Genomic DNA, 272,500 nt, shown 5'->3' with positions numbered 1-272,500 from the left:
CCTAGCTTACAGGATGAGACTCCACAGCTTGGCTGTTAAGAGCAGTGGCTCAGACTGGAAAAAACCAGACGAGGTGAAATATTAAAGGTGTAATGAAGACCTGCAGTCTAAGTGGTGGCTTACTGGAGCAGTGGGGATCAGAAGCCGTAAAACTTGCATGCGATGACCAACTGGTGAGAGAAGGATGTATGTGTGCGTATTTCGAGAACTGAAAAGACTGGAGCATAATGTAAGGTACCTCACTGAGTCTTTTCACCTTTCCCTGCTCCCCCCACACTTTAGGAATATATTTTTAAAATCTATTTATTAATATTTTAAAATGTACAACTCAAAGGGGAAGCTAGCTGATCTATGCTGTTGTTTAAATTCAAAATGTATGTAAATATTTAGTACAATGGTCGTTTCCAAACCTTAGTCTTCATTAGATCATCTGAAGAGTTTTAAAAACATACAGATCCATAGGTCCCATCTCTTTTATTGGATCAGAATCTCTGCTGATGGAGCCTGGATACGTGTTTGTGTAGAAAGCTCTCCAGGTGATTATGAGTAGCAGACATCCCTGCTTCTGGGCCAGCACAGGTGAAGTAAGTCAAGTCTCCATGTTTTCACATTTTTCATCAAATAACACTGAGAAGCTAGAATCTAAAATGCAGTTGGAATGATGCCTTGCAGTAGTGGTCCTCAAAAATATTCGTTAGAAATCTTTGTTCAAAGAAATGTTAGCTTGGTTTGTAAAATGGAGAACAGCAAGAAGATAAACTGGAATTACTCCATTTGGTGGCGAGGGGAGGGGGTTAGGTCGAGGTACTGGAGATGAGCTACATCTGCCCCCTGGTGGAAAGAAGACCGGGAAGGAACCCCCAGGGCTGTGAGGGGGCGTTTACAAATCTAAGTTTCATTTATTTCTCTGCTTCTGCCTTTCCCACTGGGGATTCCCAGTTTCGGTCGACATCTCCATTCTTGCTCTCGGGAATCAGAACCAAGACGTCAGGAGGCTGCCTGTTAGGGGGTCCCTATTACCCCCACCTTTCTCCTTTCTTCTTTCTTGGGACATAAAGCCCTTGATGCCCTAGACATGGTCCTTATTCTCAGGCAATAGGCACCAGCCTGGATTTTTAACTCTTGATCTTTCCTGGTGAACCAAGCTGGACAAGATAGAAGGAAAGATGATGGTTCAAACTAAGCAGCTTTAGATGCCTCTCCCCAGGCTTCACTCTTTCCAGTGAGCTTCTAAATGCCTTCTCTTCACACAAATCTCTCAGAAGGCTCAGTCCTACCAGTTCTCCAATATTCATAACCTCTTTACTTCTAGTAGAGGCTCTACTCCCTAATATCTTGATGGCTTCATGTTAGAAATGGGGGGAGACTTAGATCAATACAACCTCCTGCAGCCTCTGCTCCCTGGGCTATTATCTCATCTAGTTTTAGTTTATCAGTAATTACTATCCACTCTGTTCTGTGGTCTTTCCAGCCTCCTCCATCACTCTGTCCTATGATGTCCTGGTAATCACGTCTTCACCCAGAGGAGGTTGGAGCCAGGAGGATAGGCTTGGGTTTTATGGCAGCTCCTCAGCTCTGGTGGTGACCAGCATCACATGTGTGACTTTGGAAAAGTCACTTGGCTGCTCTGGAGCTGACAGCTCACCTGCAAAATGGGTCTAGATTAGGTAATCCCCAAGCACTCTTTAGTTTAACAAAATGGTACTACTTCATCTATGATTCTTCCTTCTTCTTTTCCCTCCTATTGTATCAGTGGTAAGATCACCTCTTCCCCCATTTCAGTAAGTACATTAGCTGTCTAATCCAGTGTTCTCCATTTCCTTCCCTAGTCAAGAACTTCAAATTGCCAAATACATTTTTCTAAACACTTCTTTTTGTTTTGATATTACTCTAATCAGAAATCTACAATGGCTTGCCAGTTCCTGCCAAACAAGACATTAATCTTTTGTCTGGTATTTCAGAGTCTCCGCAGACTGATCTGAACTTAACATTTCCAAACTTATGTTCCATTCCTCTCCCATTAGGAGCTCTTCTCCTGGCCCAAACTGTTCTAGTCATTCTTTCCATAATTGTTTTACACCTCTTCATCTGAATCTCTTCCAAAATATCTTCTTTCTTACTCATGTTTAAATCTTACCTTCAGTAAAGACCAGCTACCATCCTGTGCTTGATGGGGAGTTCCCTCTGCCTCTGCCAGCCTGTAATGGTCTTTGGTCCCACTGAAGTAATTAAGGCTCCCTGCCCGCATGACTTTTGGTTTTGACTAAGACCTTCTAGGCAACTATATCTTTGAAGACCTGGATGATATTGGATTATTATTCATTCCTCCTCAATGTATAGTTCAGTATTTTGTACAAAATGTGTGCTCAATTCACAGAATCTATTGACTATCAGATGCTTATTTATTTGTTACCTAGAAATACAAGTCCATGCACACATGCTCATGCACACACACAGACTGCAAGCTTCTCTCTGGGGTCAGGTGAAAGACTGTCTAGAGATCAGTCTGATTTGTAGAATCTTAGAAAACGTTATCAGGGTTCTATTAGTCAGGAGTAGCTCTTAAGGAGTAGCTTAAACAAAAACAAGTATGTACTGGCCTCTGTGATGGGGAATTCAAAAGAGATTTCAGACGCAGCTGAATTTAGGGATTCCAGTGTGTCCCAGCTCTGATTTTAGTCCATGTTGATTTCCTCTTCAGACAAGTTCTTTCCACATTTTGATAAAATAACCCTTGGCAACTTCAGGGTGAAGCAGTCTTACAACGAGCAATCTCAGAGAACAGCTGCTTTCCAACAGCACGGTGACCTGCTCTTTGACAACTGCTTTCTTACCTCTGATGCCCCTGGACCTGCTTTACTACACTCATGTAGCAGGGGACACCTCATGACAGCACCCAAACCCTTGGCAATCCCCATTTCTCCTAATCCCACCTCAGAAATGGCAACCAATCCAGAAATGATGGCCACTTCCTAGACCAGCCTCAGAATCCTTTAGTGGGACCCTCACCTTACATAAGATGTTTTCTTCTTGCTGAGTGGCATGTCACGATTCCTGTGATGTCATTTTATTAGTCAACTTGACTGGGCTAAGGTATGCCCAGACAGCTGATAAATCATCATCTCTGAGTGTGTCTGTGAGGGTATTTCCAGGAGAGAGAAGCATTTGATTCAGTAGACTGAATAATAAAGAAGATCCACCTTCACCAATGCGGGCAGGCATCGTCCAATCCACTGGGGGCCCAAACAGAACAAAAAAGCAGAAGAAGGGCCAATTCTCTCTTTTCCTGAACTGGAACATCATCTTCTCCTGCCCTTGGACATCTGAGGTCCAGGTTCTTGGATCTTCAGACTCAGACTGAATTATACTACTGGCTTTCCTGGTTCTCATGTTAACAGGCAGCAGACTGTAGGATGTCTCAGCCTCCACAACTGTATAAGCCAATTCCTGTAATGAATCTTCTCTACATAGAAACCTACATAGAAATTCTATCCTGTTTTTCTGGAGAATCTTGACTAATACCATTCTTATGCAGTGCCCTCCCTCATTGCAAATCAATACATCTGATTTTGTCAGACTATAAATTTGTGCTTTGTGGTCTCTAGCTAATTAAATTTTAACAGAGACATGGGAGGAACGAGTCTATATGTATAACTTTTACCCAAATTAGTTCTTAGAGGATGTTTTCTGATTATATTTTCTTGTGAGATTTTGACTTCTTGTGTTATGCAGCACCTGTCCATTTTTTAAATTTTATTATTTTAATCACCATACATTACATCATTAGTTTTTGATGTAGTGTTCCATGATTCATTGTTTGCATCTAACACCCAGTGCTCCATTCAATATGTGCCCCCTTTAATACCCATCACCAGGCTAACCCATGCCCCCACCTCCCTCCCCTCTAGAACCCTCAGTTTGTTTCTCAGGGTCCATAGTCTCTGATGGTTCATCTCCACCTCCTATTTCCCCCCTTCATTTTTCCCTTCATGCTATCTTCTTTTTTTTTAACATATAACCTATTATTTATTTCAGAGGTACAGGTATATGATTCAACAGTCTTACACAGTTCACAGCGCTCACCATAGCACATACCCTCCCCAATGTCTATCACCCAGCCACCCCATCCCTCCCACCCCCCACCACTCCAGCAACCCTTAGTTTGTTTCCTGAGATTAAGAATTCCTTATATCAGATCATATGATGCATCTATCCATTTTTACTGGAAACTCTCCACATGGATCTGAATGCTTTTAACTTGTATCACCAAGGACATATCTAGCATCACACAAAAGCCAAGGTTATATTGTCCTACCAGTCCCAATTCCATATAACTAATTTTCAACACAAAAACCTAATGTATATAGGAATGTGGAAAGGTAGGTGAAGGTCAAATGAAAAGTGAATGTGGCAGACTAAGACAGAGTGACTGTTGGCAGCCCAATATAGATCTTATCCATCTGATTATCTTTCTTCTAGAAGTTTTTCCTTTACTACTAAGTTCAAGTTATCTATCCTGCTTATCAAACCAACTTAGCAGCTTAAAGTAACTATTTCATCATCTTTATGGATTCTATGGGTCAAGAATTAGGAAAGAATACAATGCAGATGGCTTATCTTTGTTCACAATATTTGGAGCCTCAGCTGAAATGACTCAAAAGCTAGGGGTAAGGATTCTGGGGAGCAAATATCAGGGGGAGGTCTTGTCATTCACATGCCTCGCAGTTGACACTGGCTGTTTGTTGAGGCTCTAGGCCAGAATGCCTCTTCAGGTAGACTATGCTTCTTTTTACCATGATGGCCTCAGATTTTCCCATGACAGATGAGAGCACTAAAGGTCAGTGTCTCAAGAAGACAAGTCATGAACTGTGTTGCCTTTGATGGCCTAGTCTAGCGTATAGCATAGTATCCTTTCCAGTGTACTCTATGGGTCTATCAGTCACGTGTCCTCCCACATTCAAGGGGAAGCTATAGCTTCCACCCCTTGGTGGTACAGATGTCAAAGAATTTGTGGGCATGTTTTAAAATTAACACAATTAATGACAAAGATAATTATCTCCCACCCCTTCACCCCACACCTCCACCCTCTGTCTTTATAAGTATCCTGGTGATTTCTGTCATGTTCAATACATGGTTAAATATGCTACATAAATTACAATGGTGTAGTGGTGTCCATCCAGGGATTCCTTCTGGAACCCATGACTCTTTTGGGACATACAGATCATAGTTTGGATATTTTTACATTTAGATTCAACTAAAACTGAATTTACTGAGAAAAGTATTCTTTCAAAGAGTTGGATTTAATTCACATTAACTTTAACTGGGGACTGAAAAACAGTTGTGTCCCATTGAGCAACTTGAGTAATGGGGGGTTGGCTTCCATTGTGAACTGCTGTAATGCCTTTTTAGTTGAGCATTAGGGTAGAGTTTAGGGAAAACAAGTCTATCTTTGTTGTTAGCAAAGTACTAATTAAAGAGAGAAGTGCTTACCTATCAGTAGCTCTGACAATGTGAATCTCTGGGCAGTGGGAGAAGATTATTGAAAGATGGAACCAGTTAATAAGTGGTTTTGGACTTGGATCACACAAGAAATAAAAGAACAGTAACTAGATTCCAGCAGAGACAAATGAGATTGATTCAGTAGTCTCAGTATATTTATAATGTCAGTAAAATTTTTAAAAAAGGAGAATTTGGTGAACTTTCTAGGGGAGTGTTTTACTAGGAGAATCCACTTTAGTGTTAAAGGAATTTTTATTGGTCTTCATCCAAAACTTTTAGAAGCAAGTAAGGCTTTTGAATTCTAAGCAGAAGGCTAAGCAGTTTGGTGGAGGAAGAAATGACAGACTTGTTTTTACAAAGATAATAAAATTATTTCCTTCTGGGAAAACAAAACATTATCAGATAAAATATTTCTGAAATTGTTTTCCTCTTTATATTACTTGTTAGTATTGCTCACAAGATAGGCATCACAATTCCCCAAAGTTCTTAGTGGATGACAGTTACACAACATTGCGTGTGAAGATTTTCTGTATATGTATTTCATGATCATGAACATGATCTTCTTCCTCCTCATCATAAATGGTTGAAACTAAAAACCAATCCAATGTTAATAAATTAGATATCTGATTTAGCATTTTTCTTTTGACAAGAAAAAATTTTTTAACTGTTTTGTAACGGATGGTAATTAAGCTTATTGTGGTAGTCATTTCATAATATATGCATAAATGATTATGTTGTACACCTAAGACTAATACAATGTTTTGTATCAAATCTCAATAAAAAGAATACAGTAAAATTTTTAAAAATTAAAAATAGTACTATTTCTATGATCCAGCAATCCCACTTCTGGGTATTCATCCAAAGGAAATGAAAACAGGATCTCAAAGAGGTATCTACACTCCCATGTTCACTGTAGCATTAATCACAATAGCCAAAATATGGAAATAACCTAAGTGTACATCAACAGTTGAATGGATAAAGAAGGTGCGGTGCATGTGTGTGTGTGTGTGTGTGTGTGTGTACATACATACATATATATTTTAATATTCAGCTATGAAAAAGAAGGACATCCTGTCATTTGCGACAAAATGAATGGACCTTGAAAGCATTGTACTGAGTGAAGTAAGTCAGTCAAAGACAAAGGCTGCATGATATCACCTATATGTGGAATCCAAAAAAGCCTAACACATAGAAACACAGAATAATGGTTACCAAAGTGTAGGGGTGAGGGAAATACTGGTCAAAGACTACAAACTTCCAGTTATAAGATGAATAAGTTCTGGAGATCTAAATTTCAGAATAATGATTATAGTTAATAATACTGTTTATATACTTGAAAGTTGCCAGGAGAATAAAAATTAGATGTTCTTACCACAAAGAAGAAATAGTATTTAGGTGATATGATACAGGTGTTTGCTAATGCTATGGTCATAATTGCTTTGCAATACCTAAGTGGATTAAATCAACACATTGCACACCTTAAACTTGCACATTATATCTCAATACAGATGGGGGAAAACATACAATTATCTACATGATATTTACTCATGTAATGCTTTCCTTCATGTATGAATATATATATCCCATATTTGCATGATAACTTGACAAAAAAGAGTAAATATAATACCATCAAGGTGAATCTTTGCTGTTTGCGTTGCCCAGCATTCATTCTCCTTCCTCTCAGGAAGAGTTCCCTAGTTGTTTGGGTCTCCTCTATGTCCACACAGCCCATGTGCTCAGAGGAGGCTCACCCTACTGTCAGCATCAGGGATTGTGTCTAGTAGGCTTAAATCAATCAGCACAACTTTTCTGTCTGGCCACAGTGATTAGTACAGGAATGCGCACAGGACCCAGATTGGGCCAGTGAGAAGCAAGGAGATGGGGCTGAGAAATTCTCTTTCACAGGCACTTTCCCCTTCTGAGAGCATCCCCAGAAACCCTCCTTTGTGATGTAAAGAGGCAAAAAAAAAAAAGAGGACAAAGCCTACATCACAGAGGTCAAAGCAGAGAAATCGAACTAAGGCGTAGATAACAGTATGAAATTTCTGGTTCAACCCATCCCCAAAACCTTGGACTCTAAATTTCCCTTAGCCAACACATTCCCATGGTAGCTTAAGCCAGTTTGGATGGAAATTTCTGTTTCAGCACAGAGTCCTAAATGTGTCATAGGCTAAAATATTCAGTAAAAAGAAGAGCAAGATACTTAGCTGAATTGATCATCTTATTTAAATATAAAGTTCCATCCTTGTTGTTGCAAATGGCAAGATTTTTTTTTTTTTGATGGTTGAGGAGTATTCCATCTTTTGCCCATTTTAAAAGATGAATTCTTTTTTTTGAGTTGAATTATTTATATGTCCTAGATATAAAACCTGTATTAGATGTATGATTTGTAAATATTTTCTCCAGGTATGTGGCTTGCTTTTTGTTCTCTTAATGCTGTGTTTTGAAGAGCAGAAGTTTTTCATTTTCATGAAGTACAATTTATCAATTTTTCCTTTTCTGGATTGTCCATTTGGTGTCATATCTCAGAAATCTTTGCCTAAACCAAGGTCATGAAAATTTTCTCTTACGTTTTCTTCCAGAAGTTTTCTATCATTAGGATTTACATTTAGGTGTCTGATCCATTTTAAGTTAAATTTTGTATACAGTGGAAGGTATAGATCAAAGTTACTTTTTCTTTGGCCTATGAATATTTAAGTTGTTCCAGCACCATTTGTAAAAATAATCTATTCTTTCTCTGCTGAATTGGCTTTGCACCTTGGTCAAAAGACAAAGGTGTATATACGTGAGTAGGTTTATTTATGTACCATCTGTTCTGTGTTATTGATATATCTGTCTATCTTTACAGTACTACACTGTCTTAATTATTGTATCTTTGTGAAAAATCCTGAAAGTAGTGTTAATTCTTCAACTCTGTTCTCCGCCCCTCCAGTTTTATTGAGAAATAATTGATGTTTAATATATAATGATGGTTTGATTTACATATATTGTAAAATGATTGCAATAGTTCTAGCATACATTCATCATCTTATATAGATATATTAAAAAGAAAAGAAAAACAAATTCTTCTTGTGATGAGAACTCTTAAGATCTACTCTTAACAACTTTCCTATATATCCTACAACAGTGAAAATGATAGTCCTCATGTTGTACATTATATCTCTGGTTATTTATCTTATAACTGAAAGTTTGTATCTTTTGACCACCTTCCTTAAATTCCCCTTCTCCAACCCTCTCCTCTGGCAACCATAGATTTGATCTCCTTTTTCTATGAGTTTTGTGGTTTCTTTCTTTCTTTTCTTTCTTTTCTTTCTTTCTCTCTCTCTCTCTCTCTTTTCTGATTCCACATATAAGTGAGATCATACAGTATTTGTCTTTCTCTATCTGACTTTTAGCATAATGCCTTCAAGGTCTATCCATGTTGTTCCGAATGGTAGGATTTCTTCATTTTTTATGGCTGAATAATATTCCATTATATTCCATAAACATGTGCACACATATACCACAGCTTCTTTTTCCATTTATCCCTTGATGGACACTTAGGTTGTTTCCGCATCTTGGCTATTCTAAATAATGCTGCCATGAACACAGGCCTACAGATACTATTTCCAGTCAGTATTTTCACTTTCTTTTGTTGTATTCCCAGAAGTGGAATTGCTGGGTCATATAGTAGTTCTATTTTAAATTTTGAGGAACTTCCATACTATTTTCCATAGTGGCTGTACCAGTTTATAATCCCACCAACAGTGCACAAGCGTTCCTTTTTCTCCACATTCATGCCAGCATTTGTTATCTCTTGTGCTTTTGATGATGGCCATTCTAACAGGCATGAGATGATATTTCGTTGTGTTTTAAATTTGCATTTCCCTAATGACTAGTGATGCTGAGCATCTTTTTATGTATTTGTTGGTCATTCATATATCTACTTTGGAAAAATGTCTGTTCAGTTTCTTTGCACATTTTTAAAGGATTTTTTTCTATTGAATGGTATGAGTTCTTTATATATTTTGGATATTAACCCCTTATCAGATTTATGGTTCACAAATAATTTTTACTATTCCATATGTTGTCTTTTCACTTTGTTGATGGTTTCTTTTGCTGTGCCAAAGCTTTGCAGTTCAATGTAGTCCCACTTGTGTAATTTTGATTTTGTTCCTTGTGTTTTTGACATGATTTCCAAAAAAATCACTATATATCAGGGTCTTTTGTGGTTCAGTATATTTTAGGAGTGTTTTTTCTATTTTTGTAAAAAATACCATCAGAATTGTGATAGAGTTTACATTGAATCTATAGATGGCTTTTGGTAGTGATTAACATTTTAACATATTAATTCTTTCTGTCTATAAATACAGAATACCCTTTCATTTATTTGATTTCTTTCATCAGTGTCTTACAGTTTTCACAGTAGAAACTTCCTTGGTGAAATTTATTCCTTGGTATTTTATTCTTTTGAAGCAATTGTAAATGAGACTGTTTTCTAAATTTTCTGATAGTATATTATTAGTGTATAGAAATGCAACAGATTTTTGTATATAGATTTTGTATCCTGCAATTTTATTGAATTTGTTGATTAGTTGTAATAGTTTTTTGGTTGAGTGTAGGATTTTTCTATCTATAAAATCATGATCTGCAAATGGAGACAACTTTACTTCTTTCTTTCCAATTCTGTTAACTGTTAACTTTTTTCTTTCCTAATTGCTCTACTAAGACTTCTAGTACAATGTTGAATAAGAGTGGTGAGATTGGACACACTTGTCTGGTTGCTAATATTAGATGTGTTCTTTTTGAAGTTGTTTGGCTATTCCAGGTCCTTGTACTTTGTATGGATTTTAGAATCACCTTCTAAACAAAAACACCTGCGGGGATTTTGCTTTAAATTGTATTAAATGTACACATCAATTTGGAGAGAACTGACATCTGAACAATATTGAGTATTATAACTCTTGAACAGAGTATTTGTTTCTACTTAATTAGGTCTTATTTATTTTCTGTCAGAAATATTTTTGTGGTTTTAATGTACAGATCTATACACCTTTTGTCATATTTCTGTCTAAATATTTCACATATTTTGATGCTATACAAATGGTAGTTTTAAATTTCAATTTCTGATTCTTTGTTATAGAAATATAATTGATTTAAAAATTGTTTTTATTGACATAAAACATATTAGTTTCAGGTGTACAACATAATGATTCAATATATGTATATGTCATGAAATAGTTACCACAAAGAGTCTGGTTAACTTCCATCACCAAACATAGTTATAATTTTTTTTTCTTGTGATGAGAACTTTTAAGATTTACTCTCTTAGCAAACTTTCAAGTATGTAACACAATAGTATTAACTATAGTCATCATGCTGTACATTATATCTCCAGGATTTATTTTATATACGTGGCAACCATCAAGCTATTCTCTGTATCTATGAGTTCATTAAAAAGATTTTTTTATTCCACGTACAGGTGAGATCATACAGTATTTGTCTTTCTCTGAGTTATTTCACTTAGCATAATGCCCTAGAAATCTATCCTTGTTGTCATAAATGGCAGGACTTCCTTCTTTTTATGGCTGAATAATATTTCATTGTATATACCCCGTCTTCTTTATCCATTCATTTAGCAATGGACATTTTTGTTTTTCTGTCTCGACTACTGTAAATAATACTGCAGTGAACAGGGGAGTGCAGCTATCTTTTTGAGTTGGTGTTTTTATTTCCTTTGGATAAATACCCAGAACAGGACTTGCTGGATCACATAGTAGTTCTATTTTTAATTTTTTAAGGAACATCCATACTATTTTCCATTGGGGCTGCACCTATTGACATTCCCTCCAACAGTATGCAAGAATTCTCTTTTCTCCACATCTTTGCCAACCCTTGTTATCTCTTATCTTTTAAATAAAGCCATTCTAATAGGTGTGAGGTATTACCTCATTATGGTTTGGATTTTTATTTCCCTGGTGATTAGTAATCTTGAGTATCTTTTCATGTGCCTGTTTGCCATCTATATGTCTTCTTTGGAAAAAAAAATGTCTATTCAGAGTCTGTGTCCATTTTTAAATTGAATTGTTGGCATTGAGTTGTGTGAGTTCTTTATAAATTTTGGATATTAACCCCTTATCAGATATATCATTTGCAAATATCTTCTCTTATTCAGTACATTGCCTTTTCATTTATTGATGATTTCCTTCACTGTGCAAAGCTTTTTAGTTTGATGTAGGCCCATTTGTTCATTTTTGCTTTTGTTGCCCTTTGCTGAGGAGATAGATCCAGAAAAAAATATAGCTAAGACCAATGTCAAAGACTGTACTGCCTATGTTTCTTTTAGGAATTTTATGGTTTCAGGTCTTACATTTAGGTCTTGAATCCGTTTGGGGTTTATTTTTGTGTGTGGTGTAAGAAAGTGGTCCAGGTTCATTCTTGTGCACATAAGTATCTAGTTTTCCCAGAGCCATTTATTAGAGACTGTTTTTTGTCCATTTTGTAGTCTTGCCTCCTTTGTCATAGGATAAATGACCATGTAAGTGTGGGTTTATTTCTGGACTATTATGTTCTATTGATCTGTGTGTGTGTTTTTGTGCCAGTACCATATTATTTTGATCACTATAGCTTTGTGTGCAATTTAAAATCATGGAGTATGGGGGTGTCTGGGTGGCACAGTTAGGCTCTTGATTTCAGCTCAGGTTGTGATCTCAGGGTTGTGAGATCAAGCCCTGCCTCGGGATCTGTGCTCAGTGCAGAGTTTGTTTAAGACTCTCTCTCCCTCTGCCCTTCCCCTCCCCGCTCTTGAATAAATAAATCTTAAAAAAATAAAATAGAGTCATGGAGCATGATATGTCCAGCTTTGTTCTTCTTTGTCATGGTTTCTTTTGCTATTTGGGGTCTGTTTTGGTTCCATACAAATTTTGGGATTATTATTCTATTTCTGTGAAAAAAGTCAATGGAATTTTGGTAGGGATTGCATTGAATCTGCAGAATGCTTGGAGTAGTGTGGCTATTTTAACATTAATTCTTCCAATGCATGAGCATGGTATATCTTTTAATTTATTTGTGTCAGCTTTAATTTCTTTCATCATTGCCTTATAGTGTTCCGGGAATAGTTTTTTGGATTTTTTTTTTTTTTATCCTTGATTAAAGTTGTTTCTAGGTATTTTATTCTTTTTGAGCAATTGTAAATAGAATTGTTTTGTTAACGTCTGTTTCTGATAGTTCATTTTGGTGTACAGAAATACAACCAATTTCTGTATGTTAATTTTGTGTCCTGCAACTTCATTCTAATAGTTTTTTGGTAGAGTCTAGGTTTCCTATATATGATATCATGTCATCTGCACATAGTGACAGTTTTGCTTCTTCCTTATCTGTTTGGATGGCTTTTACTTCTTTTTCTTATCTGATTCCTCTAGCTAGGATTTTCAATACTATGTTGAATAAAGGTGGGAAGAGTGGCATCCTTGTCTTGTTTCTGATTTTAGAAGAAAAGCTTTCAGCTTTTTATCATTGAATATAATATGAGTTGTGGGTTTGTTATCTATGGCCTTCATTATATTGAGGTTGTTTCCATTATATACACTTTGTGAGAGTTTTTATCATAAATGGATGTTGAATTTTGTCAGATGCTTTTTCTGTGTCTGTTGAGATGATCATATGACGTTTAGCATTCATTTGTTAACATGGAGTATCACGTTGATTGATTAGTGGTTATTGAAACATCCTTGCCTCCCTGGAATAAAACCCACTTCATCATGGTGTATGATTCTCTTAATGTATTGTTGAATTAGTTTTGCTAATATTTTGTTAAGGATCTTTCCATCTATGTTCTTCAGGGATATTAGCCTGTAATATTCTCTTTTTGTGGTACCTTTGTCTGGTTTTGGTTTCAGGGTAATGCTGCCCTCGTGGAATGAGTTTGAAAACATTTCTTCCCCTTCAATTTTTTTAAAAATAGTTTAAAAGGGATCAGCATCAATTCTTCTTTAAATGTTTGGTAGAATTCATCTGTGAAGCTCTACAATCCTGAACTTTTTTTGGTTGTGAGTAATCAGCTGATTATTGATTCAGTTTCATTACTTGTAATTGGTCTGTTCAGATTTTTTATTTCTTCCTGATTCAATTTTGGAAGATTGTATGTTTCTAGGAATTTATCCATGTCTCCTGGGTTGTCCAATTTGTTGGTATATAATTGTTCATAGTAGTCTCTTACAATCTTTATTTCTGTAGTGCTGGTTCTAACTTCTCTTTCAATTCTGATTTTATTTATGTGGGCCCGCTCTCTTTTTTTAATGATTCTGGCTAAAGGTTTATCAATTTTCTTTATCTTTTCAAAGAACCAACTCCTAGTTTCATTGATCTTTTCTATTGTTGACTTTTTTTTCTCTGTATCTGTTCTAATCTTTATTTTGTCCTTCCTTCTACTAATTTTGTTGTTTCTATTTCTATTACCTTTCATGTGAGGTTAGATTGTTTACTTCAGACTTATTTCTTGAGATAGGCCTGTATTGCTATAAACTTCTCTCTTAGAACTGATTTTGCTGCATCCTATAGACTTTGGAACATTATGTTTCCATTTTTATTTGTCTCAAGGTATTTTTTAATGTCCTCTTTGATTTCTACATTCAACTCCTTGGTTGTTTATTAGCATGTTGTTTGTCCTCCATGTATTTGTGTTTTTTTCCAGTTTTTTTCTTATAATTGGTTTCTAGTTTCATACTGTTGTGGTCAGAAAAAATGCTTGATATGATTTCTATCTTCTTAAATTCATTGGGACATATTTCGTGACCTAACATGATGTATCCTGGAAAATGTTTCATGTGCACTTGAAAAGAATGTATATTCTGCTGCTTTTGAATGGAATGTTCTCTATATATCTATTAAGTCCATCTGGTCTAATGTGTTACTTAAGGCCACTTTTTCATTATTGATTTTGTGTCTGGATGATCTATCCATTGATGTATGTGGAGTATTAAGTCTCCTACTGTTATGTTATTACTTTCAAGTTCTCCTCTAGTGTTAATATTTGTATTACATACCTTGGTGCTCTTATGTTGGGTACCTAGACATTTAAATTGTTATATGCTCCTATTGGATTGATCTCTTTATTATTATGCAAATCCTTCTTTGTCTCTTTTTACTGTCTTTGTTTTAAAGTCTGTTTTGTCTATATAAGTATTGCTACCCACTTTCTTTTCATTTCTGTTTGTGTGTAATATCTTTTCCATCCTCTTACTTTATTTTTGTTTTATTTAAATTCCAGTTAGTTAACATACAGTGTAATATTATTTCCATCCTTCTACTTTTAAGTCTGTGTGTCTTTCAGTCTGAGGTTAGTTTCTTGTAGGCAGGGTATAGATGGGTCTTTTTATTTTTATCCATTTAGCCACCCTATTTTTATTTTTTTTATTTTTATTTTTATTTTTTTAAAGATTTTATTTATTTATTTGAGAGGGAGAGAATGAGAGACAGAGAGCACAAGAGGGAAGAGGGCAGAAGGAGAAGCAGACCCCCTGCCGAGCAGGGAGCCCGATGTGGGACTCGATCCCGGGACTCCAGGATCATGACCTGAGCCGAAGGCAGTCGCTTAACCAGCTGAGCCACCCAGGTGCCCTAGCCACCCTATTTTTAAAAAATTCTTTATTTGAATTCAATTTAGTTAACAGATACTGTATTATTAGTTTCAGGGGTAGAATTTAGTGATTTATCAGTTGCATATAACACTCAGTGCTCATTGCATCAAGTGCCCTCCTTAATGCCCATCCCCCAATTACCCCTTATGTCTACCCACTACCCCTCCAGCAACCCTCAGTTTCTTTCCTCAGTTCTTTCCTTTCCTTCCCTTCCACTATGTTCATCTGTTTTGTTTCTTAAATTCCACATGTGAGTGAAATCATATGGTATTTGTCCTTGTCTGACTGACTTATTTCACTTAGCATAATACCCTCCAGTTCCATCCACATTGTTGCAAATGGCGAGATCTCATTCTTTTTGATGGTCGAGTAATATTCCATTGTGTGTGTGTGTGTGTGTATATATATATATATATATCACATATTCTTTATCCATTCATCTGTTCCTGGACATGGGGGCTCTTTCTATAGTTTGCCTATTGTGTACATTGCTGCTATAAACATTGGGGTGCATGTGCTCCTTTGAATCATTATATTTGTATATTTTGGATACTGAGTAATGCAATTGCTTGGTCATAGGGTAGCAATATTTTTAACTTTTTGAGGAACCTCCATACTGTTCTCCAGAGTGGCTGCAATAGTTTGCATTCCCACCAAAAGTATAAGAGGGTTCCCTTTTCTCTGCATCCTTGCCAACATCTGTTGTTTCCTGTGTTGTTGATTTTAGCCATTCTGACCACTGTGAGGTTAGGTATCTCATTGTGGTTTTGATTTGTATTTCCCTGATGCCAAGTCATGTTGAACATTTTCTCATGTGTCTGTTGGCTATTTGTAGGTCTTCTTTGGAGAAATGTCTGTTTATGTCTTCTGCCCATTTCTTGACTGGAGTTTTTGGTTTTGGGGTGTTTAGTTTGATAAGTTCTTTACTGATTTTGGATACTAGATGTGACATCTTTATCTGATAAGACATTTGCAAATATCTTCTCCGATTCCATGGGTTGTCTTTTAGTTTTGCTGACTGTTTCTTTTGCTGTGCAGAAGTTTTTTATCTTGATGAAGTCCCAATAGTTCATTTGTGCTTTTGTTTCTCAAGGAGGTTGCTGCCTATGTTCTCTAGGATTTTGATGGATTCCTGTCTCACATTTAGGTCTTTAATCCATTTTATTTTTATGTATGGTGTAAGAAAGTGGTCAAGTTTTGGGGCACCTGGATGGCTCAGTCATTAAGTGTCTGCCTTTGCCTCAGGTCATGATCCCAGGGTCCTGGGATCAAGCCCTGCATCAGGCTCCCTGCTCAGCGGGAAGCCTGCTTCTCCCTCTCCCACTCCCCCTGCTTGTGTTCCCTCTCTTGCTGTCTCTGTCAAATAAATAAAATCTTAAAAAAAAAAAGTGGTCATGTTTCATTCTTTTGCATGGTGCTGTTCAGTTTTCCTAGCACCATTTGTTGAAGATACTGTCTTTTTTCCATTGGATATTCTTTTCCACTTTGTTGAAGATAAGTTGACCATAGAGATGAGGGTCCATTTCTAGGTTCTCTGTTCTGTTCCATTGATCTGTGTGTCTGTTTTTGTGCCAGTACCATACTGTCTTGATGATTACAGCTTTGTAATACAGCTTGAAGTCCAGCATTGTGATGCCTCCAGCTTTGGTTTTCTTTTTCAGCATTACTTTGGCTATTCAGGGTCTTTTCTGGTTCCATACAAATTTTAGGATTGTTTGTTCCAACTCTGTGAAAAATGCTGATGGTATTTTGATAGGGATTGCATTGATGTATAGATTGCTTTGGGTAGCATAGACATTTTGACAATATTTGTTCTTCCAATCCATGAGCATGGAATGTTTTTTCCATTTCTTTGTGTCTTTCTCAATTTCTTTCATTTCTTTCAGTGTTCTATAGTTTTCAGAGTATAGGTCCTTTACCTCTTTGGTTAGGTTTATTCCTAGGTATCTTGTGGTTTTTGGTGCAGTTGTAAATGGGATCAATCCCTTGATTTCTCTTTCTTCTGCCTCATTGGCAGTGTGTAGAAATGCAACTGACTTCTGTACATTGATTTTTTTTATAACCTGTGACTTTGCTGAATTCCTGTATCAGTTGTAGCAATATTTTGGTGGAGGCTTTTGGGTTTTCGTCGTAGAGCATCATGTTGTCTGCAAAGAGTGAAAGTTTTGATTCTTCTTTGCTAATTTAGGTGCCTTTTATTTCTTTTTGTTGTCTTATTGCTGAGGCTAGGACTTGTTGAACAACAGTGGTGAGAGTGGACATCCTTATTGTGTTCCTTACCTTAGGGGAAAGGCTCTCGGTTTTTCCCTGTAGAGGATGATATTCACTGTGGGTCTTTCGTATATGGCTTTTATGATATTAAGGTATGTTCCTTCTATCCCCACATGGTGGGGAATTTTTAATCAAGAAAGGATGCTGTATTTTGTCAAATACTTTTTCTGCATCTCTTGAGAGGATCGTATGTTTCTTGACCTTTCTTTATTAATGTGGTGTATTACACTGATTGATTTGCAGATGTTGAACTACCCTTGCAGCCCAGGAATAAATCCCACTTGGTCCTGGTGAATAATCCTTTTAATGTACTGTTGGATCCTACTGGCTAGTGTTTTGGTGAGAATTTTTGCATCCATGTTCATCAGGGATCTTGGTCTGTAATTCTTTTTCATGGGGTCTTTGTCTGGTTTTGGGATCAAGGTAATGCTAGCCTCATAGAATGAGTTGGGATGTTTTCCTCCCATTTCTATTTTTTGAAACAGTTTCAGAAGAATAGGTATTAATTCTTCTTTAAATGTTTGGTAGAATTCCCCTGGGAGGCCGTCCAGCCCTGGACTCTTGTTTTTTGGGAGATTTTTGATTACTGCTTCAATTTCCTTGCTTGTTATGGGTCTGTTCAGGTTCTCTATTTCTTCCTATTTCAGTTTTGGTAGTTTATATGTTTCTAGGAATGCATCCATTTCTTCCAGATTGCCTAATTTGTTGGCATATAATTACTCATATTATTCTACTATAATTGTTTGTATTTCTTTAGTGTTGATTGTGATCGCCCCTCTTTCATTCATGATTTTATTTATTTGGGTCTTTTCTCTTTTTCATAAGTCTGGGTGGGGGTTTATTAATCTTATTAATTCTTTCAAAGAACCAGCTCCTAGTTTCATTCATCTGTTCTACTATTTTTTTTATTTTTCTATCATTGATTTCTGCTCTAATATTTATTATTTCTTTAATCCTGCTGGATTTCGGCTTTATTTGCTGTTCTTTATCCAGCTCCTTTAGGTGTAAGGTTAGGTTGTGTATTTAAGACTTTTCTTGTTTCTTGAGAAAGGCCTGTATTGCTATATATTTCCCTCTTAAGACTGCCTTTGCTGTGTTCCAAAGGCTCTGAACTGTCATGTTTTCATTTTCATCTGCTTCCATGTATTTTTTTAAATCTTTAATTTCCTGGTTAACCCATTCATTCTTTAGTAGGATGCTCTTTAACCTCCATGTATTTGTGGTTCTTTCAATTTTTTTCTTGTGGTTGACTCCAATTTTAAAGCATTGTGGTCTGAAAATATGCATGGTACAATCTCAATCTTTTTGTACCAGTTGAGACCTGATTTGTGACCCAGTATGTGACCTATTCTGGAGAATGATCCATGTGCACTAAGAAAGAATGTGTATTCTGCTGCATTAGGATGAAATACTCTGAATATATCTGTTAAGTCCATGTGGTCCAGTGTGTCATTCAAAGCACTTGTTTCCTTGTTGATCTTCTGCTTAAATAATCTGTCAATTGCTGTGAGTTGGGTGTTAAAGTCCCCTATTATTGTATTATTATCAATGAGTTTCTTTAATTTTGTTATTAATTGGTTTATATATTTCGTTGCTCCCAAGTTGGGGGCATAAATATTTATGTGTTTGATCTTCTTGTTGGATAGACCCTTTAATTATGGTATAATGTCCTTCTTCATCTCTTATTACAGTCTTTGGTTTGAAATCTAGTTTGTCTGGGGCTCCTGGGTGGCTCAGTCGGTTACACATCTGCCTTTGGTCAGGTCATGGTCCCAGGGTCCTGGGATTGAGCCCCACATTGGGCTCCCTACTTGGTGGGGAGTCTGCTTCTCCCTCTCCCCACTCCCACCCCGCTCATGCTCTTTCTCTCTCTCTCTCTCATAAATAAAATTTTTAAAGTCTTTTAAAAAATAAAGAAAATCTAGTTTGTCTGATGTAATGATGGCTACTCCAGCTTTCTTTTGATGTCCATTGCCATGATAAATGGTTTTCCACCCCCTCACTTTCAACCTGGAGGTCTCTTTGGGTCTAAAATGAGTCTCTTGCAGACAGCATATCGATGGGTCTTGTTTTTTTAATCCAATCAGATATCCTCTGTCTTTTGATTGGAGCATTTAGTCCATTTACATTCAGAGTAATTATTGAAAGATACAAATTTAGTGCCATTGTATTACCTATAAAGTTACTGTTCCTGTAGATTGTCTCTGTTCCTTTCTGGTCTTTGTTACTTTTGGGCTCGCTTTTTGTTCAAAAGATCCTCTTCAGTATTTCTTCCAGGGCTGGTTTAGTGATCAGAAATTCCTTTAGTTTTTGTTTGTCCTGGAAACTCTTTCTCTTTCCTATTTTGAATGACGGCCTTGCTGGATAAAATATTCTTGGCTGCATATTTTTCCCATTTAGCACATTGAAAATATCATGCCAGTTCTGGCCTGTCAGGTCTCTGTGGACAGGTATGTTGCCAGCCTTATGTTTCTACCCTTGTAGGTTAAGGACCTCTTGTCCCAAGCTGCTTTTAGGATTTTCTCTTTATCTTTGAAATTTGCAAGCTTCACTATTGTATGTTGAGGTGCTGACCTATTTTTACTGATTTTGAGGGGGGTTTTCTGTCTCCTGGACTTGAATACCTGTTTCCTTCCCCAGATTAGGGAAGTTCTCAGCTATAATTTGTTCAAATAAACCTTCTGCTCCTCTCTCCCACTCCTCATCTTCTGGGACCCCTATTATCTGGATATTATTTCACTTCATGGAATCGGTGAGTTCTCTAAGTTTCCCTTCATGATCCAGTAGTTTTCTTTCTCTCTTCTTTTCAGCTTCCTTATTTTCCATCATTTTATCTTCTATATCACTGACTCACTCTTCTGCCTCATTCATCCTTGTTTTTATAGCCTCCATTTGGGACTGCATCTTGGTAACAGTGTTTTTAATTTTGACCCGATTAGATTTTAATCTTTTGTTTCTATAGTAAGGGATTCTCTAGTGTCTTCTATGCTTTTTTCAAGCCCAGCTAATATCTTTATAATTGTTGTTTTAAATTCTAGTTCAGACATCTTATATCCATATTGATTAAATCCCTGGCAGTGAGTACTACCTCCTGTTCTCTCTTTTGGGGTGAATTTCTCCATCTCATCATTTTGTTCAGAATAGAAGAGAAGAAAGAAAGAGAAAGAAAACAATAATGACAATGACAACAGAAAAACAAAACAAAACAAACCAGAACACAAAAACAAAAACAAAACAAGAAATAAAACAAGACCAAAAAAAAACTAGATCCTGGGTGTGTTTCCAAAATAAGAAAGAAAGAAAAACTTATATACAAAAATAAAATGAAATAAAAGTACAATGAAAGGAAACAACATACATGTAAAATATATATAACGTACATATAAAAATAAAAATTAAAGAATAAAAAGAGTTGAAAAAATAAGAAAATAACTGAAAAAATAATACTAAAAGACTAAAGAATTAAAAAAAAAAGAATGCTATATATATTTTCTCCAACAGCTGAAGCTTTGTAGCCCTCTATGATCAGTAAACTTGGTGCTAGCCACTTGTTCCTGCTGGTCTTCTGCGGGAGGGGCTCTTGTGCTGATTCTCAGGTGCCTTTGAGTTGTGGACATGCACCTCCTTTGTCAGGGGGCTGGGCTCAGTGTAAGTGGCTCTGGATTCCACTATGTGGCACTGTTTTGCTCCCTGAAGGTTTTCAGCACCAATGGGCAGGATGAATATGGTGGTACCCTGATCTCTAGCCTGGGAGCTGAAAGTTCATGCCCCCCACTCTTCAGTGAGCCCTCACAGAAAAGCTGTCAATCACTCTTGTCTCCCTGGTTTCCATCACAACTCTGTTCACCTGGCTTTTGACCAAGCGTTTTTATCTCGGGCACATGACTGAGTTTCAAACCTCCAAATTTTACCCACTCCTGTGGTGTGGACCCATGCTCTTCCTCCCAGGGGGGAGAGGGGGACTCTCCCCACGTTTCTGCCTTTTGCTGGACTCCTGCCAAGAAAGTGGTCACACAACTGTGTAGCAATTCACAGTTTATGGCAACACTGAGCAGAAAGCCAGCACCCAGACTCACTGTTTTCAGCCAGCTTCCCCACTCTTATGCCTGGAAACTCTGCCCTACTCAGGCACCCTCATTCTTCTTGTGACCTCAGCGATCCTGAGACAACACTGTTCCACCTGGGATTCTGCCTGGCTTTGCCACATAAGCACCTTTAAGCCAGGGACGTACCCCACTGTAGCAGACTTCTAAAAGTCCGAATTTTACACTCTGATGCTTACAATACTTAGGGGTAGCCTCCTTAAGCAGGCTCCCTCCCCACCACCGTATCCCCAGATATATCACCCTAGATTCAAGTCTCCACACCTCCTACCTTCCAAAAAGTGGTCACTTTTGTACTTGTAGAATTGCAGCATTTCTTTTCTAAGATCTCCAATTGATTTTGCAGGTGTTCAGAATGATTTGATAACTATTTAGCTATATCGGAAGGACCAAACTTAGGGTCCCTGACTCCTCTACCATCTTAACTCCACCTGGCCACCCTGTGTTTTTTGATAGGAGCATTTGGTCCATTTACATTTAAAGTAATTATTGATAGGTATGTACTTATTGCCATTTGTTGTTTCCTGGTTGTTTTTATATTTTTTTCTCTATTTCGTTCTTCTTTTGCTCTCTTCCCTTGTGACTTGATGTCTTTAGTGTTATGTTTGGATTCATTTTTCTTTATTTTTGTGTGTCTGTTATTGGTTTTTGGTTTGTGACTACCGTGAGGTTCATATATAACACTATATGTATATAGCAGGTTATTTTAAGTTGATGGTTGCTTAAGTTCAAATGAAATCTAAAAGCAGTACATTTTTATGCCCCCTCTCCCATTTTGTTTTCAATGTCATATTTTACATCTTTTTATTTTGGGGATCCCATAAGTAATTATTATAAATATATTTGACTTTACTACTTTTGTCTTTAATTTTCATGTTAGCTTTATAAGGGCTTGATCCACTGCCTTTACTATCTGTTTGCTTTTACTAGTGAGATTTTTTTTCTTTCTAATTATGGCCTTTCTTTTCCACCTAAAGAAATATGTTTGATATTTGGTTGTGATTAACTCCTTTAATTTAATTTTTCTGGGAAACTCTTTATCTCTTCTTCAGTTCTGAATGATAATCTTGCTAAGTAAAATAGTCTTGGTTGTAGGTTTTTTTCCTTTCAGCACTTTGAATTTATCATGCCACTTTGTTCTGCCTGTGAAGTTTCTACTGAAACATCTGCTGATAATCTAATGGGGTTTCTTTCCCTTGTAGGTACTAGTTACTTTTCTCTTGTTGCCTTTAGTATTCTCTCTTTATGTTTAATTTTTGACAATTCTTAGAGGGAGGAGGGGCAGAGAGAGAGAGAAAATCTTAAGGAGGCTCCACACCCAGCATGAAGCCCAACACAGGGCTCGATCTCATGACCCTGAGATCATGACCTGAGCAGAATTCAAGAGTCAGACTTAACTGACTGAGCCATGCAGGTACCCCTAGTTTTTGACATGTTAATTATAATGTGTTTTCGTGTGAATCTCTTTGAGTTCATCTTGCTTAGGGTTGTGTTTCCTGGACCTGTAAGTCTATTTCTTTCCTCAGGTTATGGAAGTCTTTAGGTATTTTTTCCTCTTTCTTTCTTCTTTTGGTTCAGCTTGGTGATGTCCACTATCCTGTCTTACGGGTCGCTGATCTGTTCTTCTGCATCCTCTACTTTACTTTTGATTCCTTCTAGTGTATTTTTCACTTCAGTTACTGCATTCTTCAGCTCTGATTGGTTCTTTTTTATATTTTCTATCTCTTTATTGAAGTTCTCACTGTGTTGATATATTCTCCCAAGTTTGGTAAGCATCTTTACCGGGTAGATTGTTTATCTCCATTTCTCTTCAGTCTTTTTATGAGGTTTATCTTATTCTTTCATTTGGAACATATTCCTCAGTCTCGTCATTTGGTCTGATTCTTCTATAATTAAGTAGATAATCTATGTCTCCCAGTCTTGAAAGAATGGTCTTATGTACTATGCAGCCCAGATGTGTAATCCCTCTTGGTCACCAGAACCAGAATCAGGCACTCCAGTGGTGTTCTCTGTGTGGGCTGCATGTGTCCTCCTGTTGTGGCTGGGCTGTGACTGCTCCAGATGCTCTGGTGGGTGGGGCTGGCCCAGGCCCTGCTGACCATAATGCCAGGCCATGAGTGCCCTGGGCACACTGGTGTGCAGGGCTGGCCCCCAGTGTGGCCAGCTGAGACGTCTGGCTGAGACTCTTGTACGTGTGTTGGTAGGTGGTGGTAGCCCACCTCCATGGGCAGGACCCCCTTTGGGAAGGCACTGATCCCATCTGAGGTTGCCCACCAGGTGTAATGGGGTGGGAGCCAGAGAGCTGGCTTTCTTGTCTTTTCTCTGCTGTTAAAACAATAGCTTTCAGCTTTTTACCCTTGAGAGTTATGTTAGCTGTGGGCTTGTCATATATGGTTTTTCTTATGTTTAGGTACATTCCCTCTATACCCACTTTGTTCTTTGTTTTTTTGAAGTAATCTATACACCCAACATAGGACTTGAACTTATAACCCAAGATCAAGAGTCGTATGCTTCACTGACTGAGCCAGCCAGGTGCCCCTATACCCACTTTGTTAAGATTTTTGTATCATAAATGAATGTTGAAGTTTGTCAAAGGCTTTTCCTACATCTATTGAGATTGTCATATGATTTTTATTCTTCATTTTGATAGTGTATGTATCACAGTGATTGACTTGAGGATGTTGAACCATCCTTGCATCCCTGGAATAAATCCCACATGATCATGGTGTATAATCCTTTTATTTATGGGTTGAATTGGGTTTGCCAACAATTTTTTTTGAGGATATTTGCATCTATATTCATCAAGGATATTGACCTTTTTCTTTTTTTATATAGTGTCTTTTTCTGGTTTGGTATCAGAGCAATGCTGGCCTCATAAAATGAATTTGGAAGTATTTCTTCTATTTCTTTGGAAGAGTTTGAGAAGCAATAATTGAATTTTATGTGTTGACTTTATATCTGGCTAAACTCATTTATTAGTTCTCCTAGATTTTTTTTGGTATATTCCATCAGATTTTCTCCATAGATGAACACTTCTTCTTTTCCAATATGCGAGACTTCCATTTCCTTTTTCTTGCATTATTGCATTTCTAGAACCTTCTGCACAATGTTGAATGAAAGTGGTCAAAGTAGATATTCATGCTTTGTTTCCAGTCTTAGGTATTATCAGGAAGAATTAAGGTTTTCACCATTAAATATAATGCCTGCTATTGTTTTTTGTTTTGTTTTGTTTTGTTTTGTTTCTACAAATGCCCTTTATTTGAGAACTTTCTTGTTTCTTAATGGCTTGAGTTGCATTGGAAAATAATCACAGGTGGTGTCATGGAACAAGCAAAACTTCCCACCTCCATTTATTGCAATGAACTTCCTTCTTTGAACTGCTTTTGCTTCCCTCTTTGAACTGCTTTTGTAGCATCCCAGAAGTTTTGGCATGTATCATTTTCATTTTTATTTGTCTGAAGGTATTTTTGATTTCTCTTTTGGTTTCTTCTTTGACCCATTGGTTGTTCACTAGCATATTGTTTAATCTCTACATATTTGCAAGTTTTCAGTTTTCTTCATGTAATTGGTTTCTAGTTTCATACCATTGTGGTTGGAAAAGATGCTTGATAAGATTTCAGTCTTCTTAAATTTATTAAGACTTGCTTTATGGTCTAACATACAATCTATCCTAGAGAATGTTCCAGTTGTGTTTGAAAAGTATGTGTATTCTGTTGTTTTTGGATGAAATATTTTGTATATGTCTGTTAAGTCCATTTGGTCCAATGTGCCACTTAAGGCCAACGTTTCCTTATTGATTTCTTGTTTGGAAGATCTATCCATTGACAAAAATGGGTCATTAAGGTCCTCTACTATTATTGTATTGCTGCTTATTTCTCCCTTTAGGTCTGTTAATATTTGTTTATATATTTAGGTGATCCTATGATGGGTTCATAAATATTTACAAATATAATATCCTTTTATTGGATTGGCCTCCTGCCCCTTATGTCATACTGATGAAGATTATGTCACACTGTTATTCTCACAAGGAAGATAGGATAATATTAAACCAAGTGACCCTGCCTCTGCACTGAGGGTGAGACCAGCTTACTTTAAAGCATATGGTTGCATGGAGAAGGTGTGCATGTCTGAGTTGAAGTTCTACTGGGAAAGCTAAATGGGGAATGGATGTCAGGGAGGCAACCAACCATCTCCAATGTACTTGAATGATTGGAGGAAGCCCAATTAGATGAAGTTCTAGTTTTTTCCCCCCAATGGTTGTGGGAAGCAATTCTTTCTTTGCCTTTGAATATAAATGAAGAAGCATGTGGCCTTGGTTCCTACTGACCATAAAGGGAGTCATCCTGAGAGTGAAGCCAGCCATGGGGCCAAAGCACAGGAATTCATAGAGAAATGGATAATTAGAGCTGGAGCCCTGACTAATCTACATGTACGGCCTAGACTTAGACTTTTCAGGTACCCAAACCATTATTACTTAAGCTAATCTGAGTTGAGTTTTTGTGGCTGATTTGTTTTTATTTTTATTTAGTTGTAACTTTAGAATGTTTCTAAACAACAGAATTCTGAGATATGGAGGCTGATACAATAGCACAGGCCAATATTACAGTCCACAGTGCTAGAAAAAAATAAAACTTGCAAGAAAGAGCCAATAATGAGAAAGTTATGTCTAACCAGCAAGTGGGATCAAAGGGATTCAGTCAGATACTTTCTGCTAGCTGTTTCTAACTGGGGAGATAAGTCTTTTGAAAGAGTATTGTGGTAGAAAAAATGCAGTGGCTTTACCAACTATTTATTTTTTTCTTCTAGGCACATAGGAAGACTATATTTTCTAGCTTCCCTGCAGAGAGGTTGGGGTAATGTGACTGTGACTGAGTTTTAATCTGTACAATGTGAGCAGATAGTGATGTGTTTTCTTCTAGGCTTTACCATGAAACTCTTTGTATAATCTGCCGTTCTCTCGTTTTCCTTTCTATGCTGACTTTGGTTGCTATGTGTCAAAATAGAAGAGTAGCAAGAAGGATCCTAGGTCCCTGAATTACTATATAGAAAATCATTGTTTTGGTTGTCTATTACTGTGTAGTAAACCACCTCAAAACATACTGGCTTTAACAAGAGTGTATTATTATTTGTTATGATTCTGTCAGTTGGCTGGGCTCACCTGGTGGTCTCCACTTGAGATCTTTCATTGAATTGCAGGCAATTCTTGGCTGAGATTGCAGTCATCCAATGGATCAACTGAGATGGGTGACCAGGAAGGTCCACTCACATGGATGCCGGCTATCTGCTTGGTACGCAGCTGGGGCTATCGACTGGAGTGCCTACATGTGGCTCTTTATGTGGTTCAATATTCTCTCAGTTTGGTGCCTGGGTTCCAAGAGGAAGCATCTTGGAAGTATATGTTCTAAGTAGCTGACAAGTTAAGGACTTTAACTGGAGTGGCACAGCATCATTTCCACCATATATATTTTTTAAGATTTTATTATTTGAGAGAGAGAGAGCATGAGCACGGTGAAGGGAAGAGGGAGAAGCAGACTCCTTGCTGAACTTGCCGGGCTCAATTCCGGGACCCCAGGATCATGACCTGAACGGAAGGCAGAAGCTTAACTGACTGAACCACCCACACACCTCTCCACCATATTTTATTGATTAAAGATGCCACTAGGCCTGCCTTGATTCAGTGGAGAAGTAAACTCTACCTCTTGATGGGGGAGTGGCAAAGTTTCTTTGCCAAAGAGAGTATGGTATTTATTGGTGACATTGTCATGACCATCCTTGGAAATGTAATATGCCATACCCTCCCACCAAACACTTCACTGGACTATGACATGAAGTAAACATAAACTTATCTTAATTCACTGAGATTTTGAGGTTATTACAGCAATTAGTTTATCCTGACTATCACACATCATATTAAAAAATGTTTTTGAGTATGGTTGACACATAATGTTATGTTAGTTTCAAGTGTACAACATAGTGATTCATCATCTCTGTATGTTATGCTGTGACTACCACAAGTGTAGCTACCATTTCTCACCATACAACACTACTAGTGAATCATCGACTATATTCCCTATGCTGTAACTTTTATTGCCATAACTTATTCATTCCATAACTGGAAACCTGTACCATACATAATATTGCATTAACTGGGAACCATCCTTTTTTTTCTCTGGGGTTCACAATAATACCTCTTCCCAGCTTGGGTAAAGAACCTCCTACTACAAATGAAGATATTATCATTTCAAACAGAATATTTAGTCCTAGGTGCAAGGAGGTACCTGCTCCATCCACTTGCAAAGCCATTGGTTGTACCAAGTTCCAGGTGCCACGTTGAAGATCTGGTTTGAGTTGCACTAGAGAATAATCACAGGTGATGTCATGGAACAAACAGAACTTCCCACCTCCAGACATCTGGTTAGTTCAAGTCAGGCATCCATCTCAAATCCTAGGTTCTATTATGCAAATTCAAGATCTTATTTCAAATGCCAATGTGTTCTCCAAATGTGTTCCCCCCTTACCTAATTTCAAGGATAGCAAGTGCCCAAATAAATTTTATATATTACATTACTTGTAAATATCCCTCAAGAGATTCCTAGAGCCCTTGTGTAGACCTCTTTGTGTGGGTATACTTCAAATCCACTCCAAATCCTTTGCATGGTAACTAGATATTGGTCAAGGGTACAGTCTCCTATTTCTACCTTCTTAGAGTCTTGTTTCTGTTGTTGAGGAGCCCACAGAGCTGGCATCAAGAGAAGTTTATGGCTAATGTTTTTTTCTCTAGTTTGTATGATGCTCAGTAGAAACTCTCTTTGGATTCTCTGTACATACAGTCGAGAAGAGCCCACCCATTCTTGGCAACTAGTAAGGTAGAGGTAGTTTCCTTAGTCCAGAAGATAAGTTTGAACACAGACCATTTTTCTGAATATATCAGTCTGTATTAAGATCAGTCAAAGAGGTTCCCTGGTTGGTGCAAAAAAGGCCAGTTCTTTCTGTAGAGCCTTCAGTGGTTCAGTGTTGGAATTCATACATGCCTGTTGGCCTTTTGATGGCTACAAGGAGGGCCAACTTAATGGGCATGTGACCTGTGCAGTTGCACTGAATCTGCTCTTAGCAGAGCTCCATGCTTGGTTTAATGCTCTGCTGCTGCTGTCTTGAAATCCTTAATAGTTTTTTAGCTTTTTCATTTTGCACCAGGACTGGAACATTATATAATCTGTCCTGAGTGCAGGGACTATCCTTTCTTCTCTCTAATCAAACCCATCAGCAGCTGCCTAATCATGTCCTAGGGTACTGCTGATGTCTTTGCAGTAAAATTCATCCGAATGAAATCTAGAAATTGCCACAGAAGTTAATACCTTCTGATAATAGGTAATCTAAGGCCAGAAATTTTAGAATATTCACAGAATCCAGAACAGTGTATCTCTGGATACTATGGTTCTATTGTATTCCATTCCATTCATTCCACAAATTGTTACTGAACACTCTCTAGGAATGAGGACACGGTTCTCAACAGAGAAAGCGATCAGAGACTGGTGTAGTGAATGATGTGGAGATGAGTTTGGAGAGGGAAGCGTCAGATCTGGCATGGTGTATTAGGTCATGTATGTTTTTCACAGATTTTTTGTGCCTTCTTGGATTTCTCTCTGGAACATTAGCTGCTTGTTTCACCCAAAAACCTGAGTTTCCTTTCATTAAGTCTGATGAATTCCATACTCATTCATATATATGTTTTGCTTTCAATTTCTTTTAAGAAGTTTACTTTAAAAATGAGTAAATCACAGGGCACCTGGCTGGCTCAGTCGGTTAAGCATCTGTCTTCGGCTCAGGTCATGACCCCGGAGTTCCAGGATCGAGCCCCCCCGTCATGCTCCCTGCTCAGGCGGGAGTTTGCTTCTCCCTCTACCCCTCACCCTGCTCTCTCTCTCTCTCTCCCCCAAACAAATAAATACAATCTTTAAAAAATGAGTGAATCAGGTAAAGTGTTTTAAACAGTGTCAGGTACATAGTAAACATTTAATGGTATTAATTGTCTGAGCTTGGATTCCTTAAAAAAACAGTTTGAGGTGAAAGCTTAAGTCCTAACATTTTACTGGTACGTCTAGGGAAGCAAGGATGATGGAAGAGGGATGTGGGGCAGGAAAGGAGGTCACATAGATGGCAGTGCATTATGGCACTACTGAAGGTGAACATGCCAGCCGCAGAGACCTGACTAGGGCTTTTTCCTTAGGGATAATAGCCAGCCACCTGGTGCAAGGTTGGTTACCTTCTATTTTGGAGAGGGTTGTGATTCTGTTTTGGGGTTTGCCTTTTTTGCCCACAATTTCTCTGCTTGCACCACCAATTGAGGGTTCACAGAATGTCTCACCAATGATAAGATCGCCTTGATAAGGGGCATGTTTTATGGCAAAGATGGTGAGACAACTGGTGAGACACTGAAGTGCTTCGAGGTGCTACTACCTATATTGTATGAGAGGCAGCTGTCCTGAGAGAATGGCAAAATGGTCTATTGAATACTCATGAGCTTAGGCTCAACATACTGCAGGCTGAGGTGCTTATTTCCTGTAAAAGGTATATGAGGTTGAACCAACAGCTGATCTGTAGTGGTGTACCCATTAGCTGGAGTACATAGGCTCAGGTATGAAGGGGAGAAAGTAGGATTGGCTCCCTGACCATCATTCCCAAAGACATACTTATGGAATTTGTGCTTAGCGTTTCCTCAACTGTAGGCTCTTAGAGACCCTGGCTCCTAGGGTAGGAGGCTGTTGACTGAGGGGGGCAACCCTGTAAGGACCCCTCTCACTCTTGAGAGCTTTTTCTGTATCTTCACTTAATAAACTTCTATCGCTTTACTCTCTGTTGTCCGCGAGATTCATTCTTTGACTAGAACCGAGCTCGCCCACTTCATTTTGGTGCCGAAAGCCAGGATCACTTCCACCGAAGGGTGAATAAAAGCGGACTCTTTTCTTTTCTTTCCTGGGAGATGTCTCTCCCTGAGATGATCTCTTCTCATAAACAGCAAAACCGGGCACCGGTTAAAGGTGAATAGCATGGCCGCAGGTCTTAAGTCTCAGGTGACAGGATTCTAGACAAAGGTTTGGTCAATCCCCCTTCCTCAAAAGAGGAAGTTCTGCTTTCTGTTCATTGGCTTTTCTTACATGGCTTTCTTGCACCTCAGGGACTTTGCCTATAGTAGGGCCCTTCCGGTCTCCGATGGTCACTATGCCCGTTTAATTAGGAATTCATTTCAGGAAGATTGTTGCTTATGTAGATACAAGGTTTTTTCATTTAAAGATGTCTTTCATGAGAACTTAGGTCAGGAGGAGAATCTTTTCCTCATTTTTGCTGCCTGCAAAAACTTATGTTTTTCTGTTAGGTACAATTTAGGTTTAATCAGGGCCAGGGATCAAAACCCAAGTTATCAGCAAGCAGGATTAGAGTATCTCTTTATATGTAAAGTTGGGGGGGCGCTGATTATTTCCTGGGCATTTACTACCCTTGGAATATGTTGGGCATTAAGGAGGGAATTACAAACCTCCAGCCACTTCCTTGATTGGTTGCATTAGTGGCTGGGACTTCAATGGGTCATATAATCAAGGCTTTCTTGTTCCAACAACAGAAATATGAAATTATGATGATGCTAAATCTCGAGGTCTGTACCCTTCAACAGGGCCATGCTTGCAAATGGACAGAAATGCTTGTATAGGGACAGAAAAAGCACCCAGGGGTAAGGTGAGGGAACATAATTGAATCAAAGTTTAAGCTGGTAACCTCGCTAAGCCTTTATGATTGGGCCAGATTTTGGGGGGGCGGGAGAGGGGAATCCAGAGGAGAAAAGGAGGATCAGGTGACGGATGGATAAGAGTGGCTACTCCTGCCGGCCTGAGCCCTCCTCAACCCAATATGTTAGGCCACTCTTTCACCTTGGGTAGGAAACCATGGGCCACCTTGATTCACAGGGGAGAGCTGATATGTAGGGACACTTTCATAGTCACCTCTCTATAACAGGTACAGGGTAACTCCTACCAGGATGGAGAGATGGGAAACAAACCATTCTCTGCGGGGACTCCTCTGGATTGGGTACTGCAAAATTGGGTAATTTCCCCTTGTAAAACTTTCTAGTGTTTTCCTTGGGTTAAACACGGCAGGTTCTTCAAGGCAAGGTAAAATAAGGTGTGGCCTTCGCAACAAGGAATGGTCTCTTCCATTTCCAAGGACTCTCCCTTGGGGTGCCTTTTAACCCACTGGAAACAATTGCAAATTTAGGAAAGGATTGAGCTCCTGTAACATTCACTGCATGGCCACAGTGGGATCAGGTCTCTCCTGCAGAAAACAGGGCGGATAGACTGAGGTACCCTAGATCCATCCAGGCTTTCAGGGCTCTAAATCAGGACCCCGACATAAAGGCCTCTTGCAGAATGCATTTACCCAAACACGTTGACTAGTAAACTCCCTCCTGACATATTGGATAATTGTCTAAATAGGCGTCGTCCAAATAAACCCAGGTTGCTGGAGGAAATATAGGCCCTCCCTAGCAAAGGGGATGCTGACTCTCTCGCACTGTTCCTCCTAATAGATGTGGGGGCTTCTCCCTCACTCATCTCTCAGAATAATGGCTATAATTGGAGCCAACTGTGGTTAATTGCTTAATCTGCTTCAGGACGGGGACTTTAAGGAATATTCCCAAGCAGCTGCTGAAACTCCCTTTGTTTCGGGGAAGTTTCCTGTCTTCTCCGGCCTGACATGGACTGCCTAATCCCACTTTTTGGTGGAAAAACATGGTGTTTACTCATCTGTCCAAGTGGATGAGCTTTAGAACTGGGAACCCTTTTTCTCTGTCTTCTGGCAACAGTTTGCTTCTTCTGTCTGTCCCCACCCCCTCCTGTTTCTGTACCTTGGGTATGGCCTACATACACTGCTAAATTCAGATTTCCCCACCAGTGTCTAAGGTAAAAATTGACACTGGGGAACAAACTGATTGACTTTTTTAAAAGTGGACCCAGGTGGAACATAACTTGGTATTTAAACTAAGTTAAGTTTGTTGTCTATTCAAGATAGACAATAGATAGAAATGTGAAACTTTCATCTGCCAAGGTTTGCTGAAGGTCAAATAAGCTCGTGTTATCTCTGTTGCAATTTGTTAGCAAAAAGATAACTAAAATGATGGTTAACTGTCCCATCAAAGTTTTCATATGAAATTGTTAAAATAGCTTTCAAAGTCTTTAGGATTAAATTCATTGGACATTTAGGTTTTTTTTTTTTTTTTTTAAAGATTTTATTTATTTATTTGACAGAGAGAGACACAGCAAGAGAGGTAACACAAGCAGTGGGGGGTGGGAAAGGGAGACGCAGGCCTTCTCCCAAGCAGGGAGCCCGATGTGGGGCTCGATCCCAGGACCCCGGGACCACGACCTGAGCCGAAGATGCTTAACGCCTGAGCCACCCAGGTGCCCCTAGGTCTTTTCTAAATAAGATAAGTTGCTAAATCATTGATTACTGGACGTAGGTTTGTGCTTTTGACTACTTATTGCAAAGAAACTAAGGATATTTAAATCTGCTGGTAAACATGCTTTGTGCTTAACCAGTTCATAAATTTGCCATCTAAAGAGTTCTGGTGTGACAGTTCACAACTGGTTACTACTCAGTCTTCACTGGAGACTAAGATTTTTAAGAGTGCAAAATTCAGCAACTCTGTAGGAGAAAAGTAGGAGATGTGTGAGAAAGATATAAGGAATGGGAAAACATTTTTGTTGAAGGTAAAAGAAAGCAATTTTGTCCTAAACGAGACTGGTTGTTTGCAGGGAAATGGCTTGGGACAAAATCTGAATGTAAAAGAAAGTTGTAGAAGGTTTGTGAAGGGAAATCTTTGGAAAGGAATTTTAGGGGTAGTTAGGACAGACTAAGATTAAAATAAAGGCATTTTAAAAGTACATTGGTTATAAGATTGAAAGTCTTCTATCTCTGTGTTAAAAAGACAAAGTTTTCTTGAATTATTGGTGCTCTTGATAAAATGTAAATAGCTATTTTCTCTTTGCCTGCCCAGAAAAACCAGTTTCTATGTTTTGCCTTTATCAGGTCTTTGACGATCCCTAATTCTATTTAGGCATGCGCTTTAATAAAACTTTCTAAGGTTTTAACAATATCCCCCAAGATTTAAATCGTGAACAAAGTCTCCTTGACTAATTAGGCTTGCTTGTTTGGTATGTTAGTTCTGGTATAAGGTCATCATCACTTGATATTCTGGCTATTGATGTGTTATGTGACACAGAAATAACTGAGTTTCTTTGTCAATTACATCCTAATGAACTCTCCCATCAGATCATTAATAATGTCCATTTCTGAGTTTTTGTCATTTATAATTGTTATTCTCTTGCAAAATGAGTTTCATCTTCAAGGAGCTTCATAAAAAGGACTTTTAGGACAAATACAGGTATTCATTATCTTTAAGATCAAAACTAAAATGGGTAAAAACTTCCAAAACTAACTAAAGTTGCATTTTAAACAAGAATAGTAACATGGGACTAAGTGAATTGGGGAAAAAAAATGATTATAGTTTTTTGTAACTCTTTGTTGAAACACTGGTTCTCTAACGTTTGCTCTTCCAGATTAAGGAAACTTTCTCTTAAGATATCTATGACTTACAAAAGTTATGATAAAGTATTCATTTGTAAAAAAATTAAAGCATTTAACTTTTCTCTCTACCTGAACCCTCTAAAATTGAAAAGGTCTCAGTAAGTTTTTTTCCATGGCAATCATAGTCATTTGCATGAGTTCAGTAAGAATCTGTTCTCCTTGTAACAGGACACCATTGGAACCATTGGTTATTTTACCAAGGCTTTGACTGGAATGTCATATTTGAGAGAGACATGTATAGACTCAGATATGACCAAACAGCTTTCAGGAACTAAGGTTGACTTTATGAAACTTGGAGCCATAAAGCCCCTTGGAATTGTTGGCCTGATACCTTGCTTACAGAGTTCAAAGCAGCCTCACCAGGTGAGTAAAGAATGTCACCTCCTGGCAGGTGCAGGAACCTCAGGATACTTTGGGGACCTTGTGAAGAGAAATCTGCCCAAATCTACAAGTATTGCAGGCATGTCTGATGGCAAGTACTTGGCTTGGCTTCTGGCTCTGAGAGGCTACTAAAAGTTCGACCTAGAGATTCCTTATAAAAAGTTCCAGCAAAGCAGATTCTAAAAGATCTATATGATTAATCATTTTTACTGAGCTTATGTAAATAATTATGACATTTGCTAAAACTGGACTTGTTTTTTAAACAAATTAGTCTTATTTGGCTATCTATGGAAATGAGGGTTATCATAGAAAAAATGTTTCAATAACACACCTTTGTGGATGCTAAATTTTAGTTCTGATTGTCTTTGAACGTTGTTTGCCTAAGCTAGACCACTTGAGGTAAACTTTAGAGAAATTACCACAATAGCTCATGTATAGACAATCTCCTTGCTTGTCATTCTGTGGGGATAACGGGACCCCGGAGGCATATGATTACTTGAACAACTGGAAAATGGGGTAGATTCCCCAACAATTGTATAACTCAGCTATCACCTTGACCAATTCTATGTGGCTGGGATGACAAAATCGCTCTTCAAAAGCCAGAGGGTACCCCATGGAGATAATGGATGGCCCCGCATTCTTTATGATTAGATCAGATGATGCACTTGGGGATGCCCTTATCTCCTGAGACAAGTCTTCTCGCATTTGCCAGTAATTCCATGTAATTAGGATATTGTTAAGGCTGGACCTCAAACAAAAAGGGCTTCTTGATGGTTCTATTCCTCATAGTCTTTTATCCTAGAAGCCACCTCTACTAACAAACAATTGCAAACAAAGTCTTTAACCAAGCATACAACAGCCCTCCTGACAAAAAGAGCCTCAAAGCTCACTATGGGACTTCCAGGACTTAAGTTAGGACTGCAATATAAAATAAGCAAAACAGTGTGCTTGCTCAGCAGGACTCTAAATGATACTTCCCAGGCACTAAATGCACTCAGCCAAGAATTAAATAAATTCAGAGAAGGATGAGAACCACTATTGAATGTCTACTGTTGCTACACCATTTGGGGTGTGAAAACTTTCCTCACATGTGTTGTTTTAACATTACAGTTAACTCCTACAAAGTGTCCCAATTAATAGGGGACATTTGTGATCAATTAAATAAGATCAAGATATCTACTGATTTGTTTGACAAAATTGGTAATTGAGGATCTTATCTAAGGGATGTGATCATAATTTGGGGCCTAATCCTTTTTTGTTGTTGTCAAATGAAACTTTATTGAAATTTTCCTTTATAGTTCTTTGTTTTTTATTGTTAACATATAGTGTGTTTGTTTCAGGGGTACAGGTCTGTGATGCATCGGTCTTACACAATACACAGCGCTTACCACAACACATACCCTCCCCAGTGTCCATCACCGGGCCACCCCATCCTCCCAGCCCCCTCCCCTCCAGCAGCCCTCAGTTTGTTTCCTGAGATTAAGAGTCTCTTATGGTTTGTCTCCCTCTCTGGTTTCATCTTGTTTCATTTTTTTCCTCTTTTCCCCTATGATCCCCTGCCTTGTTTCTTAAATTCCACGTATCAGTGAGATCATATGATAATTGTCTTTCTCTGACTTATTTTGCTTAGCATAATACCCTCTAGTTCCATCCACGTCTAGATTTTGTTTTTTGATGGCTGCGTAATATTCCATTGTGTATATATACCACATCTTTATCTGTCAGTGGACATCTGGGCTCTTTCCATAGTTTGGCTATTGTGGACATTGCTGCTATAAACTTTGGGGTGCAGGTGCCCCTTTGGATCACTACATCTATATCTTTGGGATAAATACCCAGTAGTGCAACTGCTGGGTCATAGGGTAGCTCTATTTTCAACTTTTTGAGGAACCTCCATACTGTTTTCCAGAGTGGCTGTACCAGCTTTCATTCCCACCAACAGTGTAGGAGGGTTCCCCTTTCATGTTCATCCTTTTGCATCTGCTGATGCATGTATGTTTGTTGCCCATCATGACCCCATGGAGCCATACCACAAGTCCCTGGACTGACCCCTGGGTAGATTCTAACTGCCACACAGTCCGCCACCACATTTCAGCAGGAAGCAGCTGGAGCGGTCATTGTCCCATTCCCTAACGGCAGTTAGGGTTACTATTCCAGGGGGAGGAATGAGTAAGGGACAGGCGGGGCTAGGTAGGGAGAGATAGGGGGCTAAGCGATCAGGCTCACAGAAATCCCCAAAATGTGGAGGTGTGGGGAAACCAGAGATAGGGGACAAATCGGACCACCCTGCCCTAGGCCTGTGGGGTGGGTTGTATGGGGTTGTATGGGGTGAGTGTCTTTATGATAATCACCTGTGACCAACAAAGAAGAACCACCTCTATAAAGGAAGTAAGCCATTGAAGGTGTTATCAATAGAGATGTTAAAAGGATTTAAGTTTCCTAGTTAGCTGGTTAGCTTTCTATAAAAGACCAACCCTAAAGGCCCTCATTGGCAACTCTGTCGCAACCCTGTCGGGACCCCTCACTCCTGAGAGCTTTTCTGTATCTTCACTTAATAAACTTCTATCGCTTTACTCAAAAAAAAAAAAAAAAAAAAAAGAATAGTTACTCTACTGACAGGTATTTACCATGAGCATCTCAGGTCGCTGCTCCACAATGGAGGCAGGAATTTATCTGAAACACAGGATCTTTACTGGACCGTCTCTTGTTGCTCTTGTCCTTTTTACGACTGCAAATGTTAATTCCAGCAAACAGGGCTGTCAACCTATATGAACTGAAATGCCACCAAGAGTGTGGGAAACACAGGTGTGGAGGAGGAAGATGATGGGCCTCCATTATAGCTTGGACCAGCTGTACCATCAAGGACTCTGGCTTGGTTTGCTAACCATTTCAAAGTCTTTTGAGGAGGTTACAGTGTCTACTACCTTGACAGTTATCTTGTATCTCTCCTGTCAGGGAAGAAGGGAGGGATTTAGCCCCAGATATAAGAGGGTGCAAGCTGGCTCTGAGTGAAGCAAGGGCCGAACTAACAGGCTTTAGTTCATGCTGCATCCAGAGCTCATGCACATGCGTTGGGTTCTGGCCAGAGTGGCCCCTACGATAGCTTGTACTGTTGCTGCCGCTTTCCTTGTTCCTCCAGACTGCAGGCCTCATTGTCATGGCTGCACTTGTGGGTATATTCCAGAGTTATGCCCATGCTGCATGCCTGGTATTTCCTGCCCTGGGCACTGCATGTAGCTGCTGAGGTGTAACAAGTACAAGTAACCTGGAGGTGTGAGGGAGTCATCCTCCACATGGAGCAAATTTGACAGATGGAGACAGGAGCTAGCTGTTAAAGTCTTCCTCCTCACCCAGAGAGATGTCTGAGAAATATGTTCACTTCATAAGACATCAGTGCAGATAGCAAACCAATTGTTCCAAGCTGTGGTCAACTTGGTAGTGCACTTCATATATTTGCTGTCCTTTTCTGTCCCACTCCCTTCTTCCATTGGTCTTGCTTCCTAGGATTGAATTTACTGATAATGTCTTAGCACCTAAACTTTTTGCCTCAAGCTCTACTTTCTAAGAAACCCAGGCTAAGATCATTGATACCATTTATGAAGAGCTTACTGTATACTGGACACTGTTTCAAGCACTTTACATTATTTTTTCATTATGGTAAAATATATATAACATGAAATTTGTAATTTTAACCATTTGTAAGTGTACAGCTTTATTTTTAAAGTAACTTCAAAGTTAAGGTTAAACATACAAAGAGACAAGTAAAGGATTCATACGTGTATGGCTCAATGAATTTCTGTAAATTAAACGCCTGTTCAAGATACAGAATATTACCAACACCAGAGAAGCCCCTCCCTTGTACCTCTGCCAGTCATTATCCCTTTCCAAAGAAAATCGTTATTTTGACTTCTGTCATTTGTCTGCTTTCCATTCATGTAGTAGAAAGAACTCTTTTATGCCTACATTATGCTCAATGTTGTGTTTGTCAGATTCATTGATGTTAATGTGGCAACTGTTTACCCATTTCCATTGCATATAACATTTCATTGTATGATTATATCTTAATTTATTTCTCCGTTCTATAAATAGACACTTGGATTGTTTCCAGTCTTTGGCTGCTATGAATAATGCTGTTCTGAACATTCATGTACATGGCTGTTGGTGCTGGGCCACAAGGACTGTATAGATTTAGCTTTAACAGTACTGTTTAGGGGCGCCTGGGTAGCTCAGTCCTTTAAGCACCTGTCTTAGGCTCAGGTCATGATCCGAGGGTCCTGGGATCGAGCCCCACGTCAGGCTCCCTGCTCTGCGGAGAGCCTTCTTCTCCCTCTCCCTCTGCTCCTTCCCCTGTTTGTGCTCTCTGTCAAATAAATAAATAAAATCTTTAAAACAAAACAAAACAAATACTGTTTAATTCACCGACCACCCCACCACCAAAGTTTACATTCCCATTGTATGAGGGTTCTAGTTTTTATATTCTTGCTGACACTAGATATCATCAGTTATTTGTGTGTGTGTGTGTAATTCTAACCATTTTCTGTGTATTTAGAGATGGTACATAGAGATCTCTATGTATGTAGACAGTATTGTTTTAATTTGCATTATTTACTGGCAGTGAGGTTGAGCACTATTGCATATAGTTACTGACCATTTGAACACCCCCTTTTGTGAAGTACCTTTTCAAGTCTTTGGACCACTTGTCCCCCTTTGAGTTGTCTGAGTTTTTCTTAAGTGATTTGAAGAATTTCTTTACATGATCTGAATATCAAACTCTGTTAGATGTCTGTATTGTAGATATTTTCCCTCACTTGTGTAGCTTATCTTCTCAATTTTATAATTTTTATGAACTTAATTTTAATAAAGACCAAGTGGTCCATGTAATATAAAGTATCTTCATGTCCTGTAGAATTAGGCAAAAATTTCCTAAGACAGATACAAAAGCTCTAATCAATAGGCTTAAGAAATCTTTGCCTATCACAAGTCCATGAAGATATGTTATTTTCTAGAAACTTTGTATAATCGTTTAATTTATACTTGTGGTCCATCTGGAATTAATTTTTGTGTGTAGCATGAGGTACAGGTCAAGATTTGGCTATCCCACTGGTATTGTAGAGATCTGAACTATGATAGTGACTTTAGCATACTTGACTAAGTGCAGCTCTCTGTTCATAAGAGCAATTGGTCTACAGATTTTTTCTTTTTTTTTTTTTTTTAAGATTTATTTACTTGAGAGAGAGCATGAGAGAGCGCAAGGTAGCACACGGGCTTGGGGGGAAGAGAAAGAGAATCTGATGCAGGCTCTATCTCATGACCTTGAGATCATGACCTGAGCAGAAATCAAGGGTTGGTTGCTTAACCGACTGAGCCACCCAGTCGCCCCCAGATTTTCTTTTTAGTAAGGTCCCTATGATGTCTGTATTAAAGTAATTTTGTCCTCATAAAAAAACATTGCAAAATGTTCTTCTAGTTTCTGGAAAAGTTTGTATAAGATGGCTCTTCTTTCTTTCTTAAATGTTTGGAGATATTCATCAGGAAAGCAATCCAGGCTTGAAGTGTTCTTCATGGGTGAATTTTAATTAGTAACTTGATTTCTTTAATAGATATGAAATTATTCATATTTACATTTTTCCTTATATTATTTCTGTTAAATTGTCTCTCAAGGAATTTGTCAGTTTCATCTAAATTTTCAAATTTGTTGCATAAAGTTATTCCTAACATCCTCTTATTAACGGTCTAATGTCTCATGAACAGTAACAATGTCCCCTCTTTCATTTTGGATATTGATTATTTAGGTCATCATCTTTTGTTTTCTTTTTTTTTTTTTTTAAAGATTTCAGAGGGAGAAGCAGACTCCCTGCTGAGCAGGGAGCCCGATGCGGGACTTGATCCCGGGACTCCAGGATCATGACCTGAGCCGAAGGCAGTCGCCCAACCAACTGAGCCACCCAGGCGCCCCATCATCTTTTGTTTTCTTGATCAACTTGACTAAAGATTTGTTGATATTAGTTTTTGCAAAAAAGATGCAAATTTCACTTAATTTTCTCTATTTTCTCCCATTTCAGTGATGTCTGTTATTGATGTCCCTTTATTATTTCTATTTGTTTTCTGGGATTTAATTTGCTTTGTTTTTCAGCTACTCTAGATTCACACTTAGATAATTAATTTTCTGTCTTTTTAAAATTTCTAATATTTACATTTAATGCTATCTCTTCTGAGTCTAGAATCTCTTCTAGCATCTGCCCTTTTATCTTTCCCATGTATCTGTCATGCTTTTTTTCCTTGTATTTTTAATCTTTCCTTTTTTGTGCCTCAGTTTTGTTGTTTTAAGAAAAAAATCGCAGGGGTGCCTGGGTGGCTCAGTTGGTTGGGCGACTGCCTTCAGCTCAGGTCATGATCCTGGAGCCCATCCCACATCGGGCTCCCTGCTCGGCGGGGGGTCTGCTTCTCCCTCTGACCCTCCCCCCTCTCATGTGCTCTCTCTCAAATAAATAAAATCTTAAAAAAAAAAAATCGCAGAACACTCAAGATCAACATTAATAAAGAACAGTTACCTCATTTCTATTTGATGTTTGTAGAGACTTTTTTGCCAAGATTACTAAGAATAGTACTATGACTGCAACTGTTTGAAGGAGGCAACAACCATTCAGAGAGAACACACATTCTCTCTTTGGTTTAGGGATGAATTCAGATACATTAAACTGCAAATAATTCTATATTTAAGCCTGGGATGTATGGTAGAGTCGTCATTATTGAAATGGATTCAAATTTATGGGTAAACATCCCTCAGTTTTATAATTTTATGGGTAAGCTTTTTATATGTAGTAACAGAGAGATGAGGGCATTACTTTTAGTGAACTGGGGCAAGGGGTGCTATATTCTGCAAGGGAGGGGACAGTACAACTCTCCAAAGTCCCACTGGATATTCATGTAGGTGATACAACTGGTTTTTGTTTTGTTTTGTTTTTTAGAGAAGGGGAGAAAGGGGAAGAGGGGCAGAGAGACAGGTAAAGAGAGAATCTTAAGCAGGCTCCACGCCCAGCACAGAGCCCTACATGGGTCGGGATCTCAGGACCCTGCGATCATGACCTGAGCCCAAATCAAGAGTCCCACCCTTCACCGACTGAGCCACCCAGGGGCCCAGTGATAAAACTGTTAATAATGATTTTACCCTATATCCTGACTCTCTTTCACATATGAACCCTAAAATATTTTTTGCATGGTTTAGATAGAGTCTGAATTCTCTGTCAATAGTACACACAAGGAATATTGTTTTGTTTGTTTGGAACTTTATGGAGAGTTAGTCACAATTTTGGAAAATCACATTAACTACCCTACTCTGCCTGTGGTATTTTTGTTTCTTAGGCAACTCGCCTGTGTTACGTCAGCAATACAACACAGCCTGTATGTGTGTTTAAGAGGATTCCGCAGATAGGTGCCAGCACCCCATCACTTTGTTGATGTGCGGTTCACGGTGTCACAATACTGTCCTCCCTTACTTTCCCTTTCTTCTTTTAAGTAGGAGCATTGCCGTGCATACTGATTTAAAAATATGTCTAGATATATAGTATTATGTACCAGTTTTAGCCCAAGATAATGATTTCATTTCGGGACTTCTGTTATTAAAACAGAGGTCCGGAGCCTGATAGGTTGAGAACAACGTGGGTAGAATCACGGTGTTTGCTAAGATTGGTTTCAACACACAGAAAAGACCCAGCACAAAGAAACCTTTTTTATTACTGTAATTTACTGTTACCTTAAAAACTTCTCTTCGCTACGTAAAGCCGTTTTCGTCACTGCGAGGCGATCGCCTCGGGCCGGAACGCTCACGCCCCGGGGCAGAGGCGCTCCGAGGCTGTCCCGGCTGAGACTCCGCCCGGAACCTTGGCGCCGTGACGCAGGTTTCCGGCGGGCTTCTTAGAGCGCCGAACAGCTTCGGGCCGAAGGACCATGAGAGGGCCGGAGTCGGGTCCCGAGCCTACGATGGAGGGGGACGTGCTGGACACCCTGGAGGCGCTGGGGTGAGTATTCCCGGGGACGCCCTTCCCCTGAAAACGTAAGCTCTCGCTCCGTTTGGCTGCTGCGGTCTCCTCCCCGTGGGCCTCCGCTGGGTTCCGGCATCTCGGTGGAGGCCTCCTTCGCCACCGCGCTCCCGCCGGCGCCGACGGAGTTAAGAGGGAGGCGGGAGAGAAATCCGTTTGGGGGGTGGAGCAGGCCGGAGAGCTGGGGCGCGTGGCCCCCTCTTCCAAACTCCTGGCCTCGGAACTCCGTAGCCAGGAGCCGCTGCGTTGGCGCGGAGCAGCCGGGCTAGCACCAGCCCTCCCGAGGAGCACGTCCCTGCCCCGCGGGTGCTATTTGTGTTGACGTAGTTGTCGCGCCCGGGGCTGGGGGGTGCTGGAACCCCGACTGCGGCTGGGGACTGTTGTCTCCTGCCATGTACAACCTGTGGCTTAATTAGGGCTCGGGAGCGAATCTCCTGCTCTCTTGGCCCGAGAAAAGTGACCAAGTTAAGTGTGGGTCCATTCATTCAACCTTCCATCCGTTTGTTAACCACATATTGTCGTGGGGTTAATATGCATTAATTGATACGTATTTATGTGCTAGGCGGAGGAAGAAGACAGTTTTCAGATTACTAGTAGCTCACGTTGTTGTTGGGGGCTACAAAGAGTCTACCGGAATTTACAATTCAGAATGCTAAGTGCTGTGAGAACTCCTGGAATGATGTTAATACTTCGAAGCACGGGGATCAGTTCATGCAGAGTAGTCTCCCTCAGCCTAAGCCTGTTTTTACTCACAGCTGTTGACATCCCGAACTGTCTGGTTCTGTGTATTTATTTAGCCTCTCTGACACTCTCCCCTCTCCCCCACCCCCCAGCTCCAGGAAATCAGGTGCCTTACCTGTCTTGTTCCCAGCAACATGCTACACTGGGGTCTGGCAGAATAAATAGTGGTTGAATGAATGGGTAAATGAAGAGACGTTCAAAGAAGAGAGTGCATAGAGATAGACATAGGGACAGATAGTTTAGGATCAAAAAGATTGGAGCCATCTGCACAATTGTTTGCCTTGCCACAGGCTGGAGTTTCTTGAATGGGATAGGCTGTGCTTGAATGGGATAGCTTGAAACCCCCACCCCACTTTATTTTTTTCTAAAACTGCACTTGGCTCTTCTATCAGTTGCTTCTTTTGGACCCCAGTAATACCTACTTTGCGATGTAACAAAGCCTTGCACTTAGTAGATGGATCCAGGATAAATGTTTGTCAAATGAAAGAACTGAGCCAGTGATTATTTAAGGGGCATTTTTATTCTGTGAAATCTCTTGGAAATTTTCACCTAACTTGGTTAAGGAGGTAAGCAAAACAAGTTAAAATACTAGAAGTGTGTAGACCCCAAATAGTTTGAGATCCCAGGTCCTTCAGATAAAAATAGTATGATTCTGTAAATAGTCTGTGAAAAAGAGAAAGTCAGTGCTTTTTTCTCTTCCTTCATTCCTTGAATTTGTTTCTTTGTTTTTTTAAGATTTATTTATTTATTTTAGAGGGGCTGGGTGGAGAAGCAGAGGGAGAGGAAGAGAGAAACTTAAGCCTACAACACCCTGAGCACAGACCCTCATGAGGGGCTCAATCTCATGACCTTGAGATCAGGACCTGAGCCAAAACCAAGAGTCAGATGCTTAACCAACTGTGCCACCCAGGTGCCCCGAATTTGTTTCTTTTATAGGCATTTTGAAAAATGAACTTTGCTATAATCTTGATTTTTACCAAGGAAAATTAGTTTCAGATTATTCAGTATGGAAAGTAAAACAATTTATATACTTTAGAATTGATTTTTCCTAGAATAACTGAGGACAAAATTTTGAAGTTTGGTTTTTCTTACAATGATAATGAAATGTGGAAAGTAGTATTTACTTACAATATGTGTTGTAATTGAACACTGTTCTAAAATATCCATTTAGTTTGTGAATAATGCATTTTCTGTTGTGACTGAAACATTTAGGATATTAGTGAAAGTACTTTAGTTTGTAAGGTAAAATTGGAAATTAAAGGGAGGAATTAAAAGGGAAAATCTGTGTGAAAGAAGAGTTCAGTGATATACATGAAAACTGGGTGGGAGTGACTTTGTTTCCTTGTCTGAAAGAAGGAGGCTGGAGGACATGATTTCAGAAGTCGTTTTTTAGTTCTGACCATCTATGATTTTGTAGAGTGGATCTCAGCCCTGGTTGTGCATCAGAATCATGTATGGAGCTTGTGAAATAAAATGTTCCAGTCTGTTCTGTACCATATTGACTGGATCATGATCTTCAGGGGTGCAGTATGACATGCATATTTTTTAAAAAGCTTCACAGCCTAGTTGAGAATCAGCATTATGGAAGGAAGTTTATTTCAGTTATTTATTGAGCACAACTGTATGTTGAAAACTGTTCGGAGGTCATTTGTGAGCAAAATGGAATTGATCCCTGTCCCCGTGGAGCTTCTAGTCCGGTGGAGAAACAGACGTGATCACACAAACATGATAAACCGTGAAAAGCTCTTTAAAGGAAAAGAGCAGGGTGACATGACATGACAGGAGGACCCATGTAAGGACAGGACAGGACAGGTGGATAGGAGTAAACTAGGTGAGGTTCACAGGAAAGGAGGACAAGGGTGTCCTTAAAGTGAGAACAAAATATGAAAGCTCTTGAAGTGGAAAGGAACTTGCTGTATTAGAATAACTGGAAGGAGGCCCATGTGCCTGGAGAGCAGAGAGCAATGGCCAAGATAGTGGAAGATTTGATTGAAGGGGAGGCCCAAGGCATGCAGCACTTTTTAGGCTGCGTTGTGGATTTTGTTCTTTGTCATAACAGCGATGGGACATGATTGAAGGATTTTAAATAAAAAAGGGAGAGATCAGATGTCTAGTTTGAGAAGTTACTTCAGTAAGGTGGAGATGGTTTGGAGAATTTACTAGTCAGGGCAAGAAGTGATGACTGCTCAGTGGAAGTGGGTATGGAATAAAGTGCACACTGTAGAACTTAGTGATTGGATATTACAGCTGAAGGGGATGATGATATCAAGGATTCCTTTCTTCAGTAAGTATTAATTGAGCACCAAAATGAAATGATACACCTTGGAATCTAAATTGGAAAGGGAAGAAAATGAAGACCGCAAGGAGGTAGAAAATACAGAGAATATGGAGTGACCAATGGAATGAGGTAGAGATGAGATCCAAGGATAGTTGAAAGTGAGTGGTCAAAAGAGCAAGCTGAAAGGATAGGTAGTAGGTTGTGGTCAGGGAGTGACATGTTTGATTTAGTGATTTTGGAGGTAGAATAGTTCTGGTGATGGCAAGGTCTAAGGGGTGCCTCACTGACATGTCGTGGCAAAGGTCTGAGCAGGGGAATTTCAGGAATTGAGAGCTCAGGGTATTGCATAGGTATGCATACAGGAAAATAGCAGAAAGAGGAATGGAGAGGGAAACTGAGCACAGGGCATTTTGGGGAGTGTCCAAGCAATTAATAGGTGAAAACCACAAGAGGGAGAGTGGCAAATCTGACTGGCCTGAGCCTAAAGAGAGAGGGAGGTATTTATAAGATGGTGGGGGACCAGTGATATGGATGCTGTTTTGGGAAGCAAGGAGGGCAAAAACCCTACCATCTGTCCCTGAAGAACTTCAGAGAGTAAAATCACCAAAGCTAGCGGTGATAGGGATAATCTTTCTGATTATCAGTCTAGGACAGTTGTTGTTTATAGGTGAAACATAGTGGAAGTTTGGGTCAGGAAGTGGAGAGCTGGATCAGAGGCAAGCCAGTAGGGTATATAAATGACAGGGGGAAGGAAAGGGTCTCATATTTTATATGTTGCCTGATGGAAACGGAAAAGAGAAAGTAAATTAGGCACCAGCTGTGTCTTTGTGGGGGTTTGCCGGTGGCCGTAATGGATTGAAGATTTGCATCACCCAGAGCTTGAAGCAGTGTCAGACCCGCAACTGTGGTTCCCATATAGGTGGCCCTGGGGGAGTCGGCCTAGGGGAGGTGTCCCCAGTGTTTGGAATAAGAGTAGCACTTTCCTAATTAAATAAAAATACCTAGAATGAACTAAACATTATAATAATCCCTATCTTATAGGATATTGTGGCAGTTAAGTGAGGTAATACACAAAGCACAAAGCACTGGCCTAGTGTAAGAGCAGTTTTTGGTGTTAGTTGCCATTATAATTATGATTGTTATTGGAAGTTCAGTGCATTTTTTCTTTTTATTTTTACCTGATTTGGTGAGCTGAGGCATTAAGATTTGTGGGTGTTTTTTTCCCCCTTCTAAATTCAGTATTTTTGGTGATTTGAAAAATTTTATTGAATTTTATAATCGGCATCTCAGCTAAAAATAACTTATCACCCCTCTAACTCGGGTTTGACCTACAGCCATCCCAGATGGAGAAGATGGCTGTCCCAGCAGTGTCTGGGCTGTCCCGGCAGGTGCGATGCTTCAGTATGACTGTGGTCAGGCCGTTTTCCAAACTTGTGCGGCCACCTGTTCAGGTATATGGTATCGAAGGTCGCTGTGCCACTGCTCTTTATTCTGCTGCATCTAAACAGAATAAACTGGAACAGGTAGAGAAAGAATTGTTGAGAGTAGTACAAGTCTTGAAGGAACCCAAAATGGCCGCTTCCATTATGAATCCCTATATGAAGCGTTCCGTGAAAGTAAAAAGCCTAAATGACATGAGCGGAAAGAGATGTTCTCTCTTCTCACATCCAACCTGATCAATTTGCTTGCTGAGAATGGTCGCTTGGACAGTACCCCTGGAGTCATTTCTGCCTTTTCAACCATGATGAGCATCCACCGTGGAGAAGTACCGTGCACAGTGACCCCTGGATCTCCTTTAGATGAAGCCATTCTTACTGAATTAAAGACGGTCCTAAAGAGCTTCCTAAGTAAAGGCCAAGTCTTGAAATTGGAAGTTAAGCCTGATCTGTCAATCATGGGTGGAATGATTGTCCGTATTGGAGAGAGAGATGCTGGGATATGTCTGTGAAAACCAAGATTCAGAAGCTGAGCAGGGCCATGCGGGAGGTTTGCCGAAAGTGTTGATTTTCTGCCAGTGAAAATTCCTAAACTTGGAGCAACAATAAAATGCTTCCTGAACAGAAAAAAAAAAAAAATATCACCAATGATATGAATTAATTTTATTCAAGAGTTTGATTATTTCTTTATAGGAGCAGAGATAGTGGTATAATCCCAGCTCTCCCTTTGCCTGGCTGTGTCAACTGGCCAGGTTATTTGCTTAATTTTCCTTATTAGGATAGACAAGTTTGAGTTCATATGGATTGTGTGAGTTCAACTCTGGATTTAAATCCTAGTGTCATCACCTAGTTATTATTTTCTGATCCTACAGAATTAAGATCATGCCGACTTCAAAGCATTGCTGTGAAGACTAAATGAATTATAAATAAATACAATTACCGATATCTATCTGTATCTGCATGCCTGTTACTGTGCCTAGCCTACTACTTAAGGCAGGTATCTTAACCTCATTAAGCCTTAATTTCTTACTGCAAAATGGGGATTTGAAAATACTCACCCTTCATGAGCTATGACCAGAGAATTCAGAGAAAAAGAAATGCAAGTGGCCTTTAAACATATGAAAAGATGTACAGCCTTGCTCTTAAGCGAAATGTAAATTAAAACTATACTGAGATGCCAGATGGTCAAAAATCTAAATGTTTGACAACTTTAGTGAGTTATGAGGGAATGGGTACTCTTACACCTTGACGGTACAACCACTGTAGAGGAATATTTAATAGTATCTAGCAAAGTTACATACCCATTTACCCTTTGACTCAAGAGTCTCACGTCTAGAAATCTATCCCAGGTATAAACTGGCAGAAAGTTGCCAAGTTTTTTTATAAGAGCAAAACACTGCAAATAACCCAAATATCCTTCACTAGGGGCATAGTACTCCAGACAGTGGAGTACTGTAACCTGTAAAATAATTGAGTAGTGTCTCTGCTGCTCTCCAGTACAGTTGACCCTTAAACAACATGGGTTTGAACCATGTGGGTCCATTTGTACGTGGACTTTTTTCATTAAACATATGTACAGTATTGTAAAACTCTTTATGATTTTCTTTAGTTACTGTAAGAATACAGTATATAATACATATACAAAGTAGTGTTAATTGGCTGTTTATATAATCAGTAAAGCTTCCAGTCAGCAGTAAGCTATCAGTAGGTAAGGTTTTCAGGAGTCAAAAGTTCTATGCAGATTGGCAACTACATGGGGATTGACACCCCTAACCCCTGTGTTGTTCAAGGGTCTGCTTTATATGTAAATGTGTATGTGCATGTGTGTGTGTATTGTTTAAAGCAAGGAATAGAACAGTGTATAGTAGACTACCTTTACCTAAAAAAGAAGTATATATATGTTTATATTTAAAAACATGGAATGACAACCCCAAACTAATAAACATGGTTACCTCTGGGAGCGGGGGGAATGGAGTAGAGGGAACAAGATTAAGATTGCAAGCTAAATTTGTTTGAATGTACCTTGTTTTGTAAATTATACTTTGAAACAATGTAAATGTTTTACATAATTATAAAGCAAAATTAAATGAAGTCAAAACAAGGAGACAAATTGCTAAAAGTTGAAAGCAAAATGAAACAAATGTTTATCAGTATATTGAGTAGGTAGTTTCATCACATGGAAGGGAATTTTTTTTTTTTAAGACTTATTTATTTGTCAGAGAGAGAGAGAGAGCAGGCAGAGGGAGAAGCAGACTCCCCGCTGAGCAAGGAGCCTAATGTGATACTTGATCCCAGGACTCTGGGATCATGACCTGAGCCAAAGGCAGACGCTTAACTGACTGAGCCACCCAGGCATCCCGCAGCTTTAATTTTTTAATTTAAAATTTGCATCTATTCTTTTTTCGCTAAAATTCTTCTTCATTTTTGTTACTAGTATATCGTTATTAGACTCTGCTCTATTTGACTTTGTGATAGTTGTAATACTTATCTTAAAATTGGTTGATAATTTTACTAAGAAATGATAAAGGAAAAAAGCCAAATGTCAATTAAATAGGGCAGAAATTGGCAAACTATGTCTGTAACAGACCCAATAATAAAAATTATAGGCTTTGCTGACCATATTATCAACTCTGCAATTGCAGTGTGGAAGCAGCCAGACACAGTCTGTGAATGGATATATTTATTGGCTGTGTTCCACTAAAACTTTATTTACAAAAATAGGCAGCAGGCCTTGATATAGAGTACTATCTTTTTTTTTTTTTTTTTAAACCCTTTGTGTCTTCCTTTCTAGGTACAAGGGACCGCTGTTAGAAGAGCAAGCACTTACCAAGGCAGCAGAGGGTGGACTGTCTTCACCTGAATTTTCAGAGCTCTGTGTTTGGTTAGGCTCTCAGATAAAATCATTGTGCGACTTGGAAGAAAGTATCACTTCAGCTGGTATTTTATTTTATTGTGTTTTATTTTTCTTATGTTTTATTTACTTTTGTGTAATAGTAAAGTGAAATGATAGGTTATGATTTATAGTTTTGCCTACATTGTGTCTACAAAGCAAAATAATTAATGTTATGAAGAACTACAGTATGTGATATTAAATATCTTTAGATTAAATTTTATATTCAAAATTGATTCTTAAATTTATATGAGTCTAAACAATAACTGCATAGTCTTAACCTTAGTATTATTCTTTAGAAAAAGTAGAGTCTGAATTTGATTATTTAAATAGTTTAATTTTTGAATACTGCTTATTTTAAATTAATGTTTTGTTTTTGTTTTTTTGAAGTAATTTAAGTTGTATTAGCAAGCCTGTAACTTAGGACATGGATTCACATGGGAATACCATAAAAAAAAACAACTCCTGTGCTACCTCAGAAATATTTATTTAATTCATTCCTGTCTTGGTAACTGGAGTCCTTGTGGGCCTTCAATTGGTAGAATTTCAGAGAACTAAAATGAAAAATTTTTTTATGATTGAACATTTGATAGGATATAGAATTCCCTTGAAGCAAAGTAAAATTAGCTGAATTTAAAACATGTGGCACAAATTCCTACATAATTAGATCATGAAAGAAAAGCAATGAAGCTTAATTAGATGATTGCATTTATTATCTGAATCTGTAGAAATACAATAGAAATAGATCATTTGTTCTGAAGCCAATTAATAATTATAGCCATAGTAATGCTTTTAATATTTCAGTTACCAACATAAAATATTTCCAGTTTATCTGCTTTTGTGGAAAGTCCATTGGAAAATACTCATCAGGGATTGAAATATAAAAATACTTATCCCATGATTAGATACTTCTTAAATTTAAGTGTTACTTTATTTCTGTAGAAGTTGTTTGATTACCTTTACCTAAGCGTTGGGGTCACACATGTAAGGATTTAAGGCAAATTGAAAATTTATAATTGAATGTAAAATTGAAATCAACTGGAGGTAGATTTTATAGTTTTCAGATTATATGGTAAATATTCAGTACGTGTTTAATGATTTTTCTTCTTTAAAGGGAGAGATGATCTGGAAAGCTTCCAGCTTGAGATAAGTGGGTTTTTAAAAGAAATGGCATGTCCATATTCTGTACTCATATCAGGAGATATTAAAGACCGTTTAAAAAAGAAGGATGACTGTTTGAAGCTTCTATGTAAGTTATCTTTCTTTGAACATTTAAACTCATGTGTTTGGTGTGGTTTTTGTTATTTTCAAGATTTATGAAATTTCATTAGTGAAGTTTTAGAAATTTTGTATGTTAAAAAGGTTTTAACATTTGACTTAAAATCTGAAGCTGACTTAGAGATACTTACATAAATGTAGTATAAATTCTAAAGTGCTAAGATTTTGAATACTTAGATTTATTTGGCCAATATAGAATGCCCTGTGTTTGTCATTTATAAATTACTTATTTTTCTTTCATGTAATTCATTTCTCAGCATTCATGACTAAATGACTAAAGTTGGTCATTTAGAGTCCTATTTATTTTTAAAACTCTCTGAAACCAGGCAGCTAAGTAGATTATTACATCTTGTTTTTAGTGATAGGCATTGAATGACAGTTGGTTCAAAAATATTTACTGATCACCGATTATTGTACTAGAAACTGTTCTAGGCGCTAGGGTTATATCAGTTTTTTAAAAAAATTGTTTTCTCTAGACATTTGAATTCTAGTGAGTGTGGCCTGTTTTTGTCAGGGGTGAGTTTGGAGTATTGATTACCCTACATCCAAACAATTACCATAAATAATAAATCTATCTATTTGTATTGGGGTCCTTTGAATTTTTTTTAAACTCAGTTAAATTTCATGCTGTTTTGAAAGTTCTACAGACAATGGCCATTTGAAAGAATTTTTCTAGCATCCTTATTATTGAAGATTTCTATTATTCTAGGTCATACCATTTATAAAGAGATCCATGTGATATATTCCACATAGGCTCTAGTATTAGTAATGTTTGTTTCATTGGTGCAGAAATCATAAATGTTGAATGGTACTGATAGTAGTGTTGGCATTTGAATTGCCTTGTGTGTTTTGGGGGGGGATAAAAATTGTGTCCCCCTCCCCCATTTCTTACACTGTTTACCCATCTTCCATTTAGTATGAGTCACTGATTTAATGAACCATTCTTAATAATGGTAGGTCACAGTAACCCTTAGATATATTGGGACAGAAAGGAAGCTAAGAAGCAATGGCCTAGAGGAACTTGCATGGTCTATCAGTCAGTGAGAACTGTGTACTCCACTGTGTTTCCCTTTTTGCATTATCTGCTAAAAATCTGAGCAATAATAACAATATAGGTTTATGGTACAAGTAAAAGTAAAGAGGAGATATAAGAGAAATTGGTATAGGTTTTTCTGATTATGAAAATACATGCCTGGAAGGTGGGGCAAAACGGAGTTAGTGTTAAATGGGTACAGTATTTGTTGGGGAAGATAAAAATGTTCTAGAGTTGGATGGTGGTGATGGTTGCACAATAGTGCAAATGTATTTAATGCCACTGTACGCTTACAAATAGAATTGTAAATTTTATATGTTAAAAAATTACATACTCATCATAGAAATCTTACAAAGTTGAAAGAATTGTAAAGAAAAAAATCACTGATAATCTCACTCCCCAGAGAGAATCATTAATAACTTCTTGGTGTATTTTCTTTTCCATCTCTTTTTCCTTTATACACATACATTTAAATAAGATTAGAGTCTATCATAGATACAACAATTCCTTCTCTTCTTTTTATTTAATGTGTTGTGAGCATTTTCCCATCACTTGAAATTTTTTTGAAAAAATAATTTAAATTGGCTACATAACATTTTATGCTATGGACATAACATTTTTATATAATGGGTATTTAGATTCTTTTTTTTTAAGATTTTATTTATTTATTCATTTGAGAGAGCGAGAATGAGAGAGAGAGCACATGAGAGGGGGGAGGGTCAGAGGGAGAAGCAGACTCCCTGCTGAGCAGGAAGCCCGATGCGGAACTTGATCCCGGGACTCCAGGATCATGACCTGAGCCGAAGGCAGTCGCTCAACTGACTGAGCCACCCAGGCGCCCCGGGTATTTAGATTCTTTTCTATTTTTAATTTGTTCAAATTTTTGATTACTTTTACTTAGACAAAGATTATAAATATTTAAAAGTGAATATTCGGTGTATATTGCCATATTTTGCTTCAGATATATTATACCAGTTCACAGTCTTACCAACATCTCTTCCATCTTTGAGTTTGGCTGTCTTTAAAACATACTGATATAATAAGCCTCTTCATATTTTTCTTGGATGTTTGCAACATGTATAAGGGCCAAAGTCCTTACCATGTGAAAAGCTTTTATAAATCAAGAAGAAGAAAATAAAAACTCACTGGAAAAGTGTGTAAATTACAAAAGAAATGAACTGGCACTCGACAGAAAAATTTTTTAAAAAATGGCTTCTAAACATGAAAAGATGCACAGTATTCCTCAGATTTAAAGAGTTATAAAAAAAATAAAATGACAGGATACCATTTTTCATTTAACAGGCGAGTAAATACAAAAAAAAAAAAAAGAGGTCATTGTATTGGGGGGGAATAAGCAGTCTCATATACAGTAGGCATAAAAATATGGGAGAATAACTGTACAGCCTTTTAGAAGGGCGAATTCTTAGTATCACAGTTAAAATTCCCCTACCTTTTGACTTGGAAATTCCATGACTAGGAATACATACCTATTTCCCTAAGTATATAAAGATATATAAAAAGGATGTTTATTATGGCTTTATTCATAGTAGTTAAATAGAAATGGTATATCCTTGCAGTGATACCATTATACAGACATTAGAATGAAAATAGATCAGATGTGCTTATATGGAATGATTTCTGATGTATTGGTAAATTAAAAAATATACAGAACATCTGCAGTATGCTCTTGTTTGTATAAAAGAAAAGTGTGTAGATGGTGGATATGCATTCTCAGTATATATATGCATATGCCTAAAAAGATACCCAAGAAATTAATATTGATTGCCTCTGGTGAGGGGGAATCTTAAGATGTGTGGTGGGAAGACTTTTCACTGTATTGTTTGCCGTCTGCATGGATTAGCACTTTAAATATTAGACTGAACTCTTGTTTGTAGTATTACATAGAACACGTTTCCTAGAACAAAGGCAGACAGCTTAGGTTCTGTCCAAAATACAAATTTTTGAAGAGCTGGTGATCTGTTTGAATGAAATTTTGAAATCAGAAGGACCTTGGCATAGTCCTCTTAAGCACAGTTTGATACATATTGGTCTTAACTTTTTGTGAACTCTTTTGACTGTCACCTGTAGACTTTGTGGAAAAGTCTTTAAGTCAGTGCCTGCCCATGAGAATCACCTTGGGTCTAATACCGTGCAGATGCTTAACTCCTACTTCAGATCTGCTGGTGCAGAATCTTTGAGGGCGGGACCCTGGCACGTGTCACAGGCATACCTCAGAGATCCTGTGGGTTGATTTCCAGACCACTGCAATAGGGTGAATATCAAGTGAAGCAAGTCAAATGAATTTTTTAGTTTTCCAGTGCATATAAAAGTTATATTTACAATATACTGTAGTTTACTAAGTGTGCAATAATAGCATTATGTTTAAAAAAACAACGTACATAGCTTAATTTAAAAATGCCTTATTGCTAAAAAAAAATACTAGCTATCATTGAGCTTTTAGTAAGTTCTAATCTTTGGCTGGTAGAGGGTCCTGCCTCTGTGCTAATGGCCGCTGACTGATCAGGGTGGTGGTGGTTGCTGAGGGTTGGGTGGCTGTGGCAGTTGCTTAAAATAAGGCAGCAGTGAAGTTTGCCACATCAATCGACTCTTTTATAAATGATTTCTCTGTAGCATGTGACGCTATTTGATGGCATTTTACTCACAGTAGAACTTCTTTCAAAACTGGGGTTTAGGGGGCGCCTGGGTGGCTCAGTTGGTTAAGCGACTGCCTTCGGCTCAGGTCATGATCCTGGAGTCCCGGGATCGAGTCCCGCATTGGGCTCCCTGCTTGGCGGGGAGTCTGCTTCTCCCTCTGACCCTCCTCCCTCTCATGCTCTCTGTCTCTCATTCTCTCTCTCTCAAATAAATAAATAAAATCTTTAATAAAACAAAAAACTGGGGTTTATACTCTCAAACCCTACTGCTGCTTTATCAACCAAGTTTATGGAATATTATAAATCCTTTGTTGTAGTTTCAACAATCTTCACAATATTTCACCATGAGTAGGTTCCATCTCAAGAAATCATTTTCTTATCCATAAGAAGCAACTCTGCATATGTTAAGTTTTGTCATGAGATGGTAGCAATTCAGTCACATCTTCAGCTTTACTTCCAGTTCTCTTGCTCTTCCCACCACATCTGCAGTTATTTCCTCCACTGAAGTCTTGGACCCCTCAAAGGCATCCATGAGGGTCGGAGTCAGCTTCTTCCGAATTCCTGTTGGTATTTTGATCTCTACCCATGAATCATGGATGTTCTTAATGGCATCTAGAATGGTGAATTCGCTTCAGAAGGTTTTTCAATTGACTTTGCCCAGATCCACCAGGGGAGTCATTATCTATGGCAGCAATAGCCTTAGGGATTATATTTCTCAAATAATAAGACTTGAAAGTCGAAATTACTCTTTGATCCATGGGCTGCAGAATGGATATTGGGTTAGCAGGCACGAAAACAATATTAATCTCATTGTACATTTCCGTGAGAGCCCTTGGGTGCATTGTCAATGAGCAGTCCTATTTTGAAAGGAATCTTTTTTTCTGAGTAGTGGGTCTCAGTAGTGGGTTTAAAATAGTCAATAAACCATGCTGTAAACAGATGTACTGTCACCCAGGCTTTGTTGTTTCATTTATAGAGCACATGCAGAGGGGGTGTAGTGTAGCAAAGTTCTTGAGTGCTCCAGGATTTTTTACAAGGGTAAATGAGCATTGGCTTCAACTTAGAGTCCCCAACTGCATTAGCCCCTAAAAAAAAGGGCCGGCCTGCCCTTTGAAGCTTTGAAGCTAGGCATTGCTTTGTCTCTGACTGTGAGAGGTCCTAGATGGCATTTTCTTCCATTAGTAGGCTGTTTCATCTGCATTGAAAATCTGCAGTTCAGTATAGCCACCTTCATTACTTATCTTAGCTGGCTCTTCTGGGTAACTTGCTGCAACTGCTATATCACACTTGTTGCTTCACCTTGTACTTTTATGCTGTGGAGACAGCTTCTTTCCTTACTTAAACCTCATGAACCTCTGCTAGCTTCAAACTTTTCTTCTGCAGATTCCTCACCTTTGGGGCACCTGGGTGGCTCAGTCGGTTAAGCGTCTGCCTTTGGCTCAGGTCATGATCCCGGGGTCCTGGGATTGAGTCCCGCATCGGGCTCCCTGCTCAGTGGGGAGCCTGCTTCTTCCTCCCCTTCCCGCTCATGTTCTCTCTCTCTCTGTCACTATCTCTGTCTCTAAATAAATAAACAAAATCTTCTAAAAAAAAAAAGAAAAAAAAGATTCCTCACCTTTGTCACCCTTCATAGAATTGAAGAGCGTTAGTTAGGGCCTTGCTCTGGATTAGATTGGTTTAAGGAATGTTGTGGCTGGTTTGATCTTCTGCTCAGACCACTCAGACTTTCTCCATATGAGCAGTAAGGCTGTTTCAGTTTCTTATTTGTGTGTTCACTGGAATAGCATTTCTTTTTTTAAAAATATTATTTATTTATTTATTTTTTTAAAGATTTTATTTATTTATTTGAGACAGAGAGAACGAGAGACAGAGAGCATGAGGGGAGGAGGGTCAGAGGGAGAAGCAGACTCCCTGCCGAGCAGGGAGCCCGATGCGGGACTCGATCCCGGGACTCCAGGATCATGACCTGAGCCGAAGGCAGTCGCTTAACCAACTGAGCCACCCAGGCGCCCTGGAATAGCATTTTTAAGCCCCTTCAAGAATTACCAAAATGGGACACAGAGACAGGAAGTGAGCAAATGTTGGGAAAATGGCACTGATAGACTTGCTCGACACAGGCTTGCCACAGACCTTCCAATTTGTAAAAAATGTAATTGTCTGTGAAGTGTAGTAAAATGAAGTGCAATAAAACAAGGTATGTCTGTACTTTTAAAGTTTTCTCAGATAGTTCTCAGCTGAAGTTGAAACTACTATGTTGTGGAGTGTTTGTAGTGTGTGTGCATAAGTTTAAACAACAACAAAAAAATCCAGTATTTTAACTACTATAGTGAAAGTTAATTTAAAACAAAACTGTAACCATATAAGAGTTTTGGGTAATTTTCTTATATATGGCTGTTGAAAGGATTAAATGAAATGATGGTAGAGGGACTTGTGAACAGCCTGAGGTGGTCTATCCTGAAGGCCAATGGCTATTCATATTGCTCTATCAGCTTATAGATCAGTTAAAGCTGTACATTCTCCCCTGAGTTGAGCACTCTATGCATATGAGGGGGAATATTTTCAGTTTTACACATTCTACATTCTTAAATTATTGACTTACTGGTGGGTCTCTCCTACCGGACTTTAAATTCTGCAGTAGGCATGATCTCTTTAAAAAAGTTTCCTCCTGCCCTCTTTATTATTTGTTTTGTGATAAGAACACTTAACATAATGATCTACGCCTTAGCAAATATTTTTTAAAGATTTTATTTATTTTCAGAGAGAGAGAAAGCGAACGCAGGAAGAGGGACAGAGGGAGAGGAAGAGGGGGAGAAGCAGACTCCCCATTAAGTGGGGGAGCCTGACTCGGGCCTTGGCCTCAAGACCCTGAGATCACTGATCAAAATGTATCAAACTTTGCTTATGAGTACTATGCCAAGGTCCCTCTGATTTTAAAACCTTATTAAAACAGATCACCAGTTTTGTAAAAATTTATGTTTGATGACTTCCAGTTTTCCCCCTCCCCTATCCCCTGGCAACCACCATTCTCCTCTGCTTTATGAGCTGGACTGTGTTAGGTTCCTCATAAAAGTGATATCACATAGTATTTGTCCTTCTGTGTTTGGCTTACTTTACTTTGCATAGTGTCCTCCAGGTTCATCCATGTGGTCACAAGTGGCTGGATTTCCTTTTTTTTTTTAAGGCTGAATTATATTACATTGTGTGTATATACCACATTCTCTTTATTCATCTATTGAAGGGCACTTAGGTTTTTTCCCTCTCTTGGCTATTGTGAACAGTACTGCAGAGGACATGGCAGTGTAAATCTCTTTGAGATCCTGATTTCAATTCCTTTGGATATATACCTAGAAGTGGGATTTTTAAGTAGTTCTTGTATATTTTAACATTATGTTTTTCCCTTTTTTTATTATAGTATTTTTAAGTACAGAGCTTCAAGCTTTACAGATACTGCAGAACAAGAAACATAAAAATTCTCAATTAGATAAAAACAGTGAAATTTATCAGGAAGTTCAAGCTATCTGTGATACTCTTGGTGTACCCAAGTCAGCAACTTCTGACATTCCGTTTATGCTAAACCAAGTGGAATCAGAGGTATTGTATTTGTTTTATTTTTCATTTCCCAAAAATGGAATTAAATGCTAACATGTAAATGTATTAAAAATGAAAATATTTCTTTTAAGTACATTCCATTTCAGGAGAAGTATATCTTCTGTAAACCAAATTCTGGATTTTGAATTAATATGCATGTGACTTAATTTGCCTATAGCTAATATTCAGGAATCAGATCTTAATGAGTGAGGGCCCTTTTGAGAGTTTTCTGTGATAGAAATCACTTTGCAAGTTGAAGGATCCCTTTCCTAAATAAAGTTGTATCGTAGTATAATGAAAGAAGTAGAGTAATCCTCCAAAGTCGAAGGCAAACTACATTAAAAAAAATATTGTTAATAGAATTGTAATGTGGTTGTCTTTGGCAGTGAGCAAGCACAGTTTCTGGTGGATAGGTGTTCAGTAAGTGTTGTTGTATAGAAAATGAATGAATGAGTTCCCTGATATAGTTAAAAACAACCACAAACTCTATACCTTAAACTTTTTGAAATTTTTCTCTTCAGTTATTAAACACCCTTCTTCCCCGTTGAGCCACATATTAGAGAGAATGCTACTCTTGCACACCAAATTCCAACCTAGTTTCTAGGAGTCCTCTAGGGGAATAATACAGGATTTATTTTAAAGGAAAAGAACATTCACACTCTCAAGATAGGTACTAAAACTCCATTTTTAGATATACTGTGTTATACTAAATCCTTGAATAAAATACTTTTGCTTTGATAATTTATGAACTGAAAAATACATTTGTCTTCATTGAACATAAGAGAATTTTGGTATCATTAAGATGAAAACACAATTTTAAAAACATTTTCTTTTTTGTGAAACATTTAGACCGAAGAATAACGCTGTGAATTGCTCAAAAACATTGTTCTGGAATTAGCAAGTTAATCTTCAGTGCTTATTTTCTCTTTTTGTTTGGATTAAGAATGATCTGGAATTGGCTAAAATGTCTGGGATAATTTCAAATTGAGACAGATTTCTAGGCTCTTTCTAATCTTCCGGTGCTTCTACATGTTGATTCCAAAGAGGCTTTTCCCTTTTATGGGTCTCAGTATTAAAAATATCCCCAAACCTCTCGTTTCCCTACTTGAAGTAGGCCATAATGCCGTGTTCAAATGCTGGCAGGTTAATTATAAGATAGTTGTTACTTGGCCATTGTGGCCAAATATTTACTTAAAAAAGACTTTTTTCCCCATTCAGTACCTATCAAAAGCAAAAATTTCCTTATTGTACATGTGATGTGTCCAGAATACACTTTGTCACCATTGGGGAAGAAAATTATTTTCTAACTTGAAGCTGTTCAAATGTGAATCTAATGTAATTATAGTAATATTAATGACAAACATACAGCACTTACTGTTTTTTTTTTTTAAGATTTTATTTATTTGACAGAGAGAGAGACAGCGAGAGCAGGAACACAAGCAGGGGGAGTGGGAGAGGGAGAGTCAGGCTTCCCGCGGAGCAGGGAGCCCGACGTGGGGCTCGATCCCAGGACTCTGGGATCATGACCTGAGCCGAAGGCAGACGCGTAATGACTGAGCCACCCAGGCGCCCCCAGCATGTACGGTTCTAGATGTTTATATATAATATCTCATTTAGTTCTCACATTACATATAATGAGGTAGTTACTACTATTCTCTACAATAGCCATATGAGGAAAGATTTAATAAATGGGACAGGCACGTTTCTGAGTAGTAGTGGTAGACCTGAGGTTTGGACACAGGCAACCTCCAGAGTCTGTGCTCTTAACTCCCTCTCTATTTGTGCTTAATTCTCAAACTTAACTGTAGTCCAGTGTTGAAATCCTGGGAATGGAGCTGAATATGATTATGTGTAAGAAACTATAAGTATGCATTCAGAATCCTACTTGAGTGAGCAGTTACAAATAGTAATATATGAAATGATCAAAGTAGGAGGTATTTACAATAGTTGGGAAATCTACAGAAGTTGACTATCTTAAGAAAATAATTCTTTGCAATATGTAAGAATTGATCATTGTACAGGCATATTTGCTGTGAAGCTAATAAAGCTTAAGCTTTGGGGCCCCTCATTTGTACAAGTTCTTTCTAAGCTAATTTTTTAAAAATAACTTTCTGAAGATACAGTTTACATATCAAATTCACTCATTTAAAGTAGATAAATTTTAGTATTTTAAGCTATGTGTAGTGTATTTAGAGGTACAACCATCATCCAAATAGAATTTTAGAACATTTCCATCACCCTCAAAAAAAACCTTATGCCCATTTACAGTCACTCGCCATCACCACCACATTTCTGAGCTAATTTTGTGTTCACAATTTTTAATTCTTTTTCTTAAAGAGTGCCCCTAACATTAAATAAGCTTTGTATGCCTCAAAATCTCTTGATTATTTTCCCTAGCTATTTTACAACTAAGAAACTATAGATAGGCCATTTGGTTTTGAAATTGTTTCGTTGGATAATGAAAGTTACTTCAGATAGGAGGGTGAGCCCAACCTAAGCTATCATTTTTCAGTCATTTTCTTCTTCAGGATAAGTTACAGTTATTGGAATGGCTGAAATTGCTAAAGCAAAAACAAATGACTAATATTATGTTCACTAAAATAAAAGTGTTGCTCTGCAGAAGTAACGAAACGTGTATGTGGTGACTATAATTTAGAGGGCTTGCTCTCCTAGGTTGTCTTGCTGAACCATGAAACCAGAGTGCCTAATTAGAGTTGTACTGTGCACAAGAGTGTGCATAAGAGTGTGCCATTTCAAGGAGAAATTCCCGAAATTATTTCACATAAGACCATACAGATTCTCATAGTATAACCTTTTAGAAGCTACTCTTGTAGTCGTCTGTGTATATTATTTCTTATTCTGGAAAAGAAGGAAAAGAAGGTAGTTTGAATTAATATGACTAATGCTTCTTTGAAAAAGATACTCTGCTTTGTGGTGATAGTCTTTCTTGGTATGTAAAGGTGAATTTCAGTTATTTCACTTTAACATTTCATTTATTTTTTGGCATTCAAACATTTTAAGATGGAATAAGATTATTTTAAATTAGGGATATACATTTTCACAATCTTCTATATTTACTTTTAGGTGAAAGATATTCTCTCGAAAGTCCAGAAAAATCATGTGGGAAAACCACTGCTGAAAATTGACTTAAATCTGGAACAGGCGGTAAATTCCCTCCCTTTATTAGATTAGTGAATATGGCTTAATTTTATTAGTGGACACCTAATTTTACAATGGGTAGCGTGTGTTTATTATTTTGGAGAATTAAAATGGATTGATACCCTAGAGTAATAGATCCTAACATTTCTTCAGATTATTACTTAGTTTTAACAATACCTGGCCAAGAGTATGTATAGCACTCAATATGTTAGCATAGTTGTGATTTGAAAAGGAGAGTAGCTCAGTGTCAGCAAGGTAGAAATTTGGGGTATTTTCTTTCCTTACTGGTCCAGACCACTTAGCAAGTAGATGTTTTACTTAACATGCTTCATTGAAGATGTAAGAGTTTAATTCATATGTTTACTGTCTTCTGAATATCATAAATGTTCTATCAGATACTCTTTATTATTTAAAAAATTTTCCCATAAAGTCTTGTGGGATCAGAAAGTGGTCATCAAATACAGTATCTTTTTAATCAGTAGGAAGTATTGACTACAATTTTCAAATTTCTTTTCTGGGCTATGTCAGGAAGAGTAAAGTTTATGATTTTTGTTTCTGAATTCTTTAGGAACAACTGGAAAGAATCAATGATGCTCTTTCTTGTGAATATGAGTGCCGCCGGCGGATGCTAATGAAACGGTTAGATGTGACCGTGCAGTCCTTTGGTTGGTCTGATAGAGCAAAGGTAAGACTGTTTTCCCATTTGTGTCCTGTAGGTGGTACTCTGTGACAGCTCTTCAGGCTCTCTTGTTTGTTCTTGTATAACTGTGCCACATTGCACTTACATTCCGTCTGAAGCATGTGCCCAGGCCAACTACTGGTCTTATATAATGTTATCCTAGTCTTGTAAATTCCGTCTGCAGATATCTTAATTTCTCTCCAAATCTGTCACATTTATTTTAAACTCCTAAATGTTGTGATTTATGCAATGATATGCATAAAGAAAAGGACATCATATGAGGCAGTGAGATAGATATAATGAGCAACTGGTCAAGAAAGCAGAATATTGGAGTAAGTACAGGTAGTACTGAACCAGAACAAGTCTTCTTAAAAGTGTCCTAAGGCTGTGGACTGTGTTCTAGTAGAAGAGGACGCTGGAGGGCAGGAAGGCATTCCGAAACAATGAATCTCTTCACACAGTCCTAGAGAGTTGTCTCCCATCATTCCCATTTTAGGCTTTTAATCTGTACCAGGCTTTATCTGGGTACCCTGCTCCACTCTGCATCGTAGTCTAGACACTCTCCAGACAGTAAGCTGGGACAATTACAGGGCTCACCACATTTGCTTCTTCCGTTTCAGGGATTGCTGTTTTGTGCTCTTTGGTGTCCAGTGTCTGAAAATCATTGGTTCATATGGGTTGTCACTTTGCTAGTTGTTTCAGGTAGGAGGGTAAATCTGGTGCCTCTTACTCTCAGGTATCATCACAACAACATCATCATCATCATCATCATCATCATCATCATCACATTTTTTATATTGACTTGGCAGTTCTTCTGCCCCACGTTGTATCAGCTAGAGTCACTAATGCAGCTTCATTCAGCTGGTGCTTGGACTAGGCTGGAATATTCAAGATGGTTGTCTCATACATCTGGGTTCTGCTGATTGCTGGGGTGCTTTGGTTGTCTTCTTGGTTCTTATGTGGTCTCTGTCTCCATGTGGTGTCTTGTATTGGTTTCCTATGGCTGCTGTAGCAAATTAGTGTACACTTAGTGGCTTAAATAATAAACATTTATTCTCTTACAGTTCTGGAGATCAGAACTCTTAGCAAGGTTAAGTTAGCATTCCTCCCAGATGCTTCAGGGGAGAATCTGTTTCCTTGGTATTTCCTAGCTTCCAAATGCCACCTGTGTACCTTGACTCTTGACTTCATCCTCTTACCTTCAAAACCAGTAGTGTAAGATCTTCCGTTCTCTCTCTCTGCTTTTATTTTCACATCACCTTTGTCTCTGTAAGTATTCCTATGATTATGCTGGGCCCACCTGGATAATACAGGATAATTTTTCCTTCTGAAGATCCTTGAGTTAATCACATCTACATCTGCAAGGTAACATATTCACAGGTTCCAGGGATTGGGATATGGACATCTTCGGGTGTCCTCTTCCTAATACTGGATTTTGTTTTTTCTTGGATTGTATTTCTCTATTATGTGCTGCTGCTGCTTTTTTCTTTCTGAATATACTTTTTAAAATCAAGTATTCTAATGAGTTCTCCATTTTCTGTATACTTTCCCTCCCAAAAGATAGTATTCTGCTGTGCAATCATGAGCTTTCTGCATGGCTATCCTTGGCTATTCCACTATTTCCTGGATCCTGTGGCCACCTTTTTCATTGTTTATTCTCTCATTTTGCTATAGTAAATCCATAAATAACTTCCTAACAAGGGTGCATAGGAGGTGATTTTTCTGAATCCTTGCATTCTGAATATATGTTTATTCTGCCACATTTGATTGTGTGAGTAAATATAAAAATTTAGGTTGAAAATATTTTCCCCTAAGGAAAAAAAAAAAAAAGAATACTGAAGGTATTGTTTTCTAGCATTTGGTGCTGCTGGTGAGAAACCTGATATTCTGTGTCCTTTTAGATGACTTTTTATTTTTCTTTGGAAGCTTTTGGGCTCTTTTCTCTAGCCTTGGAGTTCTGAAATTTCATAGTAAGTGTTGGTATGGGTCTTTTTCCATTTATTGTGCTAAACACTAAGTGGACCTTTGAATCTGCAGACTCTTAGCCTTTATATTTTTCTTTAATTTCTTCCCTCTTGTTTTCTTTGTTTTCTCTTTCTGAAATTCTGTTAGTCAGATTTTGAACATCCTGGGTAGATCAGAACTGCTTAAGTTGCTTTATTTTTTCTCTTTTTCCATCTCTTTTCTTTTTTTGATATACTTTCTTAGAAATGTCCTCAATTTTATTTTGTTCTTGGTATTGAATTTTTGTTTCTGCCATCATTGTTTAATTTCCAGGGAGTCTTTTTGTTTTTTCAGTTTTCCCTTTTTCATATTTTTTTTCTTTTTTTATGGATGTAGTATCTTCTTAAGTAAAGATGAAAAATTGAAAAAAAATTTTTGTCTTTAATTATCTCTGTTTCCTCCAGGGTAATTTTTTGTTGGTTTTTCTTAGTTTTTTTCTTGCGGTGGTTTTCTTCAAATGCAGGATGGTTCTTGGTTGTTCATATTTAAGAGCAAGACACTGAAAAGCTCTGTGTTTGCTTTTTGGATTTTACATATAAGTGAAATCATACAGTATTTCTCTTTGTGTGGCTTAATTCACTTAGCATTATGCCCTCAAGATCCATCCAGGTTGTTACAAATGGCAAGACTTCATTCTTTTTTATAGCTGAATAATATTCCATTACTTATGTATATGTGTATGTATACACACAGACAACCTCCCCACATCTTTTTTATCCATTCTCTGTCAGTGTCCACTGAGATGTTAGATTACTTCCATATCTTGGCTATTGTAAATGATGCTACATTGAACATAGGGATGCATATATCTTTTCAAATTAGTGTTTTTCTTTTCTTTGGGTAAATACCCAGAAGTGGTATTGCTGGATCGTATGGTAGTCCTATTTTTAATTTTTTAAGGATCCTGCATACTGCTTTCCACAGTGCCTGCACCATTTATGTTATGTTTCGACCAACAGTGCATGAGGGTTCCCTTTTCTCCATATCCTTGCCAACGCTTGTTGTTTCTTGTATTTTTGATAATAGCCATTCTGACAGGTGTGAGGTGTTATCTCACTGTGGTTTTGATTTGTATTTTCCTGATGAGTGATGTTGAACATCTTTTCATGTGTCTGTTGGCTGTATGTCTTTGGAAAAATGTCTTTCAGGTCCTCTGACCATTTTTTAATCTAATTTTTTTGGATACTGAGTTGTATGAGTTCTTTATATCTTTTGTATCTTTATATCTAACATCTTTTAGATGTTAAACCTTTATCAGTAACATCATTTGCAAATAACTTCTCACATTCAGTAGGTTGCTGTTTAGTTTTGTTGGTTTTCCTAGCTGTGCAAAAGCTTTCTTGTTTGATGCTGTCTCATTTGTTTATTTATTTTTTTGCTTTTGCTGTCCTTGCCTGAGGAGACAGATCCAAAAAAAATACTGCTAACACTGATGCCAAATAGCTTACTAACTGTTTTCTTCTAGGAATTTTATCGTTTCAGTTCTTATTTTAAGTCTTTAATCCATTTTGAGTTTATTTTTGGGCATGATGTAAGAAGATAGTCCAGGTTCATTCTTGTGCATATAGCTGTCCAGTTTTCCCAGCACCATTTATTGAAAAGACCGTCCTTTCCCCATTGTATATTCTTCCTCCTCTGTTGTATGTTAATTGACCATACAAGCATGGGTTTATTTCTGGGCTCTCTATTGTGTTAAGGTGATCTATGTGTCTCGTTTTTGTGCTTGTCCCTTACTGTTTTGATTTCTATAGCTTGTGTATAGTTTATAATCAGGGAATGTGATACGTCCAGCTTTGTTCTTTCTCACAATTGCTTTTGCTGTTTGGTATCTTTTCTGGTTGCATATGAATTTTGGTATTATTTTAGTAGTAGTGTTCTGGTTCTGTGAAAAATGCCATTGGTGTTTTTATAGAGATTGCATATGTAAATTGCTTTGGGTAGTATGGACATTTTAACAATATTAATTCTAATCCTTGAGCATAGTATATCTTTCCATTTATTTGTGTTGTCTTCAGTTTCTTTCATCACTGTCTTGTAATTTTCATCGTACAGGTCTTTCCCCTCCTTGGTAAATTTATTCCTAAGTTTTGTTTTGTTTTGTTTTTATGCAGTTGTAAATGGAATTATTTTCTTAGTAGACTCTTTCAGATAGTTTGTTATTAGTATTTAAAAACAAAACGGATTTCTGTATATTAATTTTGTATCCTGCAACTTTACTGAATTCATTTATTGGTTTTTATAGGTTTTTTTGGTAGAGTCCTTAGGGTTTTCTGTATATAATATCATGTCATCTACATGTAATGGCAGTTTTGCTTCTTCTTTTCAGTTTGGATCCCTTCTTTTTTATTCCCTTTGCCTAATACCCGTGGCTAGGACTTCCAGTACTATGTTGAATAACAGTGGCAAGAATTAGGCATCCTTGTTTTGTTCCTGATCTTAGAGGAAAAACTTTCAGCTTTTCACTGTTGAGTGTGAGGTTTACAATGGGTTTGTCATATATGGTTTTTATTATGTTGAGGTACGTTACCCACTTTGTTGAGAGTTTTTATTGTTAATGGATGTTGAATTTTTTAGATGTTTTTCTGCATCTATTGAGATGATCAATTATACAATTTTATCTTTCATTTCGTTAACGTGGTATATCATGTTTGATTTGCAGATGTTAAACTGTCTTGCATCTGTAGAATAAATCCCACTTGATTATGTATTTTTAATGTATTGTTGAATTCCTTTTGCTAATCATTTGTTGAGGAGTTTTGCGTCTATGTTTATCAGGGATATTGGCCTGTAATTTTTTGTTAGTGTCCTTGTCTGGTTTCAAGGTAATGGTGGCCTTTAAAAATGAGTATGGAAGCATTCCATCCTCTTCAGTTTTATGGAATAATTTGAGAAGAATAGCTATTAATTCTTTAAGTGTTTGGTAGAACTTAACTATGAAACTGTCTGGTCCTGGACTTTTTTTGTTGGGAATTTCTTGATGACTGATTCAATTTCATTGCTAATACTCAGTGTATTCATATTTTCTATTTCTTCATGGTTCAGTCTTGGAAGATTGCATGTTTCTAGGAATTTATTAGTTTCTTCTAAGTTGTCCAATTTATTGGCATGTAATTGTTCAATAATAGTCTGTTATGGTACTTTATATTTCGGTACTATTGATTATAACTTCTCTTTCATTTCTAATTCTATGTGGGCTCTTTCTTTTTTTCCGGATGAGTCTGGCTAAAGGTTTATCAATTTTGTTTATCTTCAAAGAATCAGTTCATTGTTCCATTAGTCTTTTTATTTATTTTTTAGTCTCTAGTGCATTTATTTCTGTTCTGATCTTTATGATTTCCTTCCTTCTGTTAACTTTGGGCTTTGTTCTTCTTTTTTCTAGTTCCTTTAGGTGTAGAATATTTGAGGTTTCTCTTGTTTTTTGAGGTAAGCCTGTATTGCTATGGACTTCCTTCTTAGAACTGCTTTTTTGTATCCCACAGATTTTGGAATGTTGTGTTTCCATTTTCATCATCTCATAATTTTTTAATTTTCTCTTTCATTTCTTCATTGACTCACTGGTTGTTTAATACATGTTGCTTGGTTTCCACATGTTTGTTTTTTCCAGTTTTCTTCTTGTAATTGATTTCTAGTTTGGTGCTGTGTTGCTGGAAGAGATGCATGGTATTATTTCAGTCTTCTTAAATTTATTGGTACTTGTTTTGTGGCCTAACATCTGTTCTGTCCTGGGGAATGTTCCACATACCTTTGAAAAGAATGTGTATTCTGCTGCTTTTGTATGGAATATTCTATGTATATTTTTTTAAGCCCATTTGGTCTAATGTGTTGTTTAAGGCCAATGTTTCCTTGTTGATTTTTCTGTTTGGATGATTTATCCATAGTTGTAAGTGGTGTGTTAAAGTCCCCCACTATTACTGTATTTGCTCTCGACTTCTCCTTTTATGTCTGTTATATTTGCTTATATATATCTAGGTGCTCCTATGTTGGGTACATAAATATTAACAAATGTTATATCCTCTTGTTGGATTGCCCCCCTTTTTGTTATGTAATACCCCTGTTTATCTTTTGTTATGGTCTTTGTTTTTGTTTTGTTTTTAAGATTTTTTATTTATTTATTTTGAGAGGGAGAAGCAGGCTCCTTGCTGAGCAGGGAGCCTGATACGGGGCTTAATCCTAGGACCCCGGGATCGTGACCTGAGCTGAAGGCAGATGCTGTGGCTGAGCCACCCAGGCGCCCCTGGTCTTTGTTTTAAAGTCTGTTTTGTCTGATATAAGTATGGGTATCCGGCTTTCTTTCCATTTCCATTTGACTGTAATACCTTTTTTTTATTCCATTTACTTTTCAGTATGTGTGTATCTTTAGATCTGAAGTGAGTCTCTTGTAGGCAGCATATAAATGGGTCTTGTTCTTTTATCTGTTCAGCCATCCTGTGTGTTTTGAGTGGAGAATTTATTTCATTAACATTTAAAGTAAGGACTAGTAAGTGGACACCTTTACCCATGGTCTGGGTACTTTTCCAACCTGTATTTTATCACTGGGTTCTGTGAGCCCTTTAAGGACAAGTTTTCTGTTACCTGTAGCTCTATGATTTTCCTGGATGTAATCTCTGTTTTCAAAGTCTGACTTTTGGGGGGCTTCTCTCTTTTGTGCAGGATATAAGGCTTGGAGTGCCTGGTGTTGAGCTCTAACCCTTCACTCCTCAGGGAGAAATTCCATCTTTTTGAGATTCTTTCCCAACTGTGGATTGCTGTGCCTGGTGTGGTTTTTTGTTTTTTTTTTTCCTTTGGTGAGAGGAGGTCTCTGCCATTCCTACTCCTCTTGATGCTGCCTCTTAGTTCCTCCTTGTGGAGGCTCTGTTCATTCAGTTTTCAGGACTTTTTCTGAGGAAGTTATTCCACATGTAGCTGTGTATTTGTTTTGACCAGGGGAGGAGGTGAGTTTCAGGATCCTTTTATGCCACTATCTGAACCCTCCTCTGAGAAAACATTTTTTTAGCATGGTAATAGAATAGCTATAAGGCAGAGTTGTAGACTGTCATTCATGTATTTTCTTTCAATAAACATTTATTTAGCACCTCATATGTGTCAAGCATTATGATGTACCTGGTTCTGGATGAGCATTTCAGTACCCTATATGATCAGGTATAGAATATTTTTAGAAGATCTCTGTATCCACAATACCTAATCAGCTTCTCAGATGGGGTAAGCCTGTTTGTAGTCTCCATGTGCACCAGGATAAACTCCAGTGATGTGTATGTGTGTCCATGTCACTGGAGTGACTATTGTATGCAAGAAACGCAGATACTCTAAGAGCTGTGAGTTACCAAAGAAATAGATGACATGATTGGGGGCCTCAAGAAATGGAATAAAGTTAAGATGTATGGGAGATACCAATTTTATTGACCTCTGGAAACGTTAATAGAGCTGGCTTATGTATTGGGTCTCCAGTTTAATCTGATAGAATTTTTTCTTTTAAGATTTTATTTATTTGATAGAGACACAGCGAGAGAGGGAACACAAGCAGAGGGAGTGGGAGAGGGAGAAGCAGGCTCCCCGCTGGGCTCGATCGCAGGACCCTGGGATCATGACCTGAGCCGAACGCAGACGCTTAACCAACTGAGCCACCCAGGCGCCCATGATAGAATTTTTTTTTAAAGATTATTTATTTATTTGAGACAGAGAGCGTGCGCACGAGTGTGGGTGGGGTGGAAGAGCAGAGGGAGAGGGAGAAACAGACTCCCTGCTGAGCCGGGAGCCCAATACGGGCCTTGATCCCAGGACCCCGAGATCATGACCTGAGCCAAAGTCAGGTGCTTAACTGACTGAGCCACCCAGGTGCCCCTTAACCTGATAGAATTTTAATGGGCAAAAAGGAATTTGAGAATACAAGGAAAATTGTGAAATGTAGTGCATTAAAAGTGTCTTAACATACTAACTTAGGATGTTTCCATTATTGACCTTAAATTTACACAGAAATCCAAAATGAGTTTTGATGTGTTGTTTTCATTGAACAATCGGAGCGGCAGTTCATTCCAACACCATTTAAAACCCCATGGACATGTTGACTCTTTCCTAGCCTTAAACTTGGGGACTTTGAGAAAATATGCCTTTAGGAAATACCTTGATATTTTTCTTCCCATCTTGATCTTTTTGTCATCATGTTTTAGGTCAAGGAGGTTGTCTTTTTGTTCTTTATTCCTTAGTCTGGATGATTTTGTAAAAATTCTTTTTCTTAGGCTATTTTTAGGTAAGGTTTGTCCTTTCAGTTGATCCTTTTCAATTAATTATATGAATGTATGCAATTGTACCCTGAGTTTTCTTGTTAAATTTAAATATCATTATCATTTCCCCCCTATTTCATGTGTCTGAGATTGTTGAATGACTCATAAAATATTGTTCTACAGCATTTAAACTCTTTGTAGAATATTTTATCAAGTAAGTTTAATACTCTATTGATATTGAGGTTTTCTTTAATTTTGTCTGGCCCTTTAATGATATGCTCAGCAGCTAAATTTTTGTTCATGTCCATGATATATTCCTAAAGTGGAATTTCTTGATGAAACAATATAAATAGATTTTAATGTTTTGATGCATACTCTAGAGTTGCCCTTTGGAAAGATTATATATATTTATTAGTATGGTTAATCTGATTTCTTCATTATTTTGCTAGTATTAAGATAACACTGAGTATAATGTTATAGTTTGCTTTTTTTCACTGATTCTATTGTGATCATTGTCCCATACCTCTAAAAGTTTTATTTTAATATTCTTCTTAAAATTAATTTTTAATTAATTTTTTTGCAGTAAAATTCACCATCTTAAAATGTACAATTTGGTGTTTTTTAGTATATTCACTGTAATTTTGTATTACTACTGTCTAGTTCCAAAACATTTCCATCACCCTCAAAAGGAACCCATTGGCAGTCACCCCAAAACTCCATATCTCCCTTCCCTGACAGCTGCTACTATGATCTGCTTCGGTAAAAGCTTTTTGGATTTACTTATTCTGACAGTTCATATAAGTGGAATCATATAGTATGTGGCTTTTTATGTCTGGTGGCTTAGCATAATGCTTTCAAGGTTCATTCATTGTTGTTGAATGTAGCAGTACTTCCTTTCAGTATCCTTTTTATGGCCGCATTATATTTTATCATATATTTTATCATATATTTTAGACATTTTTTCCTGTATTAACTACTACTAGGAATATTAATGTATGTAATTTTTATTTGTAAATTGCAAGCTATATTCTTATGGTGGATTCCTAAGTGGAAATTTACTGTGTCAAAGGTTATGACTCTTGATGGTCTTGATTCCCATGGCCAAATTGTTTTCTGGAAAGTTTTTATGAATTTAAACTACCAGTAGGGTAAATAAAATTTTGTCCTCACTTTAGCTTCTTTAATATTCAGAATATTAACAGTTTTGTTGCTAACGTGATGGTTAAAAAAGACTAAATTGTTTTAAGTTGTATATTTTCATTATTGGTAAAGTTCAACTTTTTTTCATAAGATTATTAGTCCATTGAATTTCCTCTTGTTTTGAAATTTCTTTTTGTGTCTTGTCTTTTTTCCCCCTTAGGATCTTCCCGTTTTCCTTTTGGTCTTTTTATATATTAAGGAAGTTAGCTAGTTGCTTTATTTGTTGAAAATATTTTCACCAGTTTTTTTGTTTTATGTTTTTGATGTATAGAAATTTTAATCTTTGTAATATAGTTAAGTTTTTCAATTTAAATTAAAACCTTAAACAGTGAACTCTTTATTGTATTTGGAATTCTCTTTGTTATATGGTGTGCCTTATTGTTCCTTTTTTTTTTTATAAATAGCAGTTCATTCCAACATCATTTAAAAATTCATCCATCCCTTTTCTCACTGATTTTTTTTTTTTACTTCCCGCCCCCCATTTCTCACTGATCTTTGATACCTCCTTTGTCATTGCAGTCATATATATATGAAGCTCTGAATTTTAATTGCCTGTTTTGTTTCATCAGTCTATTTTTTCCCCCAAGTTCCATTTAATTAGACTGAGGTAGGATAGTATATTGTTATCTGTACCTTTGCCTGGGGGTCAGCTAGAACCTTTATTAGTAGGTAGGCAAAACTGGGACTCTGTGTATTTTGGGGAAACTGTTTAAGCTTTCCAGGTCTCATTTCTTTTTCTATCTGCAAAAGGGGATAATAAAAGCAACCACTCTAAAAGGATGTTTTAAGGATTAAAGAAATGACTATTAAGTGGACAGTATCCTGGCACGTTTAATAAGTACTCAAGGAATGTTAACTGTTAAGACAGTGATGATGATTTCATATTACATACTAATATCTGGTAGAACTCTTATTTCTCAAAATTCTTTTTGTTGTAATTACATATTTAGTTTCTGGATTAACTTTAGATTCCTTTTTTCCCCCCCCATCCTCTCAAAAACCATTCCATTAGTATTACAATAAATGTATAAGTTAATTTGGGGGGAAAATGACAATACTCAATGTCCCTATCCAGAAACTTGGCATTTTTCTCAATTCATTCAAGTTTTCTTTTTGTTTTTATAAGCTTTACTGATGTTTCCTTCTTAAAGGTCCTATATGTGTTTTTGGTTAAGGCTGTTTTTAGGTATTTTGTTGTTAGCTAATATTGATGGAATCTTTCTTTGTGTTATTTTTTAATGACTTGTTATTGGTAGTTATGTATTCTTTTGGCATCTGTTGGTCTCTTTTTTTCATTCTGCATACAAATGATGAGATATTTAAATGTTTTGCTCTTTTCTGTTTCTTTGCTTGTGCATTATCTCTTTTTTCTTTCTGAAGATGATGATTGCCATTGTTCTTTCATTGAAATGTTCTTTGGCTCTTTTTCCCCCTATCTTTTGTTATTTAGGTAAAAACAGATGACATAGCAAGAATTTACCAGCCTAAGCGTTATGCTTTATCACCCAAGACAACGATTACACTGGCACATCTACTTGCTGCTCGTGAAGATCTGTCCAAGATCATTAGAACAAGTAGTGGCTCCAGCCGTGAGAATACGGCATGTGCCATTAATAAGGTTGGTTTTTCTTTCAATACAGTGGAGAATGAATGTATAATATCCTCATTTGGTGTTTTTATAGATTTTTTTTTTTTTAAGATTTTATTTATTTATTTGAGAGAGAGAGAGAGAGCACGGGGGGGGAGGGTCAGAGGGAGAAGCAGACTCCCTGCTGAGCAGGGAGCCCGATGCGGGACTCGATCCCGGGACTCCAGGATCATGACCTGAGCCGAAGGCAGTCGCTTAACCAACTGAGCCACCCAGGCGCCCGTTTTTATAGATTTCAATCCATTTTTCTCTTTCACCCTGGTAAACTCCTAGAATAGAGTGGTGATAGTATTTCAGTTCATCCAGCCTTAGTTATGTTTTGTGTGTGCATGTTCATTTGAGTCTCTGTATTCATAAATCAAAAATAAATCTATTTGAATTAGAGGAATTAAGAATTGATTTTATCAATAGCTTTAGCAAGAATTATTTGCCTTCTTTCCAAGAATGTATTTATTTTTTGTCAGTAAAAATCTGTAGTAGTTGTTTCAGGTAGTAACAGGTTCCTTATATCCTTGATGTAAAGGAAGAGTACATGCTTTGGAGACTTATAGGTCTGGATTCCTATCTTAGTTCTATCATTTACATAGAGGAGTCACCTTGGGCAGGTTACTGAATCTTTTGGAGGTTCCATTTTCTGATTAAGAGTATAGATACATTTCTCTAATAACATTGCTTTTAAACAAGCTCAGAGAGATTGAATCTTTTACAACAGCAGCAATGACAGTAATCTAGATGATTGTCAGTTTGGCATGTGCTCTATATTTAGAGCACTTTATGGCAAACTTTATTAGGAAAGAGCAAAAAGTCAGAAGGGATTTGGGCAATTTTAAAACATTGTTACTCAGTGAAAAAAGTGTCCTTGATACAGTATATCTTGCTAGAGGGATGGGTATATATAAAGTCAACTTGTTAATTATTACTAAGTTACCAGTGTTTGTTCCTCCCTCTTCTGTTTTAGATCAACCTCCTCTGCCTCTTGAAACTATTCTGTCTTTAAATATGTTACTTAGTATCTTATATCAGGTCATGATCTAGTCTTAGGGGATTAAGAGTTCTACTTTAAGTGACATTGCCCATCTCTTTTCCAAGTTATAATTTATAGTCCACTTGAAGGCAATCTTGTCAGTTCTTGGAGCAGTGTCCCCACGTGGCCACCAACATAGCATGTTCGTTTGGTGGAGAGACCAATGAAAATTACAACCAAAAAAAGCTGTTTTTTGCATTTGGTAATTAGAACATTATTGGTGACTTTAAGAGAATGTTTGCATTCTTCGAACAATGCCCCCACAGTAAGGATGTTGTACTTTTTGTCTTTAATTTATGACATAAATTACTAAAACATGGTTTTGATGAGAGGATCAATGGAAGTAGAACCTAACTGATTTGTAGGTCATTTTGGTTGAGGCAGTTACTGTTTTACCTTCTTTCCTGAAAGAGATGAGCAGGAAGCTAGTCTCCTCACTTAACTTCCTCAGCAGTGTCTGTCTGTATTTATGGGCATATAAAGTAGCTCCTTTCTACAGAAGGCTGGGGATTAAACCAAACTCTTCCCTGGCTTATCCTTCAAGTATTGTGAAGAATCGTTATGAGGGCCTATCAAGACTTTATTTTCTCTATGATAATATAGTAACTAGTATCATCATTGAAAGTTAGTGAGCTTAAGTTTCCTAAGAAAGGAATAGTTCATTGAGAATTCTTGTATCTCTAGAGGGATACCTTGGATTATAGTCATACTCATCTCTGACATCTCATTAAATTCACATGTTACCATATATACTTAATACTTTTAAAATAATACATGTTTAGGAATATAATTTTTTGTTAGATAATCCATGACCAAATGAATGGCAGTGGGAAGTCCAGAGTTGTTGTATAAATAGATATGAAGTTAATGAATATAGGGTATATAATTTATGTATATTGAAAATATGTTGGTAAAAATATTTTAGTATGGTGGGTACTGCATTTATTCCAGAATTTGAAACAAATTTGAACAAAAGAAAATTAACAAGCCCTTAAGTTTCAGCAATATTCCCCAGATTGTTTAAAAGTAATCTACACTGTGAGGAATTTGTCACACATCACATTTATATTTTCAGTATTAATTCGCGTTACATGTCTGATGCTTTCATGTCCTTAAATATTTGGCTTCTGTTTCTTTATTAGAACAGTAAGTTCAATATCACTTGAATCCTTTATGTAAATTGTAATTTCTAAAATATTAGAACCTGAAGGACAATGTCTCTTCACACAGGTGCTGATGGGAAGGGTGCCTGACAGAGGAGGACGGCCAAATGAAATCGAACCACCGCCCCCTGAAATGCCCCCTTGGCAAAAGAGACAAGAAGGCGGCGGAAGGGGTGGTTGGGGTGGTGGAGGTGGGGGTGGTCGAGGAGGTGGTGGGGGTGGAAGAGGTGGCTGGGGAGGTGGGGGAGGTTGGGGAGGTGGTGGAGGAGGAGGAGGGTGGGGAGGAAGCGGGGGAGGGGGTAGTAGAGGAGGAGGTTTCCAAGGCAGAGGAGATTATGGAGGGAGGGGAGATTATGGTGGAAGAGGAGGGGGCTATGGTGGAAGAGGGGGCTATGGTGGAAGAGGTTATGGAGATCCTTATGGAGGAGGTGGGGGTGGATATAGAAGATACTAAAAACTACCAAAATTAGATAGCAGTGCTTTTCTTGGCAGAGACATTAGGTGTAGTGTTCTAAATAACATACTTGAATGTCATCTTTGAAGTAAACACCATGTTAGATTCCCTGATACCATTCTTGAATTGGGTTAATCTGTAAGAGCATTGTTTTATACTACCATCTGATCTCTTAGAGTGATGATTTTTCCATATTCTGTGTACCCTTGAGCATGTCTTTTTAAAAAACAAAAAATGAGCAAAAATTATTTTTAAAAATGTAAATATTTCCATCAGACTTAGAAAATGGAAAGTATTTTATTGTCATGATTGAATTTAGATTGTTACCTGTATTTTATTCAGGTTTGAAACACATAAATAACCCGACTTGTAATGGAAAGGAATATAGACTGTTGCCTCATCTGTATTCCTGTGCCGTGTTTTGTATTTGATAATTATACTTTATGAAATAGGGAAAGGGACTGGTCTGATAGTTGTGTTCAATAGGTAGTTGTCATGACTTGTTTGTTCTTTTATAGGCAGCAGTTCCTCTGACCAGGTTTCTGTTAAAGTTCCATTAATTGAAGCTCAAGCCTACTTTTTGCTATGTATATTTGATTTATTTTCCAGGTGGATTTGAAATCTGTGATTTTGTTTAACAAAGCAAAGTTAAAGACTGAGGTCAGAATTACCCTAAAGGGATAAGGACAAGCAATAATTTTACATGGTGATGTAAATAATACTCATATAAACTGGTCTCTTCATTTGTGCCATCACCTTAGGTGTTTGAATATTAAAAGGCAGGCTGAGCTGTATTGCTCAGGATCAGGGCAGTAATTGCCAGTTTCAGTCCATCAGAGGTAGGATCAGGGCATCCCTTGGAAATTCTGATTCATAGCTCGATTTGGGAAACAGGGTTAGGGAGTGGTTACATGTGGTTTGGTGGTTGGAGCAGGTAAAGGTTTGGAGATCAAGAGTTGTGAATTTGAATCATGGTAGCCCAGGGGTTCTATGGGCTGAAATGACCATAGCTCTCAAGGATTGATTTGTCCTCATTTGTCAAATGAGGAATGGGACACTTGCACTCTTCTCAGATTGTTTCATAAAGACGTAAGTACAAGTGCCATTTATTGAGGGCTTGTTGTGATGGTTTAATGCATTTTTCTCTTAGTATAGAGAGTTAGATAAGATAGTCACACACATTTTTTCATTCCCACTGTAAAATATGTATCCCAGTGTGGGCTCTTGGTTGACACCTGTGCATAACAACTTTCTTTGATCTAGCAAACTCAACAGATAGAAAGCTGATTACCAGTGGACACATGGTATTTGATATTTGGCAGTTTCATTGTTGTTGTTTTGTTTTGCTTTACAGTAAACCCTGTAGTGAAAACTAAAATGTTAAAACTTTAAATATTGTGTATACTGCAGTCTTTGCCATGTATTTTTCAAGCTAACTCTTCAAAGAAATTTGTTCAGGACAGGAAAACAAACTTTAGGTTATTTGTAAAATAGATTTTAAAAATGTGTTTATATTTAATGAAGATACTTAATTTCATTTGTGATAGTTGGGAAAAAAAGGCTTTCTGTAATTAAAACATTCTTTTCAATAGCTATGAATTCTGAAAAATAAATAATTTTTAAAAATATTTAATCAAAGACTACTGGAGTATAGTTGCTGATATAGAAGGGGTTTACAACTACTTTCAACTTTTATCACTCAAGGTTTGTGGTAAACAATGGCAGAAACATTAATTTATCCATTTCTGTAAGATTTCCTTGTACCTTCATAGGAGTGCTGTTGAGTTATCCACTATACTTGCTGTAAACCTTATCCAGTTTTATCGCTTGCTCCTGGGATCATATTGGAGCTGGAACCACTCCTATTTATACATTCTCATAAACTTCACTTGAATGATAAGCAGGGTGATCTAGACCCTAATCTTTTTCTTCCCTGGAAGGTAGGATTTTCATATATTTTTTTTTTTTAAAGATTTTATTTATTTATTAGAGAGAGAGAGCGCACAAGTAGGCAGAGAGGCAGGGAGAGGGAGAAACAGACTCCCCACTGAGCAAGGAGCCTGATGCAGGACTCGATCCCAGGACTCTGGGATCATGACCTGAGCCGAAGGCAGCCGCTTAACCGACTGAGCCACCCAGGCGCCCCCATGATATTCTTTTTTAAGTAAAAATTTGTTTTGTAGAAGTGTGTGCTGAGCAATAGCTAGACTAGCAATAGGCAATTTGGGGCTTTGATGTCAACAGCCATAATATGAAAATGTTTTATAAATTGAGTGCAGTACAAATGCAGAGTATGATGAATGGTACTTCACTGCTTCCTACAATCTAAACCTTTTTATGGACCTCCTCTTCATTCCTTTTTGCCCGGTTCTCAGTTTCATTTTCCCCTATTACCTCATTTATCTTCCTCCCCCCCCCCCCCACTTTTTTTCCCCCCTCCCTGCCTTAGTCTAGCCTTTGGTATCTTAATAGCACCTATAGACATGGCTTTTTTTTTTTTTTTAAGATTTTTTTTTTTGCGAGGGAGACAATGAGAGACAGAGAGCATGAGCGGGAGGAGGGTCAGAGGGAGAAGCAGACTCCCTGCTGAGCAGGGAGCCTGATGTGGGACTCGATCCCGGGACTCCAGGATCATGACCTGAGCCGAAGGCAGTCGCTTAACCAACTGAGCCACCCAGGCGCCCTAGACATGACTTTACTGAGAGATTCTGGGTTAAAGTAACTAATCTCTTATCTGGACCTTACAAAGAATGTGTGTCTCCATCCATTTTACACATAGCTCTCAGCAGAAGGGTGAGATGTTTTCTTTGAACCTATGGCCTTGTGTTCTGCAGATCAGGGAAACCTTGCTTCACTAAAGAGAAAAAATATTTTAAACCAAGAACACTTAATTACCTTTATTTATGTCAGAAGAAGGTATGATAACCCAGAAAAGATTTGTGACCAGGAAATGTTCTGAGCAATGAGATGATACTTTATAAGAAGCACAGGATAGATAAATTTGGGATGGAATCTGGGGATGAAAGAAAGGAGGCAGTTTAATCTCTCCTTCAGGGGCAGGTTGTCATTGTGACTTATTTTGTATGCCAAAAGGATACGAATTGCCAAAAGGATAAATACACCCACATCCAAATGTACCAGAATGCATTCCATAGTGGAATTTGAGTGATTGGAATTTACCCCCCCTCTTCATTGGTCTGGTTAAACAGAAGTTGGCTGGGGATTAAGAGGAAGTCATAGCTATCTCTTAATCACTCTGAGTAGTCATGAACACAAATGAATTGCTCTGGGTGGTCTACATTGGACTGAACTATATCAATTTCATGCACAACTTCAAAGTTGTTTACTTGCTGGTTTTCTTAGAACTGTTGAAGACAAAAGCTACAGAGAAAGGACAACCTTAAATTTGTCTCCTTCATAAGTTATTTATAGACTTAATATTTGGGGACCGCTGTAAGTCCTTATGCAGTAAGATAGGAAAAGGTTGAATATTTCTGTACTGTTACTTCATGTTATAAAAAGATTGAGAAAAACTTACACTGAATAATTGCTTTGCTTTTCCTTCCAGGAATACCCAGTTTGGTTAATAGAATAGGCAAGTATTGTCAGCTGTGGATTATAGATTTTTTAAGAGAAGCTTCTACATATTCATGAACTAGAAGAAACACAAGACAGCTATGTGGTAGGGATCCTAATGTCTTTTATCATATAAATATTACACAAAGAAAACTTACATTAGGTATCAAAAAAAAAAAAAACCCTTTACAATCTGTACACTTGTTTTTTCCTTGCAGTTCTTTTACATTATAGATCCTTAGACAGAAATTCACAAACGGTCAGTAAAAAGGCAAGTCAGTTACCAAAGAAAATAAGTGACATTGCTGTTGACAAAACAAGATCTGTCCTTGTTTTGACAGATAAATATGTGCTCAAACATATTTCAAGTCAGTATAAGACATAAAAGTTTGTGTCATAGGCTTGACAAACCAAAAATTTTTTCCAGATTATTTCTGTAGATTCTACTAATCCCATGTAGCTCAATGCAAATATTAATTTACATGCTATTCGTCTTTGGCCCTTGCTGGACTGTAAAAACTTGTGATAAAACTACTGCTTCTTGCCCATTTTAGTGATAAATTCTGGAATGCTTAAGACCCTCTAGCCATATTAATTTGATTAAGGGAGCTCTGACCTTTGGAATTTTAGGATTACAGAATATGTACACAGGAGTTAACTGGGGTCTGTATTTTTGGATGGAGGATAAGGAGAATGAAAAATTGTGTTACATGACTGTGTTTATAAAGAAACTGAGCTGTACCACCTTTGGTCTGTATCAGAGGGAAAGAATAATAGTGAAGAACATGAATTTTAAAGATTATCATAAATTCATGTTTGCTACTTATGTGGACAAAGTGCTTCTTAACTTATATACCAGGTGATGGACCTAAGCAGCCTGCTCTGGGGATTTCTGAGTTTGGAATTAGGAAAGGGTAAATTTGTGCATAAAGTAATTCTTTAAAACACTAACTGAAAGCCACTCACTAGTTTTGTCACTAAAGCTTAGTACAAGGAGGTATATGCAAATGGAAACTGGTCTTTCATCAGATAAACTTCTTAAATGATCTGAATCCTCCAAGGAAATTACACTGTATATACTTTGTATTCTGAATAAGATTTGGTGGTGTTGGTTTTAGGTTTCGAACTTTTAATTGTTGAGATTATGTTCTTGGCAGTTGGTCAACTTGCGTATGAATTTCAAGTATGCTTGGTACCAAGCTTTCCAAGCATGGAAGGTAAGTTCCCCTCAAAAAGAAAGTGATTATATGAACTTTTTAGAGAAATCATATAGATCGGGAGTTTGTAAACAGTTGCCCAATTTAATGAGCCCATTTATCATTAACCTTCATTAATAGAAAACTCATAGGACTCAATTGTGATTTTGCTGAACAGTACATCTTACATTGTGAGCAATTTCTTTATCTTGTAACAAACTAACTTTGTGGATTTGTGTAAATGACAAAGTTGTTTAATTCACCCCCACATTTTATGAAGGAGGAAACAAAATTCCAAGTCACATGCATGCTTGATATTGTATATACATAATATATACACATATACACGTTCTCAGGTCTTATTGAGGCCTCTGATCCAGTTAGCTTATTTCTAAATAATATTAATAGTGAAGACAGTATAGCACAAAATCAGTTCAAAATAGTTACTTCAAAAAAACAAAAAAAAGATAAAGATGGCACATGAAAAGTTAAACAGATTCTTTCAAAAGTCCATAAATTCCTAATTCTATCCCAATGTAGGTATATGAGGACAAATACCACATTGGCAGGTTTTTTTTAGCTACCTGGCCGGTCATGTATTAGGTGGTATTAGCTATGTTTCCAGGTGTTTAGTTTGCCTACTTACGACTGTGAGACTAAAACTGTGAGTTGACCTGTAATTGGATAATGTCTTAGTCCCCTCCCCCACCCCCAAATTTGTGGCTCCATCTCTAGAAGTTTACTTCTAGATAGATATCCTCATTGTTTTGAACTTTGAACTATATCAATTTCATGCACAACTTCAAAGTTCTTTACTTGCTAGTTTTCTTAGAACTGTTGGATTAAAGACAAAAGCTACAGGGAAAGGACAACCTTAAATTTAACCTTAAATGAGATATCCTCATTTGAGTATGAGCCTAGTGAGGAAGGAGTGGGAGAAGGCTAATTGATTAGATATCTGAGGTAGTGAAGTGGGAACCGGATTCGAAAAGAATTCTGGAATATAGAGGAAGTGAGTCTATTTTTGGAATGTGAGTCTCTTCCCACGGTAAGCAAGCTTTGGATGGAACAAAATAAATCTTTCAGTTCACAGAAAACCCACAGAAGGAAGCAAATTAATTTTCCAGGGATTTTAGTTCTGAGGAAGAAGTAGCTACACAGGCCACGTAGGAGAAGCAACCTTGTCAGAAATCTGTAGTCCTATTTTTATCAAGCTGTTGGTATTAGTTCCAGGGGAAAAAAAAGTTTATGGTGTGAATGGCAAAAATTCTGCATTCTTCAGCCTTCCTACCCTTTGACTCAGCTGACTGGAAGAGAAGACAGTTCCACTCATGAGGAGTCTTTCAAGTAAAAAAAAAAAAAAAAGCTTTTCTGTTTTAAAGTACCCTTTTAAAATAACTGGTCGATCTAAGGTTCCCCAGGTGTTTGTGTTACTCATTTTAGTTAAGAGATCTCTGATATACTCCTCTACATATTGTGCTTCTTCAGTTTCTGGGCTAAGAACAGTCACCGTGCTCCATTTGAGCTAAGACATGATTGCTTCTTGCAAGTTGGAGGGTTTCTATTTTCTTCTGTGCATATTTCAGTTGGATCTTTAGAGCGTCATTATCTGCTTTCAGGGTATTTATTTCCTAAAGGGAAAGGAGAATGAGGTATGTTAATAAAGCAGCAATGAATAGCAAATCAGTTACAATATTGGGAGTACTACACTTGATTGGCGTTTTCTATGCACTATGGCTGAGAATTAAAAACTTTTCAAGACGTTTATTTTGCTCTGAATAGAAAATAACAAGTTTAATGTCAAGTGAGCATGTGCAAACAGCAATTAGTTTTTGTTATCATATCAAGATGGCTAGCAGGCAGAATAAACCATTCCCAGACAAGAGGTGGATATAAAACCTTTGGATGCTGTATAGTGGGAGACCTAAACTTGGCAGAAATGGAGTCTCTCATCAGGTCTGAGGTATGAAAACAGTGACTCAGAATACTGTCATATGAAATATTATAGTTCATTTAGTCTAAGTTTTTTCCCACCAAATCACTGAAAAGTAATGGACTCCTTTGATAAGGAATTTTTTCCTACCCCCTAAACTGGGATTTAGTTATCTAATTTTCTGCGGCATTGACTTCCAGGCTACTGCCTTTTTTATTTTTTTATTTTTTTATTTTTTATTTTTTTTATTTTTATTTTTATTTTTTTTATTTTTTTATTTTTTACTGCCTTTTTTAAATTGAATTATATTTGACCTATGACATTGTATAAATTAAGATGTACAACATGTTATTTTGATATGTTGTAATACTGCCATTGTAAAGACAATCAGCACCTTTCATTGTTATAATATCCTTTTTAGTAATTGGAATAATTTAAGTTCTGGACTCAGCAGGTTTGAGGATTATAGTACAGTATTGTTTATTGTTCATTGTACCATGCATTGTATCTTTCAGGCTTATTTACCACTCGTTGTAAGTTGGTACCCTTAAACAACATCTGTACCTCCCATCCTTCCCCTGGTAACCGCCATTTTATTTTATTATTTTTATTTATTTGAGAGTGAGCAAGAGAGAGAGAACACAAGCTGGGGGGAAAGGCAGAGAGAGAGGGAGAAGCAGCCTCCCCGCTGAGCAGGGAGCCTGATACGGGACTTGATCCCAGGACCCTGGGATCATGACTTAAGCCGAAGGCAGACGCTTAACCAACTCAGCCACCCAGGCGCCCCATAACCACCATTTTAATCTGTTTTTGCAAGTTTGGCTTTTTAAAATTCCATATATAAGTGAAGTCATACAGTACCTGTCTTGCTCTGTCTTGTCTCACTTAGCATAATGTGTTTGAGGTCCATCCATGTTGTTGCAAATTCCCTTCTCATGGCTGAATGATACTCCATTGTGTGTGTGTGTGTATATACACATTGTCGTTGTCCATTCATTGATGAGGTATGGACACTTGGGTTGTTTCCATATCTTGCCTATTGTAAATAATGCTGCAGTGAACATGGGGGTGTATCTGTCTTTTTGAGTTAGTATTTTTGTGTTCTTCAGATAAATACCCAGAAGTGGAATTGCTGGATAATATGATAGTTTTGCTTTTAATATTTGAGGAACTTCCACGCTGTGTCCCATAGTGGCTGCACCAATTTACATTTTCACCAACAGGGCACAAGGGTTCCCTTTTCAGCACATCCTAGCAAGCACTTGCTATCTTGTTTTCTTGATGCTAACCATTCTAACAGGTGTGAGTTGATAGCTCATCGTGTTTTGATTTGCATTTCCTTGATGATTAGCGATATTGAGCATCTTTTTATGTACCTGTTGGCCATTTGTATGTATTCTTTAGAAAAATGTCTCTTTAGTTCTTCTGCCCATTTCTAAATCAGATTTTGTTGTTGTTGAGTTGTATGAATTCTTTATATAATTTGGATATCAACCCCTTTATCCAGTTTATGGTTTGCAAAAATTTTCTCCCATTCTGTATATTGCTTTTTCATTGTGTTCTTTCGCTGTGCAAAAGCTTTTAAGTTTGATGTAGTCTCTATTTGTTGAAGAGACTATCCTTTCCCCCTTGGGTGCTCTTGGTACCCTTATCAAATATTAGCTCACTGCATAAGCAAGTTGTAATTCTGGGCTCTCTTTATTCTTCCATTGGTCTATGTGTTAGTTTTTGTGCCAGTACCATACTGGTTTTATTACTGTAGCTTTGAGTGTAGTTTGAAATCAGGAAGTATGGTATCTCCAGCTTTGTTCTTTTGTGGTTCCGTACAGATTTTAGGATTTTTTTTTTTTTCTATTTCTGTAAAGAATGCTATTGGTATTTTAATAGAGATTGCATTAAATCTGTAGATGGCTTTGGGTAGTATGGACATTTTAACAGTTCTTCTGGTCATGAACATGGGGTATCTTTCCATTTGTTTCTGTCTTCGATTTCTTTCAGCCAAATCTTGTTTTCAAATTGTACAGATCTTTCACTTCCTTGGTTAAATATATTCCAAAGTATTTCATTGCTTTTGGTGCTATTATGAATAGGATAGTTTTATTTCTTTTTCAGATATTTCATCCTTAGTGTGTAGAAACGCAGCTGATTTCTGTATGTTGATTTTGTAGCCTGCAACTATACCTAAATTTTTGATTAGTTCCAACAGTATTTTGGTTCTTTTGGCGATTTTATAAATACAGACTCATGTCATTTGCAAATAGTGACAGTTTTACTTCTTTCCTGATTTGGATGTTATTTATTTCTTTGTCTTGCTTAATCACTCTAAGATTTTTAGTGATGTGTTGAATAAGAGTGATGAGAGTAAGCCTCCTTGTGTCTTGTTTCTGATCTTGAGAAAAAGCTTTAACTTTTTTTCCACTGAGTATCTTAGCTATGGGTTTGTCGTTTTGGGCCCTTATTATGTGGAGGTCTGTTCCTTCTATACCTGATCTGCTGCTGTTTTGTTTTGTTTTTAATTTGAAAGGGTGTTATATTTTGTCAAATGCCTTTTCTGCCTCTATTGAGATGATCATGCGGTTTTTCTTTCATTTTACTAATATGATGTATTACATTTATTGATTTGTATATGTTGACCTATGTTTGCATCCAAGGGATAAATCACATTTGGTCATGGTGTATAATCCTCTATTTTGAGTTTGATAATATTTTGTTGAGAATGTTTGCATTTGTACTCATCAGCAGTATTGGGCTATAGTTTTCTTATGGTGTCCTAATCTGGCTCTGGTATCAGGGTAATGCTCTTCTTATAGAATAAGTTTGGAAGTATTCCCTCAATTTTTTGGAAGAGTTTGAGAAGGATTGGTGTTAATTCTTCTTTGAATGTTTGGTAGGTTTCACCAGTGAAGCCCAGTGTTGAGTGCATATATATTACAACTGTTATATCTTGTTGATGTATCAAGCCTTTTACCATTATATAATGACCTTTTGTCTCTTGTTAACATTTTTGGCTTGAAGTCTGTTTTGTTTGACCTAAGTATGGCTATGCCCCATTTTCCTTGGGCTTCTATTTGCATGGAATATCCTCTTCCATCCCTTTACTTTGAGCTGGTATGTGTCTTTAGAGCTGAAATGAGTTTCCTGTAAGCAGCATAGAATTGGGTCTTATTTTTTATCCATCCAGCCACTCTGTGCCTTTTGATTGGTGAAACCAATCCATTTATTTTTTAGAGTGATTATTGTTATGTAAGGACTTACTACTGCCATCGTATTTGCCTTCTGGTTGTTTTCTATCTCCATTTTCTTTTCCCCCTCTATTTCTCTTTACTCTTGTAAAGTGTGATTTTTCCACGGTGATTTGAGCCTTTTTAAAAAATGTTTTACTTAGGGGCACCTGGGTGGCTCAGTCGTTACGCGTCTGCCTTCGGCTCAGGTCATGGTCCCGGAGTCCCGGGATCGAGCCCCGCATCGGGCTCCCTGCTCTGTGGGGAGCCTGCTTCTCCCTCTCCCTCTCCCTCTGCTTGTGTTCCCTCTCTCGCTGTGTCTCTGTCAAAAAAATAAATTAAAAAAAAAAGTTTTACTTAAATTTACTTAATTTTACTTAAATTCAATTTAATTAACATATTGTATTAGTTTCAGAGGTAGAATTTAGTGATTCATCAATTGCATACAACACCCAGTGCTCATTACATCAAGTGCCCTCCTTAAGGCCCATCACTCACTTACCCTATCCCTCCTCCCCTCCAGCAACTGTCAGTTTGTTCCCTATGGTTAAGAGTCTCTAATGGTTTGCCTCCCTGTTTTCCTCTTACTTTATTTTCCTTCCCTTTCCCTATGTTCATCTGTTTTGTTTCTTAAATTCCACATGAGTGAAATCATATGGTACTTGTCTCTGACGGACTTTGCTTAGCATGATACCCTCTAGTTCCATCCATGTTGTTGCAAATGGCGAGATTTCATTCATTTTGCTTTGTGATTACCATGTGGCTTACATGTAAAACATCTCATAATTAAAATAGTCCTTTTTAGCTTGAAACTTTATAGGTGACCAAAGATAAAGTGCTATCCACTTTTATTCCTTCCCTTTTATATTTTTGACATTACAATTTTTTTTATGCTGTGAATTCATTGAGAAATTATAGTAGCTATAGTTATCTTTAATGCTCCGTTCCTTAGGCCATTCTTCTACAATTAAGAGGTTGAACACACCATTCTAATTAGTTAGTTTTCTGATTCTGCTTATTTCTCATCATTGCTGGAGTATGGTGTACTTTGATTTGCTTTTATGTCACTAAATCCTTTCATTTCAGCTTGAAGAACTACTTTCAGCATTTCTTGCAAGGCTGGTCTAGCGGGGTTGAGTGCTTTCAGTTTTTGTCTGAGAAAGCCTTTATTTCACATTCATGTCTGAAAGGGGACTACTGGATGAAGTGTTCTTGCTAGCAGTTTTAATACTTTGTCATTTCACTTTCTCATGGCCTATAGAGTTTTTGCTGAGAAACCTGCTTATAGCTAATGGGGTTCCTTCATAGGTTTCTCTTTTTTCCCAGTTTTTTTCTCCCTCTCCCTCTGCCCCTCCCCACCATTCATGCTGTTTCTCGCTCTCTCAAATAAAATCTTTTAAAAAAATAATAATTGGGGGCGCCTGGGTGGCTCAGTTGGTTAAGCAACTGCTTTCAGCTCGGGTCATGATCCTGGAGTCCCTGGATCGAGTCCCGCGTCGGGCTCTCTGCTCGGCGGGGAGTCTGCTTCTCTCTCTGACCCTCCCCCCTCTCATGTGCTCTCTCATTCTCTGTCAAATAAATAAATAAAATCTTAAAAAAAAAATAAAAAAATAATTGGGTGGTCCATTACCTTCTTGGACTTGTATTCTCCATTTTCTTCTCTAGGTTTGGGAAGTTCTCAGCTAATATGCTTTCTGCTTCTTTTTCCTTCTATATTTTTCCCATCATAACTGATAGCTCTTATAGGGTTTCTTACTTTTTTAAAAATCTTAGTTCCTCTTCTCAATCATTTCTAAATTCCTGTCCTCTAAGTTGCTAGTTCTTTCCTTGATCTGCCTTATTTCCTAAGCTTTCTAGTGCATTCTTCATCTCATTGAATTCTTGAGCTCCAGAATTTGGTTCTTTAAAAATTTCAATCTTTTTGACAAAGAACTCCTGTTCATTAATTTTTTTCCATAGTTCATTGAATAACCTTTCTGAGTTTTTCTTGTTCTTTAAAACAGCTATTTTGAATTCTTTATCAGTTAGATCCCAGTATTCCATGCCTTTGAGTTTGGTTGCTGGAATTCTTTTCTCTTTGTGATGCCGTGAGATTCCATAGCGTCTCTGCCATCGTATTTGAAGTAGTAGCACACACCTTTCTTAGTTGTTTACTTTGTTACAGTTCAACAGACTGGCATTTAAAGTCCTTTGGTTTTTCATAAGGTGGCCACATACTATAGCTCAAGTTTTGGGTTTCTTTTTACCCAAGCCGGCTCTGGTGCTGCATTTGGGAGTGTGCCTTAAAAAAGTTGATCTAGAGAGTACTGGCGGTAGAGGTGCAGGGCTGCCCACAGCATTATGGGGGGATCCTCGAGTGGGGGTACTCCCACACGTCCATGGGCAAACCTGCTATGAAACCCTGAGGGAGATGGGGCGGGGTGGGGGGGTATGTGTTCCTTTAGTGCCCTTTGTTATTCTTATCTGCCTCTTTCCTCTCCCTCCCCCAAGCGCTGGAGGTCCTTCCTCAGAAACCTGGGGTGCTGTTGGAGAGAAATGGGTCCCTCCAGCTACAGCCTATGCAGCCAGGGGGCCAGTCACTCACCACTTTAGCTTTCCCTGCCCTCTGTGAGGGAGGAAGCCCAGTGCATTGCAGTGTTGTTCTGGGCAGGGAGGCTGACTCCTAAGATTCTCCTCAGCCCCCAAACTCTTCTCGGTCTGGCTCCGTTCCCAGTGGGACCTCCACAACTTCTGTATCTTCCTTGCATGTCTGACCTGGTTTGCACTCTCCAGTGTTGCTCTTGCCCGCTCATGGCAAGATGGGGTGGAGCAGGCTCGCCACCTCCCTTGGATCTGAGGCCTAGCCACCTACTTTCCGGAGCACAGGCAAGTACAAATCTCCTGGGTATTCCGTGAGGTCACTTTTTGTTTGGTTATGAATAACCGGTTTGTTGTAAATAAAAGGGGAGAGTAGAAAGGTACGGCTCCCATTGCCTTGATGATGTCTCCAGTCTTCTGTGAGTCCAGTGTTCTTACATTATACCATATTGGTTACTCCCTCCCTGCAACTGTAGGCAATTTCTGGGTAATCTGGATACAATGAGTTGTTTCTCAGTGGAAATTTATCTAGATTGCTATGTGCTAGGTAAATGTGTTCCATGATAGTAATTATTCACGATCTGAAGCAAACCATAGAGAGCATGGAATCCTGCCTTGTATTTTACAGAGGACTAAGTATGGCACAGTATATCTGGTATTAGAATCACAAATGTAAATTGCTTTTGACAGTTTCTACCCCTGAAGAGAAAGGGCTTTCTTTGTGTAACCCACATTTTGTCACCTTCTGATTGACTTGATTCTTAAAGCAGGTCTTAAAAAACACTCTGAGCCAGAGAACACCTTTCATCCAGAAAATCTGTTATTTTTTCCTATGTTCCTCCTAATATTATGTTCTTTGTTCCAGGCACCAAGCCAAGAGTTTCACATGTATTGTTTCCTCAGATGTTTCTGTATTCCAGCTTCTAGGAGTCTGACAGGGAAGGTACAACACTGAGAAGGCAGGGGATTCTGAGGCCCTTTTGGGCAATTTCACTATGTAATATGTTGAATTATTTAAGGAATTCTCGCTAGGTGGATGTTGGTTTTGTGTTTGTACTGCTAGGCCTCCAAAAACACATTGCCAACCTTGATGTTTTAGAAAAAAGAAAACCGTTAAGGATCTAAGCTTCCCTCTCTCTAAAATGACTTAAAGTTACCTAACAACTACTGGTAGGAGCCCCTCTGAGCCAGCCCTCACCATGAGCCCTGTACTTTAAACAAAAGGAAGTACATCAGTTATTGGCCCTACAGAACTGAGTATTAGGGCAACTGCCTGTTGTCCCCTTTCCTTTCTTACCCTCTTTCATTATGCTCTTTTCTCTAACCTTGGAACCATATTCCCAAACTCCTATTCTTCCTTTCTTGGTAAACTTTATCATGCCTTTATGGGGCACCTTATAATTAGGACATTGTAAGCTGAAGAAAAAGCAACTCCTGGTACAGTTGTTACCAGTTTATAGATTATATTCAACTGTGCATCTGCCAGATTCTGTCTAATGTATATAGAAGATCAGCACATTCTCTGATGTGAGTTTCATTTAGAAACAGGGCTGTGGTGTGAGCACAGTAAAGCTGATCAGTAGAAACTTTTTTTACTCAAAGCACCTTTGGGTCCTGGCACCAACACTTTGAAATGGCAATAGGGAGCCCAGTATATCTTGTTCTACTCATGTAATGTGAGACATAGCCTCCACTGGTTTGAAAGAAAGCCAGAATCCTTCCTTTTCTTCTTTGGCTTTATCCTGCTAGTAATCAACCTGGTCAGAATCTTCAGCTTATGGGGCGCCTGGGTGGCTCAGTCGTTAAGCGTCTGCCTTCAGCTCAGGTCATGATCCCCGGGTCCTGGGATCGAGCCCCACATCGGGCTCCGTGCTCGGCGGGAAGCCTGCTTCTCCCTCTCTCACTCCCCCTGCTTGTGTTCCCTCTCTCACTGTGTCTCTCTCTGTCAAATAAATAAACAAAATCTTAAAAAAAAAAAAAAATCTTCAGCTTATATGTTCTTCCCTCAGAGTCTGAAAGAAAAGAAAAGGAAGGTACCTGTTCCAGCTCTTGGTAAGTTGGGAGTCTGAGATGACGGAGATCCTCCTTTGATTTTATGAGGGATTCTTTATTCTCCCACTTGACAAAAGCCCGCTTTCTGACCAAGACGGGGCTAGGGCATGGAGATGTGGGACTGGGAAGCACATACAGAGTATCCTGGGCTGTCTTCCTTGGGGAGGACAGCATCAAGGTCCCCGAAGGACCCTCACTGCCAAGCCAAGACAGTGATTCCGTCTGGGTAGCCTTGTGGGCGACAGTCCTCTTCAGCCGAACAGAAATCTTCTGTGAGGACACTCCCATGAGCATGATGGTCCGATCTTTACTTTCCTCACTGTGTTCCACTGCCTCGCCATTAGGGAATGTGAAAGGCCCTTCCTCAGGTGCTGTAGAAAGATACAGGACATATTAGTATTCTATCTCAGAAAAGCAGACTCTGATGAGACCTTTCTTATTATAGGAGTTCCATGGGCCCAAAGTGGTCTCCTTTTCAGGCACCCTCTTCAGGGGGTGAAGGGACCTGAAGTGCAGGTGCTTTGCTGGTGAAGCCACAGCCACTGGTGCCAGGCTGCATCTGCCCTGAGGAAAGGACATTTTTCTATTTGCACAAAGGTTGCCTAGAGGATTTCAGTTGCTGCAGATTAGTTTGAAGCAAGGCCCTGTAGAGAGAAATGGTCCATACAGATTTTTCTGTGGACATTGGGTTGGGGTAGCTCTCAGCATTCAAGTTTTGGTCCTCTTGCAGGTGGCCTCCAGGAGCTGGTAGGAATTTTCTTTGGGACCTATTTGTACAGTGGGCATAGCTCAACTGTGAGAGGGAAGTATGTCTCAAAATGTGTTGCCCTCACATTCTGGTTTTGTCTCAACCAACACGCTCGCCCAGGACCCAGTGTGGATATTAACCATTAGGAGTAATTTCTTGGACAAGTAAAGAGTGGATATATTTGAGATGATTGGTAGGCTGTAAGACAGACTATTGTTTTGCAATGACTCAACAGTAATTCTGGGCTGTTTAACTACATCATTTATAAAGAAACAGATTTTAGATTCTGTTGAGTCTTTCATTTAATGAGGATAAAAAACACTTTATATAATCATTTCATTTCCCCCAAATCCTGGAAGGTAACTTTTTTAAGAAACATGCATTTCTAGTAAAATGTTACGTATTTTTAACTACTAAACCTTGTAGCCAAGACATTGGATTGGTATAGTCAAAGTGGCTTCTGGACAACAAAAATAGTTACCCAATTGGCATTTATAATTTGAACCAACAGTTCTAATACTTGAAACCTTATAAGGATCCTAATTAATTTTTCCCCAGCGGAACATAAATTGACATGAAGTATCAGAATATTTAAATTATGTTTGGAGTATTATGCATGATTTTTTTGTATCTCGCATTTTACAACCAGACTTTCATGCTGCTCTCTGCCACCTTTCTCCCATGAAAATTTGTATTTTATGTGACAGAACTGATATGTAATTCTTGAAATGTATCTTCCACAGTGGTGTCTGTCCTTCCCCCCCTTAATAAAAACCACTGCAAAGGCAATCTTTCCTCCCTGAAATCTTTATCCTTCCCACTTCATTTTCCAAGAGGAATGTTCTCTGTGCCTACTTACCATGGAGCAGGTCTTTGGCTCCCAATGAGCAAAGGCTGGATGTTGGCCCTCCAGCAGTGCTGTTCTCTGTGGGAGCTGCTGGGTTCTTGGCTCGCTTCTTGCACTCAAACACAACCAGATCTTTGCACTGTTTGTGGCAGTTCATCCCGCAGTCTGTGGATGAGACACCCTGATCAGGAAGTCTTTCGCTTTCTTCTCCAGAGTCTCAAAACCACATTGGTGCCGTGCTTTCTCGTCACACGTGCCTGTCCTAGTCTGGAGCTGGACACCTGCTATTCCTAATGAACCTAGTAGTCTCATTTGGTCAACTCTGGATCTCACAATCTTGTTGCAACCCTTATCAGAACCAGAAGCAGCGTCCACTGTCTTGGAGGGAAGTGGTCTCTTAGTCATTCTGCATATACTGCCATATACTACAGAGACCCCCCCCCCCCCCCGGAAGCTTGCAGCTCTTATGTCTTACTCTTTCTTCCTTGCCATAGAAGTCTCCTCTCTTTCACGCCTGAATTTCTCCAGTTAAAAGGAAGGATAGTTAGGTCTGGAGGAATCTACTGGTAAGAGGAAAGTTGGCAAGGGCCTTTGTATGTGAAGACTTCTGTTCCCAAAGTGCCTTTCTTTGGAGACCCGCCTTTCCACGACCATATGAAAGCATCATATCCTACCCGCCATCCCTAGTTCCGGGACAACCCACACAGAGAGAGGACCTAGCAAGGAGGAGCTTCATAACTGGTCGGTCAGGCATTCCTCTTCTCTGTGGTGGCAGTCACTGTCAGTGGGTGCTCTAGGGAAACCAGTTTAGGAATGAGGCTGGGAGCCATGCTGAGAAGTTGCGGATTCAACAGACAACTCCTCTGGGTAAAAAATGCTTTATTAGGAGATCCTCTGAGACCAGGCAAAACAACACAGTCGACAAAGCTGAGCCTTACCTTTACATCGATATCCTTGTTTGATCACTCCCCAGAGCTATGAGACAGACAAGAGATGGTTAGAGTGTACCAGCCATCATTCATCTGTCCGGTATGAGGCTAGACAGTGGCATCCATTCTTTATTTTCCTTCATTGTGCTTTCTTCCTCAGGTGGGAAGGAAACCTCCTTTATCTTCCCCATCATAACTCTCCTGACCTTAAATTGCAAACACGAAGAGTTTGTTCTGATCAAAGTCAGATGTTCAAGAAGCTCACTAGCATGGACTTAGGAGGCCTTCCTGAGGCCTGAAGTAGATGAATCAAAGAACAAACTAGTTTCTTGGGACTCCAAACTAAAGAACAAGCATACAGAATCCTGGGGTCAGTGGAGGGGGTTGGTCAGAGAGGGGCAGAGCCACATGACTTCTTAAAAGCCATTCCTTTTGGGCGCCTGGGTGGCTCAGTTGGTTAAGCGACTGCCTTCAGCTCAGGTTATGATCCTGGAGTCCCGGGATCGAGTCCCATATCGGGCTCCCTGCTCAGTGGGGGGTCTGCTTCTCCCTCTGACTCTCTTCCCTCTCGTGCTCTCTGTCTCTCATTCTCTCTCTCAAATAAATAAATAAAATCTTTAAAAAAAAAAAAAAAGCCATTCCTTTTGAAGGGGAAAGGGCAGGGTTGTCTCATAATTCTTTTCTCTCACAACGGCAACTATAATTACTATTTCTATAGTTACTATAATTACTATGACTATAATTACTTAAAAAATATATCCTCGGGGGCTCCTGGGTGGCTCAGTTGGTTAAGCGACTGCCTTCGGCTCAGGTCATGATCCTGGAGTCCCTGGATCGAGTCCCGCATCGGGCTCCCTGCTCGGCAGGGAGCCTGCTTCTCCCTCTGACCCTCCCCCCCTCTCATGTGCTCTCTCTCAAATAAATAAATAAAATCTTAAAAAATATATATATATATATATATAATATATATATACACACACACATATATATATCTCCTCAGTTCAACAGTTCTTACCATTTGTCCCAGGCCTCATAGACCAGAGGAAGAAATCAATCTGGGAGAAATGGTAAAGATGAGTTCAAGTAAAAACCATGCATTTGAGAACGAGCTTATTCTAGGTGTTTGTGTAGGCTCTAAGCTGGGGTGGTTGATAAGGATGGTGAGGTCTCTGCCTGGCTTAATCACTTAAATTGTCTCATACCCCTCCCCAAGTTCAACCTAAAGCATTCAAAGAACAACTTACAAATCCAGCACAGTTGTCACAGAATGTAGGTTTCAGATAGGTGGTCTCTTGAAAGTTGTGAGGAAAGCCCAGGCCCAGTTTGGAGTAGATTGAGCTGGCCCTCATGAAGTAGGCTGTGATCTCATCTCTGCTGATGAGGCCTTCCCTGCCAGCAAGGGACAGACAAGGTATGAGTGGGGTCTGGGGTAACAAGAGTGGCTTCTAGCCTTAGAAACTCACCTTTGTTTTTACCCTTATGTGGTAGGTACAGTATGTACTACTGGGGGCTATCTCCATGAGCCCTGCTCTTAGGTAGGGATGCATGGATAGCACGTCATTAGTAGGTGAGATGGCACTATTCATTTCTACAGAGGTGTTCTTTGGCTAAAGTAGGTTTTCCTAGCCAATTTAAAGACTCAAAAAAGAAATGGAAACTACAGGGAGAGAAGTGCCTTATGCTGTGGTTTCTGACTTTAGACAGTACATGACACATAACTGGAGCCCACCGACCATCCCTTTGATTTCATACAGAGAACCAACATAGAGCTTATGTAACCTTCTGAAAAGTAAATAGACAAAGTATTAAATAATTTTTTTCTCACAATCTGCAGAACCAAGCAAAGAAGGAACACTAAAGGTTTTCTTATTTATAGTTGATTATTCCTTAACGGGCAGATTTATGAAATCTTCAATTCTGAGGCATTTAAAACACATGTGTTTTTCATGGTCTGTTGTCCAAACGAAAACCAGACCGGCATTGATTTGATGATTGCTCCCTGAGCACCAAGAGCCTCCTAAGCCTGTACACAAATGCTCACCTGTCTTTGTCCATCACACAGAAGGAAAAGGGAAAACTGGCAGCAATCTTTTCAAACTCTTCCTGAGAAATGTATCCATCCTGGTCATGATCATAGTTCTTGAAGACGGACTGTGGAAAAAAAGGAGTTTCTTTGGTGATTACCAAAGCGAAACCAATCATTTCTCTCTTGAGCCAAATGACGAAGGGCTGGAACGTCTGATAAGAGAGAACGAGGAAATGTGCTCCTGAAGCTGCCACAGAGAAGCAGCAGGGCACGTGGCAGGGCTGCCCTGGGCCCGCATCTGCAGGGGGCCAGGGGCTGGCGGGTCCATTAGCACATCGATGGTGCCACCTCCCTGGCCACTGGGTGCTCCTCGCTCCTTGCACAGGGGCTGTTCTCCCTCTGCTCTGCCCCTCTTACAGTGCTTCTGCTACCAGCCCAGCGGGAAGCGCTCCTTCCCCCTTAGTCCTCCACTGCTCAAGGTTCTGTCACTGGCTGGCTCTCCCTTTTCTATTACTACACTGGATTAGAAACACAGAAGTAGGTATCCCTCCTCCACAGTAACAGTGAAGAGAATCAAGAGGGCCAAAAATTTCAGTATTAGATTCTCCTTATTATCCTTACTTAAACTTTTTTCTGATGCCTCTCTGCCTCCCAAATCAACTGCCACCCTTAAATATATGCTCTCCTACTAGGTCTTCAAGAGGGAGCACACCTCCCCCAACGTGAGGCCCAAGTGCGTTTGCAATGTACCAGGCACCGTATGAGAAGCGGTTCCCCGTGCTCACTAGGAACAGGTTTCAAGTTTCCCACCTTTGTGTTTCTGCCACTGTGGGCACCCCCTCCCCACCCCCTGCATATAAAGCTAAGCCAGGCTGTGCCTTGCTTTTGTCTGCTGAAATACAGCTGTACTTACATCCACCATCCTCTGGACATGTTTACTTATGGTCTTTGGGTCCGGTTTGGGAGATACTCCAGAGGCCCAGTCCACCACTACTGGTGGTTTTGAAGGTGTTAGTGGCTGAAATGAAATATTCAGAGAAATCCCCATGACTAGAATGCAGTACAACCCACAGCTCCTTCCTTTCCCACTACCTGATGGCCACACTGTGGACAACCGTCAGCTCTGTGCAGGGGCAAGGAGCTGAGAGCCCACGTGGAATTGAAATCTACAGTTGTCATCTTGGCCAATGCAAATGTGCTTCACAGCTGACAAAGCGCTCCTCACACATATTCTCTTCATCTACAGATAACTCAAAATTCTCCATTCCCTCTGCATTATTAAACCTTTCGTCAGAGCTATCAGCACAGTGGCTCATTTAAATTTCCTCTCTGTTCTCTAGTTCCTAAAGACGTAGATGAGGAGAAAAATAGCTGGAACATAGGCAGGACAACACAAGGAAAAAAGTCTGAGGCTTGGACAAGCGGAGATGGAATCCATTCCTAATTTGAGACTTGGCCCAAATGAAAATCTCTTCCAAAAATGGGAGAATGTACCCTTTCCATTGAAATGCCCTCTAACACCCTGAAAATGGAACCTGCCAAGTATTTTTAGTGAACAGCTTTCATTACAGTTGCAGCTAAAACTTGATTCTTCTGTGTAGACACAGTGAAATCCAGCCACCTGAACAGAGAAGTTGGATTACTTATGTGCGGGTACCTCCCCCCATTGAGTACTACGTGTTTGGGGGCTGGGAAGCTTCCCAGGAGACTGGGGGCAAGGGGGAGATACCGATCCTTCAGAAGGCAGGCTGAAATTTTCACCTGCCTGTAGGAGAGAGGCAGGCCAGACGACTTGTGAGAGTCCTATTGGGCAGTGCCAGGACTGCGCTGTTTTGAGGACTTCTCAGCACAAGAGGTCAAAACCCCAGCAGACTGCTTTTTTGACCCAGATGAATATAGGATGATCAGTCTTTTCTAACTGGGATGCATGTGCTTATCAACAAGTCAGAGAAGAGAAACAACTGATGTGGGGATACTTTATAACAAACAGGAAGGAGATGTCACTATGGCCCGCAACTCTCCCTTCTCTACTTGGTAAGTCACTGACTGCATCACTCACTGGGATGTGCTTAGGGCACATAGTCATTTACTGTTCCTATATTCGTCTCATCCCTTCAAGTAGACTACGGGCTCTTTATGGTCAGGAACTAATGATACATATGTTGAAGCTCTGTTCCTAGCATGAGGTTGGGCACATAGTGGAAATACTTATTAAACTGAATAAAAGTTTGTTCCTTAAGATGATGACCTCAATGAGCAGCCTGTAAAGTACCTGTTACATGCAGTAATCCTAGCATAGAAATATGAACAACTCACTGGGGCTTTGTGGTTCCTTGGTTCCCGAGCATAGGAAAGCTCGTAGATTTCATCTTCAGTGTAGTAGAGATCCAAGGACAACTGCAGGTCAAAGCAGAACACGGTTATTTGCTAGGATGCTGTTTGTCTTTCCCAGGGCTGATGTGTTTCTCTACTCTCCTAGGCCATTCTAATGGTTTGTTTTTACAATTCACAAAGTTTGGAGGGTGTAACACTTACTACTGTAATAGGGCAAGCATTAGTTCCTTCTTGTTAAAGTGTTTTTAAATTGTGAAGAGATGTCAAGATGTCCTCTTTTAAAATATGATTTAATATCTAAGCCTTTAGAGCTTAGGCAAAAGGCCCTATCTGGTCAGATGGTCCATGCCTCACTTGTTCTCTACAACAGAACCCAGTTTAAGTGATAACAGATATTATTAAATGATATTAAGAGTTAATCAGTTTCATATATCTTAAAACCATAAAATCTAGAAGGGAGAGATCTTAGAAATAATCTTGTTCTTAACCTAGAGTCTGTGGATAGCTTCAAGAGGTCCAGAACTCCTATATATTTTTTATATTTTTCACAGTTTTCATCACATGATTTGTGATTCAAAAAAGTTAAGATCAGTACGTCTTTTCACAGATGATGTCTACGGCCAAGACCTGCTTTGGTCACCTCCCCAACTGCCGAAGGGCCTGGGATGTGAACCATGGGGCCCTATCAGAATCATGTGAGGGAAGAAGAGGCTGTAATAATTATGCCATTCTGCAAAAGAGCAGATTAAGAACTGTTTCATTTTAGAACTGCAAGAAGTTGCAAGTTATCCCAGAGACTCATCTCTGATTTACAGAGAAGAAAACAGATACAGAGTTACATGCCCACAGTCACACAGCTGGTGAACTACAGAATTGTGGGTCTGGAAGGGAGTTCATCTGATCTCACTCTGGACCCAAAGTGCAAATCTTGGTCTCCTGTACCACAAGTGTTCACCTATTCTTGACTTGAATGCCTCCACTTTGTTGTTGGGTTTTGTTTTTAACTCATTGCCTTACTCTTTTTTAAATGAGAATACACTGTCTCCTTCTCTTAGGAAGCTTTAGATCCTGATTTGCTATCAGCTCCTCCTGGAGAGTTTAGAATTGCTTTTGTAGAGGGGTAGGAAGGAGTTCCAGAAGTCCTAAGGGCATACTGTTTAAAAGCACAGCCTCTGGAGTCCCACCACCTGGATCTGAATCCAGGTTCTACTGCTTAATCATGTGTGGTACCCTGACCAATTATACCTTTGTGCCTCAGTACCCCTATCCATAAAACGGTGATCATCATAGTATCTACTTCCGAGAGTTTTTATGAGGATTCACTGAGCTAGTATCTGCTAGGCTGCAGGGAGTGGTGGGTGGCACCAGCTCGTCCTTAGTAACTGTCTCCTGTGGGAGCCTCACCGTCAGCAGGTGCACCAAGTCCTTGTTGGCCTCCAAGGGCGGGGCCACCTCTTGCAGCTGGACCAGTTCATTGATATGATTGTAAAGGGCCAGCAGCTTGTGGACATTGACCTTCCCATCTTCCAGATAGTCGGGCATGGCTTCGTACAGGGAGATGAGGTCCTTGAGGTGCACCCCCAGAATGGGGATCTTGAATTGGGTGCACTCCCCATAGGCCCGCCGGTAGTTGTCATAGTTTCTACAGGAGGAGAGCAGCTCGGTCATCTCACCCAGAACCTACAAAATAGAAGAGACCCAGTTACAGGTACCCACCAGGCAGCGTGTATTATCTGCAATACTGTCAGTCCCTCCCATGATTTCACCCCATCCCGAATTGGGCAGGAGGGGATTCATCTACAATTTGCATACTGTGACTCCCAAATTAAAAAACTCCACTTTATTTCAAATGTCAGTGTGTATCTACAAACACAAGGTATGCTTTACTTGATTATACTACATAACAGAAAAATTTTAAGTGTGGTCTTATCATTTTTATACTAATTTTTTAAAAGTAAAAACCTGAGATAAAAATTAAAAAGGTACAAGAATATATAGTACGCAGTGAGTGTCCCTCTGACCTCTGTCCCCCAGCCATGCAGCTGCCCTCCCTGGTGTTACCTGAGCACTTCCAGAGACACACGTGAAGTGTGCTGTTGAAGCGCTGACTATTGCCAACACGGGGAGAAGCTGTGGGACTTCAGTGGTCTCTAGCATGTTCATACTCTATGTTGTGCTCTGTGGGCCTTATCTCAGCGATGCTGAAGCGTGTGATACTGCATTCACAGACTGAAAACCCGCACCAGAGACCGATTCCCAGCAGAGGGCATGCAGGAGGATCAGGCGGAAGGCCTACGAAGCTCTTCCTGAGAGCCCACGCCCTGCCCCAGCCCTGAAAGGGGCACGGCTGCTCACCAGCACAGAAAGGGAGCGGCCAGAGCTGCGGTTCTCTACAAATACGCCTGGTTCAAGTGGGCAAGCAGTTCGCAGAACCCCAGTCCCCATGCATGACGACCAGCTTCCTCAGACGCAAAGACTGTCCACCAATCACGTTACAGCACAAAGGAACTATTTTAAATGCTGCTGGAAATTCTTTTAATAAAACTGTGGCCTAATAAGTACCACTTGTCTCCAGCGAAGGACTTGAGGCTTGGAGTTAGCCTCCCTCAATCACTATGAGCGGGCAGGAGAGCCTCCTTCTCACTCAACTCTCAGCAGATGGTGCCCGTGAGTGTGAAGTATGGAAGGGGCTCACAAGACGAGAGACTAACAGCAAAAAGGAGCTAGTTTTGCTTCCCTTGGGAGGTGAAATAAACTACTAGAGGAGCAAGGGGTTCTTGCCTTACTTCTGGCCTCACTAATCAGCTGTGCAGACCGCCCTGAGGGTCAAGCAGCTCCAGACATGGAAGCACTGCTGTGGGCTCCAAGCTGAAGAGGAGCAAGCTCGATCTTGCCAGCGAGACAGCACGAGAGCACGTTCGTCTCCATGACTGTCTCCCTCTGTCACTTCTGAGACATGGACAATCTTCTCAACGGTTCCACTGAGTTTCGCCAGAACTAGTAGGGAACTGGAAGGTGGGGGTGGGGTAGCATCCCCAGAGCTCAGGGTGGTGAGAGCAGGGATGACGAATCCTAGACTTCCCAAAAGCAGGTTGCACAGCTGGGAACAACAGGACAATGGGGCACAGACATGTCTCCCTAAGAAGAGCCTCCATGCAGCTCAGGAGGACAGAGGTGGGGGAGCTGGGGGTTGAGGTTAGTAAGGGAGGGCTGGGTGGTCCTCACGTGAGGCGGAAACGCTAAGAGAGCAGTTGTTAGCTAATCCATACCAAACAGCTGCATTTCTATCTTCAGTATATCTTAGTGGTTTGTATTCCTAATAGCCCCATGTTATGAAGAACTAAAGTCTATTCTCTAAAATCTAAAGAATGTAGAAAAGTGCATAGGGCACTTAAGAAAAATATTCCTCAGTAAGACACTATTACAAAATGGCACCTGAAAAGCTCATTTTCAACTCTCCAGAATGTCATTCTCCAAGAGGTCTGAATAGGTAGGTTTCTAATGTGTCACTCACTATACATATTTGACATACAAACTGAACTACAGTCAACTGAACCACTCTTTTAGGAAAACACTTTGGAATAAGTTGCTGGAGCAAGGGAGTCGGTATTACAGACCGTGACTCTGGCAGGACAGGAGAGAGGCGCACGGTATTGCAACTGACCGCAGGGACGCGTGCAGGGGACACCGAGGCCAGACTGAATCCCAGGCACTCTCAGACCTGGGATAGTCCCATCCTATGGTTTTCTGGGGGGTTGCCTCGCTAGTATTTTGCCTAATTAAGTGAGAAAGGATGAAATGGTTTGGAAATGCTCTCTGGGTTGCCTCTCAGTAAATGTTGATGCTGGTCCTGGGAATGCTGCTAAGGGGCCCTGGAGGAAGGAGGCAGTGACACTGACCTTATTGATTTCATGTGGGACGTGCGAACTTGTCTCCTTGAGCCTGGAGATTGAGCTGTGACAGAGCCCACCTATCACAGCCATCAGTGTATTGAAGTTCTGCAGCTGGTGGAGTTTCTGCGACATAGAAAAGAGAGGAGAGTAGTCCATGTACATGTCAGTTACGCGCCTCCCCACTCTGCGCCTCGAGTCTTCCTAATACCAGTCAAAGCCTAGCAGTCAGGTGTTGTACTTTTCTGACCATTTTCCCCTGTAGCCTTAACTTCAGACCGTATCTAGCAAGGTGTCCTATCTCCCTTCTTTGTTGCACCAGTTCGGCAGGCCATCCTCTACATCAGTGGTTTCTAAGAGCCACCCAAAGTACTTGCTTAATGCAAAGACTGCTGGATCCAAGTGCAGCTATTCTGACTCCTGGGATCTGGGGCTGAGCTTTGGGATAAACCTTCAGTTAATATCAGAGCAGGTGGGCCATGTACCAAACTTTGAGAAACGCTGCTCTTGAACCTCTAGAACTAATAATATTTTGTATCCTTCATTTCAAATAACCACTTTTATTTTTAAGGCAAAGACTTTGTCTTACTCTCTTACACTGTGCCAGTGCCTGCCCTGGACCATCACCGGGAGAGAGGGGCTAGAGTCTCTGCGGAACGTCAATTACGTGTTCCTACTACCTGCTTTCCTCCCACCAAATGCCTGAACTCTGCCTTCAAACATTAAACCCAGCCGTTCAACACAGTAAGGGCTCACAGACCTAAGACAGCTGAGGTAGTCCAGCCCCAGTAAAACCTGGGAAACTGCCCTTTCCTTTGCCATGTGGGCCAGATTTGGGGAAACAACGTAGGTTGGAAAGCATCTGCTGCATCTGTTAAAAGATCTAAACAGATCTTGGGGCGCCTGGCTGGCTCAGTCAGAAGAGTGTGTGACTCTTGATCTTGGGGTCGTGAGTTCGAGCCCCATACTGGGTGCAGAGATTACTTTACAATAAATAAATACGTAAAAAAATTTTTTAAAGATCTAAACAGATCTAAAAGTGTATTCTGACCCCTGAGATAATCAGTATGGTCCTCACCATATTGCCCTTATGTAGGAAACAGAAAAGTCACCATATCTAAATCTGGGACAATTCACGTCACACACTCTCTCCTGTGGTTCAGGAGGGGGAAGCAGCTCTAACGGACAGACTGGCTGAGGGGAAGAGGGGATACTTTACCTCATAGCCCAGGTCAAATTCTTAAGCTAGTCACTGACCTGAGCCACCTGGATGAACTTGATGAAGACTTCTGCCCGGAGCTGTGGGGTGGGGCGGCTGAGAACCATCAGTTGTACCCACTGGGAGATGCCGTTACACAGGGCGATGGACCGCTCCATGGTGGGGTTCTCCTTCACACAGCTATTCACGAGGTAATTCTGATAATCGGAGAACTGGGGAAAAAGAAACCCATCAGGACTGGCCCTCTGGTCCTCTGGGACATCTGAGAGGCACATCACTTCTGCTCTGTTGATGGTTCAGTTGATGCTACGGGACAGAGGAGCTCTTGGCCCCCCTCCTGCATGTCTTCCACTTGGCTGATGGGAATGGTGGGAAGGAAATCTTTCTTATCCTACCCAAAGCATGGTTTCTCTACATCAAAAGTCATTAGGCCCAAGGGGATGTGTCCACACACTAGTTAATCCAAATACTGTATTCCGAGTGGATAATGATACTGTCCCTTCTGAAGAATACAATATAGAAGAGAAATCTCAGTATAGACAGTCCCTGACTAGAATGGTTTCACTTAGGATTTTTTAATTGTACAATGTTGCAAAAGCCATATGCATTCGTAAGAAACCATACTTTGAATTCTGAATCTGGAACTTTTCCCAGACTAGCCATATGCAGTGCGAAACTCGTGATGCTGGGTGAGTTGCGGCTCCCAGGCAAAAACATGATCACAAGGATAAATGACTGATACGCTTACAACCATCCTGTACTCCTGTAAAGTTTTCACTTTTGTTTGTTTTTCACTTTCAGTACAGTATTCAGTAAATTACGGGAGATATTCAGCTTTTTATTACAAATAGGCTTTGCCACAGATGATTTTGCCCAACTGTAGGCTAGTGTAAGTGTTCTGAGCACACTGAAGGTAGGCTAGGCTGAGCTATGTATGATGTTGGTAGGTTAGAGGTGTTAAATGCATTTTCAACTTGTGGTATTTACAACTTACAATGGGTTTATGGCCCAATAAACCCATCGTACGTTGAGTAAAATCTGTACTAGTTCTAGCTCCATCGCTGAAGTTAAGGGGAAAAACAGACAATCCTCTCAAAAATCTCCTCTCTCTTCCCCCCCACCCCCTGCACCCCCAACTGTTTTAACTTAAAAGTGGGATCATGAACTCTGCCCTATCTAGGGTCACAGAGTTGTTATGAACACAACAATGTCTGAAAGCACTTTAACTTTTCAGAGTGCTGCCCACGTGAGGTGGTACTGACAGGATAATCATTAACCTCATGCTACAACAAACCTGCTTGGATTTCCTCTGACTCACCAGCTTGAGCAGAGGCCACATGGTTAGCTATTCTGGAGTGACCACAGTTTTCCAACTGGCCAATGGCACTGACCATGGCTGACCGTGATCGGCTCCTGTGAAAGCGGAGCTGTCTCGGCAGATCACTGGCTAAGCAAGGATGCAGCCATCTTGTCCCTATCCTGGACGATCCTCTGTTCAAGTGGTAGAACCAAGAGGGAGGAGCCCTCTACTCTGCTCCAACGGGCCTGGGGAAGGTTTTGGTGTGGTATCCCAACTATTTCGAGCTCTCTGCTTCCGACCTCCCCCTTGAAATCAGATGTGACATGGTTGAGCCAGTGATTGCTGATGGGTGGAAAACTGAGCAAAAACGACTCAAGAGGGACACATAAGCAATCTTACTGGTTCTGAGAGAAAGTCCCGGTGACTCACTCCAGTGAATACAATTATATACCCCTCCCACTGTAAATAAAACATCAGATCCACTTATTTTTTAGAATTAGTACTATAATAGTAAGTACTATAAAAAGCAGAAAATATCAAATGCCACTCCATTCATAGCAGAGAGAAATTTCCCTCCAACTACAATGGAGGGACATATTTGGGAAAACTGCTTAGAACTGTGTAGGAAAAATGAAAATATGCCCCCCCCTCCCATACAAATCCTCTTCTATGAGGGGATGCCACCTAAAAGCAATGAAAGTTCACACTGATGTTTTCATTTGCAAATGGAGCACGGCCTCCAGCTGGGGGAGCACTAGCTCCAAGTCCTAGGGATTCTCACTCCTGCCTCCTGGAGGCTGCTGCAGCCGCCCAGGGCCCACTGGGGCCCCGCAGGGCTCACGTTGCCTGCGTGCTAAACGGCTCTTTTCAGTGTCCTTCCCTGGGACAGGGGAGGCACTGCCAAATGGAAACTCCCCAGGCGGAGCTTCCTAATCGGGGCCTGCAGTTTTGTGGGAGGGGTGCTGGTGGGGACCCTGGGGGGCTGGTGGGGATTAATGCTTGGAGGCTTGTTTCCACATGGGAGCTGGGGGGAGGGGGAGCCTGGCTGAATGGCTCAACCGCTGGGTGAAAACAGGATGACATCAACATCACGGGAGAAAAGATGAAATAAACTCTGAAACTTGGTTTGTCGTTCTTCCAGACACAAGCAGCCTCCATAAATTGGAACTGAGCGACCAGGAGGCATGTGACTCCAGCCCCGGCTCTGACTGTGATGAGCTGAGTGACCTTGTTCAGGCCACTTTCTGAGCAGCCCCCATCCCCTCATCTGGGGAACCCCGGTCATTCCAAGAAATGTATCCGGCAACTAGGTATGCTCTATTTTTAGAGCAAAGCCGAAGACTGTACCTCTGGGAGGGGTGGGGACTGAGTGGGCTAAGGGTGTCACTTCTCAGGCAAGCAAGCACACTGGCCGGCCGGGGCGGGGGGGGGGGTCTGATGGCATCTGACATGTTGACAAGTTCTCTTGTATAGAACCAGTGTTCTTTGGTATCACATACGGAGTTTTAAGGAGCAAGGTTTGGGACAGCCTGGTTTAGATCTAGAATCCTGGGCCTGGTCAGCACTACTTCAAGAACTTCGGGATATTCTGGGCTAGGCCATTAGACCCTAACTTTATTTTAGGATTTCCCCAAGCCACTCAAAGCCTATCTCAGAATAAAACTCTGAGAAGACATATCTCCGTTTTCTTTTTCCTTCTTTTTTTTAGGAAAGTTTTAAATTCTGGAAGCTTAGGTTATGAGGGGTAAGAGGCGTGTGCGTGAGTGTGTGTATGCTGTGCGTACACGCGTGTGTGTCTGTGTGCAGGGTGCCCCGGGGGCCCACGGTACTGTCACTTGAGTGAGTGGTGGGGTAGCACAGAGGATGGGAGAAGGGGCGCAGAGCAGAGCTACAAAGAAATTTCTAGCGTACCCATTTTCTAGACTACATGAAGTCTGACGGGAAAGTCCCCCGGCTCTGAGGGGGCCTCCAGGGTTAGGAGGTGGACGGGCCTTATTTTCTGAAATAACCCAGGGAAGTTTCTCTCCTGCCCGTCAAGTACATACTGATATCCTCCGGAAGGACTTGAACTCCAGGTAGGTGAGGTGCTCCGACAGCTCCTCGGGCTCCAGGTGATCAAAGAGCAGGGAAACCTTACGTTTCTTGCTGGTGTTTGATTTGATCCTTTGGGTCAGTTTCCTGGACCAGTCCCGGGCATTGCTTTTGTGGGTAAACATGAAAGGGAGAAGAAGAGGAAAAGTAAACCAAAATTACTTTTTAGTTCAAGTAAATCCATTCGCATTTCCCACAAGGATATACAAAGCACCATGAATTAGCTAACTTTCTTCCACCAAAACAAAGCGTTAAACGGTTTCCCACTTTTTTTTTTTTCCCCCTATGGCACCAAGTAGGAAAGCCTTGCTGGTTTTCAGTGAACCTTCGGAACATGTCATGGGACCTGGGTAAGACGTGTTTACTTTAAGGCCGTGGGAAGGAAAGTAAGTCTCAGGCATTGGTCGCAGTGTCCTGGCCTTTGATCCTTGCTCCTCTGTCTAGCCCCTGGCATCTCTGCTCTCTCCATGCCTTCTGCGTGTTCCTTCGTTCTTAGGACGGTGATGGGGATGCTACCTCAAGGTTTTAGTAAGGCAGCATTCCACAAACTGAGAAGCCACGCTGCGGGGAATCGTGCAGGAACATGTGGTCACTCGGGGCAGACTTGGGGCATTCTCCTCAAACATTCCCAGCCACGGAAATGACCAAGGAAGCCTAGCTAACCCTAGAGTGCCCTCCACCCCCACATTTTCTTAGAATTGATCCATTAGTTTTCCTAGAATTGATCCTTAGTTTCAATTTCCTTCACTAAGGAAGCAGCCATTTTGAGAGGCAGCGGGGTGCAGATCTGTTTCCCAAACTGGTATTGATGGGAGCCTTGTCCCTTGACAAAGGATTCTGCGGTCAAGTGAGTTTGGGAAAGCCTACAGATTCTGGAGCCCTGTTGGCCAGTGAACGGGTTATAAAGTGAGATGCCAAAGGGAAGCTTAACTCACTATTTCTTAAGTATATCTGCTCAGGCAATATCCCACTGGCTACTTCCTAAAGAATGTACTGTGGGAAATCTCAGGAGAGGTCAGTCAGCGAGGGACACGGTGGGACAAGGAGATCGGGGTCTGAGAACTGCCCTGTGCCCCAGGTTCTACATCTTTTAAATGAGAACACTGTTACTTTGAAATTTTCTCTTATCTTTCAAGTTGTAGATTCTAAGCAGAGAAGTACAGAGAATCCAAACCGGCATCTGCAGAACGATATCCAGGACGATGTAATGTGATCCTAAGGTCATTTCTGTGGGGCTGTGGCTCAGTGCACGGAGGGCAGTCCGAGCCCAGCTTCCCTCTGCTACTAATTGTGTGACCCCAGCCAACCTTGCCAAGCCTCGGGTTCCCAGGATGTTGCATGGAACGATCCCTAGAATATGCTTCGGTCCTAGAACGCTATATCCTAGGGATTTCTGTTATTCCAAAATAAAGTGGCCATGTTGCGAACAGTGTGAGAGAGAGAGTGTGTGTGTGTGTGTGTGTGTGTGCATGGTTCTCCCAAAACTAGGAAAGGCCCTCATTTTTCCAGAGTGGGCCAATGTCATAGACAATGTCATAGACATGTGTGTCAGAGATAATTACAAGGAATACGGTTACAGACAAACCAAAAGTGCAAAGATGGGGTAGTGCATCTGTAAATTACACTTTCTCATATGCAGTAATCTCAGCTATTCCTGAGAGCCTTCCCATCTCTGCAAGTCTAGGCGTCTCTTGTAGACATCCATATAAGTTAGAAACCCTCCGCTCAATCCATTTCTCAGCAGTCCCTTCCCTGAGACTGTGGCTGCTGAGGAAGCATCTAGTGGTCGTACTTCCAGTTTCTCATCATCTGGATTCATTGTAGTCACTATCTCGCTACCTGGTTTCTTCTTCACTGGGACTTTTTTTTTTTTTCCCCTTGCTCTTTGACATTAGTCACTCACAGCTTTATCACCAGTGGGGCTTCTCTGCTTTTCTGCTAAACGTCAGTCTTTTCACTCTGGGGCTACAATTTGAGCCTGCCTGAGGGGCTTCCGGGAGTGGGGAATCCAGCCCTCCCAGCAGGGGGTCAGAGGCCTGGCTGAGCAGCCCAGGAAGGAGGTGGTTTGGAAAGATTAGTCAAAACCTTGACACTCACATTTGAGTTGTGTCGATCAGGTGGCAGTGTAACTCCTCACCACTAGCCTTCACCAGCTCCTGAAACTCCTCCATAGTGTTTGTCAAGCTGGCATCCATTTTAAACATGATCCAGAATTCTGTTATCCAGTACCTACGAGGTGGGAGTTAAAAAACAAAACAAACAGCAATCCAAAACTGAAGCCAAGAACTCATGCTTTTTGGTGGGTTCTTCCCACGAAGAGGAATCAGAAAAAGACAGAAGCTGCTTTGTCCTTCTGCATGCCTGGGAATACAGAATATATATTCTATATATAGAATATAAGGGGGTGGGGTGATGGTGTGGGGGATGGAAAGAAAGCCACCTGCTGACAGTCCCCTACCCCTCCACACACCACATGCTTTGACAGGATAGGCACAGCACAACAGAAAAAGCGACAGCAAAGATTTAGGCACTATCAGGTGTATCCGAGATAATTACAAGGAATACGGTTACAGACAAACGAAAAGTGCAAAGATGGGGTAGTGCATCTGTAAATTACACTTTCTCATATCTTACAAATATAGTACCATGAAAAATAATGTCCACAAAAAAGTTTTTAATGATGAAAGAAGATTCCTAGGATATAAAATTAAGTGAGAAATAAAGGATACAAAAATGTATTTTGACCTCAATTATGTTAAAAAAGAACTGCTTAGAAAAATGACAAAGGAAATATTCCAAAATAGTGGGATATGAGTAATTATTACTATAGTTATACTCTTTACTGTACTTTCCAAAATGCTCTAATATGAGCTAGATTACTTTAATAATTCCCTTTCCAGGCTGTCCAGAGGTGTTCTATAGACAGGACAGGAAAGGTAGGGAGCATGAAGAAAGAACTAGAATCCCTTGCTTCAGCCTTTCATTTCACCCAACTCCACAAGTCCCAACTACACGTAGAAATGTTACCTTACAAAATAGCAGATCTTCAGACAAAGCCCTGGTGAGTTCTTTGCCAAGGCGTCCTTATAGGTAGGGCTGTGGTTAAGGGAAATAGAAGCCTCTGTCATAGAAACCAAACAACTTCTCATCTTTGGAAGTATTTGCTAAAACACCCCCCCGCCATATTTTCTTATTTTTTTGGCCATAGGACAAAAACCAACTTGATGTGTGCAGTTGTGTGCGTTATTAGCACCTGGAAGGGTGATGATGGGGACTTTCTGTGGAGCCCACACCTCCTTATGGAAGGAGGTCCCAACATCTCCTTTGCAGAAGGGGAAGTAGGAAGCCAACAGTGTGGGAAGGTCCTGGCATAAGCAGCCTATCTGAATGGCAAAAGGGGCACATGACCTCCTACCCATGCCCAAGAGATGTGGAGTCCCACTGAAACAACTTTGAGGAGCCCCTTCTCTTAAAGTGTTTCGAGGAATGGATAAACAATTTGTGCAGTAAATGAGGAGGGGGAGAATGAATGAATATTCAGATAGACTGTCATGATAATTAAGGGCAGTAATGTGAAAAATGACAATATATGCCTGCAGGAGGTAAGCAGATGGACCTTGGAAGTCGTGATGGCAAGTCAGACAAAGCCATGTGATTAATCCAAAATACAATCAGAGATGGCACTTGGAATATTCCATGAGAATGGTGCCATCCTAAGAATATGAGAGAATAGTAAGATCCCATTACGTTGACCTCTTTAGAGATCCGTGGAGAGAATATTTCATTTATTTTACAAGCCAAAGAAATGCAAAATCCAATCCACTGGTACCCTGGGTGGGTCTACCATCTCTGGTCACCAGACTGAGGAATCAGGTTACGTGCACCATGGGCCCTGCCAGGCTGTACCCTCTGTCCCTTCTAAACACTGTGCTGTCATAACTTCGGTACGGGGTTCAGTGACTTCCTGCAGCGCCCCTGCCGGGAGTCCAGTGAGTAAGCTGGCAGAAAGCTCAAGTAACTGGGTGGGAGTGGTCTTCCTTCAGTGTGCATGTGTATCTTAAATCCCAGAAAATGTAGAGGTAAACAGAGCAAAGTGAAAGTCTACATCCTAGGATCAGTGCTTTTGATTAGGAAGGAATCTGAGCATTCGGGGATTTTATATCCCTGTAATGTTTAAGAGTATATTGGCATGATAGTCTCGAAACTTCCCTTTATAATTAAGTGCTAAAGCACTTGTGGTTTTAAATTGAAATTTTATTAAGTTTAATCATGGCTTTGGAACTTCTAAAATGATGTTAACTGTTTATAACTTTAATAGTTATAAAAACTATTTAGAATTCAGGAAGGCATCTGAAGTATTTAAAAATCATTCAAAATGTAAAATTCATAACTGTAGTTTACAATCATCAGAAGCATTTAGTTAATGAGCATTATTCAAATTAACCAAACATTTTTCAAGGCCCCTTAAAAACGCTTGGTGAAACATGCTAGACTTACAGAAAGAATCATATTTGCAAACTAAACTTGAAGCCCTAAAGAAGAGCTATGGCTGTAAAATTGGTACTTTTAATAAAATCACTTAAAAAAGTAAATTTTGATAGACTTACTGCCTATAATATCTGTCCTCAAAAGCACCAAAACAAAAACAAAACACAAAAACACACATTAACAGCAACACAGAAAATAAAAATAAGTCCAGGCAACTGGCAAACCTGATGAACTAAAAGGCTCTGTCTGACGCCTGCCTTTCTTTGGGCATAAATAAGAGTGAAAACAAGGACTTTACGCGTCTTTAGGCCGTATTGCTGAGGACATGCCTGCCTTCAATGCAAGAGCTTTAAGCACAAGGCACATTCTAGATAAATATGGCCCAGATTCTCTATTTTTATTATTTGATGCACTTGCTGAAATTTTTATTCTTCCTTTTTAATGAGGAAGGGACGGAAAACGTACTTCTCTTTTAAAACCAGCTAAGTAGATCTGTAAATCAACACAGTGCCTTTTACTGCGGAGCTTTCATCTGGTCGCTCCCTGCCCATCCCTTGTCCCTTCCAATGTCCATCCCTGTGGTGCGCGGTGGCCAGTGGCCCAGCGTGTGGGCAGGACCTGAGTGAATTGGTCGGTGTGCACGCCAGCTCTCCGTGCACAGGGCCAGGCAGGACGCCGGGCAGGAGGACACAGCCTCCCCCTCATCAGATCCCCTAAGCCACAGCAGAGGCAGCCCTGGAGTGAGGCAGGGCACCTGCTTTTTCACGTGGAGCGCCGAAGCAAGCGCCCAGCATGTGCAGTATCAGAGGCTCCAGCATCTGCCTCGAAGGGGTTCAGGTCACTGTTTGCTGGAAGCTTCAGGCTCCACACATTTTCCTTCTCTTCACAGCCGGTATTCTGACTATACTTTTCAGGCACTTGAGCCATTCAAAGCGTGTTTTCAAATCTTTTTTAACGATGAAAAACCAGGAAGCATCAAGGAAACCGTGAGCTTATGTAACTAATAATTTTATTACTTCCAAGTCAGAAAACAAAAGAGACACTAAACGTGAAGAAAAAAATCGTTCTGCTGTCAGTGTTTAACCTGGGCTTCAGTGACAGGCAGTCTTACTTCATGTTCCCTTCTTAGAATCTCGTCCCCTGCCCCAGACCAAAGCCTGAATTTCTCACCTAAAAGTGTCCAGTGTTTTGCACCCATAGTCAGGCAACATTTGTCATGTACTATCATGAGATGGCCCCTGAGGTAAGTTCTAGAGAAACAAAGATAAATAAGCCTTGGTTCCTGATGCTGACGGACACACAGACTAGTGGGGGAGACACATACACGGGTAAGTTACAGCATATACATTTTTAAATCTAGGTTAAAAATATATTTATGTTTTTTTCTTGAGGTAACTTACAATTAATTTTTAGTACCTTTTAACTTTCTATGTTACTAACACAAATCAAACTACGCAGCTAGACACAAAGTTTCTGCAGTGTACTTGAAATAGTCATCTATAGGGTGCCTGGGTGGCTCAGATGGTTGAGCATCTGCCTTCGGCTCAGGTCATGATCCCAGGGTCCTGGGATCGAGTCCCACATCAGGCTCCCTGCTCCTTGGGAGCCTGCTTCTCCCTCTGTTTCTCTCTCTCTCTGTCTATCATGAATAAATAAATAAAATCTTTTTTTTTTTTAAAGATTTTATTTATTTATTTGACAGAGAGACAGCAAGAGCAGGAACACAAGCAGGGGGAGTGGGAGAGGGAGAGGGAGAAGCAGGCTTCCCGCAGAGCAGGGAGCCTGATGTGGGACTCGATCCCAGAACCCTGGGATCATGACCTGAGCCGAAGGCAGACGCTTAATGACTGAGCCACCCAGGCGCCCAATAAATAAAATCTTTAAAAAAAAAAGAAATAGTCATCTAGAGAGACCAGAGCACGTATGTAGCACACCGCAAAACTTACAGACTGAAGTCTGGGTAGATCAATTTATTTAGCTAACAGAGTAAAAATACTTGGCACTTTCTGCAATCGTAGATGAAAAGCTTTTCAAAGCAGATTACATCCAGACCAGAGACGTGAGAGACACTTAAGCAATACAAAACTAAAGTCACAGGAATTAGATTTTCAAAGCACTAAGCACGCTAGATGTGTTTTTAAAAGGGAGGGGTGTGTGGAAGGCTGAAAACGACAGGAAAGACTTCACAGAGGGGTCTGGAAGGAGCTGCTAGGCACTGAGGGAGGAAGAGGCCATCCAGGCACAGGAATTGTAAGAGGACCCGGTCCAGCTGGTGCATGGGCAAGTTGGGTGTGGGGGAGACAGGGCTTCTGGGAGAGCTGCAGGGGGGAGGAGAAGGGACACTGGGGGGTCAGACCGTGGACGCCGTGGCCTGGCAGCTGAGGAGCTGGGCATTACCCTGCAGTCTGCCGAGGCTCTGAAGCAATGGCCTTTGCGATCTGCTTCTCTGGAAAGTAACTTCAGAGGCGGCTAATGATTGGGGGGTGGGGGATGCTAGCAGCACGCCAGTGAGGACAGCAGTCCGGGACAGAGAGGGGCCTAGGAGGGAAGATGGAGGCCCACACTAAGGCCGTGGCAGGGGGATGGAGAGAAGAAAGCAGCTAAGAGTCATTTCTTAAGTAGAAGCCCTGGGATTGAGTAATGGACTCCGTAGGAGGTGAAAGGCGGGGAGGAGTCAAGGGCACCTCTGAGGTTTCTGGTTTGGCTAAGTGGATGGGCAAGGACACCACAAACTGAAAGTGAAAATGAAAATGCAGGTGTCACAGCAGAATTAATGGGTAGTAACTGGGGATGAAGGTGGTGAGAAAATGAATTAAGTTTTGAGCATATTAAGACGGAAGTGTCTGCAGCACAAACTAGTCCAAATATTTTTTACAAAAAGGTCTGGGTTAAAGAAATACAGACTTGGAACAAACTGAGGGTTGCAGAAGGGAGGGGGCGGGGGGGTGGGGTAACTGGGCGATGGGCATTAAGGTGGGCACGTGTTGTGATGAGCACTGGCTGTTGCACACAACTAATGAATCGCTGAACACGACACCAAAAACTAATGATGTACTACTGTATGTTGGCTAATTGAATTAAAAAAAAAAAAGAAATACGAACTTGAAAGTCCACAGCACAGAGGGACAGAGGTGGAAATCCTGGAGGGAAATCACCCAGGGAAGGAGGCAGAGTGAGAAGGACACCAGGACGCTGTCCCCCTGTTTGAGAGGTGCTCGGAGAAGGGGCTAGATGAGAAGCCAGATGGAGTATCAGGAGGGAGAGGGTCTGGAGAGGCAGGGGGTGTCCACAAAGCTCAGAGTAAGCAGGGACAGAAAAGAGCCAAGGGGCTGAGCCACCCGAAGGCCAGTGGTGACACGAGAAGAAAGTCTGAGGGCCGGGGTGGGGGCCCCAGCTGAGTGAAGGAGTGAGTGGGAGTCAAGAGATGGGAGATAGTGAGTGCAGACTATTTTAGGAGGTTTGTGCACCAAATTTCCAACTAACAGTGGAGGCAAGGCAGGGTGGAGAGTTAATTTTTAGGTTGGGGAGACTTGAATGTGTTTTAGGCTGAAGGGCAGGTGTCACTGAAGGGGCAGAGGTGAAAGTGGAGGAGAGGGGACATGTGAGGGGTCAGCCTGTGGGTGGGGGGAGTGAGCAGGGAGAGGGGGCTGTGTACGTGGGGGCAGCCAGGGGGCACCATTTAGTCCTTAGAGCAACACGTTTCTCACTGAGAAGGTTTTAACTACTGACACTGCTTAGAACTGCTGGTACATGGAGTTAGTAAAAAGTCGACGGACTCTGAATCAGCTTTACAATGATTTAAAAATTCTCTGCAGACCAGACACCCACTTATTACCTGCAGCTCTTATTATATAGACCTCTGCCAACGCTCCGCCCTTGGAATCCTTTGATATGAGAAGTAAAGATTTCTAAGTAGGTTTAGAGAAGAGATTCAGTCTCTTCTGGTGGCTTTTATTTTTTTGTATGCCGTAAGGTGAAAAAGAAGGGGCCAGGGGAGGGGGTATAGGATGAGAAGAGCCACCAGTCATGACTCACTGCCAAGGACCCCGGCGGCAGGTACTCCACGGGCTCCTCCATGCCTTTCCCATGAGAAAGGAGCACCTACAGTCCTTTCTCATGGGGCCAGGGCTTCCAGTGTCCCCAGCGAGAGGCAGAGGGCAGTCTCCTTCTCCACCCTACTCAATTCACACCCCATAAGAAGGTTAAAATCCAGCAGGGTTTGCTTGGCCCATAGCCAGCGCCTCTGCCTGAAGCACGAAAGTGGACTCTGCAGATACTGTGGTGTCACGAAGCCTTCTTCAGAGCCTGGGGAAAGGGTGAGAATGGGATAGGAGAGCCAGTTTGTCATTGGAGTCGTGACTGCACCCTTGTCCATCTGCACAGGACGAAAACGAATTTTGACTAACCTACAGGAAAGGGATTTTTACTCGCCAGACATACTGAAGACCCATGATTTCTTTGACGATTTGCCTGAGCAATCAGCTTTGAAAACATTGCCCGGCCCAACCGCGGTGACACATACGTGTGCCCATGTGCTCACAGACACACACATTGACACCACGCACCACCCCCACAGCCCCGAAAGGACATTTTTGAACCCATTTACCACTCAGAGTTATTCCAAACCAATCGCAATGAAAGCAAATTTCAAATTTCAAGATACTTCTGAATGAATCCCATTGGGGGATGGGCAGTCACTGTGCTCAAGGATATAGGGTGATAACTTTCTGGAGCAGCTCAGCAGAGGAAATGATAATTCGGTGCATGGTCAGCATGACTTGCAACAGTTGGTTACTTCGACACAGGTTTCCATCTGCATCTGAAAACACAAAAAGCAGCATCTGAGCAAGGCCCCCTGAGAGAAAGGAGTCCCCTGCTGGGACACCTGACAACCCTCCATTACCCGAAGGTGGTGGGCGGCCAGAGTGGCTTCACACAGTGCTTTTCTCCCCCTGCCTTGAGCACCACACACCCCTCCCTTCTTTGCTTCTTACCCGCCTGCTGCATTCTCCCCTTCCCAAAATGTCCATTTTCATGTTTGTTAACCACCCCACCTGAAAGATAGTAGAGTCTTGGGAAAGGAATGAAACTTGCATCATACACTCAAGTTTCTGTTGAAAGCAGAAACAGATCCAAGTTTTATGGGGCCCAAAGTGCATATAATGGGGGGGTGGGGTCCTTTCTGGGGTCAGAGTGAAAAATATATAGTCTTAAGAGATTACAGTTAAATATCCTACTTTTGAAAAATTTACAAGAACATGTGATCATAGGAATACATTTCTAGGGCTCTCTCATGGCCTTGGAAGGGATTCCTGCCAGCGAGGGGCCCTGAAATAGAAGTTTGCCTAGGTTTATGGGCAAAATGCCTCTGGATGAAAATAAAGGAGGAAGACTATAGGCAAACATGGCATTTGGAGATGGTGGTACCCACGAAGTATCCCTGATGGTTCCTTTCAAAGATCACGGTTAACGAGGTTTTCCAAACCCAGCAGGTACCAAACAGATGCATTCCATACACGGGCAGTGGGTATAAATATTCCCTCTGGAGTGGTTTCCAAATCTTTTTTTTTTTTTTATTTTTTTTTTATTTTTAAAGATTTTATTTATTTATTTGAAGAGAGAGACACAGCGAGAGAGGGAACACAAGCAGGGGGAGTGGCAGAGGGAGAAGCAGGCTCCCTGCAGAGCAAGGAGCCCGATGGGGGGCTCGATCCCAGGACCCTGGGATCACGACCTGAGCCGAAGGCAGACGCTCAACGACTGAGCCACCCAGGCGCCCCGGTTTCCAAAATCTTTTCAACACTTATGGCATGCAGTGTTAGGGGCTCTGTTGGTTATTGGGGGCCAGATCTATTCCCCATCCTTCACCGTGGATTAACCCTTGCCAGCCGGCTTCCAGGTGGGTTCAGCTCTGGGGAAGCATCAGGGAGGCTTTGGTGCCACTTCCTGATAGCAGCTCTAGGTCTCTTCAGCGAACAACCACACTGGCTGGCCTGTCCTTCCTGGCTCCAGCTCTTACTGAGATCTAACACCGCTGATCTCCATTGACCCCTGGCCCCTGGGTTGGCGGAGGGGCAATGACTTCTGGTTGTTGACCGCCTGGGTGCAGCATCTCTTAACTCCACCCTCATCTCTGTAAGTACTACCTTCGCTGCAGTGCTCTCATTTAAACAAGCCATGTGAATTCTGTTCTCTGATGGGAACTTGGATGATTCAGGGCAAAGTATCAAAGGAAAGACGGGACATGACTTGCCACAGCACTTCGAAGCTCTTTAAAACACACTGTGCAAGCGAGGTTGTCATTTTCACTCTTTCCAAGTGCACCAAACGGTAAATGAAGGGCACCGTGCATTTGGGTTCCAGATTTGGAAGTTCTGGGTCACCCTCAGACGATGACCTAAAGTCACAGTTCATTGAGAAACTGCGCTTCAATGGCCCGGATCACTCACCTTTCCCTCACCAAATCCACAGATTTCTGCGTGTGCTGTTCCTCCCCCTGCCTGCCCTTCCCTGTTTCCCTGGGAGGACTTTCTGAAGAGGCCATGGCTTCCACTGGGCGCACAGTCTCCTCCTTTCCCAAGGATGCCGATCCTGCCTCTGTCCACATTCTCTCCTGCATCACCCACTTCCCTCCCTCTCTCTCTCCTGCTTTCCTTACCCATGGCACTTAAATACAATGTAACAAAGCCTTGGGCTCTCACCAGCTCTAGGACTTCTCCATTTCTCTGTTCCCGTTTTTAGCAGATCCTCACTCTCATCAATTTCCCACCTCCCATTCCATTTTCAACCATTCCATTTTGACTTCTATCTCTGCTATCCCACTGAATAGTTTATTTTCAAGGTCACCAACCAGCTCCACATTGCCAAATCCAATAGTTTGTTTCGCTGGCTTCGTCTGACTTCGTGATTCAGGTTGCATTCAACCCAACCAAACCCAAGTTGACAACACTCTTTCCTGGAACACTTTCTTCTCTTGGCTTCCATAACATCACACTGTCTCAGCTTCTCTCTCACACTCTTCTTCTGTCTCCTCTTCCTCTGCTGAGCATTTAAATGTCACCATGCTCTGTGGCTTAGTCCTCCCACTTCTTTTTAAAAACAATTTTAAAAATTTGAAACTTCTTAAATTTTAAATTAAAAATTTTAACTTTTTTTCTGGGGTGAACTCATCTAGTCCTTTGGCGAAAACACCATCTATTTGCTGATGACCGTCCAACTGATATCTTTAGCCTGAGTACCAAATTAACATGTCCAACATCCTCCTTGGCAAAGCAACACAGGGGTCTAATTTCAAACTTAACTCATCCCACCCAAACTCCTGACCTCTCTCTCTCCCCCCTAGTCCAGTCCTCCTCCATTCTTCCTCATCTCAGGAAATGGTACCACCAACCATCCTCAGTTACCCAAACAGAAAACCTAGGAGTCATCCTTAATTTCTCACTTTCCCTCACATCCAATCCATCAGCAGGTCTTGATTCTACTTTCAAAATGTACCTCAAACCAGTTCATTTCTCTCCATCCTGGCCATTACAGAGACCACTTGTAACTAGTACCATGATGCACAAACCCAAATGACCCCCTGCTTCCTCTCTTGTCCATTCTCCATACAGAAGCCAGGAGGGTGCCCATAAATCAGGTCATGTGCTTCGTACCCTTTAACGGATTCCACTCCACTTGTAATAAAACACAAAAATCCTTGCTGTGGCCAGTGGAGCTCCATCTGGCCCCTTCTAATATCTCCCACTTCATTTCATACCATACCACTCCTGTCCATACTTCTATTTATACCTCAGACCCTCCAAGTTTATTCCTAACTCATAGACTTTGCATTTGATATTTCCTGCAATGTGGCCTTTCTTCCCTTGGCCTAGTCATGTCATTCGGTCTCAGTTTCAATGTCACATCCTCAGAGAGGTCTTCCTTAAACTACCTGAGGTAGCCATTACCCTGCCTGAGATTCTCTGTAGCACTTACCGTGATTAGAATTATCGTTTTAATTTTTATTTTCTGAGTCTCCCCTAGAATATAAGCTTTGTGAGACCTCAGCCCTGTCTGTTTCTCCCACAACCTTATTTCCAGGGCCTAGAACAGTGAGGATACAGTGAGGATAAGGTATTCCTTAAACATTTGTTGAGTAAGTGAGTGAACTCTATCAAATAGGACACCCCTTAACTTTCCTTATGTCTTTGGATATTGAGCTTCCTTTTGTCATTACATATTTCACTGATGAAATACTTGTTTTCTTCTTGGCCAAAGTTTACCAAAAAAACTTAAGGTTACAACTTGACAAATCATTTTTATGAAGTATTCAGTTAGGCTCGTTATAGTTTTGTTAATCTTTTTTTTTCAAGATTTTTAAAAATTTATTTATTTGAGAGAGAGAGAGAGACAGAATGAGCTGTGGAGGAGGGGCAGAGGGAGAGGGAGAAGCAGACTCCCCACTGAGCAGGGAGCCCGATGCCAGACTCGATACCAGGACCTTGAGATCATGACCTGAGCCAAAGGCAGATGCTTAACTAAGCCACCCATTCACCCCAGTTTTGTTAATCTTTCATGAATTCTTCTCAACTTATTGAGGCAGGGTCAGTATCATGTTGGGTATTTTCACCATAAGCATCTTTGCCACAAGCTTTTTCACCACATAACTAACAGGCTGTAAGGCAATTTTGCTGTAAAAGATAAAAATTACCTGGTTGACAGTTTGGCTTCATGTTCCCATGATGCCGTACTCTCATTTTTATAGGAGATGAAGCTCAGCCCTCACAATGGTCTATACGGTGGCACCGACTTTTGAACCCAGGTTTCCCACAGAACTTGGAATGTCTGTCAGTGGACGCGGGACAATATACCACGAACAAACAGCCGTGGAGAAGGGTTTCACAATGCGATACAGAGCTCATGTACAAATACACATCTTAGTACTTGGAAACGGATACCTCTCTTCATGAAGGAGGAAATTTTAGCGAGGAGACAAATCCATAAGCAAAAAAAAAAAAAAATGTGTAATAGTACGAATGACTTTGAAGACTGTGTTGAGCTCCCACACACAAGGCCAATGATTTGCACAGGACTGCCACTGCACATTTTAAAGGTACTCAAATATTTTCTATTTTGCAATAAAGTCTTTTTAATTTCGTGATTCAGTTTTCATGTTTTCTCATGTCCTTTTAAATGAATATCCCTCTTTTTTTTGTGATTTTTATATTTTATGGCCAAATTGTTTTTCACCTGATTCGTTATGCATCTAACTTGTGGGGAAGATCCTCACTGCGCAGGTGTTGGTGCCGATTGCCTGGAACTGGTTGGTGTTGCGCTCTGTTTTCTGGCCCGATCTCTGTAATAGTGATCTCTTGCCACGAAAATTCCACATAACAAACCACCCCAAGACTCGGCGACTTAAAACAGCACTCAACTGGGTGCCTGGGTGGCTCAGTTGGTTAAGCGACTGCCTTCGGCTCAGGTCATGATCCCGGAGTCCTGGGATCGAGTCCCACGTCGGGCTCCCTGCTCAGCAGGGAGTCTGCTTCTCCCTCTGACCCTACCCCCTCTTGGGCTCTCTCTCTCACTCTCTCTCAAATAAATAAAATCTTAGGGAAAAAAAAAAAAACAGCACTCAATTATTTCTTCTCAAGTGTCTGTGAACTGGCTGGCGGGTGAGCTCGGAAAGGCTGGGCTTTGCTGGGGGCCACTGTTCCACAGGCCCCCCCGGCCACCCTGGACCAGCTGGCTAGTGAGGTATGTTCTTTTATGGTGACCACAGGGTGCCTAAGGACTACTGGAAATACTGAAGGCCTCTTAAGCCTAGGCTTGGAAGTGACAAGCTGTCACTTCCGCCTCGTTCTGCTGGCCAAAGCAAGTCACGCTGCTGAATCTCCAGCGAAAGAGTGGGAACTTTAAAGTTACATGAAGAATATCACTGACACACAGCAGGTGAAACGTGTGTGTGGGGGGTGTGTAACAACGTAATCAAATCTACCACAATTATGAGGGGGCTAACTTCATTTTTTCTTAAATATTTTATTTATTTATTTGAGAGAGACAGAGAGTACAAGGAGAGCGGAGTGAGGGGGTGAAGGGATAAGGGGGCAGAGGGAGAAGCAGACTCCCCGCTGAGCAAGGACCCTGATGTGGGGCTCAATCTGGGGACTCCGGGATCATGACCTGAGCCAAAGGCAGACACTTAACTGACTGAGCCACCCAGGTGCATATTCACAGGAGCTATGGACACAGTTGACAGGCTTCTTTAGGATGGGCAGCCTTGCTATCTCAATTGTTCTTTGTGGCTGCCTAGCATCTTTCCATGGATGATGCTCATATATTAGGGAAAGGGGCTTAGAAGTGTCCTGGATGAGATCAAAACGGAGTGACATATGGAAGGATTTGAGGAACTAAGTAGGTTTACCACAGAGTAAACTAAGGAGAGCTATTAGAACTGTCTTCACATACCTGGAGTACCATCTGTGGGAGAAGATTTGCTCTGTGGGGCCACAAAAGGCAGAACCAGGGACGCTGAGAAGGAAAGAGGACTGAGCACCACACGGGGCAGAAACTTCTAACCACTAAGACTGCCCAACAATGGAAGGACTCCCATCACAGAGATACTCACGAGGAGGCTGCCGAGCGATACTTAGTTTCCACCCGTGAGGGGCAGAGCTGCTGTTATTCACTGAAGCCCTACTAATCCCTGGGGCTGCGCTAAGAACCTTAATGATGTTACTTCTCATTCTTAAAATAATTCAGCAATGTTGGTGTTGCTCAAAACTTATAGCTGAGGAAATCAAAGCATAGAAAGATGAGGTAATTTGTTCTAGGTCAAAGAGACAAAGAGCTAGGATCTGGATCTGGCTCCAGGTCTGCCTGATTCTAGAACTCCAGCTCTCTCCACTATACTCAGCCACCTGCCACATGGCCATGGGCCAGGATAGGGAATTCAAGTGATAAATGGGGGCTGAAGGAGATCAGCTTTAAGATCTCTTCCAGTGCTCAGGGCTGAGTCTAAGAGATGCTGCTGGGCTACTGGGTTGGAAGCAATGCACATTTGGGAGAAGAGCTTTTGTACTCTTGATGGTTTCTGAAAAACTCGTGTATGCCTTGGCTGATTGATACTGATCATTAAAGTTGCCCTTAGGATAAGAAGGGTGTTGTGCCTAAGATGCAGAACCACATTTGCTCTCTGCTTTTACCGTGTACCCCCTCTTCCAGAGCTCCATGATGTTCCCCCACTGTGGCGTGGTAATCCTCACAAGCTCTCTGTGGGAGTGAGGGCCAGCAAATGCTAAGGCCGGGGAGGGGGGTGACTCACTCAGCAAAGGGAGGCAGGAATGGGGTGAGGCACCCACACCCAGAACTCCCTTCTTGACTCTCCTTTTCCACCAGGAGGAAGTCTGCATGTTCACTTGCCCTCGTTCCTGCCACCATCTGTCCCCCGGGCGATGGTCAGCCTCCATGGGACCTCATCAAGGGTGCCTTCCCTTCCTGACTTCATCTCACGGAACAAGCACTTCTTTTTTGAGAGGAAGAGCCTCCCTTTGAAAGTCAGGTTTCTAAGTGGGTGGTCAAGGGGAATTTACCTTCCAGACTGCAGGATTTAATTTTGATATTTTGATATAATTGCTGTAAGCTGATTTAAATATTTCAATGAATAATTTCATTTTGTTTGCCTCTTTAGGCTTTTCAAAATGCAGGGTGTCATACTAAAAATTCTAATAAGTAAAATGTGCAATGCATAATAAAATGTGCACATTTTCTCAGTACCATCTGCTTCTCACACTTTAGGGGAGACTTCTTTAAAGGGTTGAAACCTCAGCGGCGGGGTACAAAATGTCAATCTTCTATACTCTTATCACTAGACCTGGGGAGTAATGTATGCTGCTAGGGAAGTATATTAGCTAAGGACCCATCCAACCTGTGGACCATTTGGTCCACAAAGCAAAAAGAAAAGCCACGTGGCTTCTAGATAGTCATTTGTCTCTGAACCAAAAACAAAACAAAACAAAAAACAAAAACCCACCATTTTCCAACATTAGGCTCAGTGGCGGCAATAGCTACACTTTATGGAATCACAAAATCTTGGGATGAAAAGACTTTTGACATTTTCTATCTCAACCTTCTAGCTCATGAAAGCATCACAGTAGGTGACTATCTAGCATCGACTTGTACCTTTCCAGGGAAAGGATATGGCTCCCTAACTATTCTATGTAGGGACTTTTCATTCCACTTCAACTAAAAACATTTTTTGATGCAATTAACCTATACTGGTCATTAATCTACTCTGTGTGAGGCACTGTCTTAGGTCCCAAAGGAGAGCTGAGGAGCTCTAAGGAAACCCCTTGTCATTAAGGAGCCCACAATTTACTTAGGGAATAAGACACACACCCAAGACACATAATACTATTAGGCAGTAAATGTTAAGAGTGAGCACACAGAAGGATGGCGAAGTTCAGAGGAGGGAGAGGCCCTATCTAGTCATGAAGGTTTAGGAAGCATCTTGGCATCTGTGGAGAAGTGACCCAGCACTTGGAGATTCAAGAGGTCATCTGGTTCAGCTCTTTGCCCCTCAATTGGTCTGCACACTCTCTTCTTCCTTTCTTAAATAAGTTATTTGCCTCTGACAGCAATGAACTACTCCCTAATGATTAGAATCCCATGAGAATAAACTTGCAATCAGCTGCATTCCAGGTACTGCTTCTTGCTGATAAGAGGCGGGGATGACTTTCCTACAGCGAATGTTTGTCTGGGGATGAGGCACGAACGACTTGCAGCAGAATGGACATAAAATATGACCAATACCACAGAAACTCCAGAACAGTCTTTGCTTCCTCTTCGTTTTGGTTTCCATGGACATCTCTTGATATGTGTAGGATTTTGAGTGTACCGAAGGCAGGAGGTCAGAAATTGGCCTATCGCGGCTAGGTAAGCTGCCAGCATTGGGGGCATAGCACCAAATAGCAGGTGCGTCAGAACCAGGGGCCAGAAAAAATGGTAATGGGAACGCTAGGGTCAGAAAACCACGGGGGCAGAGGCGGATCTGGAGCCTAGAGCAGAGCAGAAGCTGTGAGTGGTCAGTGTCTCCAGAAAGGAGAAGACAGGATCTGGGGAGAAGTTGACAGACACACAGAGAGCCCTGAATGTGTAACACCAGATAAATGTTCTAAAGAAATAAAATCTACTTGACAGCAACACTGTTACATTCAGTAAATCCCGTTTGGAGAGGGTTTGTACCCTTTCAGCAAGCTGAAAAATAAATTAATAGTTTGTTGCTGTTCCTTGTCAAGCTTTTCAGTGCTAACAGTTGCTGCCAGGGCAGGAAGTCCATGTGAAGAAAGAATGGGGTGCTTCATACTCTGAACTCTCACAACTCCCAACCACCTGCACAGCTGAGAACATGTGCCGAGTACTACCTTGGTCTTGCTTTTGCTCCTCGGCCCCTCAAGTCCAGGAGCAGGAGAACAATCGGGAGCAAAAGAAGGATCTGTGAGGCTGCTGGTGGTGGGCCGCTAGGCATTGAGAGCACAGCTCTCCTGGGGGACAGCGAGGGGGACCCTGATTTGTAGTGTTGGCAGATTTCCGTGGTCTAAATATTCCCGTTACGGCCTTTTCAAAGCTGCTGGCGTGCAGTCACCGAGCTTGGAGCTGGGGAGAGCTGCCTGTGGGGGGCGGGGGAGGGGAATGGGGGGGGCAGTGGGCAGGGCTCGGCAGCCCACCCGAGGTCAAAAAGGTTGGTCTTGCCCAGCAGCCTGCAGTATTCCTTCTTACCAGGTGCTCCTGAACCCATGTTACTGCTCCCCTCACTCCGCATCTCACGCCCTCTGGACCTTGCCTAGTGACTGACAGAACAGTTAATCCGGATCAAGAAGCTCCTCTGGTGGAGAAGGACGTGAAGGGTGAAGCCACTCAGATATCTCCAACAGCAATTTTCTTGAAGTGGTTGGTGCTCTAACCCAGGGACAAACATTTTAATGTAAGGTGAGAATTTGGGAAGAGGGAAGCTCCCAGTTTCTCATAAATCCAGCCTTGATCTTATTCCCTCTGGGATAACCTGGCACATCACAGCCAGGCTAAGGCGTGGGGCCTACCATGTGAGCGTGGAGATGTCAGTCTAGCTAGAGTATTTCCTAATCCGTGGCCCAACAGAGCGTCCAGGAGCTCTGAGTATCTTGGTTACAACTGCCTTTTAATTATTTATTTGCAATGGCCGGAGGACACCACGACATGGACAATACAGAAGCCTCAATTTAACCATGACCTGCAACTGTGAACTTCAGCAACAGGTCTTTAGAAGCAGAGTCTTCCCCCAGTGGGGAAGGGGCTGGCCAGGCTCACTTCTCTCTGCTCCCACCCAACCCCTGGGTGGTGATGACAGCTAAGGCCAGGGACCCAGACAAGGGGAAAACCTGGCTAATCAACCTCTACCATAAAGGGGATTTGGTGCCATCAGGCCTCCCTCAACTCCTGTCCCAGGGAGGCCGACCAGGGAAACACTCAGTGAGGAAAAGCACCTGTGCCTCCCCCCTTCATCCTACTGACTCTCCATCCTATTGGGTCAGGGTAGTGGGTGGGAGCGGGCAGGCATTTCAAGTGGCACAGCACCTAGATACCGCATGCGTGTGTATACACACACAGAGTGCACATGAGCAAACTGTTCCTGAAGCCAGCAGATGGAGAACCACGCTAGCCTCCCTAGATGACAACACCTGATAGCAATGCTTTGTTTTTACTGCACTTAGGTTCCACAAACAGGATCACCTGTGTTGAACGTGAGAGTTTCACAACTCTGTGCTGTGGCAGGGACCGTGGGCTCAATTTTAAAGATGAAGAAACAAGGTGTCATGCCTTGGCCATGGTCACAGGGCTGGTGAGTGGAGGCTCCTGGACAGGAATGGCCTTCTGACCCCCAGCCCAGGGCTCTTTCCTTGGCACGAGTCACTCTTCAGGGATTAGGTGAATGGGGAGAAGACTGGTTATACCAGGAAGAGCTCTACCTTTCAGCCATCCATGGTACAAGCCTAACCCCCTTCTCTTTGTCTCCCCAAGAAGCCCTGCACCCATATGGACCAACCCAACCCTCTCCCTGCAATTATGGTACATTCTCTAAAAATCACCCTGGAGATCCTAACACTTAAACCTACCACTTTTCATGACATCAACACAAGGCAGCTATTACTGGCACCATTTAGCTAGGACAACTAGAACCCAGACTGCCTGGCAAGCCAGTGGCTGTGTGGGTGGAAATGCCAAGGCCCCCGGGAGCTCCCAGCCCTCCTGTGTTGGCCCACCTCCCCCCTCTGGTGCAGCAGGTGCTCTCTCTGCTCCCTTGGCCAAGCCATCAGCAGGAACATTCCTCCCTGGGCACAGTTTTTCTTCCAAAGCATGAAGCTCTATGTAAAAGATGACCCAGATTTTTTGGATGAGTGACTGCAATCTATAAATGTCTAACCAAGTGCATGAATTGCCTAACGTGAAAAAGAGCTTTTAGCTGTGTCGTCTCTGCTGAACAAGACAGCCGGCCTTCCTTGGGGACTGCTGCCTCAATCTGGACCTGTCACATCTGAAGAATCAGGGGGCTGACAAGTCGTCAGGGAAGCTGTCCTCTTCAGTTCTGCAGACGAGACACAGTTCTTGAGGCGGGAGTTGGGGAACCGGGCTGGCACTAAAAGGCCAGGGAAGGGAAAGGTGTGACAACTTCTGGGCAGGCCCAGTGATCTGACTCTGGGACAACACCATGACCCCAAACTCTCCAAGCCGTGGTCAGAAGGTAGCACCAACTGAACGCAGTGTGCAGCCACTTCTCTGGGGCCCAACTCCCTGGGAACAATCAGATTATCTGCCTGGGTAGTTAGGCTGCCATTTGATTCTTCGGTGAGCTGCCGTCAGCAGAACCTACTTGGCTCACACAGTGATCATTCCCCAGCTCAGCGCCACAGGAATGTGCCTGGCAGAGGCCTGTCCCAGCTCCCCAGAGGACACATACAGCTACCAGCAGGTGGCCGGGAGAGAGGCCAGCAAGGGGGGAGTGGACCCAAAGGAAAAGAGACAAGGGCAAGCACAATAGGGAGGAAAATCTGGGGCAGCACTCTTTCTTTGCTCACTGGAGCACGTTCCTCTCGCTTCATTCTTGTCTGTTAGATTTGGGGCCTTTTTTGCATGTTTGTTGACAGGCTGAAGAGGTACTAAGAAGCAACTTGGGGAACTTCCCAAACACCACCCAGTGAACTAATACAAGACCTCACTGAGATGGATTGGGTAGCCTCACACTCAACCTTCTTAAAAAAGTTTTTCTCAATGTGTGACTTGATCCTAACAGACCTACTACATGCCTCAATCACCTCGTTCCAGTGCATGATGGGGCTGAAGCAATTGGTATATGTTGACATCAAATAGCAATACACTGAGCGTAGTCTTTCACCAAAGATGCTGTTCTCGGCTTATAATTCTCTGTGATGAAGAGTCCTGTACAAAACTGTCATAATCTCACCATGTATGGTAAAATTAACCCAGATTACAAAAGTCTTTTGTAATCTGATAGAAGTTATTCTGAAAGTCTCCCGTTGCCTTCCTTGGTTGTAGTTAGGATTAGATTACATTAGATTAAGTACAAAAAAGGGCTTAGTGACCCATGAAGCGCTACAACAGTTGGTGAACTGTTCTTATTTCTCTGGCTGGATCTGGAGCACCATTTCGTTTTCTTTTTGCTTCTGTTAGTCTTCAGCTACTCCAGATGGAACTATGATTTTTCATGGAACACTGCAACCACAACTCAGAGAGGCTGTCCACTGTGGTATGTCATGCTGTCCAGGCCAATGACACTGGACTTGGCTTCCTCTCAAGCATGGTCCAACTCCATGGCCCAGTTAGTTGGGGGGCTTTCCAAGCTTCTTCACGATCCTAGCTTTGAAGTACACCTGCCCCTCAGACCCTTAAGACAGAAGGACAGCTTAGAGTTTGGTGAGATGCTAGAGAGAAATCTGCATGAGAACCTGGGAAACAATTCTGATCCTTTTTTTTTTTTAAAGATTTTATTTACTTATTTGAGAGAGAGATTGAGAGGCAGAGAGCACGAGAGGGAAGAGGGTCAGAGGGAGAAGCAGACCCCCCGCCGAGCAGGGAGCCAGATGCAGGACTCGATCCCGGGACTCCAGGATCATGACCTGAGCCGAAGGCAGTCGCTTAACCAACTGAGCCACCCAGGCGCCCCAACAATTCTGATTCTAATAGACCTACGCACCTAGATAACCTTGCTATCCAGACAGAACTGCATGGAGGGTAAGGAATCTCTTACAGTCTGAAGGAGAGAAGCAGCTTCCCTCTACTCAGGAGCCAAGAGCCAAATAAGAATGTTCCAAAACACCCCAACTCACGAACTTGTGCTGTCACCATCTTACAGAAATAGCCCAAATGCAACACTGAAACTCACCATGTTGATACCAACTGGCAGCTGGATGAGCCAGGCGGAATATTTGGTATTGCTGGAGTAAATGCAGCATCTGACTAGAAGAAATGAACTATATTCAAAAGTTAGCCTGACTCCATCTCCTTCTCTGTATCCTTTCGTTAATATACACGAAATGCTTCCTGTGTACGAGAGAGGTCTTACGTGTATTAACTCTATGCAATAGGTGGTATTATTGTCATCTCACAGATGGAGACAGTGAGGCAGAAACGGCCTAACGTCCCCCGAGTCCAGCTAGGAAGTGGCAGACCTGGGGTTTGAACCCAGGCTGCCTAGGCCTGAGATAGCTCTGATCATTCCTGAACCTCAACTTGCTCATTTGCATAAAGAGAGCTTGGCAGTGTCTTGCCCCCGGGCCACCCAGCAGAGAGATCGGTTGAGATAAGGAAAGAGCTTTGATATCTTTTGGGGAGAGCAGGTCCTGAACTGAGTCCAAACCACGTGACATCTGGTTGACTTGTGGGTCCTGAGTATCTAGGCTGCCTGACAGTTGTCACGTAGGCACATGAAACCCTCACTCTATTGCTGAAGTATTATTATTATTTATTGGTGCCTTCTTGCCGACTACAGTCTCCCTGCACGCTAGCTCATTTGAGCCTCACAACAAATCTGTGGGACGGGTATGAGTTTTATTTATTTTTTATAGGTGTGAGAGTAAGGCGATGTGATCGACCTGAAGTCACACAGCTGATAAGTGCCAGTGTTGGGGCTTGAGTTCTGGTCTTTTGACTCAAGCCCTGCCCTCTCCACCGTAGCTGTGGCTGCTCATTCTGAGAGCTGGGAAGATCACTTCCCCTTGGCACCCGAGGGTTTCTGGAGCCAGCTTCCATGGTAAACGAGAATACTGACATCAACAACCACCACCACCACGAACTGAGCATCCCGTGTGCCAGATGCAGGCGATGCCATGTGACATCTATTCTATCACCACAGCTCTGCATTCTAGATGCGTCTCTGTTTCACGCATGCAGAAACAGTCAGGAGAGGTAAAATAACTCTGTCGGGGTCCCAAAGCGAGGAGGTGGGAGGAGGGGGACTACTGCTCTGGTTATCCTTCTGACTCCAGGGTTTTCAGTCTATGATGGCCTGCATTACTATTTAAATGGGAATCCTCCAAGGATAAGGACAAGCATGTGTTCACTTCCTATCAGTTTCCTACAGTCTCTAGTCCCCTGCTGTACCCGTTACCCTGGGGCCATTTCCTCCACCTAAATCGCAGTATAGAAGAATAGCCAATGACTAGCAACCACTGATCACACAAAACAGTATGTGCACACTGACTATGAGGAAAGAGTTAAATGCCTTTAGAAGGAAGAAATAGCTAAGGATTTCTAGTCCCAGGACTTGGAGATATGAGAGGATGCAGGGAGGTGATGGTGAGGAAATTAACACAGTTTTAAAAAAGAAAGGGTAAAAAGAGTCAAGAAACTATGAGGACAAAGCAGGGACTAAGATTTAGACTGTTCTTTCAATCTGTGTTAATGTCACTGGTGTTGAATTCCATTTGCAGATCTAGACAGAGCAGCCCCTTGACACAGTACAGTAAGAGCTTCCCAGACAGCTGTAAGAATCCTTAACTTTAAGGCCATTGTGCAATAGAACAATATGTCCTCAAGTGAGAAACCCAATCAAGATGGCAGAATAGGAGGATCCTGAGCTCACCTCCCCCCACAGATACACCAAGGCTACAATTACATGTAGAGCAACTCTCTCTGCAAATGACCTGGAGCAGAACAGCTCTTTTACAGCTCAAGATATCAAGAAGGGTCAGTGGGGCAGAGATGCAGTCTGGGTAGGACCTACACCCCCAGCGTGGCAGTGCACGGTGAGAGGGATATCACAGGCACCGAGGTCCTCCCTGAGGAGTGGGGGGCTCAAGCCGCATTGGGCACACCCCACCCTGGGGACCAGCACTGGGAAGACTAACCCAGTAACTTTATAGTCTGGCTTTGAAAATCAGCAGGGCTAAACACTAAAAAAACTTGAGAGCTATAGGAAATCAAGACTCCACTCTTAAAGGGCCCACACACAATCTTACTCGCTCCAAGACCCAGCACAAAGATGGTAGATGAAAAAGTGTCTGGGCCATATGTAAAGGAGATTTACTGGTTTTCAGGCATGTGCTGGAGGGGCAGGGATCTATAGGAAGTTTCTCTGGGAATGAAGTACTTGCAGACACAACTCTTTCCCCCCTGCTTCTGCCTAACTGGCCCAACAGTGGTGGGTGCTGGTTCAGACACTATCTACCTTGCTAGCACTACTCACCTAACTCCAGTGTTCCCCTGCAGACCTGCCCCACCCAGCTGGCCTGTGTTGGCAGGCACCCCTCCAAAGGGGCTCTTGCCCTACCACACCTGGCAAGCAGCCTTGGCTGAGACAGTGCCCCCTCAAAATGGCTCCTGTCACATTACACCCAGCAAATGGCCTTAGCCAGGACTGGCACCTTCTACATAAGGCCAGTCCTTCAAGACCAAGAGACGGAGCTAATCTACCTAATACATAGACACAAACAAAGAAAGTTAAACAAAATGAGGAGACAGATATGTTCCAAATGAAAGAACAAGGCAAAACCTCAGAAAAAGAACTAATAGAATGGAGAAAAGCAATACCTCTGATCAAGTGTTCAAAGTAATGGTCATAAAGATGCTTACTGAACTCCTGAGAAGAATGGATGGATATGGTAAGAACTTCAAAAAAGAGAAAATATAAGATGGAACCAATAATATACTAGAGGAAATCAACAGCAGATTAGAGGATGCAGAAGAACGGATCAGTGATCTGGAGGACAGAGCAGTGGAAATCACCCAAACTGAAAGAAAAAAGAATTTTAAAAATGAGGATAGGTTATGAGGCCTTTGGGACAACATCAAGTGTACTAATATTTGCACTATAGGGGTCCCAGAAAGAGAAGAGAGAGAGAAAGAGGCAGGAAACTTATTTGAAAAAAATAATAGCTGAAAACTTCTTTAACCTGGAGAAGGAAATAGAGGTACAGGTCCAAGAACTGCAGAAAGCCCCAAACAAGATGAACCCAAGGAGGTCCACACCAACACACATAATAATTGAAATGTCCAAAGTTATAGATAAGAGAGAATCTTAAAAGCAGCAAAAGAAAGGCAATTAGTTACATACAAGGGAAGAACACCCATAAGACTACCAGCTGATTTTTTTTAGCAGAAAATTTTGCAGTGCAGAAGGGAGTCTCATGATATATTCAAAGTGCTAGGGAAAAAAATCTACAACCAAGAATACTCTATCCAGCCAGGCTATCTATTAAGAATTGAAGGAGACCTAGTTTCCCAGACAAACAAAAGCTAAAGGAGTTCATCACCACTAAACTGGCCTTACAAGTAATATCAAAAAGAGCTCTTTAAGAAGAAAAGTAAGGCCATAAAAAGAAGAAAATTATGAAAGAAAAAATATCACTGGTAAAAGCAAACATATACTAAAAGTAGTGGATCAACCACTTATAAAGCTAATATGAAGGTTAAAAGATAAGAGTGGTAAAAACAGTATCTACAACAATTGGTTATGTGATACACAAAATAAAAATGTAAAATATGATGTCAAATACATGACATTTGGGGAAGGGGAGATAAAAATGTAGTGCTTTTAGAATGTGTTTGAACTATGTGCTATGCACATAGGGTGTTATATATGAACCTCAGAGTAACCACAAACCTAAAATAGATATAACAAAAATTAAAAAAAAAAAAAAGGAATCCAAAAATAACACTAAAGACAGTCATCAAACTGTAAGGGAAGAGACAAAGAAGAAAGGAACAGAGATGAACTACAAAAACAACCAGAAAAATAATTAACAAAATAACAGCAAGTACATATACATCAACAATTACTTTAAATGCACATGGTCTAAATGCTCCAACCAAAAGATGTAGGGTGACTAAATGGATAAAAAAAAAACAAGACTCACTACTTGTTGCCTACAAGAGACTCACTGCAGATCTAAAGACACACAGAAACTGAAAGTGAAGGGATGGAAAAAGATATTCCACAAATATGGGAACAAAAAGAAAGCTGGAATAGCAATGCTTAGATAAGACAAAAGAGACTTTAAAGCAAAGGCTATAGCAAGAGACAAAAAAGGGCATTACATAAAGATAAAGGGATCAATCCAACAACAGGATATAACAACTGTAAGCATCTATGCACCCAACATAGGAGCACCTAAATATAAAATGCATATGTTAACAGATGTAAAGGGAGAAACTGACAGTAACACAGTAATAGTAGGGGAGTTTAACACCCCATTTACATCAATGGATAGATCATCCAGAAAGAAAAATCAATAAGGAAATAGAGGCCTTAGATAACACATCTGACCATAGGGGCTTAAGAGATATACACAGAACATCTCATCCAGAGACAGCAGAATAAACATTCTTTTTCACATGCACATAGAACATTCTCCAGGAAGATCATGTTAGGCCACAAAACAAGTCTCAATAAATACAAGAAGACTGAAATCATACCATGCATCTTTTCCAACCACAGCAGCATGAAACTAGAAATCAAGAAAAAAATGAAGAAAACTGGAAAAAACAAACACATAGAGACTAAACAACATGCTATGAAACAACCAAGGGGTCAAAGAATTAAAAAAACAAACAAACAAAAAACACTTTGAGACAAATAAAAATGGAAACACAATGTTCCAAAATCCATGAGACAGAGCCAAAGCGGTTCTAAGAAGGCAGTTTAAAACAAAAAGCCTACCTCAAGAAATAAGAAAAGTCTCAAATAAACAATCTAACCTTATACTTAAAGGCAAGAGAAAAAGAAGAACAAGGACCAGAGTTAGTAGAAAAGAAAATAACAAAAGATTAGAGGAGAAATAATGAAATAGAGAATGAAAAAAAAAAAAAACAATGTAAGAGATTAATGAAGCTAAGAGCTGGTTCTTCAAAAAGGTAAACAAAACTGATAATCCTTTAGCCAGATTGAAAGAGAGAGAAAGAGAGAGAAGAAGGAGGAGCAACAGGGGAAGGAGGCAGGGAGGACTCAAATAAAAAAAATGAGAAGTTATAACGGACACCACAGAAACTTAAAAGATCATAAAACAATACTATGAATGATTACATGCCAGATAACTGCACAATCTAGAAGAAAGGTATAAATTCCCAGAAAATATAATCTTCCAAGACTGAATCAAGAAGAAATAAAAAATCTGAATCGAGTGATTACTAGTAATGAAATGAAACCAGTACCAAAAAACACCCAAAAAACAAAAGTCCAGGACTGGATGACTTCATAGGGGATTCTACCAAACATTCAAAGAAGAGCTAATATCTATCCTTCTCAAATTATTCCAAAAAACTGAAGAGGAAGGAGTACTTGCAAATTCATTCTATGAGGCCAGCATTACCCTGATGCCAAATCTAAATAACAACAATACAAGAAAGAACATTATAGGCCAATATCACTGATGAAGATATATGCAAAAACACTCAACAAAATATTAACTGAATTTAACAATACATTAAAAGGATCCTACACCACAATCAAGTGTGATCTCTTCCAGTATTCAAGGATGGTTCAGTATCTACAAATCAATATGCTATATCATATTAGCAAAATAAATGATAAAAATCTTATCATCTCAATATATGCAGAAAAAACACTTCACAAAATTCAACACCTATTTGTGATTAAAAACTCTGAACAACATGGGTATAGAGGGAACATACCTCAACATAATAAAGGTCATGTATGACAAACCCACAGCTAACAGCGAAAAGCTGAAAGTTTCTTTCTAAGACCAGAAATAAGAGAAGGATGCTCACCCTCACAACTTTTATTTAACGTAGTACTAGAAGTCCTTTCTGCAGCAATCAGACAAGAAAAAGGAAGGCATCCAAATTGTAAAGAGAAATAAAATTGTCACTATATGCAGATGACATGATAACCATATATAGAAAACCCTAAAGACTCTACTAAAAAACTATTACAATTAATACATACATTCAGTAAAGTTTAAGGATACAAAATTAATATCCAGAAATCTGTTATGTTTCTATACACTAATAACAAACTATCAGAAATTAAGAAAACAATCTCATTTACAATTGCATCAAAAAAGAAATACCAGGAATAAATTTAACAAAGGAGATGAAAACCTGTATTCTGAAAACTGTAAGACAATGATGAAAGAAACTGAAGATGACACAAATAAATGGAAAGATACACCATGCTCATGGATTGGAAGAACTAATATTATTTAAATGTCCATACTATCCAAAGGATCAAAAGATTCAGTGCAATCCCTATCAGAACACCAATGACATTTTTCACAGAACTAGAACAAATCATTCTAAACTTTGTATGGAACCACAAAAGATCCCAAATAGCCAAGGAATCTTGAGAAAGAAGAACAAAGTTGGAGGTATCACAATCCCAGATTTCAAGATCTACTACAAAGCTATCATAACCAAAATAGTATGAGAGTGGTGCAGAAACAGACACCTGCATGGAACAGAATAGAGAACCTAGAAATAAACCCATGCTTATACGGTAAATTAATTTATGACGAAGGACGCAAGAATATACAATGGGGAAGACAGTATCTTCAATAAATGGTGCTGGGAAAACTGGACAGCTACATGCATGAGAATGAAACTGGACCACTTTCTGACACTATACAAAAAATAAACTCAAAATGGATTAAAGACCTAATTGTAAGATCCAAAACCCTCAAAATGGATTAAAGACCTAAATGTAAGATCCAAAACCATACAACTCCTAAAAGAAAACAGAGGCAGTAAACTCTTGGACATCAGTTTTAGCAATGTTTTTTTTGGACTGGGCAACAATCCAAAAAGGGTAAGGGCAACAAAAGCAAAAATAAACAATTGGAACTAGATCAGACCAAAAAACTTCTGCACAGCAAACGAAACCATCAACAAAACAAAAAGGCAACCTAATGAATGGGAGAAAATATTTGCAAATGATATACCTGACAAGGTGTCAATATCCAAAACATTTAAAATACTCATAAAACTTAACACCTCCCAAAAAATATGATTAAAAAAGGGGCAGAGGGCATGAATAGACATTTTTCCAAAGACATACAGATGGTCTACAGACACATGAGAAGATGCTCAACATCACTCATCATCAGGGAAATGTTAATCAAAATCATGATGAGCTATCACCTCATCCCTGTCAGAATGGACATTATCAGAAAGATAAGAAGGGGCGCCTGGGTGGCTTAGTTGCTTGAGCGTCCAACTCTGCAGATTCTGTAGAGAAAAGGGAATATTCATGTACTGTTGGTGGGAATGCAAACTGGTGCAGCCACTGTAGAAAACAGTAGGGAGGTTCCTCAAAAAATTAAAAATAGATATACCATATGATCTAGCAATTCTACTTCTGGGTATTTATCTGAAGAAAATAAAAACAGTAATTCAAAAAGATATATTCAATCCTATGTTCATTGCAGCATTATTTACAGTAGCCAATGTATAGAAGCAATCTACTTGTCCACTGATAGATGAATGGATAAAGAAGATGTGGTGCATATACACAATGGAATATTTCTCAGCCATATAAAAAGAAATCTTGCCATTTGCAACAACATGGACAGACCTAGATGGCATTACGCTAAGTGAAATAAGCCAGCCAGAGAAAAACAAATACCCTATGATTTCACTTATATGTGGAATCTAAAACAGAAAACAAAAACCCTTAAAACAAAGGAACAAACAAAAGAAAACATAAATAGAATCATAAATACAGAGAACAAACTTGGGGTTGCCAGATGAGGGGGGGTTAGGGGGATGGGTGAAATAGGTAAGGGGGGTTAAGAGTTAACAACCTTCCAGTTATAAAATAAATAAATTACAGGGATGTAAAGTACAGCATAGAGAATATAGTTGATAATACTGTAATCACTTTTATGATGACAGATGGTAACTGGACTTGTGATCATTTTGCAATGTATATCAATGTCAAATCATTATGTAGTACACCTAAAACTAATGTAATATTGTACATCAACTACACTCCAATAAAAAATAATTAGAAACCTTCAGTGAGAATAGCTTTAGACTAATGTTCAAAAAGCATTTTCTAGCCTTTTGATTTTGATTAGGTCTTCCAAAACTTATTTACTGAAAAATTTACATTTTCAGAACTGAAAGGTGAGGGGAGATGCTTGAACGAGTTGACATCCTGAGTTTCTGTGGGATCCAACAGGTTGATTCCAGGATTCCTCTAATTTTTGTGTCCTATTCAACTGACCAACAACTCCCTAGTCAGCTCCTGAGATCCTGCTCTGAGCTAAGCAGAAGGAAATGCTAAGGGCAGGAAACCAACCGCACACACACGGGCCAGAAATCCCACTGAACAACCCTGACTTACATTTGTGTAACACTTCTCACTTTATAAAATACTTTCACGTGCATAATCTCACTTGACCATCACAACCACCTTAGAAGGTGGGGAGGGACTATATCTTACAGATGAGATGGCACAAGAGGGCGGATGTTCAATCTGACCAACTGGCATCTGTTCAGGCTGATGAGGGCCTGGCCATACTGGTTAAATATTTTGTATATCACTCCCAGATAGACAACTGGCCCATGGATAACACCATCACCAAACAGCAGAGTTGGGATTTCAGATTTGGATGTTCTCATCATCAATTGAGGTTTTTTGTTTAAAGAGTGCTGTGCTAGGTACAGGGGAAGGGGGGTGGGGGGAGGGTTGCAGAGATAACCAGGATCCTGTCCCAGTAAGTGTCCAGAAACGACCAGCTATAATATGGTACAGAATACAGTAAGGGCCTGGAGAGAGGTATGAACAATACAGTAAGACAGTGTGGAGGAGAGGGAAAGCCAGATTTGACTAGAAGCAATCTCTTAATCTGCATGAAGATTTGGCCTCTGAGAGGGCTCAAAGTTTGACAGATGAAGATGGAGGTAAGCACATTCTGGGCTGGGGAAGAAATGGTTTTGTGGGAGATGAGAGAGGTCCAAGCATATCTGGGAAAAGATGTGAAGTCCAGTCTGGTTGAATCAGAAAGCACCGGTTAGGCAGGGAGGGAATGTGGAAATGTACCTCAGGCTTGCAGGTGGGGACCTCACACACTGAGTTGGGGAGCTGTCCTTACCCTGACCTTTACCTTGAAATTCTGCCAGAGTAGATGGTCTACAGAAGGAGCAAAGCACTGTCCTCTCACACCACATTCTGTTCCAACTGCCAGGTTGTTGCATCTTACAACCTTGGCCCTAAGGGCTCTTTTCAAAGTGGATCATCTCTAAAGAACATTGAACTTACTTTCCACTTGCATGTTTCCCCCTAACCGCATAGGCCCGGAAGAGACACAACCACCCAGGGAAGGCTAGGAAGCGTGTGAGCGTGTATCTGTGCGTGCGCCTGTTGTTGTAGCAAGTGACACTGCAGCAGAGGAGGAAATACTGGTTTTTGCTGAACTGATTCTGTTATTCGAGCAGCACAGTTATTTGCAGTTATGACTTCTCCTACCTCATGTTGCTGGCATTAGCACTGCAACTCCCCATCTCCTTCCCTGTCCACATGCTTCCCGGCCTGCTTTAGAAGCTGAGGAACCAAATGGAAGTATCCATGATCACTAGGGAGCAAAGATTTTAGGGCTCCCCAGATGGGTCACCAGGATGCCGGGTCACTCACTTTCAAACAAATTCAGACCCGCCAAACATCTAATAAGTCAGCAAGGAGGCTTTCGCTCCACCCGCGTGGCTGAGTTTTTATCACAGTGGGGGTAAACTTGGTCGCTTCATCTTTGGTCCCTTCTAAGCACCGCCTGGCACAGCTGCCCAATCCACACTAGAGACTTAAGTAACAGGACACCCTTTCGCCAGTCCAGATAGGTCTAGGGCCGAGCATGAAGCAGGTAAGCACTTCGATGCTTTCCCCACTTGGTGAGTTTTCCCCTTTCACTTCCATCTCTCTGCACACCTAGTTACTTATGGAAACCATAGGAAAGACACACCCATGTTAAGGTGGCCGAGACTTCAATATTCTTCAACTCATATTTGCATAATAACACTCATTCTGAGAGGAGATAACATAATGAAAAGAAAAAGTTTGCAATTTAGAGTAAAAAGTTTTCTTATAGCCTGTTTGGGTGTTGCTGTTTTTTTTTTCCAATAACTTTTTCTACCTTAATGGAGGTACAGTGAAAGGTGCATATCTTAATGTCTAGTTTGATGTCTTCTGATACATACACCCATGTAACCCAGACTCCTCTCAAGATCTAGCATACTTCTATCACCCAGCAAATTCCCTAATCTTCCCAGTCAGTTCCTCTGACCCCACCCACCATGAGGGCACAATCCTAATTTTTTCATATCCTAGATTAGTTTTGCCTGTTTCAGAACTTCATATGATTGGAATCCTACAGTATGTATTTTTTTGTGCCTAATGAAGCAAAATATTTTAGAGGTTAACCAATGTCAACTATATCGGTGGTTCATTCCTTTTTATGGATGGGTAGGTAATTTGTTGTATAAGCAACATATTTTTCTTATTCTTTTTGATGTTAAATGATAATCTGGGTTGCTTCCAGTGTGGGATTTTTATGTTTAAAGCTTCTGTGGACATTGTTGTACAAGTCAGATTGTGGATATATGTTTTCCTTCCTCTTGCATAAATACCTGGGAGTGGACTTGGTGGGCCATAGGGTAGATGCACCTTTAACTTTACAAAAAACTGCTAAACAGTTTTTCAAAGTGATTCTCTCATTTTACGACCCCATCAGTAATGTCTGAGAGCTCCAGATGCTCCACCTCCTCACCAGTTGGCGTTGTTGGTCTTTAGGTGTTGTTAGCCTTTCCAGTGGGTGCAGAGTGGTAGCTCGGGATTATAATTCATGTTTTCTAGTGATGCTGAGGAATTTTTATGTATTTATTTGCATTTATATGTCTTCCTTTGTGAAGTGGGAGTTCAACTACTTTTCCATGCCATTACATTCTATTATTCGGTTGCAACGGTTCTTTATATAAGAATATAATAAAAGTTCTTGTAACAAGACAGGTATTGCCAAGCATTTTTCTCCCATTCTGTGGCTCAGCCATTTCTTTCTTTAATGGTATCCTTCGATGAGCATAAGTCTTTTATTTTTATGAAGTCCAGCTTACTAAATATATCATTCAGAGTAAGTCCTTTGCATTCTGTCTAAAAATACCTACCCCAAGTTTACAAAAATATTCCTGTATATTTCCCTCTAGAAGCCTTATTGTTTTAACTTTATATTTAAGTCCCAGGTTCATGTCAGATTATTTTTCCTGTATGGTACCAAATATAGGTATCAGTTCATTTTTTTTTTTCCCATGGATTTCAATTGCTCCACCACCATTTGTTGAAGGGACATGCCTTTTCCACTGACGTGCTTTGGTGCTCTTGCTGAAGATTAATTGCCCACATATGTGGACTTCTGCATTCACTCTCTGTTGCATGGATACGTTTGTCTGTCCTTATGCGGTCTTGATTATTGTAGCTTTATAGTTAATCTTGAAATCAGGCACTGTAAAATCTCTAACTTTATTCTTCTTTTTCAGGTTGTTGTGGCTGTCCCAGGTCCTTTCATCCCCATATCAGCTCTAGTTGTGTCACCTGAAACTCTAATTTTTGTTTTTTTTAACTTTCACTCTTTTCTCCCGGAGATATTGAATTGCCTTCAAATTCACAGATATTTGCTTTTTCAGTGTCCAATGTAGTATTAAGCCCATCCAGTGGATTTTTCCTTTTGGTATATTTTGTACTCCTAGAATTTCCATTTGGTTCTTTTTATTGTTTCCATTTCTCTGTTAAGGTTATGCATCTGTTCACATTACTTTAAATCCTTCAATCTATTTCTAATAGCTGTTTGTAATTCCTTATATACTAGTTGCAATATTTGCATCAACTCTGAGTTCATTTCTTTTTTTTTTTTTAAAGATTATTTATTTATTTATTTGAGACAGAGAGAATGAGAGAGAGAGCACATGAGGGGGGGGGGAGGGTCAGAGGGAGAAGCAGGCTCGATGCGGGACTCGATCCAGGGACTCCAGGATCATGACCTGAGCCGAAGGCAGTCGCTTAACCAACTGAGCCACCCAGGCGCCCCTGAGGTCATTTCTATTAACCTTTTTTCTTCTGGTTATGGGTCACATTTTCTTGCTTATTAAAGGGTCTGGTAATTTTATATTATATGCTGGGCACGGTAGAGACAATGCTGAGAATTTGGATCCTGTTTCTTTACAGAGGCATTTAATTTATGGGAGCCTTAAATTGATCGTGTCAAGGCTTAGATTTAGGCTTTGTCAGAATGGGTCAAAAGTAGCTCTTATTCTAGGGCTACAGTACCTCAACGTCTATGTTGCATTTAAAAAAAATTTTTTTTAAAGATTTTATTTATTTGAGAGAGAGAGGGAACAAGAATGAGCGGCAGGGAGGGGGAGAGGTAGAGGGAGAAGCAGGCTCCCCGCTGAGCAGGGAGCCCGACAAGGGACTCAATCCCTTGAGATCATGACCTGAGCCAAAGGCAGACGCTTAACTGACTGAGCCACCCAGGCGCCCCTGTTAACAATCTTTTTTTATGTTTCAACTGAATGCCCAAGGTGTTCTCTCTCGCCATTCTGGTTGATTGGAACTGCAGTATTTCCCAAACCATGAGCCTTCCTCTGTCTCACAGACTTCCATAACTGTAACTATTTGGTATCATGGATTTCCACCATATTCATGCATAGTTTAGTGTTTAGCCAAAGACTAAAGGAGATCCCTTCTCTCCAGGACCCAGCGCCACAAATGCCAGCCATCCCAGAAGCATAAAGTCCGTTTCCTCTATCAGGCAAAATGCTCCTCTCTGGGCCCTGGTTCCCTGTACCACAATTTGTAAAGTGCCCCCAGGCAGAGCACCAAGATGAATTTTGAGTTTACCTCATATCTTTTGGTTTTATCCACAATCACAAGTCTGTCCTGTTTTCCAATACCTGAAAGTACTTGCCTCACATATTTTATCCAGTTTTTACAGAAGAAAAATAATTCCAGTACCCAATATTTTATTAAGGCCCAAACCAGAAGTTCTTATTTTGATGTTTAATACCTTTATAAATGGGAAGCTGCAGTTCTTTGCTGAAATGTAAATCCAATTTACTTTCTATCTGTCCTCTTGGAGGTAAATAACTCATTCTGACTCTTCTATGCTTAACACTATCAGGACAAACATATGCTTAGCACTGTTAAGAGAGAAAAAGCCACTTACTTGTCTTCTTTTCAGGTGCTGCCATCTTATATTCTCATAGATTCTATTTCTTTATTTATCATTTCTTAGCTATTTATCTCCTCTGTCCTCTCTCTAGCATTCCATTCCTATCCTAAGACTCCGGGACTAAGCCTGAATTTTTTTTTTTTTTTTTTAAGATTTTATTTATTTATTTGTCAGAGAGAGAGACAGAACACAAGCAGGGGGAGAGGCAGGCAGAGGGAGAAGCAGGCTCCCTGCTGAGCAAAGAGCCCGATGTGGGACTCGATCCCAGGACCCTGGGATCATGACCTGAGCCGAAGGCAGACGCTTAACCAACTGAGCCACCCAGGCGTCCCTAAGCCTGAATTTAATAACACTTCGTAGTCTAGTGTTTGGTCAGATCTTGGTGCAATAGGCAGACATTGTCTTGTGTGCCCAGAATATCAGCCTTCCTTTGGGAAACATTACTTCCCCGACTTCACTCCTGTGATTCTAGTTAGAAATGCTCCATTCTTAAATCACTCCACCCTTGTGACCACAGATAATTGGTTCAAGCAGTGGCCACCTGCCTCAATTTGAACCAAAGTTCTTCCCCGGCAATTTTTTCACTGAACTGGGGGGAATAAATCTCTATTTATAAGACATGCAAGATTTGAAGCTGTTAATACCATATTCCCTGTCCATGAAGGAAACAAATCTTCAGTGAAAGAGAATGATTAACTGACAAGCAGAGAGAAGCAAGTCAGAGAGAGAAGAGGGGGAAGAGTGAGGGGAGGGAGACAGAGACATGCTAGTGTCTCCTGATGCTGTTCTAGTCTCTAATCTCAGATGTTCCCAAGGCCTGCACAGGCATCCTATACTCTTCCTGTGCCTTAGTTACATGAAATATCTGTATTCCTTCTAATAAATTCCATAAGATAGTTCATGTTGGATTTCTGTCATTGCCCTAACACTTTGAAAAATAACAGAATTACTTTTTTGGGTCTTATTTACTCAACATATGTTAATATAGCTTAAATTCATGTAAAATCTTAAAATATATATAGCACTTATCTACTAGGCTCATACCTGCTTGTCTATTATGACACCATCCTGGTAATTTCTCTGACACAGCCATTCCAGCCAGTTATCTCCATCTTGCATCTCTATAATGTGGTTATGGATCCCTAGGCAGTTTGCATTAATCTGAGGGAATGATACTCTAACATTCAAATCTATAGTAATAACGATTGCTACTATTTCTGAATATCTACTATGTAACGGCATTTTGATATTTTATGTAAATGTTTTCTACTAAGGCAACCATATTTAGTTTCCAACCAAACTAAAACCTTTACAATTTTTCACCATTATCATCCACTTTGTAGATGAAAAACCATAGTAAAATAACTTGCCAAAGGTCAACATTTGGTAAATGGTAGAGTCAGGAGTAGATTCCAAAGACCATGAATGCTGTGTGGTCTCCCATTGCCCCCTCTGTAATCTGCTCACTGCCCTGCTGAAATCAGACTATGCCACAACCATGGCATTTTCCAGAACAAACCTGGGTGTGTGGGGGGTGAGGTGGGGTGGGGAAGAGAGTATTACATTCTCTCACTTAACTACAACACCCACCTCTGATGGTGGGATTGAAGACTGAAGTCTTCAGTTTTATTTTGTTTTGTTTTGTTTTCCTGTCTTTCTGGAAGGCAGCTATGCTAACCACTATACCACCAACGCTTCGGCTCCTGTCTTTCTGGATACCAGACATTCAACATCTCTGTGTTGAATAGGGAATGGGCTGAATGTGATGGGGAAAATCAAGTGTAGAACATGAATAAATTATTTCAGTATGGAACCAAAATATCCCATTCTTATTCTTTACTCTTTGTCTCCCTCTTTAATACAAGCATGATACTCTATTTCATCATCCAAGAAAATTAGAATACTACATTCCTTTGAATTTTCTGTAGTTCTTAATCATCTATTTTTCTTAGGTTTGAGGACACTTTTCTTTTTAAGATCTTATGGAAAATTATTATTTTTGAAAAAGATTTTAAGTAATCTCTACACCAAACATGGGACTCAAACTCACCACCCTGAGATCAAGAGTCACATGCTCTTCGGATTGAGCCAGCCAGGTGCTGCAAGATCTTATGGAAAACTATAAGCATATACCATAGAGGGAAAAGCAATGTAGAAAACCTCTATGGACTTACCCAGCTTCAACAGTGATCAGCACATGGCCAGTTTTGGTCCATGTGTACCCCACTCACTTCTCTGTCTCATATTATTTTAAAACAAATACCAAATATGATATTTCATCAGTAACTATTTCAGTACATATTTTGAAAAATAAGGACTGTTAAGAAAAAAAAAATACATTAACATGCCTAAAACAAAACAAATAGTAATTCCTTAATATCATGGAATACCCAGTCAGCATACTAATTTCCAAATACAAGTAATTATATAATAATTTAATATATGTGTGCATGTATACATATATACACACAATTTTTAGAAAAAATATTCACACACTATGACTGGTTGAAGTGTCCCTTAAGTCTCTTTAATCCAGAGGGTCCTCCTCCACCTTTCCTGCTATTTTGAGGGCAGACTTTCTTAGGTAACTAAAGCTAAGTCCACCTCAGGTAGACACTGGTGGTTGCTGAGCAGGTAAGAAGACTCAAAGCCATGGGGGGACAGAGAGGTTGAGGAACCACAGGCATAGTAAGTGTGGGGAGCTCTTTGGGCTTAAAGCAGAACTGAACAGGTGAACCCCAGGGTCGCTCGCTGAGACCAGGCACTCTGCTTATTCTTGGCAATAACTGAAGAGCCGGCAGCCAGCAGCATGAGTACTCCAACTACATTCTGGGAAGTGGCACACCAGAAGCTGGAGTGACTCACTGTGTGACCTCAACTACCTGGGAGTAAAAGTAAATGGTGAACCCCCCAAAGCAGGTTTGGATGGAGTAAATCTGGAGCCCATGAAAAAGCCTCTATGCACTAATTAATAATTAATAATTATTATTATATTATTAATTGTAATAATATAATAATTATTATATTATTATCCAGTTATTGAGTAACTGGATGCCAAATTCACCAAAGTGATTAACTGCTCATCAGATTTAAGGATGCTCTGCAAGCTGTACTCCATTCTAACGCAATGGACTCTTGGCCTCCTAAATGCCCTAGGTGCCCTCTTAAAATGGGGCTGTTTACAAGATGACAAAAACATGTCCTGGAAGGTGGTTCAGAGAGATCAGTGAAGGGAAGCCAGACATGGCTACCTTTGCTCCTCCACCCCAGAAACTCCCAGATGACTTCATCTCTGAGCACCTAACTACGTTGGTTAGTCCATTCTCTCCTTCTCTGTAAAACTGGCGATCTCTGCTTCTCCCTCCCCTGCCAAGAATAGTGCCCATGGTTCCCACTTCTTTTGTCCACTTCAATGAATCACGGGTGTCCCTCGATCCAAGCTCCGTCCTGGAAGCCTGAAGATTTTGGTAAACACCTCTGCAATTTCCCCAAGGCCTTTGACCATTCTCTGGAAAAAACCGAAGTATTCAAACATGGCCTCTGTCACACCACTGTCCACCACCTCTTTCACTCTGCAGAAGAATCAGAGATGTACCAAACTGTAGCATCTCTGTTTCTTCTTTGTATCTTTCCCAGTTGCTACTATTTAAGATTACCTTAGAAAGTTTATTAATAAAGGCTAAGATTTTTTCATTGTTTCTGAAAGTAAAGCTTCTCTTCAACAAAAGCCATCTGACTTTCTCTATGAATTAAAATAAAACAAACGTCTAGAATTTTGAGTTAATGGAAGCATTTTTGTCTGTTTCCTTGATTTATTACAACTATGGTCAGCCACGATTATAATTAGCACTCTGCATTAAAATAAAACAAACGTCTAGAATTTTGAGTTAATGGAAGCATTTTTGTCTGTTTCCTTGATTTATTACAACTATGGTCAGCCATGATTATAATTAGCACTTAGCATTAGAAAGAAATGAGTAGCTACTCTTCTTGTAATGCCTTTAATTCCTCATTAGACTCACTTTAGTTGCCAGACAACCTTCACTTTTATGTCCCACATTTGAAGGGACTGTGCCAGAATCATTTCTTAAAAATCCATTTTAGGATTGAATAGCAACTCTGTGTGCTAGCACACCTCTTTACAAATACTAACATTGATTGTAAGATCATAACTGTTTAAAATGTGAATGATGGAAAACAAAGAGTTAGTTACAGTGAATCTACCAAGAAAAAGTTACCACGATTATAGTGCATGTAAAACATGCATGGAAGAGAATCTAGGGAGATACACTAAACAATGTTAGTAGTACTTATCTTGCTCTTGGTGGTGGAATGGATGACTACAATTTTCTTCTCTTTGTTAGACTGTTTTTTTTTTTTTTTAAATATTCTGTAGTGAGCATGAATAATTTTAAAGTTATTAAAATTTAAAAAGGAAACATGAGGGCTGAGTTACAGTTAGATCTTTGTAAATATAAGAACTGATAAAAGGGTGCAGATTAAGTGATGTATTAATATGAACACCATGTTGTTCACAGTAAATACTCAAAACTTAACTATTTACTAAAATAATATTTTAAAAGTCTATGTAAGTGGTAAATTTCATGCTATGTAAGTTTTGTTTACCACAGTAAAAAAAATGTAAGAAATAAACTCACTCTATATTAATAATTTAGGGGGGAGAAATGGATTTAGATTTGGTTGGATATCTGAGTCTCCACCCTAAGGGTACTTCAAAAAGATCAAAACTACTTTCTTTAAATATATACATTTGTAAAGGACTGTCTGCAAATTCACATTCAACATCATGGTCAAGACCACATGACACCTTCTCCCAGACACTGTCAATATCTGAAATCGCTTCAATACCATCATGGTAAGGGGAAACTGAGGCTCTGAGTTACAAAGCGACTGTAAAAGCTCCCTGGTTTTAAGCCAATGACAGTCTCAGAAACTAAACTGGAGGCTTCTTTTTCTTCGGCAAACACCTACTGACAAACTTTCATTGATCACCTGCAAGAGTGGGATATGGAACTATTATCATAAGATGGATTTACTTTGTTTAAAACTTTGATTAAAATGACAATGGAACATTCACTAAATCTTTGTAATGGGGATTTTTTTTTCAAGTTTGAGTTTATAAAGGAAAAGATTTAAAAAATGAGGACAAACTTAACTACATAAAAATGTAAAATTTCTAAACATTAAAATCCCAAAGCTGACATAAAACATAAAAAATGGAAATGGGATGGGGGGGACCGGAAATGTCGATAGCAAATGGTATTCAAAGAGTTAAGAGCTTTATCATATAAAAAGCTTTCACAAACCTCTAATAATAACATTAAATAGCGAGTGATAAATAGGTAAAGGATATGAACACTCCACACAACTGGAAATAAAGTTAGCAAACAAACTTATGAAAACATACTCAGCAGAAGCTTGGTTATATGTATATATAGATCAGTAGTACCTGTTACCACGTAGCAGAAAGTGGAGGCAAATGATTACACAGATGGAATCAAAAACAGAGACAACATATAATACATATGAAGAACAGAGGTCACAAAACTGAGGATGGGCTGGTCAGAAATAAGGGATAGTTTAACGATGGAGAATTTTTAGAGGAGGTAAATTAAAACAAAAACCGATAGCTTCAACTCCAGAATAAGACTGCCTGAGTTTTACAAATAATGCAATATATGTTAAGAAAAAAAAGAAGAAGAAGAAGAAGGTAGCCGGAGGGGAAGAATGAAGCGGGGGAAATCGGAGGGGTAGACGAACCATGAAAGACGATGGACTCTGAAAAACAAACAGGATTCTAGAGGGGAGGGGGGTGGGAGGATGGGTTAGCCTGGTGGTGGGTATTGAGGAGGGCACGTTCTGCATGGAGCACTGGGTGTTATGCACAAACAATGAATCATGGAACACTTCATCTAAAACTAATGATGTAATGTATGGGGATTAACATAAGAATAATAATAAAAAAAGACTGCCTGAGTTTTAATTTTTAAGTTCCATTGTTGCTTTAAGACAAATTTTCAACTTCACCGATGTTTGATTTCCTTATCTCTAAGGTAAATTGTTCCTTTTCTTTGAGGAGCACATGGAGTTGTTTTATAGGATACTGACACAAAAGAAGACAAAGAACCGTACATAATTACTTCTCCTAATTAGGTGATACAAAATAACATTTCTGGTTTTCAGCTCTCCTTCCCACAGACACTCTGCTCTGTAAGTACCTTCTGTAGCTGGAAGGAGGTGCTGGGAAATGGTTAACAATCGCCTCTCCGGGGGGTAGGGTTCAACAGGAAGCCCTGAGGAGTAGCATTTGTCTATTTCCAGGGTGTAAATATTCCCAACCCAGGAAACCTCCAGCTACCAGCCTGATTTCACGGAACATGAGGTGGGAGGAGATGCACATACCCCAGCACACCGCCACGTGGCATCCATACTGTGTGGATACAACAGGCAAAACCTCAAGAGCACAGAGAATAGTAAAATGTGGTTGTATATTAGGAAATGATGTTTGAGGACTTCTTACCTTCATTTTTAATATAATTGTAAGTTTACATAATTTAATTTTTAATGGTGGTTCTGTCTAACAACTGGCTTAGGAACTCCTGAAAATGTAACACTGCTTTTGCAGGTTAAGAAGATTTCAGGACTGTTACAGCACCAAATCGACTGTGGTGCCCGTGAAGCTGAGCCTGCTCGCACTCCGTCTTTCCCCAACTGGGTGGCAGCCCAAACTACCTGCAGAACAAGGCACACAGTCCAGCAGCCGGAACTGTTCCAGGCACAAGAGGGTAGGTCCCGAGAGCAGGAGATGGGCCAGGGGGTGGGCCCTCCTGTGGCCTCTGCCCAGTCCCAGCTGTTTCAGCCAACCACTGACGACAGTGCATTTGCTTTCACACCATTTCCTACTGTGTTTCCACCACAGACTTCAGAACCTTCATGCCAACATGCGGCCTCAAAAAATCTAAAATGGCATTTTCTTTTTTTTTTTAAGATTTTACTTATTATTTGACAGAGAGAGCACAAGCAGGGGGAGCGGCAGGCAGAGGGAGAAGTAGGCTCCCCGCGGAGCAGGGAGCCCGATGCGGGACTCGATCCCAGGACCCTGGGATCATGACCCGAGCCGAAGGCAGACGCTTAACTGACTGAGCCACCCAAGCGTCCCAGAAAAATGGCACTTTTGGGAAATACTTAGACGAAGCACCTCTCCTGCTTCCTGGCATAGCCACTGCCTCCAAGCCTCTGACCTCTGGGGAACAAGCATACAACAGGGAGCAAGGCCCTAAAGCACCCCAGTAAACTGGTCTGAGAGTGGCTTACAGGCGGAAATGCAGACGAGGAATACTGCCTTTGAGTGCAAAGAACCAAAGTGTAGTTGTAACAGACGCCCACGCTGCTTATTTCCATGGCCCAACGACTGACAGGCAGGAAGTTTTGAAGGGAGCCTGTGCAACCGAGAAGGGCTAGCAAGTGTGCTAGGGAACGGTATTGCTCAAGATCAACTCACAGGTCACCTCCCTCGAAGCCATAGTGACTGCGGACTGAATGAAAACTCTCTGTAGCTGACCTTCAAGAATCTGAATGAACACACCCCCTGATGATTACTGCTCAAGTTCAAGTTGGAGAACCCCCGGTAGAGTAGAAAGAACAAGAGCCTCAGTGTTCCGATCCCAGCAGCTCTCCCACTAATGAGGTGGGCCACTTTCCACGGGTTCTGTAACATCCCCGAGCTTCAATGCCCTATTAATGAAAAAATAGGGTTGTTGTGAAGATTCACAGGCCCAGTTCAGGTAAAGGCCCAGCACCCTACACAGCCCACAGTAAGTGTCCAGCCACTGTCTGTCTATCTGTCTCTCAGCAGGAACCCTTATCTCTCTGGACGGACTTAGTGAACTAAAAACGCTCAGGATTCCCGAGACACCGTCAACCTCACGCACTGACATTTTTCTATCACAGAGGGAGGACTGCCGTGACCACCACCACAGAGGAGAGCACAGATGAGAGTGAAGGGGATCTCCCACCTCTTCCTCTCGAGCCTGGCAATCACTGTACCTCACACCCACGAGAGGGCAGACACATCAGGCTAGGGCATGGGGTGCTGCCAGCCTGTCGAAGACACAGCAAAGACATTCCTTGGAATCAACAGCACCTTGATCACAGAATGCTAATGCCCTCCAGGGGGCTAACGACAGTCACGTCTGGCAGCTGCTCTGTGGCCTAGAAGCCTTACAACATGGGTGCCCCAAGGACCATTCTTTACATGTGACTCCCCAGCAAATGGCTACTGGGTCATCTCTGGTCTTCTTCACAAAGGACCTGTCGTCCACAACGGACAGGGCTTTGAGCCCCTTCTTGACACTTGGCTTTGTTCCTTGTTGCTGCACATTCTTGGGTCTGAGTGCCCTTCAAGGTCATGGCCCTGGGCTTCTGGTCGCGTGTCCTCGTTGCTTCTGGGCACCTCACTTCAGTGCACAGGCTCTAAGTTGCAGAGGGAACTGTGTGCAGTCCCAACAAATGTGTGATTGCCTTCTTTGGCTCCGATTTTAAACAGTGGGTGTTTTGCTGTTAATAAGCTGAGGTCTATAGAATGCTTTTAACGTCTAAGTGTTCCATGGTGCAGAAAATATACCTATTAGTTTGGGAGGTCTTCGTATAGCATTAGTACAATGCCTAAGGTAATTTTAATCAACACTTTGTTCAAGATAGAATTTCAGGCAGACATAGATACATGGGGTCCAATGACTATTTCTCATATTGAAGGGAGTTTAATTTCTCATCTGGGGGAGCCCAGGCCTGCAGAACATGGGCACAGGGTTCAGGCCTGTTCTGTGTCCCCTGCACGAAGGGAGGCCTTCCTGGGAGAGGGGTTTGAGTGCACTCCAGCTCAGGTGGCAAGTGGCTGTTGGGGACAGAGGAAAAAGCACATGAGCAGCATGTTTTCTCTCTAGATTGGGGGCATGAGGCAAATTGCCTCAATCCTCAGAGGCTCAATTTATCTTCTCATTCGTCCAATGGAGACAATACCACCTTTCAGAGTTGTTTTGCATTTAAAAGAAAATCAATACATATGGAACTTCAAGAAAAAATAAACAACACTCCATAAATATAAGATATTAGCTAAGCTGCATTTCCCTTCACACTGACAGGTACGACAAAGATGCTGAATATCCTCCTACATCCCACCTGGGAGCAGGAGGGCTCCTTGCTGAGGGTCCCTTTCTGGGACATGTTTGCAGTTTTCTTTCTGATGCTGCTGAAAGCTGTCCTGCATGCAGAATGGAACAGGGGAAGAGTTTTGTGAATTTGGACATGTGAAGCCTTCCGTTTGGCCCCAAATGCTGGCAGCCCTCTTAAAAAGTGAAAACATTAAAAACCAGATGATCTCATAGGTCTTTTCTACCCCAGAAACAGATGGTGTGATTCACATATGTTTGACATAAATGTACCAGGTTGTGATGATTTGCCTCATTATGCTCAGTTGAAGAGTAGATTAACGAGCAATAATATGCCGAAAAGGTAAAGCATGACCTCTGATTACAACAGAAGGTGGGAGTGGGTTGTTTCATGGTTGAAGCAGTGAACTATGACTCAAGGCTCTGAGTTTCTCATCACAGGTCTGTAACCTTGTCTGTGACAATGGGAGGCTCACTGGAGGCCTTCAAGAAGACCCTTAGTTTGAATGTCTGGTCACCCACCCTTAAAAGCATTGTAATAAGTCCTTCCTCTGAGAACAGTGTGGGTGGTAATTAATGGTTAATAATACTAGAGAGGCATCAGTAAAGATGCTAAATCCAAATGTCCATGATGCCTTAGACAGTATTCAGACTACTACCTAGAGATGCTAGAAAAACGCAAATCCCACAGTTTCGAGAAGGTCTCTCTGTTGCTTCTCCCCTCCAAGTCAACCATCTACCCTGTCCAGCACTGTCCAACAGACTTTCTGCCATGATGGAAATCGTTTCCATGTACTCTGTCCAGCAGCAGCTACCACTTGTGGCTACTGAGCAGCTGAAATAGGGCTAGTGAAGCTTACTAGGAAATGTCGCAAGGAACTACATTTTACATGTGATTTAATTTTAGTTAATTGAAATGTATATGTAAGTAGCCACATCTGGCCAATGGCTACTATATTGGGCAGCACAGCTCTAGCTAATTCAAACCTCCTCAAAGCACCTGCATGAAGGCGAGGTTGAGAAGGCAGGACAAATTAGCTAATTAGTCTTTATGTTCAAAACAGGCTTTTTTCCTTTTTTTTCCTCAAGTTCGTCCGAGAGTGGCTGAAGCCAGAGTCTGAAGTGCGAGATTACCAAAAAAAACCAAAACAATTTCCCTACATTTCCGTACTATATCCCTCTCTTTTCACAGGTTTTAAAATGAGAAGGCATCTAAACTCATTAACAAAAAGCTAAGCTAGATTTGCTTTATGCTATAGAAAATAACCAGTAAGATAAGGTTCGAGAGAAACATGAGGCTCGCTCTGTACTATTTTCGGATCACCTCTGAGGAGACCTGCAGAAGCACAAGAAGGCATTTCGCCCTGGATTGTTCTTTGTCAAGGGCTGCTAGCGATCCCCAGCTCGGCTCACCTCTGTAGTTCAAGCTCCACTCCCCTCCCCCACTACCCACGGCTGGGCCAACCCAGGACTCAAAATCACTGTGCGTCTCCCACTCCCTCCAGACACAGCGAGTCTTTTCTTTTTCACCTCTTTCATATAAATTTCTGCGGCACGAAACGGTGTAGTACGTACTATGCAAAACCTTGAGATCTTACTTTCCCACTGCAATCCCATGGCCAGAGGGCTGTGAGGACAGTGGCTGTTCTCACCCTTGAAGTGAATTTCCTCAAACTCTACGTGTGTAATTTATTCTTCCTGCACGCCTTGGCTTATTATTGCCTTGCCTCGTGTATCCTATTTTTTCCTGAATGGTACATCTCTCAGGTCTTCTAAGCTCTAATAAAGGAACAGGGGTGTCTCTGGTCACCATAATTCCCCTTGTGCACTGCCCAGCATGTGTCAGATGCAATGAAGGGCTTAATCAATGCTTCCTGAGCGTGCATGAAAGACTATTGGACTCAACGGGATTTGTACAGCTTTTGGATGTTAATGTACTTTTTTCAGGTCAACATATTCCAGAAAACAATGGATCTTTTGCCCTGTAGGATTTGTTGAGGGGGGTGGATTAGGCTTGGTTCTTTTGGGGAAGGACTTCAGAATTGGTCCTGGATTTCTCAGGCTGATGTCATGATTATTGGAGGTTAGGAAAACAGCCTTGACCTCAGCCAGCAGTTGCCGGATTGGCACACGAGGAAGAAAGTTAGCATGATAAATACCATTTCTCCGTCCCTGTTTTTTCAACAGTGAAATGGAGAAAGAATAAAAATCCTTATTCCTGAAACAGTTCACAGTGCCTGCGACAGACTAGTACATAAGACTCCCAAAACTCTGTGAGGAACTCTGCAGTTTATTCCAGTGGGGAGTGAGTTTAAAGTAACGTGCACGATGAACAACGCTGCTCATGGCCATATGCTGCCCCCCCGTCTCCTGAATTCTAGTTCACCTCCTTGCCTGTGTATTTTCTAGAACTATTTAAGAATAGAAAACCACTCACTTTGCTCCCAAAGTCATTCATAACTGAACGATTAGAGTGTAAACAGAAATTTAATTAAAATTTGAGACTAACCCAGTATTAACAAAAATGCTCCCTCTTTTCCAAGTTAAAAAAAAAGGCTACAACAATAAAGCAGTGATTCTCAAAGTGGGTTCTTGGATTAGCTGCATCAGCATCACCTGTTAGAACGTGTTAGAAATGTAAATTCTTTTTTTTTTTTAAGATTTTATTTATTTATTTAACAGAGACAGAGACAGCGAGAGAGGGAACACAAGCAGGGGGAGTGGGAGAGGGAGAGCAGGCTTCCTGCTGAACAGGGAGCCCCATGTGGGACTCGATCCCAGGACCCTGGGATCATGACCCGAGCCGAAGGCAGATGCTTAATGACTGAGCCACCCAGGTGCCCCAGAAATGTAAATTCTTGAGCCACCCCAGACCCACCAGAGCAGAAACTTTGGGGGCAGGGCCCAGCAATCTATTAAAAAATGACCAACACCTCCATGTGATTTAAACCAATGTTGAAATCATCAAAACCATTCAATGTTGTACTAGAGTATACCAAGCAGTGAACATGTCCAGCTCTAGAACGAATCCCTAGTTCTGAATTCTAAACGATCTACGTGTCATGCTGCCTGGAATCTGGTCAAGCCTCCCCTACACTCCCCAGGAGGCTCTACGAGGGCCTGGGCTGGGGAGGCACTTCTGAGCTGAACTACATATACATATACCCTTCAGGGTGGGAGACAGAGGGACTCAAAGGGGGCACAGATTGGGGGGACAGTGACGCTGGAAATCTATGAATTTTCCATCAATTTTAATCATTCCTTTTTTGGAGAGGAGCCAATATTTAGTTACTGTTCAACCACTATTTCACAAATAACAATCCCAAAAAAGACAGTGCTTATAAAATTTTTTTAAAAAATGGCATCTTTGCAGATAATTGCTTGTAAGCTACCCTAAGTGGTGCATCCTTCACACTGAGGATGGTGATGACAGCGTGCAGCATTCTAGATAATTCACTGTCAGTGTGTGTCTGTCTGCTTATTCCTCAGATCCTTGACCTTCAAGCACAATACTTATTATTTTTTTTAAGATTTTATTTGAGAGAGAGAGACACAGTGAGAGAGGGAACACAAGCAAGGGGAGTGGGAGAGGGAGAAGCAGGCTTCCTGCCGAGCAGGGAGCCCGTTGTGGGGCTCGATCCCAGGACCCTGGGACCATGACCTGAGCCGAAGGCAGACGCTTAACGACTGAGCCACCCAGGCACCCCAAGCACAATACTTATTAACCAGTACCTTCCAGTCACAGCCATCTGGCTTTACCCTGTCCTTCCTTAGTCCATCACAACTACCCTCCAACTGTAAGGGGAATTATGAAACTTTACTGTCCCCATGACCCAAAGTCTTTCAAACTTGTTTGATAATAGTGTTTGCTCAGGGAACCAAGTCTTTGTGTGCCCTAAGAACACAAGGGCGGAAAGATGTCCAAGCACCAGATGCACAGTAGCATTTTATGAGATTTTTCATCATGAGAAAAACCTCCGTCCCAAGAAAAATGGAAACACAAACTCTCCTCAGTAACTTTTCTCCCTTGAAATCACACCTCTCATCACGACCTATTACACCCACACAGTCATGTGCCTTAGGCACTGCACACGGTCTCCAGCATTTCAAAGGCTCAAAAGATATTTTTAAAGCCAAAATACCATCTAGGTTGCTATTCTACAAAGCAACTTTTTAGGGAAGAACAAAGTAATATAGAGATTTTTATGCATGTGGGCAGTTAGCCAACTCACCGAAAGACTGAATGCAGCTGTCGATGAGATCGTCCAGGCTGGCTCCTTTGGCTAAATGTCCCAGAGACACCATCATTCGGAACTGGGTGATCTGGGCCAGGCTGGGATGGGAGGGGACGGGGCTGCCGGCTGGCTTCGCCTCTAGTCTTGCTTTAGTGGCAGCTCTACAGCCATGACACGGTTTCCTGGGGGGAAAGAGGAGGCGCTGAGTGCGAGCTGAGCAGCCCAGGGACAGACAAACTGGCAGCTCCAAGCTCTGAAGGCAGATTGGACGGGAAAGGAGCAGAGGTAAGACAATTAATCCTGAGAGTTGGGCTGATAGGAGACATACCCCTCCCACTCGGCAAATGCACCCAATGGACTGGTTGGCTGTTAGAGATCTCCCAAGCCAATAACGAGGTGAGAGTTCCCGGCTGCGACAAGGGCTCTTCATCGTGGGGTTGGAATTGCTCTGGCCTGCTGGCTCCAGCTCCTGAAGGGGAGAGGCAGAGGCAAGACCACCTTGGCAGTCCTTAGCTCCTAGCAATATTTGATTTTAGCGGGGAGTCCACTGACTTGGTTCTGAAGAATCGTCGAATTTGGTCTCACCTTCAGCTAAATTCACTCATCTTGAGCAATACCAGAGATGCTGCAGAAGGCCAGGGAGCCCCAGAAACACCTCTGGACTTTGTGGGAGAAGTCGAAGACTTAAGGACCCGTGTACAGCGGAGAGGATTTATGGTGGTGGTATTTAGATTTTAAGCTAATCCTGCCTTTCTCACAAATCTTGGATCTGCTTTTCATTGCTGATAATACAGGCGATCATTGAGTCATTTTTCACCACTAAGTATCATTCTATTAAGTCCTTACTGATTAAAAAAAAAAAAAAGCAGAGCTAAAGGGAGCTTTATTCCAGAACTGAATGTGAAAGGACAAGTCTGGATCTGGAAATGGCTTAGGAGTCCAATAGGGCACCCTCATCCACTCTCACTTAGCTTTATCTTCGGTCATGACCTCATGAGTACAGGTCAGGTTGTTTGCAAAAGGATATATGAAAGTTAACTAAGCATTTTACTTTCCTTCCCATTTAAACACACACACACAGATACATATCTATAACCTTTTCAGGTTTAATAGTGATGGGTGTTGTTGCTGGTAACTTCTTTGAACACATAATTAATTCTGTGGCTTTGGTTATTTCATAGTTTACTACCAAAGAGGAGACCAAAAAAAAAAAAAATATGTACCTCAGATCCATAACTTTATCAAAATACAGAGGGAGTAGCTAAACACATAATGGCATCAATTAGTAAGTGCTTATTCTATAAGCAAGATACTGTGATAGGCCGGAGGGGCAGGGGACTGCAGTGAGTGGAGACATGGAGGTGAGGGGTCTCTGTAAACTAAAAACCATACTCATTATGCTAGTTGTTGCTGTTGTTGTATAAGGGTGAATGAGAAGCTCCTTAATTCAAAAACTGGAGAGTCAGACCTAGACCATGAAAAGACAACTCTCTAAATCTTAAGTGTCCTGTGGGTGTCAAGACTAAGTGTGATGTTCTTAGAGGAGAGAGAACCAGTTCCAGGCGGAGTGGTGGGGGAAGCAGCTCCAAGAAGACAGCATCTCATCCAGAAGGAGCTGAAACGCTCAGATCAAAATAAAATGCTGGGGCATTATTGGATTTTGGGGAAACCAGCTATAAGATCGTGTACTGAACTCTGGGCCACTCTCAGTCCACAGCCAGACTAGTGGAAGGAAGACCATGCCCTTTGAGCTCCGTTTCAAACTAGCTCCAGGGCACTATCTAGCAGTGGCCACTGGACTCTGCTTTTGGCCTGGGGTGAGGCCACGGAAATTGCCTTAATGACTGACTTCTGAGAATCTACTAACCCAAGGAAGTGATTTCTGAAAGATGAAGTTGGTGTTACAGGACTTGATCAAGGTTCTGACCATTACTGATTTTTATCTAGGCACTGTGATAACCCCAGGATCAGATCAGTATCTGAAAATAAGAGAAAATAATGAGCATAATCAATTGAGTACCTATGATATGGCAAAAAAAAAAAAAAAAGGTTTTTAAAGCTGATAGCCCAGAAAGACCTTATCTCCATTTCATGAAGTTGAAACTGAATCTAAAAGCTGCTAAATGACACAGCCAAAGTTGCGTAACTCATAGGTGCTAGATCTGGGATTTATACCTGGTGCCTCTCTGGCTTTATTTAATAAATATTTACTGTGCCTGGAACCGTGCACTCTTCGCCACATGAGAATCAGCAAGTAGACAGTCACAGAGGGGCTGGAAAATTCAAGACAAAAAAAATCCTCCAAAAGCATAGCTAATAACTTAAAGGCTGAATCTCAGGCCTTATTCCTCCTGCAGGCCCGTGGAACAGTCCTCAGACCCCAGAGCTGGGCAGACTCCTCACGGTCAATTTCCACTTTCATATATATGTGGGAAGGTCCAGGCTCAGAAAGGCAATGTTAACCGGCCACTGGTGCGGAGGCTGGTAGAAGCCAGGCCTCCTGTGCCCTACCTCTTGCTCCCCAGCCAGGCTCGCCTCCCTTCCTGAAAGTACTGGCAACTCTAAACCTGGTGCTGGGTGTCGATGGAAACGGTCAGCCTCTGCCTTCATTGCTGCCTGTTCACCATGAAGACCTCCACCCAAGGCAAAGCGGGGAAAGATGAAACTGGCCCCAGAGAGGAAGCAACTGCTACTGGAGGCTTTGTCTCCACATACAGCTTCTGCCCCCGGGGCTGGGAGGTGTTAACTCCAGTCTCTCAACTGTTGAATCCTGGGAAAATTCCATTTTCTCGCTCAGTTGGTGGTATCGACCACTGAGGACTCCGAAAACTGCCCCCGGCTCTAATTCTAGTCACATCTCCTAATGTCAGCAGGAGGGGAAACCACTTTGTGTCCCAACGTGATTCTCAGAGGTAGATGCTTTTACCAGAATATAAGAGGGACAAGGGGAAATTCAAGTAGAAAGAAGGAGTGTGAAGGGAGTATTCAGGTTGGGGGGGGGGGGGGAAGGGAAAGTGAGAGACCTCATCTGGGAGTCGGGAGGCCAGACAGGCTCAGAAGATCGGGGGCCTGAGACACCAGGGAGAAGAGATGCTACTAAAAACCAAACCGCAACCTGAGAGGTCTGGGGTAATGGGGTTATCGGCACCATAAACTAGGCAACTCTGCTCTTTTTGCTGACAGTCTTGACGGGCTGCTTCCTGGCAAACCTGCAAACCACTCTCTCTTCTGGTGAAATGGCTTTACGTAGGATGTATAAAATGTTTCATTATAGGCATATCTAAAGGTATGAAACAATCCACAGAAAGCATAAATCTCTAAAGGCGTACTTTTAAAGGATTGTAGCCAAATATCCTCACATAAATTAAAAAAAAAGGGGGGGTGGCGAGAGAAACCGATTAACTTGAAAGTGTTTTCTGAGACCACGAGCAGCCAAGGCTGCGTGGGGTTTGCCGCAGGAGGCTGTCAAAACTCCGAACTGGTTCAGGTCAAATCCTGTCCAGGCACTGGTGCCTCCGTGGGGGGCACACACACTTTCGGGTTGAACTTTTTATGAAATCTAGCCAAGAAGAGGAAAGAATGAAATGGAGGAAGAGAACACAGATTTCCCCAACTTTCTCTGCAGTGGAAGGTGGCTTTAATTGGCTTCCGGTGAGGATTCTTCCCAGTCCTGTCCTCTCCCTCAGCCCTATAGTATAGACGCAATGTAATTTACCGACGCCCCACCCCCACCCCAATCTAGCTGAAGGTGCACTGCTGTACCCTCAGGGCAAACACCCCCCTGGCCGGGGGAGTGCAGAAAGGGCCGAGAACCTTCGGCTCCAGAAAGTCCAGCAGGTTAAAGCTTCCTGCTCCTCCCGGGCCTGTCCGTGCGGGCTGGGCACGGCGCAGTCACGCCAGGGTCCACGTGGAGGGAGTTGGGCAGAGCACAGCTGGTATGCTATGCCCAGGCTCTCCCTGCTCTAGGGGGACACGCTCCACGTTGCCTGGCCCCTCCAGGTCTCTTTCTCCTGCCAAGAGACTTTGCACTATCACTCTGCCTTCATCTTCAAGACCCTCCTAAAACATCTCTCTAGAATCGCAGTTCGGGGGAGAGGGGTGACAGTTTCCACCCAGAGGGCTGTATGTTTCAGGAACCTCGCAAATGCCACCGGCCTTTCTGGGCCTTGTCCGGGATCCGCAGGGCCGGGAGAGGCCGCCAGGTGGCGCTGCCCGAGCCCCGCGCCCGCAGCAGGTGCGGATTTTGCGGAAAGTCCGCGAGTAGGAGACCCAGGTGCCGGACGCCGAGGAGCAGGGGGAGGAGGGGGGATCGGTGCAACTCCGGAGCTCGCCGCGCGCGCAACCCAGCTCCCTGCCCCACTTGCCCGGCGCGCCGGTCTCCCCGGACTTGAGCCGAGCCCCCGGCCTGCCGCCGCTCGCACCCCGGGTCAGCAACTTCCCGTAGAAGGAGGCGCCCACGTCGTCCGCCCCACTTCCCACCCCCGAGAGGGCTCAGGGGGCCGCCCGCCCCAAGAGAGGAAGCTGGCGCCGCCGAGGGCCCGGGCCCCTACTCACCGCGGGGCCTCTCTCGCCTTGCCCAGGGTGCCCATGGCCACGGCCGGCGCTCCCGCGGCCGCCTCACCTAGCGCGCCGGGACGGGCTCGGCGGGGCGCGGCGCATCGCCGCCGCCGCCGCCCCCGGCCGCCCACCCGCCGCGCTGCGAGCCGGCGAGCCCGCCTGAGGCGCACCCGCAGGCACAAAGTTTCTGTGAGCGCGCCCTCTCGGCCTCGCGCGCGCGCACTCTCGCCCGCACCAACCACCTGACACGCGCCGAGGCTGTCGGTGGAGGAGCCGTGTGGCGCTCTCCGGCTCCTCGGCGAAACCCGCCCCCGGCACTCGCGAGCGCCCCGCGGCGCCGCCCGCCGCTCCCGGCCCCTGGCTGAAGTCCGAGGGGGCGCCGCGAAGTCGGTGTGAGCCCGAGGGCACGGGCTTCGCGGAGCGGCTCGGGGGTGGGGGGGTGGGGGGGGCCGCGCTTCAGTCCCGCCTCGCGGAGACCCCTGGCCCCTTGGCGGGGCCCCTTGTGTCTAGCGCAGCGCCGCCGGGGGCGCGGTAGGGAACTAACACTCGGGTGTGGCTCTGCCTTAGCCTGCGCCTCCCGCGCCTTCTTGGTAGCAATTTGCAGGACTTTGGCTGGAGATCGGCGCCCTGCGCCCTGCGGGAGGCGGCGGCTCTGGAGGTGCGCGCCGGAGGGGAGGTGTGCTCCGTATCTGGCGGGAGACAGCTGCCGGGCGTCTGTGCGTGTGGGAGATGCGGGCAGGGGTGGGAAGAACTTTCTGACGGCAGACGGGGCAGGAATGGTGGCCTAGCTCTGCTTGTCCGAAAGATAGTGACGATAGCAGTAGCTGATTGATGGAGTGCGTTGTGCTAAAGTGCTCTCTGTACGTTGCCTCATTTAAGCCATCCCCCCAAATCCCGAGAGGTCCCTGTTTTCGAGATGGGAAAATTACGGTTTAGAGACTAACGTGACTCCCGTCACACGACTAGTAAACAGCAGAGAGAACTGTGACCTGGGCTGAGATCTGTCCGACTCCCTGTTATCGCTGTTGGGCTGTCCTAATAACACACCCATTATCATTGTCACATGCCTTAATTCTGACCACAGTAATAGGTCTCTTCCTAGCCAGAATGTTCTGGACCTTAAAGTCTCCCTCTGTGATTTCATTTTTATATTTCTTCATGTTTATATGGCACCTCCTAGAAAAAGAAGCTTACAAAGGTAACTTACAAAGGTACACAACTTACAAAAAAAAGTGTGAAATAAAAAGTGAAAAATAAGGCATATAAAATGGAGCCAGAATTGAAAGTCATTTTTTTTTTAAATGCACCCCCGTAGAGCACTTGGCTACAAATAGGACCAAAATTTGTCTCCCAGATTTTTAGCAGTCATCTTCAAAAGGGAGCTTTGTATAAAATTCAATTTCTGTCACATGCAAGACAAAAAAATAAAATAAATTGTTCAAGAGAATATCAACTCTTCTTAATAGTAAGACCACTAAGAAATTTCTCCAGAGAATCCTCATGAACATTGGGTAATAGAACCAAGTTTTAGTCGCAGCCATATATATGGAAGGAGCATGTGGATATTTAGTAGACATTAAATTAGAACACTCTTCTAGACTATACTGTATATGCATATGTATATATGTTAAATGGATGAACGTACCTTTCTGCAAATGCAAAATTATATGAAAATATGTGTTCATATCTACATAATAGGCTATTTGGTGTATACACACAATACTAAACACACATGTAGGCAGTTGCACACAACTGTACATCTGAGTTCATTATGTATATAAGTATACAAATTACTAGTTACTCATTCAGTAACCGAGTTTCGTTGAGTTTTTCTAAAGAAAGAGGCCTACTTCTGCCTGGAAAGCATCTTTGTTTCTGGCTTCCTGAGAGCGCTGCATTCTGCGTCCATCTAACTCTGTGTCTGGGCCCACCCTGAGCTCTTTGATGAGGCTTTCTAGCTATTCCTACTTAAGCAATTTGTCTTTTCCAAACATCTAAAAAAATTAGAAGTTAGCTTTATCTCTTTCTTCATTTTCTGCCATGTGGTTAGTCTTCCTGGTGTTGTCTGAAGCACCTCTGACCTCAAGAACAAAGTTCTCCTTTTCTCTTGTTCTCTCTTCTGCTTCTCCTACCTCTCTGATGGGCAGTAGTCAACATCTCTATAGCAGTTGAGAAGGGTTGGGGACCATTGTCTTCCTCTGCCCACTTCTTGGGTGAGGTCATTCCTTGGGACTCTGTCATTCTTCCTCTTTTCAATCAGGTATTCATAACTGATGTCCATGGACCTTTTACTTGGCTTTTTGGTGGGTATCTGTGAAGCCTCTGAAACAAAAAAACACCTGCTTTTGTCAGATTTTCTAAATGATACATTACTCAAATTAGGTGTTTTTATTTTCTTCCATGACTTCAACAGGACCCATATGACTCTCCATCTGAATATCCAACCTCAATATCTAACATCCACACCCACATTTCCAACTGGTCACCTCCCTTTAACTGCCCCAGAGGGCTTCTTCGCCATCTCCATGGCCACGCGGTGGTCTTGGCCCCCATTATGTCTGAATCTGGACATGTGTAATAGACTCATAATTGGCTTCCCTAATTACAGGACCTCCTCTCCTCTGATCCTTCTTTCATATCACTTTCAGAGTTACCTGATCATGTCATTTCTCTGCTTCCAAACTGCCAAGGAATCCCCAGTTGCCTACACAATAAAGTGCAAACTTGTTACCGTTGTGCCCCTTCACAAGTGAACCTCATCTGTGCAGCCTAGCCTCTGGCCGTGCCCTCCCAGGCACCTGACCTCTTAGATAGCACCGTGGCACTCTTGGTAATTGCTGTGCCCAGTGCCCTTGCAAGCTTCTGTGCTTTTGCTTGTGCACTTCCTTCCGCCTGCCATCTCTTTTCACCTGGTAAACACACAAAGGCACAGTTTTACCCAAAGCACGTCAAACTGGCAAGTCACCGCAGACGGCACATACAGGACTACCTCCAAGGTGCGGAGGGGTGCAAACCCACCTTTCACGATCTGCCTGCTTGTGCTCGAGGAACCGATTGGCTGCCACAGCTTCTACTCTGTTGCCTAACATTTATTCATCCATTTAAGATATATAGTCACTGGTTGCCTACTTGGCGTCAGATGCTGCCCTTGGCATTGAGCTTCAGGTAGAGAACAAGACAGACAAGGTGTTACATGTCTAACAGACAGACAGGAATCAAGCCAACAAATGAACAAAGATGCCAAGATTTTTACACTCTTGATTTGCAGGATCTGCCACTTCAAAGTTGGGTTAGCTCCACCCTGATGGGGACACCAGGAAGTGGCCCCAGTGAGGCTTCCACATGGACCTGTGACGACGCAGCTGCCACGTTTAGGGGCACACAGCTCCAGAGGAGAGTGACGAGAGATGGAGAGGGAAAGGAAGGAGCCAACGCAGAACCATCCTTTACTCTCCTGCTGAGTGCTGCTCCTATTTCTGAGACACGGAGAACTGGCCTCATTATTTTGCTGTTGTGCTGGCTGTCCTCTGCAATAGCACACCGGACACGGTAAATCCCTGCTGCCGTTCACCTCGCACCAAGGCGAGAGGAATTGCCCACATGAGCAGCAGCCCCATTTGGCTCCGTGCCTGTACGCCTAGGGCTTGTGGTGGGACTCCTTCTCATTCTCTCTCCTCTGCATCCTCTCGTGGATGCAGCAGCATGCCTCCCTGGGAGCCTCTCTGACTATGGGCCAGCTGTTAGGGACAGAGTCCTGTCTCCTTGAGGCACCCCCAGAATTCTCCAAAGGGGATTTTATGAATGTCCTAGAATTATATTTTAAGATAGCTCATCCTGGGGTGCCTGGGTGCCTCAGTCAGTTGCTCGTCTGCCTTCAGCTCAGGTCATGATCCCGGGGTCCTGGGATCGAGCCCCGCATCGGGCTCCCTGCTCTGCGGGAAGCCTGCTTCTCCCTCTCCCACTCCCCCTGCTTGTGTTCCCTCTCTCGCTGTGTCTCTCTCTCTCTGTCAAATAAATAAACAAAATCTTTAAAAAAAGAAAAAAGCTCATCCCATATACAGACCCTAATTGCGAATATCCATTCTTAATTTCAGCTGCTTTGATGGATGCTGTCCAACTCTGTGAAATCCCTTCCCAGAGCCCCTCCCCCACAGTCTGATTTATTTATATCACACAGCCCATATTTTTTATTTTGGATTTTTTTAGGCTGCTAACCCAACAAACTAATAGAAATCCTTGTCTCGTGGCTTTTACTCTCCTCAGATGGGTTCCCTTTGAAAGGGGCTTTGAACAGAGGAGGAATGGGATCGGACTTCTGCTTTAATGGGGTCACTCGGGTTGCTGAGTTCCAAAGTGACTCATGAGAGGGAAGGATGGAAGGTTCTCTGTGGACGCGACCTTCATAATTTCCAACTTCTAGGTCGACCAGGCCAGTGGCTTTCCAACTGCTTTGAACATTACTTCATGATGAGAAGTGTAAAATTACATTTTTTTACACCCTGTGACTCAGATGTATATTGACACTACACGTGAAACCGAAACACAAGCTGTGTGAAACACAGTCTTTTCAAATATATATTTTTTAATGACATTAAAAAATGAATTCCGGTCAGGACCCACAAAATTGATCCAGTACTGGGTTGGGATCATAGTTTACGAAATACAGCTCCTAAGCCTACCTGTCATGATAACAATAGATCTTTATAGTTACCTCTGGAAAAGGGAACTAGCCAGCTCTGCGAATGGGGGGCAGGCATCTTCATTTTCATTGTTTCTCGTTTTGTAACTTTTATTTTTGTATTCTGTGCAAGCACCTATTCAATAAATAAATCCTATTTTGAATCATTCTGGCAGAGAGCTTACTTTCTGATTCTGACCCGCATGGCTTTAAAAAACCAGAGGCTGGGGCCAGCAAAGGTGAGTTACCAGTGAATCTGTTTTGTTCAAATTTATGGGGAAAAAAAAAATCGAACAATATGTTTTCCACAAATATCTGGGAGGCGGAATGGCCCAGTAGTTAAAAGTAGGAGCTCTTTGGAGTTCAACTGATTTTGCATGTCAGCCCTCATGCTTCCTGGTAATGTGACCCTGAGCAAGTTAACTTTTCTAAGCCTCAGTTTTCATGTCTATAAATATGGACACAAACAAGGCGTACTTCATGGGACTTAGCTAAGGATGATATGGCATGGTCTACGCCTAGCATGTAGTAACCACTGAGGACATATTGTTTTGAGCAATGACTCTGTGCCAAGTTGTGGGCATACAAAGTGAATGCTTTGAGAACCTAGTTAAGGGCTAAGCGATCACACCAAAGGGACAGTACCATGGCTCTTGATTGATGGGGAACCAACTTCTCAGAGGAAGTGAGGTCTAGGTTAATATGCAAAAGGTAAGATGAATAGTGAGCTGAACAATGAGGGGAGGGGAGGATGGGGAGGCAGGCGAAGAGAGGGGGGAGGAGGGGAAAGAGGATGAGGGTTGGGGAGGGGAGGAAGGGGGAGGGGAGAATCTTTCAGAGAAAAGGAAGATGGGGAAGTAAGGAGAAGGAAGATCAAGTGCTTTGCTGAACTATAACACTCAGGAACTGACTCTGACTCTCCCCACCCTTGCTAATGTATAAATAAGGTTTTCAAATCTGATTTAATCTTATGCCTTGGCAGAATCTGAGAGGCTTCACACCTTGAAGAGTTCCCCATGAGCTCTTTAAATCCCCTCCACTTTAGATGTGATTCAATTAACACCACTCCTCAAGTCTGCCTTTGGGTGCTTGAAATGAACTGTTGAAAAAGGACCGAGTTAATTAAAATCCAACACTGGGCTCCTTTTCAAATGGCTGGCATTGCAAACCAAAGGGCAATAACTTAAATGCTAAAACTAGTTTTGTAATGCAACCACTATTTTTAAAACTCCTATTGTACACCCAGCACCATACCCACATTAATGCCACTTAATAATTTAACATGTACAAAGACGCGTGGGTAAAAGCTGGAAAAAAAAAAAAAACGTTCATAGAAAGATTCAAATGGCCTGGACCAGTCAAAGGATGTGGTTTTCTGGGTACAAAAACTGTTTAATATGCACTCAAAAAAGTACTGTAATAAGTATTAGTATTGAAAGGAAAACTCCTGAATATTAATAGATGCACTTGCGTGTGAGCCGTGGAGAAAATCATTGTAAATTAATAGCGGTGAGTGTTTTCCAAACTGGGATCATCTGCAGACACATAGTTAAGGATCTAAAAGAAAATTTTTTTCCCTTTAAAAGGGGTCATACTTTCCTCATATTTAGGAAATACTAACGTAACTTATTTCATGCACAACTTACAAGCAGTAGGTGGGGTTCTAACACCCAATCCCACTGCTCTGTACCAAAGCCCAGTCTTCACCCCCCACCCCACGTGGGGAGTATCTTTTTATTCAGTCTGATTCTTTGTCGTGGGAATAAAGAGTGAAACTCTTCTGGGCAGAGAGCAGCCTTAGGAAAGTATAAACTGAGACAGAATACTCGGTCTTCTGTGTTCCTCTGGTTTTGGAAGTAGGAAGTAAGGCTCTGTCGGCGCCACTAAGAAGGGTATATCTTTGACCTTGTGGGTAACTGTGTTCCCTGAGTGCAGACTTTGTGTTTCATGAATAACAGAGTCACACCCAAGAGAGCATCATGACAATTAGAAATGCATTGACTAAAAACAAAGCTCAAAGCTTTAATTTGCTGTAAGTATTGATCAAGATTGATCTGCCTCCATGCCCAATTGGCAACTAACTTAAACATTTTGGTCAAAGTAATTTCTCAGCATCCATCCAAACGATAGCCAAAATTTACTGTAAAAGAAAACTGTCTTTTTTGTTTCATATTGCTTTTTTTCCCCCTATACTTTGCATCAAACTGAAGATACCTCGAACAAAGTGTGCAGCTGAAGAAGTCCGCATTATGGCTTCATAAGTATGGATAGAGACCTCACTGCCAACCAAGATAGTCAACTGGGTGTTCAGTGTTCAGCTTAATTGATTTTAAATTAATCAGTGAAAAGCACTGCCATATGTTGTGATAAATCCAGTCAGCGCCCATTTAGGTGTGATTTTTCAAGTGTCCCAGAAGTGAGGCTTTGCTCCTTGAGAAAGGTTATCACATGCTGGACCTTAATTTGGCCCAGGCAGGTGTGATCCCACTGGATTGTTACTGCTTTGACGTCATGAGTTTGTATTTGAGTGGGGGAAGGTGAAGAATCTGGGTTAGACTTATGATGGAAAGAGACAAGTTATATATAATCAATGTTGGCAGTTGTTGAGAAAGTTCTCTTAAAAATCTGAGTCATTGCAACTTTTGTCCTATACCAGCCAGAAGGAGGTAATGGGTTGAGGAGGAGGTGGGGATAGACAGTGGATGAGTTTGCCTCAGGCCTTCCCCGTATTAGAGGCCATATTTTGATATTTGTGGGCCCCTTCCTCCATAAAAATATATTTTAAAAATGTATTTTATGGGGGTGCCTGGGTGGCTCAGATGTTTAAGCGTCTGCCTTCAGCTCAGGTCATGATCTCCAGGTCCTGAGATTGAGCCCTGCGTCGGGCTCCCGGCTCATTAGGGAGTCTGCTTCTCCTTCTCCTTCTGCCTCTCCCCCTGCTTATGCTCTCTCTGTCTCTCTCTCTCTCAAATGAATAAATAAAATCTTTAAAAAAATGTATTTTATGATTGTATTAGCATGAAGATGAATAAAGTCCAGGCTGGATTTATTATTATATATTCACTCATCAATTTTTTTTCCTTCTAATCTTGAAAGAAATTAAATTAAAACATTTTTAGGGGCCTAAGTACTTGGGCTCTAGGCATAGCACCTCCTGGATTCGTCGGCCCTGGGAGTTAGGCTGCCTTCATGAAAGACAGAGAGCTCTTTCTTGGCTCCAGGAGAGTCAGTGGCTTCTGGCTGTTGAAAAATGTTGGTGTAAAATAAGGAACAAAGCGAGATTTAGGAGGAGCTCCCCCTGTCCCTTTTGGACACGCAGTAGGGAGGCACAGGAAAGAGTACCTGGAGAGCAGTAAAGTGAGAAATGGGATGGAAAGTGAAGACTTGCCTGGAGAGGAGAGGAAAAATGAGGGGCTCTGAAGGGTCATTCAAGGCCAGAGGGTCCAGCCTAGAAGGGCCAAAACTAGTACCTACTGACCAACTGGCTTAGGGACTAAGCAATGCTTGTTCTACACCAGAAAGTAATTACCTATCGCTTCCATGTGAGACTTGAACTTGGGGTTGTTGTACCTGAGGTCCAGCCAGAAAGGGCCTGACAGCCCCCAAGCTACTGCAGAAAGTAGGCTCCACCACTGGGCACAAACAAGCAGACAAAAAAGGGCCAACTTCCATGTTAAGCTATGCTGAGTTAGATCCTAGGATCACGTAAAATGCTTTTTACTTTGTTCTCTGTATTTTTAGTTTATCCTAAATTCCTAATGATGATTATATGAGCCAACATATTGAGTACTTCCTACACGTCAATCACTATGCCAAGAAATAAATATACATTATTTTATTTCATCCTCACAAAAAAACCTTTATGATTTACCTCTGTTGTCCCCACGTTATAGATGAGGCTTTAAGGCTCAGAAAGGTTATGTAATTCACACAGGGATGCATTGCCAGTGGAAGGTGAATCTGGGTTTCAAGTCAATGTGATTATGGAACTTATCACCATTTGCTACACTGCCCACTCACAATATATTGGATTTTGCACCCCAAAACAATTGAGTTTGTTGGCGATTACCCATTATGAAATTCCAGATAGGTAACCGGCACTAACCAAACTGTTGATGGTCCCAGTGAAGTGCTACCTTTCAGCTGTCTTATCAACCACAAGTTACAAACCAGAACATCACAGGGATCAGAATTTTGGTCTGGTTACAGCTGCTCCCTGACCCAGCTCAAGCTAGAACTCTCCCTAAAGAGAGTTGGCCATTGATGTGGGGAGGGAGAGCCACTGACTTAAGCCTTCTTCAGGCCCTACCCCTAGGTTTCAATGTAAGTTATTTGAAAAAGGAAAGTCTAGGCCTTGTGAATGTGCTACTAATATGTTGGCTCCCTTTATAAATCAGTTCTCACGTGACAGGTACCATAGCTCTGGAGTGTGTGTGTCTATACATGTGAATGGTTCCCGAACAGATTGGGCTAAAACATGGTTCCCACTACAGTCTCTTCTCCATGATTCCTTTTTTTTTTTTTTTTTTTTTTAAGGGTCTTTGATCTTCTCTTGAAGAAATGGGGGATTATCAGATCAAGTGATTCAAGCATTATTCCTTAGGGCTTTCTTGCTACAACCCCAAAAGTTTGACTTGTTTATTTATGTGAAAAGGGTTTTAGGTGTCATCACACTTTCTTTTTTAAGTTCTCCCTGCTGAGCTATTAATGGAATTGCATTCCAACATTAAAATCTACTCTCAACCAGTGTGAATATCCTTCTGAAGTGCCAATATAAATATAGATATTTGTTCTAGCCTGGTAAATTAAGAGTGAAGACTAATTTTGACTTTTCTGGGTTTGGGATTATTTTGTCCAGTCCCTCAAGTGCCCATCCCTGACCATCCTTTCCTGGAATATCCCAGAAACCCAGTGTTCTCAGTATCTTCCTACCTTGTTGCCATACCCAGCCTGCTTACAGCTTCTGATACAGACCTGGTCCTGAAGAAAAAGGGTCCCTCACTTGCCTTGCTCTCAACTCAGAGCAAATCACACGCTAGAAATTTCCTGTCTCAGTGGTGCTCCTTTTCTCCCTGGTCCCCAGCTTCTTTGGAAGACTCAGAGGTGACACACAAGCCACCCTTTCTTGTTATTATTCCATTAGTGCCTTGCTTTTCCTTTTACTCTTCCCGGACCTTTGAGGACTACTTTTTATTTTATGTTCTACTTAATGTGATGTCTGGCATCTCTGCCAGCCCCAAGAGTGCACACCAAATCCTGTTCTTGCAAACACTGGGGTACACGAAGGAAAAGTCAGATGATCAACTACTCAGGATACCTATAACACAGAACCTATAACGGGGGCTAGACGTAGGGAAGGACGTGGAGATGCAGCCAGTAGGATGGCTCACCTACTTTCTAGCTTTTGCTACAAAGAATCATGATCGGTCCAGGTTCCTGAAAAATAACTACGTCCCATGCTACTTCATCCCTGGGGAAAGGTTTTTCCTCTACTCACACTTATGTTCCTGCCCCTGTCACTTGGAGACAGGGGGTTGAGCTGCCTGAGAGTGACAACAGTCTTCATACTTTGTAGGCCACAACTTTACTAAGGTCGTAGATCCCAAACCTACGACAGGCTTCTGAGAGTCAGGGACGACTTCTGACTCACAGTGTCAAGGCCCACGGTGTTTGGCAGATGCAGCTTTACCTGAACGGTAAGTCTTTGTTGAGTGACATGAATAGGGCGAAAGCTAAAGAAAATTAGGCTTTCAAAAGATGGCCTGAAACCATCTTTTGGTCCCTGGTATTCAGGGTTTCATCCCTCACTGAACCAAGGCTGCTCATTTTGTAGGGAGAAAGCTCATGGAACTGTGCTTGCTGGAAGCCAAGCGCACTTTGATTGGCAGGCCAGCCACCACTTAGGGATAGGAAGTGCCCACTGCTTTGCATAAATCTCATCTGGAAGGGGAAGAAACAGATAACCCTTTCCTGTCTTCTCTGCATTTATTCTCATCTTGTGCTTCGTGATGGCCATGGCTATAGTTACAGGCACATTTCAAACAAAACAGAATCATTCCAAAAGAGAATAGAACTCATGGAAATGGTTACCGGTTTACCAGGCTCCTTCTTCCCTATATTTTTTCTTTAACTCTTTTTGAAAGCTACTGAAGTCTAGTTGTTTCTTAAGGAGGTTTAACTCACATCTGAGCCAGTGCTGATCTGGAGGACTCAGGAGTGTCTTATCAATTGTAACATTGACCTTAGGAGGTGACTCCTATTCTTGGCGTGGCTGGAAGGAGCAGCACTCTGAGACCTCCAAAGACCCTATGGACATTTAAAGATGCACTGGTCTGTTGGGGGAGATTTAGGGTTTGGGAGTCCTCTGGAAACATGCTAGACTCAGTCTTCAAGACTGGAGACTGTCTTGGGCACCTGGGTGGCTCAGTTGGTTAAGCGACTGCCTTCGGCTCAGGTCATGATCCTGGAGTCCCGGGATCGAGTCCTGCATCGGGCTCCCTGCTTGGCAGGGAGTCTGCTTCTCCCTCTGCCCTCTTCCCTCTCGTGCTCTCTGTCTCTCATTCTCTCTCTCAAATAAATAAATAAAATCTTAAAAAAAAAAAAAAAAGACTGGAGACTGTCTTAACAGAGCAGTTCTAGACTTTCAGGGCTGCAGGGTGGGGAATCCCTAACCCTCCTGAATTTTTCCTGGGATTTCAGTAGATGGGTGGTACCTCTTGGTTCATAGAGGAGTTTCCATTTTTGTGTCTTTATTACTCACAAGAGTCCTTCCCAAGGCACAGAGATAAGTGACTTGTCTTGGGCTGCAGGGTGAGTCATTAACAAATTGAGAATTGCACCATGCCTTCAAAGTTTAACTTGGCCTCTTGACCAAAACAGCATTGTCTTTCTTGAAAAGATCAAGTCACAGGTGGTAAAGCACTGGTCTTTGTCTTTGTTCATCTTATTTCTGGTTTCTAGCAGGTATTATTTGAAAAGTCTGGTTAGCCTTCATAATTGATCCACATCATACAATTTTATTTTAGATGATCCTCCTCTGCTGAGTTGTTTCATGTAAAAAGACAGAAATCCATGTAATAAAAAATAAAATGACATATCAAGATTGCCTATATCCTGGAAACCATCCCTGCTGTAGCTCTTGCTCTGGGCTGCACCTATTCTTATAGTTTAGCAAAGCCAAGTACTCAGCTCAATGCCTAAGAGCAATTTTAGTATTGACCTTGAGTATGTCATTTTTGTTATTTCATGGGGACTTGTATATATAAACTGGAAGCATACATTCATACTATGAACATAAATGTCAAAAATCTGTGGAATTTCATAACTTGTTTTGCTAAGAAAAAAATCCCTAAGAACATTGATCAGAAATCTGATGAATTTCTGGAGGGGCTAGATGGTCTCAGAGGTATACTTCTCTTCCCTCTCCTTCTCTGGTGCTACACCAGCCTGGACACCCTTAAACTAGATTCCAAAGAGGTCAGGGGCCATCAGACTTTGAGTTTTGTAGAGTTTTCCTCAGCTTTTAAGTAAACAGTGTTAGGTTGTTAGTTCAACTCTTTGTTTCTTTGCTTTGCACACTAGACAGGTAGGTAGCTCCTGAAACCTTGGTCTTCCTGGCAGGGCCGTAGTTAGTAGTAATCTTGACTGAACTCTGTGCTCTTCAGTTAGATAAAACATCATTAATTCAGACTCAGTCCTTTTAGAGATTAGTCATTCCAGAGGTAGGAGATGAAGCTTACTATTTTAAAAAACATTCATATGAAGAAACTGTTTATTAAGCCTAAGTATATGATTGTAGGAGCAAAGAGCTCAACTGCTAAGAAGAAAACTCTTTGAAGATCCAAATACTTTTTAAAGGTTGTGGCTACTAATTACAGAGAAGCTGAACAAAGTAGACTGAACAACATTCTAAAAGAGTTTTCAATTAATATGTCCTGTGAAGTTAAAAAATAAAAATAACACAAAACTCCACATTCTTAAAGCTATTCAATAGATGAAACTTTTTTTTTAGATATGACATTGGCGGGCGCCTGGGTGGCTCAGTTGTTAAGCGTCTGCCTTCGGCTCAGGTCATGATCCAGGGTGCTGGGATCGAGCCCCGCATCAGGCTCCCTGCTCTGCAGGAAGCCCGCTTCTCCCTCTCCCACTCCCCCTGCTTGTGTTCCTGCTCTCGCTATCTCTCTGTCAAATAAATAAATAAAATCTTTAAAAAAAAAAAAAGATATGACATTGGCCTTCTTCACATCAATAGGTCCAAACTTGAGAAGTTTAACTAGATGTCATAATGTTAAAAGGTTTGGAGGGACTGGTTGAGCCATGATTTCTGAGGGCAATCTCAACCTCTGGGATTTGAGTGTGGTCTTCAAATGCATGAGTCTCTTCAGGGGTGTGTGTGTGTGTGTGTGTGTGTGTGTGTGTGTCCGAGGGTGTGTGTATCTGAGGGTGAACACGCATGCAGGTATGTGTGCTATGATGATAGATGTTCAGTGCTAAAGGAGCTTAAGGGAGCAGACCCAGGGAAGGGAGCAAGGGCAATTGAAGTTACCTACAGAAAAGAGGAAAGAATTCATCTCGGAATTTTGAAGTTAAGTAAAAGAGAGACTTTGCAGCATAAAAAACAAAAACAAAAACAGAGAGGGAAGTTAGAGACCCATGTAACTTCATCAGAAGTATTAAGATCTTGGACAGAATGAAAAAATGGAACCCACCAGAAAAGAATTTCTGAGATAGATAGTTATTTCTACATCTGCATAGGGTTTATGTTTGGGGATAATAAATGAGTTTTGAGGTTTGTGGCTTAGTATAAGAGGCCCGTATTATATTCTGGACTCTGGCAGTGAGGAAAAAAATCCAATTCAACCGGTTTTTAGGGAGAACATGGACATGCGAAACTTCTCTGGGAACTTTTGTTCTAGTTAGTAGAATCTTTCTTATTTTTCCTTCTTTCTTTGATGCTGGTAAATTGCCTCATTCCTCTGAGGCTGATTTAAAATGACAGATGGGGACACCACATACCTGCTTTGTCTTTATCTTACACTGACTACGGTGCTCAGAGGATGAATGGGCACTATTCCAAAACATTCTTTTTGTGGCTGTCTAGTGTTCTTTGTCCACAGGGATGACCCCTTCCCACATTATTTGGATATTTCTACTTCCAGATATTATGTGGCATTTTCATAGTTTCAAAGCCACTTCCACCTCTCAGTTAAGCCATCCTGCCCTTCCCACCTGCTGGTGGAGCAATGGGGTGCCACCTGGGCACGGCAGAGGTCCTGGTGCCATAGCTCAGGAGTACGTGGCTGGGGACAGAAGATTCGGAGAACCTTTCTCTTTCCAGGATGCCAGCATAATGAGTCAAGTGGGCACATAACAAAATGGTATCACAGGGGTTCCTCCAAACAGAAGTAGCTTCCTCACTCATTGGCTCCAAGGCCTGGAATTCCTATCGAAAAAGCCAAATACATACGGCTACGGGTATGAACTGAAGCCTTCAAAAAAAGAGCTACTCAAGTTAGAGAACTAGTAAATGGTAAAGCTAGAACCGGCATCTCAGTCTTTTGTCTTCACCTTTAGTGTTCTTACTACTAACCAAGCTGCTTTCTCCATAAAATATTCTACCCTAAAAAAATATTTTAGCACAATTAATTCAGCAGGCTAATGGCCTTCAACAGATAAATTGTCCTTATTTAGAATGCAGTCTAGAGCAGATGTGTATGGATGTGTTTTCCCCAAGTTTTTTTTTTTTTTTAAAGATTTTATTTATTTATTTGAGACAGAGACAATGAGAGACAGAGAGCATGAGAGGGAAGAGGGTCAGAGGGAGAAGCAGACTCCCTGCCGAGCAGGGAGCCCGATGCGGGACTCAATCCTGGGACTCCAGGATCATGACCTGAGCCGAAGGCAGTCGCTTAACCGACTGAGCCACCCAGGTGCCCTTCCCCAAGTTTTTATTATGAATTTCAGACAGAGAGAGAAGTTGAAAGAAGAGTGCATGAAACATCCATCTACCTTCTGCCTAGTCTTTACAACTATTAACAGTTTGTCCTATTTGCTTGCTTTCTTTTAAAAAATAATTTGTAGTGGTGCCTGGGTGGCTCAGTCAGTTAAGCATCTGCCTTTGGCTCAGGTCAGGATCCAGGGTCCTGGGATCGAGCCCTGCATCAGGCTCCCTGCTTAGAGGGGAGTCTGCTTCTCCTTCTGCTTCTGTACCCGCTCCCCTCCGATTGTGCTTTCATTCTCTCTCTCACATAAATAAAATCGTTAAAAATAAATAAATAAAAATTAAAAATAATTTGTAGACATCATGATACTTTACCCCTAAATACATCAGCCTTAATCCCCTAAGTATAAGGACACTCTCCTACATACCCATAATTTTCATTTATAACAATAATAATTCTATAATAATATCTAATAACAAGTCTATAGTCCCTTTTTCCCATTATCCAGTCCTATTCAAATGTTCTCAGTTCCCCTAAGAATGTCTTTACAGCTCTTTTCTCTAGAACTAGGATCCAGACTAGAATCACTCACTGACTTTGGTCATTATGTTTCTTTAATTTCTTTTAATCTAGAACTGCATTTACAGTACAGTAGCTATTAGCCAGATGTAGCTAATAAGCACTTGAAATGTGGCTAGTCCAAACTGAGATGTACTTTATCGAAAAAAAAATGTTTTCGTGTCATCTCTATACCCAGTGTGGGGCCCGAACTCACAACCCTGAGATCAAGAGTTGCATGCTGTACTGACTGAGCCAGCCAGGCACCCTTGAGATGTACTTTAAGTGTAAAACATACATCAAATTCTGAAGGCTTAGCAAAAAATACAGAATGTAAAATATCTCATTAGTATGATTTTAATGTTGATAATGTGTTGAAATAATATTTGGGCTATACTGAGTTAAATAAAATATGTTATAAAAATTGGTTTCACCTATTTATTTCTCAAATGTGACCACCAGTAGATTAAAAATGACACATATGGTTTGCATTGCATTTCCATTGGGCAGAGGCAATTCTAGAATATACCTCATTCCTTTCCGCCCTATGACATTGACTTAAATGTTTGACAGTTGTCTTTAGAATGTGACAGATATATTTTGGTGGTTTTAGGAAAAACCTGCAGGCAGGGCTATTTCTTGGGAGGGCCTCGATGGATGTCCTGATGGGAGGAACCCCAAAGAATCTGCTGAGAGAAGGTGCTGCAAACATCCCTCCATGCCCTGCTTTTGCTCAGCCTAGCCAATGGATTGACCTTTGCTCTGTCTGCCTCCTTCATATAGATTGTTAAGTGTCTAAGGATTCGCTTTCATGTCATATTTTTTCTCTTTTTTCCCTAGTGGATTTTTTGTTTCTCAGTTTTTTTCCTTTTCCGTCCTGTGCCTGCTCATTTCTAAACTCATCCTCTCAGTTCATTTTGGGAGAAGCCAGGTGCTCTGGAGTCCTGTTTTAGCCATCTCTCAAGAGTTCCTGGACATTGTTGCCCTGGGTAGATCAAGGGGTGTTACACACGGTCCAGATTGTATGTGGGATCTCTCCTTTTTTTTTTTTTTTAAAGATTTTATTTATTTATTTGACAGAGAGACACAGCGAGAGAGGGAACACAAGCAGGGGGAGTGGGAGAGGAAGAAGCAGGCTTCCCGCAGAGCAGGGAGCCCGATGTGGGGCTCGATCCCAGGACCTTGGGACCATGACCTGAGCCGAAGGCAGACGCTTAACGACTGAGCCACCCAGGCGCCCCTGCGGGACCTCTCCTTAACTCTTCCCCTCCCCACTGCAGCTGACACCTGACTCTGGGGTCAGCTCCCTGCCAGGACTGTCAGGCAATGGGTCATCAGACGTTTCTTTTTAAAGACAGCAACTTTTCATTTTTTTTATTACAAAAGTTAGGTGTGTTCATTTTAGTAAAGATATGAAATATAGATCAGGAAAAAATTTTCTTACTCTGCCCTGACGATATGCAGTAGGATGGTTTGGCTCCTCCTGGCATGACAGCCCTGTTCCTGAAGGTCCACTACTCATTTCCTATTGCTGCTATAACAGTTACTCCAAATTTAGTGACTTAAATGGACGCAAATTTATAACCTCACCAGTGAGCAGGTCACAAGTCTGAATTGAGTCTCATGGGCTAAAACTAAAATCACATGTTGACATGTTCCTTCTGGAGGCTTCAGGGGCGAGTCCTTCCCAGCTTCTAGAAGCTACTGGCACTCCTTGGCTTATGGTCACTTCCTCCATCTTCACAGCTCAGCACTTCAGTCTTAACTTCCATTGCCACATCACCTTTTTTTGACTTTGTCTCTCTTGCCTCCTTTTATGAGGACCCTTGTGAACACACTGTGCCTACCAGAATAATCTCCCCATCTCCAGATCTCTCATGTCTACCTGCAAAATCCCTTGTGCCATGTAAGGTAGCAGACTGACAGTTTCCAGGGATCAGGTCATGGACATTTTGGGGGGTCCGCTATTCTGTCTATCACACCTTCCCACCCTCAAAACACATTGTGCTGTGTGTCTGCACTTATGTACATGCAAATGATTATTGTTATAATATGAGGAATAGTGAGGAGATTTCTTTCTTTGTTTTGTGGGAAGAGAGAAAAGAAAAAGCAGAAGGGGAGAATGGAAGGTTCTGGAGGTCTATTCTAGTTCTGGCTGAGGTACTGGATTTGAGACTGGCTGGAGAGGTAGTGATGGCCAGAAATGGACAGACCTATTTAAAAAAGACTCCGTGCCTCTGGGCACATGCAAGCCTGCTTTAGGATCAGGGAAAAAATGTGGCTCAGAGTTACCTCTTTTGTCAAGAACCCAGCAGATTTCCCATGCACCAGGGATGGAAGCATGGGGGGGGGGGGAGGGCAGCTGGATAGGACAGTGTGATATGGACATGCTCATTCTTTTGAAGGCAGTGGTAGAGGTCGTGCATGAGAGAGAGCTGGTAGGCGAGAGAAGGAACATGCTGCAGGTCAACTGTAGACAATCATGGGCACAATGATGCCCCATTTAGAGGCTCCCACAAATTCCTCCTATGACACAAATGGAGATATTAGAGGCTGAACAGGTGTGTGTGCGTGTGTGTGCGTGCGTATGTGTGTTCCAGTTAGCAATATATCATGAGCAATTTTTCCATATAAGAAATTTCCTTTTGTGATATATGGGACTTCTCCATATTCCATGTTTGGAGATGTACCAATATTTGTTCAACTACTCCTCTCTTGCTGGGGTTCCCAATTTTCCATTTTAAGCCATAGTATGATGAACATTCTTGAAGCTTTCACAAATCCACGATTACTTCCTCAAGATAACTTACCTGAAGGTGGATTTGCTGGATCTCAAGGGTATAGGAATCATTCCGAGGCTTCTGAAGTATGAAGTACAGTTTCCTTATCTGTAAAAGGAAAGGGTGAGATGAAATTGGTGGCTTTCAAGCTCTTTTTTTTTTTCTTTCAGCCAATAGACTCTGCCAGCAGAAACTTTTGCAGCTACTAGGAAGTAAATGAATCAGAGGTGGACCCAATGCAGTGGAGTGGGGCTGGGCCCATCTGTTTCTGCCTCCCCGGCCCCTCCACAGCCAGAGGCTTGGAGGAAACTTCAGGTCTCTGAGACACACAGTCTGTAAACCACAGGGCAAGGTAACCTCACATTCCTTTCCACTGACATCTCTGCTATCAGGTGCTTTGATTGAACTGCCAGCAGTCTAGACCATGCTGAGATCACTGTCGCTGGGTCCCTGCCAGACCCCTCCCCACGCCCCACCCCCAGAAGTGGTCGGTGGGTACTTGTTAATCTTAGATGGCAACCAATTCAAAACAGGCCAGAAGTAGGAGGGGTCCCCGCAGGCCACATCTACTGGAGGGAGATGACTGGGGAGCCTGGATGTGACAGATGAATTGGGGAAATTCCTGTGACTCAGAACTTGGGGAATGTAGACAGTACAGAATAAAAATATAATTCTAAATATACAGGTGACTTTGGGAATATCAAATCCAACCTCCTTTTTTTGTGGATGAGAGACACGGAACTAGAGAAGGCAAAGGTTTTGTCCCAAGGCACACAGCAACTCAGTGGCATAATCAAGCGCCCTGCAAACTACCCAAGTTCTCTTCCGCTTTTACTGCATTTGAACGTCCCTCCCTCCCCATAGAGAGAAAAGGACAGAAGGGAGGAAGAAACTAACATTTAAAACACCAATTATGTGCCAAACAATGAACGATGCCTCTCTTAACTTTATTCACCCTGCCAGGAGGGAGCATTATGCCATATTGCAGGGGTGGGGGTAAGGGGGGGTGGGGGGGAGCCTTTGCTTCACAACTTCAGTCCTGGCCCCAGAGGCACCCAGTGGTGAGCAATAATGCTGCAAATTTGAACTCCATCTCTGACACCAGAGACCATCCTTCTCCAACTTGGATCTATTTTGCTAACCTAGAGAGGTACCTGTTGCGTAAGTACCAAATTGCAGAGGAATTTGGGAAGTAATTTTAAGAGCAAATAAAGTAAAAGATGATAAACAAGACCTGATAATAGACAAAACTCTAAATAGGATCTAAACATAGTGATTTGATTCAAACACATCAACTTGAGAACAGAATATAACCTGAAACCCTGCCCAGAACATGTCCTTGGAGATGCTTTCTTGGCATGAAAGTTGGTGCTACAGGGAAAGGTGTAACACATAAAGAGAAATCCTCTGCCTCAAATTAGATTCCTCTGGGAAATACCATCTGGTGTTTGACACTGTAGTGCCCTCTCTGAATGGGAAACTCAAGGTACTCTTCAAAGACTGTAAGGCTTGGGTCCTAATCTCCAGTCATTCAGAATACTTGGGCCCCCAAACGGCAGGCATGGGATGTAATCCTTGTGGAGATGAGGATATGTACATAATTACCTTGAGTTTGAACTTGAGCACCTGTTTTCTTTCTTTCTTTCTTTCTTTTTTTGTAGATTTTATTTATTTACTTGTCAGAGAGAGAGAGAGAGCACAAGCAGGGGGAGCAGCAGGCAGAGGGAGAAGCAGGCTCCCCACTGAGCAAGGAGCCCAATGCGGGACTCAATCCAAGGGCCCTGGAATCATGACCTGAGCCAAACGCAGATGTTTAACCAACTGAGCCACCCAGGTGCCCTTTGAGCACCTGTTTTCATCCAACTCACATCTACAGGAGATCTTGCCATGATGGGAGGGTGGGGATAGGGGGCATTCCAGGCCTTCTCCACCAATTCCAAACTTGTCTTGGAAGTTTACAATGCTTTGGATTGGAGCTCACAGGCATGAGTTATGAGAACACTAGGAAAACTCTTGAGTTTACTGATGGGATTTGGTTTCCTTTGCACAAAAGCTGTATGACTCAGGAGGTCCACTGTAATGCAGTTCATGAGCCCAAGGTTTCATGAGTAAAACAGCCTTCAAAGTTTCTCCTAAAGTCAAATGCGGCTGGAGTCCTACTCTGCTTCCCCACTCCTTTGAGTGGATTCCAAAGCCACTTCCCTTCGCCCAAGTCACATAAAAGTAGCTTTTTTTTTTTTAAGGTTTTATTTATTTATTTGAGAGAGAGAGAGGCAGAGGGAGAAGCAGGCTCCCCGCTGAGCAGGGGCCCGATGCAGGGCTCCATCCCAGGACCCTGGGATCATGACCTGAGCCAAAGACAGAAGCTTAACTGACTGAGCCACCCAGGTGCCCCAAGAGCAGCTTTTTATTCCTGAGAACTACAAGCTGCTACCCCAGTCTGGCATGCTCTCCATCGTGTCCCCTTCTTCACTTCCTCCAAGGCCCTGTTGCTTTCCTCACTGATGGCATCACCCTCTACTGCCTTCCCTATGCTCAGTACATTGGTTGATTACTTCTTTCCTCTATCATATCACCAAGATTGTCATTAGCTGCTGTACTGTATTAAGTTTTTCATGGGTGTGAATCCCATTGAACTCAAAAGTTACACAGTTCTTGAGCTTAGGGAAGAGATGGGGTGATGAATCTGACGACCATTCCAGTGCAGGAAATCTTAGAGAATGAAGGCATGAGAGTAGGACTTTGAAGTCAGACTGCCTGAGTTTAGATGCACACTCTGCCTGGGTCAAGTTGCTTCACTCGTCTGTGCTCCAGTCTCCTCTTCTGTAAAATGGGCATACTAGTGGTGCCTACCTCAGGGGACAGAGAATTCATGTAAAGTGCCTGGCACATTGTAATTCCTCAAAAATGTCAGCTGCTCTTCTATTACTCCCACTTTCCAGGCACTGAGTGGGTCATTTTCATCCACGATCTCATCAGTTCATCCTAAGAGTTTGATAGGGTGTTGTAGCAAACACTGTCTGTCGTCTACACCCCAGCGGGCTCCTGCTTCCTCCTTGCCTGCAAAGTCCTGCTATTGTTTAGGTTTGTCTTCCTACCACCCTGTCCTTGGGGAAGGTGAGTCGGCCCTCAGCCCCAGGGAGAAGAAACCAGTCATGGCATCTGTCACCAGTGATTGGTTCATGTGACCCTGTCCAAGCCCGAGAGGCCCCAGTAGAGCTTGGCTGGGCGGGGTGGGAGGTGGGAGAAGTTTTCCTCGTTGATGAAAGAGAGGTACATGGAAAGAGACATCCCTCTTCCTTACTCTGGACCTTGTGGTGTCTGGATGTTTCTAGAATTGCCTGGAATTTCTAGAGCTGTACCGGAAGCCAGTAGAGAGGGAGGAGGCCAGGCCCCGGCTCCTGGCATACCTGCACGCTTCCTGTTCCATGAGCTGACCCTTCCCCTGGTTATCAAAGCACTCAGGTCATGCTTCTTGGGTGACTGATGCCCAAAGAAAGCATCCTAACCAGTATACTGAAGTATTTGGCTCCTTGTGTCCCGGATGAGGAAATGGAACTTCAGAGAGATTTGCAGTATTTGCTCCCAGTCAGGCAGACAGCACGTGGCCAGGCAGAGCGGTGCTCGTAGGTGCCCTGTGGGCCTCCAGTGCCCAGCACGTCCCGGGAACAAATGCTGGTTGTTCACTGAGCAGGCAGCATGTCGGGAGACTCGTGATGCTTACCAATCTGTGTTGCCCTCGGGTGGTCCAGGGGTTCTGTGACACTGAGCACGGTAACACGCCACCCTGCCGCAGTTTTCATGACTTTCCAACCCAGGATGCATGCTGAGTCTCCTGAGTTCTCCTGAAAGCAAGAAGAACAATGATCTAAAGTGGATTCTCATTTCTAGGACGTACTGCGACACACTCAGCTCTGTCATCAGTCATGGCTGCTCTTTATCTCAACAACAGACTTTGGTTTGGTAGTTGCCACTTCTTGATGTCATCCTTTTTTTTTTTTTTTAAAGAACAAGATTCACGCTGTAAGTGCCTAAGAAGAGGCTCGTTTCCTTCTCTGCAGCAGTTGCGCAGAACTGATCTCCGACATTCGTCTCCACCCTAAGAAAGTCCTCTTCCCTGGGATCTGGAAGGAGAGCTTGGGGTGAGGTATGTAAAAACAAGGTCCAATCCTGGTGGGAGGGGAATGTCTCAAACTGTTCTTACCCAAAGAGCCCTGCCCTGTCTTAATAGATGCTGTCTGATTTTTATCAGGGGATGGGATATGAAAGCACACCTTTAAACCTACTTGAAAGCCAACCAAGGGAAAAGTCACCAACAAGGACATAGCTCACAGTCACAGAGGCATGATTGGGTGCCCCTTTATGTCCCTACCTCGTACAGTCTGTGCCAGCCAAGCTCAGTCCTCCTCACTGAACCTGCACCTGGGCAGAACTTCAAGGTCAGTGACCTTGACTCATGTGGCCAAATGAAGGAATTTAAGCCAGTGGGCTCAGAATGTAGCGGGATCATTGCCTCTCAGTATTAACCATGATAGCCAAATTAATTGTTCAACCCTTCTCTTATCTTAAAAAATAATTGTAGGAGAGAAGCCAATAATCATAAGAGGGACAGTTATTACTCACTGAGCACTTATTATATACCAGGCTTTCTTTAGGCTCTTTGCATGCATTGTTTTTTTTTTTTTTTAATTTATTTATTTGAGAGAGACAATGAGATAGAGAGAGCATGAGAGGGGGGAGAGTCAGAGGGAGAAGCAGACCCCCTGCTGAGCAGGGAGCCCGATGCGGGACTCGATCCCGGGACTCCAGGATCATGACCTGAGCCGAAGGCAGTCACTTAACCAACTGAGCCACCCAGGCGCCCCTGCATGCATTCTTATTTGAATTCACACAACCTGTGTTACTTAAACTGTCACAGCTTGCATTAATTAGTATACCTCTCACAACAACAGTAGGAGAGATACTGTAATTATACATGAGAAAACTAAGGCACAGAGAGGTTAAGTGACTTCCCCAGGGTTTCAAATCTCAGAAGTGGCAAAGTCAGAATTTATTTTTTTAAAAGATTCATTTATTTATTAGAGAGAGAGAGTGCGCACACAGGTGGGAGGGGCAGGGAGAGGGAGAGAGAATCTCAAGCAGACTCCCTGCTGTGTGCAGGGCTTGCTGCGGGGCTTGATCTCACAACCAGGAGATCAGGACCTGAGCCAAAACCAATGGTCAGATGCTTAACCGACTGCACAACCCAGGTGCCCCATGGCAAAGTCAAAATTTATATCTTGGTATTCTAACCTACCATTACATTGACATGGATGGAACTGGAGGGTATTATGCTAAGTGAAATAAGTCAATCAGAGAAAGACAGTTATTATATGGTTTCACTCATATGTGGAATATAAGAAATAGCACAGAGGATCATAAGGGAAGGGAGGGAAAACTGAATGGGAAGAAAGCAGAGAGGGAGACAAACCATGAGAGAATCTGGACTCCGGGAAACAAACTGAGGGTTGTGGAAAGGGAGGGGGGTGAGGGGATGGGGTAACTGGGTGATGGGCATTAAGAAGGGCATGTGATGTGATGAGCACTGGGTGTGATATGCAACTAATGAATTATTGAACACTACACCAAAAACTAATGATGTACTCTATGTCGGCTAATTGAATTTAAATAAATAAAAAAAAATCTTGGTATTCTAGGTCCAGAATCCAGCTCTAATCACCACTCCCTAGTGCCTTAATAGCCAAAATAGTTCACAGGAAGGAACAGATGGTTTGAAAACAATAAACAGATGGTGAACAGCAGAACACTTTTATCAAGCTAGTTTCATTTCTCCACCTTAACTGTGCCTGAGAGGCAGCAGGGCATGGTTGGGAAAGACTGTATAGTGGGTTAGGATTCTGCTCTGGCTGGTTTTTAAGGCCCACAGAGAAAATAAGCAACACGCTCCCCTCTTTTTGATGTTTGATGTTTGAACTAAACTTTCGAGTACATACAAATCACCAACGGATTCAGCACGTTTAGGAGTGGAGAATGGGAATCTGCATTTCTAACAAGCTTTCCAGGTCATTCTAATGCAGTTAAGTCTTTGGACCATGATTGGAATCCAGCTGATTCTTTGGGCTCCTTTCTGTTCATTGTTTAATGACACCAGGCTCCTTGTGGTGGTGGTGGTGGTGGTGTTTCTGGTCTGCTTTTGTCTGTGGGGAGGAGTAGAGGCCAGGGAGGAAATCAGGTGTGGGAGTTGGGCAGTGGTGGACCACTCACAGCTCACTGCTTCTGACCCTTTTTTCTCAGGTGAAAGTAGAATTAAAGAGCTCAAAACTCGGGGGCAAGGAATGGATTAGCTGCCCAGGTAATGTCAGTGCCTAACCCCGATCATTATAGCCATGTTCTGGTTTGAGTTAATAACATTGCAGAGAAAAGTTGGAATTTTAAAGAGCCCCCAATTCTATTCTTCTTTAGGTTTCTTATCTGTTTTCTTCCTTCCTTCCTCTCTCCCTCCCTCTCCCCTCCCTCCCTTCCTTCCTTCCTTCTTTATTGTGGTAACATGACATTGTAAGGGCCAAGGGCGGGCCATCCCAAAATAGTCACTGTGGCATGTAGATTATTCTGAGCTGAAGGCAATCAAGACCCTTCAGCTCAAGAGAAATTTTGGCCCTCCCTTAACAGCATAAAAACATCTAAATTGGAGGTCTTTCCCAGAATCATGATTATTACCACAGATCAATTTTATCTGAGTGACCCATCTGTATGGCCAGACAACACCTAATTACCAAACATCTGCTCTTCTCATTGCCCTGTGAACTGCAGTCCCCTCTGCTGATGCCCCAGACCCCTCCCCGCTTCTCCTCAGTTCAGGATGACATATATGCCTTATTTGGCCTCACTGTCTTTGGAATTTCCATGTCTTTGTGGATTCCCCATACATACACTATTAAATTTGAATTTCTCTTGTGAATCTGTCTCATGTTAATTTAATTCTTACTCCAGCTAGAAGGACCTTGAAGGGGACAGGACATTCTTGCTCCCCAACAAGATCTACCCTCTACCTACCCAAAACAAAATTTTTAAAATCTACAGTATGATATTGTTATTTATAGACAATGCTATACAGCCCATCTCCAGAACTTATTCATTTTGTGTAACTGAAACTTTATACCTATTGAATGGCAGCCCCCTATTTTCCCTCCCCCCAGCCCCTGGCAACCAGCATTTTACTCTCAGTTTCTATGAGTTTGACTATTTTAAAGACTTCTTTTAAGTGGAATCATGAAGTATTTGTCCTTCCAAATATTGGCTTACTTTGCTTTGCATAGAGTCCTCCAGGTTCATCAGAATTGTCGCATATGGCCGGATTTCCTTCTAAGGCTGAATAATATCCCGCTGCTTATGGCACTGATTTCTTGGATATGATACCAAAAGCACAAGCCACAAAAGCAAAAATAGACAAGTGAGACTCCATCAGCTAAAGAATCCCCAATTCTCAAATCACTTAAATGATGTAAGTTAGAACTCTCTCCTGCTCTCTGCACTTCTGCTTTGTCCACCCCTCTCTTTAAGAAGATTTTGTCCAAGCTCTCCTCGTGTCAGGCTAACACACATGAGGTGTTCTCGCCGACACACCCCTCCCATCCTTTCTTCGGCCAGATGCTGCGGGTTGGTATTTTCCTGCCAGCCCTGGTGCAACCCCAGCGAGCCAGGCAGTCTTTACCCAGGAATTAAACGTGGCTGGTGAGGTCCTAGTCCCCCTTGCAAGGAACCGTTTAAATCTTCATTTACTTACTTTTAAAGCTGAGTCCTTTGGAGAAGCAGCGTGATCTGGCATCTAGTCTAATTTTAGGGCCACGGCTGAGAACAGAGGAGTGAGAAAGGATTTTATTGTTAGCTATCAAATTGTGGACTCCTGTTAGAGAGTAATTGTTTGAAAAGTACAAGCATGACACTCCCACACACACATAGAATGAACACATGTCAAAGATGTTATTTAACTCACTGATACTGAGAGAACTAGGGAGATATTACAACTACTTCAAAGGCAAAGCCAAAGATGGTCATTTATATGGGCAACCAGAAATGTTGATTTTCACTTGCTCCTGGAAGCAAAGACAACCTGTACCACAGGGTGGAAATCAATCGTAATTTCATGGGACCAAATTCGTTTGCTTTTTCACGGACAGAAACCATTTGCATCAAATTTCAGGTCTCCGCAAGTGAAAAAGTAGAGTTGCACAATCATTGAAGACCAAGAAAGCCACAGACCGCTAATGAATCTGACCACCCTGCAAGGGTCCTTCAGACAATAGGTAGCATTCCATTGAAAGGAGACACGATCATCTTGCCCATTTCAAAGTTTTTTTCACATTTTTTTTCCTGACCCGACTGCGTGCTTCAATCTGCAGGGGGGCTAGATGTCCTCTGTCTGAGATCATGACAGGAAATACTTCACAGCACTACCATCCCCTCTGGAAACATTGTAATGTAGCTGAGAAACCAGTTCAAATGAGCATTAGGTTCTCCTCAAAACTGGCTTGCTCCGCCTTCCTGCCCCCTGCCGCTGCTGGAGCATTCTGACTGGGTCTGGCCAGACCTCATGCCAATGGCGGGGACCCCACAGGACTGCTCTCTTGCCTTTCTCCCCCACCCAGTAAGTGCGTTCTCCAGGAGTCATGTGAAGAGGAGAATGCTTGCTCCATGTATCCTTACTTATCCTGAGGGTTCAAGGAACAGAAAGAAAGCAAGGGAGACAATGTTTAGAACTCAAGTTTTCTGATTACTAACTTGCCCCCAAGTTTTAGAAGAAGAATAACACTAGTGGGACTGCCAGAGGGCAAACCTGGTGTGTGTGTGTGTGTGTGTGTGCATGTGTTGACAAGACTGTCTCCTTGACCAAAACTTTAGTCAGGTTCTTCTCAACTAGGCCTCCCCCTCGGCCCTCAGCCTGTCTTGGGCCTGTCAGCCAGTTTAGCAAGAATCCCCCTAGCCTTGATGTCTCCTCTTAGTAATGTTCCATCCACTGACCCCTCACTCTGCTCCTTGTTGTATGTCCTTGTTGTATCTGGAGTTGAGCCCTGCCAACCCTTCCCCCTCGGTCCCGCCACCGCAATATTCCTATTGCAATAGGCTAGAATAAGCCAGAATTACTTTTTCTTTAACAGTGTGTGTGTGTGTGTGAGAGAGAGAGAGAGAGAGAGAAAGAGAAGGAGAGAGAGAGAGAGAACCTTTTCCAGAGGGAGTAACACCTTGCAGTGAGGACACCAGGACAGAGAGTCTGGGAGGGAAAAAGTAATACTAGCTTTCCCATTCACTGTACTGGCTGTACAGGGGATTTACCTTTCTCTTCCTCGGTTTTCCAATCTGTAAAATGGGTATAATAGTAACTATCTCATAGCATTGTTCTGTGAGTATATTAACATGGATTATATTTATACAATGTAAACATTAACATTTGTAAAGCACTTGTGTGCATTTCACACGTGTTTGATTTTATTATTTAAATAACTTTATTATTTAAAGGTGTTCTTTTTTTTTTTAAAGATTTTATTTATTTATTTGACAGAGAGAGAGACACAGCGAGAGAGGGAACACAAGCAAGGGGAGTGGGAGAGGGAGAAGCAGGCTTCCTGCAGAGCAGGGAGCCCGATGTGGGACTCGATCCCAGGACCCCGGGATCATGACCTGAGCCGAAGGCAGACACTTAACGACACCCAGGCGCCCCTAAAGGTGTTGTTCTTAACCTTTAAGAAAAGCCTCCCTTCTCACCGAGGTAGAGTGGTATAAATGGCACAAAGGACGTTACAAGCAGCTAAGAAGGGGAATCCTTTGATGAGTTGTGCTTTTTTCTGCCCTGGGTGGTTAAAATCCTCAAGAAAGAATACTTCGCTCTGGAATGCCTAGAGAGTTAATTTTGCTCTTGATTTGAACAGGAGAGAGAGAAAAGAACAGTAGCACGCTGGCCTTCCCAGGAGGTGACTCCAGAGTGCTCAGTGTTGGCCATACATTCTGACCGAATGATGAGGAGCAGGAAGGTCTCCGCTCCAGGGCCCAAGTTCCCAGAGCGGAGCTGTGAGGAAGCATACAATCTCCCTGGGAAAGCTCTGCTTCAGCGGTGCTGGGAGATAGCGGGGCTGGGGCAGGTGGATGTGGTGGCCATGGACTCCCCATCCATCTCCCAGCTAGCGCTTGGGAAGATGCTAACCCATTGCCACTCTTGAGAAACCCTGTTTGTGGAGAGAGGCCTGAGGCCACTAAGGAAGTGATGCCCACAGGCTGCGGGCTGGACGAGGGGCTGACCTCTGGGGCATGTGGTCCTAAGCCTCGAGGCTGTTTCCTGAGAGAAGTGTCCTGATGGTGAAGAAGAAACCTTAGACATGAGAACCCGAGTAGGAGGAAAGTCTCTGGGAGGCCATTTTGGATCGCATAAGAAGGAATCCTCAATGTCGCAGAAAGCAGCCAGTTGGGTAAACCCACCCCAGGCCCAGGGGAAAGCCAAGGAGGAGAAAATATCTTAAACACTGCTGCCTCAGGGAATGGCCACAGGCGAGGAGGCTCCTGTGTTTCCCCCAAGTGGGGAGGGAAATATGTGCCATAATGTGGCAATTTGGATCAACAACTTAATCCGGACATAAAGGCGGGGTGGGGGGAGCCAAGAAGAGTCAAAATTCATCCTCTCAAGGGAAGTTGCTTTAGTAGTTAACTGGTGAGCCTGTGTACTGTGTACTGGTTTGATGGGATTTCAGATCTACTTGCTATGACTTGGGCGAGGCTGTTTGGACTCATTTGTCTCTGACAAAGGTGAACAAAAAGAAGTTGTGTTTAGAAGTTAAGTTGTTTTGATGTAAGGATGAGGTAAGTTGTGTGAGGCTGTCATCATTGCATCTGCTCTGTGGAACGCTTCCGGATTTGCGCGTCATCCTTGTGCAGGGACCACGCTGATCTCCTCGGCGTCGTTCCAGTCTTTAGTGTATGTGCTGCCGAAGCGAGCACCGTTTCAACTGTTCTAGCTGATGAGAGCTCAGTAGTAGCTCAGCTGCTGAGGGTCCCACTGGGGGCTTCTCAGTAAAAACAGATGAAAAAGCAAGGGGACATTTAGACTATAAATATCAAGGGTTTGTGAGGACCGTCCGAGAATGTTCTGTCTGGGCAAGACTACATTTCGTTGATCTAAATAGCTCTCTGAAGACCTTGGGGCAATTACCTCCTGCAGCAGTAAAGGTGACTTACCAAAAGACACAAAAGCCATGAAGTGGCCCCACAAAGATCACCTTGCCCATGGACACCGGCTCCGTCGTTCCGCAGCGAAATGCTCTAGCAACAGGGGACTTTTCCCTTTGCGGTGGCAGCTGGACGTCAGCTCTGGGTTGAGGCACACATCAACTAAATTTGGTCTTTATTCCTTTCATTGCTCCTTGCCTGAAACAATAGTATGATTAATCTGTCTTTGGTTTGGAGGGTTATTTCTTTCTTGGCTTATTAAAAGACATTATCCTGTATACCGTTAGCTTAAAAAATGTCCACAGTGAGCCTGTGTTAAATCAATGGCTGGAAAGACAAATCCGGTCTCTGAGCATAATTTGCCTCCCCCCAAACAAAACATGCAGCCACTGACAAGAAGGTCCTGGAGAGTAGTTTGATAATGAAAGGGCTCACTCTGTTTGTACAGTGGATTTCAGTTGGTTGGTTAATGGACTCTCGATAAAGGTTTCTGAAAGGCATGCGAGTTACAGTCCTTTTTCCTTCATGCTGCCAGTCATTGTTCGTGGCAACCACGGGGTGACCTTTCTACTTTACATATACCATGCTGGTCTCCGAGGAGCCACAGTTTTCTCCCTCCAAATTAGAGAAAATTCTCTTTGTGGGGAAAGCCACAAGGTGAGGAGGAGAAGGAGAACCATCTTACTCCCCACACCACTGACATAGCTGTAAATACATGAAAGTTATGCAGGTAGAGAAGAAAAATGAAGAAACTCCTGGACTTTCTGTAGACCACCAGGAAGTTGGAGATGAAACTCTATTTTTACATTAATCTCCCTTCTAAATCCTACTTCAATTTTTGAAAGTTTCATCCTCCTCAAATACTTCCTAATAGCATGTTGCATGTCCAGAAATGTTCCTTACAATTAGTGTTGCTTCTAGAAATTAGTTAGGGCCTAAGAAACTAGGGATTAGGCAAAATGGAATGAGACATAATTTATAGTTAATTTACTTATGTCCCTGAATAATTGTTTTTAACATAATCTAAAATATTTTCCAAAGAATATTCCTCTGTGAGATATTAATAACACACACACACAAAGAATTTTATGGTCAAAGAAGTTTGAGGAATACAGGGTTAATATGTTGTACATGTTTCTATGTGGTAGGTTTGCTTGCTCAGCATCTCAGATGTGGTATATACATCAAGGTAGATATCTGGAGAGCAGTAATTCCCAAGCTTATTCTCGAAGTGTCATGGCACATTAGGGATTTAAGGAGCACACTTTAAGAGACGCTGACTATTTCTTTACCAGTTAGTTGACTTCACCATCTGGAAGTTTCCTTCCGCAGTTTTCACCAGGGCACACCACAGAGCCATCATGGGGCAGGGAATCAACATGTGAGCCAGGGGACTGGGGTTGCATCCTATATTCTTCTTACTAGCAGTGGCAAGTAGTAGCAAGCTGCTAGGCCTCAATTCTGTCCTCTGTAAAACTGAATAATAACAGCCTTTGCTTGCAAGGCGATAGTTGGGAATATCAAAGGGGGAATCTGCAATAACATAAATGTAACTTGGTAATTGTTATGATATATAGGCTGGGAAATCCATTATCTGGTTTGTTTGGATGAGACTTCATGGCTGCACTGCTTCTCTTTGTTCCTTATTTACTCTTTACCAAGTCAACAAGAGTCTGAATGCCTATTTTGTATAAAGCACTGCTTGAGTTGATTCTAGAACTATGCTAAGATTCATAGCAATCATCTGGAAATATTTAAATTCCCAGGATTGCTGCGGTGGCATTGTTAGGGATATCATGCAAATGCGTAAGTCACTTTGGTTGTCTGGACCAGCTCAGTCTGATCATCCTTTTCCTCTGTTATTCACGGTCATTAATTAATCGTTTCCTTGTTAAATGGACCAGTGGAGCAAAACATGACTTCAGGGGCAGAGTTTGCTGCAGGGCTTTTCTGTCTATCACTTCTGTGAACTCAGCTTTCTTCCTTTAAGACCTCTTTGTGGGGCACCTGGGTGGCTCAGTCAGTGGAGCATCTGACTCCTGATCTCAGCTCAGGTCTTGATCTCAAGGTCATGAGTTTGGGCCCTGCGTTGGGCTCCATGCTGGGCATGGAGCCTACTTAAAAAAAAAAAAAAAAAAAGGACCTGGTTTTATAACTACCTTCCCAAAGAAAAAGGCTAGCATTGATTTGGGTCATTTTAGAATAATAGCCCTGGACATTTTTAGACTAGTAATAACCTACCTTTTTTGTGTGGGAAAAGAAACAATGGGCCCAAAATGGGGTTATTTGCCCCATTACAGCAAACCAAGACTTTCCCCAGAAATATAATCTTTAAACAGTCCATCTGAAATTTCCTGATCTGCGCTAGTTTGGTAATCTGTAAAAGAACACCCCTGCCATTCCCTTCCTCGCACAGGATGAACTGGCCTGAAGCAATCTTTTCTTTTCTTTTGCTAATACCTTCCTCGCCCCACCCTCTTTCTGTCTATAAAAGACTTCCATTCCGTACAATTCCTCAGAGGGCCTTTCCAATTACTAAAAGGGATGGATGCTGCTGGATTCAATCATTTAATAAAGCCAATTAGATCTTCAAATTTACTCAGTTGAATTTCTTTTTTTTTAACTGTTGTTTAAGGGTGTTATCAAACCTACACTAGCAAAAGATTTGTTTCCGGGGACATTTAAGTTTGGCAATTGTTGACACAATTGTTCTTGAAAGGGTGGGTCAGGCAAACAAAGCTGCAAGTCAAGGGCATAGCATACTGGAAGACCAGCACAAAAGTACGCGTAGTAGGGCTTGAATAATAATGCCATTCATAGCAACTACTGTGTGCTATGCGCTGTTCTCTACAGTTGGCTTAGATTACCTCCTTTAAATCCATGGGGGTGTACCATTATTAGCTTGATTCTACATGTGAGGAAAGGACCAGGCTTACAATGTGCATTCCAGGGTTCTGGTTTCAAGGACAGTAAGTGATGGACACATAAGGCAAATTGCCTGGACTACCTGTAGCTCGGGGGTGAGCCGACAGGTATCCATCCGAGAGCCAATCAGCCATAGCTGACTGGATCCTTGAAGGATACCTGTCTCAAAGCCCACCAGTTCATTGGCTGGTCATACTTTTTCAAGTGAATTAGGAGTCCTAGAGATAAGAGTCTCTCTAAAAGCTCTGGGGAAGAGGTAGCCATTTTGGGTCACATGTAAATAGGTGAGGAAGTAGAGGGAACTCTTGAACTGAGAAAGCCAGAGAAAAGAAAAAGTCATAGGATACTAAGAAATGGAAAAAAAACCCGAAAAACTATCAAACACTTCAACTCTGGGGTGTGATAGGCTGGGGTTTGAACCTAGACTCTGTTAATTATGAAAGTGGGCCAATTACTTATCTAGGACTCAATTTCCTTATCTGTAAAGTAGGAATATTGCTATCAGGTGAACTGCTTAGCACAATGCCTGGCACAGGGTAAGAACTCATTACATGGTAACTATTATCATTATTATTAATATTTCTGATGGCTTTTCGGTTCTCCTGAGTTCTGACTTTCCTTCCTATAAGATTCCAGCATTGTATCCTCATCATAACCCTCCTTTTACTAGAGTGAGACTTGATGGGAATGCATGGGTTGTCATATGGTACAGAGATAACTTACCCTCTCCCCCGCTTTTTTAAAAATAGACTTTATTTTTTAGAGCAGTTTTAGGTTCACAGCAAAATTGAGCAGAAGGCACAAGGATTTCTCATATACTCCCTCCCCGCACACATGCATAGCCTTCTCTATTATCAACATCCCCCAAAGTGGTACATTTGTTACCACATTTGTTAAAGCTTGACAAACCTACATCGACCTATCACCCAAAGTCCATAGTTTACATTTGGGTTCAGTCTTGGTGTTGTACATTCTGTTGGACAAGTTAATAGGGACATATAGCCACCATTATCATATCATATAGAGTGGGTTTCACTGCCCTAAATATCCTCTGCTCCATATATTCATCATCCTTCTCCACCAGCCCTGGCAACCACTGATCTTTTTATTGTCTCCATGGTTTTGCCTTTTCCAGAAAGTCATAAGTTATACTCATATGGTAGGTAGCCTTTTTGGATTGGCTTCTTTCACTTAGTAATATGCATTTAAGTGTCCTCTGTCTTTTCATGGCTTCATAGCTCATTTTTTAGCACTACGTAATACTCCATTGTCTAGATGTACCACAGTTATTTATCCATTCACCTACTGAAAGACATTTGGGTTACTTTCAAGTTTTGGTAATTATGAATAAAGCTGATATAAATATCCATGCTCAGGTTTTTGTGAGGACATAAATTTTCAACTCACTCGAGTAAATACTAAGACGTGCCATTGTTGGATTGTGTCGTAAGAGCATGTTTGGTTTTGTAAGAAACTGCCAAAATGTCTTCCAAAGTGGCTGCGCCATTTTGTATTCCCACCAGCAATGGATGAAAATTCCTGCTAATTTACATCCTCACTAGCATTTGGTGTTTTCAGTGCTCTGGGCCACAACCCTCCCCTTTTTTTTTTAATTTTTTTTTTATTCTTATGTTAATCCCCATACATTACATCATTAGTTTTAGATGAAGTGTTCCATGATTCATTGTTTGTGCATAACACCCAGTGCTCCATGCAGAATGTGCCCTCCTCAATACCCACCACCAGGCTAACCCATCCTCCCACCCCCCTCCCCTCTAGAACCCTGTTTATTTTTCAGAGTCCATCGTCTCTCATGGTTCGTCTACCCCTCCGATTTCCCCCGCTTCATTCTTCCCCTCCCGCTACCTTCTTCTTCTTCTTCTTTTTTTCTTAACATATATTGCATTATTTGTTTCAGAGGTACAGATCTGAGATTCAACAGTCTTGCACAATTCACAGTGCTTACCAGAGCACAAACCCTCCCCAGTGTCTATTACCCAGTACCCCCATCCCTCCCACCCCACCCTCCACTCCAGCAACCCTCAGTTTGTTTCCTGCAATTAAGAATTCCTCATATCAGTGAGATCATATGATACATGTCTTTCTCTGTTTGACTTATTTCACTCAACATAATACCCTCCAGTTCCATCCAAGTTGCAAATGGCAAGATCTCATTCCTTCACAACCCTCCCCTTTTAAGACTAGTTCTTGAGAGAATGGTCTAGATCACGTGCAGGATTTGTTCTTCATAGAATCACAACAAAAGAAAGACAATATAAATAATTTACTCTCCCACCATTCCATTTCCTTCTTTCCTCATCAAGTGTGGCAATCCAGCAAGAATTATTTATTTTCTCTTCACCATGTACTTAATACTGCTCTAGAGTGTGTGTGTGTGTGTGTGTGTGTGTGTGTGTGTGTGTGTAGCCCTGGCCCTGGCCAGAGGAGCTGATGGGTTGGTAGAAAAAACAAAATAGCAAACTCAAAACAATTGAAAGATTATATGATAGTATGTGTCAAGTAAGACATATTTCTTTACAGTCCAATGGCTCTTAAATGAGGGTCTATGGGAACATTAAAAAAACACAACCACAAACAAAACCAAAACCAAAAACAAAAGACAGAGTTTTTTAGCCTCACTTCCCAAATTTCAAATACAGACAGTCTGAGGAGAGCAACAGTAAATATTTAAAAATCTCCTTAGAAACTTTTGTTTTGTCCTTTTGGAATTGCCCCTATAGATTACAAGTACAGTTAGAATTTCTGGAGTTTGGGGTTCTCAACAATACTTTGATAGAAGGTTGAAAATTAGACCTGGATCTTAGAAGCTGTGAGAGAGAGAGACAAAAGGGGGAAACATTTCAGACTAGGGGAACAGGAGGAGCAAATGCAGGGAATTTGGGCTCTCTGTGACCTGTTGGGGGGCAGAGGATGGAGGGTGAAATAAGGAGACCTATGAAACAGGAGTAGCACGTCCAAAAGGGAGAGCCATGAGGGCAGAGTGTCAGGCTGAAAATTTGCATTGACATTTGCAGATTCAGCATCGTCTTGGCCTATTTTTTTTTTTTTTTTTCAGCAGTCTCTTCTAAAGTAGGTGGAACAGTGCTCCTGCTGGTCCTGGTAGCAAAGCTAGGTAACCTCTAGTTAGCTCTGAGGATGTCTCATTTCTATTCTTGGCCTCCACTGTCAGTGCTATACAGCCAAAACCCAGATCCAAATGTAAGGAGAAGACCAATGGTGTTTGCTGAAGGGACACCTCATCTTTGCAAGGAAGTTCTGGATCAGCTGGTTGAGTCGAGACACATGGAAAAGCCAGTTCTGTCCAATCTGAGCCAGCCTCATGCTCGGTGATGGGCTCCAGGAAGTTGGCAGCTCGGCTGACTCACAGCTTGGGTTTGTGATACTTTTTACAGGAAAGGTTTATGCAGGACAGAGGAGTCCTAGCTAGGAAGACCTCTGAGAAACTAGAAAGATTTTAAAAGAAAAAGTTGCCATGTGCCTTTGCTATACGTGCCTCTGTGTTGAACCCAGGACTGTGCCTCCCTTCCTCCCAGCAACCAGCAGCTTGTGCACGGAATCTGATGTGGAGTTTGTCTTTCTGAGGGATCCCTTCTTCCAGAGCCTGGTCTCCCACAGCATTGCCTCCCTGGGACTGCTCTTCTTTGTGTCTACCCAACGTCTGGACATGGTCTGTCAACCTTTCCCTTGTCGGGTCTCCCCGATCCTGTGTCCTTTGAGATCAAGCACAGGCATTTGACAAATGGAACCTATGCAGAGTAAATTCTGTAACAAATATAGAAAAAGCAACAGAAAATCCTATAGTCTTTTGGGCTCTGACAGCTCTGTGAATCAAAATATTTAGGGCTCGGGAAACTATCGTCAATCACTGTCATTGGAGTTTCTGATGTCCACTGCCCTTCATGGCTATGTAAACACGGAGCTTCTAGAAACGTCTTACCTCAGGCAGAGTTCCATGGTGGGAATTTCCTGCTTTGTCGTGGAGAGTGAGGGAAGAAATGTGTTTTGGATAGAAGGTCCTTTCCAGGCCCTTAGGGCACCCTCTATGAGAAGGCTGTTGCTGTCAGTGAGTTTGCTGCCCAGAATTTGTTAGCTCTATAGATTCAGACTCAGATATTCTTCACTACTGATGTTCAGGTGTGATCTGCCGTATTGTTACTGTCCTTCCCCCACCTCACATAAAGAAATACAACAAAACAGTAGTCCCATAACCTAGAACCTCAATAAGCTATATACTCTTAGTAGAAGTGAGGGCAAGGACATTTGCTATGGGAGCATATTTTTTTCTCCCTTCCTGCATGCACAGACTGGTGTCATTTGTTGGGGAAGCCTGTGTGGGGTGTGTGCCCAGGTGACTCATGGCGAGGACCACACCCCTTTGGGGAGCATAAGCTCTCTCATGAAGTGTAAAAGAGTCCTTAATATCAGACTTTCAGGTCACTCACAGGCCTTGTTTTGAATAAACTGTGTCACTGAATGGGTGAATCCACATCAGGGGAATAGGTCAGACTTCTCCAGCAGTATTTCTGGCAACTGTTTAGAAGTGTGCTGGGCTTCCATGTTTAGTAGATGAGAATCTCACTGTGCCTATTTTCTAGGATGCACCTGCAAGGGGTCCAGCACAGACCAGGACCTCAGTGAGGGAAATTCTATGGGGTGCCGCCATTGTTTCTAGTTTCCTTCAAGTGCCATGAAGGCAAAGCCTTGTCTGTCTTGTTCATCATGGTGTCCTCAGTGTTTGCTCAATAAGCCCGGGTTGGATGCATAAATTGATTGCCTTCAATGGACTGAGTATGGTGCTAGGGGTATGAGCTAAGTATGGTATGGTATGAGTTGACTTAGAGGTATGAGCTGGCTAAGACATGGGTGCTATCTTTGAAGAGTTCTTAGGTTACTATGTAAGGCAAAGAGTTGGGGGAGAAAGCAACACAAAATGTGATAATTGGTTTATGTAAAGGTCCTAAGGGAGCTGCAAGGAGGGAGGTAATTGTGTTGGGGGGCATGCCGGTGGATCAGGACTTCATGGAGGAGGCAAACATGGAGGGGACATGTGAAAGCTTGAGAAATGTGAAAGATTGAGAAACTTTAGCCAGTCAGAAAGATCTAAAAAGACTTCATGCTTCACCCAAGGAGTAAAGAATGAGCTGGATCTTGAAGGTTGTAAGGGGATGGATAGTGATGGGGGAGAATGATGCAAGCACGATTTCTATTGCTGAGGAACTCGCTGTCTAGGGAGGGTCAGGAACCCTCTGTGAAGGGGTTTAGCAATCACGCATTGCAGGATGTTACAGTGGGACCACTCCTGCCTCTGTTTTGACTGAGACACCAACACAATAGTTATTATCTACCAATGAACATGTAAAACAAAACCCACCACCTCCATACCTTCTGCAGCTTTACAGAAGAAGTAACTCTGAGGACATGTTTCCTGTCTCTCAGCCCCTCAGTCAGATCAAGATCGGTGCAGGGCAGGGAGGCCTTTCCTGTGGACTAGACAAAGGCTACCTGGGAAAGACGTGAGGCGGAGCCACCTTGGGTTGCATCCAATAAGGATGGTCCTGTTTCAAGAGACAGGAGAAACCGCATAGCAAAGAGCCAGAGGCCCACTGCCCAATGCCCAGGGGATGAGGAAGGAGTTGGAAGAGGCCACCAAGAGTGGAAGTACATTCCCCAGGTCAAAAGGGCCTGCAGGACAGATGAGAACCATGAAGAACTAGAAAAGCACTTCATGAGAGAAAGAGTTCGCCTACCCAGGACACCAGCCTGAACCATGTGCCAGGCTCAGGGAGCAGAGAGCCATTGTCAAGTAAGTATGGTCCTATTCCCTCCTTTAGATCTGACAGTGAGGGAGTGGACAAGATTGTGGTAGGAAGAGGAGAGCTGAAGTGTCAAGCCTCCTTCCCCACTGTGGGCGTCCAGCCTGAGGCTGGCCCATGGAAAGAGAATTCAGCCTCTTGATTGTTACATGGGACTAGACATCATTGTGACCAAAATGAGAATGTCTTTGTGACTTAAAGGGACTCCAATACTGTGTTATTACCTAGAAGTGAGCCAAAAAGCCCAAACACCTTCCAGGGGTTTTATCCAAGGACAGGGGAGGTTAACCCACTGAAAAAAAACCCATTATGGGACAATGGGAAACAAAAACAGTTTTGAGTACATCGTGAGTCATACTTATTCAACATGCCTATTACATATATAAACAGTGCTTGACATGTGGCAGGTGTTTTTCCCGAGTAATGGCAACAACAAGGTTATGAGGATGATACCAGAACTCCCTACATGGAGATACAGAAGTTTTAAGAGCACCGAAAGTCAAACCTAGAAGTTGTGGTTTGGGGTTGCTATGAAGTATTTAGGATCGTTAACTATTTGACCTCACAAAAGTCACAATTACAGGGTGATATCAGTGGCCACATGACATTCTGAATGAGGTAGAGGGTCCAGGGAGCCAAAGCCCACAGAGGATGTCCCTTTGTGGAAGACAACTAACGATCAATGATTCCTGCTCTTCTGTCTCCTTAGAAAATGCACGCATGAGTTGTTTTCACAATCTTTTCACAGGTGAGGATGCAACCCTCCCTTCAGACTGGCCCCAAGGCGCCTAGGTTGTAATAGACCGAAGGCAGGGCGCTGTGGTGGAATGGCCCATCACTGCCTTCCGCTCCACTTGGATCGCCCGCAGAGGCTGGAACTAAACAAAACCACGACATTTTCTCAAGTCCCTGGAAGCCCGGTTAGTGATTCAGGTTTGACCCACCAGTGGCGCTCACGTAGATTTGGGAGACAGACCTGCGGCAGGGGCCGTGCCTTTGCTGCGTCTGAGGACCAACAAGCATGTGGGCGCATTTGGCCCTTCCAGAGTCTATTTGTTACGTTCATGGCGGGTGAGAGGTGGCGTGGGATGTTCGCTGGTGTCCCCGCAGGTGTGGCGTGATCCAGAGCTGGCGGCCATGGAAGATTCCAGAACTTGGCGGCTTCCTGATGACTGCAGCGGCAGTGGGGTGCTGGTGGAGGTCGCTTCTGGGTTGTAGAAGAGAGCCACAGTGTCCGGGCTGGGCCGGGGCTGTAGTGTGGCTCAGGGGTTTGTCCCTGCAGCTCGACCTACAGTCTGTTTCTTCCGCCCGCCCAACGAGAGAGTCTATGAGCCATTTAATACCCGGAAATGAAGCCCTTCCTGCCTAAGCCAGTTAGAAAGGATTCTGTCCTCTCCCGCTGAACCCCAGTCGGTGTAGGGTGGTATGTAAAAAATATAGAAAACAAAATGAGTGTGTCTGAGAAGCTCAACACAGGGAGCGACAAATGCGAGAGAGAACGGTTTTATCTGGAAGTGGTGGCTGACATTCATCTGTTCATTCATTCATTCATTCATTCATTCATCTCATATTTAGTAAGGGCCTCCATGTGCCAGATACTAGGAGCAGCGAGCCATTCACTGGGGGAAAAGACCAATGGGATCTTGCACTCGTGGTGCTTAAGGTCTAGTAGCTCATTCCTCTTTCCCTCCTCCATTCTCTCTATCTGGCTGAGAGCGTTGACTTATCCTTCTTTCCATTTAGTGATCAGACAGCTGAGTGGCTTGCTCAAGCGAAGAATTCGGCTCCGAGGGAACTAAGTAAGAACTCCAGGACCAAAGCTTTACCCTCAACCCAGGCCTGTCATAAATGCTAGCGATTGAGTTTTCCCGGCCAGACACCGATAATTAACCAACAAAAAGAGCCTACAATTACTGTATCTTACGATCAGAACAACTCTCTAACTACCAGCATAGTAAATTCCCCTCTAAATTCCTTTTTTCCAGGCTGATGCATGTGTGCAGCCGCCATGGAGATGTGTCGCTGAGATCTTTCTTGCAGCGAGAACCTGCGGTGAGGCCTGCTGTCAGTGGCAGGTTCCCTGGGGACCCGCCTGGGCTTTGGGAGCAATCTAGCCCTGCCCAGGCTGCCCTTGCCAAGACCGAGCTCAGTGAGGCCCCGGAGCCAGGTGTTTTACCTCTCCTGCCAGTCTTTGCACCTGAACTTCTTACCCAATCCTCCTTTCTGCCCTTTACTTTGTTCACAGGGGTCAGGCCTCTGTCATGGTCGGAGGCCTTTCCCTACCCACTCCTGCTTCCTCTCCTTTCTCTTTCACGGGTCTTACCTCCAACAAATCTCTCAGATCCTGGGGTCCCTGGGTGGCTCAGTTGTTAAGAGTCTGTCTTCGGCTCCGGTCATGATCCTAGGGTCCTGAGATTGAGCCCCACATCGGGCTCCCTGCTCGGCGGGAAGCCTGCTTCTCCCTCTCCCACTCCCCCTGCTTGTGTTCCCTCTCTGGCTGTCTCTCTCTCGGTCAAATAAATAAAATCTTTAAAAAAACAAAAATTTCTCTGATCCCTAACTTGGTCTTGGTGTCTGCTTCCTGGAGGACCCAGCCAGTTCGCTGTGCACCGAGACCTTTTCTTTGGAGAGGTTACCCACTTATTTCTCACTTAGGAGACCTCCCATTTACTTTTGGCTTTTTTTTTTTTTTCTTTTCTGGATGAAAACTCCCAAATCTGATATTCGGATTTATTTGACCTAGGCCCACTTCAGGTCCAGCAATCAAGGAGGTGATGAGGGACCCTTGGAAGTAATCTGTGTAAAACAAATACGTTAGGAATAATATCGGGTACCTGGCATTTGGCTCAGAAATGTTCCTGAGCGTGGCACAGCCTGGGATAGTCCTTGGCTGCCTCTCATGGAGCTGGATCGTTCCCAGCAGACAGGTGTGTGGCCGTTCCTCCTGCATATGCTACTGTAATTGTGGGCACAGTGAAAATCAGTGACCCAGTGACAACGCCCTTCCCAATACCTGTACCCTTCGCCTGCTTATTCTTCAAGGCCTAACTCGTCTGTCTCCCTTGTGAAGCTTTTTCTGCTCTACCAGGGAGCTTCTCTCTGTCCTTCGGTGTTCCAATGTGGGGTGGGCGCAGTTCCCACACTGCATGGCAATTATCTGAACACATCACTCCTCCCTAGCTGGGTTGTGAGTTGGGACAAGACGATGTCCTTCTCAGATATTTTATTATTCTCCTCATAGGTGTGGACCTAACATTTTGTAGGAGCCCAGTAAGCACCGAGTGAGTAGTAGGTGCAGGCCTGTCTGGAGCAAGGCAATGAACCAGACACTTCTGAGGAAGGTCTGTAGCCTGGGATTCCAGTTCCAGCCTCGGCCTGGGGCATTCCCGGGCATCTGGTCGGTTCAGTGATTTTTGGCTCTTTTTCATGGCATGGGGAAAAGTAAGGAACAGAAGGCAGGAGTCCAGCTTTGGTTCCTCATTGGGTTTTGGTTTCCTTGTCTCTGAAAGAGGACGTTGGCTAGATAATCTGCTGGGATTTTGTGTGTGGGGACATGCGGCTCTGTCATCTGCTGGCCACTTGCTTCCCTATGGCTCACTAGAGACGGATCCTACCTCACTGTTGCCTGAATGTCCCCCAGACCCACTTGCTCAGGTTTGGTGCAGGGAGGGGCTCTTCTGCCTACAGCATGTGCTCAAACTTGAAGGGTCTGAAAGAGGAGAGACACATTTCTCGGGCGCCTACAATAGCTGATGCTTTCATAGATGTTATTTAAGTGTTTATTTCTCTGTACAACTCTGCAAGGTTAGTATTATGATCTCTAATTTTAAAGACGAAGAAATAAGACTCAGAGCACCTGGGTGGCTCAGTTGGTTAAGTGTCTGCCTTTGGCTCAGGTCACAATCCCAGGGTCCTGGGACCAAGCCCCACATCAGGCTCCCTGCTCCATGGGGAGCCTGCTTCTCCTTCTCCCTCTGCTGCTCCCCCTGCTTGTGCTCTCCCTCTCTGTCAAATAAATAAATAAAATCATAAAAAAAAAAAAAAAAGAATATGAGACTCAGCAGGCAAAAAAATTGCCATAGGTCACACAGCTAATGAACTAATAGAGGTGGGGTTTAGGGCCAAGTGTCCAGACTCCTCCTGCAGAAGGAAGGCGTGAGGAAAGGGACAGAACTGGAAAGCATTGAGAATGTTTGGGAACTAAGGAACAGTGCAGACAGAGGGCGGAAAGCAGAGGGCCTTTAAAGGGGAAAGTGTGGCCCGGTAGAACTGGGCGTGCCCATCAGCCAGTGACAGTGGACTTGATAAACTGTGTGCTCTAGGGAACCATGGACAGTTTTGAGTACAGTTAGGACATACTCAGAATCATATATCATGAAGGTTAATCTGGCTGTGGAGTAAAAAATGGAGTGAATGGGGAAAGTCTATGGGACTAGCCTTCCTCCATGTTAAGCTGCCCAACAAACAGCACCTCTCTGTGCACAAAACTGTGCTTCACGCTGAAACATACAGAGAAGAAACAGACCTGAGTCCTGCCTTCAAGGAACTCATTATCTCAGAAGAGATGACATGAGGACTGCGAGAGCAGAGGGTCTTAGAGATGGGTGTGCTAAGGAGGTACATCTACATCCCTGCCTCATAGAGTTCCCCCTTGGATAAAACCCACCGGTTTTCAAGGGGTCAGAGATGAGGTTTTGGATATCTCACGTACTGCAAATTGGGTTTCCTTTTTTACTGTCTGCTTGGATGTCTGAACGTTTGCCTCTCAATATAAAAGCAAATTGTCACTCCCTGCCTTTTCTCCTTCTCTGTTAAGTCTCCACTCTCCTTCCCACGTGTGAGTCAAGGTGTGAGAGACTGCCGCAGGTCGGGACCGCAGTCTGGAGGCGGGACGGGCAGAGCTTCCTTTGCTCCCATCTCTACCCGGACTTAAGGATCCTCTCACTGGCTCCTCCTCTTCTCCACCGAGTCCCGGACTTCCGGACTCTGCAGGTGTCATTAGCTCAGCATGGTCCTCAGATCTCTTTGCCTTGGGAAATGTGGAGCAGCTCTTACTTCTGTTTGTCTTTGGCTTAATGTGCTTACCGGTTGTTACTTTGCAGGCGCCCCACACGTTACAGACTGATCCGCACCTTCAGCTACCCGCCGAGTGCTGAAGTATCAGTTCTTGGATATTTCAGTAACAGTTTCAGGCGGGACATTCCCAGCTTTTAAATAGATCTCCTTTGAACTGAACATGCAGGCAATAGAGGAACCAAGGCATTATTTTTTTTCCCACTTTGTGTGTGTGCGTGTGTGCGCGCGCTTCTCTTTTTGTGTGTTCAAGCCTCTCCTCTGCGCCCAGGACTGTGTTGTGAGAGATGGAGCAGGGGGAAGGGTTATTTGTGTATTTTTCAAAAAATTCATAGAATGCTCTATGCCAGGTGTTTTCCAGAGACCTTCCTCTTTTGGTTCCGGCTCCACAGCAAGGAGCTGCCACTGGTTAGATTGGTTCTGGTGCCATCGACCTGGAGCAGCTGAAGATCATGCTTTCATTTGTTTTTAGATGTTTCTCTCTTCCTGACAACCACCTGCATCCCACACAGGAGCCAGCAGGGAGAAAAGCCCATGATGGAATGAGAGCTCTGAAAGTGAGAGGAATCCTAAACTAAAACCAAACCACAGCTCTTTATAAGGCTCTCCGCCCTGGCTGTCGCCCTTGTCATCAACTTTCCCTTTTTGAAAACTAGTCAGGGGCCTGCGGAAACCTTCATGCTAATACTGATATGATTGTGCTTATCATCACTACCTAGGTTTGTAACATTAAATATTTAGAGTTCCACCCACCACGAGGTGCTACGTCACAGCTGTACATGGAGGCAGAGTTTCTCAAAATCCTCAATATCACAATGTAATGTCAATGTGGAGGAAGAAAAGCTCTGAGAATCAGAAGAGCCAGGTTCTGGTCCCACCTCTGGCCACTTTGCCTTAGTCTCCCGATGATTTAAGAGAGGGTTGGAGAAATGAGTTTGTGCTTCTGGTTTGGGATTCTGTGATCCTAATTTCATCACTTCTCTCGTCACTGTTTCTTATTTTCTTTCTTTAACCATCTTCTCTCCTCTCTCCCTTCCCCACCTTCTGTCTCTCTTCCCTTCCCTTCTCAGCCCAGCTGACCATCAACCCCATTGCCTTAGTTTATAAGTAACAGCTTCTAGAACATAATGCACAAAAAGCATGCCTGTTATTCCAAGCTCCCAGAGGAATAAGGAAGAGAAGCAGCTGCTCTTTGCCTTTATTGATGAACTCCTGGGGAAACTGAGTCCCTTGTCTCTTACCAACTTGTAGAAAAGTGGTCATTAAGGTTGAGATCCCAAACTGCTTTTTCTTCTTAGCTGCAAACTTTAAAAGAGGTTTTCAGGAAATCAATGGAGGCAGAAATAGATTATATGTTGCTAGATCTTCTGTTCTCCTGGCCTCATGGGTGGGACATAGCTTTCCTTTTGTAAAATGGGTTGAAGTGCCTGGTTACTTCAGAGAAAGAGCCAGTCGAGGACATATACCAGAGCACTCTTCAAGCTATTAGAGTTTAGGGAGAGCTCATGCATGGCATCTGACATCATGATAGATAGTCTCCAAAGATGGCCATCACCAATGGCTTCCCTCCTCGTGTATGCATGCCACTTGACCCCTCAAGAGGTGTAAACCATTTTCTCTCCCCTTGAATCTAATCAGCCTTGCGATTTGTTTTGACTAGCAAATAGAATGCAGCAGAAGTGATGTTCTAGGTCCTCCAAGCCCAGGCCTTAATAGAATTGGCAGCATCTCTTTCCTCCTCCCTGGAAGCCAGCTGCCATGTAAGAAGTCCCAAACCCTGAGAACAGTGTGTTTTGAGGAAGCCCAAGCTATCCATGTAGAGAAACCCAGGGAGGAGCACTGGGGCACTGGATATATGAGTGAAACCTTGACTCTTCCAGTCCGGCCCATGAATGCAGCCTAGTGACTGACCCTGGCCTATGCCACCTGAAGCAGAAGAACCTACCAACTGAACCAAGTCAACCTACAGAATCACGAGAAATAAATCATTAGTATTTCAAGACACAGTACATTTTGGGGTGGTTTGTTTGGCAGCAGATAGCTGATGTCAGGCTGTTGGTGCTATGAAATTTTATATAACCAAATCCTGAGGCCTGAAGACATTTTGAGCTTCTCGAGCTTTAATCTGCAAAAAAATCATCAGGACATACCATTAAAAGGCAGTTTCTGATTCTGTAGGTCAAGACTGGGGTCGAGATTCTGTATTTCTCAGCAGCTCCTAAGTAATGTGTATGCTGATGACATAGCACCAGGAGTGCTCTCCGAAGGGCATGGCCAGTCCCCAGCCTCCAGAAAGTTCCAAATGAAGTCATCGTAGAAAACCTATGTGTATTTGAGAAAAGACTAGTTTGCAAAAAGGTTCTGGTCATGTACGTTTGGGAGACACTCCCTACTATATATTCTACTACTAGAGATTCACAATATAGACTTGCTGGCGGAAAGCTCTTAGAGCTCCTCCAGCCAGGAAACCTGCTTGACTCTGATTAGCACAGTGTTTCCTGGATTTATTTGCTTATACCTATTAATGTCTTCAAGAACTAATGTTCTGTGGATCGTACCTGGAGAAATATAAAACCACCGTGCATGTGTGTTTGCAATTAACTTAGCGGATTTCTCACTGTCCCTCAATAATGAATCCTATGTCACACATTTTCACAACCCAGGTGTTTGTTCGTTTTCCCTTGGATCTACCCTAAGTGTATGAAGGTGTTGCTTCAGTGTACGAAGTCCCTCTTCATTTCTCACGGAGCCAGTGGACAAGCATCTCCCCATTGTCTAGCCCTTTCTATACTTGAATGTCTGCCCTCCTTCTCAAGGTCCTTCATCTTCCACTGCTTCCCATTTTTCTTCCTGTTTCCCAGAACTCCATTGTTCTTTTTCCAGCTCTACCATTTAACCAGCTCAGTGACCTTGGAGGACTGTCTGGATATCTCTAAGTATAAATACCCCCAGTTGCAAGGTGGTGATACTCTGAGTATTTGGGTGAGTTTTAAATGAATCAATCTATGTGGAACGCTTAGCCTAAGGCCTGCAGTCCCAATGACTCAAATGTCAGCTTTTGTTGTCACTGTTCTGGGTCTAAGCTCTGTTCCAGAGCTCCAGCTCTCCAGTGTTATGGAGGTTCATGTCCCACTGAGGCTGGGGAGGAGGGGAGAGACGGGGGAGGGGCAGTGCGGCTGATCCAGACTCCTCTAATTCCACAGCCTGATTTGAACTGCTATTCTTAGCCACCTTCACACCAAAGCTTTCCCCTGGTACTGCTGAGCAGCTTCAGAAAGTCCAGGCTAAAGTTAGAATCCAAATCTGTGTCTCTGGAAGTCCACCCACTCCTCATCTCTGGAAGCGGTTCTTAGGGGCCGACACTGGCATTTCAAGGGTTATCTGCTATTTTTACATTTTTGTTGTCTCTTTGCTGAAACAAATCAGGGATTGTCTCCCAGAAGCCAGACTCAACACTGGTAGGTTTCCCACTGCAACATGGCTCTGAACAACGCCACCTCTATCATCTGCCCTTTAGTCCAGAGACTACCTGTAAATACGGCCAAATTCCTTGCTGCTCTTGTTTCCCAGTAGCTTAGGAGAGAGCAGGCAGCTTCTCATCCATATTAAAAAGCTATGGCACTTTTCTTTTCACTGGCTCCTCTCCCCTGCCATTTGCAGACCCCACTAATGGCATCACACGGTAAGGCTCTGCTCCTATAAAGGGCGCAGAGAGTAATGCAAGCTGTCCCCAGTTCTCGCTTCCGCGGCCTTACAAGGAAGTAGCCCTGGTCACAAGACGAGCCGCCTTTTCCATGAGGTGGGAGAAAAACCTGCTGGGTTTTGTTTGCTTTCAAGCTTCATGTGGTTTCTTCACGTGTGCCGATTTGATGTAGTTATTATCGTATTTCTTTGTGGGCACCAACTGATGTCCTTCACTCGGGCTAGAAGCAAAAGCCAGAGCAGAGGACTGCAGGACTTCGGGGTATGCACGGTACTCGAATGCAACAATTCAGCTTCTCTCTGCAAGGGACAGCAAGGCTCACATTTCCACCTAACCTATAAATAGAGGGGGACCCATACCGATAGCTAGCAAAGATTTAACGTGGCTGATGTGCCAGGCACCGGGCTAACAAAACACCTTAGCTATAATCTCATCGATGGGCCCATTTGTATTTCCCTTTGACAAGAGCTACCTGAGGGATCTAAGGGAGAAGGGGGGTGACGGAACTTGCCTGGGGAGCATGTGCGTCTCACCCCTGTCCACTGCCCATGGAAAGTAGGGTGCTGTCGCTCCTACTTGAAAACACTTGGGAGTGAAGTCAGTCCACAGCTAAGTCTGACAGATCTTTTGAGGGTTTCATGACCCTGAGACAGGAAGCTTTAGCCCAAGGTTTCTGACTATTTGCGTCTGAGAAAAATCTGTGTGCTGGAACTCGAACCAGTGTTATTCTCTCGTTAGCTTCCCACAGATAGGAAGCGCATCCAGAGAAGCTGCGACTTGAAACCGAAGCGCACATATGGTGCCCATCTTAGGACCGTTGCAGATCCAGAGAAAGTTTTTATTACCGGTCTCATTTTACAGTATTTATTCTGCTTCTGATATGAATTATAAAGCATAAAGTGGCCATGACTTTGGTTTCAAGGTGTTTTCGTCCTGCATTTTTTTTTAAGGGCCTTGCTCCTCGGAGTATGTCTCAAGGACCAGCAGCAGCAACACCAGGGAGCTTGTCATAAGTGCAGACTCTTGGGCCTCACCCCAGAATTATGGAATCAGAAGCTGCATTTTAACAGCATCCCAAGCTTATCCGTGTGCACCGGAAGTTTGAGAGGCACTGTTTTCTGGGACCGAAAGCTTGAGGGTGGGGTACAGATGGCCTAGTGCTAAGGCAATTTGTTCACCGGGCTGGCTGTACCTTAGAATCACCTGGGGAACTCTAGAACATGTTAAAGACCTGGCCCCTTTGCTTCAGATGCTGCATTCATTTATCTAGGGCAGGAATATGTGAAAAAATTTCTTGGGTGCCATCGGGGCTTAGCCCCACTGCCCAAAGGAAAGCAGAGTCCTGGCTCTGGGTCATTGGATATGCTGTCATGAGGACATGGATCTGTACAAGAACAAGGGCTCTCTCTGCTGGACTCTCTAAGTCAGCATGGACATAGACAAGGCTTAAGGAAGGACAATAGGATCAACACTAAAGTGTACAGTGAAGCCCTATGCTGTGTAGATTTTTTTTTGAGAAAGCAATGAAAAGGGAGCCATGGGAACTAGGTTCAGACAGAGTCAAGATTTAGAAAAAGTGCACCACTGTTCTTCCAACCCAGTGGAGGGAGTGCTTACGGAGAAGAACTAATGTTCTTCATTCAAGATTTGAACATCTTTTATTTAGGGCACGTGCCAGTTTTAGGGCTGCTGGAGTTAGCAAATAAAAAATACAGGATACTCACTTAAGTTTGAATTTCAGACGAACAAAGAATAATTGTTTAGTATACCATCCTAGTATGCAATATTTGGGACATACATTAAAAAATCATTCACCGTTTATCTGAAACTCAAACTTAACTGGGGGTCCTGTATTTTATCTGGCAACCCTGTTTAGAATAGTGAATCTCAATCAATACTTCTGGACACAGTGGTATTTTCAAAAAAGGTGCCCTTGGTGAACTGTGAGAGTGAATGGCTGTGTGTGTGTGTGTGAATAGGGATGTTTGCCATTGGGAGTGGGGAGAGAGGGATGAAAACTTCACTAATGGTAAAGAGAATGAGAAGAATTTCTTCCCAGTATGTCAGGAAAAATTCATCCATAAGTTATAGACTGAAAACACCAAAGAAGGCTTCATGAAGGAAATTTTTTTTCCGTGAGAAATTGATTTTTGTGCGTGTGTAAAATTATAGAAGGGAAATACGCTTATAAAAATTTCCAGCTGTGCACACAGGTATAAAATAGAAAGCAAATGTATCACAACCTTTCATTATCACCCCTAGAAGTTATTGCTCTTAACTTTCACTTGTGTATCCTTCCAGAAATTTTGTGAATTAATGTGTATACATAAGATTTTTTTAAAAGTTTTTTTTTTTTTTTTTTTTTAAAGAGAGAGAGCACAGGCAAGGGAGAGGGATTGAAGCAGACTCCCCGCTGAGCACGGAACCCTATTCAGGGCTCCATCCCAGGACCCTGAGATCATAACCTGAGCTGAAATCAGAAGTGAGAATCTCAACTGCCTGAGCCACCCAGATGCCCCTGATTTTTTTAAATTTCAATTTAAAAAAACTTTTACATACTTCTGCAAGTTGCTTTTACTTTTACTTAACGATAATCTTAGATATCTTTTCCTATATGCACATGTAGAGGTACTGACCTAATTTTTTAACAACCATATTATAATTTATTTACTTATAGGAGTATTTTCATTGATCATTTACCTAAGGGACACTGAAAGGTACTTTCTCTATGCAGAGCTTCCTCTGTGCAGAGCCATAAATGGTTGCTTCTCATCATTCATATTCAATTTATCGTCAATACCCGATACCCGGTATCAGTCCAAATAGCATCCTCTCCAGGGAGCCTTCCTGTTCCCTGCAGCAAAAGTAGCTTTGCGCTTACGCAGACTGTCGCTCTTCCTAAGCAATTACCCTGTGTGGTTTCTTCAGTGGTAATTATTTCCATCTGAAATGATCTTACATGTTGATTTCTTTCTTGCTTGCTTGCTTCCTATCTGTCCTCCCCTACTGCCATTTAAGCCTGTGGGCAGGAACATTGTCTAGTTGATGGCTGTCTCCCCAGCACTGAGAATATCACAAAACACACCGTGGGTATGCAAAACATATCTGTTAATGGGTGAATGATCAAATGATGGAAATAAGCATACGGTGGCATATATCAAGATTAACAAGGGATGACCAGGAAGCACATGATTTCTTGAATGGGGCCAGCAAGTGGAAATAACTTTAATTCAAGGCATGTTGTTTTAAGAGATGGATACCATCCATGCTATGGGAGCCCAAGCAAGGACAATTCATGTAGATGGGGCAGAAAGGAAAGGTGTCCCTGGGACAGTGAATTTGAAGTGACAGTGTAAGGATGAGAGTGACTGACAGGTGGAGACTGTGGGGATGGTTGCACAAGGCAGAGAACATGTCTAGATGAAGTTTGGAGACGGTGGATGCCTGGCATGTTTGGGGAGTGGTACCTTGGCCACCAAGGTAGGAGCTCAGGATGCATTTGTGAAGGCACCTTGGATTGTGGAGTTATTTGAATGCTGTATTGAAGAACTTTAACTTTTTTACTCTAAGCACTGAGATACCATGAGAGGTTTTTAAGGTGGAGAGTGATGGGTTAATTGCATATTCTAAGAAGATACTATTATCAGCAATGGAAAATATTTGTTGGAAGAGGGGGAGACTGGGGTCAGGAAGAGGCATTAACAGACAAAGAGAGATTTGCAGGAGTGGCCTTTTCAGATGGAGAGACTTAGTTATCTTTGATGTTTTTCATCAAGATCGGGAATCTGCAAATGAGGGCCCACCCCTATTTTTGTCAGTCAGGTTTTATTTGGAAACAGCCACACCCATTCTTTTACATATTGTCTGTGGCTGCTTAGGTCATAGTAGTGACGGAGACCCAATGGCCTGAGAAGCCAAATAGATTTCCTTCCTTACTCTTTACGAAGTTCACTGGTACCCCGTCAAGATTAACAACATCTGTATATCCTAGGACTTGGGTGCCCCGATCAGTGGCATCATAAAAGAGAGCAAGATCTGTCCCAATCCTCTGGGAACCAAGAGCCACACTTTCCTCATCAACCAGCAGCTCCTGTTTGCCTTGAGCTTTGCCCTAAATTCCAGCGAAGTTAGGAGCCATAAATGGCCGAAGCCAAGATACACAGCTCTGGAAGGCTGATCGGGAAGGAGATTGTCATCCCTGGGCAGCTACCAAACCACGCAGCTCAACTTCCTCAAGAACTGACCTTTGCCTTTGCAGAGCCCACACAGGACTGCTGCGCTCAGGGCCCTGTCTCCTTGCCTTCGGAGCTGCTTGCCACCCCGTCTCCAGTCTCAGATTGGACTTCCTCCAAGCACAGTTCAGGAGTCTCCTGATTTTCCTTAGCAGAAAGGAGAACAGCAGTGCCACGACCCCCTTTCAGAATGCCGAGGGACTTTACATGCACGCGCCCATGGACACCTATGAGTGGGAAACCTCACATTTGGCAGAGAGCCTTTTACCAGCAGCCCTGTTGCTAGGATACTTGTCATCTGATTGATGTTTCCAAGATCCTGGTTGAAATCCCTTTGTTTCCTGAGTCTTGAGGCTAAGTCTTCAGGTTTGTACGTCTTAAATGGAGTCTGTGGTTGTGTCAAACGAAATGAGTTGACATTTTCAACAAGCTGAAAATGCCCCATAACATCATCCCTCCATTAGTAATAGTGACGCAGACTTTCCATTTTGGTGAATGGCCCTACGGTTCCTCACTTCAAGATGCTGGGTGAAGGGGAGTTTCCTGGCTGACTTTTTTCTCAGCTCGTTTTTTCTTCTGACCTCCCCACGTAAAAATCAATTTTTACATATAAATAGCTCCTACTCATTTCTAGAGTTGAGAGTTTGTTTGGAGGATGTTTACTGGGATGTCATCCGCCAAACTCAGTGCCAGGCTGCTCAGGAGAAAGTTAATTTCCTTTTGAAAATTGCCATTCTGAAAGCTGCACATATTTGATTGCCATCGTCAATAGGAACTGAAGTACATGTATCTTCATGCTGAGTGATATACCAGCAAGCTAAATAAAAATGATCCTACTCTTGCAACCAAAAATAGATAACATTGATGGGAACTGACCCCACCGTGACACGCACAAAATTAGCTTTCAGGCTCTCTGAGCCATCATCCTTCAACGAGAGGCCTGGATGACTGCCAATCAAGAGAACCAAGCCATATGTATTAAGGCTCTTTGAATAGAAGAAAGAAGTAGTTTCAGATTGAAAGTGACAAGGACAGATGCTTCAGTTTATAGGCAATGATTTGCAAATGAGCTATTTCATGCACTGGCAAATCTATGTAGAGTGCTTCAGGTCATAGGGCTTAGGGCAGTGATTCTCAACTGGGATGATTTTGCACCCACCTACCCTACCCCTCCAACAGGGGAATCTGTGGCAATGTTTAGAGATATTTTTGATTGTCACTACTGGAAATGGGGATGTTGCTGGCATTTAAAGAGGCCAGGGATGCTGCTAAACATCCTACAGTGCACGGGATGGCACCCCATAACAGAGTGCCAATAGCACCAAGAGAGAACTCCTGTCCTCGGCATTCAGTTCTTTTACGATGGTTCATGATCCGCCTGGGCAGCCAGGTAGCGCTACACGTGTGTTTGTAGTAAGGTGTCTGCAGTGAGACCTGTGAAGCCCACTCTCAGTGGGTCTCACTTGGAAGCAGAGGTAGGACTTCGGGAGTCTGTGGTGTGATGGAGGGGAAAATCTGCAGTGAGCTGGTGGCCTGGGCCGGGCTTTCCCTGCCCAGGTGTGTGGAATGAAGAGTTTGGTCTGGGACAAGCAGAAGGAGAGTTTGATAGAAAGTAAGCGATCCTGTAAATGGACGCAGCAGAACGCCTGGTGCTTTGGGGGCAGCTAAAGCATTTCTTACTAGCGCACACATGGCTTCATGTGCTCTGGCCTTCAAAGTGTGATGCTCCATGAAGCAAGCCCTCCTCCATGGAGGGAGAAGGATTCCCACCACTCCTGGTGCTCCCTCTGGTCACCTCTTCTTCCAAGTCTCCCTTCTAGATGGACCTATAGAAAAGCAGTAACAAGCTGTCTCTCGGAACATCCCTGGGCAGCTCTCAGCAAGTGAAGAGTATTTAGGGAGTGAGCTTCTGGAGAGGGACAAAGTCATTCTCCAAAATTATCCAACCTTGCTAAAACCATTCCAGTAAAACATCAGGAGCTAGATGGGATTGCTTGTCATCAATATTAACTACTTAATATTGGCTTAGGGATTCTAGTGAGTGCAATGATGTTTTAAAAAATGAAATAGTTTGTATAAACTTTGGAAAAGAAAAAAAAAATAACCCCTTTTGCTGGATCTGCAGTTGTATTCTTGGAAAACTCGTGTCTAGAAAAAAATACTAGAATGAATAAAAGGATTGTGTAGGTGGTTATGTATAAGATAAGTGCATACAAATCATGAGCTTTTCCCCATATTACCATAAGCACCTAAAATAAATATGCAGAAAACAGTCCATTCTCAGTAGCAGTAACAATTATAAGAGATTTATAAAGGCATACTTTGTTCTTGGAGAAGAAGACTTAGAATTATAAATACATTTTCCTAACCCTAATGTAAAGATCGAATCAAGCTTTAATGAGAATCTCAATAGATTTTCCCCTTGGAATTGGATAAAATAATCTTAAATATCACATTGCAAAAGAAATGTCCAAAAATAGCTTAAAAATAAGACTAAAAAGGAGGATTTTCTAGAGTTGGATTTGCATTCCCAGATATCAGAACAATTTGTAATTGTATAAATACGATGTTGTCTTAGGAATAGAGAAACAGACAAGCATAATAGAATAAGGAAACTAGAAAACAATTGAAGTATATGTGAGGACTTAATATACTTCAAAGGTGATTCAATGGGGAAATGATGGATTTTTACATAAATGGTGCTGGTACAACTGTTTCTTCATTTGGATAGAGATAAAATTAGACTCAATCTTATATCGTGTTCAAAAATCAAATAAATTTCAGATGGATTAAAGATGCACATGCAAAAAAAAACCCCCACCAAAAATGCAATAAAATCTAAGAAACCTCATGAATAACTTAGGATAGAGGACACTTTTTTAACTAAAACCAGACACTATGAAAGAATATATAAATGTATACATATGTATACAAAACACCAGCGAAGTCAGAGACCATGAGTAATGTCCATAAACAAATGATAAATATGGAAAAATAGCTCCAATGTAGAAGACAGAGCAAGATTTTCTCTGTAATATTTGAAGAGCTCTTATAAATCCATAAGATACAAATCATCCAACAAAAAAAAAATGGCAAAGAAAATGGAAAAGCAATTCACTACAGAAAAATAAAAATGGTAACAAACACCTGTAGAGGTCCTCACTCTCACTCAGGGAAATGCACCAGTAACAACAAGCTATCTCTTTAGTCCCACCCGAATGGAAACAATTTCTAAGAACCAAAATGTATGTCCCCTCCCAGCCAGCAATCCCCTTCCTGGGTATATATTCCACAGAAGTAAAACACCAAATGTGAATCTCTCCTTGTAGCTCTTACTGCAGCCTTGTTTGTACTGCTAAAATAATCAGGAGACAAGTAAGGGCCAATTAAGAAGGGAATGGATACAAAAAGTATGGGCCCATCACACCATCACATATTGCACAACTTTAAAAAGAAAAATTTAGGGATGCCTGGGTTGCTTAGTTGGCTAAGTGTCTGCCTTAGGCTCAGGTAATGATTCCAGGGTCCTGGGATTGAGCCCTGCATTAGGCTCCCTGCTTAGCAGAGAGTCTGCTTCTCCCTCTGTGATCTCACTCTCTTTCAATTAAATAAATAAAAATGTTAAAAAATAAAAAAATAATTTTGAAAAAAGAATTTGGACAATTCCATTTGACTTGGGGGGATTTTTGTGACATATTGTTGACTGAGAAACACATGATGCTAGAAAGCTTGTGTAATAGAATTTCCATTGCTGTCCAATAAGTAATGACCCATCCTCAGTATATGTACTATTGTGCATGTCAGTGTGGAGAAAAAGATCCAGAAGGATACCTATGAGGTTTAGCAGTCTGCCGGGAGGACGTGTGGAAGAGAAGGCCAGAAAAAGGAAAAAAGAAAGAAAAGACTGCAACACACCCCCACTCCCATATTTGTGACATGATTTAATTTATACTTTAAAAAAAATTATTATTATATTTATGTGCATATTTATTTTTATATGTGTGCACAGTTACCAGTGTAACTGACTGGTAAAAGAAAAAATTAACAGAAACTGTGATTTTCAAAAACATGCTAATGCTACCTTGAGTTTATATTGCTGTTTTCTCTCAAAGAATTCTTAATGCTTTTATGTATACCATTATTTTTCATCCTCATGACTTCCTGGGAGGTGTGACTTTTAAATGTCAAATCTCACAGGGCTCTCTGCCTGGCCCCAGTGATGGATATGTGCAGGGAGATGCTGGGAACAGCCCTCCCCCAGTCCTCTTTGTGGGCGAGTGTTGGGGGGAGGGCTGGGATTTGTTGCTGGGCTCTGCCAGCCTGGGGTGGGCTCCGGGTTTCTCTAGGCTCCTTTGTAATGTGCCTGCTCCTCTAGATACAGCTCACTCTCTTAGAGGAAAAGGAAACTTCAGGGTTTTACCTGGGTTTGGAACCCAGTCAAGGCACCAGGGCAGAGAGAACAAGGAAAGTCAAGGAAAAAAGCCTGAGGAACGACTTCCGGGGACTGACATAGCTAGATCACTAAGTGAGAGAACTAGTTCTAGTAGGTAGTGAATGCACTGTTCAGTACAGTAAAAGCAGTGGGGCTCTTCCCGACAGAGGCTGCTGGGTGGGGTGAGCGGGGGGTGGGGGCTGCTGGGGGGCGGGTGGAGGGTGTGAAGAGCATGGGTTTGGAATCTAAGATCAAGAAAAAAATCTTGGTATTACCACTTCTGTGGAAAAGTATTTAACTTTTCTGAGCTTGAAAACCAAATCCTCCCCAAATAACTCTTATGTGCTAGATTATTGCAAGGTCATACCGAGGGGTGACTATGAAAGGATCCGACGCCGTCTGGCACCTAGAAGGAGCTCAACCAGCAGATGGTAGGAAACCTGTGTCTGGAAAGCCTGTTGGGATTTGGCCCTGTGTTCTCTCCATTTCTTCTGTCCTCCCTCTCAAGCTCTCTTCTTCTCTGAGTTGCTATCACGCCAAATACCGGGCCTTGGAACCCTCACAGTCTAATGAAGGAGACTGAGAGGAATATAAATACTCCGCAGTGGGCTAGGGCTTTTTTTTTTAAAAAAGATTTTATTTATTTATTTGACAGAGACAGACACAGCGAGAGAGGGAACACAAGCAGGGGGAGTGGGAGAGGGAGAAGCAGGCTCCCCGAGGAGCAGGGAGCCCGATGCGGGGCTCGATCCTAGGACCCTGGGATCATGACCTGAGCCGAAGGCAGACGCTTAACGACTGAGCCACCCAGGCGCCCGGGCTAGGGCTTTTAATCGAGAGACATACCAAGTGTTGTGGGGACGTAGGAGGATAATGGCGCAGGTGTGCAAGAGCCAGGAAAGGTTTAAAGACAGAGTGCTATTTGAGAGCTCATCCGCTTGCCTGGGGGAGGGAGAATAGTAGTAATGGGTACGATGCACCAGTGTGAAATAAGCTTATGGACAGGAAGACAGATATGCAAAAAAAAAAAGAAAAGAAAAAAAAAAAAGCCAAAAGCTGAAAAACATTGATATTTACGGCTGCCATTTTTGGTAAAAACTAACAGGATTTGACAAAGAATTTTGTGCTACTGCTTTTTACCCTGGCTTGCTACAATGGTTTAGACCCTGTAGAACGGAGGTGTAGAAAGAGTTTGGCAGCTTATAGGGACAACTAAATAAGATCTTATAAATCAGAACTGGACAGGCAACCTTCCAGATGGCCCCCAATGATCCCTGCCTGCTGGTTCCAAGCCCTTATGTAGTCCCCTCTCATACTATGTCAGGGTTGGTCTGGGTGACCAACAGAATACAAAAGATCACTTCTGAGTGGAAGTGATCAAATTCAGGGGCTCTCTCCTTCTTGGGTCACTTACTCTGGGGGAAGCCGGCTTCCAAGTTGTGGGGACACTCAGGCGGCCTTGGGAGTCCACATGAAGGATATCAGATCTGCCCACAAGCATGGGGTGAGCTTGAAAGCGCCTCTGTCAGCCCTCAAGCCTCAGATAACTGCAGCTCTGGCTGACAGCTTAATTGGAATCTCATGAGAGACAATGAGCCAGAACAACCTAGCTAAGCTGCTTTTGGATTCCTGATCCACAGAAGCTTCCAGATAATAAATATCTGCTGTTTTAAGAATAATTTATTATGCAGCAATATATATTCAGTCCCAATTCTTTGCTTTTTCTGCATCAATGCCCTTTGCTATATAATAATGCAGTTTCTCCTACTAGAGGCAGAATATATTTCCCTGCTCCATTGATGTTGAACTGGGTCGTGTAACTTGCTCTGGCTAAGGAAATTGGGCAAATATGACAGTATGTCCATTCTTAGCCATCTAGGCCTTAAGATGTATCACGTGTTTCTGCCCTCCTTTCTGGGAGCTTCCATATTCCTCCATGAAGAGGAGCGGGCAGCAACTGTTCTGGTAGCTGATGCCCTTTGAGCCTGGGCCCCATAAAGCACATACATTAACAGAGCCACTCCTGCCAATTTGCAAACTTGGGAGCCTGAGAACAAATTATTCTTGTTTCAAGCCACAAAGTCTAGGGTGATTGTGACACAGAATTAATGTGGCAATAAATGATTGATGCTGTCCCCTTAGACATGTCAGCAGAAAAGGCACATGAAGATTGGACATGATAGATGAGACCAGAAATTCAGGTCATGGCTACATTTGGAAGGGCCTTGAGAACCAAGTTACGGAGTTCAGATTTTATTCTGTGGGTCGCCCAGAACAATTCATTTTAGGTAGAACACTTTGGTGACAGTGAAGAGCATGGATTAAAGAAGGCAAGAATACAGACCAAAGTCCAGGCAGGAAACTTTGCAAGAGTCCATACGAGATGTGACAAGGGCCTGAATTAGGGCACAGGCAGTGATAATGAAAGGAGAAGATCAATTTAAACTTGAGACTATCTCCTGAAACAACTTCTCCGTTTACCAAGGGAATGTATAAGGAGAGAAAGTCTCCGACTGCAGACTTATGCCTGCCTTAAACCAGGAAGCCCACTGATTGGAAGGGCTGATTAACTTGATTAAATCATTTCCAGGCAGATCTCATTATTCACTCCTCTTGGATCTTTGGAAGAAGTTCAAGTTACTACATACGATGTTGGGCAAATCCACTGTCCACAAGCCTGCGGGGGTACAACTGAGCCTCAAGTGGGTGTCCCACCCTGCTTTCAAGAGAACATTCCCTTTGCATACATGTAAATAACTTCTCTTTCTCTCTTTGACTCCACTCCAGCCATTTCCTCCAAAGTTATGGGAGTATGGATTAGCTGTGGGTTTCTTTGGTAAAAGAACTCTCAGATGAAGCTCAGAGGTTTCCTATAGAAAACTTGGTTGAAATAAGGCAAACTTCTTGAGAAATCTTTTCAGTTTCTACCACGATATATGAATTAAAATGAGTATTACAAGTAGGACATGTTTGGAAGACTTTTCTCCTCACTCTGAAGTCACAAGCTGGGCTAGCAAAATTTGGATCCATCTATACATTAATGTATTAGCTGGGAGGAGTCATGTTATTGCCAAAGGGTGGGAGGTGTCGCAGACTGATTATTATGCCTCCATGTTGGAACAAAGGTGTGTTTTTTGCGCGTGGGAGTATGCTCAACAAAGCCTGATAGATACTTGTTAATGTGAAATATTCATAAGATTGGTGTAGTCCACATCTGTCTGGCAGAATTACAAACTCCATATTCTTAACAGATGGAATTTGGGAAACCTGTAAATGGATCAGGGATTTCTGAATGTGAGAGACTTAAGAGTCATGAGACACAGGATCCTATCAGATCACTTGTGATCTAATCTCAGGCCAAGTTGTGATGTAGTGAAGGGCAATTCATGCTCTCCATGTCTCAGTTTTGTCATATTTCACTATAGAAATTACCCTACTGGTCTGTTGAGAGAATTAATCAGCATTTGCAAAGAATTTACAAAGACCTTTGATAACTGGACAGCAGCTAGAGGGTGCAATATAATAGCTATTTCTTCAAGATAGGGGGTTATAGATTGCTGTGGGCCTCTTTGGTAAATGAACTCTGAAGCTTGGGACCAAGAGATTAGAAACAGTATTTTTGGTATGATCTGAAGTGTCAAGTTTTACAGCTGGTAGTAAGATTCAGGGCTTCTATCATCTAGGAGACTGATATGACTTGAAGAGAAGTTTGAGTAAGCAAGAGGTTGAGTACAAAGACCCATTCTGAAACCACAACCACCTGTTACCTTGACTATCACAGCAAAGATGGCTTTGCAGTAATCTTCTTTGGAAACAGTGCCGTTAAGTCAACAAGGGCTGCCAATACCAGTGATGGCAATGACCCCATGAGTCACGTGCACATTGGCCTCAATGATAAGGAATCAGGGTCTGTTAGTGCTGAATATGGTTGTTGAGAGCTAAACACAAAAATTGTACTCACAAAATGCAGTTAGACTCTGGGACTTGTGTGGATTAAAAAAAAAAAGAAAGAAAAAAACCACACAAAAACACAGGTGCCTGGTTGGCTCAATTGGTGTGACTCTTGATCTTGGGCTTGTGAGCTCAAGCCCCACATGGGGTGTAGAGTCTACTTAAAAAAAAATTCTGCTGTGTTTTTTTGTCTAGCTCCAGGGTTTTCCACCAGGAGACTTTTTACAGTACATGAAAGCAGGAAAGGTCCTCTGAAGAGTCTCACTTTGGGGATGAGGATGAGGGCAAACAGGTGAAGTGACTACCCCAGGTCATACAGCTTATTTGGGGCCAAGTTGGAGCTTAGCACGGGTTAGGTCTCCTAATTTCCAATCCATTAAGTATTTTTACTATTTTAGCACTTTGGTTCCTGCTTCTTGAAATTGATCATATCCCACTCCGACTCCCAGAAGCAAGCACCTGCCTCTTTCAAATGAAATAGTAGATAAACCTGCTTCTGACTTCCTTGCTCCATCCTGAGGAGTTTCTTGGAGGTCTGCCTGACTCCAAGCAGAGGGGTTGCCCATTAGCTTGGGCTTCTCCTCTACCAACCTCACCGGACCTGACCTTTCTCCCCCACATACTTTCCTTTCCCCCCAACCTACCCAAGTAGCAGAAAATCTTTCATACCTACATTTTATGTTACACTTCTCAAGGAATATTTGAATTTTACTAGCTCCTTTTAATATAAGAACCCAAGGGGTGGTTAATGGTAGTAAGTATATACTTAGGGAATCTAACTGGGGAATTCAGTTAGGACAAGTTGATTTTCTTGTGCTCTTGAAAATCGTACCTTGTAGCTGGCGCCTTACTCTGCCAAAGCACACAGCAACACTTAGACCCCACTACTTTGTCTTAAAGAAAAAAGGTGACTCATAGTTCAGGGGATGTTTTCATATAAAGTAAATCAGTAGTTTTATAGTTATAACCCATCCTGTGAGATACTAAGCAAAGAAGTTGAGATAGGGATGGCCAACCATTAACATGATGGCCAAACGGTAGTTAGCTTATTGCAAAATGTAAAGGAAGTTAGAACATAATTTTTAAGTCCTACCACCTACTTTGCAAATGTCTGTTAGTTAAATGGGGTATGATAACCACTCTACAATATAATTACACCTTACTTTTACATGTCATCACACCAGAGAATAACAATGGGACACTTTCTAATATCCTTTGTGACCGTAGGCAAGTAAATTGTCTTCCCTTATCCCTTAGTCTCATTATTTGTAAATAGGGCTAAGGTCACCTTAATCACATCTCAAAATCAGGTCCTTTGAACTTAACCACCCTACATTTTCTTTATTCAATTATATCAGTTACCTGTTGCCACACTAAGGTTATATACAAACAACCACAAAAATTTCAGGGGCATACAATGATGTTTTTGTCAAAGGTCACTGTGACTGCTGTGAGACAAACTTGAGTCAAAACTCTGTTCATCACTCAATCTCCTATAAAATCTTACTCTGATTAGTGGACACAGTGGTGCTTTGGATCTCCAGGAAATTAGTGAATGTCCAGTAATCCCTGAAAAGTATGATTAGTTTTCCTTCTTCAGTGTATAGTTGCCTTGATAAATGGCCATAGGTGCCTGTGGGGAAAGTTAGGAAGATTTACAATATAAATTGTGTGTGTAGCAGGGTTCTTACTCAAGGGGACCCCTCTTTATTCAAGGGATTCTGGGTCTGTGAGCTGGCTCAAGTCTAGGAATTGGTTGTTAGATTTCTGTTGATGTAAACTGGCAAAAACATTCAATTCTTTTGGTATTTATTGTACCTCCTCATGACTCATGCTTTGTACCTTGCTCTCTTGGGTCTTCTGGGACTTGAGTCTAGTTCTAGGAGCAGTAAGAGGTGGTAGGATTAGGTCTGAAGGAAGATCAGCAGTTCCCTGCAAGGCAAAATATCTCAGGGGAGGTAATTACAGGTTCTTTACCCAAAAGGAGACTAACCTCCTTAGACAGGGATTGATGGGCTGCTTCTCCTGGCAAAGGAGGCTTAGTAGAGTTCAAGGGTTCAAGTTGCCCAGCTTCATTGGATACCCATAAAACCCCATCCTGATATTCAAGGTCTCACTCTTTGCCAAATAATACCTAATGGGGGAAGCTGTGTGACAGGGAAGTCAATTTGTATCACAATTCAGCCACCTGCAAGAGTGGCTTTTGGAAATCTTGGCCCTAAGGCTGGAGGAGATAAAGAATTCTATTAGGGAAGTCATATATTTTGGGCCCCTTATGCAGATCTTGAGCTGGAAACTTGCCCTGATTTCATCATTTTCTTTCTCCAAGTCCTCCAGTGCATTTAGAAGCAACCAACCAAACCACTCCCAGAAGCAAATTTGATATTAGTCAAGGTTCAGAGACGCAGAAACCACTCTGACCAATTCTAGATCATTATATAATAACAAGGAGTTTTTTACAGAAATATGACCTTCTGCAATTGTGGGAGTTTATGTGTCATTGTCACAGTTGTATAGGTATGTTGTATACGTGTTATTTATATATGTATTTTACATATAAACATACATACTTGCATATAGAAGTATATAGGAGATATAGAAAATATATAAGATATAAGAGCATAGAAAACATGTACAAATATGTGGATGTATACATAAATATATACACACACAACTACATAGAAAATCTGTGGCTTCTGGAATAAGAGCAGACTAAGAGAACCTGAAACTCTCCCACTACAAATTCTGAGAAAAGCTAAATAAAATGTTTAAAAATTCTTTGAAATTTATATCTGAGCCTACAAGAAAAAAAAAAAAAAGGGAAATCCCTAGATCCCTGAAATGAAGAAGGAACTGAAAACCAGATCAGTAAGCTTATAAATGGACATTGGCTGCCCTTGGGGTGCAGAATATGGGTTCCTGCAACCAGGGCCTTTGGCTTGTAGGACTGGAGTATGTGAAATGAGCTGGAGTTTACATGATGTGGAGAGTGAATTTGATGTATCTGCAAAAGCCAGGACATTCAGAGGCTGACGCTGTAATCTCAGTGAAAAGACAAAGAGGAAAAAATCTATACAGTGGCTAAAGGCTCTAAAAGGAAATTTTTCTGTTTCTATGTGGTTTTTGGTGAAAAAAAGTCTGACCTGAGAAAATGAAACTATAGACCTATGACTGTATAGGCTTGATATCCAAATTTATATTGCCCACATAGTCCAGGACTTCAAAATGCATAATAAATGATGTAAAACTTAGTGATAAATTGTCAAGCAGTGATATAAACAATAACAGCACCAACAAAATGATGACTACTCTAGGGCTGTAATTTCAAGGTGGAATTAAAGTAGAAGGAAATGATGATATGTAGGAGAGTTTACTGATTTAAAAGTTCTAGTGTTCTTCTATCATGTATGAAGAAGTTAGAAATATTGGTTAAATTTAGATTTTGTTGATTAATCATGTATGTAGAATTTTAAGAGTAATCCTCAAAATATAGAAATAAAAAAAACAACTTCAAAACCAGAAGAAAACAAAGAGGAAGTAGAAAATATGATAAGTCCAGAAGAATTTTAGAAAAGCAAAAGCAGCAATGAAAAGGGTCAATAGGTAGCACAACATAAAATTATAGAAATAGATCAGCCAAATAGATCAGTAATCGTGATAAATGTAAACAGGCTAAATTCACAAGTTCAAATACAGAGGCTCAGATTATATTTAAAAACTCCCACAATTCTATAATCTAGATATATGATGGCTTCAAAGTACAGTGTCACAAATATTTGAAAATAAAATGCTGGTGAAAGTGATACCATGAGAACACTAACACAAAGAAAGCTTAATATCAAATAAAGCAGACTTTAAAACACCCCCCACACACACATTATTATAAAGAAGGTTATTACAATAAAAAGCAATAGAAAAGAACAATTTTTGAGAAAGGTATTACAACACAGTATCAAAGTATATAACCCCCAAATTGAAGAACTCCAAGGAGAAATTGATAAATCAGCAACCACACAGTAGGAAATTTTACCACATATATTGCTTAGAAATTGATAGTTCAAGAAGAGAAAAAACAAGTTAGGACATAGAAATCTTGACTAATACAATTAGTATAGTAGATCTTACGGATTTCTTAAAACCCTATATCCATCAATTAGAAAATATATGTTGATTTTAAGGGCAATTGTAGCATTTACAAAAGTTGATTGCTTGGAGTGAATTGATTAGGGGTGGAGCTCAGGGATCCGTTGTTTTAAAGTTCCCCAAGAGATTCTAATGTGAGTTGGGATTGAGAAACACTATAAAACAGCAATTAAAAATGAATGTACCAAGTGCTCATCACAATAAATGTACTCTTACTCCCCTTCACCTATTTCACCCATCCCCCCACCTGCCTCCTCTCTGGCAATCACCAGTTTGTTCTCTATATTTAAGAGTCTGTTTTTTGTCTCTTTTTTTCTTTGTTCATTTGTTTTGATTCTTAAATTCCAGATATAAGTGAAATGATATGGTATTTATCTTTTCCTGATTATTTCACTTAGCATTATACTCTCTAGATCCATCTATGTTGTTACAAATGACAAGATTTCATTCTTTTCTAATGGCTGAGTAATATCACATTGTATTTATACACCACATCTTTATCCATTCCTCTATGGATGGACACTTGGGCTGCTTCCATATTTTGACTATTGTAAATAATGCTGCAATAAAAATAGGGGTGAATATATCTTCTCAAATTAGTGTTTCTGTTCACTATATTGTACATCTGAAACTAATATACAACTGTATGTTAATTATACTGGAATTTTAAAAATAAATGAATAAAATTTTTGAAAAAATTAATGCACTAGGGGTGTCTGGGTGACTCAGTTGGTTAAGCAAATGACTTCAGCTCAGGTCATGATCTCAGGATCCTGGGAATGAGCTCCATATTGGGGTCTGTGCTCAGCGGAGAGTCTGGTTGTCCCTCTGCCCCTCTCCCCACTAATGCTCTTTCTCTCTCTCTCTCAAACAAATGAATAAAATCGAAAAAAAAATGAACACACTATTTTTTCATATATTGATAATGGATACATCTCTTGAAGCTAATGTTAAGAAAAAAATCCAGTTGTAAAAGGAGCATATACTATATTTATATCATTTGAAAACACAGAACAATGGTTCTGTTATTTCTAAAAAATAAATAAAACAAATACAGCAAAGTATCAACATGTTTAAATCTGGTCATAGGTGTGTGGATAGCTGTTATATGATTTTTGTACTTTTGTATATTTGAAATATTTCATATTTTAAAAATTGAACAAAAAATAAATTCATAGATGAATTAGATTCATGTCCATGGGTAATTCAGAGTCAGTTTGTTGACCAGGGAAGAAGATATAACCGACCTTTTTTATAGAATTTTACAGAATGACATTATCTTGGTGATTCTACCATGGACCTAGATCTTTCAGGCTCAAAATTTTGATTTGATAGCAAATCAATTCACAGTGCAAAAAAGCATTCAGCGACCTAAATATTCCTGCTGTTGGACACCTTCTCAGGCTTATAGAATGTTGGAAGAGAAGTCCTAAGGGGAAGTTTGTTTAATGCATACCAAAGTACACTAAGTGGAATTGTTTAAACAATGATTTTGTTTAACAGCATCAGGCTCTGATTAACACCTGACGCAGCTGTCTCATAATTGGATTGACCTTGGCAATGTGACTGGAAATTCTTCAAGTTCATTTGCAAAGTTTCTCTCTCCTCTGGACAGAGCTGGAAGGGCAGAGTCTACATTTGAGTTTGTGAATGTCATTTTTTAGGTATTCAAGGCTGAACAATACCTCTCCATTCCTTCTACTTCCAAGTATCTTTAGATTGATTAATAGAAGTTCTACTCTGCAAAGGCTTGAGACATTCTATCTCCTTGCAGTAACTTTCCACTTCTTAGCTTTGATCAAATTTAGGTTGGTTTCATAATTTGCTTCTTTTATTTCCAAAGAACTTAAGGGATAACGTTGGACTGTATGTCCCAAGGGATGACACAGTGACCATAGTACTTTCCTGCTTAAAACACTTTTATGGCTCCCTCTTTCCTGGGTTAAGGCTCAAGCTCCCTACAATGACAGGACCTGGTTCCTGCTTATAGCTACAGTCTTCTCCTCTGTCCTTTTTGGTCAAGCACTCTACACTCAGCAATGTTGCATTAATCCTACTTCTTGTTTCCCATACACTGTGCTATTTCTCTCCTCTGCCTTGGCTCCACTTGCCTAGAGGGCTAACCCATTCCCTGCTCTCTTCACTTGCTAGATGCTACCTGATGTGCACTACTCACTCAGATGTTACCTTCACTAGGGAGCCTCTGCTACCCTCCACACCTCCCACCTTGAACTCACCACCCTTCCTCTGGACCCCATAGACACTTCCGAAGGCTTCAATTTTGGCACTTAGCACACAGTGTTTGAAAATTTCTGTGTATGTCTGTCTTCCCAACTGGATCGGTTGCTCCAACAAATGCAAGAATCATGTCATTTTAATTGTCTATCCTGTAATGTCCTCAATGCTGGTCACTAACTATTTCTAACTCCCTGCTTCATGGTAGGATTGTACTTCTGATCCCTCTGAAGCCATGTGACTGGTTCTGGCCAATGATTTATGTGTGAAAGTGATTTGTTTAAGTCCTGGGCCAGAAAAGTGAATTGCCAGTTGGACACCTTCTAGAATACCCTGGCTGTTCCCTTGGCTGACTGGCAATATACTGGTACTGACTGCTCTGTCAACCTAATCCCAGAGTGAGGATGATGAAGATGGCAAACAGATCCCCAGAGAACCTATGGTGCACATTTAGCATGAATATAAAATAAACTTTCTCTGTTTTAAACCACTATGATGCGGGCTTGTGTGATACCACAATATGAGCAAGTCTATCCTGACTGATATATATCCCCAGCGTTTGGCATGGCGTGGGCACCTGTAGGTGCTTAATAAATGTTTACTGAAAAAAACTCAACTACTCTAGGAGAAAATTTAATCAACTAGTGTTTGTGAAACTACCAGGCATCCAGTAGGCACTTATTAAATATTAATTGGATCTACAGGAGACATCTATATTTTGGGCTTCTTTTTAAATAGTTACTTCAGTTGGGTGTGAGGATAAGTGTCTGCTGGAATGAAAATTAATTACTAAGTTAGAAACAGTCATCGGGAAGAAAAGGAATATCATTTATAGCCAAAGATAAAAAGTGCTTAGGGAACACATTTTGCAAGTAGAATATGTAATATCCCAAATTAAACAAGCATCCTATTAAAAAAGAGTCAGCATTTGAAATTCTGTCCCAGGTCTCTTGTACTCCTGGCAGAATGTATAATTTGTTTTATAATCATTCATTTAGCTCTTCAGTGCCCTTTCCAGATTCTACAGGTTTTTCTAAGGTAGAAAAAGACTCATTTATGATCAGCAGTAGGGGACTGGAGGGAAGGGGGGATAAAGCATGGAAAATGTTTATTTTGAATCATTTTCTTGGCTTCTCTCGTTGTTGTTGCTGCTTGCGAGAGCAGCATGGCAGCTGAAACTGGATTCTTGATAGCTGAACAAGTAAAGCTAATTAATAAATAAGCAGCCACTAATGTTTACTGAGTAGGTGATAATGTTCTAAGAATTCACAGAGTGCAAAAGATAAATAAAACTCCCACAAGAAACTTAGAAAATGCCTAGATTAACTGCACAAGAAGCCACTTGTAAAGGTACAAGGGATCTTTATTGATCTGTGCTGGACAAAGACCAGGTGTATGTGTTAGCAAGTGTGAACATGTATTTTCCTTCTGTGCAAAGCAGAGTGCTTGTATGTGTGAACTAGTAACTTTCACACTGCTTTTCTCCTCCAGGAAGAAGGGCTGCAAGGTCCTGGGAAAACAAGAACGGCGCTCCAAACCTCAGACAGTTCACAGAAACAGGAAGGAAGATGCTCTTTGAACATATGAAAATGTTTAAGACCTTACTTTTAATAACAGAAATATACACAAAAACTTCACTGAGATACAATTTTCTTACCTATCAGATTGGCAAAAGTGTAAAAGACTGACAATATATTTTGTTGGTGAGGTTGTGGTGAAACAGGCAAAATCTTATACATTGCTGGGGGAATGCAAAATGGTACAGATCCCATGGATGGGAATTTGACATATTTAGTAAAATTACATATGCATTTGCCCTTTGATCTGGTCATCTAACTCCTAGGAATTTATCCTAATAATATGTTGGAAAAGTACAAAAACGCTTTTATATATGACTATACACTGTAGAATTTTTTATAATAGTAAAAGATTGGAAACTAATTGAATAAACTATGGTACGCCCTCCCAATGGAACACTATGCAGCTATAAACAGGAAGGTTATCTCTATATACTGCCATGGAGTTATCAGCTCAATAAGATATTTATTAAAAAAAAAAATTAAGTGGGCGCCTGGGTGGCTCAGTTGGTTAAACGACTGCCTTCGGCTCAGGTCATGATCCTGGAGTCCCGGGATCGAGTCCCGCATCGGGCTCCCTGCTCGGCAGGGAGTCTGCTTCTCCCTCTGACCCTCCTCCTTCTCGTGCTCTCTGTCTCTCATTCTCTCTGTCTCAAATAAATAAATAAAATCTTTAAAAAAAAAATTAAGATGGCAAAGTGTAATAGTAGTCTAACATTTATCTAAGGAAGGGTGATATGAGTATATGTGTGTTTACTTGCTGATAATTAAAGAACCATAAAATAAATAAAATAATTACTTAAAGGAATAAGAAGGAGGAGGATAAAGAGGATAGAGCTAGAAGTTAGACTTTTCTGAATGTACTTTGTTTTGTAGATATAACATTGGTACAATGTAAATGTCTTATATAATGACAAAAATTAAATCCAAATTAAAGAAGCAATTCCTTAAAATAAGAAACAAGTTATTTAAAATGATCATATAACTATATTATAGCCCTAGTGTGATAAACTGTGAAGATAAAAAGAACTGCAAAAAAAAAAATCCCAAAAAACCCCAATAACAACAAACAACTTAATGATGGCACTGTCTGTAGTATTCCCTGAAATGGTTACATGTATTATAGTATAAAGCAAATAAATGATGATGTTAAAGAGATTAGAAACTAAGATTTGCCATGTAAGAGGAGAAAGGATACAAAATCACAGAAGCAAAGTCTTGTAATCCTAAAGTTGATTTAAAAATAACAATATGAATTTATGATGTATTAAAAAAATACTTCTTGCCTGGTTCTGTCAACCCAATAGCAGTAAACACCCCTTGTGTCCACACTATAGCATCTAAAGAACATTTTCCGGTAAAAGGAACCAGGGCTTTTGGAAAAGTGGATGTTCCAGGTCTAAAGGCAGGAAATGGACAAGAAGAGCCTGGTATCTTGTCATATTAGATTGCAGGGAAGTTATCAAAGACTATTAGGCTTGTGTCAAACTTTCTCAGGAGCCAACTAAAGCTAATTGGCCATCTTTGGAGGATGCGAAGGACCAACTCAGTGTCCTGAATTATTCACAAGTAGAAGGAGAAAGTTAAGCATTTATCTTTCCTTTCAGGAGCCAACTCTATTTCTGGGTAAGCAAGTAGTTAATGAGAAGAATTTTCTCTTTATAGGAGTATTCCAACTAATAAGGAAGAATGACAGAACTGGGATAGCACTATTTTACAACTTCTAATGGAAATAATGGATCTAGGTGATAACCATCAATAGCTGCTAATACCACGAAAAGAGAGACAACCAGTGGGTGCACACAACACCACCTATGAAGTATTCTTGTAAAAAGATTAAATCTGAATTGAACTCAGCTTCTAGGTTGAACATCAATTTACATAGGAAGTTGAATAGACAAAACTGAAACAAAACCGTGAGAATGCAATCAGCCAAATCCAGAAGGTGAGACTCCAAGGTCAAACAAACCAGTTTATTCAACAAATGCATTAAAAAAAAAAAAAAGACTATGTATAGATGAAAATAGCCTTAAGGTCAATATCAAACAGATGATACTGTCCTCTGTTTAGATCCTAATTTGAACAAATCAAAATAAACAACATTAAAAATTATGTGCAAATCTAGTTAGTCTTCAAATTTTTCTGGTCATCCTATGAAAATGAACATGGTCTGGATATATTTGGTGATTTTAAAGAACTGTTCATTTTTGGAGCTATAACACTGATAATGTGGTTAGGTTTAAAACCCTACTCCCCAAGGTTTTATAAGTTTATATTGAAATCTTTATGGATGAAATGATATGTCTGTGATTTCCTTCAGAATAAATCCTAAGTATGAGTATGTTGGAGAAGTAGGGGAAAATTTGGCAGTGGATGGAGCTATAGATAAAATAAGAGGGACAATGAGTTACAGGCTATCGTAGCTGAGTGTCTATGTGTTGTTTGTTACGTTGAGTATTTCTGGATTGTATTTGTTCAAGACAGTGCCTGACAAATAGTAAGCACTCAGTGGATGGGTCTCCGAGGGGATCTGGGGCTTGGACATTCTGGAGTTCTGGGAGACAGTATAGAGTATCTTCCCTTGTGGATCCTAGATAATCCATGTGTAAAAAAAAGAGAGGAGACTTTTTTTTTTTTAAATCATAGTAACAGACTACCCGCATTGTTCTGTACCTTACTTTTTGTCACTTAATAATATCTCTTGGTAATTGTTCCATATCAGTGCCCAGAGAGCTTCCTCATTCTGGGTTTTTTTTTTTTTCTTGCAACTGTTCTGTTTTCCACTTATGGTTATGCTATATTATATTTAACCCACTCTTTACTGAGTGCATGTAATATCCCATTTGTTTTTTCATTTTGAGTGCAGTATTTAAGAACTCATTCCAATAGGATGCAGGAAGGTTTTATTTCCCACAAAGAGCTCCATGGCTCCATAACTTGCTCAACTGTCAGAAACAAATCAAGACACTTTCTTGACAGTTGTATACCCCCCCCCACCATCAAATGAGTGCACTCCACAACTCTCCCATAAATAACAATTAAATCAACTTATTTTTGAGTAAGCACCTTGGGAGACACACCCCTTGAGTGTGGGTTTAGTTTGGTTTGATCGGGGTGTGTGTCGGGTGGGTGGGGCAGGATGGATAGTTCTTTATTGTTGTTTGTCATGTTTGAATTCAGATCTTCTTTACTAGCGGGGGCCAGAGTCTTCAAGCTTCCAACAGGAGTTTCTAGAGCCCCTGAACCTTCAGAGAATGATATCAAAGCTCTTGGCAGGTGTAAGAGAGTCAAAGGAAGTGTCTTTACATAGGGCTGCTTGGAAATGGGGCAAGTAGCTAGGTAAAAAAAGTGCAAAAGCAGAAAATGGCCCAGGGTATTTTTAAACCTCTTACAAATAGGAGCAAACCCAAATTTAACACTGGCTCGTTGTTTAATGTGGCTTTCTCTTTCACCCACCTTCTCTTCAAAGGGATAGTTTTTTCCTCTCTCTGCTGCAATATACATGGGCTCAGTTAGTAACTACTCAACTCCAACGGGCAAAGCAAGTGAACGCTTGTGAGAACTGCACTCAAAAAGCAAAGGAAGCTGAAGTTAAAACCACACCTCCTTCCCCTCCAGGTGACAAAGATAACCTTCCCTGGTCTGGCCTCAACGTTCCAGCAGTAAGCAAGCTGAAGCGAAGGGCAGGAAAGAGAAAGCAGAACTGGGGGTCCTCCCCACCTGCCCAATTCGCTTACTCCCCTGTCTCCTGGCCTCTCCAGTTCTCCACTCCACCCAGAGCGTGCCCGGTGCGGAGACAGCAGGGGAACTTGCAGCACCAGGTCCCTTAAACCTGTTTTTTCTTCTCTCAAAGTAGCTCTTAGAAAGGGTAGTGATAAAAATGCATTCGCATTATGGTATAGAAAGATACCATAGAGGCATCTATAGTATAGATAATTAATGAGCTTTTATGTATGATTCCTTCCGGGGATACTCTTAAGACAAATGGCTCTTCGGGGGCATGACAGGCATCAGGGATTCATGAATGGGAGATAGTTTGGGTAGAGGGTGCTCTAGATTCTAAAATCATATGAATGGCTACCTACACATGTATGCAAAAACACAGCAGTCTACAGCCCTACACACATTTAAAACATGCATAAAACACTCCCTGTTAAGTGACCTGGATTCCTACACTCCTGTGCAGACAGGCAAAGGACCTTGATTTGAGTGAAACTGGCACATAGATGCAATGACCAGGGCCCAGGCCATCTGAGCCCATCCATCCCTGGCATGCTGGGTCACTTTAGCCTCCAAGTCTTGGAATTTGCGTAGTATGAAGTTACATCAAGGTGCTTAGGTCAGAAGCCTGGTGATACTCCTCAATATAAAAATACTCATCCATTTCATTCATTCACCTATTCACATTCAACATTTTATGTGGCCCAGAACATAGTGCGATCTATTTGGATCTGAATCTCTGCCTTGCATCGGCCACTGTATTCTGGGACCCTCAGTTTGGAACAGAAGCCACGAAGGGTATACTCAGACTTGCCCTGCTGATTAATTCATAAAATAGATAACTCCCTGGCTTTAATCCCTGAAACTAAGTAACTTCAAGGTTTGGAGTGAGAAGGTACTCAAACTGAAAATGTATGCAAAGCAGCATTCAGAGGAGAAGAACTAGCAGATTACAAGTAAGTAAGTAAACCCACAGGCCGTCTTGTGCATTCTCCTTTGCCCTTGTCTGGGAGCCACTTTCTTGCAGCCTGGCTTTCTGTAGCTGTCAAAACCCCAACCTTAAAACTATTGGCTTAGTGATTAGACTCTGGGTTTTGGGGTCAGGAAGTTAGGTCAGGGAGGGGGGTGGAGTTTTTCTGTGGCTGTCTGAGCAACTGTAGAAGAACTGTTTGATTTTTGCAGGCTTCAGAAATGATAACCACCTCCAGTGGGCCTCTGGTAGGTGATAGGCCATGGTGGCAGTACCTTTCTACCTATCTTTGAAGAATGTGAGACTGGGTCAGCTATTTGACATTCAGAGGGGCAGCTCTGAAAGGGGACCAAGCACCCAAGGCCACATAAATGTCTGATGCAAAGGAGGGTAACAAAAGGGGTCCAGGCCTTCACATGCTAGCTCCTCCCTAGGCTCTGACAGATTCTGGACGAGTGCTCTAGTGACCTGACTTTAAAGCACTCAGGATCCTTTAAATTCTCACTATGAAGAGCAAAAGAACATGAGTTTCAGGAGAAATCTGTGGACAGATGCCAGAATGATGTCATTGAATGTCAAGGTTGTGACATTAAGGTTAACAGAAGTCTTTTACTCTCTAGCCATTCTGACAGAGGAAAATGCATCCAAGAGAATCCTATTTTCTGAGACCCAATTAAGGAAAACAGTAGATTAAGTCAAATCTCTTCATAAGAAGGTGAGAATAAATGCCCCTCTTTCCTAAAGCCTGATAGTGAGCTGACAGGCACTCTCCCCCACCCACATTACACAAGAAGCCCAGGGTTAAAACATGAATAAACACAGGGGTCTGTAATTTCCTTGTTTCAAGAGACGATTATGGCGATGTCTCAGAGTGGTGGAGTCAGCATGCAAACAGGAATAATGTCTGGGCAGGATAATCTGGGTGGTAGTTCTGAGAAAAAGACACAGGGAAACAGGAAGCCTTCCTTCCAAGGAGGAAGAGCTGGGAAGGGCCCATCAGCAGGACTGAGAGGGCTTCTGGGCCTCAGAGAGGAGAACCACACAGTAGAATTCCTAGGGCGAAGTTCTTCAGGATTTGGTGAAACAGAGGAAACCCTCCTTTCAATCCTAGCCAAGGAGGGATTTTTGGGGGAAAAACTTGCTCCTCTAGTCACTAAAGGGAGTTGACAGCATAGTCTACATGGGACTGGAAGATAGATCAGGATTTGAATAAAGAAATTGCAACCCTGAGGTGAGGATAAGGTTCCAGACCAGCTCCATTCAACAGAAATACAATGTGAGCTACATATATACGTTTAAATCGTCTAGTGGCCACATTTTAAAAAGTAAGAAGAAGTAGGTAAAATTAGTTTTATGAATATATTTTACTTAGCTCAATATATCCAAAATATTACCATTAACACATAACCAATATAAGTAATATCTGAGATATTTTACACTAATTTTAATGTTAGGTTAATTAAGATTAGTTTAAAAAAATTTGGTTCCTCATTTGCATTAACTGCATACATTTCAAGTACTCAATAGCACACGTGACTAGTGGACAGTGCAGGTCTAGAACAAGGGCCCTCAAATTATGGAACATTTTGGCACTTTAAATTTGGATCCAGAAAACTGAATTATATGAATATCTATGTTTTTCCTGAACTTCAGAGTTTATTTTCTCTTGTAAAATTTAGTTGTGTATGTTTGAACAACCATGTGTGGGACTGTGGTGTCCAAGGTGGAGAGTCTATCCTTCGGGAGATTTTTAAGAATGTGGGAAAGGGTCAGAAATGTAGCTGTCATTATTAGTCAGGATAGACTAAATGTTGGTGGTTTTACCCAACAGAAGTTGGGTATGCATCCAACCTGGGCTGGTGAAGAGGGGATTTGGAGGGATGTAGAGAGTGCTCTGCAGGCTTGCTCCTGATCCAATCTGAGAGAGTTTGCTGTCTGAAACACTGGGGGTCACCACAGTAGAGGAGAAGAGTGCTCTGGACAGGCTCACAACTAAATGATGGACCCAGTAGTGACACGAGTCACTTCCCCTCATCGGCTAGAACCAGTTTCCTCGTCACACCCAATCCCAAAATGACCAGGAAGTGTAATTCTGCAATGTACCCAAAAGTCAAGCAGAGAGGTGGAAAACTTGGTGAACAGGACTTGTGACTATATTCTTGACCTTGGCTTGTTGTTGTGAAGCAAATTCAAATTATATCCAGGGATAGAAAGGAGCTCGATGTTGTGCTTTGTGGAGGGGAAGGCCCAGAAAGACACATTTTCAGGTAGGTGAGGTTCAAATAGGAGACACAGGGGAGCAGTATTCTTTTTCCTTCCTCTGACAAGAAATCAGAGATGCAGCTTCTTAATTGTTCTGGGACAAGAGCAACAATCTCTCTTCAGATACTAGATATGGTCAAGGAGCAGAAGTAAACACAAAGGCATTGCCTGTGTTTGGGGAGCAAATTCATCCCAAGCGTTAAACAATAAAAAAATAACCAAGCTCAGATATATTTTCAAAGATAGTGTGCTGACATTAATAAGGGGAAAGGAGATTATTTAAAATGGAAAATATTGCCTTGTTTATTTTTGAATCACAGAATCATCATTTTTGCAGCAGGAAATCTTAACCTCATTTTATAGATTAGAAAATCAGGTAAAAGAGGTTAGATGCATTGCATGAGATGAGTGCCTTGTAAGTCATTGGCCTGGTTGCCATTTAGTGCTGAACTCCTAACTCCCTGATTAAAGTTTTTTTTTCTATCTTGGTGACATAATTTACATATTGGCAGAATCGGCGGGTCCTCATTATTTCCTGCCTTTCTCTTCATTTCTAGCTCTGTCTTCACGTCTCAATAGATGGAGATAGATGTGAGCTTCATGAGTTCAAGGACCAAAAATCTCTATTTTCTTTAATTAACATTTCTCTTTGTAGACAAAAAATAAAGCTCGGGATCAGTTATGGGCCTAATTATATGGCCCCTCTCTACCACCCCCTCATTCATATGTCAAAGCCAAAACCCCCAGTGTGGCTGTAACTGGAGATAGGGCCTTTAAAGAGATAAATAAGGTCAAATCAGGTCATAAGGGTGGGGCCCTAATCCTGTAGGACTGGTGTCCTTCTAAGAGGAAGGACTCTCTGCACACACAGAGGAACAGCCATATTTAAGTCTCTGGTGTTTTGTTATGACAACCCACGCTGACTAATACAGGGCCCATCCCACAATTCTTCCTCTAGTCATACAGAATGTCTTACTAGGGTAGAGTGAACAGGATATTTCACTGATGCGTTCAATTGCTACCTGAATTCAACCTGGCCTATGTTTGTGGTTGGCACTGTATTGGGTGCTGAAGGGAACATGAAGTACAAGACACTATCTTCAAAAAGTGTAGAGGTGGAGATATAGATGTGGTCTAAAAACAATACTGTGGGTCCAGAAAAATGAATTCTGACTGGGAAGTTGAGAAGCTTCCATAGAGGAGACAGCAGTGGTTAGGTAGGGCTTCTTCCCTCAGCACTCCCATCCCAAATTGTCCTTTCAGTTTGGTTTATTTGTATGGCATCCACACATACATACCATTTCTCAGTGAAACCAACAGGAGCATATTTATTAAAGAAAAAGAAACTAGCATTTATTGAGCACCAACTATGTATAAAGAGCTTATAGATTTTATTTCATAGAAACCTACAATATCTCAATTTTGTATTTTTTTAAGAGGTTTATTTATTTGAGAGAGAGAGAGAAAGAGCATGGGCAGGGCAGGGGCAGAGGGAGAGGGGGAGAATCTCAAGCAGATTCCCTGCCAAGGGTGGAGCCCATGGTGGGGGGAGGGGGCTCAATTTCACAACCCTGAGATCATGACCTGAGCTGAAATCAAGTCACATGCTTAACTGACTGAGCCACCCAGGTGCCCCAATTTTGTATTTTTACACCCACTTTGCAGATGAGAAAACAGACTTAAGGTGAATTGCCTAAAGAGGATAAGCTTATTAGTGATAGAGCTGAGATTTGAATCCAGATCCATTTGACGCCAAAAAACCCCAGCATATTGCCCCTATAAAGTAAAAGATGTTGCTGCTAAATATGTCATAAATATTTCTCAAAGATCAGTTAATTGGTGGACCTGACATTTCATTTTACCTATAGGTTTATTTATTTATCTTCTCAAATTTAGAAGTTCTTGCCACCGTTGTTTTCCACTGATGTATCCCGAGTGCCTTTATTACTGCCTGGCACATAGTACTTAATACTTATTGAATAAATAATTGCTTTTATTTATTTATTTATTTTTAATTTTATTTTATTATGTTTTGTTAATCACCATACATTACATCATTAGTTTTTGATGTAGTGTTCCATGATTCATTGTTTGTGCATAACACCCAGTGCTCCATGCAGAACGTGCCCTCTTTAATACCCATCACTAGGCTAACCCATCCCCCCACACTCCTTCCCTCTAGAACTCTCAGTTTGTTTCTCAGAGTCCATAGTCTCTCATGGTTCATCTTCCCCTCCAATTTCCCCCCCTTCATTTTTCCCTTCCTGCTTTCTTCTTCTTTTTTTTCTTTTTTTTAACATATAATGTATTATTTGTTTCAGAGGTACAGGGCTGTGATTCATCAGTCTTACACAATTCACAGCACTCACCATAGCACATACCCTCCCCAATGTCTATCACCCAGCCACCCCATCCCTCCCACCCCCCACCACTCCAGCAACCCTCAGTTTGTTTCCTGAGATTAAGAATTCCTCATATCAGTGAGATCATATGATACATATCTTTCTCTGATTGACTTATTTCGCTTAGCATAATACCCTCTAGTTCCATCTTGCCATTTGCAAACGACGTGGATGGAAATAATTGCTTTTAGTTCTTTAAAAGGATGTAAAATGTAGCTTTTGGAACAATAAATAGATACTAGTTCAACTGATCCCTTTACTTGATTGAAATGTAAGGAGGTAGGATCTTGGAAGATTGAGGTTGGTGAAGAGGTTTTCAGGCTGTTGAAAGTTTTTGAACTTCTGGAATTTGGGGAGTCACAGAGATTTGAGGAGAAAACCAACAGGCACCTGGCAAAGCCAGCCTAGAGATCAAGACAGATCTGTGGGGCTGCCTTTTTTTTTTTTTTTAATATTTATTTATTTTAGAGAGAGGGAGAGAGAGCACAGGGGGAGGGGCAGAGGGAGTACGGGAGACAGTCCTAGGCAGACTCCATGATGAGCTAGGGCCCCAGGCAGGACTCGATCTCACGACACTGAGATCGTGACCTGAACCAAAATCAAGAGCCCTCTGCCTAACCAACTGAGCCACCCAGGTGCCCCTGTGGGGCTATCTTTATAGGAGGCAGTTGAGGTTATGGAAGGACAGAGTTGAGGGAGAGTTGTAGGGTGAGGCTGGTCTTAAAAGTCTAGATTTTCTGACTTCCTGTTATTAGGAGGCAGGTACATCCCCAACTGAACTATTGTGCTTTTATTTCTCTTCAGTGTCAGCCCCAGATCAGTCCCATCTTCTATCTAACATTCTTTTCTTTATGCCCCTGTTGACACTTTTTGTCTTTTCTGGACTTAACTTCTTTCTGCAACCCCATCCTTCAAATCCAAACTGTGAAACTCTCCCTGACTTTGGCTCCAACCAATTTATCTCCTTGTGAGTTTCTGCCACTTCGCTATTAACCTAGTGATCTCCGCTTTTCTGATTGCATATCCCTACCAATACCAATAGAGTGTTTCTTTTTTTTTTTTTTTTTGGGATTTGCATCAGCTACTTTTATTTTTTTTATTTTTTTTTTTTAATTTTTTTATTCTTATGTTAATCCCCTTACATTACAACATTAGTTTTAGATGAAGTGTTCCATGATTCATTGTTTGTGCACAACACCCAGTGCTCCATGCAGAATGTGCCCTCCTAAATACCCACCACCAGGCTAACCCATCCTCCCACCCCCCTCCCCTCTAGAACCCTGTTTGTTTTTCAGAGTCCATCGTCTCTCATGGTTCGTCTACCCCTCCGATTTCCCCCGCTTCATTCTTCCCCTCCTGCTACCTTCTTCTTCTTCTTCTTTTTTTTTTTTCTTAACATATATTGCATTATTTGTTTCAGAGGTACAGATCTGAGATTCAACAGTCTTGCACAATTCACAGCGCTTACCAGAGCACATACACTCCCCAGTGTCTATCACCCAGTCCCCCCATCCCTCCCACCCCACCCCCCACTCCAACAACACTCAGTTTGTTTCCTGCGATTAAGAATTCCTCATATCAGTGAGATCATATGATACATGTCTTTCTCTGTTTGACTTATTTCACTCAACATAATACCCTCCAGTTCCATCCACGTCGTTGCAAATGGCAAGATCTCATTCCTTTTGATGGCTGCATAATATTCCATTGTATATATATACCACATCTCCAATAGAGTGTTTCTGAGCGTATCTTCTGATAACGTCCATTTACTGATTCTTTAAACTATATACATGTAACTGCTCTAAAACATTTTACAGAAATGAGAGAAATTTTAAAAGATGAGATAAAAATGAAATAAACAATATTTTAATATATTATGCTAATTGTAATGTCTTCCTGTTCTCATCAGCAAATACTTCTTCTTTTTTGATAATTTCAAAAATTTGTTGACACCTTGCCAGATCTGAAAAGATCATCCTTAAGTTTATCTCCTATTGAAGCTGATGAAGAGCTTATTCCAGAAAAGATGGAAATGTCATCCCTGCCATTTTCTTGTGGTTAACTTGTGCTAAAGTTATTAAGATTATTTTCAACCCATGGCTAATTTACAAAAAGAAAATTTCATGGCATTTGTCCACTTCGTGAGAGTTACATTATCCAGTCTTTACTAACTAGTTGACAAATCCAACCAAGTAGGGACCCAGAAGTCCATCTGTCACAATTATTGGAAAGCAGACCAGCCACTGTCAACTCTTCCTCCTTGTGAGAATTCCATTCTTCCCTCAGGACCATGACTGTGTGGCATCTGGTCTAGGCGAAGATCCTAGGGTCACCCTTCCCTTGCAGTATATGCGCCCCCTATTGGGGAACCTGGGCACTTGACTGTTTGTTGGCTTGAATTGTTCTGTTCCTGTGTGCTGCCTCTCTTTAACTTCTCAAATTGTTAGTAACTCCTTGGAGGTTAAGATGACCATGTTGTTGGTCTCTGCTGGATTGGTGACCCTGCATTAACTCTTTCCTTCTTTATCTGTGTCACCTTTTTCATGAAGCTTGAGTCAAGGGGAATCTAAGGTCCTAAGATGATTCAAGTGGCTAGCATTTCTAGTGTGATACATGTGAACAAACCCACAAGAATCAAGTCAAGTCCCTACACCAACATCTATTGTTTCTCTCTGAATTCTTCAATTTATATCTCTTTTCAAGGAAGGTACTCCCCCTTAAAAGCCTTGCAAGATCCTCACTTTATTGCTTTTAATTAGAATGTTCTATTCTTATACTCTGTCAATCTCCCTTTCTCTCTTCTCCCCCTCTACTTCTAGCTCTTTCTGCAGTACAGAATTCATTTACCTGATGAAGTTTACAAAAAAAAAAAAAAAAAGCAAAACAACCTGGGAAATTACATTTTGTTTAACTTCCCTCCCCAAAACAGCAATTCAGAAATCGCATTTTCTATGCAATCTATTTATAAGTGACTCTCTTTGGCCTGAGTCTCAGCCTTGGTGCCTAACTGAGCGCTTTCACGTCTGGTGTGGTGATTGAGGGCAGACTCACCTAAGTTCATCACTGTGTGCAGTAAAACCATAGACAATGACTGACAGCGGTTAAAAGACCCCTCACCGTGTCAAGACCCCGTGACATGGGGTCTTGTCTTGGCTCTTTCCATTCATAATGGTAGATAAGTCACTTCACTCGTCTGTGTATTTCAACGTAGACAAAATTCCAACTCCCTTCATAAGCTTGTTTTGAGGATTGTTCAGAAATGGTATAGTAAACATACTTTGAAAAAGTATAAGGTATACATTTGTATACAAGTATGCATTGGTCCAAAGCCATAAAATGTAAAATACCAAGACTGAACCCTAATGGTAACTGTGGCCTTTGAGTGAGAATCATCAATTGTAACACCTGTATCGGTCAGGTGGGGGATGTTGAAAATGGGGAGACTCTGCATGTGTGGGGGGAGGGGTATATGGGATAGCTCTGTACTTTCCTCTCAATTTTGTGGTGAACCTAAAACTGCTCTAAAAAAGGAAGTCTATTTAAAAAAAGTATCAGGTATAATACAAATGCAGGACGTCATAACACATTTTTTACCTTCTGCAAATATTCTCCATTCTTCTGCTCTTATAACCCTGGGGAATAGGCAGTACTTAAGTTTCTTCCCAGGAAGAAGTGAGATGAAGGGGAAATTGTTTCTTTTTAAATCAGTGCTTAGAGATGATTTAATGCACAGGAATATCAGTGGTGGTGCAGAGTGGCATTTTAGACCGGACTGAGGATGGTAGGGGTAAGACTGGAGACGGGAGCTCCCTTGGTCTTTGTTTTCTTATTTATTCTTCATCTATTAGCCCATTCTTTCACAGCTTCCGTGTGGTCCCTTACACAGCATACTGGCAGCTTGGGCTAAGGAAATGATACTATATCATACTACACATGTACATGACTCTTTATTCGTTGGTTAATTCAGCAGCATTTGTTAAATTCTTATCATGTGCTAGAAATTATTTAAGGTGCTTGGGAGAAAAATACCCATATATATATATAAGAGAAATTCCCTGTCTTCAAGGAGCCCCAGTTCATGACTTTTGTAGCCTTTCAAATATAATACATACACTAGATTATTTTCTCCTCAATGCTAGATTTCTGCAGAAGTCAAGTTATCAGGTTGAATGTTATAGTTGAGGTATGGGTTGTAGCATGTATGAAGGAGTTAACTTTATCCAGAGGAAATAAGCTTCTTGCAAATTGCCCCAGTTTCCATTCACTCTTTGTCTTTCATGGTGCCTACATCAACCTAGCTAAGCACCTTCCCCAAGAAATCGCCATTGCATCACTAAGTTAGGAAGCGATCAGCATGTACACTCACCTAAGACAGGCGATGTCTTTCTAGGTTGAGACTATGAAGTGGGTGGGGGGGCTGCTTGAAGATCTTTGATTTGTACTTTTTAGTAGGAAATTACTTATATTCCACAGAGTTATAAAGTATGGCATGTGTATTTTCAAAGCACTTGCCTAGTACTGAAACTACCTTATGATAGGGGCAGGGTCATTATTATGCTTCTTTCTTACCATGGGGAAATTGAGGCCTAGATGAAGTAAATGATTATCCATTGTCTGAAACTCCTAAGTTGTAGAGGTAAGACTAACATTCTTCCATAGAGATTACCCTGAAATAACAATCTGCTTCTCATCATGTGTTGCCTGTATATTTCATGCTACATCATCCATGTCATCTCGTGTCATGACAAGTCAGGCTAGTTCATTTCTTCTCATTTTTAAAATTCACAAGTATTTATAGAACACCGTTTTATGCAAGGCAGTGTTTTAATGGAGAAATGAACGTGGTATGTTCCTTTTGTTCAAAGAACTTGCAATCTGTTGTCTGTGTTTCTACTGATGCTCCTAACTCTGATGTGCCTTCAGTAAAGGCACTCACTCCTGATGGCACAACTGGGGATACTGACATGTTGGAGAACCCAAAGCTCAGCAGCAAACATCATGGTGAGTGTCTCATGGCAATGGGGCCTGCAGTGGTGACAGCAAGTGTCTAGAAGTGATAGTGTTGGCAAAGCACCATGCTTTGCTTATATCTTCTGAGCCTGGTTCTCATCCTTTCTGTCAATTCTCTGAGGTACCCAATATCTTACCAAAAATTTATTATTCTTGTTAAGTTAGCATTAGTTTCTGTTGAGTGTAACCAAGAACCCTGATATATTTTTCCAAGAAATTATATATATATATAATTGTATATAACACACACACATATTCATATGTATTTAGAAATATATATGTAAAAATAGTATATTCTAAAGAAAGATTCTACTATAAGTATGTAAAGTCCAGATTTCTATGGCCACTCACACATAGAATGCTATCTATGGGCCACCATTCCATGCTACTGCCCCTAGTCTTTAGCACTGTCCTCCTTGTCCTCTGTCCCCACCTGATCTCAGAGTCTTACATCCCCACACTCAGTGCAGACTCAGTTTGCAGGGGCAAGGCGGAGAGAGAAATTCTACTGAAGGCAGAAACTGATACTACATGAACTCTGTCCCTCTTCTGGAAGCAAACAATTGTCAATTTAAATTGTTCTAAAACCGAGCCACTGGGTAGAGATCTATTATATCTATTACCGATATATCTGGCTAGAATATGTCTATTTTACAAAAAGAGTTCCAGGGCCATTGTGAAAGGAAAGAGTTTGTAGTCAGTCTGGGAAAAGATTTTGACAAGAGATTGTCTTAGAAAACCACATAATGAGGTAGACATGTAGTGCTTGCTAGAGACAAATCAGAGTGCATTATCCGTAACAGAAAATGGCCCCAGACCTGACGTCTGAAAATTCTGGAATTTTCTATGGACCCTAGATTCATCCACTGACATCTATAGGACTTGGAATAGGCACCATTAATTTCATGTCCCACACAAGGCCTGTTCACACATCCAGAACTTTTGACCGAATCAATAGGCAAAACTGGTTTTAACTGAAGTTTCTACAGAATCTTGTTATACTCTTTATAACAGGAGGGGTTCTCGCTCATGGCTGCACATCAGAAACAGTGAGGGAGCTTTTCTAAGAACTGATGCCCAGATGTAGAGATTCTGATATAATTGGTATTAGTTGGGTGGGGGAAGACTTTTTTTTTTTTTTTAAGATTTCCCCAGGGGATTCTAATGTGAGACCAGGTTGGGTACCCACTGATATATAAGAACAAAAACATTAACAACAGCAAATGGTTGATCTGGTCAAACCTTAAAGCAAGGAGGAGAAAATGGGAGATCTTAGGGAAGGAATTTAAAACAGAATAACCCTTCAAAATAGAGTCTTTGTAAATCATGACTCTCCTATTATAGGCATGGCAAGAGCCAGTAGCTAAAATCACTGACATCCTCCGTTCTACAGATAAGAAACAGCTTTGCTTTCTTGTACTTCCTGAAGTGTCCAGCATGAAGCTGTGCTCAGAGAGCTACGTAGCTAACGTCAATACTTTGCATTTTCTCATTCATCGATCCCTCTGCTTCTAGCATTCTTCTCCATTCACTTATGGAACACACTCACCTTATTGTTCCTCAGTGGGCTTTATCTGCAGGTGGACAGACAGCTTAGGGCAAATAAATTCAAATCAAATAGCTTTGGGAAGCCCTGGAGATCTTCAGATGTGTTGAATTTAGGACTATAGTTCTCTTCGCTCAAGGAACCCACCATAAGGGCAATGCCGGCCAGTACATCTAGACAGTTGTTTTTTTTGGGGGGGGGGGTGTTTTGTTTTGTTTTGTTTTTCTCTTCTATTTTTAGTGGGGGGTGGGGGGTGGGAAGGATACCAGAGCTCTGGACGAATGCTTATAGCCCCATGGTTTGCCTAAATATGTATGCGCACACATGAACATTTCAAATGTTCGTGAATTCCCATCAAGAACAGAACTATTTAAAAATTGTAATGCTCTCCATTGACACCTCCAGCTGAAGAGCAATTTTATGGCATAATTATAATGCATTGCATAATTTGGAAAAGCTTTTGTTCTCATTGTGATTATCTTCGGAGAGCTCCTTTTTCACCTCCCCCCTTTCCACATTGACTGAAGTAAGAATATCCAACCCTTAAAGGCTGTTTTTCCTTCACAGAATAAAAGTAACGCTTTAAGATGAAGTGCATAAGAAGTGATGGGTGGGAGAGAAATTTTGGTACGTGACTCACCTCTTTCTTGCGAAGGTAATTTTTACTGTTCTTAAAAACTTTTTCTCCTAGGATTTCACTGGGGTGGAGGGGAAAGGGACCCATGGAAAAGAATTGTAGGTATCAAAAGCCCCCTGCAAGAGGTTAAAGTTACTAATTTGTTCATATTCTTGACAAGGAGAGGCCTCAGTTTGCTCATCTTTAAAATGAGGAAACTAGACAAGGTGACCCTTAAAATTAACTCCTAAATACTAGAATTCTATTTATTCTCTTCTACTCTGTAATTCTATTTATTTAATTATATTCTGTTCTGTATTCTGGGAATATAATATGGGAGGGAGCTAAGAAAAAAATTAGAAACCAAACATCAGATCAACTCTTTACAGACTTCCAGAAAATGGAACATTCTGGTTCACTTTGAATTTGTTATTTTAATGGGATAAAGGATTTTAGAATGGTAATATTTCCAAGTCCCCTAGAAATGCTGCTGATTTTGCTCTAAATGAGAGTGCCCAATTTTACTATTGGGCCATAACCAAGAGCCCTTAAAAGGGAAATAAGAGTAAATAAGATTAAAGACTTCAAAAATATACTGTCAAGCATGAGGCACCCTATATTGGGACTTGTTTAGCAGGAATAATATAAAAAGAACACTTGAAGCTTCTCTTTTTCTTACTAAGTACTGAATTTTGAAGGAGTTACTGCCTTTTTTTTTTTTTTTTCCCCGCCAGCCATATGTAGCATACCTAGAAGGTCATCATAGGGATGGTAAAAACATGAAAAATACTTGGAACATCAGGGCCCGCCACTGCCCATTGTAAATCATGAAGGCAATACCCACATACAGTGAAATATTGATTGGTACAGCAAAATTCAAAATGACAATCATCAATTTTTATTTGGTTCCTTTCTTCTCCTAGTCTCCTTCTTACAATGATAATTTTAGCTGTCCTGGTAGTTACCTCTATAACTAAATCATATGCTAGTGGTTTTGTTTCCTGATTTCTTTGCTTTGGACAATATCTGTTGTCTTCTTTCTATGAAGGGTAAGGATCAGATCGTTCCTACTGTCTCCCCATTCCCTATGACTTTTCCAATTTTGTATACTAATGCTATTGATTTTTTTGTTCTTCTCTTCATTACTTTTGGAACTTTAAATACTGTGATTTTCTCTTTATTTGATGTTCTATAAAGCCATGGACTTCTTAAATGTTCTCACTCTATCAGATTTTCTGGCCAATCCCTGCACAGAATTTACTGGCTCACTCTTCTGCTGTTAATCCTCACCCACCATTTCCTCCCATACACTATTTTAAAATGTCCTCATCCTTGACCTTAACTAAAATGTTAAGAGATGGCCATTCTTTAATCGTTTTTACCCCATGCATGCACAACACTAATATTGCTTGTTATGTATGGACTTGCCTATATCCTTTACGATGTAATCTGTGCTGGTCCTAACTTCCTACCTATCCTGATCAATTAACTGAAGGCAGATATGATTGTCATTCCTTATCTGCCCACAGAAACTCATGCAGACAGAACTCTGCACCAAATGCGCTCAGTACATGCTACTGAATAAAATAACTAAAGAGACACATTCCCACCCCCCAAATTACTGTTGACAATTTGAAGTGTCAGTCCTAAGTCACAGTTTTAGAAGAAAATGAGATTCTTTCTAGCTTAGGAGAGCACTTCGGTTCACCTTCAGAGAGTGTTAATTAACTGATTTCTAGTGTCTCCACCATCCCTTGAGAGTTAACACCTTTCCTGGCAGTCAACCAAATAGGTTGGCATTAAGCCTTGCAAGGATTAAATAAAGGCCAGGTATTTTCCACACATTGCTTTTTGGATGTGGATTTGTATTTTGTGCTGTCAGTCCAGCACAAGTTCTGATGGTTCTTGATTCCTGATCCCTCTTTTGATCCGGGTAGATGAAAGTGAGGTGCACAGATTGGAGGGGATATTGTCAGAGGAGAGGGAAAATGACTGTCTAACCCTTCTGTGGTTCTCTCCTTGCCATGGTGAGATGGAGGGGAGGAAATTGGAGACACTGGGAGATGAGGGATCTCCTGGGATGCGTATGAAAGCTTTTAATCTCTCTATTAATTAGCTCTTACCTTTTGATAAGGTTTGTTATGAAGAATTGAAAGTACTACAGAGTCTCCAATGCCTTTTTGAAATCATCAAATCAAGATTAAATTCTATATAATTCCAAGTCTTTAAACAGTGGCAATCTATGTGGTTAACAGAAAGCATCCCATTTCCTGACTATGGCGGATCATAAACTTTACTTATAAACTCTGAAAGGTGTTTCTCCTCCGCCTTATACATGTAATCTGCTCTTTGCAGGCCAGCTGCGTGATGAAGATCCACCACTGCTCTCAGGTGACCCCAGCTCAACACCCTTCCTAGCGTGGCCTTGCTCTGGCACACCCTTTGATCATGTCCGCAGTTTAAATGGGGGGTGAGCATGGGCAGGCGGCTCACGGGGGAGTTTACATTTCATGGTAATACAGGAGCCCCTTGCTCGCCCTCCCCACCTTAACCGAAAGCAATTCCCAAGCACTGGCTGAATGGACTTTTATGGGGCAAATAGATATGGGCTCTATGTACTATTTTAAAGTTTCTAGGGGGTGGTGGTAAAAGCAGGGGACTGTCTAGGGCTTAGCCAGTGTGACCACAACTATCCAAAGGGACCCAGGTGGTTCTCTCCCGCAGAAAGGGGCTTCTGAAAACGCCTGCGGTATTGTCCCAGAGTCCACAACTGCCCTATTCAAAAACATTTTCTTGTAAGTGTCAGAGAAAGTGTTATGTGGGAGGCGACACGGTGCAGCCTTACTATTGCCTCAGGAAAGCCGAGCACAACCTCCCTCAATGACGAAGAGCCTGTCTTCAGCGACCACTGAAGGAGAAGAGTTTCTAACACATTGTAATACGGAATCGCAGAGATGGAAATTGGTATTTATTGGCTTCTAATTTGCTGCCTGTCTGCCTTAATATTTATCTGAACCACAAACACGACAGAGGAAGAGCGGGGCTTCACAAAGGCTGTTTGGCTTTTCCCCCTCAAACCCTGTCGTTGCCCTCACGACAAGGATGAGGCCATTTTCCTCAGAGCAGGCTGTCTGTCTTTCCTCCAGGCTGCTGTGAAAGGGGTCACAGGGAGGGTGGTAACAGATCAATGCCTTTGGCTGCGCACTCTCTTTTCCCACAGTGATTGCCCAGGATGCCTTAAAAATAATCCCGTCTTTTCCACATGGAGTGGCTTTGCAGGTCTGGAGTCCTTAAAGCCAATTTTCATTTTTAATCTGGTTTGAGCCCATCTCATTAATCAGTCAAGGCCTCCTTTTCACACTTGCCTTGGGACACAAAGGGAACCCTGTTATGAGCTGTTAATTAGCTATTAGGGGACTGGGAAACTTCCAGTGGGTCATTATTCACACTGTTTGAGGCTAATACTTATTTAATTAGAACTATTCCTTTCCTGTCATAAATCCCTAGTTAAAATAAATTTAGCTCAAAACGTCAGCTCAGCTTAAAAAGAAACTGATGGCTAATTCAAATTCGGACTTTTTATGGGACAAATCCTCGAACAACTGCTGCCCTGCCAAGCCACGCACAGTGACTAGGAATCCATCAGAACTCACACTTAGGGGACGTGATGTGTACGTGTGTAGATGGAGAAGGCTTGGTGAGGCCAAGAAAGTGGGCTCCCCTCGGTTGGGGAACACTCCCCTGTATGTCTTCTTTAGTGTTTTGGAAAACTTTGATAAGAACCCAAATCTGCTTATGGTAGAGGAGAAGGGAGAGGAAGGGGGTAGAACAGCACCATCCTTCCTCACAGACATTCACATGCTGCACATACACAGCTTCCTATAAAGTCACACATTCTGAGAACCAGGATTAGCTGAGGCACTCAGGGAGTAGTATCCCGACTAATGCAATTTCTAGATAAACAAGGGTTCAGCAGAAAGTCTTTTGTTTCTGTTACTGAAGCTTGTGAAAAAGGAGCTTCTCTATTTTCTTCTCCTTTCAGTCATCTATTGCTGTATAACAAACCACCACAAAACTCAGCAGCTTAAAACAACCACCATTTTATTTGTGAGTCATGAACTTGGTAGGGCTCAGCCGGGTGTTTCTTTAGATCTATATGGTGTCTGATGGGGTTCACTTGGCTGTATTTGAAAAGGCTTTACCACCTGTCTGGCACTTCGGTGCTGCTCCATAGGGTGTCTCTGTCTCTCTCACTCTCATTATGGCTGGCTGGGGCTTCTTCATAGCATGGTAGTCAGAGGGTGGCTGGGCTCTGAGTAAACAGTGTCCCATGTGGCATGGTGGCAGCTGTAGAAATCTTAAAGGTCCAGGGCTGAAAGTTACCCAGTATCACTCCACTGCGTTTTGTTGGTCAAAAGGCCCCATGGCCAGCCCAGACGCAAGAGAAGGGGAAACTGACTCAGTCCCTCAATGACCTCCCAATGACAAAGAATGTGTAGCCATCTTTAATGCACTGCACAAAACCTGCCACCTTCAAAACCTGACTTTTGTCTGTTGACTGAGGATTATGTGGTGTCTCTTGACCATCATTCAAGATGTGAACGGTGAGTGCACTGTTACGTGGGTGTAGGAGATGTGACCGATCCCAGCCTCAGTTAAAGTTGCTTTCGGCTGTGAAGAACCAAAAACTTCAATCTGTTAAGGCCATATGAAAACGTGTTTGCTTCTTAGGCAGGAAATCCAGAGGTGGAGGGCTGCCTTCAGGGTTGGTTGATCCAGTACCTTAGTGATGTCATTATTCTTGTCCCTCTTCTGTGACATTTGCAGTGTTGGCTTTGTTCTAAACTCCTCTTCTTATGGCAGGAAGCCTGCCAGTAGTAACTGTGGCTGCTGGCTTCCTTGTTCACATTCCGTGGGTGAGAGAGTCATTATTTGTGGTTCTTTCTTAAGAGCAAGAAAGTTTTCAGAAGATCCCCATCACATCTCTCCCCATGTCTTATTGGCCAGAGGTGGGTCACATGCCCACTTCTGAATCAATCACTGACGAGAGGAACTGGGTCATTCCTTCCAGGCTGTCCCATCACTGACCTGAGGGTGGGAGCCGTGTCCCCAAGAGACGTGAGCTATGTGGAATGGAAAGTGAAGTTGGGATTTTATTAGGAAGAAGGAAGATGTCAAAAGATCTTTGGATAGGCAGCCAAGAATGTCATTGCATTGCTTTAAAAATAAATCCATGGCATCTATTTATATTTTTAAGCTAGAAAATGCTTTTTTTTTTTTAATTATGGATTGAGTTTAGGGAGAAATTATTATAGAATGGGCAACATTAGGAGACACACCTAGTTAGAATTCTGTTTCTGTACTGAGTGATCTCTCTAAGTCTTGGTTTTCTCTCCCTAAAGTTAAGATAAGAGGACATGCTTCTCAGGTTTGGGATTTCAAAGTGATGATATGCAGGACGCCAGGAGACAAAGTAAATAGCCCTTTGCTGGAGAGTGCACACATGGAGGGTCCCTCTGAGGGGGGAGTGGGGATTTCTGAAGGACTAAGGATAGAGGGAATGCAGAACACAGCAACTCTTCAAGGCAGAATATCAACATACCTGAAAGCCCAGAAGGTAAGCTTTTGCAGCTAGAACCATCTGGAGAGGGGAGAGATGGTGGCGCAGGGCTGGGGCAGATTCCTTTTGGGCGTTTCATCCCCCACAGCATGTTTTTTAGAAGTGAAATCAGGTTACAAAGAGCACCAAGGCAGCTTGAAAAGGAAAGTCATAAAAGAACAGGCTGCAGCTCCAGGACATGAGGTGTACTGTGTGCTTATTGGGGAAGGGGGTATGGGAGAGTGGGCCCACCTACTTGGCCTTGACGGATGGCCCGTTAGGTCATTAGCTGATGGCCTCACCTCCTTCACGCCTCCTGCCTGGGTCACAGTTCAGCCAGGGACCCAGCGGGGATGCCCCACATCCCAAACCAGGCTCGGGCCCCACTCACCCCACCTGAAGGGTGATTGTAGACCCTTCTGGCTCTCCTCCCAACAAAGCTCGGTTGTTGTTTCCCACTCTCTTGACCACCCCCCTCGCAATGCTAGCAGGGCCTTTCCACTCTACAAATGCACTTCAAAATTAAAGTAAGAGATTCTCAGGGAGGAGAAGTTTCCATCCAGGTATCGCTCAATCAGGATGGGTTTTTTTCATGCTTGTTATCTCTAGCCAATACGTCAATGTATCTGATGCCTTAAGATGTAAAATTACAAGGTAAGATCTTCTTCAAAGGTGAAAAACAAGCCCCAGATGTTTCCAACAGCAGTTAAGTAAGAGCCACAAAATGCTTTGAAAAATCTTCTCTAACTTTGTTTGATTCTAGCCAAGACAATCTAGCAAAATAACGTAAAATAAACACATTCACTTTAAAGAGTAGATTTTAATGTGGCACAAAGCTTCAGATTTCCAATATTTGAGGCAAGTTTTCTTGTGTTTTGGGGGTGATGTTAAACTTGAAATGAATGCCAGAGGCTAGCTAAATGACAACAGAAGACAGAACTCTTCATGCTGTTTATGTCAGGAAGCAGCAAGGCATCTCTGGGCGCCGTGTCCTTTCCGTCCTTCACAAAAGCTGTACGTGAGGGCCCAATACCCCATTTCACAGATGAGGAAGTGGCTTTAGGGAGTCACAGTCACGCATGTAGTCACAGACCAAGTCAATTCCAGTCCCCCGTGTGTTACACCAGCTTCCTGCTGATACGGTTCCCTTTCTGGATCCTGTTTAGCTACTAGTCAAAGGTAAGCTATGCACGCATTGGGAAATGTGGGCTCTGGCCCTAGCTCTGCCCCTCATTGACAGGGAGGCCCTGGAGAAACCCCTTGCCCTGGAAGGGCTCCAGTGGTCTCGGATTCTGCTCTCAGAGACCATGTGAAAAGCCCTGGGACAGCCCGGGTTGCGTTGACTATTTTGCATGGACATCTGCATGCTTATTGAGCCCTTTCCTGCCTCTTAGCTCTCCTGAGGGGTGTGGCTGGGCAGGATCTCATGCAAATGTCGTGGGAGGAAGAAGCCATTACAAGAATCGAACCTGTCTTGGCCCAGAGAGCCACCTTTGACCCAGCCTCCTTGGAATGAGGCACTGGAAGCACTTCTCTCAGTAAATAGCTTGGGGCTGCAATGTAGGTGGCCTTTCTGCTTTGCCCCTAAAGATCACATTGTCAACTGTCTAGATGGCAAAATAAATGAGGTTTTTGTTGAGTCAGTATCATGGATCTCTGAGAGAGATTTTGCCGTGCTTACAAGGCAATATATAAAATAAGGTCACAGGGGCACACCCTGGCTGTTTACAAACTGCAGGAGGTGGGGTCAGGGAGGGAAAGGGGTGAGATTCACTGGATGGCTTCTCTGAGACAGTAGTTTTGGGAGAAAGGGGAGGCAGTTCCAGGCATGGCAGAAATACTGATGGATTGGAGCTGAAAAGTAGGTGGGAGAGGGAAAGTGCAAAGAGCAAGCTATGGGGACAATGAAGGTGCTCGTTGAAACAGGTTGTAGACAGGGATAAGAGGTCAGCTCCAGGATGACCCACTTAATTCCTCTGTTCATCTTTTTCTTCCGAGGACAGTTGCCTGGGATGGAAACTGCATCCAGGTATCCAAGGCAGGTGGCGGGACTTCGGGTAACTTCACGCTGGAAGATGGAGGAGGACAGGTGTGTGCAGATGTAGACCAATTGAGGACATGTTCGGCTACCTGAAGGACAGCCACTTTTTCTTATAAACGATGCCTCTCTTCTCATTACTTCCTCTCTGTATTTATCCAGCTCACTGAGGGCAGCTCACGAAAGAGCTGCAGTGCTCTGGTTTTTAATTTTAGTTGCAAGCAGGACCTTGAAGGAGGCTCGGGCAAACCCTTTGGTGGCCTTGGCCTGTGTGGATGATGCGTTCCTGTTTGTGAGGGATGAAGACCTCCTATTGCCTGTGGCTAGCCAGCAGGATCTTTGGGGACCAAGGCAGGGAAGGACTCTTCCTTGTGGAGAATGCTTTGAAAATAAGAACACAAAATCCACCCTGGGTCCTGAACACTTGGCTTAGTTTTCATGGCCGCAGCTCTTTCTGAGATAGCTGGAGTGAAACCCACGTGACATTGTTGCCATACACGCTATCACAAACCACATGGACCAACTAGAATACAGTGCAGGTGGAGCCCAGCTTTGCCTGAATAAAAAACCACAAGTCATAGGAAGATGGCCTCTCCCACCTCATGGGGGATTTCCTTTAATAGTGTCCATGATATACGGCTAGTAGCTTCCTTCTGAACAGTCCCTGTGATGAGAAACTCAACGATGCTTCAGGGTGCCCCAATGACCTGTTGGAAGATGTTCCTCTTTATACAGAGCCGAAGAGTGCCTCCCAGTAATTTCCACCCACAGCTTCTAATTCTGGAACCACACGCACAAAATCTATTTCCTCTTTCAGATGACAGCCCTCTAATATTGTGTGACCGTTTTCTTGCCCCTCATTTTCTTTTCTGTTCTTTCTCGGGTCTGAATGTCTAGGTCTGGGTTCTCTCAGCTGTTCCTCACTGACTTCCGGACCCTTCTTCTGGAAGCACCCTAGGCTGTCAGCGTCCCTTGTCCTCGACAGATAACTAGCCTAGCGGCCGAGGGGCTGTGATCTCCCTAGAGCTGGTCGCTGAGCTGCTGTAATGGCTCGTCGACCCCGGAAGATGATGTTCAATGACAGAAGCTGGACACGAATGATTACAGACAGTAGGATTCCATGTATGTGGGAGTCCAAGAATAAGCAAAACAGATCCATGATGAACATCAGAAAGTGGTTCCTCTGGCCAGAGGGGGAAGGGGCACAAGGGAACTCTCCGGGGTGATGGGAAGGTTCCTTGTTTTGTTTGGGGTGGTGGCTCGTGGGTGTACAGTCGTCAAAACCCATCAAACTCACCACTGATCTGCGTGTTTCATGGTTATACCTCAAGATAAAGAAAACATGTATTTTTCATACGGCAAACCACCTTTCTTTTCCCTCGAATTCGCTTGTCACTTGTTCAGCTTGAGGTATTTATAAGATAACGAAAGTGTCCCGAATGTGTATCAAGAGCAACTGTTGGCTTTTCTATTGTTAGTCAATTAAGCGTGCACAAATTTGCCTTCTCCATCACTTGATTCGGCTTTTGTGTATTGAAAGAGGAAAAAAAAAACCCTCAAGCACAAGTAATATTTTAATGCCAATTACCTCCATAAAAACCAATTGCTCATTGGTATTTTCTTAAAATGTAAGGATTATAAAGTGATTAGCAAAATATCTCTATTGAGATGAAATAAGACTTATGTGTCCCTTGTAATGGGGCAAGCAGTACCTCTGGAACAAATGTGAATTAAATAAAAGCTAATGATAATTGCAAAATTTCTTTATAGGTGCTGCAGGGCAAAGAGTAGGTCTTTTTAAAAAGCAAATATTCTGAGACTTCCTTCTACGATTTCCGATGCTCAGAGTTTGAACATTAGCTCAACCCACCAAAGCAGCAAGAAACTGAGATTTTCCAGAGACCAGAAAGAACTCTCTCTTCAGTGAATAATTGGGACTGTTTTCAAAGTTATCCAAAATCGGATACAAAAAAGTCAAGGAAGTCCCATAACCCCAGTCTTACCATGAAGAAAACATCAGACAAATTTCAATAGAGAAGCATCCTAGGATGTATCTGCCCAATACTCCTCAAAACTATCAAGGGTCATCAAAATCAAGGAAAGTCTAAGAAACTGCAAACTCAAGACATGACAACTGAATGTAAGGTGGTATGCTGGATGGGATTCTGGAACTGAGCAAAGGCATTAGGGAAAAACTAAGAAGACCTGAATAAAACATGAACTTTAGTTAATAATAATGTACAAATATTGGTTCATTAATTATAATACATGTGCCATACTAATGTTAGATGTTAATAATAGGGGACACTGGGTGAGAGGTATATGGGAACGCTTCAGTGCTATTTTCTCAAGTTTTCTGTAAATCTAAAATTAAGTCTAGGGGTGCCTGGCTGGCTCAGTTGGTTAAGCATCTGCCTTCAGCTCAGGTCCTGATCTCAGGGTCCTGGGATTGAGCCTGTTCAGTGGGGGGCCTGCTTCTCCATCTCCTTCGTTGCTCTCTCTCTCAAATAAATAAATAAAGTCTTAAAAAAAAATTAAGTCTAAAAAAATAGGCTACTAAATGGTTTGCATAGCATGGAAAGAAGTCCAGAAGGTTACATACCAAAATATTGTCAGAAAAATAAAAAGTTTTCAGAGGTTATATATTTTCATGATAAAAGACTTTTTAAATAAATGGAAAAAAGAAGCCATGGAAGGAAGTACCCACAACCTGAACCCTTTGCAAAATCTGGGTTTGGGGGTGGGCAGTGTTAGCCCCTGATCACGTGCTCTGACTATGCTAGGTGTACGTCTGATGATTATTACACTGAGTTTTGATCCCCAAATCAAATGCTCCAGATTATGGCCAACATTTGGTAATGTCAGTCTTTTTGGTTAATAGCCATGTTAGTGGGTCAGAAATGGTTTCTTGCTGTGATCTTTTTTTTTTTTTTAAGATTTTATTTATTTTTCGACAGAGAGAGACACAGTGAGAGAGGGAACACAAGCAGGGGGAGTGGGAGAGGGAGAAGCAGGCTTCCCACAGAGCAGGGAGCCCAATGTGGGGCTCGATCCCAGGACCCTGGGATCATGACCTGAGCCGAAGGCAGATGCTTAATGACTGAGCCACCCAGGCGTCCCTCGCTGTGATCTTAATTTGTATATTTTTTAAAGATTTTATTTATTTATTTGTCAGAGAGAGAGCACAAGCAGGGGGAGAGGCAGGTAGAGGGAGAAGCAGGCTCCCCACTGAGCAGGGAGCCTGATGCGGGACTTGATCCCAGGATTCTGGGATCATGACCTGAGCCGAAGGCAGATGCTTAACTGACTGAGCCACCCAGGCACCCCTTAATTTGTATTTTTCTGAGATGACGACTAATGTCAGCAGTTTTTCTCATATTATTGCCATTTGAAGATTGGTCAAAAAGGGGCACCATCACTGTACTTCTTAGTGAGGCTGGCTTGCCTCCCGCCGGTGTACTTATGGCTTTCCTGGGGAATATAATCTCTGGGTGGATACTCCATCCTAGAGGAGAGTGTCTACTCCAGCATGCCCACCTGTCTGAATCTTTCAATCCTTTCTTCTAGCATCTGCTATGTAATTCTGACATTTCGCCCTCCCATGCATCTAGGACACAGCCTAGTAGGAAGTATGTCCCATTTCTGGGGGATCTTGCCAGGATGTTAAAATCTGTACTTCAGATCAATAAACGCCCCTGTATTCAGTGTTATGTCCTAGCCTCCTTGATCAAGTACTCTCAGAATCCAGTCCCACATGTGCCCCTGCCAGGAGGTCTAGGTGCAGCGTATCTGCTGCTGGGTTAAGCTGCAACTCCATCCCAGGATCAGGAGGGGAGGGAGAGGCCTCTGCATTGTCTCTAAGCTAGGGAGTGATCCTAGCTTTTAATGGGAGAGGTGGATCATTTCTTTAGGCTCAGAGGGTTTAGAGGAATCTGGAAATTAATTTGAGAGCTTGGAGGCAATCAACCCAGACATTCCATCTCATGAGTCAGGATTCATTTGCCCCCAACCGAATTTCTGACTTTGGCATAACAACCCTGCCTTGATTGGAGTTTTCACCTTCCTTGGGGTTTGGGCTACCCTTACTGTGAAGGCCTGGGTCTCCACATTCCTGTCCTCCCTCTGCAGGGGAGCAAACCTTCTTCATTTGCCTTCACGGAGAGCCTCTGGCTCTGTCACTTGCCTGGTCATTGCTCTCAGCCTTTTGCTGAGCTATGTTCTTTTAGTAGAACTTCAAAAGAGTATAGCAACAGGTACCCTTTCTCTGTGTCCTCAAGGTTCCTCTTTCCCAATACTTTTTTTTTTTTTTTCAAGATTTTATTTATTTGAGAGAGAGAGAGAGAGCACAAGCAGGGGGAACAACAGAGAGAGAGGCAGGCTCCCTGCTGAGCAAGGAGCCCGACGCGGGACTCGATCCCAGGACCCTGAGCTAAAGGCAGACACTTAACTGACTGAGCCACCCAGGCGCCCCAACCTATATCCTTTTTGTAGAACTTCAACAGAGTATAGTCACAGGCACCCTCTCTCTCTGTCCTCAAGGTTCCTTTTTCCCGATACTTTCTAACACCAAATAGAGAGCACGAGCTTATGCGCCCCCTTCCACCCAGGCACCATCCTAATTCACCACAGGGGAAGGTGTCCTAGTTGGATCAGGGGCTACCTGTGTTCCAGTGACCTCCAGTGATGGGTCCGCACCGTCAGCTGAGTGCTGAGCGACCCTGTTTGAAACATCATCCTATCGCCTGCTTTCTCAGACCACACCCGGTGCCAACCTTCAAGGGGAGCCCGAGATGGGCTCTAGCATATATTTTAGGGAGTGGCAACGGGGAGAGGAGAAAGCAGGACCGGGCAGTGGGAGAAGTCATTTAAAATGTTCTACTGCAAGAACACCACCATCACTTAGCACACCTAGGAAACAAAGAGAAGCAGAAAGAAGCCCCCGCACCCCCACCGCACGATCCTAACACTGCTAATCTTTTGATTGAGGACTATGTTTTATACCTTCTTATAGAAGTGTATACATAATTCCTTTTTAAAAAGTGGTTTCACACTGTACATCATGTTTCATAATCTGCTTTTCTCGTTGATATTTTATGAACAATTTTCTATGACCGTGAATATAAATCTGTTTTGTCATTTTAACGGCTGCAGAGAAAGGCTTCCACATCATATGAGAGGCTGGATGGGGTTTGTCCAGGAGGGAGGACTCTGGAACCAGACTTCCCCGGGTGGCAGTGTTAGCTCCGTATGCCCCAGCTTGCAGAGGTGGGATGAGTTGGGGAGGCTGTCTGTCCTGCAGTCAAACGCTGATGGTATCTAGTACCTGTCTTTTGGGAGGATTAGATGAGCTACCACACGTAAAGTGTTAAGAGCCTGGTGTTCAGGAAGCGCTATGTAGATGGTGTTAATGCTTTGTATGAAAGACCACTATTTATTTAACCTAAGTCCCTACTTTTTGATATTTTTGTCTGATAATGTTGTGACGAATGCCCTTCTACTTGAGGGACAATCTAGGATATTTATTTGCCTATTTCCCTCAGATAAATTCCTAGAATTAAAGTTGCTGTGTGAAAGGGCATGTGCATTTCAAAAACTTTCGATATTTGTTGCCAGATAGACCAATCAGGATGCTGCACCAATTTTCAGAACCAGCACTACTGTATGAGAACGCCCATTTCCTCCAACACAGGTCTTATCATTGATGTGAAGCTTCGTCAGTCTGCTAGGTGGGAGTAAGGTTTCGACTTTATACTTATCTAATAACTAGAGATGTTGAATTTTTTCACAGCTTTATTTGTCAATTCTACTTCTTTTGACCAACTGGCTACTCATGGCCTTTGTCTATTTTTCCAGGACAGGTTACTTTTTCTTTATGGATTTGAAACAACTCTTTATATATGAAGGATATCCCATATATTTTACAAGTCTTAAATATAAAGTTAGCTTATGAAACTTAAATATTGAAGTTTGAGCTAAGCATTAAATCGATGTTTCATATGAAAGAGATAACTGCTTTTCAGAAACCCTTTTTTAAGTGAACTAGTGAATCTAGGTAAGGGGTAAATTGGTGTTCTTTCTGCTGTTCTTTCATTTTTGTGTGTTAGTCTGAACTTATATCAAAATAGAAGTTCGAAAAATATATATAACCAAAAAGAAAGCTGCCTTGTGGGTGACTGGTGCCTGGCCAGCCCAACCACTAGCTACCTCACTATTCTCTTCTACTATGTATGTGGACACTGTAGCTAGAGATCTCATGGCCATCTCTGTGGCCAGCCTGAGACAAGTCTGTGAGCTACCTCTGCCCAGACTAGCTGCCTAGTGCTCTGCCTATCCCTGGCCCAAACCCAGGCCTGCTGGAACAATCATACCATCCTGGTCTGTTATCATGTGCTCAATACCCTGCTGGAAACGGTGAGAAATGGTAACCTTAGCTAGCCTCTTTGGTTATGGGGCCTCCTTTCCTCCCATTGGTCTTAGGAGGCCTGGCGGTGGCCATGGAGCTTGCTTTTATGTTCTCCATTCTCCCAAGTCCTTGCTTCTTACGCAAAGGCCCACTCACTCAGAGCTAAAAGGCTCATTCTTAGTCTAACTCTGTAACTAGCATATTTACTAGGTTATGCTGCAGAAATAAATTAAGGCCCAAATCTCTGTGGCTTAATTCAATAAAGATTTATGCTGCCTAGCCTCCATGAGCAGTGGAGGTCATGAAGCATGGGGATTAGTGATGGCTCTGTTCCACACAGTCACTCAGGGATGCAGGCTAGGAGAGGCCCTACCTTCTGTCACATCACTAGCTGTTACAGCAAAGAAAGTGAGAAGCATGGAGAAATTATACTCATTTTTCTCTGCTTTAGCTCTGAAGGATCACATGGGATTCCCATTCACATCCCATGGCCCTGCACTAGTCACAGGGTCCCACCTAACGGTCAGGTGGCTGGAGAATGTGGAGAAACCCACAGACCATGGGGTAAACTTTGCTGTCTCTGCCTGCTCCCAGTCGGAGTCTGGACACTGCCTCCCCTTATTGTAATTTAATTAGTTATAATATTTTGGTTAGTGTCTGTCTTCTTGCTAGATGTGGACCTTTTGAAAGCTTGGGACTCTCTTTTTTGGTTCACTACTGCGTTCTTGATGCCTTAGCAAGGCTTCTGGCGTGAAGGACACCAGCAGAACTGGTGACCTTTGATGCCATCTGGTGGTCATATCCATGTATTACAGAGCACTGTCTTTTAAATTATGTAGTGATTGAGCTCTCGAACTTCAATTCTTTTTGAGGGGTGCAAGTGGGTGTGTGGCCAAGTGGAACAGAGTGTTTGAAAGTGAGAGATGCTCCAAGATTTCAGTAGACAAACACCATAGAGTGAGAATGTCTGCAGGCCATAGGGTAGTTGTCCTCTCATTTCGTGCCCCCCGTGTCAGAGCTTCTGAGGTAGCCTGGGTTTTCACAGTTGTTGGGAGACAAAAGGACTTTCAATTTTGTACCAAACAGAATTGAAGAATCTCCCCACAGCCGATAAATCAGTTGCAAAATCAACTTGTTTATTGGTCTACCTGAACTCTGGACTGCCCACCCTCAGCACCGGGGATAGGAAACAGATGACATTAGGGACCTTCTCCCCCCAGCCCCTGCTAGTCCATCACTCCTTCAGTTCAAGTGGTTGCTGTCAAAGCTGAAAACATTCAAGGTAAAGAACACGTTCGGGAGGTTTCTAAACAATGATCTGGCTCCAAACTTGGAGATTTCTGAGAAGTGCCAGGGCCAGCTCTGCTGTGCCAGATGAAAGCTAATGACCCCAGGGGCGGGCAGAGGGTTTTAAAGAGCAAAGCTTAATTGAAGGTAATAGAGGGAGGCAGGGAAAATTGGAGAACAGTAATGGAAGGAGTGCATTAGTGAGGTTTCTGCGCTGTCATCTTTTGCCCAGAGCCTCTGGGCTCTTCTGTGTAAGTGGCCCCTTGTTCTCCAGAATCCATTATCTCCCTGGGATGCCCCGGGGATGCACTCAGTGAGATGGAAACCATGGGGCCCTGTTACTGGCCCTGGGGAGGAGGAACTGAAGGCCCACACCATTTCCCAGAATATAAGAAACAAAACAAAACATAGTTAAACAACGAAGAAAGCAAAAGAGGGAAGCTCAGCCCTCTGACTCCACAACAGGCTGAGAAGTTTGCTTTGCTTTGGGACGAACTGATGCAGCAATGGGGGATAAGCTGGTGAACAGAGAATTACATCTGTGTATTCCTTGCAGATGCCATTTTTGGAAATAATCAAGAAGAAACGATGAGAGAAAGCTCACTGAGGTGGCAGCCTTTCTGGAATTGAGGATGACAATCTTGAATTTTTAATCAATAAAAACTCACATTTCTGGGGTGGTTGGTGGGGCCAGGCAGTAGGGTAAGTACTAAGCGATGGTTTATTCCTCAGTTCTCACAGGTCTTTTGTGTTGCTATGATGTTGCTATGACCCCCATTTCATAGGGGTTTAGTGGGCTCAGGAAGGTTCTATCACTTGTCCGAAGTCATGCAGCTAGGAGGGCTCGGACCAGGACTGCACTCTAGGCCTGCGTCCCCAGGGTCCTGGCCTTCATGACGGGTTCATACAGTGGTCACTCTGTCCTTTCCTGTACCCTGAATCCCAGCTTCTAGATCTTGGCATCAGTAGAGTTCCTAGCGACTCATTTTGCCCCTCAATGCCAACTGTCCAGCACCCCTCCACTCCTCCTTGCCTAGTTAGTGATACAGAGCCACAATCAACATCATCAAAACCCATTTATTCCGCAGCGCCTGGGACTAGAGGCATAGTCATGTATGAAGGAGGGACCCTCTGTTCCCAGAAGGGATGTATTTGGCCAACCTAGGTTTTGCATGGCTGGTTCTTCTGTCTCTTCATTGCCAGTCCTCCCACTCTCTCCCCTCCCCCTCCCCAACCACCTTTTCTTGGCCTTATTCACACTTCAAAACTCTCAGCTCAAAGGAACCCAGAGAGAACCGCCAGAGGCCCCGGAGCCACCCTTTCCTGTGAGAAGGTTCTTAGAATTCTTCAAAGGATAAACCCAGCATTGCAGGGTTACAGGGTATCGCTCAAACACCAAATTAGAGTTTAGTATCTTCCTCAGTGAAATGCTTAAACTTGTTGAAACTCAGTTTTCTGAAGGTCAATTCGTGTTTGCTCTGACCTGGACAGGGAAAGTGCAAGAGGCGACTCAGACGATTAAGGTCAGCTGGGCTCAGAGCTTGCTTTCTTGCTATGTGAATAAATGTTTGCACCAACAAACACGAAAAGACTGAGGGTGGCCGGAACTCTCTGCAGACCCGTGGGAGAGAGTGCCCAGAGACAGTGCTGCGTAAGTAGGTGCTGAGGGAGGCAGCAGTGCGGCGGGAGGGGGCCCAGGGGATTTTGTCTTCTTTAGCACAGGGTAAATGTGCCTGGGAATGGCAGTGATCCTGGAGTCCAACACTGGGTCACTGTTAGGGACAGGGTTTAGGACCAGGAATTGGAAGATCAGGGCATAAGGTCTGGCTTTGTCAGTGACAGTCCAATATCCTAAGCATGTCTCTGCCTTAGTGTCCCTATTTTTGCAGGGTGGGGGGGGTAGTGCTGTTACCCTGTCTCGTAGGTTTTGTTAATGGAATCAATCAAAAGTAGTAAATTATCTGGAAATATTCTGGTCAAAGGTCTTAATACTAAGTAGATCTGATCACATTAAAGGTCTGCTTAAAAATCTTTGGCTCACTGGGCGCCTGGGTGGCTCAGTTGGTTGAGCGACTGCCTTCGGCTCAGGTCATGATCCTGGAGTCCCGGGATCGAGTCCCGCATCGGGCTCCCTGCTCGGCGGGGAGTCTGCTTCTCCCTCTGACCCTCCTCCCTCTCATGCTCTCTGTCTCTCATTCTCTCTGTCTCAAATAAATAAATCAAATCTTTAAAAAAAAAAAAAATCTTTGGCTCACAGAATACAGTCATCTTTCAGCATGACATACAAGTTTCTTCACCAGCTGACTGCAAGGCCCTATTCCTTCACCCCTGTCCCCTGCCCTGTGTGCCCACCACACCCACCTGTCTGCAGGTCATGACCAAAGATGCCTCCTCACCCTCCTGCCCAGACTGTTTCATCCGCCTCTGATGCCCTCACTTTCCTGGTTTGCTCTGGAGCTGGACGTTGGCCTTATGCCCCTCCCTCCCCAGAGCCCCGAATTCTTCTTTTATAAGCCGAATGCATCCATAAATATTATTTAGCTCATCTGAGCCTTGGTTTTCTCATCTCTCAGTTGGGAGTAATAACAATTCCCAGGGTTACACCTAGAGGTTCGGGGCGGGGGGCACTGTGAGGGGGCACAGTTGTAATCCTGGACTCGACTACTGTTACGACCCAGATGAGGGGCCTGAGAGGAAGCAGTTGGGGGGGGGTTGGGTCTGTTCAAAGCGCATCAAAACTTTAGTGGTCAGAACAAGAGACAACAGAGGAGATGGTCAAAAGATAGGGCCTTTTAAAAAATATGTTCCCTCTCCTTGATGGTAGAAGCTGCCCGTACATGCTTCTGATGTAATTTCCAGACTAGCTGAGGTGAGGGTCAAGGGGAGAAAGTTTCTGCGGCATCTGGCACAGGGCTTGATACCTGGAGCTCCATAAACAGTAGTCATGACTTCCTGTTTTGTTTAACCGTTCTTTCATCATGCGCCCCTGGCCCGTTACGCATAACTTACTATGTCACTTTCGAGAAGTTGCTTAGCCTTCGCACCTCGGTGCTGCTCAGCCGTCAGTCGGGAAGGATAAGCGCACTGACGTGTGGTACGGTCGTGACAGCTCCCTGGGGTGACATATAAAAGCCCTCAGAAGGCTCAGCACCTGGAGCGTAGGGCTGTTGCGCTCATTTGCTGTGAGCGAATCCAGCAACACGGTGACAGTGGCTGGGCCTGATAAACATTAGCTCAGTGCAAGGACACTTGGGAAGAACAAATACGATACGACGTACTCTAGGGAGGACCTAGGGAACCGTAGTCAGTGATTCTTACGCATCCGTGGGGTGCTGATTTAGGGCACTTGCTTACCTCCTGGGCTTGGCTAGATTTATGGAGAAACAGGAGGCCTTCAAGTGTAAAGATGATTAAACGTCATAGGCTCTAGCGCAGGTGAGAGGTCACGCTAGCCTTCCCTCTGGCCCTGAAATTGCTTACAGATGGGAGACTTTGGAAAGACGCCTTTTCCAAAGACCTATAGTTAGTCTGGGAGACAAGTATTGGTCATAAAGAAGAGATATGGGGGGGTTGTGTTGACACTTCTCTACTCAGAGCATGCATGTGACGTAGGGGAACGCACTGATGCTGGAGGGCGAAAAGGCATTCCTCAGCCAAGGCCACCTGGCTTCTCAGGCCCCCGGTGGCCTCACCACAGTCCACAAGTCTGCCTTTCTAGTTCCTCATTGTCAACTACTTCCCTCAAGAGGCAGCCCTGGAAGGATGATTGACCTTGAAAGAAAGAAACCAAGGGGGCAGGTGAGAGAAAGTCGGGCTAGGCCAACAGGCTGTGGAGGTGGAGAGAAGACAGAGGGAAGGTCTTCCTTCGTATAGGAAGCTGTGGCTTTAGGAGTTATGGAAGGGGTGAGGCTGGAGCTGTGCCAACTGGCAGTCCATTTCTATGGTCTCAAGCTTGCTCACCTTTCTGCATTCATAGTTCAGCCCAGTTCAGGGTCCCAAAAGATATAAAGAATCAAAAAGAATTCCTCAACTCAATTTCTTCCTCCAAAAAGATCTCCTCAGTAGAATTTGACCTGATCTTCGAGGGAAGAAGCCAAGAACCAGAGCAACCCTAGCTCAGAGCTTGGGACCTTCTAAAAGTAGGGGGATTCGCCATGACGCCACGCTGGTCTTAGCCCAAGGTGGGAAAGTACTAGGGTGTGGGATGGTGGTGATATGGAACCAAGAAGGGAGGTAGGAGGCCTGTTACTGCCAAAGTAATACAGGAGAAAGTGTTAGCAGTCCCTATTCTGGAAGCAGCTTACTCTTCATGGAAGCAGGGATACACTTTTACAGGGCTTCAGCAGGGAGAACATGAGTGGGATACACATGAGGAGGATTCAGGCTTGGGAAACGGGGCAGAAAATGCAAACTTAGAGGCCTTATAGATCATCTAGATGACTGTATTTCGAACTTGGAAGCTTCACAACCCCAGTGCCAGGAAAAGCCACTGCAAGGTTAGGATCGGAGTCTTTCCATCAGGCAGTGACTTCCATACCCAGCAAAGTGTAAAAAGCATCTTTTACTCATGTGAATGTGCATGTGAATCTATCAGGGGAAAATTCTGAGCCTGAGAAAATAGCAAGCATCAAGTCGATGTGTTCTAAAGTAAAGAATAGCAGATTAGTAATTGCAGACCAAAAAGCTCTCCTCTCCGGAGCCTGAACATGAATGCAGGCATTGTTCTTCCCTCAGGCACCCTTGTCACCTAGTGCTGGAACTTCAGAGCGTTTATACCTATTAGGGTGTGATCATCACAGCGTGTGACAAAGCCTCCAAATTATACCTTTTATAATTTTGTTATCCTTTTTGTGCCACAAAGTCTTATGCTGTGTGTTCACTTAAGGCAATTAGCTTTATCAGGAAGAAAAAAAAAGACCGGCCTTGACTGTTTTCTTTCCAGATGCTGAAATTGCCAGATCTGATGCTCTGTTCGTATCACCACGAGCGCCCCCTTCAGGCAGTTCTTCAGTACTGTTGTGGCAGAAATTTGGGGTCATCTGAATGCCGCGTGTGAGCGGAAATGTAGAACCACCGCTCCTCAAGAACACTTGTGTTTCTGGTGACTGCTTTTTACTGCAGATTTGATTATTTTATTATGACTTAATAGTAAAGAGAGCTTGTTTGGAGCTTATAATTGCTGACAGGTTTCCTCCTTGCTATCAACTTGTTCTGTGTCACTCAGGGTGGCTGAGAGTGACTTAGTCCTAATAAGGGGGTACAGGAAGGCTAAAACAAGGGATGCTATGTTCATGAAGGCATCACTCCCCCCACCCTCCAAGGTGTCCCCTGCCAGCAAATTTCAGGCGGTAGAAAGAGAAGTGGCAACCACCACCGGCATTTGGGGTTGTGTAGTGTGAGTGGCCAAGAGCCATTTAAATGAAGGGGCATTGAGCACCCCCTTCTTGGTAGCTGTTCCTGCCACCAGAAGTCTGGTTGGCCAACCTGAGGGGGTGTGATGAGGGCAGAGCGGAAGGGTATTAGTTGTCAGGGCGTGGCTTCCAGATGTAGGATTCTAGAGCCGAGGAAAGCAATGCCCTCCCAACTTCCTCCCATCTCAGGTTGGGCCTCTAGCCCAGAGCCCGAGCTGCTCTCAGCCAAGTGCTAGCTTTGTTGGAGTGGGCTGATGATTTCTTTTCTGTGTGATCTGTCACCTCCACCCTTCACGCCCTGGCTTTGGAAGCACAGCACCGAGCTAGATGAACTGCTGCTCAGGTATGGGGCCAGGATGCCCGTCAGTTCGGGGAGGCCCGGGACTGAAAGGAACAATGGGGGCAGGCCCATCGGGAGGCGGCTCCACCTGGAGCTCTGCTGGGTCTGCGGCCTCCCAGCTGAGAGCCAACACCTTGCTGACTCACTGTGATGGTGGTTGAGAAAAAAACCAGCAAACTGGTGGCTCCCATGAGCTCTGGAGCTGCAAAATATAGGTCAGGGAGCCTCAGCCGGAAAGGTCTTTAGTTGAGTGAGAAACTAACATTTTTCTGACCATCTCTCTTTTATGATGTGGAGTTACAAGGGGCTCAAGAGGACACTGAGCATTTCCATCTCTGGTCTCCTTGGTCAGGGAGAGGGGCCTGAAGCCAGGTCAGAAAAAAGGATAAAAGGCAGAAGAAGCATCTGTCTCCAGGCCTCTCTGGAATGCTGCAAGTCCTATTTTGCTTTTGTTGTCTCTCTGCTATGGATGAACCTGGGTCCAGCAGAACTGGATGGACCCTCTCCAGAGATCTCCAGTAACTTCTAGACCAGGCTGCAGCCTGCAGAACTCAGGGATGAGGTTAGGGCAGTCAAGGGGTTAGTGGGGTGTGTGGGGGGGGAGACAATCCACACTGCATTTTATATAAATGGCGCCCCCTGGAGTACTACAAAGGAGCCTGAGGACACAAGTCTCCATGTGCTGCACCCCCTACCCCAGCTTCCACCCTGGCCTAACTTCCCTAGAATTAGCGCCTAGCACTTAAATCAGCACCTGGCACTCTCCCTGGCCCCTTAAGGCACTAGATAAATACTTGTTGAATATATAATGGTGTGGTAAACAGAATAATGCCCACCCCTCCAAGGTGTTCATTTCCTAATTCCCAGAACCTATGAATATGTGACTTCACATGACAAAAGGGATTTTGTGCGTAGGATTAACATTATGGACCTTGAAATGAAGAGGTTATCCTGGGTCCTCTGGGCAGGCCCATTCTAATCATGTGTCTTAAAAGTAGACAACCTTCCCTGGGGGCAGTTGGAGAGATAAATGCGACCAAGGAAGAAGAGTCGGAGAGCTAGGAGTGTGAGAAGGATTCCACACTCTGCTGCTGGTTCTGAGATGTGAGGGGCTACACACAAAGGCCAGAGAGAGCCCTCTAAGAGCTAAAGGCAGGTCCAGTTGACAGCCAGCAAGGAAATGGGGACCCCGGTCCTACAACCTCACGGAACGGCCAACAGCTGAGTGAGCAAAGAAATGGATTCCCCCTTAGAGTTTCCATAAAGGAACAGCCCTGCTGATGCCTCGATGGTAGGCCAGGGAAACTCCTGGCCCACAGCACGGAGACATAATATATTTAAGGTAAAGTATGGTAATGTGTTTTGGCAGCCACAGAATACTAATACACATGGCTACAAAGTGGAATATATTTTATAACTGAATGTAATTTTCTTGCCTCCAACACACCTCATTCCTTGGTGGCTGCTGGTTTGCAACCCCTTTCATGGATGGCCATGTTCTGGTGGCAGGGAGGGCACCTTTCCTTCTGGCGCCCTATGCTTCCTTGTACGTCTGGGTTTACTTCTTCGCTGCTATCTGCTACCAGCATCCCCACCCACGTGGCCCCTGGGCTGGATGCTGCTAAAGGCCGCCCTCTTCATGAAGCACATAGGACTCTCCACTGCTTCCTGTCATCTCTGCTGCTCAGGGAGGCCCCTCACCCGGGGAAGGGGGTCCACCTCTATCCCCCATGCTCCTCTTCTCTCCTCCATGGGGCTGGCAAGCATCCTCCTGGGGCTGGCAAGTTGTGTCAGGTTCCGGCTAAAGTCTTCAGACCACACTGGGTCCAAGGAAATTCGTGGACCTGTTCCATGACAACACAGGACTCCAGGGAAGCCTGGAAGTGGTGTCTAGCCCCTCCCACCGGACTGTGACTTTTGCCCTCTCCCCACCTCGTTCCTCCCCAGGACCCAGTAGCAGAGGTGTCGATGGGGGCTGCTATTTAGGGAACTCCATCTGAGTTTCAGCATACAGTCTCCCCTCTCCTCGGGGAGTCCTGCTTATATTCTTCCTCCCCACCACTCCACGTGGGACAAGCCCTAAGGGTTGATATCAGTGGTGATGATGAGGTTGTTGGGGGAGAAGCTACCTGCCCCTTCTTATTAGCTCTTCTTTTAAACTTCTCCCTCCCTCTTCCCCTTAGTCTCCTTTACAGCTCACACCGGAACCGGGGGACAAACAAAGAAGCCATTCCTGTTCACTGAGACTGTAATCCCCAGTGGTGATCAACTCACAGCCGGGGCAGTGTTGTCTGAAGCGGGCAGAGTGGTCTAGACTCGAGTGTCTTTGTTCTGAGCAATCTTTGTGGGGTTGGTAGCAAAGAAAGAATAAAGAAGAGTTCATTCAATTCCTCAGATTCTTTGTGGGCAAAAATTAAAACCCTACCACAGGCTTATGAGTAGATGTCATGTTTTAAGAACCAAGTCATCCGCAGGACAGCTGTGCCCTCGCCTTCTGTCTCCTCAGGCCCATCCAAGCTGTCAGTGACTTCTTAGTCACACAGGTTCCATTTACCCCTGCACTTGCTTCCTCCAGGCCTCAGTGTCCTTATTCTAGGCCAGAAGGAATTTGTGGCATCAGAAGATCCAGTCCTGATAGAAGATGGTCGATGCTTTCAGCCTGCAGTCCCCTGCTTTCAGCCACTGCTCCCTGGCTCAGGTCCTGCCACAAGGACCTCTGAGAAATTCTCCTTTGGCTGGTGGAGAGGTCACTCTTAGGAAAGATCAACATGGGCAAAATAGGGAGGCCCATCCCCAGGCTGCTGTCTTTTCTCAGGGTCCAGAAAAGGAGGGCATTTGGTGGGGCAGGATCCTGTCCCTCTGGATGCTGTACCAAGGCTCCCTACAAGCATGATCTCTCTCTTCCCACAGCAGCCAAGGAGGGAGATGCTCTCATTATTCCCAGGAGAGGGAGGAGGGATTCCTTGGAATTCAGCCTGCGGTCATGGCAAAAGTCCAAGTACTGGGTTTCAACCCCCAACCTCTTACTTTGTGGCTTTAGAGAAGATCTATACTCACCTTGAACCTTAGGTATCTTATCTATAAAATAGAGACAAGGATACCTAATCATAAAGTTGTTGTGAGGATTAAGTGAAATAAAATCCATAAAGTTCCTTGTATGGAAAAAGGTGATTAATACACGTCCTCTGCCCCCACCTCTCAATGGCAGAGCAAAACTTTGGCACAGTACTCCTATAACCCTGTGCCTGACAGCAGTTTCAACCAAAAACATTTGGGCAGAGCCCCATCCAATGCTGCCTAAAGCCTGGAAACCTCCTTCCTCCCAGGAGAATTCAAGAATTTTACCAGGGGCCCTGTTCTACCAGCAATACCCCCTCATCCTTTGTCCCCTTCCCCTGCCCCAAGGGGTGGGGCTTCAGTTGTGGGGGACCAACAGGAGAGTCTGTTGCCCTCCAACACCATCTATCTCCGGTCCTACATACCTTTTTTACTGATCTGTTGGCTATGGTTAATTTAGCTTTTTGCTAACCTTTCAGTGAAATAATATCTGCTAGCATTCCTTTCCATTTTCCACGTGCTGTAGTCTCCGTAACTCCACTTTCTTCAGGGCTAATTTCTGACCTTCATTTTGCCTCTAAGAGGCCTAGTTAGCTTCGCCCCACCGTTCACGTGCCTACCCCAGACTTCTTAAATGACAGCACCCGACATTGTCAAGCTGATAGGACTGCGAGTGAATCTGCCACCTAGTGGTCATTGGAGGTGTAACTGCCTTCTCAGGAGCTCTCCTGTTAATGGTACCTGAAAACAACTCAGCTGATGGTTTTCTTTTCATCTAAGAAGCTGTGACATGAATCAGATCAAACAATGTATGTACTTCAAAACCTTATTGGAAGGAGACTGAGTGTGTAAGAATATTTTCAATTCAGGATGAAGAGTGAAACAAAAATCAGATTGATGCGTACCAGAGTGCCAAACTAGGACACTACATTTTTTTCTTTGACTACACTTAAATCCAAATGAAGTCCCACACAGACAAAACAAGCAAACCAACCAACAAACCACCTAAACCAAATAAATGAACAAAAAATGGAACGGTTGCTTTCATTATCCAACACATATCTACCAAGTACTGGGCGGGCTGTGGTTAGCATCCAAGAGTTTAATGGAGCAGCTCATCACAATATACTGTGGTGATTTAAATTCAGTTAAAGGAGAATGCAGTGGAGACCACAGGAAGATCTAATGTTGTACAGCAGTGAAATTTGAGTTGAGTCATCAAGGAAGATTAGATTTGGCCAGGCATTAGAGATAAAGGGTAACAAGGGAATTCCATCTGACAAGGAAGAACACATGCAACACTCAGAAGGGTGGACGAAAAGGACAAGTTCAGGTGTCAGCAAGCTGGGAGTGTGTCTGACAAATATAATTCAGTCTGAAGCCTTGTACCAACAATGCATTTATTGACCACCTATTTTAGGTACTTACTGGCTACCTATTTTACTCAAAGGCAGAGCATCCCCAGGCTGCTGTCTCATAAAGGTATGAGACATTGAAGAAATTTAAGAAGATACAGGGGCATGTTGTAAAGACGACCATTTCTCCCAGTTTAGCCTGGAGATGCCAAGCTCATCCAATCAAAATCCTATCAGGATTTTTTTTTTTTTTTGGTAGAAAGATTCATTTAGAAATGCAAAGGGCTGAGGATAGCCAAGACAATCTTGAAAAAAAAAGAAAAAACCTTAGAAGACTTACACCACCAGATAGCAAGACTTTTAACTAAGCTAAAGGAGGGGCACCTGGGTGGCTCAGCCGTTAAGTGTCTGCCTTCAGCTCAGCTCATGATCCCAGGGTACTGGAATCGAGCCCCACATCAGGCTCCCTGCTCGCGGGAAGCCTGCTTCTCCCTCTCCTCCTGACTCTCTCTCTCTCTCAGATAAATAAATAAAATCTTAAAAAAGTAAACCTAAAGGAATTAATTGCTGGAAAACTGTTAGTATCTACTAAAAGTGAACATATACATACCCTCTGACCCAGCAATTCCACTCTTCGGTGTGTGCCCAACCAAAATGCATATATATTTAACAGAAATTTATACTACCCTGTTCCAAGCAGCACAATTCATAATAGCTCTAAACTGTGACAATTCATGGGGCGCCTGGGTGGCTCAGTCATTAAGTGTCTGCCTTTGGCTCAGGTCATGATCCCAGGGTTCTGGGATCGAGCCCCACATCGGGCTCCCTGCTCTGTGGGAAGCCTGCTTCTCCCTCTCCCACTCCCCCTGCTTGTGTTCCCTCTCTCTGTGTGTCTCTCTCTGTCAAATAAATGAAATCTTAAAAAAACAAAACAAAACTGTGACCATTCAAATGCCCATCAACATTGTGGAATCTTTGTGCAATGGAAGTCTATATAGCAATGTGAATGAATGATATACAATTACACATGACAGTATGGAGCACGTCAGAAACGTAATGTTACAGAAAGAAGCCAGATTTAAAGGAATACATACTGTACCATCCCCATTAATAAAATACAAAAATGGCCCAAACCAATGGTAATTCACTGCGTTACTAGCCCCCTAGGTGACACACGTAAGGCATTTATCCTAGCACAAAATTTAAGGGGTTGCCAAAAACCTCGGTAGTTGAGAAAAATAAAATTTTAATGTAATTTTTTTAAGATCAAAATTAATGCAAAAAAATCATAGCAAACAAATGATCAGTTTTCAGTAAAGACAGGAGCTGACCCTGCACTTGCACAACTGACTGTATTAGCCCCACGCTCATCCTGGCTCCGTCAGATCCTATCTTGCATAAATAGGAAGTTTGCATATTTCTGTCCGTTCTTTTATCCTATGCTATCAGCATGGCTGTGCCTTGGCCAGCCTGCGGGAGGAGAGCTGTCCCCCACCCCGACACACGGGGGAGAGCCCAGCCAAGGCGAGCAGAATTACCTCTGCAGCCACTTCAAGGGAGTGAACCATAAAGCCCTGATTTCATGTGCCGCCGAAGTGGTGTGGGGGTTTGTTATACAGCAGTGACCCACCGTTACACTGAACTATGCAGTTAAGTGTCAGAGGCTACTCTTGGAAAGTGCACAATGACACGAAGGAGGCAGGAAATGGGTTTCTTAGTTGTGGGCAAGTTCTGTTTTTTGATCTGGGTGCTAGTTACACAGTTGTGTTTGCTTTGTGAAAATTCATTGAGTTGTGTGTTTATGGTCTGCACATTTTCTTATATTTTTATTATACCCAAATACAAAATTTTATAAAGATAGAACACTTGGCCCCTACCCATTTTTCAAGGACAACGTGGCTGGGGCAACACACACACACACACACACAAACACAACATTACAAGCATCAGGAACTGAAATAAAAATCCAGAATAAATTGGGTTTGAACCAATATTCAGAAAAATCTATGAAATTATTATATTTTGAACTCTACTCACTGTTCTAAGAAAACAGCCTTAATTGAACTCTACTAGGCCCGGACAAAATAAAAACATAAGAATATTCTTTAAACCGCTATTTCATTTGCCGTGAGTTTTTGCTAGATTTATCTTTACATTCAGTTTTAAGTTGGCCTCATTTCAATGAAAAGAATTTATTATTATGGTCATTTTTTTCCAACCACATGTTTACTGCCAACATGTAGAAGATCAGAAAGCACGGCTCCTCTATGTACAGAAATTATATATATAATTATCATCTAGCATCAATTATTTAAGGAACAATTTATCATCTACCAACCACCAATCTGTCTTTCTGATGGGAAGATTGTCACTCCTGATGGAAAGAAGTTCAGCATCCAATGAAAAACATGGTATCTATGGTTTTCCTGGAAATTTCCTTCCCTTTCTAGCTGATGAGGATTGACTCTGAAGTGGGTGGCAAGATCCTGTCATCAATCTGATGTCAAAGAGGAGGTATATTTGCTTTAAGATTGAGATAAAAGGGGGAGAAACTATGTATCTAAGTAATAGCGCTTGGGATTTCTTCTTGCATCTCTCAAAGGAATAACTTCAATTTGCTTTAAAAAAAGAGATATAAACATTTATGTTGTGATTCTGGGGAAAATAAATTTCTATCTAGTACCAACTTTGCTATCTGGTCCAGATGCTTCCCGCTCACCTGGTCCTGAGAGTCCTGTGCCCCACTTTCTACAGCAGATGCGTGTGAGGCACAGTGCCAAGAACTTTAATTTACATGAACTCATTTAATCTTTGAAACTGCCCTACAGGGACATACTTTTATTATTTCCCTTTTACAAATGAAGACACTGAAGTGCAGAGATGTGGCATCCCTTGCTTAAAGCCACACTGCGAGAAACCAGCCCAGCTCACAATCCAACCCAGCAGTCTTGCTCTGGACACGGGGCTCTTAATCACCAAAACTTGCTTTCACATGGTCCCATGAGCTCACAAGTTCAAAGGAGCTATAATAAACCCTCCTTTAAAGTGAATATTTATTTTATAAACAGAACTACCTCTCCCTGTTTTAGATCTGGTATAAATCTACAGTTTTTTTTTTTTAACATTTTTTTTTTTAAAGATTTTATTCATTTATTTGACAGAGAGAGACACAGCGAGAGAGGGAACACAAGCAGGGGGAGTGGGAGAGGGAGAAGCAGGCTTCCCACAGAGCAGGGAGCCCGATGCGGGACTCGATCCCAGGACTCTGGGATCATGACCTGAGCCGAAGGCAGTCGCCCAACCAACTGAGCCACCCAGGCGCCCTAAATCTACAGTTTTATATACATCGGGAGGGGCGTACCTATAGGACGGATTTATAATGAATGAGAGCATTCTGCAATGGTGACTTAAAATGATCTTTGACAAGTAAGGGCTTTAAATGTCTATTTTATTGTATATTGTCCTGTTTTGACTCAATCACACGTGAAGCCTGTGTGGTGGTGTTTACTCACTGATAGTTTCATAAATCTGTGTCTCATTAGTTACAAATGCAGAACCTCTGGGATAGGAATCAGCTCATCCTCTGTAAAGCTGTGGTTCCCAGTATACATGGTAAAAACAGTAGGTGCTCAGGGGATGTGCTTGTCAGTTGATTACATGACATTACGTTACATCACAAAAGCAAACGTCTTCTAGCTTAGCAGAGATTTCGAAGAGAAACAGTACCATAAATGAAAATGGTGTTCTGAGAAATCGCCTAGTGGTACACAGGCAGGTTACTCTGGTGTTTTCACTGACAGGAAGACAACTACAGGATTTATGATCATAACAACTGGCGATCTGTTTTGCCCCTTCTGGATTTCCCGGTGTAGGAGACGGTGCTCTCCTCTCGTCCTCCCCACTGGCATGAGGAAAGGCAGCACCATAAACAGTTTTAGTAGAAGGTTCAACAGAACCCACAGATCTCCCGTGACTGTCACATCACGTTAGCTTTCAAAGTCCATGATTTCCACTCTCTAGTTTAACATCTACTCCCCAGCCCTCCCTAGGACCTCCCCCACCCTCTAGGTGCACTCCTTCCTTTTTCATTGTCAGTATGTGGAGCTATGAGATTTC

General features: G+C 42.0%; 2 protein-coding genes, 1 non-coding gene and 1 pseudogene across 3 annotated transcripts; 2 read left to right on the top strand and 2 right to left on the bottom strand.

The window, feature by feature from the left end:
• Positions 1-42,346: 42,346 nt before the first annotated feature.
• Positions 42,347-76,391, top strand: FAM98B (family with sequence similarity 98 member B). The gene is made up of 8 exons (XM_045900381.3): positions 42,347-42,519; positions 49,787-49,932; positions 51,000-51,134; positions 58,263-58,441; positions 61,523-61,603; positions 62,166-62,282; positions 73,149-73,316; positions 75,601-76,391. Exons 1-8 carry the CDS (start codon positions 42,449-42,451, stop codon positions 75,985-75,987), a joined length of 1,284 nt encoding a protein of 427 aa, XP_045756337.1. The 5' UTR covers positions 42,347-42,448; the 3' UTR covers positions 75,988-76,391.
• On the top strand, positions 42,556-49,627 carry LOC129046528 (ATP synthase subunit O, mitochondrial-like; annotated as a pseudogene).
• A 4,534-nt stretch (positions 76,392-80,925) lies between the features above and the next one.
• RASGRP1 (RAS guanyl releasing protein 1) lies at positions 80,926-159,318 on the bottom strand. Its single transcript, XM_045901753.3, has 17 exons — positions 159,090-159,318; positions 154,533-154,717; positions 115,128-115,233; positions 108,954-109,016; positions 108,024-108,155; positions 105,881-106,034; positions 102,574-102,747; positions 101,326-101,442; positions 98,831-99,106; positions 97,409-97,489; positions 96,006-96,110; positions 95,108-95,217; positions 94,311-94,455; positions 93,076-93,112; positions 92,150-92,302; positions 90,528-90,913; positions 80,926-82,390 (listed from the first exon to the last, which is right to left on the bottom strand). The coding sequence occupies exons 1-17, from the start codon at positions 159,122-159,124 to the stop codon at positions 82,256-82,258; spliced, it is 2,394 nt and encodes a 797-aa protein (XP_045757709.2). The 5' UTR covers positions 159,125-159,318; the 3' UTR covers positions 80,926-82,255.
• A 28,607-nt stretch (positions 159,319-187,925) lies between these two features.
• Positions 187,926-188,032, bottom strand: LOC123862601 (U6 spliceosomal RNA). The gene has a single exon (XR_006795297.1). It is a non-coding gene; the product is annotated as a U6 spliceosomal RNA (small nuclear RNA).
• Positions 188,033-272,500: the final 84,468 nt, after the last annotated feature.

The sequence above is a fragment of the Mirounga angustirostris genome, unplaced genomic scaffold (assembly GCF_029215605.1).
Source record: "Mirounga angustirostris isolate CCGP_5_RB_7025 unplaced genomic scaffold, mMirAng1.0.hap1 SCAF_9, whole genome shotgun sequence".
NCBI classification, from domain to species: domain Eukaryota; kingdom Metazoa; phylum Chordata; class Mammalia; order Carnivora; family Phocidae; genus Mirounga; species Mirounga angustirostris.
This window is presented reverse-complemented; position numbering and strand designations above follow the sequence as displayed.

What these genes read in the sequence shown, in the direction of transcription:
- FAM98B (XM_045900381.3), top strand. Translation starts at nt 42,449, where the DNA reads ATGAGAGGGCCGGAGTCGGGTCCCGAGCCTACGATGGAGGGGGACGTG. An exon ending in TAAACCAAGTGGAATCAGAG is followed by an intron (nt 58,442 to 61,522) that starts GTATTGTATTTG and finishes ATTTACTTTTAG; the next exon opens with GTGAAAGATATTCTCTCGAA. An exon ending in CGGCATGTGCCATTAATAAG is followed by an intron (nt 73,317 to 75,600) that starts GTTGGTTTTTCT and finishes CTCTTCACACAG; the next exon opens with GTGCTGATGGGAAGGGTGCC.
- RASGRP1 (XM_045901753.3), bottom strand. Translation starts at nt 159,124, where the DNA reads ATGGGCACCCTGGGCAAGGCGAGAGAGGCCCCGCG. An exon ending in ACTTGGTGCACCTGCTGACG is followed by an intron (nt 97,490 to 98,830) that starts GTGAGGCTCCCA and finishes TTTGACCTGCAG; the next exon opens with TTGTCCTTGGATCTCTACTA. An exon ending in CAAGGAACCACAAAGCCCCA is followed by an intron (nt 96,111 to 97,408) that starts GTGAGTTGTTCA and finishes ATTTCATTTCAG; the next exon opens with CCACTAACACCTTCAAAACC.